A 282,458-nucleotide genomic window follows, 5' to 3' on the forward strand; every position below is an offset into this window, starting at 1 on the left:
CCTTGGGCCATTGCATAGACTTTGAATTTTACCCAGTGTGAGATGGAGCCACTGCGGAGGTTTGAAATTTTAGTTTTAAAGAATGACGTTATCCTTCTCACATGGCAACAGGCTCACTCTGAGTAGTGTGCAAGAAGAGATGGGGGCGGGGGCAGACGGAGGCGGGGGGTGGGGGGACGGTGCAAGCCAGAAGTGAGGGCTTTTGCCGTAGCCCAGGCGAGAGATGAAGGTGTCTTGGATGAGGATGGTGGTAGCAGAGGTGGGGAGAAACGGCTGGATTACAGGCCCATTTCGAAAGTGCGGCTAACAGGATTTCAGACGAGGGGGGGGGGTGAGAGAAAGAGATGAGTCGAAGATGGTGCCAGGGTTTTGGCCTGAGCACTGGACAGAGAAGGCCACAGCTCCTCCTGCTTCTCGCAGGTGCTGGGAGAGGTGGGGCAGATCAAGGGTTCTGTTCTGAACTTGGGAAGTTCAGCTCTTGTTCATCTTCAAAACAGCTGCCCGAGTGCTATTTCTCTAAAAGGCAACCACACGAACGAATGAACAAGCAAAAACCCTAGCTGGCTGAGTCATGATGCCCCAACTCTTCGGCCTTGGAAGGGACTTTATGAAAACCTGCCCAAACATAACTTTCCAGCTCTTCTCCCCGCACCCGCCATGCCTCTGTGCCCACAGCCTCCACCGAGCCTCCTGCAGATCATTCACTCACCCATTCATTCACTCACTCAGGCACTCAGCACTTGTTTAGCTTCCGCTCTGGCAAACGCAGAGATAGGCTTTGGGGTTCGGAGATAGGCTTTGGGGTTCGGAGATAGGCTTTGGGGTTCGGAACCTCGCAGAGCTCACAGTTGCTTCCCCCACCTGCTCCCCGACCCCGATGCCTCTGCACAAGCTATGTCATTTGCTTCAAATGCCCGTCGCCTGTTTCTCTAAGGCCCAACTGTTATCCTGTCCTCTGGGGGACCTTTTTGAAGCCCTAGACACAAGGTCAAGGTTTCCAGCATCCTCTGCCCCTGTCGTCTGTGGGGCCTTCTCAAAGGCAGTGACTTCTCTCCCCAAATGTTTGCTTGAATGAAATGAATGGATGTTAGCAAGGATTCAGCAGCCTCGATCTTGGTCTGAGCCACACTTGGTTAATGATGTCCTCCTGATCACAGCCCCTGCTGGGGTGAGCGAGCCTTGGTTCCAATCTCTTTTCAAACAAACTATCAGCAATGTCCTTTCGAGAACCGTATGGCCCCTGGAGAGTTACGGTGGGTTCCCCAGGCTGGAAAGGAGGAGGCAGGAACAGGGATGGGGGCAGAGAGGTGCTTCTGATTCTGGTTAGTCCAAGCCACCAGCACAGCCATCCCCTGTTGCCTCTGAGAGCCAAGGTAACCATGGCAACAAGGATGGGGGGCAGGAAAAGAAGGGAGCCAGGTCCACAGAGAGGCCTGCAGGCCAGGCTGGGCTCAGGGGCCACTCTAAGTGTTTGTCAGGGTGGGGGATGGGAAAGATGGGGGTGTCCCAGAGGTCAGGGGTGAGCTAGCTCTGGGAAACGGGGATCCGGATCCGTAATGCACAGCCTTAGAGCTCTGGGCTGTTAACTGTCCTTGCGTTTCCAACAGCACAGGGTGCTCCAGGCCCAGCCCCTGCTCTGAGAACCAGGAAAGAAAGATGAGTGAGGGGTACAGAGAAAGAGAGGGACACTGATAAAAGAGGCAGAGGCCAAACACGGAGAGCAGGGAAGAGAGAGGGACAGGGCGGGGTGGGGGGGAGAGAAAGAATGTGGGGGGGGATTAGATGGCGAAGGCAGGGAGGGAGCGGGGACAGAGTCAGGGACCTGTGCAGAGGAAGAGTGCTGGCAGAAGACAGAAAGGAACACACGCTGACAGACACACGGAGAGAGGGAAGGAGAGACAGAGAGAAAGGGAAGTGCTGACAGAGGTGGAGAATGAAAGCAGAGAGTGGAGGCAGAGCTGAAGGAGCGGCAGGTGCAGAGGGGAGCCCAGGTAGGAGAAAACAGGGCAGAGAAGCAGAATCACCTGGGGCGGGGCATGCGCAGAGAGAGCGTCAGCCAAAAAGCAAAACCGTGGGAGCAGAGAGAAGCAAAATGAAGAAAAGGAGAAAGAGTCAGACGTAGAGAGACCATCAGGAAAGGGGAGGGAGGAGACGGAGGCTGAAGGATGATCAACTCAGCAGAGGACACGAGCTAGGCCACCGTGGCAGGCTCCCAGCCCTACCCCACGCAGGTCTTGAGCCCTCTGCCACGTAAAGGACCCAGAGACAACCCCAGTCTGCCCTAGAAAGGGTCCCCAGGACTCAGCCCCTTGTCTTCCCAGGAGAGTGGCCAGGCCAGGTGTCCCATCAGAGCAACCCTGGGGCCAGAGCATGTGCCCGGGCTGTTTGGTGGGGACCCAGAGGAACACCAGCAGCCACGGCAGGTTGGCTGCTGGGAAGTGTTTCCTGGTGGCGGCCACCCTCCCTGGGTCCTCCGTATGTTCCTTGCATATGTTTAGCAACTTGCCCCCAAACTATGAGCTGTATTTACACCTGGGCAGGTAACGGTCTGCTGCTGGGGAAGGAAGCTGGCAGTGTTTTACAGCTCAAGGTGGCAGTGCCATCCATGCAGGTGGGGATTCCCAGGCAACCTGCAGCTCCTGCTTAGTGAAAAAATAAGAGCTACTGCTTTGCTGCCAAGAGGTAAATTCCTCCAGAGGATGATGCCAGGAAAAAGAATTTCTCTTTCAAAGAACTGAATACCTTGTTTTTTCCCCTGAAGACAAATGAGATCTATGAAACCCGGTATCTCCTTTTGCCTTGGCTGCCAGGAAGCTCAGATCAAGATGCAATGATAATGAATTTACAATCAATTCCTAAACTAAAGATTCTTAACTTGAAGTCCATGGATCCTAAAGGCTTTCTAAAGCCTCTGAAACTATATGCAAAACCATGTCTGTATATATTTTTCTGGGGAGGGGGTCTTCAGCTTTCCAAAGTTTCTCAGAGATATCCGCTGCATTTAAATGCACTCAAATGTTTATAGCAGCACAATTCACAATTGCAAAGATGTGGAAACAACCCAAGAGCCCATCAGCACATGAGTAGATTAATAAAATGTGGTATATGTATACCATGCAGTACTACTCCGTTATAAGAAACAATGGTGTTATAGCACCTATTGTATATTCCTGGATAGAGCTGGAACCCATTCTACTAAGTGAAGTATCCCAAGAATGGAAAAATAAGCACCACATATACTCACCATCAGATTGGTTTCACTGATCAACATCTAAGTGCTCATATAGGAATAACATTAATCGGGTGTCAGGCAGATGGGAGGGGGGAGGAGCAGATGGGTATATATATATATACATAATGAGTGTGATGCGCACCGTCTGGGGGATGGACACACTTGAAGATCTGACTCAGGGGGGAGGGAGAGCAGGGGCAACATATGTAACCTAAACATTTGTACCCCCATAATATGTTGAAATAAAAAAAATAAAAAATAAAATAAACGGTTTAAAAAGGAGGCAGTCAGGATTAGGCTTGCAATATCGCGTCTGTGGGTTCAAGTCATATCCGATATTCCTCTGTTGCAGAGGTTACTGGTGGTCCACCGAGGCCCCTCTCCTCTTCCTCTGTAGTAATGCAGCTGCAGGTGTGCACATGCTTGCCCAGTGGACTACATTTCCCATCATCCTCTGTACCTGGATGTGGCCACTCAGAGAGCTCTGGCCAATAGGCTGTGAGTGAGTCATGCACGGGACTCCAGGCCTGGCCTTAACACACTGGGTGGGCCATTACTGCACTCCTCCTCCACTCCCACTGGCTAGAACCCGGAGCCTGGCTATGCCAGGAAGCCAATCACAAACAGGTAGAAATGGCAATGACTTCAGTGGAAAAGCAACCTGGATCCTGACAACCTTGCAACTGTTACATGAGGGAGAAAGACATTCCATGTTAGTTCACTGTATTGTGGGGTCTCTTTATTATAGCAGCTTAGCTTTACCCCATGAAATGTGCCATTGTTGAGTTCCCACAGCAGAACCACATTTTAAACCTGAGTCACCTGGTTCCTGGGGCTACTTAGCATCATGTGAAGGTGACCCTGACCCCATCATAACCACCCAGAGGACAGGAGGCCTTTGTCACGCCCCGGGCGGACTTCCAAGCCCCCCAGCTCTCTGACACTTCTGCTGTTCCTTTCCCCAGCATAGGCTGTCACCAGCCTACTGGGTCCTCACTCGTGTGTTCCCCACCCTCACATCCCTTCCTAGATAGAACCTGGCTCTCCTGGATTCTGTCTGAGGCAGTGCAATGGCTGAGGACGCAGGCGTGGGCTCAGTCTACCTCCAGCATGGGCTTTGTACCCTCAGGGAGCTCATTTGACCCCTGTGAGCCTCAGTCTCTCCATCTTTAAGTGGGGGATGACGAACAATGCCCACTGCTTGGGACTGTTGTGAAAATAACCTGAGTAAATAACCTGAGTGTGGCTCAACTCCCGGTAATCTCCGTCATTGTCCTCGCCTTACGTCCAAGTCATCCACTGGCCTCCACCTGACCTCCAAAGAGCCTCCCTCTCTGATCTCCCCACTCCAAGGCTCCAGAAGCCTCTTTCTCCTAAGGTGGGCCCATTGCTGAAAAATGAATCATCCCTAAATTTAGTGGTATAAAATATCTCCTGCAGTTTTGTGGGTCAGGAATTCATGACAACTGGCTAGGTTGTTTTGCTTGGGGTCTCTCGTGAAGTTGTAGTCAGGATGTCAGCTGGGGCTAAAGTTGCGTCTGAAGGCCTGGCTGGGGCTGGAGGATCTGTCCCCATGGTGGCTCCCTCCCCTGGCTGTCGGCTGGGGGCCTCAGTTCCTCACCACAGGGTCCTCTCACCATGGCAACTGGCTTCCCCAGAGTGAGTCATCTGAGAGAGAGAGCAGGGACCAAGCCAAAATGCCTTTCATGATCTAGTTCCAGGAGTCACACACTGTCACTTTGGCCACATTCTGTTCATTACAAGAGTATCACTAAGTCCAGCCCACACTCAAGGGGAGGGGAATTTGGCTCTACCTTTTAAAGGGAGAAGTGTTGAAAAATTTGAAAACATATTTTTCAATCATCACATACATGGTCCACAAAAAGTCCCTGCTTGAATTATGTGCAGGCAGACACACACCCCCGTCACCCTTGCACCTCTGCCCTGCACACAGGCACAGTCCTCCTGTCCTGTCACGGGCCATGGTTAGGGACACTGTCCCTTAGATGGCGACCCTCCCGTTGATGCCCCATTTCCTCTTCTGTGACGTGGGCATATGACAGTGGGACCTGCCTGGTAAAAGCTGTCATGAGAACTGAATGGGTTCACACACCCAGCTTGAAGCACCGCACCTGGCTGATAGTAGGTCCTCACTCTTGTCATCAGTATTGTCCTACGGAGTTGCCCTGTGGCATGACTTCCAGCATGGCATGCTGTATACAGTAGGTGCTCAATACATGTGTGCCTGCCCGACTGATTCACTATCCAGAGCTTCTCTGTGTCCCTGGGTGTCACTGTCAACATGGGCTGAATTAGAGAAATTGAAACCAAAGGACTGGTATGAGAAAAGATTTGAAGGAAATAAATCAGTCATGGCTAAACCCCTCCCACAAATGGACCCGCCCATGAACACTGGCCAACCAAGCTTGTCTGTCCTTTCTGTCCTTTCCTTTACCGTACTGGGGACTTGAGCCCAGTACAGGACACCGGGAACCAGGGGCAAGCCTGCTTCCTTGTCCCAGCAGCACTAAAGCCAGTGAGCAGCCCGAGGGGAGCACAGGTGTCTACTTAGTGACGTGTCCCACCCTTTACCCTCCCAGGGGCTTCCTTTGTCAGCCTGGGACCTCACTCCTGGGGGCTCACATCACCGCATCTCCCGCCTGTGGCTTCATCAGTGGATAATCTTTAAAAGACTACCCGGGTCCTAATAGGTCTCTCTCTGTGTCAGAGAAGCAGGTCCCTAGAGGGACAGGGGTCTGAGCTTCCATTCAATGTCGCAAAACTGCGTGGCCAGACTGTCGGGTAAAGGAACGAGAACCATTTGTCCATTCATTCATTTCATTAACAGACAACCAGAGAACCTCTTCTGGGAGTCGGGATTTGAGCCAGGTACCTTTCGTGTCTGCGAAGAGTGATCTTCAAACGCAGGTCCCAGGACACAAGACAGGGCCTACCCCATAGTAAACATTTAAAAAATGTTTGTTCTTTGATTGAAAAAATGAATTCACTACGCTGCTTAAAACCCCACTCTCCGGAACTCCTGATGAAGCCCAAACTCTTTACCTGGGAATTTCAGCAGTGAACAAAACAATGATCCCTTGCCTTCTAATCTAATAAATAAGTATACAATACAGAATCTTGGAAGATCATAAGTGCTATGAAAAAAAGGACCAGATAAGGGGTATGAGGATTAAAATTTTAAATAGGGTGGCCAGAGTAATCCTGGCTGCAAAGGTGACATCTATGGGAAGGTCGTGTAGCCATCTGGTAGAAGAACATTCTGGACAGGGAGCAGAAAGTGCCAGGGCCCTGGAGCAAGAATATGTCTGGCATGTTGGTGTCAGAGAAATGGCCACGGGCCAGTCTGGCTGGAGCAGAATAAGCAGAGTGGGAGAAGAGAAGATGACCTAAGGCAGAGGGTGACAGATGGATCAGTCTGAGCCTGGTAGGTCATTGTCAGGACTTCAGCTTTTACTCTGAGAAGTGACAGGGACAAATGCAGGCCTGTCCTATAGATCAATAGTCCATTCTGCTTCTCAGAGGCATGTGTGGAGTTGGAGTCGCTCGTGGGGAACGCCCAGTAGTTGTGAACCCCAGCTCAGGTGTACCTGAGCAATCCAAACTAAGCCCAGGTCTGCCCAGGCCCCTGCACCGGCAACACTGGCATCTTTGCCCTTTGGTTTCTGAGCCCAAGGGTGAAACCTGGGGTTCCTTCCCAGACTGGGGAGTGGCTGAGTCTTTTGTGCTTACCTTAGCCAGTGGCTCCCTAGAGAACTGGCTCTTTCCTGCCCTTGAGAGAGGTGCTTCAGGCCCCTGTTTCTTAGGCCTGTGGTGGGACAAGCTGCGTCAGGTTGAGGAGAAGGTGGAAGCTCCTCGGAGGAGACACGACCCAGGGCAGATGACTTGGATCTCTCCGTCCTCCAAGACCACTACTGAGGCTGGGCAGCTCCCCAGGAAAAAGTGGGAGAGGGGGACGAGAGAAGACGGGTGGGTGGGAAGGGCAGCTATATAATCTGTCATCCGAACCAAGACACCTGTGAGGACGAGAAGGCATGACGGACAACCACGCAGCAGAGCGCAGGCGTAAGCAGGATCCTGCGCAGGAGGAGGACAGGCAGAGGCCCAGACAAGGACGAGAGAAGTATGTATAGAGACAGCCATCAGCACTGTAGGGAACTCGTGACTCATCTGGCCCAACCTGGACTACTCAGGAGGGGCAGTGCCTGGTCCAGGCCACCTGCACGTCACCAGCACAGGTGGAACTAAAATCTGGATCTGCTGATGTCCAGTGTGGTGGCCCCTCCTCCCACTGCCTGCTGGTGTTGGGTGTCCCTGAGGCTCCATGGGGCCCTCTTAGAGCTCAACGAACTGTTCCCTTGAGTTCTCTTCAGTCTGTTTGTTCTAGGGGCAGTGGTTCCAAGCTATACGAAGTATGGATTGTTCAGCGGGTTTTTGTCTCTCATAAGGTGCTGTTGCTCTCCTTGGCCCCCCCTTAGGAGAGGTGAGAAGCCACCACTATTCCCATAGGTGGTCCTCGGGGATCTTTCCCTGCCTTGGAACATGAAGAGTGACTGGGGCCCCTTCTGCAATCCACACCTAAGCCTAGGTGCTTCCCCGGCCCCCGCACAACCTGAGCTGGCTTCTTTGCCCTTTGACTTCTGTGCCCAGGAGTGAAAGCTGGGGTTCCTGGGGTTCCTTTACAGGGCAGCCTTGTGTCTGCTAAATCCCAAAGCAAAGTGTCTCCTCCAGGATCTGTGAGCTCCACTAACCAGGGATCACCTCTGTCAGATTCGCTGGCAAACCCCGTGTTTACCTAGCATGGTTGCTGGCACACGTGTAGTACTCTAAAATGCTGAATGGATGAATGAAAGCTCAGATTTGAGAGCTCACACCCCAGAATGTGGCCTGGTGTCTCTAATCATGGTGTGCTCAGTGGCACAGACAATAAAAAAAAAAAAAAAACACAAGATCTTTTTGGCCGGGGAGGAAATGCTATTTGATTTTTTTCCCTTAAGAAGATTTAACCTACTAATTCTGTTTTGCTAAAACTAATATTCATTGATTATTTGATTCATTCTTTCATTCACTAGATATTTATTGAGCCCCTCCCAGGTGCCAAGCACTGTGAATTAAACACTGGATAAGGCCGTTCCACAGTGGCTGGTCCATCCACGCTCAGACACGAGCCGCCTCGGTCTGCTGTGTTACGATCATCCGAACAGACCCAAGGCCTTGTAGCAAAGGTCAGCCTCTTAAAAAAATGAAGCCACTAAGCAAACATTCTCGGGGAGCTTTATGGAATTAAGCTGTTTATGCTGGGGAAGCATTTCTAAAAACTGCACATGGGGAAGTTTATCCGCCTTCTAATTGGCTCTGGCTCCTCTGTAACTGAGAATCATCAGGCGTAAGCCTGTCTCTAGGCTTATTAGAAGTTTACATATTTGGAATAAAAAGCAAAGAATCAGGCAGACAGGAGCAGAGACAGAGAATGACCTGGGAGGAAGGAAATCTAGAAGGAGACAAGTGGACATCTGGACTCGCAGGCTTTAGCTCTGGCTCTCTTGTAAATCAGTGGATGAACTTGGCCAAGCCACTGACCCGCTCTGACGTGTGAGGTTCCTCATCTGCAAAGAAAGCCGGTGGGGTGAAATCACTTTTGATAAGTTGTAAACTGCTCTCCTATTCCTCTCTTCCGGGAGTCCTTACTCCGTCTTCCTGCATAGGTGCTCGCCCACCCTCTTGTCAGAACGCCAGATGGAGGTCAGCAGGCGCCGCTCTGAAAAACAGGGAAAGTCAAATAAAAGCTGATTATTGTCCAACACTCGTTAGCTCTAGAACAAGATACTCTCCATATTTTTTTGGTGAAAGGATCTTGAGGGTCAGTTCACATATTGACACATGAACTAACTGTTCCCATTAAATGAGTCAGGCAAGATGTGAACGTTAATTTGAGTAAGTGAATCAGCCTCACTCTGAAAAAAAAAAACAAACCATGAAGCAGAATGGACGTGTCCCAGCACACACAGACACACAGCGTGGACATATGCCGCCTCTCGTTCCCTCGCTTTCAGGCAGAGGGCTAGCCACCGCCACAGTTCCTTCCACCTCGGGGCTCTGTGGGCTCGTGGTGGGCTCTAGGATCCTGGGGCCTGGAAGGGGCTTGATTTTCTTCCTGCGGGTCTGTAAGTTGTTTTCATTTAACAGACAGGGAAGCTGACGTAACAGGATAAAGTTATTAGAGGCAGCAAGATAAAGTGGTTAAGAGCTTGGATCGTGTAGGCAGATTGCCAGAGCCCGAATCCCAGCTCTGCCACTTAGCTAGGTGATGTCTGCCTGATTCCTTTGCCGTTCCGTGCCTCAGTTTCCCCATCTGTAAAATGAGGAGAGTTAGTATTGAGAAATTACTTAGAAGAGCACCTGGCACATAGTAAGTGCTGTGTGGTTTTAGTTAAGGAAACCATTTCTAAGGGCGTGGAGAACTCTGGAGCCCAACTCCTTCCTGCATCCGCTCCAGCGACAGGTGGTGCAGAGCACACTCGTCAGTGAGAACTTGGTGTGGGGTCATTGCTTTTGAGCCTTGTCACCTTGAAGTGTATGTTTGGAATATGGAAGCTAAGTGGGGTGGTGCAGGGAGGGAGTGTATTAGTTTGCTGGGGCTGCCATAACCAAGTATACAACTGGATGGTTTGGAAGCACAGAAAGTTCTGGCCTCATAGCTCTGGAGGCTAGAAAGTCTGAAATCGAGGCATCAGCAGGGCGATGCTCCCTTAGGGCCTCTTGGAAGAATCCTTCCTGGCCTCTTGCTAGCTTCTGATGGCGGCCAGCAAACCTCGGTGTCCCTTGGCTTGCAGTGGCCTTGGTCTAGTTTCTGCCTCTGTTGTTACACGACCTTGTCCCCTGTGTATCTTTGCATCATCTGCCCTCTGTGTCTGTCTCTGTGCCCAAACTCTCCCACCCCCCCACCTTTTTTGGAGACAGGGTGTCTCTCTGTTGCCCAGGCTGGAGTGCAGTGAAGCTAATGTAGCTCACTGCAAACTTGAACTCCTGGCCTCAAGTGATCCTCCTGCCTCGGCCTCCCAAAGTGCAGGGATTACAGGAGTGAGCCACCATGCCCAGCCCAAATATCCTCTTTTGATAGGATATGGTCATGTTGGGTTAGTGCCTCATCTTAATTTGATCATCTGCAGAGACCCTATTTCCAAATAAGGACCATTCATGGTACTGGGCCTTAGGACTTCCATATCTTTTGGGAGGGACACGGTTCACCTCCTAACAGAAGTAGAGGGAAGCAAAGGGAAGGAGGGAGGAAGGTTGGAGAGAGTGAGGGCCCTAGAGGCAGCCTGTGCTACCCAGGTGGGCTGTAAGGGGCGTCCTTCCCACCCCAGTGGCCTGTGCTGACACACTCTGTCATTGTGACAGCTGGGTGCAGATCTGTCCTTGAGCCTGGAGATGGCCTTCCTCAGTTCTGCTGCTGTCTGCTGCTGGCTAGCACCCCAGAAAATGAAGCGGACATCAAAATCAGCACCCAAGAGGTGGGCTGGCTGCCTCGTCACCATGCTCAGCACATCCTCAGTGGCCTGTGAACCCTGTGTGACTCCTACAGGGTCACTTAGCTTCTAAGCAGGCAACCCTTACTGGCTAAAGAGGACTCATAGGCCAGTCACCTGCCCTTTGTCTCAAAAGTCATGGCTGCTGCAGTCAGAACATTTTGGGCTCTTTCTAGTTCTGCCCCTGTGTTGCTTGGTGAGTCACTCCACCTCTATGAACCTCACTTTGCTCATCTGTAAAATGGGAGAAGTCCGAATAACCACAGGGTTATCAGGAAGAACAGAAGGGATAATAGACATGAAGTAGTGTGAGTCAGGATACACAACCCGGGCTCTGGAGTATGACTGCCTGGGCTCAAATTCCAGCTCTGCCACTCACCAGCTAGGAGATCTTGGGCAGGAAACTTAATCTTCCTGAGCCTCCATTTTCCCTACTGCAAAATGGGGACAATAATAGACCCTTCTGCACAGGATCATTTGGAGGAATAAATAGAGGTACCATGTTTAATGAAGTGCCTGGTATTTAGTAAGAGCTCAATAAAGTTCTTAATTTCTGCCTTTTGTAGCTTTGCCTCCCTCTAAGCATGCAGCAGGCTCTCGATACGTGCTTTGTGCATCAGTGAGACTTGGTCTGTGAGGAAAATAAACACAACAGTCTTCAGTACTTACTGTGCCCTGGGTAAGTACTTTCCACGTGCTGTTTCAGTGACATTTCCAAAACCCTAAGGGGTGGTAGTTACCATCATTTTGCAGAGGAGGAAACTGGGCTTCAAGGAGGGTAAGCAAGTTGTCCAGGGTCGCAGCGGGGCTGAGATTTCAGCCCAGATCTAATCTGCTCCTAGAGTCCAAGAGCTGCATCATTGTGATACTGCAAGAAGATTGGTCTGACTCACGGCGGGATTGTTAGCAGCCCCGAGGACGTATCCGCTGCTCAGGTGCAGGACAGCCCTTGGCCATCCAGGCACCTGGAGAGCTTCCTGGCCAGAACTCCCAGATACTGCCTGAGATCCCGGCTGACTGCTACTATGAACTTGCCTTTCCATTCCTTCCCCAGGAGTCTGCATCAGCGTGCAGAAGGGGTGGGCGTGAGAGGCTCTGGATTTGGGGGCTGACAGTTCACAGAGGGAAGAGGGTATCTGTGAGCGCGTGAGGCTTGGAGAGCAGCAAATGAGGCAGTTTGAGCCCAAAGAACACTTAATTTGGGAAGCAGAACTCAAGCTCTCCTAAACGCTGAAGTTGCTTGCTGGTGGGTTTGGTCAACACGGCGTCACCACAGTGTTTTCATCTGTAAAATGGGACAGCTGTCGCTGTCGCACAGGATGATCTGGAATGAACAGTTTTTCTGATTGTGCTGATTGTGCCAAGGACCGTGTGCATTCTTTGTCCTCACTCACACGTGGGTGCCCAGGTACAGAGCCAGCTCCTGGCCCCAAATCACACCTTCACAAATATTTGTTGCGTGGCTAAAATGTACCAGGTGCCCCTGCGAGACCCTGAGTTCCAAACCTGGAATCTCAGCAGCTCTGCATGGGTGATGGTGGTGATTTTAAAAAGTCTTACATTTGTTACATGCTTTCTGGTGTTCAAAGTCCTGTGCAGAAGTCATCGCCTTCAGTGTTTACAACAGCTCTGTGGGGTGGTGTACTATCTCCCTTTATAGATGAGGAGGAGAAAGGCTCAGAGAAGTTAGGCCACTAGGCCAAGGCCACACAGTCAGAAAGTTCAATGCCAGGACTGGTGCCAGGCCTCCTGACCTCCTCCCTGCCCACTACTTTCTCTCTGTCTCATGAGCACATGATCCTAATGTAAGTAAAAGGAAAACGGTTTGAATCCCAGTTCTTTGTCTGCTGGGCAACGTTGGCAGGTTTCTCTAAGTTTTCCTCTCTGTAAAATGGGCCTCTTCACCATCCTTACCTTATGGAGTTGTTTGGAGGATTGAGTGAGCTCGTAGGCCTCTAAAGGACTTAGCACAGTGCCTGCCATTCCTCACGTTCAAGATCAGCAGTCTAACGCACAGAGAGGCAAAGCAACTTGCCCCAAGCTACAGAGCTGGTGAATGAAGAAGGCACGCTGTGAACCTGGGCCTATTTAGCCTCATAACCTGAGCTTCTACCCAGGCAAACACTGCACAAATGGCAGTTAATATAATAGTATTGTACTATTTAATAATCAGTTCATTAAGAAAATGAAGGTTCAGCAGTCTCCTTACCCAGCAAGATCTTCCCTTGTTATTCCCAGGGAGTTACTTTCTGGAAAACCTACCCACAAAGCATCTAGAAGAAGCTTGACCCTGGCCCCTCCCAGCAGAGCCGTCCAGACAATACCTCTTTTCCTGCAGGGTGCGTGTGCGTGTGTGTGTGTGTGTGTGTGTGTACATCATCCTATCCCTTCCTTCCAGCTCCCAGCCAGCGGCATTCCTGGGGGTGGAGGAGAAGCAGGCGGGCCCTTGGGCCTTGTACTGAAAACACTCAGAGAGGCAGCCCGTGGCCTGTGGGTGTTTTACTGGAGGGAGCAAAAGAGAGAAAGTGGAGGATCTCTGAACTAGTCCGGGCCCTCAAGGATCAAGACAATATCCTTCAAACCCCCAAAGGATGTTCCTAGGATTTGTGAATTTATTTCATTGCAAAGATAAACAAATTTAATCACTCTCAGTTGCACACTTAATGAACTGTCACTTTTTGGAAATGATTGCAAATTACATATAAAAGGAGACAATTCAGAAAAAAATCAGGAAGGCAATGATTAAACATTTAAAATGCAGACTGCATTGGAAAAACTAGGTTGGGAGGTCAACATGCCTCCAGTGAAAGAGTCTGCCCTGTCCAGGTCTAGCATCATTTATTCAGCCATTCATGCATCTGGCTCACCTGTCCCGAGCATTGATCACGTCCCAGGAGTTTTCCGCGGGACCCACACAGCCACTCAATGCCAGAGTTACAGTTATGATTCGCATAACTAGAAACGTGTAGAGGCTGGCTCGGGTGGCACAGTTAGGAAGTGGTGTACAAACGCCCCCCCCCACCTCGTGTGCCAACTCTGCACCAGGACATGGAAAGCCAGAGAGGAACAAGGCAGGGCCCCAGACCTTGAGGAGCTCACAGTCTAATCAGCCACAACATTATAAATGTTAGGAGCCAGAGGTCATCCCTTCTAGTGATGTCAAACTCCTTTTAAATGAAGGATACTTTCTCCTTGAAATCTTATGTGAGGCACTGTCATGCAAAACAAATGAAAAGGAAAAAAGTTGTTTCTGGCTAAAGCCAGAAGGGAGCTTTCTCTTCCTCTCCCACTGTCCTTAAGACAACTAGCAGCAGGACCCACCAGCTCAGTCTGAAACCCACTGATCTTGTCCAAACATCTCATTTTACAGATGGGAACACTGAGGCCCAGAGAGATGGGAATCACCAAGATGCCCAAGACTGGAGCTTGGGTCTGGGGACTCCTGGTTTAGGGCCCTTTGCTCTGCATTAGTGCTCCCATGATGCCATTTGTGGTGCCAGTGCTCACCCTAGGTGTGCTGTGCCCAGTCACTGGTGCACAGAACCTGGGTGGCCCAGCACTGGCCACACTCTGGTGAGTTTGAGGCTTTTAGGCCAATTCTACTTTTTTCCCCAGGTGCTGGAAAACAACAAAGTCTAAAAGTCCTTCAGAGGAAAAGTATGTATTTTCAGAACTGTTTCTACTAGACCCTCGACTGCAGGAGGAGTTGAAATGACCCTGGCCTGGCAGTTAGGAGGTCTGGGTTTAACGCTCAGCTCTTAGCCAGGACGAGGATCTAGTCTATGTTTCTGGCTCAGTTTTCCCTTCTGTAAAATGAAATAGTTAGATTACAATGAATTCTTCACTAGGCTCCTTCCGGAATCTTCCTAGAACCTTCTGGGCCAGGCTACCCTGGGTTTATGCCCACCTAGATTCCAATCAGTCAGCTCTGGCGTTCCCACCTCCTCTCACCCCCACACTCTCTCCCCTTCCCAGCCTCTCCCTCTCCACCCCCTCTCCTTGGTGGAGCTTTCACCTCCTTGGCTTCCTGATAAGCCACAGCTTGAATCTCTTCTGGCTTTTGTAAAATAGCCAAAGGGGTTCTACAGGCCATTTGTCCAAGCCCATTTTACAGGTGGAGGCACTGAGGCCGGAGAAGGGAGCACGTGCCCCAAGATTACCTTGTGACAGGGAGGCACACTCTCCCTGCGACCTGGATTGGCTCTATCATGTCCAGGACTCACTCTCAGAGTTCCTAACTTTTGACAAAAGGTGTTTTGTTTTGTTTTTGTTTTTTACCGATTATACATAGAACTGAGTTTCCCAATTGTGGGACATCAGAGATCTTCTAGGAGATTTTAAGGTCATCCATCTAAGGGCTCCCAGTGCCCCATTGACCAGGCCAGCAGTGGGGGCAGGTCCCCCTCCCGTTCTCTTTCAACCCTTCAGACCAGGAGTTTGTTGCAAGTATGTCTCTAACACCTTTCTAGCCCTTGCTAATCTCCCTTTTCAAGCCAGAGTGGGGCCTCAGCACCTTCCTCAGGCAACAGTATCCTGTTTGAATTCTTTTTTATTGTTCTTGTGGTTAAAGATACGTTGTTAGAATTTAATACCACCGTTTTGTTTTCATTGTATTTATTTTTATGGTTACCTTCTAATTATAGTAATGTGATGCTGGTTTTCCATGTATGGTAATGATATAACATATCTTTTTAAAAACAAGCACATTTGAGTAAAACAGAGAGATAACGAAGTAGGAGTTGATTTAAAGAAAGCTATTAAGCAGATGGCCCTGGCTGGTGCACACAGAGGGCCCGACTCTCCGCAGGCAGGAGAGGGCTGCGGGCTGGGAAACTGGGACTTGGAACTGGAGTTGTGGCCCCAGCTGGGTGTCTGAGCCTTGTGGCCAACCTGCACTCTCTCCCCCCACTCCCTCCTGCCCCCTGCCCAGCCCCAGACCCTCAGATGCTCTCCGCCTCCACCTGCTGCCTCTGCCTCCACCTCCCGAGCCCCAGCACCCCTATTCTCGGCTTAGGATGTTTCCTCTTTAAATGTATGTGGCTCCTCGAATCCAGGGAGGCCCACCCAGGGCAGCATTCCACAAGAGCAGGGCCCGCGGGGCTGTCAGCCAGAAGGGTCAGCCTCTACCCCAACCCTGCTTTGGCAGCTGAAGGGGTCAATGTGGAGCTGTCCTTGTCCTCCTTTTATAGAAATTGCTCTTCTAGAGATCTTCTCCCCTTGGGTGAATCATTGCTCACTCCGGGTCCATTTAGAAGCTGTGGATCCAGGGCTTCTTCTCCCAGCCATATGCCGGCTCTGTGAGCCCTGGTGATTCAGTGGAGTGGTTGAAAGGGCCAGACATCCCAGAAGTCCTTAGAGGGACGTATCCATTTCCTGGAATGTGGTAAGGAAAGGCAGCCACTTCCTGCCCCTCAAAACTCTGTCCTGTGGCCTGACGTTACCAACATTCATGTCCAAGACAGGAGTAGGTTCAACTCCTATCAGTCATTCACTCCTTAGTGAGAATCAGTTGGCCAGGGGACCTCCTGCAGAGCCCCTGTGTGCTTGAATGTCCACGGCCCAAGAGGACTGGGTGTGGAAACTTCAGAGCTGGGACTCAAAACAGAGTGGCCAAGGAAAGAGGAGTGGGCCACTGGAGCCCCTCTCATCTCGAGGTAACCGAGCACTTTCACTTGGGCTGTCCCTTTGATCTGCTCGCTTGTCTGTTTTGTCTGGGGAGGGGCCAGGTAGCCGTTCTACAGAGGAGGGAGGCTCCGGCTTACAGGTCTCAGTGAAGGCGGCTGGGGCTGGGGAGGGGGTGCGGCTGTGGCAGAGGTACAAAGATGAAAAGATACCCCCCCACCTCCACCTCCCCGCCCCCGCCAGCCCCCAGTCCTGAGGTGGGAGACACAGGTCTGGCCGCTGGCAATCAAGTCATTTGCATCGGGTCTGGGCTCAGAGGCCTCTGATGGAGCCCCCACAGCCCACTCTGTCATCTGCATTCCCAGGCTTTCAACAGGCACTCCCAGGGCTCCGCACCCCGAGCCCTGCGGTCGGGCCGGGGGGCAGCGTGAAAGTTCCCTGGGAACAAATACTCTCGGTCCAGCGTGACACTCTCCCCGCTCCCTCAACGGGTCTTCGAATGCAGACGCAGCCAGGGTCCTCGAACAGAGCGCGGAGGTGGTCGGGGGTGGAGGAGGGGGAGCCCGGCAGAGCGTGGCCCAGGGACCCCCAGAGCAAGGCTGGATGCTGGACTGAAGGCGGAGACCGAGGCCGGGAGGTGGCGAGGGGCAGCCGCGGGAGGAGACGTGCCTACACCGCCGCCGCCACGGCAGCAGCGACTGGAGACTGGAGGGGAGGCGGTTTGGGGAGGAGGAGGGGGCGCGGGGAGAGGGAGGGACGGAGCTGTGGCTGGGAGGTGGGGCCGGCGGGCGGGCGGGCGCGCGGCTGCAGCTGCCGCCGGCGTCTCGGGGGCTCCAGGCTGCGGGGCGGACGCAGCGCCGAGCGATCCACAGCGGAGCCGCGCGAGGCCGCCCGCGCCCGAGTCCCGGCCCCGGCCCGAGCCCGGAGCTCCGCCGCCGCCTCGCGCCGCGGGTTCCCGGACACGCCGCCGCCGCCGCCGCCGGGAAGGCAGCCGGCGCCGAGCAAGTTGCGAGCGCGCCTCTCCGCCCGGGAAAGTTTCCCCCGCGGCCGCCGGCGGGAGTTGGCGCGGGGTCCGGCCGCCGCCGCGGGAAGGTAGGGCGCCGCGCTCCTCCGTGCCTCCGCGCGCCCCGCCGCTGCGCCCGGGACGGACCCCCACGCGCGCTGCCCCGGAGGCTGTGCGCACGGTGGGGGAGGGGGTGCAGCGGGGATCCCGGGACGGTCCCCAGGAAGCCCAGGAACCAAGTTCTACTCAAACTAGCATGGGGGGGGGGCAGGGAGGACGGGCTCGCCCCCATCCCTGTCTCGGGTCCGCGAGGGCAGGGGCCTTCGCCCGGGACAGGTGCAGTGCCGTGGGCGCCGAGCGCTCTGGGTGGGTGAGTGGGGGCTTCCGGAGAAAGGCGGGGAGTGGCAGGTGTGGTTGCAAGGTCCGGGGTTCCGGCCAGGGCTGCGCCCGGAGGACGGGGGTGCGCCCCAGCCACCCTGTAGGAGCACAGGTAGGGATTAGGGACCAGGAGCGGGGATCCGCGCCCGGAGGATCGGTGGGCCCAGCACCGGCACTGAGGGCGGGCCGCCTTCGGGGTCCCTGGCAGCGGGGCGGGGCGCCACGCTTTCCTCCAGGGCTCCGTTATTTGCTACAAGGTGTGCGCGGTTTAGAGAAACGAGACTCCCTAGGGTGGTGGGTGTATCGGCAGCTCGGGCATGTCCAGATTTAGGGATGCAGCGGGAGTCCGCTTGGAGGGTCGCTCGGCTCGGGTGGGTTCGCGCCGGCTCCGGGTCCCGGCTGGAGCGAGGTGAGTGGGCTCCCGCCAGGGGGCGCCCTGCCCCGGCCCGCGCGCCCGCAGGAAGGCGAGTCCCGGCTCTCCGAGACGACTGCGCCGGAGTCCGGGAGTCGCGACCCGCAGACCGGCCAACTTAGGCGGGGGCCGCCCGGGGGAGCCCCAGCCGGACTGGAGGAGAGGGCCGAGTGTGAGGCCGAGGGGGCTGTGTGCTGCAAAGCTCGGCAGTCATGAGGTTATTTTTCCTGGGGGGCTGGCAGGTTGAGTGGGTGAATAGGAAATTCATCTCCCGAAAACAAAAACAAAAGAAACTTTGCACTATCTACGAAAGGGTGTAGAGAGTGTGGGTTGAAGAATTAACTTTTCGAGGTTTTTTGGAGTTGCTGAAACTCAAACTGCAAAATGCACCCTTTTTGTAGAAGTTGTACCTTTGTTCTCTGATCTGGCCAAATCCCTAGATGGGTGGGTGGGATGGGGGTCCGGGGGTATATCCACTCGGGGTATAGCCATCCTCTCTGGGCACAGGGAAACCGGGAGGCACAGCGTGGGGGGATGGGGGGCCTTAAAGACTTAAGCAGCCAAAGGAGAAGTGTTAAATTTCTCAGCAGTCAACAAGGGCCTCCACCCCACCCCCTGCGTCTGGGGTCTCCAGGCCACAGTGGTCTGGTCATTTCACAGTTATTGGTGGGAACCTGCTCTGTGTCCCTGTTGTCTGGCCTCAGGGCCCCTGTGTGTTGAGGCTGTGTGTCTGTGTCTTGGGAAGTGTAGGGACAGCTGCCGGCATCTGTGAAGAGTGTCATCTTTGGCACATGTGGGGCTGTCCAGCGTTGAAGGGACACTGGAGGGACTGTTGCCTCATCTTTCCTCTTGTTCCTTCCCTCCTCCCCACACCCCAGGTGAGTACAAATGAGCACATCAAAGGTGCAGTGGCCGCATAGTGGCCAGTGGAAGTTTTCATCTTTCTCCGGGCTAGCAGCGCGTGCTCCCTGGACAGGCCCCTCCTGCTCCGTGCCCTCAGAGTCCCCTACAAAGATGGTGGACATGGGGTGGTCCCTCAAAGAGAGATGAGTCTCCCGAGTTCAGTGTAGCCGCCAAATGTTTTTGTTGGGTGCTACTGAAATGCTCTGGGACAAATTGCTATGAGAAAGATCAGCATGATTTTTGTTTTGAATAGAGGAGGAGGAGGAGAGAGGAGAGAAAGGAAGGGTGGAGAAGCTGTTGTCTCTGGAATCCTCTTTAAGACATTCCAGGGGGCCAGAAAACAAAAGGGAGTTTTTGTTTTGTTTTGCTTTTAGTGACTCTTGTTTTTCTGCTGAGGGAAGGCTGCTAGGAACAGCCCTGCCCTGGAACCTGTGCGGGAGCCCCAGGCCTGCAGCTCCTGTGTGCTGCCCTCCCCTCTGCCCCCACCCTCGTCCCACCTGTCTTAAATTGAGGAGGGGATTGAGGCCCCTGAGGACTGCTGATGTCTGTGCTCGGACTTAGCGTACCTTATGTGGATGTAGACTTCTCCCAGGCAAACTCGGAGACCTCTGACCAAGCTAGGTTTCAAGTCTTGGGCGCTCTGTTTTCTTGTCTCCCCTTCTCCCCGATGCATTCAAAGGGCTGATGTATGTGATGTTTTTACCCAACATGAGGCCAAAATGGTAGTACAGCAATAAAAGCTCCAGGACACTATCTAGAAGCAGAAGGTAATCTGGGGCTGGGCTTAGGGCACCGCCCTTTAGAAGATTCCACATCAGCCTGGAAATAGCTGCCTGAGTTACTAAATGAGGTTGCGATGGTCCAGGGTGGGTGGTGGGAGAACAGGGTGCCGGGCAGGAGCAGGTTTGGAGGGTATCCAGGCAATGGATTGTGGCAGGGATTTGGGGGAGGAGGGCCAGGAAAAGGGAGAATGGCAGATTTGAAATCCAGCTCTTCTGGATCATCAGTGTGGCCTTGGGCTAGTCACTTTCCCTCTGGAACCTGCTGTCCCAGTCTGTAAATGAGGGTGTTGGCCAAGGAGATTCTGGGGGCCTTGCAATGTAGAGTTAGGAGAGCCTGCCCTTTTAGGGGGCTGGGCAGCCTGCTGGGCTCTGCCTTCCGTCCTGGCTCATCCTTCTCTCCAATTCTTGCCTCTGTCCACCCAGCCCTGCACAGCAAAGTCCTGCCTGAGTGAACCCAGGGGATTAGACACCAGCCTTTGTCGTCCTTTGGCTTGTGTAGACAATATGCTCAGCAGTTTTGGGTAGAGGGGGTAATGTCAGTGACCAGTTCCTGCTGGGAGTCCCATGGCAGTCTGCAAGCTCACGCCCACTCTTCCCTGGGAAGAGCCAATGTCAGTTTCTGGGCTGCACATTTTAGGGACCCCTCCCCTTCCAGAGGGCTGCTCTTCTGGTCTATTTCATCAGCCGCTGAGAAGGAAAATCAGGAACATTTGTTCATGCTCAGCTGGGACGCCGCAAAGGGAGGGGGGGCTTGGAAACCAGCACTTTGGGCCCCCAGAGCAGATGACGCCCGTTGATCAGGCATTTCTGCCACCTGATGCCGTGGAGCAAGCGCGCCAGCTTGGGCTCCTCCTGCCACCCAGGCTGGCACCTTGGACCCACATCAGTGCTCCATTTGAGGGAGTGGGTGCGGATCATGAAACACTTTTTAAAAAGAGAGGGAGCGTGCGACGATGAGCCTGGCGTTTGCAGCTGGCAGAGCAGGTCTTTCATCTCGGCACTTGCTGGCTTAAGATCCAGCCCTGCCCCTTGTCTGCACCCAGGACTGCTGGTTTAATTGGTGCATTGAACAACTTGGAAATGAGCAAAAACATGCTCGCTGGTCGTGGGCGGGTGTGTACATACTGGAAGGCAGGAGGATGGAGTGGAAAGGTCGCTGAACTAGGAGTTAGGAGACTTGCTTTCTCATCCCGATTCTGTAACGAATGGAGCAGTGTGACCTCGAGTGAGTCACTGCCTCTCTCTGAACCTCAGTTTCCCTGTTTCTTTAGAGGCAGCAATGCATGGTGGTTAAACTGCTTGGGTTTGAATGTTGGCTTTATCCTCTGTATCAGTTGTGTTACCTTAAGCCATTCAACCTCTGGTGCCTCAGTTTCCTGATCTATAAGATGGGACTAGTGATACCCCGAAAGATTGTTGTGAATAGTCAATGAGATAAAACTTGCAAAACATTGAGCAGAGTGCCTGGCACATAGTAAGTGCTCAATAAATGTCCAGCATTGTCATTGTCATTACTATTATCATATAATGGGAGAGTTCAGCGTTGATCCTTTCCAGTATTGTGGAGCATGGTGTGTGTGTGTGTGTAAAAATCTTCTTTGAGGGTAGAATAAGTCACGCTTTTGGTTCTTTTCGTCCTCTCTCTCCTCATTGAGGGAGTCCTCCTGAGCCCTGTGATTATTCTCATGGTAGCCTCATCCCCGTGGCAAGGAGCCCAATTTGACGTCACTGCAAATATCCTGGTTTCTGGCAGTTGAGGGATGATATTTCATCAGCTAGTATTTGCCTGTCCTTTCCTTCCACCCTTTGTTTCCCACTCTAACCATGGTACGAAGACCATATGTGCAGATAATGGGTTTAAGCTCATCAACCTCTCTCAGATTCACCCAAATAAGAGCCTGTCTTCCTAGAAGACACTTTCGACTTTCAAATAATCTGGTTCCTCCATTGTGTTGCGTTACGTCTGGCTGGCCCCGCATCCCTTTTTGTGGTCTGCCCTTGGTTTGCTGCAGGGACATGAGCTGGGCCAGGTCTGCGGTCCAAGGCTTTGGGCTTTACCGGCTGTCCTGGCTGGGGCAGCCTCCTCCGCCTGCTTGTGAGGGGACAGGCCAGGCTGCGTCTCCTCCTCACGTCGGTCCAGCAAGGCTGTTGCCCTGGGCCATCCCAGAGGTGATCATCGTGGCATCGTAGGGGCAGATGTCTGGGGAATGCTCCCCATCGGCCAGGAGCTAGACAATGCTTCATCCTGGTCTCCCCCCACCAGGATGGTTCAGATAGTGGCCCCGTTTTGTAGACTGGAGAGTAAGGCAGGAAGAATGGGATTTGATTTTAGGTGGCTGTGATTCTCCGTCCTGTGCACCAAACCACTTTATGATATTTCCTGTTGCATCAAAACCTCCTGTGAGCCCCAGGGCCCCAGGAAAGACCTCTCTTAGATTCGGTCAGGCCCCTCTCCCTGCTTTTGATCATCTTCCAGGCTCAGAGCACCTTGTGAGATTCCCTGATTTCATCCTACAAGGATTCCTCAGCCATCTGGGGGACAGTGAGGGGGAAGAGTGTTTTGGGACATGGCTGCTTACCAAGGAGAATGATCTTATTAAGCAACAAGAAGTTGTAATGGAAAGAGGACGTGTGTTGGAGTCACCCATTTGAATCTGAATCTTGTTTCTGCCATTTATTGGCAGTGTGGCCTGGTTTTCTTATCTGTGAAAATCAGAATCATCGCAACAAGAACACTGTTATGCTAAGTGACATTAGCTACTGCAGCAGATGACTCCAAAATCTCGGTGGCTTAATTAACACAACAGGGTTGATTCCCACTCACATGACTTGTCTAAGTGGGTCTGGGCTCCACATGGTTACGCAGGGACCCAGGCTGATGGTGACCCCATCTTTGCAGCTGCCCCTTCTGGAGCGTGTGGCACCGACAGCGCAGAAGGGGAGGGGAGATGGGAAAGCCACACTAGCACTCAGTTGCTTCAGCCAGCAGGTGACACACGTCACTTCAGCTCCAGTGCATTGGTCAGAACTGCCACCTGGCCCCAGACCAGCCGCAAGGGACGCTGAGATGTAAGGAAGCTGCTGCAGGGACACGAGCACTGACTCTCTGCGTTTACGTTCACCCTCGTGGGGGGCTTTGAGGATTGTGAGATGAGGCATGGAAAGCATCTGACATAGACCTGGTACGTTGTCAGACCCTCACACGGGGAAGCTTCCTTTTCCTGATAATCCCTGATGTGCGTTGCTCTTTATAGATTACAGACTGTCTACAGAAATATAGAAACTATTTCTGGGCAGATCGTGTTGTGCCTATAATACGCTGGAGGGAGGTGAGGCCCACTGAGGCCGAGGGCTGTCGAGTGAGTACAAAGCAGGGACCTTCGGCCCGGGACTCCCACCACCCCTCTGGCTTACTGAAGTTTACTGCTCTGAGAACCTTTTCTAGAACTTCTCCCAGGATCGTTTAGAACCTACGTCTGCTCCTTTCTCCTCCCCCCATTCCCTACCTTCTGTGTGTCTGTGGTGGGGGGTGGGAGGGAGGTTGCAAGAGCTATCCGGAAGCTGAGGGAGAAGGGCCATAGGATGTGGGCCCCACGCACACTGCTTTGGGAGTTGCTGTGCATCCGAGCCCGGGGGTGTCCCCCAAAGCACACATGTGCTTGCCTGCGGCTCCTTCCCGGCCGTGCGGCCCCGTGCAGCCCTTTGTCTCCGTGCGAGATTGGGCAGGGAAGGAGAGGGGCCGCTCTGGTCTGGCTTGTTGGACCCTCCAGGTCTCTCTCCACATCTCCTGTGGAAATCTGAGCCCCAGTGCTGGAGGTGGGGCCCAATGGGAGGTGTCTGTGTCATGGGGCGGATCCCTCGCGAATGGCCTGGTGCTGTCCTCACTCTGTTAGTTCCCAGGGGAGCTGGTGGTTCTCTCTCTTCCTCTCTCGCCACGTGATCTCTGCACACGCCAGCTCTCCTGCTCCTTCCGCCGTGAGTGGAGGCAGCCTGAGGCCGCACCGGAACAGGGCTGGCGCCGTGCTCTTGTACAGCAGAACCGTGAGCCCAGTACACCTCGTTTCTTTATCAACTACCCAGACTCGGGCATTCCTTTTAGCAACATGAATGGACTGAGACAGGGCCTGATGAGGCTTTCCAGGCCTGTGTTTCCGGGGACAGTAAGATGGCCAGACCTAGGTTCGAATGCTGACTGCTCTACTTAGCGCTCATTCATCTTGCAGAGCCTGCCTCAGTTTTGTCCCCTGCACAATGGTGAGACTGTAGGAAAAGCTAGTCAAGTGCCCAGCACATAGTAGGTGTCACTGTGTTTGCACCGCTCCTTTCCCACTTGAGCAAGAAGGAAGAGCTGCCCTTGGCAGGGGAGCAGCCCCTGGGGCGAGGCTGGAAGTGGGCCCAGCACACGTGCTCAGACTCCAGCTCTCGGGTGGAGAGTCACTGGGTCCCCCCACCCTGGACCTAGGCCTGTCTTTTCATGTCTAACTACCACTGGGGCGCGGGGCTGGGGGATGCTGCTGAGAGGCTTCCGCCCACCCCGCCCGGGTGGCTGCCTCGCCTGCTGGGGGGACAGATTGCAGTGCGCCGTAGCGGGCCAAGTGTGCTGGGCCACCTGGTGCCTGACATTTAGGGCTCCCTCCAGCAGAGCAGGCCCAGTGAACCCCTCACTCGGGGGCTGTGGGTTTTAGCCCCCAGGGGAATGAGGCGCTTCTCACTGGTCCTCGTGGGGAGGAGCTGGGTGAGCTGGACATAGGCGTGCACGGCTAGGAAGGATTCTGAGATGGCCCGTTCCCCACCTGGGCGTAGTGGACACTGGTCCCTGGGGGCACTGAAGAGAGTGGCCTTTCTCTGAGGCTGGAGACATGCCGACTCCGGGTTTCTCTGAGAAGCCGGCACTCAGGCCAGTCGAGCTGCGACTTGGGCACCTTGGGGCCCTCGGACACACCTCATTCACTCCTGCTCCCGGACCTCAGCTTCTGCAGGGCAGGGCAGTGGCTTTGGAGCCGCTCCATAGCCCTGTGGGGCGGCGTGTGGGTTTCCCAGGGCCGCGGTGACACGGTACCACAAACTGAGTGGCTTAACACAATGGCAATTTGTTCTCGTAGTTCTGGAGGCTGGAGTCCGAAATCAAGGTGTTGGCAGCACTGCGTTCTGCTGACAGCTGGCAGGGTGGATCCTCCCTGGCTCCTTCCTGGTCGCCGGTGGGACTGGCGATCCCTGGTGTTCCTTGGCCTGTGAATGCCTCGCCCCGATCTCTGCCTCCCTCCTCCGACACGTGCCACTCTCCCTGTGTGTCTGTCTCTCCTCTTCTTGTAAGGATACCAGGCATGTCGGGTTGGGGCTCACCCCAATGACCTCATCTTAGCTTGATTACATCTGCAAAGACCCTAGTTCCGAATGTTGCATTCACAGGTAGCAGGGGTCAGGGTGTCAACATATCTTTTTGGGGTACGCAGTTCAACCCCTAGCAGGTGGGTAGTGTTATTGCCCTGTTTGCAACCAAGGAAATCAATGCGAAGAGTAATTTACCCAAGTTCATACAACTACGCAACTCGTAGGTGATTGGCAAATTACTGTCTGTCCATTTCAGTTTTCTTATCACTACAGTGGGGTTTTACACCCACCTCATATTCTAGTTATGCGCAGCAAAGGAGGTCAGTGTCTTCATCAAAACACACTTCGTCGGAGCTCAGCACCTGTCGGTCGTGTTACCCACTTTGCGCCCACCCAGCAGGCCTGGAAGGTGCCGGGTATTCAGCCAGGGCTCGGGAAGCATCAGCATATATGAATCATAACGAAATGGAGATAGGATGTTTTCTAGAAATAATTGTTTGAAACGACTGAATGAAACGCACCACCTGCATTTTTTCAACTTTTCTGTCTGGAGCTGCCTGCCGGCTCCGTCTCCTCGCACGTCGAATCTGTGGAGATGAATTGTTCTTGCTTGGTATTTATCCCGGGTTCACCTTGAGCACTCCAGAAGTCACGGTGACTTTTGCAAGTTGGGCTTCTCTCCCCAGGGGGGCTTCTGGGCATCTGTGCAGGGAGGTCCCTGGGAGGGCTCGTTGGTGACTGTCAGCTCCAGAGCCCTGCCCTCGAGGGCCGGGGGGTTTGGGGCTCAGCCATGGAGGCTGGTGGGCTCTGATATGCAGCCTCACCTGGTGCCGCTGGGCAGAGGAGGCAGCCTTCAGTGGAGGGTTAGGAATGCAGCTTCTGGACACAATGGCCCGCGTTCAAATCCCGCTTCAGCCTCCTACCATGACCTTTGTCTGATCGTTGAGAAATCACTTAAATTCTCTGTGCTGCCATTTTAGCTCATAGGGTTTGGTTAAAATGCATAAATGCATCTTTTAGGATGGAATGTGGGACATCAAAAGTATCCCATGAATGTTAGAATTCCTCTAGATGATTTATTTATCATCTGTTTCCCCTGTAGAGCCAAGGCTGAGATGTTTCTGTTTTGTTCTCCGTGGAGCCTGCGGGGTGGAGCTCGGAGCCTGGGGTTGAGCAGATGCTCGGTTTATACGTGCTGATCCGACGAGTGAATGAATGAATGAATGAAAGAATGCTTAGCTTGGGATCCCAGCCTTCCCCGCTATGCACCAAGGCCTCTACCTGTGAACCCCTCTTATGTAGGGGACTGGGGTTACCATGGCAACAAAGCCCGGGAGCCACAGGGTGCTGTGGAAATGCCCAGGGGCTTGGGGACAGAGAAGGCCTCCTCGTGGAAGTGCAGTACTAGCTGAAGCGGGGAGATGAGGAGAAGCTGAGGAAGGGGCCCCCGGAAGATTGTGGTCGCCAGGGGAAGCAGGATGTGGTAGCCCAGGGAGAGATCACATTCAGAATGTGATCTTGCGGGGACAGACTGACATGCGGTCAGAGATGCCCCCCAGTGTTTCCAGCACTCCAGAGACAGGCCAGTCCTTCTCCGGTGTGATCCCCCAAATGAGGTGCACCTCATTTCAGGGAGCCCGGACCTAAGAAAATGCCAGCTGGATTAGAAGGTCTTCATTCAATTTATAGACAAATTAAGACTCCCCTTGCTTCCTACGGCCTTAACAATAGATTCAATTTACAGAAGTTCAGCTTACACACTGCCAGGGAAAACATCTGCTGTGTAACGTGATCATGTTAGCTGCCTTGCTTAAGACCCTTCGGTGGATCCTCCGTTGTGTTCAGAAGGCTTTTCGTGTGGCCTCCGCCCCGTCCCCACCCAGGCCTGACTCCTGTCTCCAGTCCACCTGCCGCCCTGTTTCCTTCTCCTGTTCCCACCACATGGGCCTCTCCTCATGCTCTCCCTGGACTGTTTTTTCCTCCCTCTTTGGTTACCTGACTCCTCCTTGTCTTTTGGATCCCAATCCCTTCGTCACCTCCTCTGGGAAGTCCTCCTTGACTCCCAAATGGGCCAAATTCCCTATCTGTTGGCTCTGATCACTCCACAGAGCTCTAAGTCCTCTCTTTAGTGGTGTTTGTCACTGTTTGCCAATTGCTGACTTCTTTGCATGATGTTTTAAACATCCATCCCATCGACTCCAGTGTGAGCTCTGGAAGGCAGGACAGTGTCTGCTCATTCCTGTGTCTCGGGCACCTGGCACCGACCCGGGTACCCGGCAGTGCTCATAAGGTGCCTGAGAAATTCTTTTGCCTTCTCTCCATTTTCTGCTCTGCAAACCACTCTTTTCAGGTTGTCCTGGGGAGTGATCGCAGCTAACGTGTATTGATCCCTTGCAGGGTGCCAGGTGCGGACATGTCTGATCTCATCAACCAGCAGAATGGTTTACAGCAAGGACACTGCAGCCCACCTGCTGTGAGTCCATAAAATCCGTCCAACAATAACACCTAATTTATTGAGTTGTTGTGAGGACTCCATAAACTCAGTCCTGTCAAGTTAATTTTCTCCCAGTTTTGGAAGCTGGAAGTCCTTGGTCAAGGGGTTGACATGTTTGGTTCCTTCTGAGGTCTCTCTCTTGGCCACTGTCTCACTGTGTCCTCACACGGTCTTTCCCCAGGTGTCTCCTGTGTGTCCAAATTTCCTCCTATAATATTTAATAATCCCAGTCGGACTGGATTGGGGCCTACCCTGAAGGCCTCACTGTAACTTAATCACCCCATCAAAGGTCAGCTCTCCAAACATAGTCACATTCTGCAGTACTGGGGGTTAGGGCTTAAATATGTGAACTTTGGGGGACACAATTCAGCCCGTAACATCGAATTCAGTACTCTCATTATCCTCATTTTATAGTTGAGGAATCTGGTGCACAGTGTGGTTAAGTCACGTGCCCAAGGTCACACAGCTGATGACACAGGTGCAGAGATGCAAACCTGGAGCCCACACCTCACCACCAGACGGTCTGTTCCCTGGAGTCATCAGCTCTTTGACAGTAATTATGTTTTACTCATGAAAGACTTAGAAAAAAATGAAGCGTAAAGATAGAGAATATGGAAATAGAACAGAAGCACATTCAGTGGGAGGGAACTCTCAGCCTTAAACCCATCCTTGCCCAGAGATGCCAGTGCTACCTACCAGCTGCTTGTGTGTCTCGAATTGTTCTCTCAGTAAATGAGCACTTCCGTGTTCTCAGCGTCCTTCTTTTGGTAGACCTCGTGGCATGCTATACACATTGCTTTGCCTCTTGCATTTGTTTATTTGTTCCTTTTTTTTTTCTTGATCAGTAGTTTTATTTATCTCTTTTCTGCTACATGTGTGTACTGCGCAGCGGTGGAGTCTGGGCCTTTGGTGTACCCATCATGCGAGTTGTTCACTTGGTCTGTGTTGGCACAAGTGCTTCTGCCCTGTTGGAGTCGGGCGTCTCCAACGGCAGACCCTGAGTGAGGATTTGGGTATTGACTGGCGGTCTCGCTGGTGGAGGGTCCCGGGGTATCGGCTTCCTAGTACTTCAGACGCCTCCAGGCCTGGAGGCTGAAGGGGTGCTTGAGGTCAGAGCTCCCCGAGGGAAGAGAGCTGTCACCGACGTGGTGGAGGTTCTCCTGGGTGGACGTGGGGTAAGGGGGAGGCGCGTTGTGATGGGTGCCTCGAGTTCCACGGCACGGACAGAGCGATGCATCCATTCTCCTCTGGTGGACTGAACACTCGTCTCCCGTCGCCCCACTGAGCAGACAGTCTGCAGAGACACCTGTTTTGCAGTGGCTGCCTGGGTCCGCGGCCATCTGCTCTCCCTCATGGTTGCCTGGCCTTCCCTGGCCTCTTCCTGTCCACTGCCCATCCCCTCTTGGTCCCCACCAGCATCACCTTGGCCTTTCCGTCTCTTAGGGTCTGAGACCTGGGCCAGGTGGGGTGTGGGTACAAGCCCCGGGGGCCCTTTGGAGAGGACATGTAAGGAGGAGACCCAGGGTTCAAGATACAGGGCATCTCTGCCTTCCCCCAGAGTGTGATGAGGGCAGCGATGGGCAGATCAAAGGGCTTTTTGTTGTTGTTTTATTTTCCTTTCCAGAGGATTCTTGCTGGGAAAGCAGGCTGCAGAGCCAAGGCAAACAGTGGCTCGGAGGCTGCTGCCTGCTCCTCCTGTGAGAGGGGAGGGCCAGGCAGGGGGAGTCACCTGTGCTGCTGGGGCTGGCCGTAGGTGGGACTTCCCCAAGGGTCTTTCCTCCTTCCCTTCTCTGTGCCTAGAGACCCGTGGGGACACTGGGGGCCCAGCTCAGGGGCTATGGGCTCCCAGGAGGCCTGGGAATGTGGCATTGTCAAGGAATTGGGGGAGCTGGATCACAACTTAGACATGCCCATGGATTGCTGTCCTCCCTGAGTTGTTCCTCAGCTGAAGTGCTGTGGGGAGCACTGGACTGGGAGTCCAGAGAGCCTGAGCCCAGACCCAGTCCTGGTTTGGCTCTAACAAACCTTTGTGTCTCCCATGGACTTCTGGTCCACATCAGGGGAGCTGGGCTGCTTGTCCTCTGGGTCTCCTTCCAACTCCAGAGCCCCTGGGTCTCCCCTGAGAGTCTCTCGGACGGGGGACGGACGGGGGACGGACAGGGGACGGGGAACGTGACCTGGGAGCCTTGCATTCCCTGGAGAAAAGCGCTCAGGAAGCCGAGGGCGTGGTTGTTGATGGAAGTGGGGATGTTGTTTAAATAAATTAAGAGCAAAAGAGGACAATTCATCCGTGTTATTTTCACTCACTGGGATGATATGCATAACATTTCCTCCCTTTCATTTGATAATTTTTCCTTCTCCAAGGAGTTTGATGAAAGCAAGTGTCTGATGATTTGATGCACAATGAGCTCAAATAAAAATATTCTTTTCAAAAAGTGGTTGCTATGTAATTGAATTTAAATAATGAGCAATTTTTTTTCTACGTAGTCCAACTACTCACAAAGGTCTATTCAGACCTGTTTAAGAAGACAGTGTGTGTGTGTGTGTGTGTGTGTCTGTGTATAAAGAAAAATGACCTCGCTGATAGAATCTTTTTGGAAAAAGAATAATAATGGTGATAATATAGTTAAAGTGTAAGTTCGTGCATGTCTGCTGGTGAGAAATATGCGGGATTAAAATTAAACACCCTGCTGGAGGGAAGAGATCCGAGGGCAGTTGTAGGTAGGAGTCCTTGTGGCGTTTGAATGGGGGCCGTGGGCAGGGAGGAGAACCCAGCACTGGAGTCCCACTGATCTGGGTTCAAATCCTGGCTCTGCCCCTTACCAACTGCATGACCTTTGACAAGTTATTTATCCCACCCCAGCCTCAGTTTCCTCATCTGGAAATAAGGGACGGCAAAACCAAGGTCAAGTGGCTGGCCTGGTGCTGGGCATGGGAGAGACCTGCCGTGTGGGCCCCTCCTTCCCCTCCCTTTCCCTCCATTCTCTTCCTTTTTCTCTCCAGAAACACAACAGTTTTTCCATGTACGCGCTGGACCCATATCCTTTTTTTTTTTTTTTTTTTTTTCTGAGACAGGGTCTTGCTCTGTTGCCTGGGTTGGAACCGCAGTGGTGTCATCATAGCTCACTGCAACCTCACACTCCTGAGCTCAAACAATACCCAGGCTCCTGAGTAGCTGGGACTACAGGTGGTGTGCGCCACCAAGCCTGGCTAATTTTTCTATTTTTTTGTAGGGATGGGGTCTCACTATGTTTCTCAGGCTGGTCTTGAATTCCTGGGCTCAATCCCTCCTCACTTCAGCCTCCCAAAGTGCCGAGATTACAGGCGTGAGCCGCGGTGCCCAGCCTGGACCCATGTACATTGTATCTCATTTGATGCCCAGCAGTTCGATTGGAGTGAGATTTTTATCCCCATTTTACAGAATGGAAACCTGAGGTGCTGAGTCATAGAATTTGCTAGATTACCTAGCGGGTAGAGGGGTATGTGAGAAACTGGAAGGATTTGTCTGAACCATAGCAAGGTCTGGCCTCTTCCACTGTAAGGGAATTTTTGCCCGGGAGGTATGTTGAGTGCAGAAATGGGTCCCGGTGTTACTGCACGTAGCCAACCTGCCTGGCTTCCCAGCTTCCTTCTTTCCCTCCCTCCCTCCCTCCTTTGGCTCCTCCCTCTCCAACCCCTCCCTCCCCATTGTGCACTCCACTTTTGCTGAACATTGGAGGCTGCGGGTGGTGCACCCAGAGGGTGGTTACATCACTACTCACCCCAGTAGTGCACAGCTGACTTTTCTGGTCTCAAAAGCCCCTCAGCCACACCCACCGTTGGAGCTCTCTCCCAGGTCCCTGGCTCGGCCTGGGCTCTCCTGCCCACTCCTCATCTCCCAAGCCTCTCCCTGGTCTCAGGACCCCTCTGTCCCTCCCTCAGAGTGTTTTGCTCTTTTGGTCTCACTTGGAGGACCCCCTGCCCCGCATGTAGGTGGTTCGGGTTTGGTACCGCTCACAAGCAGAGGGCAAGAGGGACGGCGAAGATGGCCCCTGCAGTGCCCAGCTCACCATCCCTCCCTGCCATACGCTAGCTCGTTGACAGAGACCCATTTTTACAGGTCCTGGGCAGCTCCCAGTCTTGCACCTGCAGAGGGACAGCTTCACAGGGGTGGCACCTGCTCCAGCGCTCGATGCTTCCTGATCCCCCAAGACTGAGTTACACCCTGATACGCAGAGGCTCCTTAGAAAACACCACTCTTATGAGCCCTCCTGTGGGAGCTGGCAGGTCACCTTCCTGGGTCACGTCTATGTGGCTGTCTCTCCTGTCGGTTAACGGGGGCTGTCGACAGAAGTGGCCCTGGTTCCCCCGAGAAGGAATTCGGGTGATGCGTGTCTGGGTGCACACGTGCACTTGTGTGGGTTCTGCTGGGTCCTGAACCCGTGCGGTAAGGCCTCACCGAGGGCTCATGTCAGAAATTTGTGTGACGCTGGAGGCAGAAGGTGACAATGTCTCTGGGGTAAGGAGCAGCAGGACTAGGCCAAGCCCTTCCTGCCCCTTCGGTGGAAATGGAAGGAAGGAGGTGTGGGATGCAGTGGTTACAGCCGGGGTCTGGGGTCAGGCCGTCGTGGCTGGAGTCCAGCCCTGTCCCTTTCTGGTTCGTGTGACCTCGGGCCACTTCAGTCTGGGTGCTTCCTTTCCCTCTGTGTGCGGCTAGATAACAGCAGTGCTGGGGTTGGGAAGGTGAAGTCACAGCGACGCTGAGCGCAGCACTGGCAGGGCCTCCGCAGGGCTGCTCTGCCCTGAGCTAGGAATCCCCCACATTTTGAATTGCCCTTGGGTTGGTTTCTGTCACACCTGTTCTGCCACCTCTGAGAGCAGCAGGAAGCCCCCCAAACACTGCTTCTGCAGTTTGTGAGCCCTGCCTTTGCTTCCTGGGCCAGGACGGGCGTGCCAGGCACCTTGCTCTGCCCCAGAGCTCCGTAGGAGGAAAAGACTTTGGAGAGAAAGATAAAACTGTAACTGAGGGTGGAAATGCTGTTGTAACACAATCCAAGTGTCCAGTTTTGGGCACACTTTGCTATAAATGGCCTTGAAAAGGCCGATTTGTGGATGTTAGGGAACTTTTAGAAATTTCTAGCGTGAGTGAGGGGGAAAGAGCAAGAAGGAGCCACCTGGCCTGGTTGAGGGGAGAAAATGAGATTGCTTGGTTTTCATTTGCACCAAATGCGCGGTGAGTTTTCTGCAAATGTTAATAAAGACATAAAGCATGAGACAACAGGGCCCCTGGGCTGCTGCTGGAAGCACCTGCACAGTACTGCTCCTCCCTGGCTTTATGTGTGCGGCCCTTCGGAAAAGGCAATTTTCAGCGATGTCAGATCACCAGTCTCGGTTGCATTAGGGAAAATCTCTTTCCTGTAGCCCAGGGATCAACGTGAGATTGTCTGCTCTGGGCCGCAGTCTTGTCTCTGAGCCGAGATCCCAGCCTGCAGCCAGCCTGGGCCCTGTCTCCACTGTTTACTGCTTAGCCGGGGAGAAAGGAAACAGATGTGATTGGTTTGAAATGAATAAGGTTACTGTCATGTTTCTGGCTTTTCCAGTGGTGCCTAATTGGTTGCAAGAAACTCCATGGAGTGGAGAGAAAGAGCCCTGGATTAGAAATGAACATGTAGATTCAAGTTCCAGCTTTGCCATAGCTCAGCTGTGTGACACTAGGCAAGGTACTAGTCCTCTCTGGACCTGTTTGCCATCCATAAAAACCAGGGACAAATTCCAAAACCAAACACAGAAATAAAAACACACCAGAGCAGAGAGAAAAATTATTGTCACAGCTAGCTTCACAGGGTTGGCATGAGAAATAGGATCAAATAAGCTGAAGAACGGGACCAGGCTTGGGTTGGGTCCTTCTCTGTTTCTCTTATAACCATCCTGGGTGTAAGAAGGCTGCGCTGCTTAAGAAAGTAGCCAGGGTTTCTGAGTAGCAGGAGCAGCCTGGAGAGGTGGTACCTGGATGGCAAACACTTTTCATCTCAAATGCCAATGCTGATTGATTGGTAAGGCCTGCCTTGAGCCCAGTTGGAGGGTGGATGAGGCTGTTTTATCCAGACTCAGCAGGAAGGAGTGCCAAGATCAATTATTGATGTCTGCCTTGGCTGGAGGAGGGCTGAGTGCTGGCGTACAGAACAGATTTGGAGAACCTTGGGGTGCTGGGTAGAGCCTGGGAACTGGGCACCTGAGTGCTGTCACTGGCTTTGCTGCTGTCAGACCTAAGGTGATGGTTCTCTGTCGGGCCGGCTTTCAAAGTAATTGTGCGTGGGCGTCTTCCTTTCTCAGAAAATCTGGTTGGTACCCTGGAGTTGGACGAGTGCATTGCTGGGCATGTGCATTTTGAAGGGGCTGCTTATGTGATTGTAATATAATTTCATCCTGGTGGAGAAACACTAAGTACAGCCATTGACAGCCTATGGAGGTCTCAATTCACTCATCAGTATACAGTAGACTCTGCCTCACTAAAGTGCACGGGTTTGTGAGGCTCCAGTGAGCTCATAAGGAAGATGTTCTGGCCAGCGGCTAAAATGCATGAAGTGCACAGGCCAAGGATGCAAAATGGTGACTTATGAGTCTATTTACATAAAGTTCAAAGTCACAAAGGTGCATCTATGGTGGTTCAAGTCCCAACAGTGATTACCTCTGGGCAAGAGTTGGGGAGTGCCCGGAAGGGGCACAAGGGGCTTCTGGGTGCTGGTCTGTTTCTTTTCTCTGTCTGGTTGGTGGTTATATAGGTATATATAGGTGTGTGTCTATATATGTATATATGTTATATAGGTGTGCTCAGCTTGCGAATGTTCATTGAGCTGTGCACTTCAGATCTAGGTACTTTTCTCTCTATGTGTTACACTTCGATTTAAAAAATTCTGTTAATGAGCCAGAAAATATTACAGCTGGTTCTAACCCATTGGCAAAGTGGGAGATGGAACATAAACTCTGGATTGCTGCTTTCCTTGATGAATGGGACGGTCGTGCAGTCTGGACCCCCGTGTGGCAAAAGTGGCCTGGGGGTGAGCAGCTGCCCCCTTTGGGTGGCCGTGTTGCCTTTCCTGTTTTGCTTCAGGGTCCTTGCTGGGATTTGAACCGGGGACCCATGACATGATGCTTCCCTTTGGGACTCCCAACCCTTGTCAGGGAGAAAGGCTTTGCAGGTGAGCTGGGTGGGTTAGGAAGGAGAAAAGTTCTCGTGGCCATGTTGGGCTCCAATCCCAACTCTACCTAAATATACTATCCTGGTGACTAGGAGCGAGTTATTCAGTCTCTGTGAGCCTCAGTTTACCCATTTGTAAAACGAGGAGGGTAACATCCACATCAAAAGACTGTTCTAGGGTTAGGACAGGATTATGCCAGTGGACATGGATGGTCAGGTGAGCTACGTGTGCCTGCTTTCCCCACTGCCTGCCTCGTGCCTGTGGGGAGGGGAGATTCGGTTACTGGGGTGTAGCTGCCTGGACCCAGCCCTCCCTTTGGTGACGCTGAGGTGGGATGTGGAAACCCGTTCTCTGGGGCCCTGGCAGTGCCCTCCTCCCTGGCCCAGCCTTGCACCAAAGGGCAGGGTCCTCCTCTGACTGGGCAGGGCCAGGCACCCAGGCGAGGCAGTGACTGCAGCTCCCAGCAGCTCATCCTGCTGGTCACAGCGCCGGGTCCGCCTCCCCCACCCTGCCCACGGACGAGCATCTGCTTTGCCTTATGGGGCAGCCAGCGCCCGGGAACGTGCCAGCTCCCCGAGTCTCTCATCTCCATCCGCCCCCAATGCCTGGCCTCACGGGGACGGTTCTCGGGTTCTCAGGGACAGAGCACTTCCGCGAGAGGCTTGCTGCTTGGCTCTTGGCTGCCCGCGGGCTCTCTTATCCCAGAAATCCCTTGGGCAGGGAGGTGCGGGGACCGAGTGACTTCCCCTCTCTAAGCCTCAGTAGCCCTATCTGGAAAATGGGTGTGAATCATTTCTGCCTCTCCGGACTGCTCTGAGGAGGAAACGTTTGCACCGGGCCTGGCTGCTGCCCAAGAATCCTGAGTATGGTGGTGAACACCAGTGTTGCGATTGTGGTTGGCTGCGAGATGGCACCAAGGGGCATTTGGGTTGACTTTGGTATAAAGGATGTGGCTTGAAATGGCCTCTTTGTCTCAGGACAATCTGTTTTGATTTATTCAACTGTGGGAATTTGAAAATGGCCCAAATGTTTCTCCTCCTCTCTCTCTCTCTCTCAAACACACTCTGTCTCTCCCCAGCACTGGGGGTTTCTCACTCACTCACATCCCTCTTGCACACTCATCCTCACTCACGACCCTCACACTTGCTCACACTCACCTTCCCACACTCAAAGTGCAGGTGGAACTTCAAATGGCCCAGATACTCTTCCTTCTACCTCACAGGCTTGCGCTTTGTCAACCGCACACACGCAGTTATTCTCCCAGTCACACCTGCCTCCCTCTCTCTCACCTCCCCCTCGCTCCCTGGTTCCCAGCAGAGCCATGAGGTCTCACTCTAATTTCTTTTTACCAACCGGGCTGTGTGGCTGTGTGTTATGAGCCAAGTCACTTAACCTCTGTGGGCCTTGGTTTCCTCCCTCTCAACAGAGGCAAAGCTACCAGTGTTTATTTAGAGAGATCCTCACTTTGCTCTGCAGCATCTCAGATGATCTGAGATAAGGTGCTTTCTGCATCTTAAATTCCACGACTCCGCCAGTGAGTGGATGCGATCTCATTAGGCAGACTGTGTGCCAACCTGGAATTGCATTTTAGCCTTTTCCTGGTACTGAAGAGACATCATTTTATTTCGAGCTAGAAATTAACACAAGGTCAGGAGCAAACAGAAGGTTCAAGATGGTGACTCACTCTTGACTCCAGAGAAGACATGACGTCATAGCATCTCACTTGCTTTCATTCCCCTTCCTTCCCCTGACACCCCCAGCAGAGGTGACTGGGGAAACAGAGGCAGTGGTCAGGTTGCCCCTGCTAGCTGGGGAGGGGTGGCGGAAGTTAAGACAAACAGCCTGTATTTCCTGAACCAAATCCACTAGAAGGATCCATTCTGGTGTGTCCCCCTCCTCCCCACGAAGTTCCAGGGACAAAGAGAGCTAGAATTTGTGCAGAGCAGACCACGTGGTACGTACTGTCCTGTTGAATCCTTGCTCTAACCCCGCAGGTTAAGTGTGGATTGACTCCCGTTTCAGGGGTGGTGAGGCCGCAGCATGGGAGGCCCAGTCCTTGGCCCAGGATCACACATCGAATCTGGCAGAGCCGGGTCTGCACCTGGGTGGTCTGGTGCTTGAGCTAAGCTTTTGATCCTGTAGTCAAAAGCCTGGCCCAGTGGGACCAAGGTAGAGTGGAAGCACCCAGAATCTAAAGATGGAAGTCTGAGTTTTAATCTTGCTCTGCTACAAATTCACTGTGAACCTTGGGCAAGTCCCTTCTCTTCTTTGGGCTGAGTTAACCCCTTGTAAAATGGCGGAGAGGGACTAGCTGATGTCCAAGACCTCTTCCAGCACAGTGTTCTGCGTCGCTCTGGGGCAGTCCACGTCAGGTGGTGAATAAGAGTCAGGGTGCCGGGGTTGTGAGGAAGTCCAGGGTGCTGGAGTCCCCAGGCTCCTCAGGGACTTGAGGAGCCATGTGGAGTGGGCAGGCTGTCCAATTGCTCTGATGCTCAGGCTCTGTATTGGCAACATGGAGAGAAAATCAACACCGTAAGGCTGCCATGAGGAGTACGTGTCAGCTCTTGCTATGGTTTGAGGATTAGTCTTGGCACTCTTGCTGGGGATGGAGGCCCAGCTGCCTGGCAGGGAGAGCCTCAGCCTAGGGTTAGAGGAATTCTCCCCCAAGTGACATTGTGCGTGGGTCACCACGATGCCTTTGGATAAAAACCCATTCTGCTACCCGAACGCCTTGGGGTTTCATCACCAAAATGCCATCTTCAGCATTCCAAATTCTGATGTGAAAAGGACCCAGGATGATTTAGCCCAGTGGTGTTCAACTTGTAGCTACAGAACTCAAAGAAAGTTCCACATGGAACTCGCAGATATGAAATTGTTCCAAATGGGGCTGCACCCCCTTCCCCTGCTCCCTCCCCACTTCCCTTTGGTATCTCCTGAGGGACCCTTGGGGAACCCATTTTGAAAAACCACAGGCCAGTAGGTGACAGCTAATGAAACTGAGACCCAGAACGGGGCAGTAACTCACCCAGGAATCCGAAGCAGGCGCATCTGCTAGAATCATTTCCACCAGCGGTATCATTTTCCGTTTTTATAAGAGGGCTCTCCTGTGCCTCTTTCAGCCATTGGTCTTAATTAATCACCTAGAGACGCGTCTTTCAATATTGACACTTACTTAGCAGCTGACATTTCTGAATGATTCTCTCTCCTTCCTTCTTCACAGCCACAGGTAAAGGCGGGGTGGATATTTATTGTTAAAGCAAGGAAAATGGGGCTTTTTATTTGGAAGCTTTTGAAACACAGTATTTACCCAAAGAATCCTGCCTGAGTCTGCAGGTGTTTGGAGACCTAGGAGAATAAATCTGACAAAATAAATGAATAAAAGTTATGACCGGGATGAATCCACATATGAAGTGGCTTGTAGGGGCTCTCAGAGCCCTGTTTTAATGACGCATTGCTGCCCACTCCCCACATTCTCCCTTTTGCTGCCCCCCACCCCAATTTGGTGTTCCAGATCACGTGGGATTCTTCCTGCAAAATCTAATTTCTGCACAGATTTAGCCAGCGGTGACCCAACACAGGAAGAGCTTCAGTGGGACTCCATAGATGGGGGTCCCTGGGGTGGGCACCACGCCTGCTGCATGCAAAACACCCCTGCGAAGAGGAGGTGCAGCAAAACAAAGAGTGGTGCTTTGAAGACATCTGGGGCATCAGATGTCTTAAAGCCAAGGTGATGTGACTTGGCCAAGGTCACACAGTGACTTGGAGGCAGAGCCCTGTCCTCTAGGATCCTAGGCTGGGCCCCTTTCCAACACACTGAACCATTTCTTTCCTGAAGGCAGGCTGCCCTTTTTTGCTTTATTATCTAGATAATAAACCAATTCTTTAGCGTGGGCAACGAGAGAGCTGGAGTGAACCACTAATTAGAGACTGGCTTTTAGAGCACATAACGGGCCATGCTGTCAGAGCAGGTGGGGAGCACCTCCTGTGTGTCCTGCTGTCCCCGTGTGGTGGGAGCCTCAGGAATGGCGAAGCCTGCGAGTGTGGGAGGAACACATGTGCATTCAGTTCAAGGCTGGTGAGGCCCGTGCTTGGCTTCCCGCAGGCTCCGTGTTCTGGGAGTGGGTGGAGAACACCGTCTTCTCCAAGCCTGACCCTGGCAGCCCAGCAGATGTGTTTATTTCTTCCTTTTCCACTTGGGAGGCAGGCAGGCTTCCGGGCCAGGCTGCCTGGGGTTCAGATGCCGGCTCTGACTGCTTGCACCTGTGATCCCAGGCTGACTGTGCTTCCATTTCCTGATCTGTAGAATGGGGACAGTAACAGTACCTTTCTCACAGGGTGGGGGTGAGGCCCTATGAGATAATCCATCACATACGTGCTTAATAAAGTGCCTGATGGGATAAGCGAGCAGCCTGCATTAGATATTAGTTTTGGGAATGTTAGAAGGGAGTGTGATTGTTTATGCATTTAAAAAATAATGTTGGCCGGGCACGGTGGCTCACACCTGTAACCCTAGCACTTTGGGAGGCTGAGGTGGGAGGATCGCCTGAGGCCAGGAGTTTGAGACCAGCCTGAGCAAGAACGAGACCCCCGTCTCTACAAAGAATAGGAAAATTTGCTGGGCATGGTGGTGCATGCCTGTAGTCCCAGCTACTCGGGAGGCTGAGGCAGGAGGATCACTTGAACCCAGGAGTTTGAGGTTGCTGTGAGCTATGATGACGCCACTGCACTCTAGCTGGGGCAAGAGAGTGAGACTCTGCCTAAAAAAAGAAAAAGTCTATTATTTTTCTTTTTCTGATTATAAAAATCACACATATACATATCCCAACTACCTAAAGATAACATTTGCCTGTACTTCTCTCCAGTTCTTTCCCTGTGCAGTGGGTGTGTGAGTGTGTGTGTGTGTTGTTAAATAAAATTGATGGGAGGCCATTGTTTTTGACAGAGCTCCTGCTCTAGGCCCCAGCAGACACAACCAAAATGGAGTCACTCATTCTAAGGTTCCACATCACCCAAACTGAAACCTGAGCTGTTTACTGGTAAGATCTGACCTTCTGAGAAATCAGGAGAGAGAGATAGCCAGATCCCCAAACAAACCCGTTTTAGCCGGCACGATAAGCAAGGCCCCTCTGCTTTAACCCATACAAGGAAAGCAACTTTAAAATGACAAATCCACTTTTAGTTCCTTGTTTCTGCTTTCTTCAGCCTTTTTCTACCTATAAAGCCCTGGACTCCCTCTGCTCAGCTCAGTGGAGTGTCTTTCTATTTTGTAGATGGAATGCTGCCCAATTCATGAATCACTAATAAAAGCCAATTAGATCTTTGAAACTCAATGTGTTGAAATTTTGTTCCTTGGCAGTTTGTGTGTATGTGCATACATACATATATATGCATATACATCTATACATACAGACATGATTGGGCATATATTTTCAGTATAATTTTCAAAAAATTAAAGCCATGACTCTCATATAAATCTAGAATGAACATAGGGCAGAGATTGATTTAATTAGGGAGGGAGCCAGTAGGATGGATGGTGAAGCTGGTTCTCAGGAGAATTGGAGGAACAGTCCTAATACAGGCACTGGAGAAGGAACACTGGAATGAGCTAGCTGGCTTGGATAGCAAACTGGTTCCTGCCCTATAGGGCAATATGACCATAACCTTGGGGCTTGTCTTTTTTACCAGGCAAAAAATCTACAAGTTCATATGTAACTTCGTACAAAGTTACATTCCTCTAGAATCCCCTCAATAATTAAATGATCCTTGGTGGGCTTGCTAAACAGGGCTCCAGTATGGTTTTGAAAGAGACAGGCCTCTCCTTGCCTTCTTTCCATATTTTGGATTATTTTTCTTAACAGTATCTATATATTCTTTCTGATCATGTGCTAGAAGACATTGTGCACCTCACCTTTCACGCTTAATACTCACACTCATTTTTGAAAGAAAGGTTTAAGGAAGGACCCAGAATCCCCCAAAGAGTGTGACTGCTCTGAAACCCAGCTTACCCTCCGTGGATGCCCCCAGCCCCCTGCGGGGGTCCCGGGGCAGCTGGACTTGCCGCTGCCTCCTGGCACATTTTATTGTGTTTGTCGATTTTCCTGTCTCTTTCTCCATTGGAACTGAGTTTCTTGAGATGAGGGATTTGTTGAGCTGAACTGTCTTCCTGATCTCTCTGTCCCAAGCGTCTATTATGTGGACACAGAGGGATTCACTTCAGAGGTGCTTGCTGATTTGAGTGAACTTGGATTTTCAAAGGACTGGCCCTTGTCAGTTACAAAAAGATGTGCCCTGCTATTAGGGACGGGCAGGGCTCCTCTCCTGACTGTTGAGTCAAAGAAGCTCCTTGCAGCGTGACAGCCTTTTCCCATCTCATCAACCATCTCTAATTCTGCCGTTTGATTGTGTTTGGAGGGCCAGACACTCAGTCTAGAAAGCCGGTCCCGTCTCTTCTCTCTAGGACTCCTTGATCGAGCTCTCTGGTTTCCTAACTTTCTTTCCTAATCAAGGTCTTAAAGGGGTAAAAAAGTTCTTGCCCTTCTCAAGCTGGGGAGGGAGGAGTGCGGCTGGAAGGATTAATCTTCCCACTATGAATTTTAAAGCTCTCTGGTTGCACGTATTGGGAAAACCCATCAAAATGCTAATGGCTCTGCGGTCTTGCCTCCTGCAGACCTTTTTTGCATTAGAATATATTTACATGGACTTGAGCAGGGAAGAATTACAAAGAGTTGGGGTGCAGTTTTCCCAGATTCCACCGCAACCCAGTGGGTTATCAAGTCTGAATTAATAGCCCCAGTTGCGGAGGGACGCTGTGGTTGGCCGTGAGGCTGGGCCTTCACTCGATTCCAGTTTCTAGCGCTCAGCTTTCAGCTTCCTCGCTAGCTGCAGGGTGGCCAGTTCAGCAACATCTCTATTACGGTCGTGTGGCTTTGTAATACTGCTTCTCTCTGAGACAGAATATCCTTGGACATGCGTTCTCGTGTGTGGAAGACTGCACATTGCATCCACGTGGAGTTCAAGGTCTGGAACGTGTTGAGACACAATTCATACCAAAGCCAACTTCAGCACTAAGGCAGTCTCTTTTCTTCTTGGACCCTGAGCCAGAGCACTGCCTGTTCTTGCAGGCTTTGAAAGTCCAGCTGTCCTGGCTCAGACAGCCCCAGGGCCTGCGATGTAGGACCTCAGATGTGTCCTAGGGAGGATGAACAAACGAATGCAGGCTGGACTCAGTGGGCGCCATGGCTTGGGCAGCTTTGGCTGCAGACAAAATCCTGAGTCTGGTCCTCCCTCTGCCGGGTTTAGCTCTGTGACTATAGAAAAGATGCTCAACCTCTCCGATCAGGGCTCAGTGCCCTCCTTTTCTGGTGGGCAGGAGAACACTGGCCTCTTGGCAGAAGAGTTGTGTGTTTATCCAGGTAGACGACACAGTGGAAAGGGGGTGGGATTTGGAGTCAGGGGCCAGGCAATGTAGGCTCCACCTCCAGGGATAAGTCACTTAAATCCTTAGTGCTTCTAGGCCCCTCTGGTACCAAGTGCCGGAGGTCTGGGATGCGGAGGTCTGGGATGCGGAGGTCTGGGATGTGAGGTCTGGGATGCGGAGGTCTGGGATGCGGAGGTCTGGGATGTGAGGTCTGGGATGCAGAGGTCTGGGATGTGAGGTCTGGGATGCAGAGGTCTGGGATGTGAGGTATGGGATGTGGAGGTCTGGGATGCGGAGGTCTGGGATGTGAGGTCTGGGATGCGGAGGTCTTGGATGCAGAGGTCTGGGATGTGAGGTCAGGGATGCGGGGCCACTTGCCTGGCAGGTCTGGGGGCGATTTCCCTCTTGTGGGAGTGAGTGAGCCTTAGCAGACTTTGTTGATAGAATCATTTGTTTTCTGTTTCCCTCTCTTATGAACAAATCAACAATGTTTAGTTACCTAACAAAAATACTGCAGCTCACTTCCCTGGTCTGTAAGATGGGGAGAGTGTTAATACCCTCCTTGCAGTGTGGGAGGAGTAAGAGTGAAGTTCAAATGTTAGTGAGGTCCAGTGTATAGTCCCTGTCCTTACCCTCCTTCAGGTGATGAGAAAGTGCTTTCAGACAGGACAAAGGGGAAGCAGATGCCGGGCGAGGCCCACGGATGGCAGGGGGTCTACGGCTCCCAGAGGCTCCACACTCTCCCTCCTGCTCAGCTGGCCGGCGTGGGCATGTCTGTCTAGCGGAGGTCCCATGCAGGAGGGCACCCAGAGTCCCTGGCTGGCGTGTACCATCTGCAGAAGAGCTCCTGACCAGATGGGAGGCGTGAGGGGAGATGATTGTGAACAGCAGTTGCATCAAGAACGAACAGCTAAACGTGTTAATTTATGGGCTTGGTACATTCCGTTCTTCCCTGGCCCTTCCACCCTCCCTAAGCCGCTGGGAACTGAGGGCCTCAGGTTGGGAGTCCCGTGCTCTTGGGCAGACCTGGGAGTCCCTTGGTGGCAGGGCCCAGAGCCCCCTGTGTTGTGTCCAGTTACATTTGGGGAATGGTCTCCACTCCTGAGCAGAAATACGTCCCAATCTTTGAGTGTGCTATGGCTCCCACCTCAGCCCCACAGAGACCCTGGGTGGGGACTCATTATGGGACAGAGAGTGGTGGGCTTAGTGACAGGGAGGGCGGTGGGAAGCACCTCCCTCCCCCAGTGAACCAAGTGCAGGTGGAGAGGTTGGGCAGGGGCTCAGTGCTCGGCGGTGTCATTAAGGGCTGCCCTGGGGGGTTGTGGAGCTGCAGAGGCAGCCAGAGCCTCCTGAGCTCTGCCTGGGCTCCTCGCCCTCCCTCTCCCCCACGCCTACCCCCTACATTGCTAATTTAAAACAAAGCAAAACAAAGCCCTGGCTTTGCTTTAGAGCCATAAACTGCAGAGCTTTTATCTGTCAACAGCAATGCATCAGGCTGGCAGAGGCCCAGCCTGGATCCTGTGGTTGGCACCAGACAGGGGGCCTGAGGCTGAGCTGGCCTTCAGAGCTGGCCCCTGGGGTCTCTCTGAGGATGCTGCCCTTCTTGGGGCAGAGACCAAGAGTTCTTGTGGTCTCGGGGCACAGAAGGGTGTTGTTTCATCTAGAAGCAGGAAAGACATGGGCTAGGGTAGGGGAGAGAGGGACAGAGGGAGAGAAGGGGAGAGAGCGGGAGAGGGAGAGGGGGAGGAGGAGAAACGGAGAGAGATGGAGAGAGATTGCTAGCAGTTTCTTTCCCCCAGTAGCTATTCTAATGGGTGTAAAGTGGTACCTCACTGCAGTTTTGATTTGTATTTCCATAATGATTAGTGATACTAGACATCTTTTCACGTACTTATTGGCCATTTGTATATTTTCTTTGGAGAAATGTCTATTAATATATTTTGCCAGTTTTTGAATTGGATTGTCTGTTTTTTGTTGTTGTTGAATTTGAGTTCTCTGCATATTTTGGATATTAATCCTTTATCAGATGTACGATTTGCAAATATTTTCTCCCGTTCCATGGGGTGCCTTTTTACTCTGTTAATATTGTCTTTGCTGCACAAAATTTTAAGATTTTCATGAAGTCCGGCTTACCTATTTTTTCTTTTGTTGCCTGTGCCTTTGGTATCACATTGAAGAAACCATTGCCAAATCCAATGTCAAATCGCTCTAGCTAGAACTTCTGGTACTAAGTTGAATAGAAGTGGCAAAAATGGGCATCCTGGTCTTGTTCCTGACCTTAGAAGGAAGGCTTTCAGTCTTTCACTGTTGAGTATGATGTTTGCTCTGGGTCTTTCATATATGACTTCTATTATGTTGGGGTAGTTTTCTTGCATTCCTAATTTGTTGAATGTTTTTTATCATGAAAGGGTGTTGCATTTTCTCAAGTGCTTTTTCTGCATCAGTGGACATGATCCTGTAGTTTTTTCCTCTTCATTCTTTTAATGTGGTGTATTAACTTGATTTTTGTGTGTTTCGCCATCCTTGCATTCCAGGAATTAGTCCTACTTGGTCATGGTGTATAATCCTTTTACTATGCTACTGAATGTGGTTTGCCAGGATTTTGTTGGGGATTTTTGCATCAGTGTTCATATGGGATATCACTCTGTGGTTTTCTTTTCTTATAGCATCTTCGTCTGGCTTTGGTATCAGCATAATGCTTGGCAGTTACCATTTTCCAGAAAGTTGCAGCAGATTATATTTTGCAAGATTCCTGCTTCCTCTGTGTATCAAGTATTTATGAAGTGCTGACTGCTTGCAATCTAGTAGCTCATCTCATCCCTAGCTCAAGCCTGCAAGGTAAGGATTAGGATTATCCACACTTTGCAGGTGGATATCTTAAAGTTTAGTGGGATAAAGAGCTTTTCTGAGGTCACTGGAGTGGCAAGAGGCAGAGCTGAGCTGTAAACCCAGGCCTGTGGAATACAAAAGCCTGGTCTCTAATTAACCACAATAGTCATTTGATACCAGGTGCTCCCGTCTCCTGTCCTGTCTTCCACCCACGTTGCAGACAGGTCGCAGGCCGTACTGGAGGGCTGGTCCTCATGCAAGGCCATGCACAGGTAACTGTCCAAATGGTGCTATGCTGTTCAGTTATCCTGATTCTTTACCCATTGTAGGATCTTCCCCCAAATCCCATCACTGCAGAGCAGCGTGGAGCTTCCCTCTGCCCTGAACTAGGTAGTTGGCCTAGCCCACGCCTGTCCACAGCCGGCCTATTGTACACAGTTGGCAAACCAGCCGCCCTGCAGACTGGGGCTTGACTCAGACACAGAGGAACTCTGGTCTCCTTGTGGCACTGTTGAATTCTTCACCACTTGGATTGGCAGAGGCCAAGGTGACCCCTGCTTCCTGAGGGCTTCATCTTGTAGATGTGCAGACAGAGCAGGTGGTGAGGTGGGGTGAGCTGGGGGCTGACAGCGTTTGACCGCGTGGTCTCTGCTCAGCCCCACAACTCTGGAGCACGATAAAGTAACTCTCTTCATAGCCGCAAGGAGCCTCGGTCTCTCAGGGTCTAGAGGAAATGATACAAGTAGTTGAGAGTCCTCCATTCCCTCTCTTCCCTGCATTAACCTAGCCTGCCTTCTCACATTCATTTAACTCATTCTGTTTTCCCCCCTCAGAGATAGGGTCTTGCTCTGTCACCGAGGCTGGAGTGTGGTGGTGCGATCATAGCTCAATGCAGCCTCGAACCCCTGGGCTCAGGCCATCCTCCTGCCTCAGTCTCCCGAGTAGCTAGGACTGCAGGCATGTACCACCACGCCCGGCTAATTTTTCATATTTTTTGTAGAGATGGGGTCTTGTTATGTCACCCAGGCTGGTCTCAAACTCCTGGCCTCAAGAGTCCTCCCACCTTGGCCTCCCAAAGTACAGGGATTACATGCATGAGCCACGCACCCGGCCCACTTAACTCATTCTTTTATAGATCCATTCATCTTCCGTCTGACCTATCCATCCCTGCAACCATTCTTCCATATATCCATCTATCTTTCCATTCCTGCAACCAATTATAACCTAGTTCTTCCTTCCCACCATTCAAGTTCTTTTATATTAATAGATCCACTCTCTACCCATCCATCCATCTATCCTAGTAACTATCTATCCTTCCAGCTATTATTTGCTGAGTCAGGAACTGAGGCCCACAGAGGGAGTAAGACACCATTCCTATCATTGAGGAACTCGTAGTCTGGTAGGTTGGGAAAATCACACAAACAAAAAATATACTATTACCTATATACACAAACGGTTGTGGGAGCCCAGAGAACAATGCTTTATCATGCCTGTTGATGGGAAAGTTTCTCTGAGGAGATGATAGAAGGAAGGCTTTGAAGGATGAGTAGGAGTTTGCCAAGTGAGGGGAGAGGTGAAGCTCCGGGTCAGGAAGGGAATTCCAGGCAGAGTGAACCCTAGTGAGCTTGGGCCGAGCATGCTGGTGGGGTATGTGAGTCCAGGTGAGTTCAGTTTGACTGTGGGCTCTGTGTATGCTGTGGGGACCTGCAGATAGGCCTGGAAGGCAGGGAGGGATCAGATGATAAATGGCAGAGGGAGGCCAGGGAGCCCGCTGAGGCAGGAGATGGACACAGTGCCCCACAAGTATGGGCTGACTATGACAGTGAAGGAGGGGACAGGAGGAGGGGACAGAGGCTGCAGGCTGGCAGACCAGCCGGGAGCCTGTGTACAGCAAGTGGACAGGCAGTGAGGAGGCTAAGCCCCGCCAGGGACCAGCAGGAGCTGTGGGGATGGAGGGTCAGAGACGATTTGGGAGACATGAGAAGAAAGAGACACCATAGCTGGGAAATAGGCAAGAGTTTTGATCTGGGTGTTGGTTACACAGGGTTGCTCTGTTTGTGAAGCGTGCGTGAGCTGTATACTCATGGTGTGTGTGTGCTGTTGTATATGTAAGTTATATTTTAATTAAAAATATTAAAAACTGAGTGGGAAACATCACGGTAGACATTGAAGATTCTCATTGGAGCCTCATCTAGGACACCGAAGTGGCTCTCAGAATTTTTTTTATGGATTGAGAGCTCAGCCCTTAGTTTGGGAGAAAGAAGAGGAGAAAGGAGAGCTAACGTTTGAGCCAGACCTTGAGAAACGGGCAGACCGGGCTAACAGTCATCATCTTTACTACCATGTATGAAGCTCTTACTATCTTTTGTGGGTTGTAAGGCACACTTTTTTTTTTTTTTTACATTTTGATGTTTTTGAAACCAAAGATGCATCATACCAAAAAAATGACATCATAATTAATGAGATTAATTGGTAGTATTTTCTCTTTCTTAGAAGTACTTAAAATCATGTTGTGATCATAATCCATGGAGACTTACATTCAAGAGCTACAGTGTCGAGTGCTGGGCTCTCTGCTAAGTGCTGCGCATACGTTTCTCACCCAGTCTCATGACGTCCTGGGAGTGATCAGCTGCTGTTAGTCCTGTGTCCCGGATCAGGAGTCGAGGCACGGAGTAGGCAGGTCACTTGCTCTAGGTTTCAGAGCTCGTAAGAACGGATTTAGGATTTCAACTTGTGCCGCATCAGACCCTGGGGAGGACTTTGTGCGGGTCTGGGGCTGGGAGGGTGGTGAGGACTGGGACGCTACATCAGGGGCCACCCGCATGGCCCCCACCAGCTTCCCACATTGCCCCTGTCACCCGGCTGTTCCTGCTCTGGGCCCTAAACCCTGGGAGTCTCTTCTGTCTCCCAGGAGAGCTCTGGCTCTAACATCTCCCCGACGGAGAGAAGGGGGTTGCAATGAGATCTCAGGGGCAAGGGGAAGAAATTCTAGGAGCTGGTTTCCCTCACACAATGCAGATTTGCTTAAATGGGAATTAGGATTAGTGCTGGGTTCTGCCTCTCCTGGCAGCCTGGTAATAAACTAATCTCCTCTCGGGCTGCAGGAAGACCCTAATTCCACTGAAGACGGAGACCGCTTAAGGCTCGGGAGAGCAAAACCTGGAAAGTAATTTTGTTATTGCCAGACCCTGCCCACACCCCCGACACGCAGCCTGCAGCTCCTTCCCGGCCTGGCTGCGGCCTTTAATTCCGTTAATGTGTGACATTCACCCAGGCTGCGCGGCTGACAGGCACTCTTGACATTAATACGTGTTCCGTGCGGTCCCTGGAGCTCATAAAAGCTCATTATCAGTTCTGAGCCAGTAAATGCAGTGCGGGCTCAGGTAGGCCTGAGTTCCTCAGCGATGCCCCCAGGCAGTAAAGGAGCCACCTCCGCCCTGCCAAGCCACACACTCCTCCCTTTGTCCAGGGCACTGGCCCTCCCAGGCCACTGGAAAGTGACCAGGAAAGCCATTCCATAGGCACAGCCCTGCGTTCAGATTTACAGCCAAGGGAAGGGGCTCCTTCTGCCCTGCGCTGAGGGGACTTTGGGGGAAGGCAGTTTGTCAGCACCTACCCACGTGCGGAATGTGCCGGCCTCTGCCCAGCCTTCCCTCTTCGGAGCATCGGGCTTTGGAATTGCACGAGCATTTCCACACAGAGAAGGGCACCCCGGGCGTCACTGCAGCAAGGCTATAGTGGCCTGAAATGCAAATACCCCACACAGCCACAGTGGGAAACAACAAATGGCAAATAAATTATGGTCCACACGTGCTGTGGGACACTGTGCAGCTAGGAAAAGGACTCAGGAAGATTTATATATTTTCACGCTCACAGGTGGACATGATATCATTGACAAGTGATGCAAGTGACATTGTAGAACATGGTAAGATACCACGTGTGTAAAATGTCACAGTGCGTGTGTGCCCATGTAGGCACATAGTCACACACACACACACACACACACACACTCACATGTGCTCATCTGTAATTAGGTAGAATAAAGTCTGGAAGGTCTCATTCCAAAGCCTTTGCAGTAGTTCTGTCTGTTAAATAGGACACACAGGTGAAGGAGAATGTTCACTTTTGTGGTTAAACATGAAAATTATATGTATCTAAGTATGTATGTGTTTATACTGCAATGAATTCCTCTGCTGTAGCCTCAGTCTGGCTCGTGATGCCTGAGGCCCCCTGAGCTGACACTACCTGGGTGGACATCTGAGGCTGAGAGAGCCAAATCAAACGAGGACACATCCTCCGGCCAAGCCCTGTTTCCCGCCAGTTAGTGGGAGTTCTGGGAACCCCTTCCATGCCTGGGACGCGTGGCCTCAGCTCTGCCGCATTTAAGAGGTGTGACCTTGGGCAAGTTGTTTAACTCCTCTGAGCTCATCACGGTCCTTGTCGCTGAAGTGGTGGTACTTTCTCACGGGTTGCAGAAGGTATCAGGGTGATTGTCATTATCACGCAGGACAACATGGAAATTGATCAGGGCTTCCACTGGACAGCCTGTCATCGAGGGCAGAAGGAGTCTGGGAGGGGAGAGGAACTGGCTCTCAGCTCCCTGTCCCCCTGGCTTAAGTCTTGCTCTTTTGTTTCTCAGCTGTGCGTGTGAGCAAGCCAGTCCCCTGGGCCTGGCCTAAGCCTCAGCTGGCAGGTATGTGGCCAGGACATGGTGAATTTGATCCATCTCCGGTGACCTGGGGACGCTTTGTCAAACTGACAGAGGGGAAGGGTGGGGGAGGCTGGAATTCTGGCCCCTGCCCTCCAGGGCTGAGTCCCTTTTTTACCACCAAAGACTTCTCCTCCCCTTCTTACTTATCTCTTCGTGGATACCAGACCTGGAAAGTATTGGTCTGCCCAAAGAGCCTGCATTCATTAGGCAATGATTAATTCCTTTTCCTATTTTCAAAATCACTTAGAAAGCCTTTTTTCAGCCTGAGAAAACTGGAGTTCCCACACCAAGTTGATAATGTTCTAGCTAGAAGCAAAGAAGCGCGATGTGATGTTTTGATTAGCGTGTTCAGTATCATCACACGGATGTCGTACAGGCTCGGGGCTGACTAGGGAAGATGGAAAATAGGCCCCAGTCCCCAGGCGATGCGGACGCCATCCTGGGAGCCTTTGTGGGGCAGGGGGCTTAGCCGTGGGTGCCCTGTCTGACCTCCACACCCGCAGAGATGGAAGGAGGGAGGGGAGCCCTCAGGGACCGAGAGCCACATCTGGACTGGGCCGACCCCAGAAGCCGCGTGCCCCCTGAACCCTTGCCTTTGTGAAATGTACTTCTCTCTCTTCTCCCTCTAGAGTCTATCCTGAAGCCGCCATCAGAAGGAGAGCTCAGGAGAAGCTTGGCACCCGTGGGCTCAGAGGGAGAGACACACGTGGAAAGAGGTATGATTTATGACGTGGTGGGGTGGCAGCGTGACTCATTGGAACAAGAGGATCTAATCTGCTCTCTCCTCCTCTGCCCTCCAAGCCCACCATTTCTGAGCGAGACGGCTCTCGGCCCCTGCAGACGGGGTGCAGGGCAGGCGAAGGGCGGCTTCACTCTTGTCCCCACCCCTAGATGTTTGTTCCAGGCTGGCGGCGAAGGGGCCGAGAGCTGATCCAGGACGCGAGGGTCGATGGGTGGAAGGGAGCGAGCCCTCCAAGGAAGAGCAGCGCTCCTGGGGGCTCCCGGGGGGCTCAGGGAACCTGTGTCAGGGATCCCCCCATGCCTCACCCCTCCCCGACCTCGGCCCCCCGTGCCCACCATGGTCTTGGGACTGTGGGAAGGAAATAGCTTCCCAGGTGATCACCCCATCTCACCCCCGACTCTCCTGGATAAAGTTTAAATCCACAAGGACTAGGGTTCGTCACCACATTGCGTGATGACATTGAGAGTGGAAAGGACTTGGTCACTTCTGAGGCTCTGGGAAGCCCTTTTTGGGCTGCTCACGACCCCAGGGCTGGGTGGCCTCCCGGAAGCTTCTGGAGTGGAGAGCTAGGACGTCATCTGTCATCTGGCAGCCCCGGCCAGCAGTGTGTCTTCTGAGTCGCTTTCCTCGTGGGGCCTCATATTCCTCATTTGTAAAATGAAGCAGCCACGGGTAGAATCTCTGTCCCAGCCCTCACGTCCTCCTCCGTTTCTCAGATTCCAAGACCAGGGCTGAACTAGAGGAAGGGACAGGAGGGGAGGTGGGAAGGTGGGAAGGCGGTGGAGAGGAGAGGCGCTTTGAAACTCTAAGGAGATCCGTGATCCGATTGCCCATCTTAGGCAAGGGAGATGGCTCAGGGCCTGGGTAATCCCAGGATCTGAGGTGCAGAGGGACCTGGGCTTGAGTCCCTGCTAATCAGAGCAGCAAACTAACAAGCACGACTGGGCGTTTCCCGTGCCAGGTGTAGTGTGAAGCACACTCCCTGCGTCATCCCATTCCGCCCACCCAACCCCCTGTGACCTTGGCTCTATTATCACCTCCATTTTGGAGAAGAGAAACCTGGGCCTCAGAGAAGCTAATGAGTTGCCCAGGGTCACACAGCACTGAGTCATGCATCTCAGATTTAAAGCCACTGCCTGAACTGCCCTACTGTGTGTGTGTCTTTTGCTTACTAAGTCTGTGATTTGAAGCTTAAGGTTAAAAATAACCTGTTGGCCAGATCCAAAGTTTCATTTCCTGAAAAAGCATAAAAATGGCTTGTTTTCCTTGTCCTGGATTTTTTTTTTTTTTAAACTTTGGGCTTTTCATAAAATCCTGTGGGTCTTGGTTTTCTGCTCTCTACAATGGGAGCGTAACACCGACTTGTGGGCTGTGCTGGGGAAGAGACGAGGTGGACACTCAGGAAGCTCCCCACACTGTCCCTGGTCTGTGCCCCCACACACTCCCCCTTCTGGCCTCCCCCCAGGGGCCTGCGGGGCGCACAGATTGTGAAGTCTGCGGCACTAATGGCATTTCTGTTTCGGCTGCCCCTGGTGCCCGTGGTGGAAAGCACGGGCTGCTTTCTTAGTCACTGATCTGATAGGTCGCTCTCCCTTTCCGAGTGTGGCCCTGGCTGCCCGAGGTTATTTTAGGCTGGATGCAAGACAGGGTGGCTGGTTCCCAGGGGCAGATAACGCAGGGCCAGGCCGAGGCCTCGGTGGGCAGCATTGGAGGAGTGGCGGGGCAGAGGCCATGGGGACTGGCCCCCATGGACAGCGTCTGTGTCCTGCAGCTCACCCCGCCAGCTGCCCCGGCCGTAATCTTAATTGTAAACCTCCTGGCAGCGGCTACCCTGGTCCCCACAGGAAGCGGTGGCCTTATCGCAGAGCCTGGCTCCTGCCTGGTTTTCTTAATCTGGAGAAGGTGCTGAAGTGAGTCGGAAAAAGCTTCATGTCCCAGCACCTTTCTTCTTGGGCTGTTTCTCCATCAGCAGAAGCCATGGGCCTCAGTGTATGAGTGACTTGATCCCCCATAGCCTCAGTTTTCTCATCTGTAAGATGGGCAAATAGCGTGCACCTCACTGGGTTGTTGAGAGGCAGAGGGAACCGCCAGTGCAATGTCCCCATTTGCTTTGAACAGTGGAGGCCCCCTTGGAATAGTGTGGACTCCCAAGGTGACTCTTGCAACAGGGCCGGGCTCTAGGGATGAAAGAGCTGGGTGTTTGTTACCAAACAGTGGGTTACCCTGGAGACACATACCTCTTTCTGTGCGAGGTCTGAAAAAGGGCTGTGAGAGGGGCCTGGGTTGTGTCAGCTCTCTGCTCTGACGTCCTGGGGCACGGGCCTCGCATGTGAACAGTTCATCGTGAGCCTCTGCCCCACTGCTAACACTTCATTTCCAACCGTCTCTACTGGACCCTTTCTGTAGATGGTGTTAACCCTACCCCTGCCCCAGGAGCCCGGCATTAATGAGCTCTTTACGGTGAGACCATCTGGGTTCAGGGAAGTTGTAAAAGACTCCAGGCTTTGTGTCTAAAAAGCAGCAAAGTAGGGACCCGAACACACAGCTCCTGGCCCAAGGATGGTGTGTTTGCAGTAGCACCCCACGGCACCCTCTGCACCTACGGAGGCACCCTCTGTGCCCAGGCTGGCACTCTTCCCAGCTTCCACCCAGGCTTGCACCAAACATAGAGCTCAGGCAGAAAGGGAAGTCCCGTGGTGTTTTCGTCTCCCCAGTCAGCCCTGCAGCAGGCTGAGTGAGAGAAGCAACTTTCTATGGGGTCCCCACGCTCCAGCTTATCTGTTTTTTCTTTTGCCGTGTGTGTTTCTGGTGTTCTAAGAATCCATTGTCTAATCCAAGGTCATGAACATTTACCCCTATGTTTTCTTCTACGAGTTTTATAGGTTTAGCTCTTATATTTAGGTGATTGGTCCCTTTTGAGTCAATTTTTGTGCATGGTGTGAGGTAGGGATCTAGTGTCACTCTAGTACATGTGGATATGCCGTTGTCCCAGAACCATTTGTTGAAGAGACTGTTCTTTCCCCATCGACTGGTCTTTGTAGCCTTGTTGAAAATCAATTGACCATGGACATATGGGTTTATTTCTGGGCTCTCAAGTCTATTTCTTTGGTCTGTATGTCTATCCTTATGCCAGTATCATACTCTTTCAATTACTGTAGCTTTATGTTTGACTTTTTGAGAAGCATCAGCATATTTAAAGCTCCCTAGGTGATTTCAGTTTGCAACCAAGGTTGTGCACTACTGGTTTGTGTCATAGAAACTGAGGCACAGTTGGAGAGGCTGCCAGAATGATCTCACAGGGCAGAGACGCCAGAGCCCAAGGCCAAGCTGCAGTCATGGGGGTGGAGAGGCTGTGATGCAGTTGAGAGAGGTTGTAAGGGAGACATCCCAATCCTTCCTAATTCCAGAAGGCCTTAGAGATGCCAGCAGTGAGAACAGAAGCCAGTGGTCCAGGTGAGCCTGATTAACTTCCTACCCACCCTCAATATGATTTGGAGGAAGACCTGGGTCCTGGTCACAGCTCTGCCCCACTGTGTGACCTTGGCCAGATCTCTTGACCTCTCTGAACACCCTCATTGCCTCTGTCAGGTGGACCGATATTCTCTACTTGCTCATGCATAACGTTGGGCCAGGGTCCGCGCAAATGGTGTAAGGGGCTTAAAGGCAGTTGAATGCATGATGCAGTCTCCACCCCAGAGTTCCTGCCTATGGTTGTCAGGATCTGGTGCCCTCTTGATGTCTTGCCCACCCTTTTCTGGGCAGACTCTGGCCTGTATTCAACACATTCATAGTTCAGCCCTGGAGCCGAGGCCAGAGCTCCAGCCGTGTTCTGACCCCAGGCAAGGTGGGTGGGACCATCACCTCCCTCAGGCCAGACCTTTTGCCTTTGTTTGTGCAGCTGGTGATGGTGTCGATGGTGTTCCGGGCCCAGTGACCCCCACACTGGGGGATTCAGGATCGCCACCGCTTGTTGGCCAGGTAGAGAAGGGAGTCACTGTTGCTACGTAGCCCACATTTACCATCTGGTATTTATAAAGCATAAAGCATTTTAACCCAAGAGGGAGAGTGGAGCTTTGGCACTAGATGAATTTCAGGGCTATTTCTTCGCTAGTTATTATCTCGGGCAAATGAACTGAGTTTATTATCTAGTTAGATGAAGACAGTCAGAGACAATTGCAGGCTTCGTGATGAAGATTAAAAGAGGTGACGGATGTCATTCCTGTAACCCGTTGCCTGGGAAGGAGTCAACATTCCCGAAATGGTGGACGTCATTACCATTGTCATCCTCACGCTGTCCTGCATTGTTCTCCACTTCTGACACCGGGGGCTCAGGCCCTGAGCTGCGGCCTGGGAAGGGACAGCTGCCCCTGGCCCCATCCCCCTTGCGGGCTCCCCCTGGCTCTGTGCTGGGATGTGTGCATGAGGGGACAGGACTCTACACTCAGCTCAGTGCCTACCAGACCCTTCTGGCCTCACACCAGCCCTGTGCCCACCTGTAACTCCCAACAGCCCCCGGCCCTTTTCTGCCTTTCCTAGGTATTTTTTTTTATCTGGAACCTTCTTTTTTTCTTTTTCAATTTCTGTTCTAAATTTACACAAGAAGCTTCATGCCAGGGCCACACACCCGTTGGCTAAGCCAGTGGAGTTTCCCCCTCAGAGATTCCCCAGTTCCCTGACGTGTTGACGTGACAGCCAGCCAGACAGACCCATTTGCTCTGCGGGCGACCGCGCGTTGACACCATGGAGCGATAATGATAAGACTTCACCTTCTGCAGCTAAAGAATGAGCAAGTCACTGTGCTTTCTGTTCATGCAGCAAAAATTAGCGGAAAGCCCTCTTAGGAGGCCTCAGTGTTGTTTTTTTCATAATGACGTATCTCCACATTGTGAATCACAGCTGGAGAAGAACTTTCAAACATCCAGATATGGCAAAGAGGGGAGGAATGCCATTTGCAATGCACTGTCAGCATCAGAGAGGGGAAGTGACTAGCCTGAGGTCACACAGCTACTCAATAGTAGAGACGGGCCTAGTCTGTGAGTCTTCTGACCTGGTCTGCTGCACCCAGCTGCCTCCTTTTTTAGTTAAAGGGGAAAACAGTATATTTTAATTAATAGCCTACAAATAAAGGGAAAAGGCTAGATTTGCTGGCTGCTGTATTCTGTTTCCTGCCCGGAGCAGCTGATATGAGAGAAAATGAACAGTCCCGTTCCTTGTGCTTTGGAGTGTGCAAAGGTGTCCCTCCTCTGGGCGTGGGCAGAGCCCAGGAAGGAAGGGCGCCATGGGATCGAGGAAGAAGAATGGGTTTTGGATTTTGAAGATTGTTTTTTTTTTTTTTTGTTTTTTAAATAAGCCTTATTTTCTGGAGCAGTTTTAGGTTCACAGCAGAACTGAGGGGAAGCACAGAGTTCCCGTGTGCCCGTTGCTCCCAGACATGAACAGCCTCCCCCGCGGGCGACGTCCTGCATCAGAGAGGAAGGTGTATTGCAGTCCGTGAACCTGCACGGACACATCACCTGCCCTCAAACTCTGTGGTTTACAGTGGGGTTCCCGCTTGGTATTGTTCGTTCTGTGGGTTTGGACAAACGTACAAGGACACGTATCCATCATTGCAGTTTCACACAGAAGAATTTCACTGCCCTGAAAGTCCTCTGTGCTCTGCCCATTCGTCCGTCCCTGTCTAACCCCTGCAACCACTGAGCTTTTCTCCGTCTCGTAGTGTTGCCTTTTCCAGGATGTCGTACAGTTGGAGTCGTCCAGTACGTAGCCTTTTCTGGTTGGCTTCTCTCACTTAGTAATACGCATTTAAGGTTTCTCCATCTCTTTTCATGGCTTGATAGCTCATTTCTGGGTTTTTTTTTTTTACATTTTTTTATTATGATAAAATATACATAACAAAATTCACTATCTTTGCAACAATTTTTAAGTTCAGTGGTATTAAATACATTCACATGCAGAACTCTTTTCATGTGGCAAAACTGAAACTCTATGCCCACTAAACAATAACTCTCCATTCCTCCCCTGACCCCCAGCCCCTGGCAACCACCATTCTACTTTCTGTCTCTATGATTTTGACTACTCTATATGTCTCATACGAGTGGAATCATACAGTATTTATCTTTTTGTGACTGGCTTATTTCACCTAGCGTAATGTCCTCAAGGTCCCTCCATGTTGTAGCATATGCCAGAATTTCCTTCTTTTGTAACGTTGAATAATATCCCATTTGTGTGTGTATATATACCATATTTTGCTATCCATTCATGCATTGGTGGGCACTTGGGTTGCTTCCACATTTTAGAGATTGTGAATAGTGCTGCCAAGCTCATTTCTTTTTAGTGCCAAATAACACTCCATTGTTCCACAGTTCACTTAGCCATTCACCTACTGAAGGACATGTCGTTGTTTCCAAGTTTTGGAAATTATGTATAAAGCTACTATAAGCATTGATGAGGACATGAGTTTTCAATTTATTGGGGTAAATACCAAGGTGCATGATTGCTGGATTGTGTGGTAAAAGTATGTATGTTTATTTTTGTGAAAAACTGACAAACCATCTTCCAAAGTGGCTGTACCATTTTGCATTCCCACTAGTAGTGTGAGAGTCCTTGTTGCTCCACATTCTCATTTGGTGTTAGTATTTTGGATTTTGGCCATTCTGATAGATGTGTAGTGCAATTCCCTAATGACCTGTATGTTGAGCATCCTTTCATATGCTTATTGCCATCTCTGTGTCTTCTTTGGTGAGGTGTCTATGATTCAGGTCTTTTGCCATTTTTTAAATTGGGTTGCTTTTTTTTTTATTGTTGAGTTTTGTGAAGTCTTTGTACATTTTGGATAGTAATCCTTTATCAGATATGTCCCAGTCTATAGCTTGTCTTCTCATTCTCTTGATAATATCTTTCATAGAGCACAGGTTTTTAATTTTATTGAAGTTCAGCTTATCAATTATTTCTTCCATGGATCATGCCTTTGGTGTTGAGTATATCATGGCCATACTCAAAGTCATCTAGATTTTTTCCTATTTTATCTTCTAGAAGTTTTATAGTTTTGCATTTTATATTTAGGTCTATGATCCATTTTGGGTTAATTTTTGTGGAGGATGCAAGGTCTGTGTCTAGATTCTTTTTTTTTTTTTTGCATGTAAATGTCCAGTTAGTATGCCAGCACCATTTGTTGAAAAGATTATCTTTTCTCCATTGTATTACCTTTGCTCTTTTGTCAAAGACCAGTTGACTATATTAATGTGGATCTATTTCTGGGCTCTCTATTCTGTTCCATTTATCTATTTGTCCATACTTTTGCCAATACTACATGTTGTGATTACTGTAGCTTTATAGTAAGCCTTAAAGCTGTGTAGTGTCAGTCCTCCAACTCTGTTCTTTTCTTTTAATATTGTCTTGGCTATTCTGGCTTTTTTTTTTTTTTTTTTTGCCTTTCTATATAAACTTAGAATCAGTTTATTGATATACATGAAACAACTTTTGTTTGGACTTGATTGTGTTAAATCTATATCTCAAGTTGAGAAGAACTGACATCTTGACAATATTGAGCATTCCTATCTTTGAACATCGAATATCTCTCCATTTCGTTAGTTCTCTGACTTCTTCATCACAGTTTTGTAGTTTTCCTTATATAGATTTTGTACATGTTTTGTTGAATTTACACCTTAGTATTTCATTTCCTTGGGTGCTAATAGAAATGATTTTCTGTTTTTAATTTCAAATTCTACTTGCTCATTGCTGATATATAGGAAAGCAATTGAATTTTGTATATTAACTTTGTATTGCACAACCTTGCTATAATTGCTTATTTGTTCCAGAATTCTTTTTGTCATTTCTTTCAGATTTTCTACCTCAGTAATCATGTCATCTGCAAACAAAGACAGTTTTACTTCTTCCTTCCCAATCTGTATACCTGTTTTTCCATTTTCTTGTTCTATTGCATTAGCTAGGACTTCTAGTACGATGTTAAAAATTGGTTGTGAGAAGGAACATCCTTGCCTTGTTCCTAATCTTAGTGGGAAAGCTTCAAATTTCTCACCATCAAGTATGATGTTAACTATAGGTGTTTTGTAAATGCTCTTTAACAAGTTAAGGAAAGTCCCCTCTGTTCCTATTTTGCTGAGACTTTTTATCACAAATAAGTAATGGATTTTGTCAAATGCTTTTTCTGCATCTATTGATATGATCGTGTGATTTTTCTTCATTAGGTTGTTGATGTGATGGATTACGTTATTTGACTTTTGAATATTGAACCAGTCTTGCATAGCTGGAATAAATCTTACTTGGTCATAGTATATAATTCTTTTTATACATTGTTGGATTTGATTTGTTAATATTTGTTGAGGATTTTTGCATTTATATTCATGAGGATATCGGTCTGTAGTTTTCTTTTCTTGTACTTTCTTTGTCTGGTTTGGGTATAAGCATAATGCTGGCCTCATAGAATAAGTTAGGAAGTATTCACTCTGCTTCTGTATTCTGGAAGAGATTGTTGAGAATTGGTATAATTTCTCCCTTAAATGTATGGGAGAAATGAACCCATGCAGGCCTCATGCTTTCTGCTTTGAAAGGATTTTAATTATTGATTTAATTTATTTAATAGGTGTAAGCCTATTCAGATTGTCAATTTCTTTTTGTGTGATTTTTGGCCGATTGTGTCTTTCCATTTCATCTGAGTTATCAAATTTGTGGGCCTAGAGTTGTTCATAGTATTTCATTATTATCCTTTCAACATCCATGGGAATTGTGGTGATGTCCCCTTTTTCATTCCCATTATTAATAATTTGTGTCTTCTCTCTTTCTTTTTTTTCCCTTGATTAGCATGGCTAAATGTTGATTTTATAAATTTTTTCAAAGAAACAGCTTTTGGTTTTATTGATTTTTCTGTATTGAGTTCCTGTTTTTTGGAGCCTATGTTTCAATCATAGCTCTAACACTAAGTATATGAGGGATCTTGGGGTAAATCTCTTTTATTTTCTGAATCTCAGTTTCCACATCTGCAGAATGGGTGTGGTGATAATGACACCTAGCACAGAGTTGGTTTCAGGGCAAATGTCAAATGTGAGTGCACATTTATTTACTAAGCAAATATTTGTCGAGCCCCTACTATGTACTAGGCAATGTTCTATATGCTAAGAATATCATTGTGAATAAAATAATAAGGTCCCTGCTCTCGTGGAGCTTGTCTTCTAGTTGGGGGAGACAGAAACCAAGCAAACAAATGGAATGTCAGACAGTATTAAGTGTGTGAAGTTGAATAATGAGAGGAAGGGGCATGGAGTGTCCAGGGGTTGCTGTTTTGGATAGTGGGTATTGGGAAGGCCTTCCTGATCAGAGGTCATTCAAACTGAGACCTGAAGGCAGTGAGGAACAAGTCTTGACATTATCTGGGGAAAGAACCTTCCTGTTTGAGGGAACAGCAACAATAAGGGGGCATTAGGCCTCCAGGTGGCTGGCATGTTGGAGGACCAGCCAGGAGGCCAAGGTGCTAGAGCGAGGATAGCATGGATGGAGAGGAAGCCAGGAAGGAACTGGAGGCCCAGCCCACAGGGTGCTGCTGGCCAGGGTGAAGACTTTGGATTTTGATTCTAAATGAGCAAGGAAGAGACAGGATCAAATTTACATTTTACTAAGATCACTCTGGCTACTGGGTGGAGACCAGACTGCAGGTGGCAGGGAGACCAAGACTGATCTTAGAATCCATGCAAGAGGCAAGGTGGATTGGAAGGGTGACATGGTGGCAGAGGTGCTGAGACGCCACAACATGCAGAATCTATTTTGAAAACAGAGCTGATGGGACTCGCTGATGGGTGGGATGGGGGTGGGAGAAAGAGGAGTGAAGGATGACCACAGTTTTTGGCCTGAAATGGGGGAGACTGGGGTGGGCTTTGGCAGAGGATGGAGTCTGTTGGGGGCATTTTAAGTTGAGATGCCTATTGGCCACTCACGTGGAGGTGGAGAGAAGATGATGGAGATACGCATCTGGAGTTTCGGGGCGAAGTCGGAGCTGGGGCCGGCTCTCCAACTTTGAGAGCCATCAGCTCATGGACAATATTTCAAATCTTTGGCCTTATTGAGATCACCCAGGGAGTGAGTATAGATGCAAAACATGATGGGGAACTGAGCCACTATCAAGGGCAGTTGAACGTTGTTTGAGAAAATTCCGGTACATGCTGGAAATGAAGCGTGCACCTTTGGTCAGGGGCAAAGGTGAGGGGGTGAGGATGGGGACAGAAATGAAGCTCTGTGCCTTGCTCCAAGGTCTGGCTAGACCTTCCATTGTCTTTGTTAGTTCATTCATTCATTCACTGAAACCAAAACATTTATTAAGTGTCAACTGTGCCCCAAGCACAAAGCTATTTATCTCCGGGCTCCTGAGGGAAGAGACACTTAGTACGTGCCCTGAAGGAGGGCGCCGTTCAGTTGTTGGTGCTCGAAACGTACCAGGTGCAGCAGGGGCATTCCTAGGCGTATTAGTCAGATTTCCCAAAGAAACAGGGCTGATAGGATATGCAGTTGGCCCTCTGTGTCTGTGGGTTCTGCATCCGTGGATTTAACCAACTTTAGATCAAGTTGGTATTTTGGAAAAAAAAAAACAATAAAAAATAATACAAAAACTCAGTACAGTATAACCACTATTTACATAGCATTTGCATTATATTTGGTATCATAAGTAATGTAGAGATGATTTAAAGTATATGGGAGAATGTGCAGGTTACATCAAATAGTGCACCATATTATATCAGGGACGTGGCATTAATGGATTTCGGTATCCTAGGGTGTTCTGGAACCAACGGATGGATACCCCCATGGATACGAAGGGATGACTTGTATATATGAAGACATTTATTATAAGCAATTAGCTGCTGTGGCTATAGAGGCTGAGAAGCCCTAAGCCCTGCAGTTGATAGGTTCGAGACTCAGGAGAACCAGTGGTGGAAGTTCTAGTGCAAGGGCAGGAGAAGACCAGTGTTCCAGCTCAGGCAGTCGGGCCAGGGAAGTGCTCTCTTGCTCAGCCTTTTGGTTCTACTCAGGTCTTCAGCTGATTGGATGAGGCCCCCCACATTCCCAGGGCTCTCTTCTTTTCCTGTTCTACCCATTCAAATGTTAATCTCATCTGGAAACATCCTCAGGCTCACACCCAGAATAATGTTTGACCAAATGTCTGGGCACCCCATGGCCTAGTCAAGGAGACACATAAAATTAACTGTCACTGCAGGGTATGTGACACCTGGGGAAGAAGATTTCTGAGTACCTGCCTCCTCTATACAACAAAACTGTTTTCAATAATAATGATGAAATAAGATCAGTTATAATAATGGCCAGAAAAGAAATGCAGACAATGAAACTTTTAGTGAACTCCGTATGTGTAACCAGGCCCATAATTAAACACATTAGGATGCCAAGAAAGGAAGAAAAATAATGGGTTAACACATTTTAATTACATCAATGGATACTTTGACAAAAGAGAAAAAAAATACAAAGCAACTTCCGATTGTGAACTCCGCAAAGTCCAGAGAGTGATTGGCACAGGGAACGGCGGCGTTGGCAGTAACCCAGTTTCTGTGTTCTTGTCCTTGCAGTTGCAGTGCTAGTATTTATTTGAAATCTGTCGTTTTAGCGGAGGGATACCTAGTCCCATAGGGGTGGAGACTCGAACTGCCCGCAGAGAGAACCGAATCTTGATTCTCCGAGTGTGTGTCGCAGAATCTGCACGGGCTGGCGTCTGACTGAACAAGTAGGTGCTCTCTGAATTCACAGCCACGCAAACACAATGTGTTTTTAAAGGCTAAGTAATAAAAATATGCTCATTTGAGGCTTACACACATTGTTAAAACTCACCAGTGACTGCAGCCATTGTTTAGAACTTAGATCACCAAAAGATCTTTTTCAAAGCAGAGTGTTTTATCACCGACATTGTTTAGAACTGTCAGCTTTTAGTGGCTTTTAGGTTTTTAAATTCCCTACAGGCAGTTCATCCCCTTGTTGCCAGCTCTCTGGAAGGACAGCCCCCACAGCGCCCCGGCACGCCCACAGCGCCCTGGCGCGCCCACAGCGCCCCGGCACGCCCACAGAGAGATGCTTCCAGGAGGGTAGTTGTTGGGGGAGGGGGATGGACCCTGGTCGCAGGGTAGAGGAGACCCTGTGGCTGAGTCCTGCAATAGGACCAGGTAGGTTCCAGGTGGAACAGATGGAGGCAGGACAGAGCCTGGTGTCCTGGGGACCCCCAAGTCAGTACACATTTGGCTGCAGTCCCTGAAAGCCACAAGGGTTCCAGCACCATCTGTGTGCCGTGCCTAGTGTTCTGGGGAGTCGGGTACTGAGGGCTGCGTCCTCAGAGTGGCATGAAGCCACTGTCCCCACGCCCGAGAGGGCCTGTGAGTCTGCGCTCCTCTCGGGGAGGTGGTCTTCCCTCCTCAGTGGGACCCCCGCCTGCCCTCCCTCCCCATCCCTTTTCCTTTCAACAGTGCAGTCTATGGAGGCAGCTGTTCTAATTAAAAATCTCATAAATGCCAGGAGATAAAGATCCAGGGGTTTTGTTTTTTATTTCTGCTGAGACTCCCCAGAGGGTCTCTTTGGTAGGAAAGGTCCCTTTGGAGCTAAGATTTTCTCCTAGGCTTCAAAGACAGGGCTTCTTAGGAACAGGACATCTGTTTAAACTGAACTTGAACCGAGAGGCAGGTGTGTCCCATGGGAGAGGAGGGGACAGAGCCTGAGGGTGTGGAATCTGCTTGCTGTCTCTGGGGAAAGCTCCCCAGGCTTGTTCCTGCGTCCTGCGTCCCCACACTGGGCAATGGCTCTCAGTAAACACAGAGGACATGACAGCAAGGGACCTCACAACAGTGGCCAGGCTCTGAGCCGCCTGCTGTCCACAGAGCATCCAGGCCCATGACCTCAAAGCCTTCCCCACCTGGGAGAGGTGGCAAGGAGACCCACGGCAACAGAGCTGGCTCCTGCTTGGGAGGTCCCAGTGGTCCTCGGAAGTCTCTGTGCAGTTGGGGACTGCCCAGCTCTTGGCGGTTATGCTAACCGAGCCCCCCTCACCCTCCCCACTCCCTCCCTTTCCTCTTTTCTTCTCCCCTCAGTCATTCACGGAGCATCCGCTGGGTTCAGAGAGTAAAAACTCCCAATCCCTGACCTCGAAGTGCTCGCAATGTGATACAGCCACCAGGTCACTCTCAAAAGCTGAGACAAGTTGAGCACTTTGGTTGTGTGTGTGCAGCTGTTAAATTGTTAAGACAACAAAGCAACAATTCAGACAGCTGGGAAAATGGAGGGAAAAGAAATCATTCACTTCCTCTCTCAGGACAAGAGGCTCTCTCGTTTCCTGCTTTTGTTCACACTTAGGCGCGTGTTCGACAGTTGCCACCAGAAAGTCAGTTCAGTGTGGCTTTCTGCTCTCCTCTGTCCCCCTTCCCAGGCATCCCAGGGCTGGAGGGGCCCTGCTGTCGGACATGCAGCTTGGGGGCCTCCCGTGTCCACTGTCACCTGCATGCTCTGGGACGGGGGCCAGGTCTAGCCAATGAAATTGCGGTCCGCCCAGCTAAATTTGAACTTCCTGTAGACCACGAATCAATTCTTACTAAAAGTCTACCCCATGTAATATTTGTTCCACGTCCTATTTGGGGCATTGACTAAAAGATTATTTGTTGTTTAGCTGAAATTCAAACTGAGCCTCCTGCATTTTATCTGGCAACTCTATGCGTGGATATCTTTTCCCACGTGTGTGGTCAACGCTGCTTTATTTAGTGATGGAGAAAACTATCTGGCTGATATGCTTCCTTCCCCCTTTCAGGGGGAACGCTCTCCCTAACTTGAATCTCTCCTATTTTTTGACCACACCTCTCTACTGCTCTGCAGTTTAGCATATTTGGAGGTCCCTGCATCCGGGTGGGTCCCCTCTAGGTACATGCCATCCCCAGCCTCCTTCTGAGCCTCCAGTGGCTGCAGATAACTGGTTTGCTCCGTCTAGAGGGTGAGAGGGATGGTGGGAGGTGTGACTTAGCAGTCCCTCTCCTGCCTCTTGGGGGCTGCTTCCTCCAGCATCTTAGGCAGGATGGACACAGGAATCGTGTCCTTCTTGCCGTGTTGGAGGGAGCAAGGGTTTAAGGATATTGGTCCAGGCTGCAAACCCATAGAGGTTGATGACATCTTTCTTTCCATCAGTGAACTTATTTTTCATGCCAAGGCAGCTTCAGGGTGATAAAAATATAAAGCGAAGTGGGAGACAGTAAAAAGAAAAAAAAAAGTGATTGGAAGCTGGGAAGACAGGGTGTTGCCTTGTGGTTAAATGGATTTTCTGTTTAACTGAGGGTTAAGTAGAAAACTCGTTTTGATTCAACCTCTGTTGCTGCCAATCTCTCTAAAACGTATTAGCCAGCTCCCTGGTTTTCCTAAGTGCACCATAATGACCATAATTGAATCTCTTCGCTGGCGAAGGATCCTGTGGGGTGTCCAGGAGCACTGTTGTAAATGTCAATCCTGGCCGTGCAGCCCTGCGTTCGGGGTCTAGAGCCAGAGCGGGGCTGGCATGCTCCGCCGTGGCCCCTCCCATCCGCTGCCATCTCATTCTGTCTGCCCAGCGACCCTGGGCTGGCGCTCAGGAAGGGAAGTAATAAGACCATTGCATGGACGTGGAAACTGATGCCCACCTGGTGAAGGACTTGTCCAGGTCACATCTGGCTGTCGGGGCGCTGGGCCTGAAGCCAACAGAGCTGGCTGTGGTGTCAGCCCCGATTTAAATCCTGCCGCTCACTTGCTGGCTGGGAGACCATTATTAAGCTTCATAAGCCTTGGTTTGTGCACCTGTGCATTGGGCACGATGACCTTTCCTTGCAGAGCTGCTGCTGGAGTGAGGTAAGGGTGTAGGGGCACTGCACACCAGGGCCTTCATATGTTTAAGGGGAAAGTAGCACCTCTCCCTAAAATGAAACCACACACTCCCGTCCTGGGACCTTGTATTTGGCTTCTCTCCATTCAGCTGCGCTTCCTCCTCTGAGCACTGGGGTTTTACACACAGACCCTGGAGCCAGAATGTCTGGGTTTGAGCCCTGTGTGACTCCAGTTCTGGGCCTCAGTTTCCCACCTATAAAGTTGGGATCATAATAATAACCCGCTCCGAGGGCTACCAGGAGGCTTCAAAGGACGGGAGCTAAAGAAACACTATGTTGGAGTTTGCCAATGTCATTCTAGGATTTGGTTAAGTGAGTCCAGGCTAAGCAAGCTTCTCTGGATTTGGTTCATATTCTGAGCATTTTAATGGGATTGGGCTTTGGGCCTAAGCTCCCTGTTAGCGTCCCAGGAGTTTTCATGGGCAGCCTGGGGAGGAGGAACGAAGGAAAGACATCCCCTCTCTTGGGCAGGCTTGAGGCCACCTTGTCTGGCCGCTGGGCTGCTGGGTTAGCCTCTCCCTGGGTCCTGCAAGCCAATCTGCTTCAGCCCCTGGTGACCTGCACCACCTCCTGCCGAGCCACTGCCTCGCTCTCCAGCTCACCCACTTCCGGGCACCCCCTGGGACTCTGCAGGGATGGACAGGTTGCAGCTCAGTAAACAGTCACTCTGATATTGTAGGAGAGGAACAACAGCCTGTGTGCATAGCCCCTGGGTAGGGCTGGTTTATTTATGCGTTTATCTTTAATGGGAAGGCTGAGAGAAATTGCATGGTTTGTGAATATTTACAGGCAAATTACTACAGGGAGGAAATGAATTCATTCTCTCTCCTCTCCCACTGTTAATAGATCACACTGTGTTTCCCTGAGGCCTGCCTCCCACACCCCTCCCTTCTCTTTCTTGTAATTCCTTGTAATCTTTATGCCAGCTCCAGGAGGGGTGTCTGGGTAGACATGCCAATGTAATTTACGATGCATTTATTGAGTGCCTACTGTATGCCAAGCCCTGGTTCAGGGGCTGAGGGTATCGAGGTAGGCACCACGTGCATGGGTTCTGTCTGCTCGGCAGGGGTGATGCCACTTGTTTTGGGCCTTAAAGCATCTTTATTTCCTCAGCAGAAAGGGCACCCCAGGCAGAGGGATGGGCACAAGCGAAGCCTTGGAGGGGTGAGCAGATGGGAGTCACTGGGGGGGTCAGTGAGTCTCTGGTGTGGTTGGAGCACCCGTGGGAGGACGGAGGGGGAGGTAGAGCCGGAAATGGAGGCTGGGCCCGATTCTTTCCATTTCTGAGCTGAGGAGAGCAGATGTGGAGAAGGGAGCCACTGTCCAGGTTGCCCAGTTCCTGCAGCTGCTGGGCTGAGCATACCTCCAGTTTAAGGCCCCAAGGTGGCAAATAACAGCCTCATCTGGGGCAAGGGGAGTTTCTCCCTCATCTCCCCCTTCCTTGGGGCCAGGCTGCCGGGCTGCCCTCCTCCCTCCCGTCTCCTGGCAGGCATCACTAATCAGCTGTGGCCCTTTCGGGAAAGCCCACAAGGCAGGCACTACCATCGGTTCAAGCCGGCCCTCCAGGAGGAAGGCAGAGGGCACACAGCTGCACCTCAGGGCAGACGGTAATCGATTTGTGATGAGGAAATTGCTTTTTCTCTTGGGGCCTCAGTTTCTTCACCTGTAAAATGGGGAGAGGGATGGCTCACTTGATCTCTGAGGATCTTCCCAGTGCTCGCCAGCCAGCATCTGTTAACCCAGGCATTTGTTCATTCCACAGAGCATTATATGCACCTACTCTGGCTGGCGCTGGGTGGGGCCCTGGGAAAACCCTGGTGGTCCAGGCAGCAGGGACCTGGCCTCGAAGCCGACGGTCCTGGTGGTCTGTGGTTCTTAGGGCCTCAAGTGTTGGGGTCAGCTGAGACCAAAGGAAGGGCTGGCCTTGACTCTTCCAGACAGAGGGAAGCTGGTGCAGCCGCCTGTGCAGTGGCTGGAGAGCCCGGGATCCCTGGGAACATCGGTCTTGGTCTCTGGGCCCACACTTCAGGCATCGTCCCAGAGGATAGGTAGATGCCACCAGGTTCAGCCTAGGCTCCAGGTCCTGCTGAGCCAAGGGAGAAGCTGATATGGCCACTGGGGACCGTGTGAGGGCCTCAGGCCAAGGGTGTCTGTCATGGGAGCCTGCCCCAGGGCTGACCTATGGGCCCTTCTCAGCAGGAGAGAGTCCTCCATCATGCTTCTCGGTTCACCTGCTCCTCCTCGGCCCTTCCTCCCCACCCTGCACTGGTTCTGAGTGTGCCCATGGCTGTTGGTGGTGGCCTCCTATGGGCTGTTTACCCCAGGTTACGTGAGGTGGGAGCAGCCCGTTACCGTCAGGATTCTGAAATGGGGCCAGGGAGAGACTAGAAACAGTCTTGGGACTCCTCAGGCCCGGATGCTCTCAGATGCTGATAAAAACGCAAGCGCCCTTTTTGTATTCGGGGAGGGCCCTCCCTGAGCTGCTGGGGGCAGGAGGGAAAGGGGCAGGGCAGCCTGTGTCAGACCCTGGGGAAGGCTAATGCGGGTGGGTAGCCACTTTCTAGGCTGGGAGCCTTCAGGACCAAAGCTGTGGCTGAAATCTGTCAACCCCATGGAGAAAATGGAGCCACCACCGTGGTCTTGTTTGACATAGACTGTCTTCAACTGCTAATGGGTGCACACACGGCTGCACGCTGTGCCTTCATGCTCACCTTCCCATGCACACACCTATGCACACCTATATACACACCTGCACACAGCTGCCCATATACCTGTGCACACCTACACACATACCTGTGCACATACCTACCCACATCCCTGTGCACACCTGTGCACGCAGCTGTGCACGGTCCCAGACACATGCACACACCCATCCATGCAAACACCTTCACACCCCTCACATACCTCTGCTACACACCCCCTGCTCACACTCACCCACCCACACATCCTTCCATACACACCCTCCTTCCTTCAGACAGTTTCCTTCACTCCAAACACACGTCCTCCCCAGCTCTCCCCACTGTCTGTGCCACACACACACGGCCTTTCGCAAGCTGCAGCCGAGCTTTTGGATGACTTTTCTTGTTTCTCAGCTCTGGGCCTACAGACCCCTGGACCACCTGGGCCCCTTACCTGGATGCCAAGGCCAGCAGGGGCTCCAGGGAGGGCAGGAAGGTTGAGTCAGAGAATAATCTGAGCCCAACTCAGGTGCCCTCTGAGGCTGGGTGCCTTTCCCAACTCCTCCTGTTCATACCTCCCTCCCTCCATCATTCATTCACTCATTCATTCATTCCAGCACATATGGGTAGCAGCGGTTCAGACAAAGACATGGCCTTCGCCCTGTGGAGCTCACCTTTTCATTATAGTCCGCTGACTAAATTATTTTCTTCGTGGTTCTGAGGTTTGCTAAGGAGAAAAATGACATCGGGGCTTCATACTTGTTTTTGGAACCAGAAGCTTTGGAAGCCAGTCTCTGGCACTTGCTAGCTGTGTGACTTGGCCATGTCATGTCATCCCCAAGCCTCAGTCTCCTCATCTGTAAAATAGGGGTCACGGAGCCTCACTCCTAGGGAGTGTCTTGGGCTCTGTGGATAGCAGCTGTGAGCACTGACTTGGGGACTTCTGTGTCCATCAACACAACCCTGCTTGAAACAGGGCCCTACACCCTGCTGGCTTCCTGGGGCTGGAGTGAGGACTGGGAGTATTGGGGAAGAGTTTTTGAAGTCCTGGTGAGTTTTTGAGCCTGTCTGTGGGATTCCTGCTTTTTAGACAAGGTTAGTCAGTTTCTTTTTTCTGTCCCTTTAAGAGAAAGAGGTTGAGCCAGGACTGGCTTATCACATACATTAAGGAAATATGATGCTCTTGAAGTTTCTGCAAAGGACAGGAGGGGCAGCCAGAAACGGGTGGCTTAGTCATCCTGTGGCTGCAGCCTTGCTGGAGGGCTCCTGGCCCGTCGTGCCCCTCTGTGGAGGAGGGATGGCACAGCCTGCGCTGGAGGCTTGGACAGCCTCGCGGATGTCAGCATGTGGAGGGCTGCGCACGCTGCCCACCATCACCCGGATTCCAGCGAGAGGCCTCTCTCCTCCTCACCTGGTTCCTAGGAGAGGCAGGTGGGACATTTCCATGTAGGTCCGGAAGTCTGGACTGCCAAGGGCCTGGAGGGACCAAGAGGTGCCCGAGTGGCTGTTTTGATTGTTTGTTTTTAACAGTGTTATGACACCTTTAATTGGTCATTGGAAACCATGATGACATACTTCTCGAGAAGTGAGACACACAGGCACATGCGCAGGGCCACGGAGCTTCCTGATGGATGGGACGCTGTCACATCGGTCTTTGTTGCTCCGGAGGCTGTGGTAGCTCACTGTGGGAGGCAACAGATCTTCGTCTGATGATAAATAAATGGAATCTCCCAGCAGCGTGTGCCAGGCATCCGTCTTCTCCCATATCCCTGGGCATGTTTGCTAACAACGGGACTATAGAGCCTTTTAAAATAGTCCAAGCACTTTCATACACATTTATCTGGCAACCTTTTTTTCTTTTTCCCCCAGAGAGCTACAAACTTTATTGAGGTATCATTTATATACAGAGCTAAATTGTACCAGTCGGTCCATTTTGATCTTGTATACATCGGTCCTATCAAGATATAGAATTTTCCATCAGCCCAGAAAGTTCCCTTGTACTCCCTCAACCCCTGCTCTGTCCCCAGAGGTAACCACTGGTCTGCTTTCTATCACTCTAGATTAGTTTTACTGTTCTAGAACTTTCTATAAATGGAATCCTGCAGTATATACTCTTGTGCCTGGCTTCACTCAGCATAAAGTTTCTGAGATCCACCCATGTTGTTGCCTGGATCAGTGGTTCGGTGCTATTAATTGTGAGTAATATTCCATCTTATGTACATACAATAATTTGTTTATCCGTTGACCCTTTGGTGGCCATTTTGTTCTTTTCCATCTTTGACTACCACAGAATCAAGCTGCTATGAATGTTTGAGTGCAGGTCTTTGTGTAAACACATGCTTTTTTTTTTCTCTTGGGTAAATATCTTGGAATGTAGTAACTGCATCGTAGGGTAGGTGTATGTTTAGCTGAGAAGAAACTGCCAAGCTGTTTTCCAAAACGGTTGTATCATTTCATATGTCCACCCGCCCTCTGTGAGAGCTCTAGTGCGTCCACATCCTGGTCAACCCCGGCTATGGTCAACTTTTTAGTTCCAGACATTCTAATGGTTGTGTAACGGTATCTCATTGCGGTTTTAATTTGTACTTCCCTCTTTAGCTGGCGATGTCGAACATCTTTTCCTGGACTTACTGACATTTGAATATTTTCTTTTGCAAAATATCTGTTCAAGCCTTTTGCCTGTGTTTTATTGGTTTGTTTTTCTTGTATTATTGAGTTAAAGGAATTCTTTAATTTCTAGAAGAAAACATAGGAGAATATCTCTGTGACCTTGAGGTAGGTATAAGAATAGTATCCATAAAAAGAAAATTTGATAAATTGGATGTCAGTCAAATTAAAAACTTCTGCTCCAAATGAGTGGGAAGCTCCAGACTGGAAGAAAGTGACCACAGCATGTGTGTTCAGGACACACCGAGACCGTCTCTGAGGCCTTGCTAGGCGGCACCCTGGCTGGTCCCTTGTGGTCCCGCACGTCCCGCTCCCTGCCTGTCTGTGTGGCCTGTGGGTGCCATCTGGTCGTGGCTGCACCTGCTTCCCTGCCAGGGCGCTCGGAATCCGTCCCAGCAGCCTCGAGGTGGCCTCCAGGCTCCGTGTGCGGGCCTCTGCCCCTCCCCTCGTGGCCTGTGCCACTGTTGTGTGGCACTGTGGTCACTGTTGTGGCTGCTCGATCCCTCAGGGCCTGAAACTCCTTCCCTGTGTTCTCTGAAACACACTTTTCCCGGCTATTCACGAGCCTGCCTCCCTCCCTCCCTTTCAGCTGGAGTGGACGTTGGCCACAGCGCTGGATGCCAGACGGCCCCAGACGGCCCCGCTGGGACAGACATCCTCTGATTAGCTGCCGGGGCGCAGGGGAGGACTGAGGAGGCGGTGGGAACACTCTGGGGTTCGAGCACCCGCCGATCGCCAGCCGGTACCAGCCTGCGTTAGTGTTCCTTCAGGGGGTACAGGCAGGCTCTCAGCCCCGCTTTGACGGCTTCCTTTTCCAGCCCGTGCTTTAGCTTTTTCCCCATTTCCTCCAAAGCCTTTTTATTCTTGTCCTGACAGCAGTCGTGTCAATCCATTACTTTTCCGCACAGGCCATAGATTTTGAGAATGTGTTGGGGTGTTGATGCCTCCAACTTGGGCCCCCAAACTGGGCTGGACTCTTTGTTGTCAGCTCTCTGGGAGCCCCTGCGCTACTATTCCCGGCATTATCCCAGTGTAATGAAATCCTGTTGTGATGTCCCTTTTCCACGGCCTGTCTCCGTCCCAGGACCACAGACGCCATGAAGGCAGCCACCCCTCTGCCTGGCTCTCTGCTGTGTCCCCGGCACGCGGGGCTGCGCTGGGCACACAGGAATTGCCCTATGAGTCAGTCAGGGATGGTTCGCCAACCACCACGGGCAAGAAGACAGCCCAAGTACAGTCTCCCCATTTTCCCAACTGGGAAACCGAGGCTCTGGCAAGTTAAATGGCTTGTTCAGCATCTCAGGGCTGGTGAGAGGTAGAGTCAGGAGCAAACAGCAGATCTGGTTTTGAGTATTTCTACCCTAAGGCGGCTGCACTCCTTAGTCTAAGTTTAAACCCAATAACGTGAGTGTCGAATGCTATAAAAATGTGGAGCGCTATATAAATAAAATGTATCATTAAAAATATCTATGGGGATTTTAATCATCCCTAACCACGGTAATGAGACAAAGCGTTATTCTAAATCTGGGCAGGGCTAGTGCCAAAATCCAGATGTTTCGCAGGGGCTTGATATATTTTGCATTGTGAGTGCTTCTGTGAGGGTTGATGAGATACAAAAGGGCGTTTATGAAATACAAGTAGGGGCTAGATCATAGCAATGCATGGCGCACGTGGGTGCCCAACACCCAGACCCAGAAACTCTGCAAACCTCGAGTGCCTGCCCGGCGCACCTCCTCCCAGCCCGGGTTTTGCACGTCATCTCCTCTTGCCTTTTCTCTTTTATGGCTTTTCCACATCCATTACTTTACTGTTTTCTATTCATTTAAATGTTCATTCAGCAAAGGCTTGTTGAGCTCCGCTACCGCGGATAGAGTTACAGAGCTTCCGAATCCCTCCCTGCAGTCCCGTTGCTGTTAAAAAGGAGGAAATACAGGCAATTCTTTTTTCCTCTGACAAAGAAGTTCTCCTGGTGGTATGTGTCCCCTGCCCCCCCAGCGCCCCTGAAGCCAACTTTTTTCCCCTCAAATGCCTCCTTTGTGCTTTGGCTCACACTGCAGCCCCCTGTGAGCTTTTTCCACAAAGTACTTGTGGCTTTGGCAAGGTAGTTTTGCAATGTTTATACTGTTCCCTTTGTCTGGAGGCTTTTCCCCCCATTCTTTTTCACTCTGGGTGTATCGGGTCATTGACTGGACTTAGCAAAATTGGACTCAGCAGAACTCTGGACTCAGCAGGACCTTGGACTTAATAGGACCTTGGACTTAGCAGAACTTTGGACTCAGCAGGACTTTGGACTCAGCAGGACCTTGGACTCAGCAGGACCTTGGACTTAGCAGGACCTTGGACTTAGCAGAACTGGACTCAGCAGACCTTTGGTCTTAGCAGAAGGGACCTTAGCAGGGCTGGACTTAGCAGAACATTGTGCCTGGGGCCCCTCACTCTTGCTGCCTGCCAAACGGTGGTGCCACGGCAGCTTGGATGCTGGGTGGCTGTGGTCCGAGGTGCCTGTGACAGACAGAGGACTTGCTGGCAGAGGGTTACAAACACTTACTGCTTGACATCTACGTGGCCTCGGGCAAGGCACTTACCTCCTTGTATTCCCCGTCCACAAGCTGTATACAGCAATGGTGCCAGCAGAGCCTGTGAAGTCCTGAGCACGCTGCCTCTGCACATCCAGTTAGCTGTCGTCATGACAGGTGAGGCGAGGGCACCAGGGGTGCCACGGGTTTGGCAGAGTTTGGCTGTTTGGGATTTACAGACCTTTGCACACCTACGAGGGTCGTTCAGGCTGTGTGAAGTAGGCTGGTCGTGTCCCCATTTGACAGATGCTCAGAGGATTTGAGTTTGCCTGTGGTCCCCCACTGGTGACCGGCAGAGCAGAGCTGAGGCCTCCTTTCTCTCCCGGGGACTGCCCAGCCCAGCAGCTGGGGGCAGGGAAAGAGGCTCTGTGGATCTGGGCTTTGAAACCTGGCACTGGGGCGGTTCAGAGTGAAACTGGGTGGTGCCCTCAGTGTCTCCCTGCCAGTTTTGTGGCATCTGTTACTCCTAGGGGACAACCGTCAGAGCCTTCCTCCCGTAGGCCCAGCTGGTGAGTGGCAGTGGCACAGGGATCTGGGATGGCAGACGGTCACACCGGCCTTTGTTCTCTGTGGACCTGCTAGGAGCTGGCCCGGGTTCCATGCCCTGTTTTGCAGCTGAAGAAAACGTCGAGAATCCAGAGCGTGGAAGTAGGAGCTGGCGAGTAAACTTTCTTCATGCTTTTTCTCCCCTGGCACCCACGGGGGCCCAGGGACCCTCTGAAAACAGTTGGCAGTCGGAGCTTTGGAGAGCCAGGGACCCTGGAGACAGTCTTTGTACCCGGATGCTCACTCCCCAGATGGGTGGGATTGTTAGCAGTGCAATGAGGCTGCCTGGAACTTTCTGTGAGGATAGAAACATTCTGTACGTGTGTTGTCCAGTATAAGAGCCACTTGCCACGTCGAACACTTCTAAGTGTGACTATTGCAACTGAGGGACTAGGATGCTAATTTTATTTAATCTTTATGCATTTGAGTGTAAGGAGCCACACGCGGCTAGTGGCTGCCGTACTGGACAGTGCAGGTTGGAGGAGGGTTTTCCTGCAAAGGGAAGCATTCACGAGAGCTGGTGGCTCCTTGCTGGTGGCTTTGTTCCTCCTGTACCTGGAAAGCTGGACAAGATTAAGGAGATTAAGGAGGCCACGTGTCAGAGCTGATTTTACACTAATTCCCTCCCCACCGCTGCACAGAGAGGAGAGAGGGCCGAGTGGCAGGAAGAATCCGTGCGTGTGTCTGGCGTTGCCTTTCTGCAAACACATCTGTGCAGGGGGCCTGGGAGCGACGTGTGGGGAAACCACTGGGAACAGTGCAGTCATGCTTCGTGGAGGGCCTTTCTCCCGAGCCTTCTGTGACAGCCGTGAGTGTTATCGTGGAGAGTGGGAACGGCGAGGGAAGGAAGACCTGCGGGTTTTCCCTTTGCGCTAACTTGACAATAACACCCTCGCGCCGGTCGCTGGCTCTCGTTCACCCACGGAGAGTGTGCTGGATGAATTCATCAATGAACTCTTTTCGCAGCTTGTACCAGTGTTCACACGAGGCAGAGCGGGGATCACCAGGGAAGCTGAGGGTCTCACTTCCCAACAGGAGTAAGTCAGGGATGGGAGAATGAAACAACCGCTCAGCGTCAAACCTTGCAGGGATCTTCCCATCGTGAGCCGACACCGAGATTAGATTGTCCAAGGTGGAGCCTTTGCAAGAAAAATAGCTCCATTGGCTTTTTACCTCTGCTAAGGAAAAAGCTCTTCTTGCTTGTCTGTTCCTTCATGAACTTGCTGTGTGGCTTAGGACACGTTACTTAACCTCTCTGAGCCTCAGTCTTTTCTCCTGCCAAAGGCATCCCTTGAAGGGGGCTTGTAGGAATTTGATGAGACGAAAAGCAGGGCTGGCCTTGGCAAGTACCAAAGCTCTGTCCGCCCTTGAAAGTGGCCGTGATGTTGTGCTGGGGGAGGGGAGCTCTCCAGGAGGCTTCAAGATTAGCAGCGCTGACCTGGGAGCGAGCCAGGGGTGAGTTGCGTGCCACACAACCAGAATTATGGCATTCGTGGAATGAGAAGAAAAAATACCCTAGATCAGTAGGAAATGAGTCTTTATTTTCATTGTCTGTCAGCAGGATGCTACAAGCATTGGAAAAGGAAAAAACAATAACTGTGTTCAACACATATCTCTGGGGGTGCTGGGAGGGGCAGCCCTGGCCTCCTCCTCCTAGTTCTTGTCTCTGCGGGGTGCAGAGTTCAGAGGAGCTGGAAGGCCCCCTCTGGAGCTTTTGTCCCATGAGGGTGCCTTTTTCCGAGTGCTCCAGGGCCCATGGAGGATGATCTAGCTGGTACCCAGGGGAGCTGAGTCTCCTGCCTCGTCTTTTCCCTGAATCTGAGACCTCAGAGATCATGGGCTCACTGCCCTTGACTGGTCTCTGGGGCAACAGCTTCACTGCTAAGCTGTAAGGAGTGTGGCTGCTGCACGCGTGTGCGTGTGTGTGCATGTGTGTACATGTGTGTGCGTGTGTGTGCGTGTGTGTGCGTGTGTGTGTGTGTGTGCACACTTGCTCTGGACTCTAGGAGACAACAAAGGGATATGGGATGACAGATGTAAGTAAACCTGGAACCTGGGCAGGGTGAGAAACCCCAAAGGAGACACCATGAGGCTTAGAATCCTATGTCCCCCGAGCCTCGGCTCCCTCATCTGTAGAGTGGGACTGCTAAAGCCAACCCGCAGGTTAGAGAGCAGGTCAGCACAGGGCCAGGAGCACAGACGGCAGCCGGGACAGGATGGTGTCGTGATGTTGTCATCCTGAAGCTGGCTTCCTCTTGTGGGTCCCTTTAGGAAATAGCAATTTTGTGTCTGAGGCAGCAGTTTTCCTTCTCCTGGGTCCCCCATTCTCCTGGGGGCAGCCTGTCTAGTTCCTCTCCTGAGAACCGTCTCCAGCCCCTCAGGAAATAAAGGCCACCCCCATCCCCAAGGCCAGGCACCCAGCCCTCTACAGTCCCAGGCCCGGTTAGAGTGGTGGCCTTCTGGGAGACGCCACCCCTCTGAGCTTTTGGGAACTGGGCCTGGGGATGCCTTTGTCCCTCCCTATCTCCCTCACACTGCTGAACGGGCTTGGGGGTCATTGCCAGCATGGGAGCACCTCAGGCATGGCGCTCGGCCCTTGGCAGACTCCAGCTCGGGGGCAGAGGGAGGGTGTACCTGACAGGCATCCGTAGTAGCTGCCACGCACAATTTTGAACTCATCGATTCATCTGTTTAATGGACACCCTGGGCTCCCCGAACAGTCTGGGGAGCGTCTGTCTGGACCCCAGCGTTGGGGGTGCTGGAAGCCTCGGCAGTTATCCGGACCTGAATAACCACTGTCCTGCTGCCACCAGCCCCACCTCCTTCTCCTGGGCACCAAGCAGCAGCCTAGTCACCTCTTTTGTGGACTGTCTCCTCCTCCTGGTCCTCCTTGCGTCCTCAGCCACCAGGGAGCCAGTCACCAAGGTCTGCGCATGTGCTCTGGAAGGAGGGGTGGGCCCCAGGAGCAGGGTGCGGTGTACGGTGGCGGCATTGCCAGGGAGGGTTCGCGGAGGCTGCAGGGTCAAGGCCGGCAGTGCAGCTCCACGCTGCAGGGGCAGGAGGCCCTCAGGTCTCGGCTGTGTGTGTGGCTGTGGGCAAGTCATTTAGCCCCGGGAGCTCTGGTTTATAATAGCACTCGCAGCAATCGACTGTTTGTTAGCAGTAAATTTGGGGCTAGCGTTTTATTCATTCATTCAAAAATTTTTATTGAGCACCTAAAATGTGCAGCAGACACTGTCTGGATGCTGGGGGTGTGGCAGTGGACAGAAGTCCCTCCTTGGGGAGCTCATGAGCATAGCTGTCTAGTGGGAGAGACAGATAATTAAGTATGTATTCAAAGTGAATTTATTTATAGTAATATATACGAAGCATTTGTATAGTATGTAAATATCATGTTTATAATTTTATATACATAATCAAATATATATTTATAATTGGTTCATATATTAATCATGTGTGTCTGTATGTACAGAAGGGAGACATTCAGTGTTTTCCATAGAGCTCGGGGAGACCTCTCAGAGGGGCCCCACTTAAGCAAAGCCCCGAGGAGGTGAGGGAACAGCCCAGAGCGTCTGTGGGAAAGAGCTGCAGGCAGACGGAGCCGCAGGCACGCGGGGCTCGGGGCGCTGAGGGGCAGGGGGTCCCAGCCCGGAGCCCGTGGAAGGAGGTGAGGGGGCTTGGCCAGGGAAGGTCATGTGGGGCCTTGTAGGTGCCTGTGAGGACTGTGGCGTCTGTCTTGCTGACTGCTGGGCACACAGCAGGTGCTGCATAAGTGCGTTTTCATTCATTCATTCCATTTCATTAGCACTTTCTCAGGGGCAGACCCTGTGCCAGGCAGCGGGGCTTTCAGAGGTGATCTGGTGGTCCCCCCATGGGCTTGTTGGAGCCATGTGGGAGTGATGTGGAAACCAGGCGGTCTCTGTGCCCCCAGACCCTTCGGTGGTGGGATGAGAGCAAGGGCAGGCCTTCCTGAAGAGGCGAGGCCTCAACTAGCTCTTCAAGGATGCGTGGCCCTCCACCCAGGGAGGTGCCTGGGAAGGACGCGCCGAGCAAAGGGGACAGACCGATGGCACGTGCCCAGGCCTGGAGGTTCTAGGGAAGCTTGTGGGGCAAGGGCTGGAGGTCCGGGGTCTGCAGGGGCGTGTGGAAGCCACAGGAGCTGAGGCCAGGTGGTGGTACACTCCAGCAGGGCCCACCGTGGGACCCCAGTCAGGCTGTCCCGGAAGCAGACCCTGAGATGGGGATTCAGGTGCCAGTGGTTTATTGAGGACATGCTCCCAGGGAAGGGGTGCGGGAGTTGGGAAAAGGGAAGGGGAGGAAGCCAGGCACGGGTGAGATGCAGGGCAGAGTCCCACAGGGAGCTCTGGGGTGGCGGCTGTGCCTCAGAGCTTGTCCTCCATCCAGGCCAGGGAGCTGGGCGTCCCCATCCACACCCCTGTCGGGCCCTGGCTACGGGGGTGGGGTGGCTCAGAGCGCTCCCCACTCTCTGCTCCTGGGACAGGGCAGCTCTAGGCTCTCAAGGGCCACCTGCTGAACAAGAGTCTCAGGTACATGTGTCAGAAGCAAATGCACAGAGGCCGGTGCACTCAGGCCCGTGCAAGGCGTCAGCCTAGGTGACCAAGCCTCCCAGCTTGCCTGGGACCCAGGGGCTTCCAGAGATGGAGGACTCTGAGTGCTAAAGCCAGGACGGTCGGTCATCTTGAGCACCACCAGCGTCTGCTACAATGTCCCAACCTCCTTGAGCCTCAGTTTCCTCTTCTGAAAATGAGGACCATAATAGAGCCAACCTTGTGGGGGTGCTGGTCAGAGTCACCACAAGCCACACAAACAGAGTGTATGGCCTGGCCTGGAAGCCATCTGGGGACTGTTGCTCTCTGAGTCCCCTTCACTTGCCGGGCACTGGGTGAGGCAAGCCCTGGAGTGAGGGAAGCCGACATTGCCAAAGCAGCAAGTCCTGCTTCTTCCCTCCTCCCGCCTCCCCTCCGCAGTCACTGCCCATGGCTGAGGCCCGGGAGAGGAGGAGGCTGTGTCTTTAAGTGTTCCGAGCAGCCCTGAAATGTTATGACAGTGCATTGCACAAGGGATGCCGTTTCCACGGCAACCTCACACTAAGATAAGCAAGCCGCCTATATTTTTTTCTGGAAGGTTGAGGAACAGGGGGTGGGGGGGGAATTAGGCGATCTGTCAACGGTGGGACTTGAAAGCAAGAGCCACGTCCATTAATCCTGAGCTCCCATTGCTTTACCCGGGAACGCGCCATTAGAGGAGGGAGACGCAGGGCCCCTTCCCCTGGCGCCCCGTCTCAGGGACTGAGCAGGGGCTGCCGTGGACGCAAGGCAAGAGGAAGAAGGAGAAGGAGCTGTGGTCAAGTTTTGTCTGACTAATTGCAGCCCTCTGGATTGCACCAGCTGCCCCCCTACCGGGTCTTCCCAATAACCAGGGACTACCTGGCTCAAACCGCCAGGAGCACTGTGCACATGCATCCGTGTGTGTGTGTGTGTGTGTGTGTGTGTAGAGCGCAGGGTCACTGGGATCACAAACTCAGGCTCTGCTCTCAGACAGACATAGGTTCAAATTCTGGCTCTGCCAGTGGCTGGGGTACTGGACAAGCTACTTAACCTGCCGCATCCTCAGTTTCTTCACCTGTAAAATGGGGACAATAATGAAAGCACCTGTCTTGTGAGGTGGGCGTGAGGATTTAATGAGAGAGCAAATACATATAACAGTGCTCAGCACAGTGCCTGGCGCACAAAGGTGCTTAATAAATGCTAGTTGTTAGCATTTGTTACCATCAACTGAGCCAGTGGGGGAAACGGTGCCACTTTGGCTGATGCATGAAAGAGGGGTCCTCGCCGGCGTTAGGCAGACATGGGCACTGTCCGAGCCACCCCTAAGCGCTGCTGCCATTTCTGCCATGGAAACTTCTCAGGGTCTTCCCATCACACCCAGGGCCAGATCTAAAACCTCGTCATGGCCGGCTCCTCAGCCTCCCCACCTGGGTTCCTTCACCGAGCCAGGCCGGTTCCTGTCCTCACGCCAGCTGCTTCTCTCCTGGGACCAGTCTGTCCTCACTGGCCCTCTCCGGCGAGGAAGTGTTTGACATCATCCGAGCTGATGCCGCTGCCTGATCCCCTGGGCCTGGTGTTGGCATCGGATGGCGTTTAAGATGCCCAACCTGGAGCCTGCCTGCCTGGGTTCAGGTCCAATGTCCCACTGCCTGCCCCAGTAATTGTGAGCCAGAAGATTCCTCTAAAGCTCAGCTTCCTCATCTGCAAAACAGGCACAGTAATAGTCCTGCCTCCGCTCATGCAAGCAGTAGGGCAAAGGGGGCACGGGGACCTGGTGGGAGGCCAGTGCAATGGTCCAGGCCAGCGGTGTTGGCCAGCCTGGCACCCGGGTGTGAAGCTTAGGCATGCACAGAATTTCTGGTGGTGAGTTCACACGCACTCACTGTCCCCCCCTTACTCCTGCTGCTCTGCTGGCCCAGGCCCCTGGGGCCAGACCCAATTTCCTGCTCTAGGAGCATAAAGAAGGATAGAATTTCTCTCGCCAGACCTCCTGGGGGAATCGGTCTTTGCCTCTTGGAATCATAGTTCCCAGGTGGTTTGGGGCCTTTGGGTGTGAGGTGTGGGATGCACTGAGCCCTGTGCCCTGCAGGCTTGCTCCAGGGACCTTCGGGGGCTTTGCAGTCATGGGGACTGGCCAGAGGTCCGGCTCTCAGGCCTGCTGAATGGGGACTCGCACACGCAGCAGTGGCCAGCACCGCCCACCCACTGCAAGGCCCAGGGGCGAGCCACAGCTGCATGTGCACTTCCTGGTCCTTGGTTGTGCCCCCAACCCCCCTGTGGAGCCCCCTCTTGCCCTTTCTGCATCACCGCTGCCCCCGTGTCCCGGAGACCCTTTGCCCACAGTCAGCTTCTGCAGAGCAGCGAACTGAGATGTCGCAGGAGGAGAAAGTGGAGGCTCCTGGCTCTTTGCTAATTTATTTTGACAACCGTAATTTCATTTTAATTATTTACGACCATGCGTCAGAGTTTGCTGGCAAGTGACCTGAGGTGTGTGTTTTGTGCAGTGGAGACGGCATGGCAGCAAGAGATTGGTGTTCAGCTTTTATGATTTTTTTGCTGATTCATGGGAAATGGGTGTCAGGGACCTCTGCCCCCGCCAGCCCCACCCCACCATCACTGAAGAATTATTCTACCTTCACATGATGGAGATGGAAAGCCAGAACTGGGCGCTCTGGGTCTTGGGGGCTGGCCATGTCACCCTCCCTGTTTCCAGCAGGGCGTCTCCCCCGTGGGTGCCAGCCCTCTGTGGGTGTGGCCTGCCCACCATGCCCAGACGAACCCAGGATGTCCGGGTGGGGAGAATGTGGTGATCACTGGTCTCTCCTCCTTGTTTTATGCACTGGGGAAATAGTGACCTGAAAATCGTCAGTCACACAGCTACAGCCAGATGCAGGCCCGCTTACCCCGGCCCAGCCTGGGCCACTCTCCCCTCCTGTCTGCCCTCTGGGCACCTGCGCTGGCTGGCAGAGTGAAGGACACGGGGGAGTCTGCTAGCGTGCGTGTTCCCCGGCCCCAGGCCTGGGCCCGCAAGGGCTTTCTCAAGCAGCTGGGACACTGGCTTCGAGGGCGTGGTCAGGGCTGTGGCTGTATCCAAACCCTGGCTGGTGGGTTTCTTCCATTGCTGGCTTTGAGGGTACCAAGCATAGCCCTGCCCCCAGGTAGCATCCTCACCTCACAGGACCTGAAATTCTGCCTCTGGAGGGTCTTTCGTTAGGGATGAGCGTTGCCCTCCACATACTGGATGGCCCTGGTGGAGTGACTCACTGAGGCCACGAGGAAGTCTCTAGTAACCGCCCTCGTGAGTGGGGAGCACCCCACGCTGTCGGCTCATCTGCTCGCTCACAACCCAGCAGGAGGACAAAACAAGGCTCACTCTGACCGTGTCACAGGTGAGGACCAAGGGGCTCCAAGAGGTTGATTCCTTCAAAGACACACGGCCAGTGAGTTTGCAAACCAAGCCCTGGACATTGGAGCCCCTGCTGTGGCCTGGTGGGGAGGGGGACTCAGGAATGGAAGGGGAGGGCCTGAGAGGCAGGGAGGGGTGAGGGAGCGAGAGGGGAAAACTCTTGGGGACCACTGTGGCCGCTGTTTCTCTCCCCATTTGGCAGCTTGGAAGGTAGACCTGGTGGGACTTGCTGGCGGATGCGAGGCACGGTGGAGGGAGGGCGGGAACATAGACAGCGACGAATAGATTTTGTGCCCGAGCACCTGGGAGAAGAGTCCTGCCATTAACGGAGGTGGGGGTGGGGCGGACACACCTGCAGTGAGTATGTCCCCAGTGAGACTAAGAGATTCTTAGGGACCATTCCTGGGCCAGATTCCTCATTTTTACACCCCAGTGCCTGGGGCAGGGCCTGAGAGGTGAGGTTCTCTGGAAAGGCTTGTGACATGTAGATGTGAATGAGGGAGGGGAAAGGGCTCGTGACGGTATTAGAGTGTGAATAAATGAGAGACAGAATGGACACTTCCTTGCCTAAAGTGAAGCAGTATCTGGCCTTTCCCTAAGTGGGTGACGTACAACACTAACACTTGGCCCTAAACAATTGTGCAGCAGAGAAGTTTAGGAACCAACATGCATTCTGCCTTTCTTTTTGGAGATTCAAGATGTACAGTGGGTCATATAAAGGCTCTGATAAGTCTCGCACAATAGAGCCTATTTAACTTGGGGTAAGCCAGAATTTCCCAGACTTCACTGATCACAGAGCCTTTTTTTGCTGGTGCGCTTATTAAAATCTGAACTCGCTTCCACAAAAAGGCTCTTCAGGCCACCCTCCTCCCCAGCCCATATCTGCTCAGTTGCTGGCTGTCCCTGAGGAGGGTCAGAGGGGCACTGTCCCCTCCCACACTTAGCTCTTGAGAAATCACTATCTGCCGTTGAGGATTATTCTGAAGATGGTGCCGTCATTAGCATCATCATAATGACTTTCTCTCAGTCCTAAAACTTGGCCAGGCGATGTTGTAAGCAGTTTCCCTGCATCTTTCATGTAAGGCTCACAGCAGCCCTGTGACATGGATGCTGTCATCACCACCCTCGTTTCCCAGCTGGGGAAAGCCAGGCTTGGAAAGATGAAGTCACTTGCCCAAGGTCACACAGCTGGAAAGTAGCAGAGCCAGGATGTAGCCACAGGAAGGCTCCAGAGCACCCTTCCCCCAGCCTAACCACTGCCCTATCCTGCCAGGGGCTGGGCACCCTCCCCCATCCACCCCAGACCCTGGGCCAGCCATGCCAGGGGGCCCCATTGTGTCTGCTTTGCTAGCTTGAGTCTGGACGCAGCCTCCCCACCTCCGCCCTGCTCCCAGCCCTCCTGGAACTAATGCTGAGTATATCAGAAGCCCATGGAATTGGAGAGTTTTAAACAGGAAACTGGTATAATTTTGGTCAAGAGCTCAGGCAAGAGTGGGGAAGCTCTGCCAGGCACAGCCGAATCCAAAAGAAATAGAGAGGGAGGGTTTAGGGTTTCAAGTTTGTGCATTTAAGGAATATGAAGATAAATAAAGGAGTTTTATTCAGCCCTGTTCAGGCTTGGCCGTCTTTTGCTTTTCTTGTCTCCCACGTTCCCCCTTGCTGAATGGAGTGGGACGGGGGCCAGCCAGGGGACCCAGGGCAGCGAAGCCCCATCTCAGCGGACTTACCCCCACCCTGCGTCCTGCCTTTGTGACTTGGCAGGTCGCGCCCTGCGCCCCACCGCCTCTGCCCCCTCTCCCAGGCGGTGCCTCCCCCTCCTTGCCCTCCTTGCCCTCCTTCGGTTTTTTGTTCTTCTGGGAGCTCCCCAGAGAGTGGGCCACTGCGAGGGCTGTCGGTGCAGAGGACACAATGGAACTGTTGTGAAGCTGCAGGCCCCCCCGCCCCTCCCGGGGGCCCTGTCCGGCATTCCTCAGCCTTGCCCAGGACCTTCTTGAACCCTTGGCAAACCAGACTAAACCAGTCTGGTGGGGAGAGGGGTCTTCTCTGCCCCAGGGCCCTGTCTCCCACCTCCCCTCAACTTAGGAGTGTCCCACTGCCCTTGTGCACCCATGCCAGGGCCCAAACGACACAGCCACGGCACAGCGCCAACCTCGGATTTAATGCTTTTATTAGATTAGCAAGTTCATTCTTCCCTCAGCTTTCCCCAGCCCCCATTCAACTGCATTTCAATTCCACAAACGTCTAGAAGCCCCCGGCCCAAGTGTGGGAAAAGCAAGCGGTAGCTCCTGGTGGGGGAGGCCGTGGGTGGAGGACAGACAGCCGGCCACTCCCGGGTGTGTTACATGGGGTAGCATTTAGTGAGTGTTTATTATGTGCCAGCGACGATCTGTGTGTTCCCAACAACCCCACCAGGTAGAGGTAGGTACTACTATTTTTTTTCTCTTTTTTTTTGAGACAGAGTCTTGCTCTGTCACCCAGACTGCAGCGCAGTGGCGTCATCATAGCTCACTGCAGCCTTGATCTCCTGGCCCAGGCAATCCTTCCTCCTTAGCCTCTCAAAGTGCTGGGATTACATATAGGCTTGAGCCACCACACCCAGCCAGTTACTACTGTTATTCCCTTCCTGCCAGAGGGGAAACTGAGGCACGAGGAGTGATGCCCTTGCCCGGGGCTGTAATCAGCAAGTGGCAGAGCCAGGATTCAAACCCAGGCGGGATGCCTGTGGAGCTGCTCTTAACCGTCCACTGCATGTTTCGAGTGCTTAGCAAGTATCTACTGAGCCAGGCGCTCTCTGCCCCTGGAGCAGCCTCTCCCCAGGGCACATGCCTTACGATTCATGACACGCTTTCGGATCACAGCCTTCAGGGTGACCATGCAGTTATTACAGCACCCATTTCCATGATGGAGAAACTGAGGTTCAAAGAGGCCAAAGGAATTGCCGGAGGCCCCAGAGCTCGTGGATCTGGCAGAGCTGAGGTTGGAGCCTCGTCTCACTCGCTTAAATTCCAACTAAGCCCTCAGCTCGGGGTCAGCACTCAATACCATACCCGTGCTGTGAGCGAAAGCCCAGTCAAGTAAATGCGGGAGACCAGGGCCCGGGTCTGGGTGAGCCCTGCCTGTGTGACAGCAGGCCCCGGCTCAGGCTTTCCCTGGCTGTACAAAGTCCCTTCCAAAGGGTATTCATGCAGCCACGGGAAGCTTTGCTCAAAGTGCATTTGCAGCTGTTCTCTCCAAGGAGCCTCTTCCTGAGCTGTCTGGCAGGATTCTGGGTGACACCTGTCTGCAGAAGTCCCCCTACTGGACCCTATTTCCCCCAGCCCCCTTGTGGCCCCCTCCCTGAGAGGGGTCTTCCCAGGATTGGGGGTGGATGGGGGAAGGGACTTCCCAGGCAGTCTGTGGGGCCATAAATCCGGGCTAATTGCAGAGCTGTCCCCCACAGAGGCCCAGGGTCTGCCCAAGAAGTCTGTCCCCTGAGAAGGGCAAAGACACGCAAAGCACCTGGCCTGCCGGGGCTGAGTGGCCTGACCCTAATTCCCGAGGCTTCACAGTCTGATGAGGGCAGAACCAGGACCAAACCTCACCTCTTCTGACTCCCAGTCTGATGCTCTTTAAACTATACAGTTGCCCGGGCGCAGTGGCTCACGCCTGTGATCCCAGCACTTCGGGAGGCTGAGGCGGGAGGATCACCTGAGCCCAGGAGTTTGAGGCTGCACTGAGCTATGATCGAGCCACTGCACCCCAGCCTGGGTGACAGCAAGACCCTATCTCAAAAACAAAAAAACAAAAACGACAACAACAAAAAAACTATACAGCCACCCGTCTGTATCTGCAGAGAATTGGTTCCAGGATCCCCATGGATACAAAAATGCTCAGATGCCCAAGTCCTTTAGAACAACAGTCCCCAACCTTTTTGGCACCAGGGACCAGTTTCATGGGAGAGAATTTTTCCATGGATGGAGGGTGGGGGTGGGGATGGTTTCGGGATGATTCAAGCTCATTACATTTATTGTGCACTTTATTTCTATTATTATGACATTGTAATATATAGTGAAATAATTACACAACTCACCGTAATGCAGAATCAGTGGGAGCCCTGAGCTTGTTTTGCTGCAATCAGGGGGTCCCATCTGGGGGTGATGGGAGACAGTGACTGATCGGACGGGAGGCGGAGGTCAGGCGGTGATACCAGTGACCAGTGACGGGGAGCGGCTGTAAATACAGATGAAGCTTCACTCACCTCCTGTGCTCACCTCCTGCTGTGAGGCCTGGTTCCTAACAGGCCATGACCACTCCCGCCTGCAGCCTGGAGGTTGGGGACTGCAGCTGTGGAGTATTTTGTTTATTTATTTATACTTAAATTGCTTCAAAATAAGGATCGCAGGATTGATGCTGAGTGATTGATACGTGGGGTTCATGTACTATTCTGTGTGTGTGTGTGTGTGTGTGTGTGTGTGCTTGAAAACATCCAAAATTGTCAGTTAAAATGATAAACTCAATGTTACCTCCTCAGAAAGGTCCTCACTGAACAAAACTTGAGATTGCCCTCCTCCTCCTCACCCCCACTTTGCTTCCTCCACGAACCTGCCGTCACATAGAGCTCTCTTGTTGTTCTATGCGTCTGTCTGTCTCACTGGGTGCGAGCTTCCTGTTCTGCTTTGTTTACGGGTGTGTCGGGTCTGCTAGCACAGAGCTGGGCATATAAAAGGCACCCAGTAAATACCTGTGGAATAAAATAATAGACATAGAGCATCTGGAGAAAGCACACTCGCTTCGGGGAGTTCGTGGGGGAGGGTGGGGAAATGACAGAATAACCAACCCTGTGAGTCAGCACTGCCTCAGGGCGGAGGTTAAGGGTGCAGAGGACAGAGGACACTGCCTAGCTTGAATCCCGGCTGGGGCCCCCTTCCCTGGGGGGAGGCTCCGGCTGTTCCAAGCCTCCGTCCCTCGGTCTGTACATCGGGATGAAGATGTCGGAGAACGTCCTCCGTACAATTCCCTCGGGATCTGGGTGGGTCGAATCTGCGGGAAGCGAAACAGCAAACACAGGCTCTGAGGTGTGTTTAGGGACCCTCAGAGGCCAAGCTCCGTGTGGCCGGGTGGGTGGAGGCAGGGCTGTGGGGGATGAAGGCAGGGCCTGGCGGTGGGTGAGGGGCTGCAGGGCCTGGAAGAGTTTGGGTTTTGTGCTAAGTGCAGTGAGAAACCTTCAGAGGCTTTTAAGCTGAAGGGCTCCAGGTTCTAATTTGCATTTTAAATAAATCCCTCTAGCTGCTGCATGGAGAATGGATTATAGGAGCGAAAGTGGGAGCTGAGAGACCCCAGGAGTGCGGGTGACAGAAGTCAGGGCTTCCTCCCCCAGCCCCCACCCACGACTGGATGGACCAGCTGGGAGCGGGGTACACAGACACACACACAAGCACACGTGTGTACACATGTCCTGTCTCTGACGGGGGTGGAGGGTAGCTCAAGAACCTGGAGGACAGGTGGCTGGGGCTACCGGAGGCTACGATGGGGACCGCAAGGCATCTAGCCGGGAGGTCCAGTTTGTCCAGACTGGTTCCCAGAATGCTGGGAGGGAAAAGGAAACGGTGAACGAGAGTGATACTGAGGGCTTTACTAGGGAAGCCCTCCCCCGAGTCTGCTCAAACCCATTTCCTTTATTGTTGCTGTTCATGTTATTGCTGTTTTAACATCGAGCTGCTGTGGGAAACCGGTGCAAGTTGGCCAGGAGGGAGGAGAGGCCCGTGTAACGGGCAGAGGAACGGCCGAGGCACGTGGTGCAAAGAAATAACTTCACTCACCACCCGTTAATTGAGGCCCCCATGCTTCCCAGGCCCTACAAGGTGTCAAAAGTTAGTCACTGGTCTATAAGACCAAGTGTCTGCCCCCTAGGTATTCAGCCAGGTAAGAAAATGAAGGGCGAATTGTATAGACGGTAACACAAGGCGGGGTACGAACAGGGCAGGACAAACTCTGCAAGGGCAGTTAAGGCTTTTTGGAGGACAGAAGTCAAGAGAGGAGTGAAGAAAGGCTTTATCTAGGCGGCCATAAAGGACTGGGAAGATGGTTCCAGCTGGCAGGATGGCATTGGCCAGCGCCTGCAGGTGGGAAGGCATGGGGTGTATTTTTTCAGTAAAGAAGGTATAATCCCTTTTGGTGGTAATTCTGGGAACATGCAGAGGAGTGGGAAAATACTAAATCAGAGAGGTAGGTTGGGGCCAGATTACAGAAGCCCTTGAATGCTGAATTTGCACTTCATCGTTCCACCTTGGGGAAACTTTGAAGGGTTTGGATCCAGCCAGTAGTCTGGAAATCTGGCTGTGACAGAGCTTGGAGGATGAACTGAAGATGTGAGAGACTGGAGTGTGTTGTCTACTGCAGTGGTCCAAGCAACAGAAGCTGGAGGTCCGAAGTGGAGCAGGGACACAGGGGTGGAGATGAGGGCGCGGATGCACGAGGCAACGGGATGGCTCTCTGGGGCTTTGGAATGAACTGGATGGGGAAGGACAGAAATGCTCTAGTCTCTGCGTCTTTGAGCTGAGGTGCCCAGATTATTGGGGCTGCTAAGAAGAATGGTGGGCCAGAGGATGGGGGAAAAGCTAGTGGGGGGCTGGGCAGAGCTCCGGGCAAGGAAGTTACGATTCTTCCCCCATCACCGTTCCTACACCAGAATCCCATCCCAGCAGTGTTCTCTCGCACTGGGCTGGAAGTTTGGCCAGCGTTTACTAGGCTTTGAAGGTCAGAATGGAGTGCACGGCTCACAGAGCCTACCTGTGCCGTCTTCATCAGATCACACGGCCATTCGCCTTTTCTTTGCTGCTGTGTCTCTTTCTGCTTCTAGATGGCGAATTCCTTTAGGGCCACATCAGTTCTTTTTTGACTCCTGTGGATCCAAAATACAGCCCAGTCGGTGCCTGGCAGTAAAAGAGTTGGACAAATATTTGCGGGGAGGAAGGAAGGGAAGGGGGCAGGGACCGAGGAGAAAAGGGATGCCGTGTTCATCTCAGCTCAGCACAGAGCCCAGCCCGCAGAAGCCGCTTAGCCACCAGTCGTGGACCGGTGAGCAGTGGGTGAGTGACTTCGCAGGCGGGGGTTTCGGGGCTCCCCTCTGGTAGCTGCTGTACTTGCAGTGGTGTGTTTATCTTCAAGGTCTGGATCTACATTTTTCTTTCAAGTCCAAAGGCTTTTACAAACCCCAGCCTAAAACAACAACTGGATTGCATTTCTGGGGAGGAAGGGGGGGCTTGGGGTGAGAGGGAAGAGGAGAAAGCCCCTCTCCACCCCCCGCCCGCTAATGATTTCTAGGCTGGAGGTAGCACTATAAAAACAGAATGGGCTGTTGAAGTGGGGCCAGCGAGAAACCCAGTCCCCGGGAGGGCGAGGGCCTGGGGAGGTCGCAGGGGAAGGAGTCAGTTTATGGAGAAATAATAGACTTTCTTCTGGTCGGCTGCATTTAGCAGTGAAACCTCGGCCGCCTTACGGGGTGGGGAGTTGGGAGCGACTGTCTGGCGCTGCACGGACTGCCACCTCGTTAGTGGGAGTGGGTCCTCTTACCCGTGGGCAGCCTCGGTGGCGCTGGACACCGCCCAGAAGAAGTGGAGCTGGTTATCACTTTTCATAAAGCCTGGGTCGGATCAGCGTCTGCGGCTCCTGGCAGAGAGAAGAGAAAGGGTGGCTCTGAGTGGGAGCCGTAGGTGTGTGCATCTGTCCAGAAAGCCAGGGAGACTTTGGCTAATGACAGGTGGCATGTCTGGCCACTCTTCGCAGCTCTTTGTGATACAGAAGTTAAAAAAAAAAGCTGCTCCCACGGAGGCACGCACTGTGTAGTCTCGAGAGCTTTCCCAGTGCCGGTCAACCTGGGAAGGTTTGGTGGGTGGGAGGGATCCTGGCGCCTGCCACGGGTTCTGGCTGCCGGTTTCCAGGGCGCTGCTGTTCCTTCCAAGGTGAGAGTGAGACCTAGACCAGGCAGGGTGAGCTCTCGTCCCGGTCCTGAGATTAACTAATGGTGGGACCTCAGCTCAGTCACCCCGTGTCTCTGGGTCTCCGTATTTCCTTCCATACTTGCTTGCTAGGGGTGCCGCAGAAAATTGCCACAGACCGGGTGGCTTAAAACAGTTCTGGAGGCTAAAAGTCCAAAGTCAAGGTGCTGGTGGGGCCGTGCTCCCTCTGAAGGCTCCAGGACAGAATCTTTCCTCGCCTCTTCCAGCTTGTGCTGGTTGTCAGCGATCCCTGGCGCTCCTGGGCTTGTAGCTGCGTCTCTCCAATCACATGGCTGTCTTCCCTCTGTGTGTCTGTCTCTCTGTGTCTTCCCCTCTTGTAAAGACACAGGCGTTGGATTCAGGGCCAACCCATAACGAGTACAACCTCATCCTTACTGACTACATCTGCAAAGATTCTTTTCCTAAATAAGGTCACATTTGGGCAGACATGGATTTTGGGAGGGCACTATGCAACCCAGTATACCTCACTCTTTTAAGGCACCGTACTTTATGAGGTCAAAGCTAATGTAGTTCACAGACAATGATTAAGTACCTATTGGGTGCAGAGTTCTGGGGAAAGGGGCAGAGATGAGGAAGACACTGCTCTGGATTTGCCAGCCTCATTCACAGCACACCAACTTCAGCTAAATGTGTGCCAGGCCTGTTAGAACGGGAGGGGTGTTTCCAAGAAGCCAGAACTCTTTCCAAAAAATGTAGCCACTTACCAACAATGCCCATAGTGTTTGCATTAGGCAACCTCAAACTTGCTTGGACGTTCAAAGAAAATCGTGAAAGCTATACTTTTAATGTCACTTGTTGCACTATAAAAATCTGTCTAACTTGTCTTGGGGCTGTAAGAACATTTTCTGATTCCAGAGACTCTCTCCAACAATTGTTGGAACATTGGCCGAATAATCTAAGAAGTCCTTGGCAGATCGAAATCAAACAGAACTTTTCAAGCTAGTTCCTTCAACACCTTCAGAGCAGGGAGGAAGTACATTAGCAATCGGCAGCATGTGGTATGTCAGACAATTTTAGGTGGAACTCACATGAACGGGAACACTTTTTATTTTAATGGTTGTATAGTTATCTGAATGAGTATTTGATAAAGTATATTTAGCACATCAAATCCATGGTTTCCTGAATAGTGTTGCTTAAGACGAGAGTAAGATTTAAAAATGAGTTGGTTTTAAGTTATTTCAAAGAAAAAGATTCAGTAAAGAATCATACAAGCTGGGCACAGTGGCACATGCTTGTAGTCCCAGCCACTTGGGAGTTCGAGACAGGAGGATGGCTTGAGCCCAGGGGTTCCAGTCTAGACTGGGCAACATAGTGAGACCCCATCTCTAAAAAAATAAATACATAAAATAAACTAAACATAAAAGAATAGTACAGGTAGGATGCAGACAAGGTAAAATGAATGAAGATAGTATGCAGTCGATGTGGATATTGCAAAAACCCTGAGGGGGTTATGGTGCGACTCGGATTTTGGGAACACTGGTTGAGTGGATTAGAGAGTTTGGCATCCATACCTAGGTTTGAAACCCTGCTCCACTGCCTGCTAACCTGGTAACCTCCCACAAGTCACTTATTGCCCTCGAGCATCAGTTTCCCCATCTGTAAAATGGGGTGGAGAGAGCCTCTGTGGCCCAGCTGAGTGTCCCTGTGGAGCACCAGGCGCAGAGGAAGAGCTGATGTGGGCTGCATGTGGCTGTCAGAGAGGAGCCTCCAGTGGGACAGGAAGACAGACACACACCCCAGCTGCTCAAGGGAGGGGACCGTGTGGGACTGGCTGGGTTCCTGAGCTCTGAGCTAGAGGATCCCCTAGAATGCTGGACCCTGGGGTGTGGTCCCAGGAGGAAACACTGAGTAATTCAGGAAGCTTTGGTTTGATTTGTTTTAAATCTCCTATTATGTACCAGATGCTTCGCAGGGATGTTTATTGTTCCTGCAACAGCCTCAGGAGGGAAGTGGTATTAGTCTCATTTTACAGATGAAAGCACTGAGGCTCAGAGAGGTGAAGTAACTCCACCAAGGTCACACAGCTAGAAGTGGAGGAAGGACTGGAAAAGCTCTGCCATCTTCCTCCAGCACCTTGCCCCTGCCACCCTAGGGCTGGGTGTTTCCAAACTGGATTCAGAGCACAGCTATGATGATGGACAGACCCAGGACAGGAGGAGAGATGAGAAGTTCACCAAAAAATTCTATAGCTGCATGAAGAGCAGACTCTATCCATAAGGACCCCCTGGGTGAAGACACCCACAGGCTTCTGCTCATCGCGCCTGTGTTTCTAGGGAGGAGACCCTGGGATCACCTCCTGGTCTGTGGCTTTCACTTTTCTCTTCAGCACAGAAGTGAGGGACATTGTCCAAATACATCCTCTAGGGACCACGGGGGTGGGGGCTGGGAAGGGAGATGGAATCTCAGGGGATTACAAAGCAATTTGAACACGAAGTGACTCCCTGGGGTCTGGCAGCTACGCCGGGAGGATATAATTTGGCATTTCTTGGAAATTGAAGTTCTCGTTTCCCAGAGGATCTGGGTCTGTGGACAGTCCCCTGGGTTCCGGCTCCCACACCGTGTTTGCGATAACTGCTCATTGCCCTTGTTCATACAAGACTCGCATTTCCACTTGAAAACAGGCCTGCGTTAGTTTGGTATTTGGATCTATCTCCCACCCCATTCCCCAAGTGTCTTCCTTGAACTTGGCACCTTCACTCCCTCCCAGGCCGACACTCACTCAGAGATCATGGTAATAGTAAGAGCGAACACTAATTATGTAGCAATTACCGAGTGTCAGACCTTGCTGCCAGCACTTCTCACGTCCTTAATTACTTAATCCTCAGCACAACCGTTGATGCAGGTACAATTGACATCTTACAAACGGGGCACAGAGAGGTTAGGTGACTTCCCAAGGCCGCACAGCTCTGTGGAAGGAGCAGACTTAGAATCAGAGTCTGCTTTCTAAACACTAGGCCCTCCTGAGTTTCCCAGGAGTTCGTTTGACACACACATTCACTGTGCAGATGTCCGTCCCCGAGCTGGTAACACTGGAGAGTACCGCTATATTTTCCCATTGATCTCTGAGTTCTCTGAAGCGAGGGCACAGTCTTATTCAATTCTGTATCCCCAGGGCCCAGCATGACACTTGGCACAAGGAGACTGTTCCATAGCGTTCTTGAAACAAAAGGATGCAAATTGGAAGTTCATTTTCAGAGAAATTCACATCAGCAGCTGCCCACGAGTCAGGAAAAAGCCCTTTGAGAAGCAAAGAGCCACAGATCCATAGACGTGGCGGGTTGGTGGGACAGAATGACCCAGCGTCTTGCTTAATGCTGGACGTTAGTATGGAGCTTGACACAATTATCTAAGATGCGGCTGACTCTTCCGAACCGCGGTAATACACATGTGGGAAAGGCAGCATGGCATTATGGTTCAGAGCAGCGTGAGCTTGAGATCTGGCTGTACCACTGGTTTTCTTGAAACCTCAGGGTCCTCTTCTATAAAATGGGTTTGTTACAAGAATTAAGTGAGATACACAGTGAAAAGTATCCAGCACAGTAACTGGCCCATATGTCCTCGGTAAATGTCAGCTCATCTGTTGACTAGTGAATCTGACTTTAAAAGTAAAATAAATGTTAGCTTCATGCCTCTTGTACTTTCAAAATCACTTTCTCGTCTAGCATCCACTGGGTCCTTGCAAGGCCTGGTGAGGCCGCATTTGACAGAGGGAGAAACTGAGGCTGAGAGCACAAAAGTGATCGCCCCAGTTAGGTCCCAGGGTTAGAAAGTGACAGAGCGAGAGCAGACCCAGACCTCCCGACGCGTACACCAGTGCCTCCACCCCGCGTCACCCAGTCGTCTTCGGGGCACTGGGAGAACTCAAGGCTTCCCTGAAATCATTTTTCCTTGTTTCAAAACATAATTTATTGAGGTGAAATTCACATAGCATAGAATTAAGCATTTTCCAGTAATTCTCGTAACATTCAGTAGCATTTAGTGCACTCACAGTGTTGTGCAGCCACCCCCTGTCTAGTTCCAAAACGCTTCCATCGCTCCGCAGCAAAACCTTGTCCCCTTCAGCTGTGTCTCCCCCTCCCCCAGCCCTGGCACCCCCTGGTTTGCCGTCCTTCCCTACGGATCCACCTGTTCTGGCTTCTGTCACTTAGCATGAGGTTTTAGAGGTTCATCCACGTTGTCATGTGCATTAGAACTTCATTCCCTTTTGTGGCCAAATAATATTCTATTGTACAAATACACCATCGTTTGTTTGTTCATTCATCTGCTGATGGATATTTGAGTTGTTTCCCTCTTTTGGCTGTTGCGAATAGTGCTGCTATGTTTGAGTACCTGTTTTCAATTTTGGGGGGTTTATACCACTTTCCTTCGATTTTAAAAGAACAGGCAGATGCATGCTATACTGTCCTTTCTTAATATGACTTAACCAACAGACATTTATAATTAAAGACTTTGGTTAATATCCGTCTCATCCCAAATATTAACAGGCTTCCTGTTCTATAAACATGGTTGAAACTCTTCCACACCCCTGGTCAATAATTGGAGATTTAAACACACATGCACCCTCAGATACACACACGCACACCGCTATGCTTTTTCACACCCTAGCCATGGCATTGCCGTTGGTTGCTGTCCAACTGGGAGAGTGCATCTCTGTTGATGTTTATTGACATTATCTGATGTTTTGGGTTTAGTTTTTTTTTTAACTACCTCCATTAGACACTCAGCACCATTCAAAGGACGTGAGGAGAGAGAGGGAGAGAAAGGCACTCTCTGCAGTTAGCCTTGGAAAGAGAATCAGAAGTGTAAGCACAGTTAGTCCCCTGTGATAAACTCCCTGATGGCGTGTACCATTTTCTTTAGCTCTGAGTGGACAGTCGGGGCTCTGCAAGCGTCTGTTCAGTGAGTTAGCTTCAGCACTATTTTGACGTGCTGATCTGACGAGCTCCTCAATGACGAGGGCTGTACTGGTGAAATAGGGGGTCCCTGGGAGAACAGAGGGCAGCTCACCTCCCAGGATGACAGCTGTCCCAGTTACTCCGTGAGTGGCCAGGGCCAGGAACACTCTGTGTTTCCTGCCATTGGCATACTCTCCATGCTGCACCTGCTGGAAACGGGCTCCCTAGTTTCCCTCTTTGGTCACTCTCAGTGAGTAATCGAACAAGGCTCCCTGACCTCCACTAATGGGCCTCCAAGCTGAGGGTGTCTTCTGTCTTCCACAGCCAGGCAGGCCTAACCAGGGCAAAGAGATGGACTTTGCCCATCCGCAGGCCTGGCAAACCCCAGCCTAGCCACTTCCTGGCTGTGTGACCTTGGACAAACAACCTAACCTCTCTGGGCCTCAGTTCCCATATGGGGTTACAGTAACGATGACGTGAGTTCAAGCTTGTAATGTGCTTAGCGAGGTGCCTGGTGCATGTGAGGGGCTCAGTTCTGTGGTTGTCACTATGCCCTTTCCTTCCTCCCTTCCTGCTATGGACACCTGGGTCTGACGTATGAGAGATGCTACGGTTAAACTAAGGGACTTTCTGCTTTCATGGAGGGCAGGCCCGTGGGGCTGGCAAATAGAGGGACTCACAGAGGGGGTGCCGTGCGCTGCTGGAACACAGGGTGGGAGCAGCAAACTGCTGGGGGGTGTGGACCCGTCTTCACAGAGAGTGGCCCCTTCTCTGGTTCCTAGAGAATGAATAGAAGTTTGCCTGGTGGAAAATGCAGGGCTGGCATTCCCAGTGCCTGCCGGCTACCCCCACCCCCAAAGGATGCCAGGCCAGGTCTCTGACAAAGCTTCACTGGGCCCAAGGAGAGGCTGGTGGACTCTCAGCCAAAGCGGGTATGTGAGAGAGGGAGAGGGGGTTCTACGGTCAGCCCCAGCCTGTGACGCTGCTGCTGTTGGCACCAGCGGGGCCCCTAGGGTTCCTGGGAGTATTAGGATGGGTCAGTGCGTGCATGCACACGTGCATATACAAACACACGTGCACATGCACACACACGCACGCACGCACACGCAAAGAGCACTATTGCTTATTTTCCTCGGGACAGAAATTAAGACTCTGTGTGTGCAGTTTGTTGAGTGAGGGAGCGCAGCCCTGTGTCTCTGTGCAGCTCCTGGACACTAGGCCCGCCCTTTCTGGGGGTCCCCACCCTTCACCTTGCAGCACCCTGCTGGCCATGGCTGCTCTCCCAGGGAACGGGTGGCCTGGATTCCCGCAGCCCTGCCAGTCGGCTCCCAGCCTCAGCAGCCTGGCACTTCCTTCTCCTGCAGGACAGGCGCCCGGCCAAGCTGCCTCTAGAGAGATGACCCTGAGCAGAGAAAGGCCAGCTGAACACCCTGTGTGCAGGAACCCACAAGGGGACAGACACAAAGGAGAGGGTGTGCTTTGAGCTGAGCAGATGTGGGCCCAGATCTTGGCTTACTGCACGCTATACGATTGTGGGCAAGTCACGGAACTTCTCCGAGCCTCAGTTTCCACAGGGCGAAAGCACGAGGCTTGACACCTACTTGCACGTGTGGGGTTAAGATAATGTATAGAAAGTGCCTGGCACAGTCCAAGTACTCAGCGCACAGTAGTTGTGAGCACAGGATGAGTACATTGGACACAGGCTTAACCTTTTCTCACGTCCGAGAGTGGCTGCCAAAGGGCTCTTGAAATTTCCACTCAGCAGGTGCTGCTGGGAGAAAGAGCTCTAAGAACTGGCTTTGTGCCTGTCCTTGCTGTGTGACCTTGAACAAGGCACTTGCTCTCTCTGAATTGAGGTTAAAAATGGGCATAGTACAATTACTGTCAGCGCCAGGGTCCCAGCTGCGTGCATGGCAGCAATACACCTCAGATGCTGGAATTTTGCAAGACGCGTAAAGCCCTGCACGGAGGGGGCCCCAGGGCAGTGGCCACTGTCAGACCACCACGGAGGGCCACACTGAGCTGGGCAGAGCCCTCTCCGGGGTCCTGGGCATCCTTGGATCCTACCATGCGCAGGCCTGGAGGAAAAAGACTGAGTGATGCGGGGCCGGGATATGAAAATAAAATCAAGGGCACAGAGACCCTGGGAATGGGGGCCTCTTCGGGGATCGTCAAACTTTATAAAGCAGCAAAACCACTCTTTCAAAGGAAACCCAAAATAAAAAACAGACAAAAGCAAAAAAGGAGTCCTCAGGCGGTTTAATTCTTCATTGTTTGGTGGAAAATGCCTCATTGTTTGTGGCATCTCTGCAGAGCACCAGGGTGGAGGTTCCCAGACTTCATTTCCTTTACCAATAAATTGTTTTTTAAAAAGTCAGGATTGACATGTGCATCTGGTTGCCAACCTCTTCCTGTTGCAGATTAAGGATTTTTTTTTTAAAGACGATTATCATCTCCTATCACATTATTTTCATAGAAGAAAGAATATTTGCCCCCTTCCCATCTCCCACATAGGAAGGCCAAGGCTCTGCAAGGAAGACACTTGCCTTCGTGAAAGCTCACTGTCTTGTCCTGAGTTTGCTCATTTGCTTATTTGAAACCCACAGCAGCAAGGCGGCCGGGGGGATCCCCTTACAGAGGTTTCCAGCCCCTTGGGTTGAAGAGCATTGATGAGTCCCAATGCCTTATTTTACAGATGTGGAAACTGCGGCCCTGCAAACAAGAGAGCTCATTCACTCAGCAGCACTTTGTGTCTGTTCTGTGCCTTGTGCTGTGCCTGGGTTAGCACTGGGGTCTCAGAGAGAAATACCATTTAGGAGGATCCCACAGGGAGTTGGTGGTAGAATCATCCATGCATCCATTCATTCGTCAATAACTTATTGAACCACTGTAGTAGATCAGCTAACTAGGAATGCAAAGTATGCGCAGGGCCTACAAGGTACTGCCTGATGGGGTTTAGAGTCTGGTGGGGCAGGCAGGTAAAACAAAAGAAAGGAAATAAATAAGCTGATTTCAGAGAGTAAAACACAATGCAAAGGTAATGAAACAGGATAGCGTGAGAGGGTGACAGTGGGGGTGATCAGATGTGTCCCTGTGATGAAGTGGTATTTGTGCAAAGAAGGCCTTTACCATAAGAAGAACCTCACATGCAAAGAGCTGGCGGAAGCACGTTCCAGGCAGAGGAAACGGCAAGAACCTAGGCCTCGAGGTGGGGACGGCTTGGTGTGGGATGTTGGTGGTGAGCAGGTCAGCGGCTTCATCTCGGGCCCTTGGGGCCAAGAAGTGCTGAGCAGGCGGGCAGCTGGGGTTCCTAGAGGCCTCGCCCTGGAGGGTCTGCCCGAGCGTTGGCCAGTGTGGAAATGGAAGCCTACCTGGGCTCCTGCCTGCAATGTGGGGCGGGCCCCACTGGGGGGCTTCCTGGCCCCTGGCAGGGATGTGCCTCCCACCTTGACACGTGGGTCCAAGCACAGGGTGGGGTGACCCAGGGACTGGGTGCATGTCCCTCTCATCCTGACACCCTTCCCAGTCCATCTTGGGTCTGAAACCAGGAACCAGCAGGAGCCCAGCCATACCTGCAGAAGCTGACTGAGAGTTAGGAGGCCAGAGGCCGAATTCCCCAGCTCTGCTGCTGACCTGCCCCTCCGCGGGGGCTGCTGGGCTCTGGATTGGGGGGCACCCTGAGAGTTAGGGTGTGTGGTCTGGAGGCCTGCCCAGTGGAGGTGTCCTCTCCTGTCCTTGGAGTGTGTGTGGGGGGTGTTGCAGGGGGGAATGTGGGCTGAGGACTGATGGGATTTATTCACTCATTCAACACATGTCTGTTGAGCACCTGCCCTATGCCAGGGATTATTCTAGAAGGGCCCTGAGGATACCATGGTGACAATGATGCATACCTACATGCCTTAGGTAAACTCAGGCCATGGTGGGTGCTCTGCAAAAAATAAAAGGAGGTCAGAGAGCAAACTGCTGGAGGTGGGGGGAGCGTGTGGGGACACTTCAGATCACCTGGTCAGGGGTGGCTCCTTTTGGGGTTGGAAGTCAAAATTGACAGCCCACCAGCCATGTGACCTCAAGCGGAGGAGGGTGCCAGACAGACAGATCAACAAAAGCTGCAAGGTGGGAGCAAGAGAGGCTGGGTGGCTGGGCAGAGTGGGCAGAGAGGATGGTGGAGGATCTCACTGAACCTCAGGCATCAGGGACTGACCTTTTCCCCACTATGGCCAGAAAACAAAATTGGTGTTAGTGTGCAACACTGGTGCAGTGGAGAAAGCCCCAGAATCTAGACACCTGAGCTCTTATGCCTTCCTGTGTGACCTGAGGCAAGCCTATTGGCCACTTGGGGCCTTAGCTTCTCTGTAAAACAAGACTGCTGGCCTAGAGAAGGGAGGGTAAATAGGTCTAATTGTTAGTGCCAATATAGATCCATGACAGCAGCTGCCAACTGCATTGGACTGAAAAGGATTCTGAGCTCCCTTCTAGGGAAATCAGCAAAGAGTGCGGTAGTCAATTAGTGATGTCTGCCACGGGTGAGACCTAGAAGGTGGTTGCATGCATGCCACACATTTGCCATTCCCGGATCATCTGTGATGAAATTGTCCAAAGACTACACTGGATTTGTATGTGCTTGTATCAAATTCAGCATCTGTGTCTTTTCCCCCCTGGTTCATCAGAATCAAGTGCTGTGAGCGCCCTGGCACAGAATAACATCGAAGAATAATAGTAGCTGACATGTGCTGCCTTAGAGCTGACACCAGGCCCCCGTGCTCATAGCCCATTCAGTCCTCACAGCAGCCCTGGCGGTGGGTCTTAGCCATTCTCTCCATACGTGGGGATTTGAGGGCCCAGAGAACTTATTTCTGGCCATACAAGCCAGCAAGGGGCAGAGCGGGGTTGGAACCCACCTTGCTGCAAACACCACTCTTTCTGCAGCACCAGGCTGCCTCCTCGGAGGAGGTGAGGCCCGCGCATATTTGGAGCCTGCACCCTGAGAATCACTCAGCTGAGTGTGCTGACGAGAAGCCAGGGCTGACTGGCTGCTTCTCCTGTCCCCTCCTCCGCCCCTGAGCCTACCTGACTCCCGTGAATTCTGCCTCCAAATCCAAATGAGTGTAGACTTCTGGGAGGATCTGGCTCCCAAGCTGCTGCTGTCTGGGTGCAGGAGCCTGGCCCCTTTCCCACCCAAGCTGCTGTCTGCGTCCCCCTCTCCCCCCCCATTCCTCCTCACTCCTGTCCCCGCCAAGGAAGAGTGATGAGGCAGTGTGCCAGGCCCAGGTGAGGCGGCTCTCAGGTCAGGGGATCCCGTGGCCAGCTGGGCTCTGGTGCCAGGGCTGCAGGGAGCCACCCAGGTTAGTGCATACAGTAGGAGTCAAATGAAGACTCCCTCCCAGGGAAGTGTGAGTCTGGAGGGGGGCGCTGGGCCCTGTGTGGCTTCCCCCCAGGGAGGCCCTGGGGAACACGGCCAGATCAGCGCCAGAGAGGCAGCCGAGGGCACGCAGAGGGGCCGTCCTGGGTTCTAGCTGTGGCTTGCTGTCTCCCTGCAAACTCAACCTTCCCCAGAGTGCAATGGGAGTTGTATTGTTTGTCACCACAATAATGCCACGTAACAAAAGACTCCAAGCTCAGCGGCCAAAAGCAGCATTTATTCTCCCGTGCACGGGCGGGCGCCAGGTCAGCTGCAGCGTGGCCGGGCTGGCCTCCACCCAGGCTTTGGGCCCCAGGCTCAGCTGTAGATGGGCGTGGCGTCTGCTCCCCGTGTCTCTCTTCCCCTTTGGGCCCACAGCTGCCTGGGGCCTGGGGTCAGCTCTGCGTGTGTCTATTCTGGGGCCCAGACTGTCGCGGCAGTGGCTGCTGAGACATGTTCTTCTCACGGCAGTTGACCAGCAGGCAAGAGGCTCTCCAGCCTTGGGCACGTTTGTGCCTCTGCCCTGACGTCTCATCGGTCAAAGCAAGTCATGTGGTCAGTCCCAAAGTCACTCTGCCCACGTGAGGCCATGGCAAGGGTATGGGCCACTAATTCTTTCACAGTGAGGGAAGACTTGGGAACTCTAATTCAGGCCACCACTAGGGTGCAGAAAAACGTACGTACTGACCACAGTTCACACTCCGAGGACGTACTTGTGCCAGGTGCAATGCAAAGTAAGTGCCCAACCCCACCAACCCCGTCGGCTTCACAGACGGGAAAATGAAGCCCCAGGAGCTGGGGTCTCACCCAGGCCACCTGACTCTGGGTCCCAACCCTAAGCCGCCGTGGTTCAGGCGCTTCTCTCAGTGTGGTTTCATTTAAATCCAGCTGGACGTCGGTCCTCAGGGGTAAATGGAAAGTCTGGGGCTGGAGAGAGAAGCCTGTGGCTGAGATCACCCCGCCAGGAAGCAGGGGTGGTGGCGGGGGCCGTCTGTAGATTTCTGGTGCAAGGTTTTTCCCTGTAGCCCTAAGCATTTATTAGGTTAGGAGGGCAGGGAGCACTAGCCCGAGAATCAGGAGATCCAAATTTTGCAACTGGCTGGGTGGGTGGTGTGGGCGAGTCCTGTTGTTTGGCTTGGCTGGTGCAGGACAGACGGTGAATGACAGGAAAGCCCGTTTCCCTGCACAGCCCTGAGCGTGCGGCCCTCCCTGGGCCAGGACGCTATTTCTGCACATCCTCCAGGACGCAGTCCTCCCAGGGTCCCGGCACTCACCTTCCTCTGTCCCCACCTCTGAAGCCAGGGAGAGCCTGGGGCCCGAGGGCCAGAGGATTTCCTGGCTCAGCCCCACCAGCCGGCCAGCGAGTGCCAGCAGGGCCCCGTCCCCGTGTCCTCACCTAGGTCCTTCATTTCCAGCTGATCAGGGCAGGTAAAGCAGGTGCCCCCCACGCCCATCCTGTGTTTGTGCAAGACCAGGCTCCCCTCTTCTCTCTTCTGAGAAGCAAGACATACGTGTCCTAGATGAGCTTCGAATTTCATTAGGATGGCCCTGGCTGGAGCTCAAGGGGCCTGGGCCCACGTCCCAGCCCTGCCACTAAAACCACGTGGCCTGACTTCCCTGAACCTCGGTTTCCCATCTGCCAAGTGGCCTAGATCCTGACATCCCTCCAAACCGTCCAGAGTGCGCCAGACAGGCCCTCCCTGACGAACACCTCGGACCTTTGCCTGTCTGCACAGGGAGAATCATGTTCTCTGGCCCAGGTCCTAGCGGTTGTGTAGAACGTTCACGGGAGTCCAGGCACTGGGGCTGGTGTCTAGATCTTGATCTGGATCCGAGCACGGAGGCAGTTGCTCTGAACCCCCTGCCTTCAAGGTTGCCTTCAGACGGGCTCTTCTCTGGAGGGGCTGGGCCTGTCTTGCCTGGGGCAGGAGGCTGGACAAGATCACCCTTTGCAGAAGCCCTTCTGGCCCCTGTTCTGTGCTCCTGCGGAGGCATTTACACCCTGGCAGCTTTGCCCAGTGCCAATTAAAGGAGCTGGTAATTATTGGGATTGGGGTTGGGGCATCTTGACTTCTGGGGAGTGGGGACTGGGGACACAGCAGAAGTTGCTGCATTTTATGCCAGTTCCACGGGCCCAGAGAACCTGGCTGTGTGTGTGTGTGTGTGTGTGTGTGTGTGTGTGTTGGGTTTTTTAAAACTGCTAATTGTCAGGGTGAAAATATTTTCACACATTTGCTCTCCACGAGAATGTTATTACGGAGCACACTGGCTGCCGCGTTGAAGTCAAACGGCCACAGTCAACATGGAACTCCTAATTAATAGATGTTCATGCTGCTCTCGGGCACGGCAGCGGAAGTAATTATCATGATTTAATTGACTTTTCTCCCCTCTGTTATGCACTCTGCTTTTCCCATTTTCTTGAGCTGGGAAGGTTTTTTTGTGTGTGTGGGTTTTTTTTTTTTTTTTTTAAACCCTCTTTCTCTCTTTTTTCCCGTTTATACATACTGTCTCTCACACCAGTGCTTTATTTGTCAAATCCTATTACAATAAATATTGTGACAGCAAAAATCTCTATATCACAGAAAAGTCCGGAGCCTGAGCCAATGGCTTAGTTATCACAAGCATATTGGTTTTGTGAAAAGGCACAGTCGCATTCAGCAAAGGTGTCTGGCAAGGAGCAGGGGAATCGATTTGCTCAGGGGTTTTAGTTTCGGCAAGCTCCTTGGGACAACAGGGCGCTGAGGGCCACCTGCACCAGGGCCGGTGAGGGGGGCGTTGCTGTCAAGATACAGTCAGGGCTCAGGGGAGTCCAAGGGGCAAAAATGGGGCACGTCTGAGCCCCTGGGGCCAGGAAAGTGAAGAATTCTGTCTCTCAGGTGAGGCTTCTTCAGAGTGGCGCATACTCCCCCTGCTCACACTCACCTTGACCTTGACAAACCTGGTGCCTGAGCCCTGCAGATGTCCTCATGATATCCGGTTCAGCTTCTCACAGCCAGCTGGCGAGTGCCCTTGGAAGCTCCCTATGTAAACCTGAACGCCTCCTCCACTAGGCAGGGCCTTGCACACCGGGGAGGTGGGCTGCCCTGGGCTCTGGCGTCCTCCCTGGTCCAATCGGCTGCGGCAAGTGGGCAGGGTCACGTGATGCCCTGTCCACTTCCCAGAAGCTACGGACAGAGCCTTTTGCGGTAGATGAGACCGTGGGAGGTGCCACCATAGCCCTTGAGAGTTAGACTACTTGGGGTCAAATCCTGGTTTGGCCACTTGCTGTGCATTTTTAAGCAAGTTACTTAAACTTTCTGGGCCTTGGGATCCTCCTCTGTAGAATAGCTTCCTAGGATTGTTATGAAAGATAAACGAGTTAATATCTGTGATGTACCAGATAAGCACTCAATAAGATGTTAACTTTTTAAGGTGCAGGAGGACAGGTGAGGCAGCTCCCAGTGTCTGATACGCAAGTGGGAATATTCTAGAATCACAGACATTGAAGATTGCAGTAAGCCTGAGAGATCATCTAGTTTAGCTCTCTAAACTCCTCAGTGTGTCCATGGGGAGACGGAAGCAGAGAGAGGGGTTGTAACCTTTTTCAAGGTCAAATAATTGTGTCTAACATAATATTGGGCTATTTTTTTTATGGAGCTAAATTAGGACCAAGACGTTTCCTTGGGTCTCACTGGGGATTACTGAGAATGCTTGACTTTTAATTAGAACATTACAGATAGTAACATCAGGCAGAGGAGAAGGCGAACCTGGGATTGTTCTATTTCCTTTCTTTGTCCCATGTTGGAAGGATGAGTTAGGGGCACAATAAGGTTTTCACCTCTCTTGAAGGGCATCGTCTTCGTTGATCATCTTTTTCAGATGGTTCCTGTGTTAGGTCAGTGGACAAGATGACACTAATCAGCTATGTTATTTTAGACACTTAGCTTCTCTGAGCCTCAGTTTCCTCATCTGAAAAATGGGGATATACGCTACCCTACATGACTGTAAACCTCTCCAGGGCGGGACCGTTTGTTCTTTACCTCCTTTGCCTCTTCTTGATCCCTGCCTAGAACATTATCTAGCACACAGTAGGTGTCTTAGTCCGTTTTGTGTTTTGCTACAAAAGAATACCTGAGGCTGGGTAATTTATAAGGAAAAGAGGTTTACTTGGCTCATGGTTCTGCAGACCATACGAGAAGCACGGCATCGGCATCTGCTTCTGGTGAGGGTTTCAGGGAGCCTCCAATCAAGGCAGAAGGTGAAAGGAGCGCAGACGTGTCACATGGTGGGAGAAGGAGAAGAGAGAGGAGGAGGTTCCAGGCTCCTCTACACAACCAGCTCTTGCATGAACCAACAGAGGGAGAACTCACTCATTCCCCGGAGAGGGCACCAAGCCATTCATGAGGGATCCACCCCGGTGACCCAAACACCTTCTACCAGGGCCCACCTCCAACAGTGGGGATCGAATTTCAACATGAGATTCGGAGGGGCCAAATCCCCAAACTATATCAGTAGGTTTCTGCAGACATTTCTAGAAATGAGCTGGATGATCGCTCTAGATAGCAGTGAGAGTTAGAAGGAATAAGGTGTGTGGACGGGCTGTGTGGTCAGCGTGGCTGTGCTCCTGAAAGGTGAGGCCATTTGCTGCAGGAACTGAGGTTCCAGGGGGTCAAGACACTCCCTACCTTGACTGGAATGGAGGCAGGGGGGTCTCCGGTGGGCCTGTTTCTGAGGGTGACTGGGGATGGAGGCCAGACCTGGAGGGGTCGAGAAGTAGGTGGAAGATGTAGAAATGGCAACAAGAGGTGTAGACAACTCCTTTGAGAAGTCTGGCTGCGAAAGGCAGGAAAGAGAGAGGGTCACAGCTGTGCATGGGTGGGGGTGACAGCTAGAGACACCAGAACTGCTACCTGGTAACGAGGTGGGGCCTGGAATAGGAGGTGCTCAGTAAGTATTTCCTGATTCAGATGAACTTCTCTCTGGGCGGTTGTGGACGAGCTGGTTGGTAATCATTGAGAACCCAAGGCTAGTATGTGGGTTAAGGCAGTGCCAGGTGCTGTAGGAGGTAAACCCTGAATCTCAGTGGCTTAGCACAGTACAAATTTATGTGTCACTAAGCAACAGTTTTGTGAGATCGTTTGGTGAGCAACTTTCCACACAGTATTTAGGGCCCCAAGTTCCTTCCATCTCAACATGTAGCTTCCAAGGTCACCCTGGAAGGAGGAAGAAAGGGTGGAGAGGGCTTTCCTGTTTCCTGGAACCACACACATCGCCGCCAGTCCCACTGGTGGGAATGAGCCACATGGCCACAGCGGAGCAGAGGGGGCTGGGAAATGTAGTTCCTGGCTGGGCAGGCTGTCCCAGCCACAGCCCCTTCCTTCTGGAGGGCCAGTCCCAGCGTTTGGGGGACAGCCAGTCTTCTGGAGTCACAGGCCCTGTCAGCGGTGCTTCCCAGCAGCCTGAGGAGACACAGCACGACGCTGGGAAAATGTCAGACCCAAAGCGAAGACCAGGACCCCGCTCCTGAGGACAGGAGAGAGAACTCATCGATCTGGGCGTCAGTTTCCCCAGTGGTGTGATTTAGGTCCCGCTGAACCAAGTAAAGGAGCCAGGGGTGTCCCGGGCAGGTGGAGCCGAGTCCTTCCCTCACCAGTGGTTATGACGCTGGGCAGGTTTCTTAACCCCCCGAGTCTGTGTGAAATCCTCCCCGAGCTGCCATGCGGATTAGCAAGACACTCCTGGCGTGTCGTCAGCCCTCGGTGAATGTGAGCTGCTGCTGTTGGCAGCCGTGTCATTCCTCCGTTCACGGCAACGTCGGAGATTAAAGGTCTTGGCTCAGGTTTAAGGCCAAAGTGAATAGAAGTGATAGTGCCATAGATATTTTTGTCTTCAGCATTTTCCATCGCTTTCTGAGACAATTAGAGAAGCTCATTTGAGTCGAGTAGCTGGAGGAGCGGAGGAAGAAGAGGAAGAGGAGGAGGAGGAGTCAGCCACTCTGTGTTGGGTCCCACTCACACCGGGAGCCCAGGGTCTGTGGGGCTTATTTCTTGTCTGTCTCCAAAAACAGGCCCTACCGTTCTACGCCTTAGCCAGCTGCCAGGGATCAGCAAAACCCCAGGCTGGGTGCCGACCTCCCAGCCCTGCCCGCTGCGTCCCAGGGGCTGCCCTCAACGTAAAGACTGCCTCACTGTCACCTCACTGTCACCGCACCATCACCGCTGGGGGTTTACAGTTAAGGCCTTCGAGTGACCCTATGTTTCCTTAGCTGGGTCCTCAGAAACCTCTGGGTCTCCGGTGCCTTGGAATTCTTCCCTCCCTGTCGTCCCCCTCTGCTCGGGAGGCTGGAGTGGCCCCTGCCCTGGCCCACGGCCCTCCTAGCTGTCATTACTTAGCATTTTAACTTACTGGACCCGGTTACTTATTTGCCATGGTGATATGTTACCACCCCCCTTCTTAGCTAATCAGCTGGGCTCTCACCACCGGCCCACTGGGCATGGCGGCAGGGACAGGGCCATGGTGGCCTCAGTGTCTCTGAGGAAGCCAAGGTGGCAGGGTGGGTCACTGGGAAAGGTCGGAAGGGAGTGTTTCCCTGGAAGGGGCATCGGGCAGTTCTGCACCAGATCCTACCTCTGGGGCAGTCAGGGTGGCCCTGTGACCTTCAAACAAAGCCTGGCCTCGGCCTGGGGCTGTGGGAAGCCAGCAGGACAATGGGAGGAAGGGGAGAGCGGGGAGATAAAGCCCAGGGCCCCAGGGTCTGGCCTGGGATTCCAGAGGCAGCGGTGAGAGGAGGCTTCAGTGTAAACACAGGCCGGGCTTCCTGCCTCCAGGGGCCGGTGCCATGTTTTACTGTGGCTGTTATTGTTGAGATAATCATTCCATGTCAGAGGCCTGAGCAAGGGCAGACTGTGTGTCTGATGCTTCCACGGGGTTACAGCTATCATTCATTCATGCCGCAGACGTACATTGGCACCAGCTCGGAGCTGGGAATATAAAAGTCAACATCAGCCCATCCTTGTCCTCGTGTCCTCCCACAAACAGACACCAAACAGATCATCGCAGTTCAGTGGCCAAACGACAGGAGCTGCCCACGGCTTAGGGACTGTGCTGAGGGTGGCGCCGTTGACTTCCCTTTGGGGAGTGGGCTCGGATCGGGGCCCAGTATGGCGGGGAGGGTGCTCTTGCCGGCTCCTGTGTATCTGGGGTGGGTGGACGGCTCCCTTGTGATCGCTGCTCTGCGCCCTGTCCAGAAACCGTTCCGGGAGCTCTCACAGATTACCCAGGACAGCTCACGGGGAATTTTATTCCCATTTCGTGGATAAAGGGACTGAGGCCCAGATCACATCACTAGGCAGGGGGCAGCGGGAGCCCAGGTGAGTGGTGTGACTCCCGCACCCTCGAGTTTCCCCCGGGTCCTGCCACTTTCTGTGCTGTGCACCCCACCGCACTGCCCGGTTCTGTGTGAGGGCTCCTGAGGGACTCGAGCTGAAAACAGGTGTCCGGGACGTGGGGACGTCTGGTTAAAGGTTTCAGGGCTGTCTGGGTTTCCATGTCACCCGGGGCCTGTGTTCTTAGACTAGGCCACGTCCAGGATTCTCAGACTTCCCCAGTTGGGCTGGTTGCTCCATTAGCATGTCTAGGGTTGGGAGCTCACTCTGTCTAGGTGGCCTTGACCCCCAGGCTGTGTGTCTCCACTCTGCACCTTTCCTGCCCGCAGGCCTCCCGCCGGGAGCTTCTCGCAGCCTCCATGTTCCACCGTACAATGGAACAAAGATAACATCTACCTTCCCAGGCTGGAGGACAGACAGTGGGAGAGAGGGGATGTAAAACACTATTACACCACAAAGTTAGCGGGATGTGGTAGAAAGAAGGGCTTTCCTTGAACAGGTAAGGCTAAAAGAAAAAGTTTGCATTCACCTGTGCGTGAACTGTCGCACGCCTCATCTCCCCTCACCTGGTTTAGAGATGAGGAAACTGATGCACAGCATGGTTAAGTAACTTGCCCAGAGGCACACAGCTGATAGGTGGTAGAGGCAGGATTTGAACTAGAAACGTCAGACTCTAAAGCCAGAGCTCTGCATGCCAGGGCTGTGCCCCTCAGTGTCTGTGTGGCCTGGGTATAGACACACGCAGGTGTTTGGATTTTGAGCAGAGGGCGAGCCAGCCATAGTCCCGGGAGTCGCTCTGTGCCTCTGAGGGAGGGGCATGATTTCACTGTCTTTCTGTGTAGTGTCATTTCTCCTTCGTGCCTTTTTTGCCCTTCCTGCCTTGTTGGCTCTTGTGCCTGGCTTACCGGAGCTTACATAGTTGGGGCGTTTGGACTCTGGGGTGCTTCCTCTTGTGGCCAGCCCAAGAGCCTTTCTGTTCACCAAGGTGTTGCTTAGGTGACCAGCCCCTCTGGGTGGGACCAGCCAACTCTGCCACTGTGGTCTCTGTCCCCTACCCGCCCCCTGCCAAAGTCACTGCTCCCACTTACCCCTTCAGGGGCCTGATAGTTTCCCAGCCAGCTGTCATCATCTGTCCTCTGGGCCTCACCCCGGGACCTCGAGACACTGGGGTTGCTTTTCCAGGTCCCTGGCGTTACCTGCCACACGACAGCAATCCCAGCGTGGGAAGCCAGGAGACAGACCAAGACCAACACGCCTCAGGCAGCATCTCCAAATGGCCTGAGAGCTCAGACAGGGCCTCACCCTTGGAGGACACGTGTCTTGAGTGGCTTCCGATGATGAACCCACGTCGGGGCAGGGCGGTGCCGTGCCAGGGAGGGAAGAGAGCGGTGCTGGCATCGCAGGTCTGGGCTGTGGCCTCTGCTCCGAGAAGAAAACCGTGCGACCCTGGAAGTCAGTGCCCCTCCTGAGCCTCTGTCTGCTCCTGTGGAATGGACAGATACGGGGGACGGAGCTGCGTTAGATGATAAATGTCCCATGTCCCTGCAGGTCTGCCTGCTCTGAATCCCCGGACGTCAGGTGACGGCCCTTGAGGAGAAGTAAAGGGGAAGGAACTGGGGCAAACCTAGGCCTCGTGCCCTGGGATCCTGGAATAAAACCGTCAGTGGGAAGGAAGTAAGGAGCGAGTGTGGTGAGGCATTAACTCGCCCTGTCTGCGCAGCCTGCCTGTCGCCTGGCTGGTGTGCCAGCCCCTGGAGCGACAGCTCTGTTGGCCCCTTGGCTCTGGTCAGATCCTATTCTGGACCCACTGAGCTCGTCACCCCCACCAAGGCCAGCCTATTCCTATTTCTGCTCCTCTCTCCTGAGTCACGTCATAGCTCCCTTTACCCGCAGGCCCCCTGAGGCCTGGGCCCGCATGGCAGCTCGTGCAGGCCAGGTGTGCCCTGCCCTGGAGGGCGTCTCCGATTCTGCAGAGAGACGGGGAAAGTGCCTAGAATTTGGGAGGTGGCACAGCCTGGGGGCCGGGAGGGTGTCCAGGTAGGAGCTTTCCTTACGTGGAGGGTGAAACGCCCCACCCTGGGGTTCCCAGGGACTATGCTGGAACAAAGGCAAAGGTTTATCTTCCTCACATCCTTAGCCTGGACGCGAACTAAAATTATCCACCTTTCTAAATGTGGTGTGCCTGAACAACCTGTGATTTCAAATACCTCTCGTGAGACCTGTGCCCACATTTCACAGAACTACGGCAGAGAGCTTTCCATCTGGGAAACGCCCGGGTGTGCCTGCGAGGACGTGTGGCTGGGGACTTGGAGACCAGCGCGCGAGAAAAGGGCAGTGTTGAATTGTGCAAAGGAAGATGGCAGAGAGGTGGGAGCCTCACTCTGCCACGGGCTGGCTGGCGGCTCTTTGGCAATTCCCACATGTCTCTTCGGGTATGATAGTTCGTTTCTTTTTGTCACTGAATAATATTCTATTGAATGAATGCACCAGTTTGGTTATCCATTCATCTATTGGAGGGTGTCTTGGTTGCTTCCAGTTTTTTGGCGATCATGAATAAAACTGCTCCAAACATTTGTGCGCAGGTTTTTGTGTGGACACAAGTTTTCAGGTCATTTGGTCAAATACTAAGGAGTGCAATGTTTGGATTGTGTGGCAAGGGTGTGTTTAGTTTTGTAAGAAGCTGCCAAACTGTCTTCCCAAATGGCCGTACCATTTTGCATTTCCGCCAGCCACGAATGAGAGTCCCCGTTGTTCCACATCCTTGCCAGCATTTGCTATTATCAGTTTTTTGGATTTTAGCCATTTTAATAGGTGTGTAGTCGTGTGTGATTGTTGTTTCGTAGCCCAGATATTTTGAAACGTGCACTTTGAACCAACCGTGTCTCTGCCAGCATTCTGTGGCTCCCGCTGTGCTGAGAATGAAATGCCCACTCTCCATGGTCTGAAGGGCACTGGGTGATCCAGTCCCTGCCCTCCTCACTAGGTCACCTCACCCCTTCCCCTCGCCCACCCCACACCATCCACACCAGCCTCACTTCAGTTTCTAGAACAGCAAAAGCCCCCCCCCCTTTTTTTACTCAGGGCCACACGCAGGCTGTTCCCTCTGCCTGGAGCACTTGTCCAGCCTTCTCCACCTGACGGGCCTCTCGTGTCTTCGATGTTCAGTGCAGATAAAGCTCCTTGGAGAGACATTCCCCTTCATTCTACTCTATGTATTGCCTTCCTGGCACACATTTCAGCCTGGAATTTACAGATTTATTTGCTGGGTTATAGTTTGGAAGTGCCGTGGGGCGGGGACCATGTCAGCTTGCGCCATCACGTCCCAGGGTCTTGCACGGTACTTGGCACAAAGGTGTTGCTCAGTTTTTACCTGCTGCCTGGAGGATGCTGGCTGGGCCAGTCTGGCTAACAGGAAAGGGAAGGGGAAAATATTCACCGAGCGTCGGTTGGGTACCAGCCATAGTCTGGCTACATCCATATTTGTTATCTTCCTCGGTCCTAGGAGGGAAGGTCATCTGTACTTTACAGGTCGGCAAACGGAAGCAAAGGGTCTTAGACCAGGGATGATTCAAATTCCCACAGGGCCAGGCAGCTAACACAAACAAGTGAGTGGGTTGAGTGAAAAACAAACAAACAAACAAACAAACCAGCAGCCGGGCGCAATGACAATGGGCATCTGAACTATGGCTTTATTGCCAGGGAGACACCAAGGAGCGTTGGGGACTACAGCTCACTTCAACACGTGTCCCGTCTAAAGGGAGAAGTTACCTTTCAGCTCCAGCATTTTCAGATCTTCTGAAATTTTTAAGAAGTTGGACCCTCAGATGTCTAAAGGGATGTTTCCCAGTTGTTAAATATTGCCAGCCGAATTCCCAGTTTTTAAAAACGCCACTGTGCAGTTGCTGAGTTCGGCTGATGGAGGTGTGGTCTACAGGATGCTGGTTTTCAACTCTGACTTAGAGCACAGGGGGCAGGAAAGCAGGGGAGGTCCTCGGGGGTCCCCCTCTGTCCCTCCCTGTCAGACCTGCAAAGAGGCTGTCTCCTGCCTCAGGAGCCGATGGAGAGAGGGTGCGTGCTCAGAGCTCCGGACTCAGACAAAAGATGTGCCTCCCCCCACCCCTGCAAAAAAGATGGACTTCATGGTACACCAGAGCTGATGAGTGCTGTTGCATTTCTGGATTCCTGTCCTTCAAGGTCCCTCACCCAGGCCTCACAAGCCCCAGGGAAACCCAGAACTGAGCTTTGGAACAAGCATATCCAAGGATCCAAACCCAGACATCACCGTGCTTTCTTACACAGTGGAACAGCTTGGGGTTCAAGGACCAGTGAAGAGGCCGGAGATCACCAAGAGGGTGACGGAGGAGGACAGTGAAGGACCTAGACCATCCATGCCCTGACTGTTTGGTGAATGCCGGCCACCTGTGCAAGCACTTGACTCATGTCACTGTCGTCTCCATCGAGCCCCACCTCATGAGGCAGGCGTCATTGCTGTCACTCCGTCAGTGGAGGGGAGTGAGGCTCCGACGGGCTATGTAGCTCCACCCCAGTGGCAGCCAGTCCGGGTGGGCAGTGCGTGGGAGCTGAACCCAGGCAGCCCACCCCCGAGCCCCCTCCATTGGCACGCGTGCTGCATCCTGCCGCGTGTGCCTCCAGCATCCGGCACCGGGCTGCGCGTGTCCGAGTCACGAGAGAGTGAATGATCACTGGAAAGGGCAATTCACATGTGTCCTCAGCCCCTCTTCCTTCCCCCTTGTTCCCCTCTGAACCTCCTGTCCCGCCCCAGCCCCAGCTTCTGTTTCCAGTTCTCTACCCAAGACCCACAAGTTCCACCCTCCCCAGCCCCCAAAGAGCCTTCCCAGCTCTGAGCTCTTCTCCCCATGGTGACAGCTGGAACAAGCCAATCATGCTCCTTCCAAACTGCCCCTGCCCCCACCCCACCCCAGGGATCTGTTTCTCTCTGTGACACCCGCATTCTCCCAGGGAGCACAGGAAGGCGCTGTCATTGCCGAGTGCTCAGAGCTGAGCTTCCTGTCTGGGGTCCTGCTGCCCCTGCTCTCGCCTGGCCTTGCAGCAGCCTGGCTCCCCGTTCAGATGACAGCCTCGCCACTCTTTGACTTCGGAGACACTCACTTATCCGAGGAAACCTTGATGGCCCCCCACTGCCAGTCTTCACTGCCATTTCAAGGCCTTCTGGAGAGGACTGCCCTGAGTATCCTGGATATGCTTGGGACTTTATTTTCCAACAATGCCCCTTGGATACCTATAAATGAGGCTGTTCACTAACACCACCCCGCTCTCCCTCTCTGTGCCTGCACACCCTCCTCCATCAGGAATACCCATCCTCCCTCCTCTGCCTGCTGAAAGCTTCTATGTTTGGAAGACACCTCCTCCAGGAAGCCTGCCTCCATGGCTCCAACAGAAACACCCTCTCCCCACTGTGAGCTCCAAAGCCTATAGTCTGCCCCTTAGCGTTCACTCTGCCTGGCTGTCCAGGACTCAGGGGACAGAGTGGGGTGCTGGATGGGCACACGGACCTGGGTTCAAATGCTAGCTTTCCTTCCTATGGGCTTAGTGACTGTGGGCAAGTAGCCTAACCTCTTGGAGCCTCATTCCTTCCCCTGTAAAGTGGAATCATAAGAATTCCTTCCTGGGTTGGTTTAATGATGAGAGACAAAGCCGTTAGCTCTGAGCTGGCATGCAGCAAATGGTGGCTTTTCAGTCATTATTTCTGCCTTTACCTTCCACCTCATCCAGGAAGCCCTCCCTGACTGCCCAGCCTCAGTCCCTCCTCCCTGTTATCACCAACAGCACTTCGCTAATAACTACTTCTCACCTCTTAGAATAGTGATTTGCATGGTGCATCTTCTATGCTAGATGAGGCTAATGCGGATGGATGACATACTCTCACCTCAAAGAGCTCACCTGTGGTGGCTGAATTTTACTGTGGATCACGGTAAACAACCCAGAGAGGTGGCCAGGCAGGGAAGTAGGACCCAGGAGCAGGCAGGCCACCCACAGAGCAGAGAAGGTGCAGGCACCTGCGGCCCTTGTGCAGACACTGGGTCTCATACACACCTCACCTGGGCCTTGATTCCTCCTTCTTGAAAGTCTTCACGTGGGTCTCTGGGCCCCGGGGCCCTGCAGAGGACTAAAGGTACCTTCCCCTGACCCGGCGTTAGGTGCTCACTCCCACCGGTGGAAAGACAGCCTGCTGTGCAGGTAAATGACACTGGGCGGGGCTCCCCTTTGAAAAGGAATTTATGATGGCTTGCTAGATAATTAATTACTGCCTCCAGCCCTTCCCAGCCACAGCAGGCCAGGGGATCAGCTTTTGTGTCCAAGACGTAATCCCAGGCAGGAACCCAGAGATGGCTGAGGCCAGGAGCAAAGGTTGGGGGGTGCTTTTTATGATTCTTTTTTCTCCCTTTCAAAAGGACCCACAGGGAGGTTGGCGGGGCCGGGGCACAGAGCAGTGAGGTATTAGCTTCTTTGCAGCTGGCGCCGCGGGCAGCTCTGGCAGCAGGACCTGCCAGCTTCTTATGGCCCCTGGAGCCTTCCTGAGCTCAGGAAACAAATCCCTGCCTGACCGAGAGCACCAGCTTCTTTCTGGGGAGGGGGAGCGGCCCCCGGGAGAGGACCACCAGGTCGGGCTTCAGATCACACTGTGTGTGCCCGGGTTGGGGAGTTGGCAAGTGATGAGTATTTTTTTTCCCACTTTGATGAAACCCAAGGCCCCACCAGGAGTTTCCACCGTGGTCCTTTACCGAAGGCACCTCCCCGGCGCCCCTTCCCTTGTTTTCTCAGGTCTCTGGGGAGATGGGGAAGTCACGGAACGAGGAGGTGAGGCGTGCAGGCATGGTGCCAGGCTGATGTGGGTTCAAATCCCGCTCAGCTACCTACGTGCTCTGTAACTCGGGGTAACACTGAACTCCCCTGACCGTAGTTTCTGCATCTGGAAAGTGGGAGTAACCACAGTGGGGTGAAACACACAGGTGGTCTGGACGCCCAGAAGTAGGCCCTGAGGCAAGCATTTGTGGACAAAGGGTTTGTTAAGGATGATTTCCCAGAGGAAACCAGTGCGGGACTGGGGGAAGGGCGCAGGAAGGGGAGGAAGGCAAGCACAGGGACGTGGGTGGGTCCTGCAGAGGGCTGCTCCTGCTCAGCTCGCAGGGGAACCTCCACGTTCTTCTCAACCTGAGACCAGAGAACGAGCTTTCATCCTCCCACACCCTCAGACATTGGCTCAGGGCCACCCCGAGGGTGGGGGAGGGATGGAAGCTTCCAGGCACTGTGGCTCCCTGCACGGGGGAGCAGGGGGCCGCAGCAGCCCATGAGAGTGGCCGGGGCAGGCCTTCTGAGGAAGGGGCGCACATCAGGGGTGCTGGGAGGGGCCCCGCAGTGCTGCTGCAGGACGCCAGGCTCCTAGCCTGGCACATAGTGATGCGCAGCACTCGGTACCTGGGAAGGGGGTCCCTGGACAATTCATGAAGATAAGGATTCAGAAAAGTTGAGACATTGACCTGCAGATGCACAGCACATCCACGTAGAGGCTGGAGTTGGTAAGTCTTTGCTCAGACAGACTGGAGTCTCCTGATGTCATCGTTCTTTAGAGTTCTAAGCTGCGATCTTATTTCCTGAGAGTCCTTCTCATGCCTTCCCTGGGGGGTCTGGACTGCTCCCAGGGAAGGAGGAGGGCTTGGGTGAGGCATGGCTGGACCAGACCCGATTCTGCCAGGAGAGCCATCTGCAGCCCAGCTCAGATGCAGCTCCTCCCTGCTCATCTCTTCTCACGGCCACGTCCGTATTTTACTGGTGGGGGGGGGGTGGTACCACAATGTACAAGCAAACCTAGATTTATTGCACTTCACTTTATTGCACTTCACACATATTGCGTTTGTTACAAACTGAAGGTCCGTGGCAATCCTGTGTCGAGCAAGTCTGTCGGCACCATTTTTCCAACAGCACGCGCTCACTTCATGTCCTGTGTCACATTTGGTCCTTCTCACAATATTTCAAATTTTTTTCATTATTATTATATCTGTTATGGCAATCTGTGATCAGTGATTTTTGATGTTACTGATGTCATCGTTTGGGGGCATCATGAATCGAACCCACATGACGTGGAGACCTTAATGGGTAAACGCTGCGTGTGTCCTGACTGTTCCACCGACCAGCTGTTCTTACCTCTCTCCCTCTCCCTCTCCCTCTCCGCGGGGCGCCTCATTCCCTGAGAGGCAACAATATTGAAATTGGGCCAATTAATAACCCTACAGTGGCCTCTTAGTGCTCAAGTGAAAGGAAGAGTCACACGTCTCTCATTTATGTTGAAAGCTAAAAATAATTAAGCTCGGTGAGGAGGGCATGTTGAAAACCGAGACAGGCTAAAAGCTGGGCCTCCAGCGCCAGTTAGCCAAGTTGTGAATGCAAAGGAAAAGTTCTCGAAGGAAATTAAAAGTGCTACTCCAGTGAACAGGCGGATGATGAGAAAGTGAAACAGCCTTACTGCTGTCACGGAGAAAGCTTTGGTGGTCTGGATAGAAGATCAAGCCAGCCACAACATTCCCTGAAACCAAAGCCCGATCCAGAGCAAGGCCTTCACCCTCTTCAATTCTCTGAAGGCTGACAGGTGAGGAAGCTGCAGAAGTCTGAAGCTAGCAGAGGTTGGTTCACGAGGTTTAAGGAAAGAAGCTGTCTCCATAACATAAAAGCTCGAGGTGGAGCAGCAAGTGTGGATGTAGAAGCTGCAGCAAGCTGTCCAGAAGATCTAGCTAAGATCACTGATGAAGGTGGCTACATTAAACAACAGATTTTCGATATAAATGCAACTAGCCTTCTGTTGGAAGAAGGTGCCATGGAGGACTTTCCTAGCTAGAGAGGAGAAGTTAACGCCTGGCTTCAGAGCTTCAAATCAAGACTGACTCTCTTGTTAGGGGCTAATGCAGCTGGTGACTTTTCAGTTGAAGCCCGTGCCCCTTTAACATTTTGAAAATCCCAGGGTCCTTATTGTGCTAAGTCTACTCTGCCTGTGCTCCAGAAACGAAACAGTGAAGCCTGGATGACAGCACATCTGTTTACACCATGGTTTACTGAATATTTTAAGCCCACTGTTGAGACCCACTGCTCAGAAAAAAAGATTCCTTTCAAAATGTTACTGCTCTTTGACAATGCACCTGGTCACTCAGGAGCTCTGATGAAGATGTACAAGATTAATTTTGTTTTCATGACTGCTAACACAACATCCACTCTGTAGCCCACAGATAAACGATTCATTTTGACTTTCAAGTCTCATTATTTAAGAAATACACTGCATAAATTTATAGCTGCCATAGACGGTGGTTCCTCTGAGGGATCTGGGCAAAGTAGATTGAAAACCTCCTGGAAAGGATTTACCTTTCTAGATGCCGTTAAGAATATTTGTGATTCATGGGAAGAGCTCAAAATATTAATAGCAACATTAACAAGAGTTTGGAAGAAGTTGATTTCAACCCTCATGGATGACTTTGAGGGGCTTCAAGGCTTCAATAGAGGAAGTCACTGCAGAAATAGCAGGAGCACTAGAATTAGAAGTGGTGCCTGAAGATGGGGCTGAATTGCTGTAATCTCATGATCAAACTTTAATATTTAATAGATAAGGAATTGCTTCTTATGGATAAGCAAAGAAAGTGGTTTCTTGAGATGGAATCTACTCCCGGCGAAGATGCTGTGAGCATTGTTGAAAGGACAACAAAGGATTTAGAATATTACGTCAACTTAGGGGATAAAGCAGCAGCAGGGTTTGAGAGGACTGACTCCAATTTCGAAAGAAGTTCTACTGTGGGTAAAATGCTGTCAAATAGTATCACACACTACAGAGAAATCTTCCATGAAAAGAGTTGATCAATGCAGCGAACTTCATTGTTGTCTTATTTTCAGAGACTGCCGCAATCACCCCCGCCCCCGTCCTCACCACCCTGATTGGTCAGGAGCCGTCAACATCGAGGCAAGACCCTCGACCAGCAAAAAGATTGCAGCTTGCTGAAGGCTCAGATGATCATTAGCATTTTTAGCAATAAAGTATTTTTAAGTTAAGCTATATATATATTTTAAGACATTGCATACTTAATAGGCTGCAGTATAGTGTAAACACAACTTTTATATACACTGAGAAGCCAAAAAATTCATGTGACTTGCTTCATAGCAATGCTCGATTTATTTGTGGTGGTCTGGAACTGAGCCCTCAGCATCTCCGAGGTGTACCTGGACCCACCCCACTATTGCCTACCCTGCTATTGGGCGGCAGTGCAGGAGGAATAATGTCCCCTCCCCAAGATGGCAACATCTTAATCCCTGGAACCTGTGAATTATATTTTCTTACATGCCTAAAGCGACTTGGTAGAGGTGATCACGTTAATGGCCTTGAGGTGGGGAGAGATGATCCTGGTGTGTCTGGGTGGGGCTGATGTAACCACACTGGTCCTTACAAGAGGCAGAGGGAGGTGTGACTAAGGAAGAGTCACATCGGAGCGATGCTGCCTGGGGCGGCCTGGCCTGGCCTGGCCATTGCTGGCTTTGGGAGAAGGAAGGGCCCACGAGCCAAGGAACACGGGCCGCCTCTAGGATCTAGACAAGACAAGGAAGGGTGTTTCCCTAGAGCCTCCAGAAGGAGCACAGCCCTGCTGGCACCTTGAAAGTGCCACAGTGAGACCCATGTAAAGGGACTTCTGACTTCTAGAATAATTAATACATTTGTGTTGTTTTAAGCCACTAACTTTGCGGTAGCTGATTATAGTAGCCAGAGGACACCAGATCAGGCGGCGTGATGGTTTAATTTTTTGTGTCAACTTGGCTGGACTGGAGTACCCAGCTGTTTAATCCAACACTAACCTCGGTATTGCTGGAAAGGTCTTTTGTAGATGTGGCTAATACCTGCAGTCAGCTGGCTTTAGGTATGTAGGAAGGCCTCGTCCCATCAGTGTTAAGTGCAAAAATTGAGGTTTCCTGGAAAAGAAGGAACTCTACCCTAAGATCGCAGCCTCAGTCCCTGCCTGCCCTGTGGTTTTCAGACTGCAGATCTCTGGGAACATTCTGGTGCACACGCAAGGACGTTTCTGTTCATCTCGCCTCCTGGGAGGCTGCGGTGGGAAGGGTTCGTGGCTTGGACCCTGGGTTCCCGGAGCCCAGCCTGTCCCCTCCCCGCGCAGGCTGCCTCCCTTACCCCCAGGCAAACAGAGAAACCGTTTCTCAGACGCGCTCTGGGATCAGGCCAGATAAATGAGCCTGTGTCTGTTTCCCTCTAATGAGCTTCTCCCTCAGGCTTTTCTTTTCCCTTTTCCTTGGGTCCCTGCGTCTGTAAGAGAGTGTGTCCTTGTGTCTTTCTCTGTCTCTCCCTCCGCAGCTTCTCTCGAATGCAGACCCCTCTGCCGTTCTTCCCCTCTCATCTAGACTAGACCGCCTCTGTCTCCCCTGCCCCCCTGCTTCTCATCCTCTGAAGTCTGCCCCGGGGAGCTCTCTCTGCCAGCTCCCCCTCCCGCTCCCGCCTCCTCTCTGCCCCACTAATCTCGTCTAATTACTTCCTGCAGCCAAGACGGGCACCCCCAGAACTGAGTGTGCAGTGGGGGAGGGAGGGAAGTGGTGGGGCAGAAGCTCAGGGGCCATTTAGGGACCAGCTGTGGGCAGCCAGTGGGCGGGTGGGCCGGTGGCTGTCAGTCTGGGGACCCCAAGGTGCATGTGATGTGTTGATTCCGTCGTGTTCTCCAAGGTGGCTGTCCTGGGGCCCAGAGCTGGCCTAGTCCTCCCGAGCACGCTGCCTGGTCTGTGGACACACTCGCCGCGGCCAAGTCCCCACAGGGGAAAACTCCCAAGGCCAGGGAAACTCAAGCAGGGTTATTGAAGCTCGGTTTGCTCATCTATAAAATGGGACGGTGATACAGGACAGACAGCTGAGCACTTGAGGAGACCATTCAGAGAGGGCGTCCTGCAGGGCCTGGCACGCAGTGAGGGCTCTGCAAGGACTCGCCAGTGTTGTCCCCTGGGGGTGGCGGAGGCAGCCTTGAGCGTCCTTGCCCATTTCACCTGGTGTCTCCCTCGTTAGGGAAAGTTGCTATAATAATAACTAATGTCGTAAGACATCAAAAGGTGAAGCAACATTTGCACAGTACTTTGGAAAGAATAAAGCTCTTCTTGCAGGTGATCTCGCTTAATACCCCTAACAGCCCTAGGGTGAGGGAATTATTCTTATTTTGCAAATGAGAAAACTGAAGTTCAAAGAAGTGAAGTAGCGTGTGTGCCCGAGGGCACCCGGCTCTGAGCTGGGTTGGAGCAGGATTCCAGTCTCAGGCAGGCTGGCTCCAAAGGCTCGCGCCTTCCCTTCCTTGGCTGCCTCCCGGAGAGGTGGGACGCAGATTGATGGGCAAAGCAAACCCCAGGCCCTGTTTTTGTTTCAACATCGGTGCACAGCACACCGCGTTAATCACCCTGCTTCATCGTGACACAGCTTGCAGTTCAGGCAGGAGATCTGAACCCCACTTTGTAGACGGGAAAGCACAGCCTAGAGAGACTGGGTCACACACCGTGTTCCCCAGCCAGCAGGTAGCACACAGCCATCAGCCTCCGAACTCAGGGCTCCTGGTTACTGGTGTATGACCATGGGCACAACGAGTCACTACTCTGAGCCTCGGTTTCCGCCACTAATCTTATCTCCAAGGGTTGTAGTGAGAATTAAATGACACAGGATGCAGAGAGCCTGGCATCCTCATAGTCTCTGGTGGGACCTCCCTACCTGAGCGTTTTCTTCCCTTTGAGAAACACATCAGCCTCCGAGGACAGCAAGAGCCCTGGAGTACTGCCAGGGAGGATTAAGAAATGCACAAATACTTGTTGAGTGTCTTCTGTGTGTGTACCAGAGGGTTAATGGTGACAGATGCTGTGGCTGCCAGCATGGAGCTTATACTCCAGTGCAGGAGACCAAGAGAAAACAAGATAGCCACGAATTCATCAAATGACAGCATGTCATATAACTGGTGTGAAGGTGGAAAAAATAAATAAACAGAGGAGCGGGGCTGCTTTATCTGGAGTGGACAGGGAAGCCTCTGCAGAGGGGACTTCGGGGCTGGTGCCCTAAAGCAGGCAAAGCCAGCCATGCAGAACTGGGGAGAGGAGGGTCCCAACTGATAGGGCAATGCTTGCAAAGGCCCTGGGGCAGGGATGAGTTTGAGCTGTTCATGGATGGACAGAAGAGCAATATGGCTGGGGTCTAGTGAGAGATGGGGCAGTGTTTCCCCAGCAGAGGTCGGCAGGGACCCAACCATCAGGACCTACTGGGGAGTTTGGACTTTATTCTCAGTCTAATATGAAGTCATAGATAAGGCTTTAAACAGGAAGGGACATAATGTGATTTACATTTTAAGAAGTAAGCCATATGTAAGCGCATAAGCCTATAGAGTTGGAAGGATCGCTAAATATGATCTGGTCCACCTTTTCATTGTGCAGGGGGGAAACTGAGGCCCAGAGGTAGGAAATGCGTTGACAGCGTCACACAGCCCATCAGGGCAAAAGCATCCCTTGAACTCAGATCCTTAGACTCCAGCTCTAGAGTTCCTTCCTTCGGGAGGCTGGCAGAAGCCCCAGGTTAAGCATTAGTGACCATGCTAGCATCCAGGCCATCCCCAGTTAAACTCATCGCTGTCCCTTTCCCATAATGACTTTTGCTCCATGGCCACTCTTGGGTCCCTTCAATCCCAAAGAAACACACGTGGACCAAGTTTGAGTTTTAAATCACACCCTTGCTGTAGTAAATGCAATTCTGCCCCAACGTGCTTGACCCCATGTAAAGATACATCTGCTAGCAATTCTGGGAATGGATTTAGCATTTTTGCTCTGTGATGCACAGAGCATTTTCCATGCATGACCATGTCTTTCTCTTTTGCGGTAGAGTCCAGGCAGCACAACCCCCTTTTTGCAGATGGGATGATGTGGCCACGAGTGGCTGATTAACTTACATGAAGTCATGGAGGGAGAATGAGCAAGAGAAGGGCCTCTCTAGGCAAGCGAGGTAACAGCGAAAGGGAAGAGAAAGAGTAAAATGAGCACAAAATCCCTGAATTCTAGCATTGGAACCTGAGACTCATTCTCCAGGCTCTGAGAATCATGAAATGACAGAGCTGGTAGGCCTTGGAGCTGGTATGATGCAATGCATCCTGTAGTTTGGTAATTAAAAAAAAAATGCCTGTTTAGGTATCACATGTATATATAAAGTACAGTGAGCATTATGGTCCACATCTTTTTGTGGGTGTTTCTCTTGGGTATGTGACTGGGAGTGGAAATGCTGAGTCATAGCTTTAGCTTTAATAGATACTGTCCAGTCGAGTGGGCATGTCCTTTGACAGTCCTGCCAGCAGCGTGTAAGCGTTCTGGTTGCTCTACCTCCTCACCCACACTTGGCACCATCCATCGTTAGCCAACTGGTTCATCTGTGGTGATATCTCATCGTGGTTTTTGATTTGCATTTCCCTGGTGGTAATGATGCTGAGTGTATTTTCATACGCTTATCAGCTATTTGCATATCTTCTTTTGGAAAGTGTCTATTTATATTTATACCTTTTGCACAATTTTAAACTGGGTTATTTTCTTTTTTTCTTATTGATTTGTAGGAGTTCTTTATATATTCTGAATACGAGTCCTTTGTGTACCTAAGTGTTGCAGACACTTCTCCCAGTCTGCGGTTTGCTTTCTTACTCTCTTGATGGTGTCTGGGAGTCATCTGAGAGGAAAGAGCATGACTGTTTATCGGGAGCTTCCTTTATGCCGGACCTGGTCCATCTACCTCCCCTCCACTCGGCAAGGTGGGCGTGATCACCCTCCACTTCTCTACGCCCCCACGCCACCTGACAGTGAGGGACTTGAGGGCCTTGTCCAAGATCTCAGAGTGGGCAAGTGGCTGGGCTGGATTTCTCCAGTCCCAGGGCCCCCTCTCTCTGCTGTGGATGTCAGCCGAGGAGGTGTTCCCTGCCCTGTGGCACGTCCCCCTGTCAGCAGCCAAGCAAAGAGGCAAGATCAGAGAGGCCCGTGTCTCTCTGTGTTCCTTGGAGTGGAGAGAATTTCTTGGCATCTTCAACTAATTCACATTCCATTGCAGATTCCAAAGAGCTTTAAAGGTATATTCAAAGAGTTGGCATTATCTGGTGTTTGGGATTATTCTTAATGCCAATACTTTAAATGTATATAGTTCCTCTAGTTTATAAACTGCTTCCCTGGTGGCTATCTTATTGCGTCTTCATTAGTTTAAGCCAATGAGGTAAGCGTGGTGACAATTATTAGCGACGTCGGTCATGTCCCATGGACTTTTACCAAGGCCTGACTGACTCAGGGCAGGGGACACAGTTGAATGAGTCCTGTGTTCGGGCACTCATAGTCTAATAAGACATACAGGTCAACATCCAATGTGGGGTGAAGTCAAAGAGACTCATTCATGATTCAGTGAGTTTTGACTACATGATGTGAGTATATAGGGCACCATGCTTGATGCTGAGGAGACTGCAGAGAACACACCAGAAACAGTCCCTGCCCTCATGAAGCTTGCAGAAATGAAGAAAATGCAATGGGAGCAGAGCACCATAGTGGCCACCTTGCCCTGGGAGAGATGGGAGGCTTTACATAGGAAGCAAACATTTGAACTGGGTTTTGAAGGATGAATAGGAGTTCATCAAGTGGGGGAAGAGAGGGATGAGATTCCAGACCAAGAGAACTGCATGAGCGAAAGCCTGGAGCTGGGACTTACCCAAGGTCACCTGGCCAGGAAACTGATAAGCCTCTTGCCTGAACCCAAGTTTTCTGTTTCTAGACCTGTGTACTATCTGCCCTCCCTGCTGTCTCCCTGACACTCCTCAGGGCACACAGTTGACACAGAAGTGGGCAGGTGAGTGCAGTCTGTGCCGTTTCCACCCAGCAAGCTGAGCCATCACCAAGGCCAGACCTGGGGGCAGTGTCCCAAGGCAGCAGTGGCTGCTCTGGGTGTGCCTCATCTAAACACTAGTCTTCCTGAGGGTAGTAAACCATCAGCTTGCGGATCCTGTCATTCTCACAGACTCCTACTTACCTTCCTGGGCCTCAGTTATTGCATCTGTAAAGTGGGGAGAACAATAACAACAACAATAGCCACATTGATGGAGGCTTTAGGTTGTGCCAGGCACTGTGCTGCGTACTTTGCACATGCTGTCTCCTTTCATCCGTGCAGCGGCCCCGTGAGGCGTGGATCTCATTATCCCCAGCTCACAGAGGAGGACACTGAGGCTCAGAGGGCTCAAATGACGTGTCCAGCATTTCACAGACCAGGAAGTGGCAGAATCCAAGTCAAACGTGTGTGACGCCAGCGTTCCAGCTTGCAGCTAATAGGTCTTCCTGCTCAACGCCCGTTCTGACCCACTCAGTAGGCATCTCGGGTATTTAATGAGTATTTGTCCCTTCCAGCCTGGATGTGGGGCAGGCCAGAGCTTCTGACTCCTCTGACTTGTGGGCTGTGGTCGTGGAGGCGCCTCAGGGATCAAAATACCTCGGCGCTTGGCTGGTCCAAGGGGCTCTGAACATGTAACGGGTATAGCCCGCTCTGGGCTGGGCTCTTCCAAAGGCCATTGTGCATGCGCGTGTGTGTGTATGTGTGTGAGTGCGCGCCGGGGCCGGCCCAGCCGAGAGGAAACAGGGTTGCATTGATTACAAACTGTGAACTAAGTCCGGCTTCCTGCCCAGCGGGAAAGCAGGCTCTCCCCAGGCAGGAACGTGCCTCCTTGTCGGGGGCGTTCGCCCCCCTCTCCTTCTATTCCACAGCCATTTGGGGCATCCTGTGGATGTCATGACTTGTGCCAGAGGGTGGACGCAAGTCAGCAGGTCCTGCTTTTCAGGAGTGAATCCTGCCCATGAACACCATCAATTGAGTGCCTACTGTGTGCCGTGCTCAGAGCTGAGAACTCTGAGGGCATTGATATTACTTAATTCTCACAAGCGCCTTGTGGCTGTGGAAGTTCCATCAGCCTGGCGGGAAGCCTCGTGCAGCACCAACTGCAGCAGGAAGCGGAGGGGACACTTGCCGTGGGAGGGGCAGAGACCCACGGCTGTGGGGCTCCAAAGTGGAGAAAACTTCCGATCGGGAAAGGCTTCAGGGATGGGGTGGCTTTTAGCCCAGGCCCTCGACAGATGGGTAGGGTTTTGACAGTAGAAATGGGGAGAGAGGGCGTTCCTGGCAGGGGCCAAGGCCCAGCGGTGGACGAGCACAGGACCGGCCACCGAGGATGGTGGCCACGGGCACAGGCCCTGGCATCAGAAAGACCAGGTGTGAATCTGGGCTCCTTTACTCACCAGCACTGTGACTTGCAGGGGTTACAGCACCTCTTTCTTAAAAAGTATATCAAGGTGAAATTTACTAACATAAAATTCACCCTTTTAAAGTGTCCTATTCAGTAGCATTGAGTACATTCACAAGGCCGTGCAACCACCACCTCCGTCTAGTTCTAGAACATTTTCATCACCCCAAAAGCAAAGCCTGTCCACGTTCAGCTGCCAGGCCGCTTCCCTGCTTCCCCTCAGCCCCCGGCAACTACTAATCCGCTTTCTCGCGCTGTGGATTCACCTGTTCTACGTGTTTCATGCAAATAGACTCATACAAGGTGTGACCTTTTGTGTCTGGCCTCTCACTCGGGTTCATCGCGTCTAGCGTGTCTCAGATCTTCGCTCCTCTTGACGGCGGGATCCTACTGCTGTGCAGATGTGCCGCATTCGTCTGTTCATCCATCCCGATGTGGATGGGCATTCGGGTTATTTCTACCTGTTGGGTGCTGTGAATGATGCCGCTCTGAACACGTGTGTGCACGTATGTTTGATCCCTGTCCTCAGTTCTCTGGGGCGCAGACCTAGGAGTGGAATTGCTGGGTTGCATGGTAACTCTGTGTTGAGCTTTTTGAGGACAAGCACGTCTCTGACCTCAGTTTCTACGTCTCTGGAATAGGGGTAACAAGGATAGCTGTCTCGCAGTGAGGGCTGTATGGAAGCGGTCTGAGGATTAAACACAGCAAAGTGCCCAGGGTAGCAAGGGCTCAAGGGACACTAGGAGAGGCCGTGGTGGAGATAGCTGGCGGGTTGTGGGAAGGAAGGGTGAGGGGCCGGGGCCTCCTGTGCCTGGCTGGGCTCATCTCTGCCCCCGAGCCAGGGGCTTGCAGAGGCTTTTGGCCCTTTCCCGACCAAGGACGGGGCAGAGTGAGCAGGTGGCTGGTGCCCAGGGAGGCTGCTCCCCGGGCCCCACTGGCCCCCTGCCCCAGGGAGCAAGCCCCAGCCACCTCAGCTGCTGCTTCCCCCACGTGCTGCAGGGCCGCACCCCACTCCTTTCTCTCCCCACTCCTTTCTCTCCCCACTCCTTTCTCTCCCCACTCCTTTCTCTCCCCTCCTCCTTTCTCTCCTTCCTCCTTTCTCTCCCCTCCTCCTTTCTCTCCTTCCTCCTTTCTCTCCCCACTCCTTTCTCTCCCCACTCCTTTTTCTCCCCTCCTTCTTTCTCTCCCCTCCTCCTTTCTCTCCCCTCCTCCTTTCGGAGCTGTTCAGGCTTGGCAAGCAGCAGGGGTACAGAAACCAAATTAACAGGTAAAATTCACATGCTTTGCCTGCGACCCGCCTGGCTGAGCCCTCAGTCTGTCACACAGCAGGAATTGGGAGCGGGGAGGGGCGGGGAGAGCAGCCGTGTCAGGAACCATTTGAGAGGGAGAAAGCCCCTGTGGTGGGGCCCAGGGGTAACCCCCACTCCCTCCCATCCTCCAGAGCTTCATCCTCCCCCCACCCGCGTCTGTGGCCCCCTCATGCCACATGGTGCATGAGTGGCACAAGGTGACAGAGGGGACAGCAGTGACCTTTGGCCAGGGGATGACCCTAACCAGGGACCGTGGGGCTCCCCCTCTCTGGCTGTACTCAGGTCCCCTTTGTTGGAGGATGGGGGAGGTGCTGGGGCCCAGCATTGAGGCAGAACTGAGTTCAAGTCCAAGTGCAGCCACTTAGGAGTTGCAGGTGATCTTGTCTCGTTTTAGAGAGGACAAAGTGGAAGCCCAGAGAGGGCACTCGATCTGCCCCAGGGCACACAGCACAGCTGTCCCAGACTTGTGGCTGGAACAAAGGTTTCCTGCCTCTTGGTCAGCATTATTAAAGTTTTGACCTCTTTGCTTTAATCCAACCCCAGGCTTGGCCATATGTGCGTGCATGTGTGAGTGTGTACGTGGAGAGAAGGCGGTTTCTCTCCTGGGTCCCTTCCCCGTATACAGCCTCAGCGGCAGCCCAGTGGGGAGAGACCTGCTCTGAGTGAAAACAGGGGCACCCTGATGTCGCCTGCCCCTCCCTGCACCTACCTGGAGCGTCGCTTCCTGTTTCCCCGCCAGCCGCCCTGCATGGCCTGAGCGCTTTGTGGTCTGGTCTGCGGTGGAGCAGGGAGCTTTAGACAAATCTCTGGAGAGAGAAATCAATCCAGTATTCCCTGGAAATGTTCCCGTCAGCTTCCCAGGAGGGGGCTTCCGGGTTCCAAAGACCAGTGCCTGGACTTCAGACCAGGAGGGAAAACCCGGGACTGAGAGTGGCCCTGTCCCCTCTGTGAGTTTCAGTTGGCTCCCTCCCTGCCCAGGCACTCTTGGTCCCCACTGCCCGGTCCCCATCACCCCTCTCTCCTCTCATGCCTCTGCGCCGCGGCACAGCCTGCTTGCTGCCCCACGCGTGTCCTGCAGGTTGAGGGCCCTGTGCCCTTGCCCCCGCTGTGCCCTCTGCTTGGAGCACCTTTCCTCCTTTCTCCAGCGCACGTGGGAAGGAGCCCACCCGTCTGGGGCTACCTCCTGCATCTTCAGCAGTGCTGTTATCCACTCGTCTAGCGCCCAGTTGTGACAGGCTATTCCAGGCACCGGGGATACAGCAGTAAGTGGTTTAGAACATTCCCCAGCCCCTGTCTTGGCACAGCTACTTGTGAATCGTGTCTCCATCTCGGCTTCACTGCAGAGACAGTGCCAGAGTGTCTTTGCTCTGCCCCAGTGCCTGGCCCTGAGACTTATACAGCAGGCGCTCAGCAAGTGTTTGCTGAATGGATGAACGATGAACAAATGAATATCGCTTCCTGCCTTCTATTGTAGTGTCTCTGCAGGGACTTGGAGATCCATTGGTTTAGTACGGTATGCCATGTTCGGCTCTAGGCACTGAGTTGCTATGCTCCCAGCATTTATTATTCTTACTACTAATAATAACAAAGCAGTTGTCATTGGCCCTTCCCCTATGTCAGGCACTGATTCAAGTGTGTTACACGTAGTAACAACAACACTGTCAGTAGGAACTATGATCATCTCTGTTTACAACTAAGAACTGAGGCTCAGAGAAGTTAAGTCATTTTCCCAAAATCACACAGCTAGTCAAAAGTAGAGAGCCGGGACTCTAACCCCAGTGCTCTGACTCCAGAGCGGCTATTACGTTTATTGTGTGATTGAGTGCACAGCTCATGCTATTTGATATTTTGGTAACTGAAAGAGTTCATTCACACTCAGAAGTAGCTGCATAGGCTCTCTTTGTGCAAACACATACACACCGTGCACACAAGTGTGCACGCCCTTGGCCCACTCTGCAGTGGGTGCCACTTGCACTGGAGTCTGTCATCCTGTCCCTGACCCTTGCCTCTCAAGCAGGTCATGCACAGGTCCTTGTCTGAGGGTCCTGATATAGACTCTTTGCTCAGCTGGACATGTGGTCAGTGTGACCTAAAGGATCAGTCATTCCTAAATGCAGTGGGGTGCAGGGAGTACGTTTGTCAGGGGAAGGGGAAAAGGAACCAAGATGGTCTGGAAATGAACTGTGACAGATAAACCCCGCCTTCCAGGAGACTCCTGGGAGATATGCAGGCTAATAAAATGCCCTGGGACATCCCAGCTTGAAGGGTGCAGATGCCTCTAAAATCTGCCAAAACATGCGTTCATTTGATCGGTCGCTCATTGCTTCACTAGAAGCTCAAGTGCTCATGCTATACTAACACCCTGAGCAATGAAGGTGGGACTTGGGCATTGGTGATTTTCCAGGGCCTAAACCAACAGGCAGGGGAGTTAGACCTGGATGCATAGGCAATGGTGAGCTATGGAAGGTTGTTGAGCAGGAGAGTGGCATGGTCCAAGCTCCACTCCTGAAGACCTGCCTCCCTGCCTGGTGGGGGTTGGAATGGAGGGAGAATGGGTAGAGGCGGCAGCTGGGGGCTGGGTGAGAGAGGATAAAGTCTGGAGTTAGCAACGTGGGGGCCACGTGTGTGGCGGGTAGAAGGGCGGGGTCTGGGCAGGTAGACTGAGCTATTGTGGGAGGGGGCAGGGAGTGGAATCCAAAGCGAGTAAGTCTGGGAGACTGAATGATTGATTGGAAGGATTCCTGGAGGGGCCATTTCTGGGACAGCTTAGTAGTAACAGTAATAGTTAGTTACCCAGGCCTTACTCTGTGCCAGGCACTGTGCTAATTGCTTATGCATTTATCCCATTACAAGAATACCCTGTGATAATTACTGTTCCCATCTCCACCTGACACACGGGGAAACTGAGGCACAGTTACCTTGACATGGATTTCCCAGCCCGTAACCAGTAGAGCCAGAATTCCACTCCAGGCAGCTGCCTGCAGAGATTCTGCGTGTGACCCCTGCCCCATGGCCTTCCCGTTGCAGGCCCGCAGAAGCCGTCTCGGTTTCTGGAAAGGACGCGCTTTCCAAGCTGAAGCGCTGGGAGGGGAGAACAAGGGTGATTTAGGGTTCTCATGGAAACTGACCTGAGTGCAGACGCAGGCCTTGGGGAGGAGGCCCACAGCCACCCCGTCCTGTGCGGTGCGGACATCAGCCCAGAAGATTGATGAGAGGGCAGAGGAGGGAGGAAAGGAAGGAGAGGAAGGAAGAAAAATTGCTGGCCATTATACCTGTCCTTTGGCAGGGCCGGGTGATTAGCAAACCCTCAACAATAAAATATTTCGTTTTGGTATAATTGGGAAGTAATTATGTGGTATGGGTTGTGTATTAATCGTGTTGATTAATTACACTCAGGTAGTAATTAAACATCTGCTTGATAATCGCGTGCAGCCCAAAGCCTAACATTTACACACGCATACACGCATGCGCACACGTGTGCCTGTGCCACGTGAGAAGCTCCTTGGTCTCATGCTCATTTGTGTGTGTGTGTGTGTGAGTGTGTGTGTGTTGGACAGAGCCTGGCTCAGTTAGGGACCCCTCTGTCCCCCACCATGCAATGAGGACTTTGTCCCCAGCCTTCCCTGGGACACGGGGAGGAGCTGAGCGGGGCCTGGGGCTGTGCCACCTGCAGCCCCTCTCAGAACAGAACGCCCGTCTCCTTTGCGTGTGAGCCACCCGGCCACACTGGGTGGGCATGGGCGCTCAAGTGCTCCGTATGTGGCACCGTGCCGTTGTGTCTTAGAACTCACTGCACACTCTGCCACCAGTTCCCTCCTGTGCCCTCTTAGACTGTGTTTGGCCTTGACGGTCCTTTCTTGGGTAGATTTCTTTTTCCCAGCAGCTGGGTGCAAGTTCTTACTGTAGGAACCTCTTGGGCTGGGGCCCAGGTTCCACCGCGCACACCCCTTAGGACTAGATTTAATGGGCCCACCCCAGAGGCTGCAGGGACCAGTGCAGGATGCTGACCTCCATGCAGAGCCCCGGCTCTGGCCTGGGTCCCACCCTTGCTGTGTGATCTTGAGAAAGTCGCTCCCCTTCTCTGTGTCTCTGGTTCCTGGTCCGTAAAACAAAGAAAACTGAGCTCCAAGGCCTCCAAGGGCCTTTCCAGTTCTGCTGTACTCGGATTCTAATTTTGTTTGTACTAATTAGGAATCGGAGATAATTTAAATTCAATACGTATGATCCTCAGTGAGTAAACAATTGGAAATAATTCCTTCCTTTATGACTTCCCAAAGACTCACTCATGAGCAATGAGAACTCAGCTAAAATCAATAGCTTTTATTTTTCAGGCAGAGAAATTGCAGGTTCTTTGAGCTGCTGGGCATCGCAATTCATTCTCGTATTTTAAAATTTTATCTTTGTGTTTATGGACTGCCATTAGGTAATATAGATCCATCCTGGAGGTTGATTTTTTTCATTAACTTAACTCATTTTACTTATTAGTTCACATTTATAGCTTGGGTTTAATAAGCATACCATGCGAAAGTCATAAAACAGCCTTTTTCTTTAACAATATTTTAAAATCAAGACTCTTCTCTGAGTCATCTCAGGTTTATTTGCTCATAACTTGCTTCTCCTGTGATTTGAGGCCCAGGGAGGCCAATTCGACCCTGTTATTTGACCTTGAGGTTCAGTGTCCTCATTCGTAATAGGGGGAGGGCATCCCTTGTTAATAAAAGTAGTGAATTTTAAAAAAGCCAGCATTCAACGATCACTTATTGTGTGCAAAGTGGTTCTTATATATAATCTGGTTGAATCTTACAACCCTGTGAGGTGGCTTTATTTTCTTTGCCACTTTATAGGGGAGGCAACTGAGGCCCAGAGAGGTTGAGTGACTTGCCTGAGGCCACACAGCTGGTGACAGTTGCAGAGCTGGGACGCAGACCCCTCTGTACTGGTCAAGTTGGCACTTAACGTTAACCATCACCATGTCTAAATTCAGTCAGCAACTTCTCTCCCATCTGGCCTCAGGGAGTGCGGGATCCAGGGACAGGTGACGCGGGCCAGGCCTGGCTCACAGCCTCAGAGCTGGGCTTCCTGAGCTGCTGTGGGATGACAAGGGCCTCATGACCGTCCACCCCCAGGCCCATCTCCCACTCGGCCATGTCCTCCCCACCCGACATTTCTGGGCTTGGACTTGAGAAAGGATTTTTATTTGAGGATGATACGCATGTGTGTTTGCAATGACACGGGTTCACATGCCAACCCCCCCCCAGACAGATGCAGAGTGCCCACCCTCACATGCCGTGTACACTCGTGCACACGTTTACGACACACATACTCCTGAATTTCTCTAGTTCACATTCTATTTGGCCCCTGGTCCCGAATACCTGCTTGCCTCAGCATTTGGGTATACCCATGCCTTTGCTCATCCTGGCCCACAGCACCCTGTCCCATCTGCACACGTGCACGCCTGCCCCCTCCTCCAGGAAGCCTTCCCGTGTTATCAGGGAAGCTAGACGAGGAGGAGCCTTCCGCTGAGTCTCTCTGCCTGTGAGTCATTAGCACCACCGGCTTCAGGGCTGACGCGGAGGAACTGTAGACTGACAGTGGGTCTGTCACCCTTTCACAGATGGAGAAACCGAGGCCTCACGCATGAGGGTGTGCCTGAGGGCTCATGGCAAGTTAGTGTGGCCGTGGGACTGGAACCCAGGACTCTTGCTGCGGGCCCGCTGCTGCCACCTCCCTGTGAGGGTGGAGACCCCCTTCCAGTCAGTGGGGGGGTGATCTGCTTCTGTCTGGTGGAGGCGGGAGCAAGATGGAGCTGGGGGAGAGGGGCCCAGGTGAGCCTCTTCCTCGAGTGTGTGTGGTGCGGGCGCGGAGAGGAGAGGGAGATGCTGGGGAGAGGCTGGGGGAGACACGTGGTGGGGACGCGGCCGCTGACGCAGGGTCTGCAGGTGACCCCGGGGAGCCGGAGAGGATGGCGCAGCTGCCTGTGCTGCTGCTGGAACAATCTCCTCTTTCCTGCAGCCACTTACTTACTTCTCTATTATGCCCTTTTGGGAAAAGCCAGGAATGCCACCCTTCCTGGGGAATGCGCCGTCCCGCCCCTCCCCAGTTCACACGTCTGGTGTGACATTAGCCTCACCAGCTTGCAGAGCGCTAATGACATTTGCATTTTGCTGGCTGTCAAAGTGTGGGCTGTGCTTGGTGGCTGGGGTGAGGGGATCCCACAGGCAGGTGGGGGTTTGCAGCCCGGAAGGCAGGGAAGGCAGCAGGCTCGGGGCCCAGAGAAGGGAGAGCGTGGGGGGAGAGGGGGTGAATGACTGGCAGAATTTGGAGACACTGTTTGTGTAAAGACTTTCCAGGGACAAAGGCAACTTCTGGTCCAGTGCTCTGCCTCCCTGTCTTACACACACACACACACACACACACACACACACAGGCAGTCCTCCTCTGTGTCACCTCCCTAACATTTATTGAGCAATTTCTATGTGCCAAATGTTCTCCTGGGGACTTCACAAAGTTATGAAAGTCATTTAACTTCCAGAAAAACTCAGGGAGAGATGCCATTATTATCCCTATTTTACAGATGAGGGGACTGACACTCTGAGAGGACCCCTGACTTGCCCAGGCTCCCACTTCTGGAAAGAGGTTGCCCCAGCATGTGGCTGAGGCCCAGCTGCCTCCAAAGGAGGGTATGGCCCTGGAGAGAGCTCCCGGCCACGAGTCATGAGAGACCCAGAGTTTAGGCCTCGCTGCCCCTCTGTAGGTATCCGTCTTGTCATTAGTAAAAAGAGGTCATTGGTCTGGCTGCACCTGGCATCTCAGGAATGCATTCTCACGTGAGGAAGGAACTTTTCTCCAATAGGCTCGGGCCCATGGAGTTTCCTCCCACTCACTCAGACATACAGAATTATGTCTTATATCAAACAAATCATGAAACATTTGCTAAGCCTCTCCCCTCTGCAAGGGCATCGTGCTAGATGCAGCGGGTGTGATGCTTATGTGTTTTTACCCAGGACGTGGGCACGTGGGCACACTCATCTTCGTGTCTTAGTGTTGTTTTCAGGCTAGTTGAGCAGATGTTGGGTCCCTGATCCTGATGGATTCTCGCAGGCTCCTGCCATGTTGGCCTCAACTCTCCACCTCCTGCAGGGCCCAGAGAGCGTTTCAAACAGAAGGAAGAGAGCTCGGCTCCGCTCGGGGCAGAGTGAGGTGCTGAGATCTCCGCCCACCAGGCAGTCACGGCTGGTTCTGCTTCTCTCTGACAGGTGGGCGTCTCCTGGGCGGCCTCAAGCTTGCCGTGGCTGGAGCTTCCAACCCTGCCATCAAAGCAACTTGAACCTCTTGAATTGGCTTTCCAGAAACGTGGGCATAATCCTTTCCAGACTTCCCGCCACCGGCTACCCAGGTAAGGGAGCTCATGCTGGGTCGGCACGGGGTTTGTGCCACTTTTGTTGTGGCTGTTATAATTGTTGCTAAGAGTAACCCTCGGCAGCACACCCCATCATTCTCTGTCACAGTGTCTTGTTTTATTCCTTTTGTTAGCAGGAGGGCCCAGCGGTCAAGGCTCTGAAGTTCAACAGACCTAGTTCAAATCCTGAAATCACCAGTTACTAGCTATGTGACCTCAGACGGGTTCCTTTACCTCTCTGTGTCTTGGCTTGGTCCAATGAGGCAGCAACGGCACCCACCTTTTGTGCTAAAGATAAAATGGGGGCATATATGAAAGAGGCTTAGAACAGGACCAACGTACAGTAAGCTAAGGACCCAATAATGGTAGCTGTTGCGAATGGTATTCCTGCATTCATGGCGACCCGGAACTAGTTCATTCTCGCTTTGACGGTCTGTCTCTTGAACTAGAATGTGGACTCCACGAGGGCGTGGATTTTGCCTGTCTTACTCTCAGTGGGCCCCCGAGGTCCAGCACAGGAAGCTAGCCCGTTATTCGTTGAATAAATGCATGAGAGAACATGTTTTACCTGTACTATGCAGAATCCTTAGAACAATCCTTGAAAGTACCTGTATTGGTGAGGATAAAGGATTATTTGTGTGTGACAAAACCACAAAATAACAGTTCTCTAAACAAGAGAGAGGTTGATTTTTCTCTAAGGAAAATTCTGAGCTAAGGTGATTCTTTTGCAAAACCATTAGGGGCTGAGGTTCTTTTTGTTTTGTGTTGTGGCTTCACTGTGGCTCATCTACGTGGTTGGTGAAGGCCCCCCACTGTGTCTCCCACCACTGTGTCTCCCATCTGGTCCGCAAGAAGGGAAATCAGATGGCGCATGTATCACTTCCATTAATGTCCTGTTGGCCAAAACGTAGTCACATGGCCCCCACGGTTGCAAGGAGAGCTGGCGTTATAGTCTTTATGCCAGTGGCCATCTGCTCAATGACAAGTCTGTAACCTGGAGGAAGGGGAAAATTGATACTGCGGGACCCTCTGCCTTTCATCCCCACCAGCAATGATGATCCTTGGTTTTTTTTTTTTCAACCTTCCCTCCCTTCCTCCTCCTCTGGCAACTCCTCATCTCTTTACTGACACCATAGTTTTGCCTTTTCCAGAATGTCATATAGTTGGAATCATACAATGTGTAGGCTTTTGGCTTCTTTCACTAAGTAATATGCATTTAAGCTTCCTCCGTGTCTTTTTGTGGCTTGATAGCTCATTCCTTTTCATCGCTGAATAATATTCCATTGGACATGCCACAATTTATCTGCTCACTTATTGAAGGATATCTTAGTTGCTTCCAATTTTTGGCAGTTGTGAATAAAGCTGCTATAAATATTTGTGTGCAGGTTTGGTTTGTTTGTTTGGTTTTTTGGTTTTTTTTTTTTTTTTTGGTGTGAACTTAAGTTTTCAGTTTATCTGGATAAACACCTAGGAGCATGATGGCTGGATTGTATGGTAAGACTGTGCTTACCTTTGTAAGAACCTGCCAAGCTGTCTTTCAAAGTGGCTGTACTATCTTTAGTCCCCACCAGCAATGAATGAGAGTTCCTGTTGCTCCACATCCTCATCAGCAATTGGTGCTGTCAGTTTTGTGGATTTTTGTCCTTCTATCAGGTGTGTGGTGGTACGATCCCCATTTTAAAGTTGATACAGTGGGTAAGAGATCTGGGATCTTTTCATGGCCTGCTTGACATCAGAGCCCAAGACTATCTTGCCACAGTCTGCTGCCTCTCCCTGTGGCAGGTCTCCCTGAGACTGCAAGCCAAAGCCTGGGGTGACACTTCTTGCTCCAAGCTCGGGAGTGGCCGAATTCCAGGCCGCTCAGTCATTGTTTAGTATCTGTCTCCCTCCAGTGCCCTGAAGGTCCATGGTGTAGGGCAGTAAGGAGTGGGGATCAAGTGAGTGGACCTGAGCCAGGTTTGCGGGGGTCTTGCGGGGATCAGCCAAAAAATAACCCATGGCGGGGCCAGATAGCTGGGAAGGCTGGCCTGTGCCCCTCAGGTTCAAGTGAGGAAGCATGGCGCTGCTGCACAGGTGAACAAGGACCGTGATGGGTCAGAAGGAAAGGTCGGTGGCAGTGGGTAATGAGGGGCCAGGCCAAGGCTGAACTGGGGTCAGATGCTGCATCACTTGGAGCCAACATTCAACTCAGACTGGATTAAGCAAGACAGGCAATTTATTAGCTTTTTATTAGTTTCCAATATATCGGCAATTTGGGGCTTGTTTATTGGTGCCAAGGAAGGGCTGAATCCAGGGATCAAATGATGCCCTTAGGACCACATCTGTGCCCTCTGCTTCCCTCCTTGTGGGCTTCAGGCCCTGGCAGCATTCCCCATGTGGCAGCGGGGCAGTGACCAGCAGCTCATTTCAAATCCAGTGGATGGAGAGTTTCTTTTTCCCAGGAGTTCCAACAAAAGTCCCAGAGTTGAGGCTTATTGGCTGGTCTTGGGTCCCATGACCACCTCTGACCAATCACTGAAACATGGAGGAGAGAATATGCTGATTGGTTAGACAGGGCGGTGGGGGGAACATGTGTGATGAGTTGGGGAGTCAACCTGAGTGTGTGAGGGGGGAGGTTCCCCAAAGGGAAAACGCAGGTGCTATTTTCAGAAGAAGGAGAAAGAAATGCTGAGCACACAACAGGTGCTCCCTACCGGTGTCCTTGCAGGGGGTGGGAGGCATGAAGCACCCAGGTGGTCAGATTTGTCCCAGTTGGGGTCCTTCCTGTGGTTTACGGTACCAGGGTTGGCCTCTTTGTGACAGGTGCCTTGTTTTTAGCGTGTCTGGTATCTGAAAGTCTAACTTCACATGCACACACACACAGACACACACCCAGGTATCCAATGTATCTGCAAGCCGTGCTTCACTTTCCAAAAGGACTGCCCCAGAAAGACCTTCTCTTAGAGAGCCACTGCACTCCCTAGTGGCCGCCCCAGTGCCTGGCTGCACTGGGTTGGCCTCTACTTGCTGGGAGGGACTTTTCTGTCATCCTTTGACCCTGACTCCTTCATTGCTGGGGGACGTTTCTTGAACCTCTTTATGGTTTATTTGCCCTAAATGGCCTCTCAGAAGACATCAGGACCTATGATGGGCCGGCCCCTTTCCAGAAAACCAACCGCAGCCTCGCTTTTTGAAGCCCCCCAGAGGGAGGGACAGGAGAAGGGTCCGGTCACCAGTTGAGCAGGAGCTACACGTGAGCAGCCCGGCAGCCCCAGCTGACCTCCGCCGAGGCTGCTCGGGTGCCGTGTACGATTTCATTTGAAAAGCGATTGCTCTGCAGAACAGAGATTGAAAACCACAGCTCATGATGCTGCCTCTCAGGCAGCTGCGGCCGAGGGCTTTTTAAGATCTGCCCCTTGCTTGGTTTTGGTCAACCGCAAACCTCCTGGCCCTTCCCGGGCTCCCTCCCGCGCTCTCTGTCTCAGCTCAGCACACCCTGCTGGGTCAGTGACTGTGGATTCATTTACTCGGCCAGTGGCTACTGAGCACCTACTATGTGCCGGGCCCTGTTTCAGATGCTGGAGGCTGAGAGTGAGCAGAGGCTAAAGGTTGCTGCCCTTGGGGGTCCCTGCCCACTCCTCTGGGAGATCCGCTGAGGGGACAGGACCCTCCTCTGGGTGTCTTGCCCCCGGCCCCATGTGGCACCTTGCTCGGTGCCAAGCCGCAGCTGGGCTTGGTGGATGTTTGTCGGTGGTCAGTTATTTTCCACACCAGTTTTAAAGCCCCCATTCGTGCCTGTTGCTGCCGAAACAACAGAAGGACTTGGTCCTCAGCCTCTAGGACTTAGGGTCTAAGATGAAGCTTGTGAGGGCCCTGGGGAGGGAGCAGGGCCACCCGGAGATCTGTGTGCACCTGCTCAGCAAACAGAAAGAGCCGCCAGCGGCACTTCCCAGGCATTCTTCACTCACTCACACGCACTCAAGGGCACCTCAGAGGCCAGTGCGGGAGACAGGCGTCACCCTGCAGCATCCAAGGAGAGGGCTCAGAGCAGAAGGAGGCTGGGGACTCAAACGCCAGAGGGAGATGTTACTTCTGGGTGGTGGTGGTGCAAACCAGGGGACAGGGTGCCTGTGAGCCGGGCTTTGGAAACCGGCTTGGGTGCAGGCCAGGCGAGGGGCTGGGGGAGGCATTCCAGGAGCAGAGGCCTGGTGGTGGGGCCCTGGGGCTGGGAGGACTGTGCCAGGCAGGGAGTGAGATGAACTTAGTCAGCCTTCTTCCCTGCAGGCCTCCAGGCTTGGCTGCGCCCGGGCCTGAGGCCATCTTGTCTTCAATGCCGCCTTCAACTTCAGCCTGGGCTTGGAGTTGTGTGGCTCTTCCCTGTTCCTTTTCCCCCTCCCTGCCCAGGAAAGGGAGTTTTGGAGACGCCCTTGAGAAGAGACCGTGCTGCACAAAGACCAAGAGTCTCAGTCCTCTCAGTCCTGAGATACTTTACAGAACCTTACAGCTATGCAGGCAGCAGGCCTCGTGGCAAAGTCAGGAAACTGGGGTTCTTGTCCCTGCCATGCTCCTGATGTCTTACCCTGTCTGTCCTTTAGTTTGTCATTTGTAGGATGAGGAGTAAGGCCCCTTCCAGCTTTAAACATTTTATTCCAAGTCAGACGTGGGTTCACATCCCAGCTCTGCTAGCAGTAGGACCTCAGCCTTCTGAGCCTCAGTTTTCTCATCTATAAATTGGGGGTAATAATAGTATGTATTTCACAGGACTGATGTGAAGACTGAACGAGATATCAGATGAGAGAAAGTGCTTCACAGAGCACCTGCCAGAGGGTCAGCACCGACGCTGTTGGTGGTGTTATCATTTACAGTCCAATTTTATCACTCTGTAGGTGGCATCCCAAATAGAGACTTTGGTGTATAGGTGCCTATTGGTTCTTGTCCCCAAACCTTGGTGATGGGCTGGCAAATCACACCCCTCCCATCTCCAAATGGGGTGCAGCTGCCTTTCCAGAATCACATTTAGTCATTCATTCAGCAAACCCTTAATTGAGCACTTGCTGTGTGCCTTGGCCTCTAAGAGGCACATAGAATCCTATTGAATAGGACACCCAGGGTCCCCGCACTCAGCAGGTCAGGTCTGCAGGCTGGAGCCTTGGGGAGAAATCGCCCTCCCCACCCCCCCTGCCTCTCCCAGCACCTGGAGCTTTGTTTAACCCTCTCTTGCCATCTTGGGCTTCGGGCCTGGGTGAGATGCCAGAGAATCCACTGAAATTAACCGGTCTGGCGTTGCACCTGGACTTAAACGGTGGATTGGACTGCCCAGTCCCAGTTCAGCACTTTGCGAACTGAAGTATTTTGGAGAGGAAGATGGGCTTGCCCTGGCCCTGGATGACAGGGTCCTTTCATTGTCACCCCCTTTACTGCTTGTATGGATTCTCAATTGCAAGGGGTTTTAATTATTTCCGGAGGACACAAAGTCTGCAAATGGAAGGTGCTGAGGGTCCAATCTGTCCCTGTGCTCGCCCTGCCCTTTCCTGGTGGCCGTGGGCGCAGAGCAGAGCCAGTGAGGCACCAGTCGGGGGTTGGCAAATGGATGGACAGGTGGACGGATTACAATGGACTCATAGTACACGCTGTCCCAGCTCCGCCAAGGTGGTTGGAGACACCAGTCTCTTGGCTTGTTTTCATGCGACAATTTGATTTTGGCTCCTGGGGAATATCAGTAATTTTCAAGTAGTGGAATGGACTCAAAACAAATGGCTTTTGAGCTTATCAATTTCTCAGTTTCAGTTGCGAGAGGCAGCCTGGTTCGTGCCCCGATTTAAGGACCAGAGATTGCAAACCCTAGCTCCAAACCCGGGTGACCTTGGGCATGTTATTGAGTCTCTCTCAAATTCTGTCCTCTCGTCTAGAAAGTGGTGGCACTAATAGCATCCAACTCACAGGGCTGTGATGAGCTTTAAGTTAAATAATGAGGGCGGAGACACGTGGAAGGACTCTGGGCACGTGGTCGTGCTCGGGAAAGGACGGCGATGCTGTATCTAAGGGCCCCCCTTACGCTATTCGTTGTATAAATTTCTGTCTTCCAAATGGATTTTTGAAGACTGCTTTGCATTTTTAAGACAAAAATTCTTTTTTAAAGTTATTATTACACAAGCAATATATGTTCCTTAAAAATTCAAATGATCTGGAAGGATTTCAATTAAAAAGCAAATGCTCCTTCCCCCACCTGGCAATGCCACCACCCCCTTTCCCCTGTGGCATTCTCTTTGAAGGTGGGGCCTCCCAGGATGAACTTTTCTCTTTTTTTTCTCTCCTTAAGGCCACCACAGATACATAGTTGGGAGGGGACAGTAGCCCAGTGTCTGTGAATTGCTGGGAATTGCTGTCTAAGCCAAAAGTCCTAAGGCAGGTGATGAGTGGTCCCACTGGAGCAAGGGCAGTCTGGGGTCCCTCGAGCAGCCTGGGTCCCCTGGCACCTGTTTGCTCAGAGTTCTGGGGAGGGGGTGACCTGAGCTGTGCCACACTGGGGCAGGCTTGGCGTGCCAGGCTCGCAGACACGATGCCTCGCCACCTGCCCGGGGCCCCCTTTTCCGTCAAGGTGCCCAGGGCTCAGTGCAGCCCCAGCTTCCACGATCCTGGAAGGACAATTTCTTGTTCCTGTTCACCTTCCGACAGGCTGCGCTGCCATGCTGTGCCCTCAGCTGCCACACTTGGGAAGAGGCTCAGGTCCAGGCGAACAGAATTGGCGTTAGGCCGTGGCAGGGCTGGCACAGGGCCGAGCACATTGCCGGTGCTGAGTGGACTTGTAACAGGTTTGAATTTTACCCCCAGCACTAGGGTACAAGATACGCCATCTGCCTTTACTTCTCTCTAAATCTGATTTAATCTGCCCCTAAGCCTCCCTCTGCCTGTTTGAAAGACATTCACTGCCAGGCTTGTGGCAGAGGGGGACTTCTGGCCCCCTAGGATCACATAGGAGTCTTGGTGGCCTTAGGTGGTCTGAAACATCTGGGAAAGGCTGCTGAACTTGAGCCCATACAGGGCCCTACAGACAGGCTCCTTTGCCAGACCCTGGGTCTCTGAGGACAGGTGGGTAGCTGTCATTGCTGTGCCAGCCAGGGTGTACTGTGGTCTTCGGTTGTAAATTCAAGCTACGAGTTTTGGGGTTTAGACTCCCAACCATTCTCGGGCATCTTGGGGTCGCCCCATCAGAGTCTAATCACCTCTGGGGAGGGCTGCTCGTGAACAGGGCACCTGAGCCTGTAGCTCTGGGATCCCACCGAATCCCCCTCTCCTGGCTCATCTGCAGAGACACTCGCAGCCCGCCCCGCAGGCCTGCTGCCTCAGCCCCCCTCCCTGGGCTCCTGCCTAAGCTGTTTTCTAGGCCCAGCCACTTCTCTGCTGGCCTTGGAAACCAGCAGCCCCCAAGGCATAGGACCATCTTGGGAAAGGGGAGAGAAGAACGTGGAGCACAGAGAGAACAAGCCAGGAAAGAGGGTTTCGTGCCTTCTCCTGCCACCCACGTTGGCTGCAACAGATGAATCAATACCTCTCATTCATTTACTGATCGAGCACTAACTATACACCAGATGCACATTGCTTAGAGTTTAACCAGCGGTTCTAGAACGTGGTCCTCAAACCAGTGGCATCAGCATGTCCTGTGAACCTGAATGTGCTGAGTTTCAGGTCCCCACCCTAGACTTACGGCATCAGGGGGCCGAGGCTCAGCAGTCTGGGTTTTGACAAGGCCTCCAGGAGATTCCGGAGCAAGCTCAAGTTTGAGAACCACCAAGGGCCACAGCAGACGGAAGTGTGTCTGATAACACTGATGCTGCAGCTCATAGAAGGGGTGATGAGCCCACCCTGGGAAAGAGGGAGGTTCTGGGAGCTTGGTTTATGAATGACTTCAAGGTGAACAAAGAGGTCTGTGTATCAGCGGGAGAGGGAGTAGCTTCCTGGCAGAGGGCTCGGCACATGCGAAGTCCTGGGGCTGACAGAGCAGAGCATTCAAGGAGCATTCAAGTGGGGTCCCTGGGGTGGCGTGAGAAGGGGGATAATAAAAAGGCCCCTTGTGCCATGAGTTTGGGCTTTTCCCCAGGAGCACTGGGGAGCTATGAAAGAATTTATGCAGAGGAGGCAGACAGATTATGCCCTGAGACGATGACGGGGAGGTGGGAAGAATGGTCCGGGTGAGGGGCCCCTGGACTCAGTTGCAGTCATTGCGAGGCCTCCAGCTGGTGTCAGGCGGTCTTCTGGGGGCAGGACTGAGGCTACGGGTGGATGGAGGAAAAGGAGGCAGGGTGTGCTTGGATACCCTGGGTCATGGAGGAGCCCTGCCTGCTGCTAGAACATTCTCTCGGGGGACCGGATTGAAGGCTGGAGCCCAGGTGGCCATCTGCTGCCCCTCTCTGAGCACCTTGGGAGTGTCCAGTAACTGTCAGTCACTGCGGTTAGTCCCTGTGCTCCCCTTTGCCTTCTTTGGGGTAGAGGAAACTAAAATACCATCTGCAAATCGGGTTCGAGGGCTGGAGTGGAGGCACGAAAAAAATGCGAGAGCAAACCCAGACCCCCTGAGTGTGGAGCTGCGTGGGGACCAGGTGGGGGGCCCTGGAGGTGCCACGCTGGGAGCTGGGATTGGGTGCAGGTCAGAAGGTCCCCTGGCCTCATCACCTCAGTACTGGCTTGGGGACCCCATGGAGAGGAGGTGACAGAGGAAGCTCCCAGCCCAGCCTAACCCAGCCCCCTCCTCAGAAATCCCAGCCTTCCTTTCTGCCTTCCCAGGGCCAGGCGGGGACATCAAAGGGAATGGGAGTTGGGGAGGGGGCACCTCTCCCAGGACTAGGGCTCTTACTTGGGAAGGGGCTTCCGATGAGCCCATCCCTGAGCCCATCCCTGAACCCATCCCGCAGAGAGCCCAGCCCCTGGCAGGGAGGAGGGAACTTGCAAACCACAACCAGAGGCCTCAGTCCTTGCAGCACAGCCCCAGGAACTGGGGGGGAGGGAGGGTGGAGCCTCCCAACAAGGGCAGAGGGTGGGGCAGATAAGAAATAGGCCAATGGGGGCCAGACAGGGACCCCATCTGACTGGGTGGACAGCCGCTTTGGGTTTGGCAGCTGGAGCTTCCTGTGTGCCCACTGCTGCCGCTGGTTTAGAGGAAAATGCAGTTGCTTGGAGCCCCGTGGTGCCTGCCCTGGCCTGTGTGTATCCAAGTGTCAGCCCCAGCCAGCAATCAGTGCTGATTTGCGGTGGGCACTGGAGGAGCCGCAGTTCAGCTGGAGAGGTGCCAGCCAGGCCCCGCCCACCAGGGCTCCTCCCTCTGCTTTACTCTTAGTACAGATTTAACCCTCGAAGGAAATGCTTGGTAAGGATATTCGGCTTCATGGACTAACTGGACTGGGACGGATTTCAAGGTCATTGGTTTTGACTCCTTGAGAGGTGGTCATTGAGCCTCTGCTTATATGCCTCCAGCAATGGGGAGCTCACTACCATCCAAGAGAGCAGAGTTCAGACTGCTTTGAAAGTTGTTCCCCTGCTCTGCACAGGTCCTGGGTCCAAATCCTGCCCCAGCCGCTTGCTGTGTGGCCTCAGACAAGAGACTTATCACAAGAGCTCCTGCCTCCTTTTGTTTACAGTGGACTTGGTAAATACCCACCTCTCACTTGTGGGGAGGTTTAAACCATATGTCTCTACAACCATGGGCAAGTTAAATCTCTGCACAGTGGGTAGACCCTAAGCCCACACAGGTCCTCTCTGCTAATCTCCACGTTTCACGTCCGGTAGTGTAATCAGGATAAATGTCAGCTCCTCCCTGGCACGTGGCAGGTGCCAGCACATGACTGGTGTGGTCCTGTCTTCATCAGTGCCTTAGAGACACGGCCAGGCCCGTCCATGGCTTCTGTCCTAACTCGGAGGCCCCAAACCACAGGATGCCCCAAGCCACCACACAGCGCAGGCATCCAGAGGCTTCTGGGAGGCCCGGTCTCCCCGGGGGCCTCCGTCCCTCGGGCTGCCAGGCCCACCCGCCTGCAGAGTCCTGCCTCCTCACATCACCCAGGGTTGGCTTCAGGCTTTTACTGAGCTCAGCTCGTGTGGCCAGGGCTCCAAGCAGGAAATAACAGTAACAAGAAAGTGCCACTGTAAATCCTCAGGTGGAGAAGGAGTCTCTGACACTGGCAGTGACCTCTGCTCTCGTGACCTCAGGCCGCAGCCTGCAGTGCCACACGTCCCGCAGGGTATGGGCATTGCCCCTGCCACACCGCTGGCCCTGCTGGACTCCTGCTTTGATATTATTGATTCTGTTTTGATTCTTAAACAGTTTTAGAGAGGTATAATTTACACACCATAAAATTTGCTTATGTTAAGGGTAGGATTCAATGGTTTGTAGTAAATTTGTGAAGTTCTGCAGCCATCCCTGCAATCTAATTTTAGAATGTTTCCATCACCCCCAAAAGGAACCTGGTACCATTTGCCATCAATCCCTGTTCCCACCCCCGGCCCCCGGCAACCACCAGTCTACTCGCTGTCTCTGTACGTGTGCCTTTTCTGGACGTTTCCCATAAATGGAATCATACAGCATGTGTGGGGTGGGTGGAGACGGTGTCCTCTCGATGACATGGCCCCGTCCCACGGCCAGCCAGGACCCAGTCAGAAGTGTATTTCTGCAGAGTCGGAAGAACTCGCAGAGAGCAATCTTCTCTTCAGTGTAATACAGAAATCCTCTGCACCCAGATATCTCCTACCCGCGACCCCCAGGGTCCCACCCTGACACCTCTCCGACATGCTTGAATACACCCAGTGTCAGCAGCTCACTACCCTCCAGAGACCGAAGGAAACTCTCAAATCCTGATCACATGCTGAGTGCCGGGCCTGCTGGTGTCCTTTGATCTTTGGTCCCATCCTCCGGGATGGAATCATTTTGCAGCTCTGGAAATTGCAGCTCAGAGAGGTTGAGGCATTCACCGAAAGGCACACAGAGGAAAGCCAGCATTTCAAACCCAGGTCGCTCTGATTTCAGATCATCTTTTAACACCTACACCACACTTCCTGCTGCTGGGGGACCACTCATCTTTGTATTGGGGTGAACTCTGTCTGCCACCCCTCGTTGCTAGTTGTGCCAACTAGACTGACTCACACAGACCGACAGCCTGGCCGTGGGAGGTGGGAGCAGGAATTAACGGGCAGAGCTGGTAGGAAGGAGCTCCCAGGGACTCTCTTAACTGCCAGCTCTTTCATATTGCATGGCTGCTTGAGGCTGAAGGGGACTGTTGAGAGTGTCTACTCTGGCTGGCTGCCGCAGGCAGTTTGGGCTGCCATAAAGTACCGTGGACGGGATGGCTCAAACAGCAAATATGTATTTCTCAAAATTCTGGATGCTGGGAGTTCGAGGTCAGGGTGCCAGCATGTTTGGGTTCTTGGGGAAGGCGCTTTTCCAGGTGACAGACAATCATCTTCTTGTGTTCTCATATGGCGGAAGGAGAAATGGGAAGCAAGCTCTCCTGGCTCTTCACAAGGGCACTAATCCCATTCTTGAGGGCTCCACCCTCGTGACCTAATTACCTCCCACAGCCAAATACCATCACATTGGGAGTTAGGATTTCAATATGTGAATTTGGGGGGAACACAAACATTTAGTCCATAATACCATTCTTTGTCCTCCAAACATCACCAGTAACTGGTGGTCCAGCAGCAGTGCTTGGATGCCTCCAGGGACAGGGAGCTTCCCACCTTACCTGGGAAGCTATTCCCAGGTTGTGGAGCAGCTCTGACTCTGCCACAACCAGCTTGGGACCACACAGGATACAACCAGTTCCTCTCCCCACCCCCAGCCTTAGGATGCTGCCACAGCTGGTGAGCCCTGGCGGCCTCACAGTCTCGGCTGAAATGTGCCAGTCCTTTCATCCATTCTCCTCTAGACTGTAGATGCTGCTCAGGCCTGGCCCCTTGCCTCTGGGATGCCCATCCCGTACCCTTGGGCTTGGAGGCAGGTTCAGGGTAGTGGTTAAAAGCCACTTGCCATGTCCTCACATGACCTCTTCTCCGTGCTGCACAGAGAGAGAGAGAAAGAGAGAGAGAGAGCACGCACGCACAAACAGGAGCACGAGCTCTCTGGTTTCTCTCCCTCTTCGTGTAAAGGGAGACCAATTAGGACCCCACCCTATGACCTCATTTAATTACCTCGCTAAAGGCCCTGTCTCTAAGTGCAGCAGCACTAGGGGTGAGGGCTTCAACATACGAATGGGGGGGTGGACGTAATTCAGCCCATAGAATGCACCAACCTCCGAGGGCTGCTCTGAGGATTCATTGAGTGCACGTAAAGCGTTACGAGTGGCGCCCGGCACATGGTAAGTGCTGTATTAGTGTGCTCTGTTGTTGGCCCTTTGAGCCTATGGGAGATCCCTTTTCTAGCCTTGCTGCAAGCCTAGACCCCATGAAAGCTTAATGAATATAGTGCGCGCATTATTTAATAACGGCAGATATTCGTGTTGTGCTTACTCTGCCAGGCTCTGTTTTAATGCTTTACATAACTTATTTAAGCCTCACACCAGCCTCATGAGATAGATACTCTTTGTACTTCCTGATTGTGCAGATGAGGAAACTGAGGCACAGAGGTAAAGGTCAAGGTCACGCAGTCATCAAGTGCTTAATAAATTAATAGCATATGATTATTTATTCAAGTATTGGCTATTCCAGTATGAATACTAAGTGCCATCTGTTTGGGCTGGGCACCCGGCCCCTGCCCTCCAGGAGTTCGCAGTCTGGTAGGGTAGACAGGTCCGCGACCAGGCAGTGGCAGGACAGTGTGCTGGGTGCTCTAATGGGGCAGGCCCAGGGAACCGTTACGGAGCTCACGGTATCAGTGGCTGTGGCACCTAGCAAGGCCTAGAGACACCAGGAGGGCTTTCTGGAGGAAGAAATTGTTTAAGCTGAGGTCAGAAAGAAGGCGGGAGAGCAGCTTGAAGAAGAAGCTGGAGGGAGAGGAGATTGCACGGCAGCTCCAGGGTCCGGTGGCCGAGTGTCGTGCGTGCAGAGAGCATATGCACACTCCTGGACCGGGGAAGAAGGCAGCAGGGCAGGACGTACGCAGAGGTGCATTTGGCAAGGCCTAAGCAGGGGAAAGTCTAGGGAGACGTGGTGGGAAGCCCCCTCCCTCCGGGGTCTGGGGGAGCTGAGGTGTCTGGGCTCCATAGGGTTTATTTCTTTCTGGAAAGCTGAAAATGAGCCACCTCGAGGAAGTCTGTGGGGAGTGCTGTCCTGACTTGCAGGCATGTGACTTGGAGAGGACTTAGGATGCTCCTGTTGCCTGGATACGGAGGCGCCACTCTTCAGGGCCCTCTGAGCAGAGCATGGGCAAAGCCCGGGGGGAACTGCCGTCTGCGAGGGGCCCGGCTGTGCCTCGACCTACCGGCATCAGGATGGGCCCTCCAAGGGGCTCGAATGAGCCGGCCCTTCCTAGACTGGCATGACTGGGCTCAACCTCACCCCACCACTGGTGGCCAGCCGGGGGACTTCGCCTGTCCCAGCCTCGGGCCCTGCACCTGCAGAATGGGGACGGCACGACCACCTGTGTGTCGGGGGCTTCAGGTGCTGACAGGGGTGGGGAGAGCCCTGTAGAAAAGCCTGAGAACGCGTTCCTGCCCCAGCACGGGAGCTGTGTGCTCCTGGGCAAATTCGGACATATAGCAGTTTCTCAAAAAATGTTAGCTCCACCCCCAACTCCCCCATCCTAACCAGAGATGGCAGCCGGGTGACCTGGGCAGGGGGAAGAGGGTGGTTCCCAAGAGGAACAGTCAGCAATCTTTGTGCCTTTGCCCCTGAGCAAAACCTCCCCCCTCTGCCCTGGGAAGAGCCAGCACGATAGCGACCTTGTGCCAGGCACTGTGCTAAGCGTTTCACACTCGCGTTCTCGTTCAGTGCTCCAGCAACACTGCGAGATGGGACCGTAGTGATCCTATTGACAGACAAGCAAACTGAGGCTCAGAGAAGGCAACTAAGTAGTCCCAGGTTGCAGAGCAAGGATTCATACCCATGTCTTGATTGCAAAGGCTGGACACTAGTCGTCTCTCTTCCCAGGTATCTTTCTAGAAGCGCTGGAGGGAGAAAGCGGAGAATGATGAGATGGGAACCAACTGGAGAACGAACTGCATGCCTGGGGCCCGGGTGGGGTCCATCTTTGTCCCTCAGCTCTGTGGTGGCAGTTCCTAGTCGGTGGCCTGCCGTGGAGGTGCCAGGAGAGGCTGGAGCTGGGTTCGACTGGCTTTTCCAGCCAAGTGGGGATCAGCATTAAACAGCAGTGCAGGACTCGTCCCCTGCTCCCACTGTAGCGACCTCTGCCCTGGGGCGGGGAAGCAGCTCCGTGCCAGGCGAGGGCCCCCGAACCGGCCCCTGGGCCCAGCCTATATTCTCTCCCATGGCCCCTCCCGGCCCAGGGCTGCCTAGAAAGCCAGACAGCCCCGCCACAGCCAGCCTCTCTGCTGCGCTGCCAAATACCAGACCACTTAACGGGCTTTCCAGAGGGCTGGTGTCCCCAAGCCTGCAATTAGGCAAGCTGGGAAGGGCTTAACTTGCTCTGGGCTGTGGGCATTTTGGTGGGATGGATAAACTTGGTCTGGATTAAGCTGGAGTGTAAAATAATATTTACCCTCACACGACACTCCCTGGCTAGAAGCACGTCTGGCCCTGGGGCTTCAGGAGGTAGAGACTGCCAAGGGATCTGCCACCTCCCTCCAGGGCCCCAGGAAATTTCACCTCCCCCCGCCCCCACCATCAGCCAGCGCACAGGGCCTGCTCTCACAAAATGGAATCGGAATCGGGGGAAGCCGTGAAGTTCAGCCGAGCGCTCGGCCCAGGCAATTTTCTCCTCAGATCCATGGAACTACCTTGGGACTCGACCTTCTTACCCCCAAATAGATCCAGACTCAGGTCCCAGCTCAGTCACGTTTAGCCCTTGACCTCAGGGCAGTGGCTTCACTTCCTGCGAGCCTCGATTTCTCACCTGTAAAATGGGAGTGGTAATTAATAGCTGGCTCAAAGCACGGCCATGCACATGAGCCACAATTTAAGTAAAGGGCCTAACCAGTGCTCTGGCTCCATAGTAGTCCTTAATAAATGGTAGGCTATGTTATAAAATTTCTGGTAAAATAAGGCTCAGATATGTGAAACAACTTGCGTGGAGTCACACAGCTACTCTCTGGCACAGCCGAGACTCAGAGCCAGGGCCACGCAGCCCTGTGGGGCCGGCCTGCAGCAGAGCAGCATGGGGCCAGGGCAGGAGCCAGCCTGGCCCACCTTGGCGGTGCCATTCAGACACAGCCTGGGACCCCAGAGAGCAAGGAAAGACCCCCGTGCTTCCTGTCCCCACTCCCCTTTGTGGGACAACAACTGGCCGTTCTCTTTTCCTCATCCTTTGCCCCGGGATCTGTGGCCCTAGAGGCCGGGAGACCACCCAGCTGATTCCTCAGGAGAACCAAGAGGTGGGTCGATGCTGTCTCCCACAGGGCAGGCGCTGACGCCAGGGAAGGGGGTGTCGTGTCGTGACTCAAGTAGGGTATGTGCCAACCTCCCCAGCCTGGACACTGTAAAAGGAACCCCCCCGGGATCTAGTGACTGTCACCACCCATCACCTTGCTGTGTGGCCTGGGGAGATCCCTGTCCCTCTCTAGGCCTTGTCTTCTTATCTCCAAAATGAGGGCATTGGAACTAAACAGAAGGGACCACTGCCTAGGCTGGTGAAATCAGGGAAGGCTTCATGGCAGAGGAGATGCCGAGCTGGGCCCTGGCGGGTGGGAAGGAGTTCTCCAGGCAGACAAAAGGAGGAAAGGTATTCCAGGCCCAGGTTGCAGCACCCACAGAGACCTGGCAGCCTCAGAGTGTAGGGTTTAAGTGGTCCTTTTGCAATGATTTGTTTTAATTACATGAATAATACATGTTCCTTGTAAAAAAATAGAAATCACCTGAGTATAAAGAATAAAATAAAAATCATCAACAGTCAGCTACTCTTTGGTACTGTTTCAGCTGTTTTTAACATGATTAAGAAAGTGGCTTTTAAGTTCCCTAATATACAAGAATCTCAGCTCCTGGGCAGACAGGAAAGAACAAAGAACTGTCTTCTTGGAAGCAGAGCCAGGCCCCAAGGCCTAGACAGACGGACAAGGTTTCCGGGGCTGGGGGCTGGGCAGATCCCACCGTGGGGGCCGTGGGGGCAGACGCAGTCTGGAGGCTGCAGCCAGACGCCGGTGAGGGATTCTCGCGGCCGGAGGGAGGGTCTTTGTGTGCATGAATGAGGCCTGGTGGGAAGGGCACACTCTGCTAGTCCCTGGGCCTGTCAACTGGCCAAAGGGGCCTCCCGGCCGCCAAACAGCTGAAATGTCCCGTAATGGCTTAACTGTGGTTTCCTAAGACATCTGGCTGGAGGCTGTGGCAGGACGGAGAGGGGGCCTGAGGATATCGTGAGGTCACCGCTGTGATCTTGCCAGCTCTTCAGCGCTGCCTTGAAAGTATGGTTCATCTACTGGACGTCGGGCTGGGGTGCGGGTGGGCAGGGCAGGGGTGGCCCAGGAAGGGTGGCCTGAGCCAGCAGCAGCGAGCTGACATCGGCACGGGGTGGTCTGTGCCTGGTCGTTTGAGGGGGGAGGCACAGGCCATGGCTGCTGAGGCCCCGGGGTCCACGGCCTGGGCCCCCGGCCCTGTCCCAGCAGCCCCCAGCGCTGGCGGGCTTCCCCAGAGGCCTCTGGGCTGAGCATGGGCGTCGGGCTCCCCGTGCCTGGGGCTGGGGGTGGACGCAGGGAACAGCGCAGGTCCTAGTGACCACCTGAACCCTCATCACCCTGGACATGAAAATAGGATGGGCCGTTCCATTTCCCTCGCAGCCCTGCGAAGTCTGTTCACAGTAATTATGAAGTTAGGGAATTCCCAGGCTGTCTAATTAGTGTGAACGGGCTGGGCAGCTGGGCACGGGGAGAGAGATGTCTTTGTTTGCACTCTCCAGATTAGACCACGCCGCTCTCCCTTTAGGTGTGACACAGCTGGGCTCTCTCCTCCCCTCCCCGCTGCTCCTGGTCCCGTACCTGCGCCGTGGACACGCACACGGTCGCATATGCCCGCTGACCATCTCGTCCCCTGTGTGCCCACATGCACACACGTGCGCACACGGGCGCACACGGCGGCCCGACAGACGTCAAGTCTTTCCGTCCTGAATGAAGACCTTGCTTGGCAGAGCGCGCACCGAAACCCAAGCAGCATTTCGGCCACGCTCCCAGCCCCCTAGCAATCCCCTTAGAGGCCCCTCCCCCATGATGCAGTCCCCCCCCCCGTGCGCCCCCCTCCCCACGTTAGACTGTATTGACAAACCATTACGTGTTCCAATTAGAGCAGCAGAGGACCGGCTGGCTGGGCAGCGTAATGACGCCCTCCACCTCTGCTAACAAGCCGAGGTGCGTTGCCCCAGGAGGGAATGAGCACGGCCCGGCTCCCCTCTGGACCCCACAGGGATAATGAGATCCAGCGTCTCCACCCTGGCCGGAGGAAGGCTCCCTGCTCTCTGGGCCTGCGGCCATCCTGGGGAGGTTTCCTCTGGACCAAGCAGGAGGGAGGGGTGGCCAGGCAGGGAAACTGACACTTAGTATGCAGCACGGGCTGTTGAGCCTGTGCCAGGGACTTTTAGATAGGGTGGTGCCGTATAAACAGAGTGGCGGGTCCCACAGGGCCCTGGGTACTTCTCCCCAAACCAGGGGATACACAGTCTCAGGATCGGCCCTGTGCATCCTAATAGAACATCGATACTCCTCGAAGAGTTGGAAGACTACACCTTATTTTCATATTAAAACAACTGTGGGTATATTTTGAAGTAAAATGCAAAAAAAAATTGCATGAATATGTGAGATAAAACAGGAGATTTACAGGCAATTGTGTTCTCTCGCTCTCTTCTCTCTGGGTTCGGTCCCCAGATTGCCAAAAATGTGGCAGTGTCCTGGTTTCTTCCATTGCCATTGCAGGAACTGAGGAAGGAGAGTTTGTGAGGTTCTAAGTCATAGGATAATAGCTTAGCCACTTCCATGCTGTGTGATGTTGGGCAAGCCACTGTACTTCTCTGATCCTGTGATCCCTCAGCAGTGCAATGGAAATGGTAATAATACCTCCCCAGGGCCAGCTTCGCAGGCGTGCAACCTACGAAACTGCACAGGGCCCCAAGCTTCAAAGGGCCCCACACTTGGTTCAATGCTTTGCTATTGCGATCTTGAAATTCTTAACATTTGAACAAGGGACCCTGCATTTTTACTGGGCCTCACAAATTATGTAGCTGGTTCTGCACCTTCCAGTAGAGTTTTCATAAAGGTGAAATCAGAAATGTGTGAAAGAAGCCCACACAGAGATTCCTTCCTCCCTCCCTCCTTCCCCCCCTTTCTTTACCAAACATCCGTTGAGCACTGTGTCCTGGATGCTGCCATTCAGCAGTGAACCAGGCAAAGTCCCTGACTTTTTGTGTTCAAGAGAAGGGGAGAGAAGCTAAATAACAGGAAGTACACATTGTTGGAGAGGGGGAGACGGTGACTGCGAGAGGGATTCTTAGGGAGAGGGGGTCAGGGAAGGTCTCCCTTGAGAAATTTGATTCGAGACCTCAATGCAGTGAAGAAATAAAGCATGTGGGATATCTGGGGGAAGAGAGTCCCTGGCAGAGGAGCAGCAGGTGCAAAGGCCCTGAGGCAGGAGGGGGCTTACCATGGGGGAGCTGGCTGGAGCTAGACAGTGTGGGGTGAGGAGGAGGAGAGAGGTCAGAGATGAGCTCAGCAAGGGCGGGGCCAGATCATGGAGGGCCTTGTAAGCTATGGTGAGGCCCCGGCGAGGGGAAGTAAATGGCGGGGTCAGGGGTGGAGGACTCCTTCAGCCAGAGCTGGATGTCTGTGGCCTCCCATGGTTAGTGCCTGGAGGCCAGCTGGCAGGGAGGAGGGGCTGCCTGCCTGTCTGGAAGCCTGGCCTGTTGTCCGGTCCCGGGGCCTCTGTGACTACCTCTCAGACAAGCTGTGCAATCAGAAGGTCGACCCAAAAGGCTCCTGTGCCAGAGGAGCCCCCAGGACAGCCTTGGCCCCTGCCTCCAGACGGGCTCCAAGATCGCAGCACAAGTGCCGGGAAGTGGGACAGCCGGGCAGCCTCGGGCTCCGGGGCCTGTCCGCAGGGCTGGCAGCTGTCTTGCGCGGGTTCTGTGCTTGTGGACAGAGAGAGATCCCCACGCCCAGCCAGCTCCTCTGAAGTTGTGCACTTCTGGGGAAGAGGTGTCACCTCCCTGGGCGCCCACGTCCTCATCTATAAAACGAGGAGAAGTGGGATATTACGAGGATTAAATGAGAATGCAGGCAGAGCACATAGGTCTCCTCACACCTGGGAAGTATTCAGTGTGAGCCCTTGCGCGCGGTGCAGAGGCCTGGCCTTAGTGTCCCCTCTGAGCCACAGGACCTGGTCACAGCTCGCCTGGGAAGTAAGCTGCGGTGAGATGAGTCAAGGCTAAGCCAGCCCAGATTAACGCTGAAGACCTTCAGAACACGCTGCGTGACCACAGGGCCTCAGCGCTGTCATCGTGCAAATGCAGTGGCTGGACTCAAGGACCTCTGCGTCCCCTCCACCCCTGATGTTCCGTATGATGGGAAAGTGATTGATTCCTCCGGGAGAGCCACCCGCCGGGGCAACACTCGGGGTTGCTCCACTCTGGGTGGGGGTCGCAGACTGCAGGTGGGGGCGGCATAGCCCCTCGTGGTCCCTCTGAGAAAGGGAACTGGCCTGCAGGCTGGAGGTGCTGGCTGTCAGTCGTCCTGCCGCAGGCTTGGGGCTCCTGCTGTCCCAGCTAAAAGAGGGACAGTGCCGGGCAGTTGTTACAAGCCCAGACTCCGGAGCCTGACTGCTTGCGTTCAAATCTCAGCTCTCTTACTTTCTAGCTGTGTGATCTTGGGAAAGTGACTTAACCTCTCTGAGCCTCAGTTTTCACAGCTGAGAAATGGGGTAATCAATAGCACTACCACGCAGGGTTATGGCAGTCAGTGGGAGCTGTGTCTGGCAGGTGCAGCTCTGAAGTGCCAACTGCTTTTGTCATTGGTTATTCTCCTGGAACTAGGGCCCCAGCCAGATCCTGCCCTGGCGAGCTGGTTCCACAGCTGAAGGGGAGGGAGGCTTCTTCCCAGGCCCCAGCCACCCTCTGAACCTCTGCCACTGCCCCCGGACAGCAGTCCCCTCCGGAAGCAGCTGGGTAGCTGTCAGCTCATGACGAGGACAGAGCATCCCGGGAAAGGATTTCTTAGAGCATCACTGATGAAGCTGAGCGAAGGATCCCAAAATCCATATGTCAGAGGGAAGCATGACCTCAAAACACTCTTCACCCTATTTTCCTACCTGTGAACTGGGGATATTAATGCCTCGAAAGGTTGTGGGAGGCTTCGATGCACCGTCTGTGAGAATACATCTCTGCGACCTGGAACCAGCAGTGGGAGCCGCAGTGCGGGCCAGGCCCTGCTCAGACGCTCCGCGCCCGCACTCCTTCATCCTGCCTGCCGGGGGGTGGGCCTTAGATTCAGACGGGGGCCCGCTGCTCTGAAGCCTGCCCTGAGTCAGGTTTTAGGCATTCCAGTAACAGGACCCAGGCTCCCTTCAGGTTTATCTCTTATCAGAACATTGACCTTGCAAAGAATCTGCTTCCCATAGAATCTCTTCTCTAATAACATTTGCTAATCACAATTACACCCCAGAAGAGGCAACTGGTGAAATAATGACTTCAGGCAAAACTGAGAATCATCTTCCTGACTCCCACTGAGCTACGGTGTATCCCGATTCTTAGGTTCTCGACCCGACACAGCTCTGCACTAGTGGTTGGGGCCTCTCGGGGTCTGGAGTCACCTACCTGAGGGCTCAGATGTGCAGTGACTTGCCCAGGGTCACACAGCACCTAGGGGTGGGGTCAGATTGGACCCGGGACAGCCTGGTTCTAAAGCCTCCCCCCACCTCCTTACCCCCACGGAAGCGCAGCGTCCATGTGGTCCCTGGGAAACCCTGCCCCTGCCTCTGCCCCTCGGAACTTTCTGAATCTTCCTCTTCCTTAATTAAGGGCCAGCCAGGGGGAAATGAAACACCTACCCGTTCTTCCTTTTCCCGGCAAGGAGGCTCCCCCAGACCCCCAGCTCGCAGCAGGGCCCGCAGTCCTGAGGCTGCCTCGGGCAAGCGGGGCTTTGTGCAAGGGCTCACACGCAGAGCCTCTAAATTAAAGGCGGCCATCTCCCTCTGGGGGTCACGGTCCCAGGGCACGGCTGGGGATTTATGTCCAGGCCCCCGTGTGAGGTGTGCTTGCAGAGACTGTGTTCCAGCTGGTGTTAGCAGGTAGCCAGGAAACGGTCCGCGCGCGCGTGTGTGTGTGTGTGTGTGTGTGTGTTCAGAGAAGGGGCAGAGAGAGCAGACAGAGACAGAGAGACAAGATGGAAAGGGACAGAGGGAGACCCTGGCATGCAGGGCCCAAGGCTGAGAGCACAGGTCTTGGCCAGGCCGCAGAGCTCGCTGGCTGGCTGTGAAACTTACACTTGAACCCAGATCCCTGGGCCCACGGGCAGTGCCTTCTGTCCTTACATCCTCAGGAACCGCAGAAAAGGTACCAGTTTTTCCTGATTTGAGCCTGGCTTGAAGCCCCCTCTCAGAGCCCTGCTTTCAGCACCCCAAACCCGGCCACGTGGGGGACACTTTCTGGGGGATGGGCACCGTTGCTCTCTGTGTTTAGCAGAGCAGCGTGACTGTGACCTTCCCAGCCGAGCTCAGACTCGCCCCGCACCACGTGGCAGGAACAACAGCCCCCCAGACCCGGTGCTCTGATGGGGCAAGATTCACCTTCCCTCTGCTCCCAGGAGTCCTTGCTTCATCTGGGCTTTCTTAAAACCCGGCCCCTTTATGTCACTGATGGTGCTTAGCTCTGTAGGCCACAGATTGGGCTGTGTTTACATTTTTAAATGATGAGGTTGGCTCATCAAATATGCAGACCACCATTTTCATTTCTAAAAGGACAATACCTGAATCCTTTCCTCTGAGAAATGCAGCCAGTGGCGCCTGGATGTTTCTGCAGCGTTGGCACAGGGAGCCGTGAAACCATGGTGCAGTGGCCCACGGCGGAGCACAGAAGGTGTGGCTTCTGCATGAGTAATCAGCAGCTCGCGCTTCTACAGAGCCTTCCCGTGTCTCATGCGGTGTGGCCTCACTCAACATTCTCAGTGACCTGTGAGGGCCCAGGGCACAGTGAAGCTCAGACAGGCCAGTGCCACATGGTGGGGAGACCATTCCACCCGGTCACTCTGACGCCCTTGGCCACTCTGCACGATGCCCGCCAGAGAAGCCTGGGAAGGGCTCCGTTAGCAGAGAACAAGGACTAGAGAGGTGGGGAACCTGCGGCCTTGGGGCCCCATGTGGCCTTCTGGATCCTTGAATGTGGCCTTTTGACTGAATCCAAATTTTACAGAACAAATAATTTTATCAAAAGTGGTGCAATAGAGAAAAATGAAGCTTTTCTTGCCTCCTTTGGTGCTTCTACAAGAACAATCTTGAAATCAGAAGGCCGCAGGTTCCCCACCCTGTCCCCCCTACAATGCTCTTTCCAGTGGGTTTCCTAGTTCTGGAGAGCTCCATGGTTTTTCCTACCAGCTTTGGGACATCTTGGACACCCTTTGAGCCCAGATGCTGGAAGGAGACTGCCTGGGCTCTGATGCCAGCTTCATAGCTGTGTGACTCTGGGCAAGTTACTTCACCACTCTGCACCTCAGTCTCCTTATCTGTAAAATGGGCATAATAACTGCCCGCTTCATAGGTTGCTATGAAAATTAAATGAGTTAACTGGTGCAAAGTGTTTAGATTGTGCCTGGCCCTCAGTAAGCACTCTGTAAGTGTTAACTCTTCCTGTCATCATGGCCGGTATCGCCATGTCTCCCTTCCCCAGGGCTGCAGAGCAGATGACTGGCTCATTCCTGCAAGGCTTCAGCCCCAGATCTGCCCACGCTGCCCTGCAGCCTGCCTGCCCCTTCTCATTGCTATTGGGCCTCAGCAGAGCAGGGAAGAGACCTTCCAGGGCACAGCAGGCTAATCAAAGCGCACATCCTTGGCTTGTAACGTGCTCTGGATGGGTCATTTGTCATCCGTTGTGGCCTCAGAGGGGGCCAAGGCCCACAGCAGGCAGGGTGACCAGGCTGCCCAGACAGACGTCAGCACAACCGCTCCGTGTGCGCGACTTGGCCCTCCTTGCCTGGCCCTCCTGCAGCGCGTGTGTGGCGAAGCCCTGTTCCCCAGAGTTCTCTGCTAGAGCCGAGGTCCGCAGGGGGCCTCTTGCTGGGCTCGAACAGGGCAGCAGGGGCACCCTGGGACTCGGTGGGTGACCAGCTCTGGAGCTCTAGTTCCGCTGGTGCCTTCAGCCTGTTTTGTTGGAAAGACCCTCCCTGTGCCGTCGGGACCCTCCCAATCCCCACTCGGGCTGTCCGCTGGCCAGGCCTCGCCAGGTCCCGGGAACCGCGGCCGGAGCTCCCTCCTGCCGCAGTGTCGGTTCGCCCCGACTGGCCCGGTGTTTCCTGATTGCTAAGAGCATCGCCACGACCCACCAGGGCCTCACTTGACCCTCAGGACAGCGCTGGGTGGTGGGTGTTCCAGATGAAGCCACCGAGGCTCAGAGAGGTGCTGAGAGTCACTGGGAGCCGCACAGGCCTGAACACGGGGCTTGCACCCAGCTCTCGCGACATGCAGCCGGTCCCTGTCCTCTCCCCCGTACTCTGCCCTGCACGAGGGGGGAAACGCATTCACTTCGAGTCTAGTCTTCTGTGTTAGCCCAAGGTGAGTCCATAAAAGTTCCTTAAATCCAGGGAGCCACAAACTGCAACCTGGGGGCCACATCCTGCCCGGTCTTTTTGTAAGTCAAGTTGAATGGGCCTGGGTCACACCCATGCTCATCTGTGCCCTCCGGCTGCTTTCCCACCTCCCGGCAGGCCTGAGCAGTGGTCCCAGGTACAGCGTGGCCTCGAATCCTAACCTACTTCCTGGCTGGCCCTTTGTGGAAAAAGTTGCCAACACTGTTCTGGATGAGTGTTTGGCACATCCTCTCTTGTCCCTGTCACGCTGATGTCCCTTCCCTAAGCTCTTTCCATCCTGTCTGGCACCAGCCCACGGCACGCACAAGGTGGGGCTCTCTGTCCCCATTCTACAGATGGAGAAACCAAGACCTGGAGGGGAAGAAGGTGGCGGCGATTGTTACTATTATTATTGTTGTTATTTTTATTTTGCCAAAAGGAAGTATAAACGCTCTCCTGGAGCTCTGTGAGACTGACTGACTGCTCACCCCTGAGGCTTCCCGCAGGATGGCCAGCGGCCTGAACCCGTGACTCTCTGGTGGAACAGTGACCGGTGTCTGTGGAGGGACGCGGCGTCTCCCAGCTCCCGTGTTTGCGCCCCACGCCTGTCCCCTCCAAGCCCAGCCCGCTCCCTACCCCCACCCCGACACGCGTCTTTCTTAAAGACTCCAAGGAGCAGCTGGGATGTTTTTTATGAGGAGGAAAGAAAACAGGACTCTGTGACTCCCTCCTGTCCGTCTACACGGGCCCAGGCCCCAGACTGTCTCTTTGATTCATTTCCTCGCGGGCTTTTCCTCAGCGACACAGGGCACTTCTGTCACGGTGTCTCTGTTGCCCGCTTGTCTGCCCTCCATAATTTGAGCTCCAAATACCTGTAGTCATTCCTCTTATGGGAAGGGGTTGTGGCCTCCCCTAATTCGGGCCAGGTGACTAGAATCAATTGCAGTTGCCCTGAGAAGACCTCTGTCTCCAGTATTTATTACCAAGCAAATGTAAGAGGAATGGGGCCGCGTGCCCGGTGGGGTGAGGCCCGGGGCTGGGCTTGATTTCTGCTCTGGTGACAGTTCCTGGGCCTTGGGGGCAGGGGGACGCCAGCCGTGCAGCTCAAGGACGCTGTGAGAAGGAAGGGAGGCCATCAGCACAGGAGACACGCTGTCTCTGGGGACAGGAGACACCTGTGCCTCTGGGTGGGGGCTTCCGGGCAGCCCAGGCCCTTGGGTGCTGAGGGGCCTGGCCTCCGCGCCACACCCGGGCTTTATTCAGCCAGCAGGAGACTCGAGCCAGGGCCGGGGAGGTCACTTTGCTGAACACAGGCTGAGAGCCGTGGAAACCCACTGCAGAGAGGCGCAGATGGTAAAATTGATGGGACGTTGCAGCCGCCTGGGATAGATGTAGGAGCTGTGGAATCTGCAGCGAAATCGAAGGCACAATGTTTGGGTGGAAGCAAACCCAGCTCCAACGTAGCTGTGCCACCTCAGGCAAGCTGCTTAACTTCTCTGGGCCCCCTCCCCGTAAGAGAGAATCACCTCTGCGCTGCTTGCCTCGCGGGCTGATTGCGAGGGTCAAGCAAGAGCATAAAAATGGGGGCTCTGGCAGCTGTAAGGAGGAGTATTGCTGAAGAGTTGTGTCGTGGTTAGTGTAAAGCAGGAGGGAATTTGGTTGGATGCCAGGAAGAACTTCCCCACTTAAAGAGGAGACGTGGGAATGAAGTTGTGGGGCTTGCTCTGCTTCCCGAAGATCTCCAAGAATGAGATCAGTTTGACGATTTAGGAACAGTCTTGATGTTGGCAGAGGCATTGGCAAATTGGCTTTGGGTGTCTTTCTCATGACACTGTAGTTAATTAGGTCATTCAGGCAGGAAAGTGACGAGCGGCCATATCTGTGAGAGTGTGTGTGTGTGTGTGTGTGCGCACCTGTATGTACCCGTGTGTATGTGCACCCAGGTGTCTGGCTGTATCTGTCTGCATGCCTGTGTCTGTGCATGTGTGTTGCTGGTGGTGTATGTCTGTGTCTGTATGTTTGCCTGCATGCATGTGTCTGTGTGCATGTCTGTGTGGCTGTGTCTCCGTGGTGTCTGTGTCAGTATCTGTATGTTACTGTGTCTGTGTGCTGGGTCTGTGTGCTGTCTGTGTGGGTTTGTGTACATGTGTCCCCGTGTGTAGAGCAAGATGCTGAAGCCAAACTCAGGCTGACTCATCTTTATTACCACGTTGTTGGAAGCACTTCCTCTTGCTGTACTAACCAACTTGGGAAGGCTTGGACAAAGTCAGTGCCAGGGTGCAAGAAGATTTTAAATTTGATTTTTGTTTATCTTTTGTTATCCAACTTTTCCAAATGTGGGCTAAGAAGAGCTAGAGGAAGAAGAACCCCAGCTCTGGAGTCAACTGCTAAGGCCTGAATTGAGACTCCTCCAACCCCCCCCACCTGTGATCTTGGTTCTTACTTCTCCTCTCGAGGCCTCAGTTTCCACATCTGTAAAATGGGGGTGACAGTCCTACCACATAGGTTGTTGCAAGGGCCAAGGGAAGTAGAACAGGCATTGTCCTTAGCACAGGGCCTGGCCTGTAGAAGGGGCTTCATACGTGCTAGCTGTCCGTGTTTCTGGCCCTGGCTCCGATAGATGGAGTAGAAAGAGCTCTGCCTTTGGAGCCACCTGCCTTGGGCTCAAGTCTGCCACTCAGCAGCTGTGTGGCTCTGGGTGAGTCACTTCATCTCTGACCCCACTCTTCCCTGCTGTCAACTGGAAATAATAGCATGCCTGCCTCATGGGATTATAGTGGGGTTCAAGGAGATAATGTAAGAAGTTAGCACAGTGTCCACGGCGCGGCAGGCATTTAGAGGAATAAAGTAAGTTTCCTTTGTCCACCTGCAAAAGGGAAATTCCCCCTGGGACCACGTACCCCCGACCCCCTGCCATAGCCCTGGCTGTGGAATTCTGTGTCTCACCCACTACCTGGGTTCCAGGACGCCACCTGTCTTATCCTGTCTGACACTAAATACAGTGAAGGAAGCCCGGAGCTCTCTGCACCCTTTTCTGCTGGGGCGGGGGGCTGGGCTGGCGGCAGTACCCAGGGCTCTCCCCCCCCTCACACCAGCTCGGACTTGTGCCCTTTCTCTTCCAGTTCCCAGGCCCTCTTAATACCCGTGGAGCCATTAAATATTTAAATCTGAGCTGTGTAGTGGGCCAGGTTGCCACAGCAACAGCCCTGCATATTTTGGGATGGGTTACTTAGTCTTTCAAAGGGTCTCTGTGGAGCTCCAGGCCCTGGGGGCATGCAGTGTGGGAGGGGAGAGTCAGTGGGGAGGGAGAGAAGGCTGGGGGCTCCTTCCCCCTCCAAGGCTTGCAGAGGTGCAATCGGCCATGAGAAACAGCGGAGGACTGAGAGTCAGAGAGGGGCAGGGTTTGCCCACGTGCTTGGAGTCTGGACTCAAAGCCAGGACTCTGCTTGCCAGCTCATTCTCCTCACCCCTGCTTCTGCCGCGAGGGCGTGTTGTCTAAAGTAGCCCCTAGCAGGCGCGTGCCTTCGGGGTCTGAGCCACCGTGGGAAGCGTACTCACTTCTCGGAGCCTCCTGCCAGGTGACTGGGGATAACTCACCCACTTTAGGTGGTGTGGAAAAGTGCTTAGCATGGGTCCTGGCACACATGAAGCAGGCGCAGTTGTTTTATTGATAAGATTATTATAATTACTGAATCCCTATGGGGGGCATTATCTAGTACCCCCTGTATGCCTTGAAGGGACTCAGAAGGGAGTGGGAGAAACAGCCTCAGCCACCAAAAGGCCTATAATCTGGTGGAGAAGGTCGGACAGCGGCGGGTCCAGAGTCTACCTTTCCCAGGGCCTGGCTTTGCTTGGGCTGCATTTTGAGGCCACCCAGCATGTGGCAGGGTGTGCCCAGGCTGGGAGCCTGGACGATGCTGTCCAGCCCTGACTGTGCTGTGAGCCATTGGGCAAGTCCCTGCCCTGCTGGTCTCCATGGCTACAGAATGTGGATGACCTCCAGTGCTGCGGTCCCCAAACCCCAGGCTGCGAACCTGTACCCATCCGTGGCCTGTTAGGAGGAACAGGGCTGCACGGCAGGAGGTGAGCGGTGGGTGAGCCAGCAAAGCTTTGTCCACGTCTACAGCCGCTCCCTACCGCTGGCATCACCACCTGCGCTCCGCCTCCTGGGAGATCAGTGGCGGCATTAGATTCTCATAGGAGCGCAAACCCCTCTGGAAACTGCTCATGCGAGGGATCTGGGTTGCGGCTCCTTATGAGAATCTGATGCCCGATGATCGGAGGTGGAGCTGAGGCGGTGATGCTAGCGCTGGGGAGTGGCTGCAAATGCAGATTATCATTAGCAGAGAGGTCTGACTGCAGGATAAATGTAATGTGCATGAATCATCCTGAAACCATCCCTCCCCCGCCCCCGTCCGTGGAAAAATTGTCTTCTATGAAACAACAGATTCTTGGAATGATGATAGTTATCAGATCCATGGCTAGATCTTGAATTTCATGTGATAAGAAAGAAAGATTTGTATTGCCCCATTACAAATTTGTTTCTTAAAAAATATTTCCAGGCCAGGTGGAGTGGCTCGTGCCTGTAATCCTAGCACTTTGGGAGGTTGAGGTGGGAGGATCGCTTGAGGCCAGGAGTTCCATGAATCATAGCAACATAGCAAGACCCTGTCTCTACAAAACATTTAAAAATTAGCTGGCTGTGGTGGTGCACACCTGTTGCCCCAGCTACTGGGGAGGCTGAGGCAGGAGGATTGCTTGAGCCCAGGAGTTTGAGGTTGCTGTGAGCTAGGCTGATGCCACGGCACTCTGGTCCAGGCAACAGAGTGAAACCCTGTCTCAAAAAAAAAAAAAAAAAAAAAAATTTTTTTTTTGATAACTGTATTTCAGCATAATTGGTTTCCTTTTTAATCCTACGTATTTTATGCATTTAAATGGGGTCTAGAGGCCTCACTAGGCTGCTAAAAGGGTGGGGAAAAGGTGAGAAACCCCTGCAAGGGGCTAAGCCCTGGGCTCTGGAGTCAGGCCAGGCAGCTCTTGCAGCCTGTGGCTGAGTGACCTGAGGCTGGTTGCCCACCGTCTCTGAGCCCAGTTCAATCACATGTCCCAGGATTGCTGTGAGGATCTGCATCCCCTCAATTCAGGGCCGGGTATACAGTAAGAGCTGACCAAACACAGGCTCTGCTTAGCGCGAAGTTTCACAAGACCTCCAGGGAGGCAGCCCGGAGGCTGAGAAGCAAGACTCGGTCCAGGTGAAGCAGCAGGTGCTGCCGGAAGCTCCTGCCTGTGCAGGGCTGGGCGGGGACACAATGAGGCTTGATGAAGTGGCTGTGGCTGTGAGCACGTGTGTGTGTGTGTGTGTGTGTGTGTAGGGGTTCTGTGGAGTTGGGGACACAATGACACTTTGGGGCAGCCAGAGCAGGGCCATCATCAGAGGAGCTTCAGAGGCTGCTGTTGGCTGATCCTCCAGACCAGCCCCTAGACCCAAGGCCTGTGGGTCGCCCTTCCTGTCTGTCTGGCCAGTGGGGTTCGTGCAAAGGCCAAGAAAGCTCACTAAGTGGGGAATGAATGAAGGAGTGGAGGTAGGCAGGAGCAAATGAATGAAATGTGTTATGGTGTGAATTTCCACAAGAATAATGGGTGGGAGGTGACCCGGGAGGCCACCGAGCACACGCTCTCTGAAGCCCATGGAAGCAGCCAACCTGCCCCTTCTGCCCTCGGCCCCTCCCCCAGGGCCGTGGGGGGCTGTGAGGCTGTCTGCTTCCCCCCAGCAGGCTCAGTCGCCTTCCTTCCCATCCGAGGCTGCCCACGCCATCTCCCAGAACCGGGGTTTCCCTGCCACACCCGCCCGCCCTGGCTCCCGGGGCTTCCTCGTTGCTGGAATCTCTGCTCGTTTCCTCCTGGCGTCTGCCCTTGCCCAGATCACGGGCTTGGCTGTCGGGCCCGTTTCCTAGAGAGCTCAGCTGGGCACAAAGCACAGGGCGTGGGGGGCATCCTGAGCACAGGGGGTCCTCACTCTGCCCTCCCTCCCTCTTTCCCGGGCCCTTGAGCTCAGCCTCTCGTCCTGCTCCGGCTACACCCGACTATTGGACCCACACTGGACTTGGACTCTAGAGCTCTGAGGCCAGATCCTCTTCCTGATACACAGAGTGACCTCCGCGCTTCTGTGTTCCTGTCCAAGTTCAAATCTTGAAACCACTCGGGTTGCCCAGGTCGCCTTGCCCTCTGACAGAGTAACAAAGTCTCTGCAAGAGAATGCAGAGCCTTGTGCCCAGGGGCCTTTGCCAGCGGGTCATCTCGGTGCAATGTCTGGTGCCTAAGATAGGAGGATGGACCGACCGACCAGCGCCTGGGACTGGCACCTTCTGTGGCTTAAGTCCAGTCCATGGGGGATTGTGCGGGGGTCACTCTGGGGGTAGGTGGGCTCAAAGTCCCCGGAGCCACACCGCTTTGAGGACAGCCAGGCAGAAGAGCAAGGAGCCCTGTTTTGTCCCAGCAGGTCCTTCAACCTACTGTGTGACTTTGGGCCATCGAGCCTCAGTTTCCTCCTCTGGAAAACTGGAAGGGCGACCTTGCCGCAATGTGGTTGGGAGGATCCGATGAGGTCATGCGTGTAAAGTGCTTCCAGAAATCAACGTAAATGAAGATGTCAGTCCTGGGAGGCTGCCTCAGTGGGTGGGAAGAGCAGCGGGCTTCAGATCAGGGACTCCTGGTTCTGGCCATGCTGTGTGACTTTGGGCAAGAGCTTGTCCCTCTCTGGGCCTCAGCACCCCCAGAGTGAAATGAGGAGTTGGAGACAGCCCTCGCTAAGGCGCTTCCTTCTTTGAAGATTCTCTGATGGAAACGGCCCCATGGGAGTTTCAGGGACAGGCAGGGACAGAGTGCCCAGCCTGGCCCATCAAACTGCAGAGGGGACCTGCCCAGACGCTGCAGATGCTCTGTGACCCTGTGACATCCCCAGCTCAGTGAGCGTGGGGGCCGGGGAGGCTGTCACTTAGGATTCTTGCTCGTGGTTAACCCCCGAGGCACCTGCTCCTCAGGAGCCTAATGAGGTTTATCCCCCACTCCGCTGTGACCGTGCCCCCAGGTTGCTGCCATCACCAGCAACGCCAGGATGTCAGCCAATTGCTTGTTTATGAGACCGTCTATCTTGGGATGAGGCCCAGCGGGCAGTGAGCAAATAAGTCCTCCCGCTCAGCCTTGCACCTGGTGGCAAGAGTCCTTGTTACTCCTGCAAGCCTCGGCCCACGTCCGATGCGGGAAAGATGTGGGCTCGGGTCCCTGCAAACCTGGCTGTGGATTCCAGCTCCAGCCCTTCCCAGCCCTGGGCCTTTCTAGCCCCTTGGAGCCGTGGTTTCCTCATCTGTAAAAGGCAATGATGATGATATCATCTACTTTGCAGAGCTTTGTGGAGGATCAAGTGAGATCATTATAAGTGAACACCCATAACACAGTGCCTGGCGTTATCATCGCAGCTCAGTAAATGCTGGCCCTGTCCCTGTCCTCCCCTCACAGCCTCCCCAGGCTAGCCGGCCCCCAGCCCCACCCGGCAGTCAGGGCTTCGCTTCTGTGTCCTGCCCGGCAAGCCCAGGACACAGGTTGGTGTGGTTGTTAACCTCCTCTGTAAGCACTGACGGGGTCCGTGAGCCTCTCTAGGCTGCGGTCCTTGAGGGAAGGCAGCTGTTGGTCCCTGCGCCTTGGACCAAGCCGAGGGCTGGCACTGGAGGTGCCCGGGAGAGGAAGGAACTGGCAGTGCAGCCAGCAAGCGCTTGCACATCATCGGCTTCCATCCTGCTCGCACTGGCCTGGAGTTAGATCCGCAAGTCCGCATCTCCCGGATGCGGGGCCGGGCTCAGGGCTTGCAGGTTCCCTGCTGGCAGAAGCCCAAGTTGCACTGAACGCAGGGGACCCCCGAGGCTCTGCCCTGGACCGCAGCGCCCTCGCCTGGCCGGGGCGCACAAGCCCGATCTCGGCTCTGCACGAGCCCAGAGCTGTATGGGCTGCCCCGCTGGGGGCTGCTCCATCGCTCTGCCCGCCTGCCTCCTTTCCCCTCCTCTCGAGAGCATGCCCAGGGGCTGGGGCAGTGGGAGTCGAAGGAGTGATTTATGAACTGAGCTGTTCCTCTTAATCAGAGAGCCCCTCCTGGGCCCCACTCCCTGCAGATGGGGCCCAGCCGCCATCTGGGCCAGAGGAGGGGCGAGATGAATAAAGCTGTCTGGCCGGCGGGGCCTGCTGAGGAGAGCCCCCAGGCACCGCGTGACCTCGGCCTCCTTTCGGCCCCTCTCTGGGCCTCGGGGCTCCCATCTGTCGGGGATGGCAGGGCTGGGTCACCCCCCAGAGTCCTCCAGCTGGCTCAGGGGAGGATTCTAGCCAGCTCCCGGGAGCCCGTGCCTGGTTGCCTGATTCTGGGCAGAGCAGCACTGGGTTGGAGACTCTGGGGACCGAGGCATGGCGCTGCCTCTCTCTGGTGCCACAGCCCGTGGGCAGGTGTCGTGTCAGGAGCTCTGGCTTGGGGTCCCGCTGACTTGCGGCTTAATCATAGCCATGTCTTGCTAAGCAGGTGAATGAATTCAGGCCACTTATGTCTGAGCCTCAGTTTCCTTATCTGTAAAATGGGATTATAACAGTGCCCACATCCTAGGTAAGGCTTAAATAAGAGGTTGCAGGAGAAATGCATAGGGAGTCTGGCACATAGTAAATGCTCAGTCCTGTTGGTTATAATTAGGTTCAGTTATCACAAAATTGTAACAATTAATCTGAATTTGGAGCTGTTTGGGAGAAAGATGTTTGTATCTATGTTGACTGAGCCGTGTGTCCACAGTTCTTCCCTTCACCATCCTCCTTCATAACTGGCGACACCCACGTATTTCCAGTATATTGACGGTGCTGGTAACAGTCTGCCCATACACGTGTTGTTGTGAATCCTTGCAATGCCCTTTGGCTTTGGAATTGATCATCACAGTTTTCAGGGGAGAACCCAGCATCTTGGGAGGGTGGTGGCTTTCCCAGGGTCTGAAGAGAGCTGGTCAAGGCCCTGCAGAAGCAGCAGTGAGTGGTGGGTGTGAGCATGGCAGGCGTCCCCGGGTGTCCCCTTCCAGAACAAACAGGAGCCCGTCAACGGGATGGGGCACGTGGACAACGAGAAGAGGGAAAGCAGGTTTGTTCGGGGGGGTTGGGACTCCAGAGCAGGGTGAGCCCATTTCAGGCCAAGGTACAGCATCCAACGGGGTGGGAGCTACCCGGTGAGGAGGCAGTGCCTCCTCTTTGTGGCTGGGTTGTCCTCTGTGTCACCCCAGCCTCAGTGTCCAGAGGAAGATGAGCCGTGCCGTACTCAGGACGGCTGCCTGAGGGGCCGGGCAGGGAATGATGTGGGGACCAGGCCTGGGTGGGGGCAGGGGAGGGAGGGAGAGCGGTGGGAGGAAACCAGGGCCCCTCCCTGCTTCCCTGAGCCGGGCCGGGCAGGGGGTGCAGCCTCCGCACTGCACTGCCATTCCTGAGGCGCAGAGGCCCAGGCTCCGAGGAAGGAGTCTGAGCTGGCTTCGTCTTGCCCCATGGGCCATCCCTGGCTGCAGCCCCAGCCCAGAGCTCCCTGGACCTTGCTAGAAGCAGGGGCTCCTTCCCCGGCTGTCCACCCTGCTGGGAGTGTCCTACCCAGGAGCGGGCAGGACACGCAGCACCTGCCCTGCTCCCACCCCTCACCCCCCAGCACGGCTTTTGTGACTTCTTGCCTGGAGTTGTAGGAAAAGCTTGGAATCTCCGGAGGACTCGCGGTTTTGCCACTTCTCTAAGCTTCGGTTCCCTTCTGTAAAACCAGGCGCTAGCCCACCTAGCAGGGCTGTGGTGAGGATTCAGCGTGGTCACACAGAAGGACAAAGCACTTTCCATAAAAGCTACTTTTAATTCCGACCCCTGAGTCTGGACCCCAGCCCCATCACTTAGCAGCAGTGTGAGCTTGGGCAAGTCAATTCCCTCTCCAGGACTCAGTTTCCCCAATGTGAAATGGGGTGATGGTATGACATTTGCTTCTTTGGGTTGTTCTGAGCATTTAATGAGCTCATGCATGTACACACGGTCACTCAAGTGCATGTGGTACCCAAAGGTGGCACACACAGCCTGAGTGGATGAATAGATGGATGGGCACGTGAATGGATGAAGGGAAGGAGGGAGAGAGAAATGGATGGATGGAAGGAAGGATGGGTGGATGGAGGGAGGGTGGGGTGAGTGGATGGATGTAGTATGGATGTGTGGGTGGATAGATGGATGGGGGGATGGATAGGTGGGCCGATAGAGGGAGGGGTGGGTAAATAGAGAGGAATCTTTCACCCACCACCCCTTCACTGACCCCAGGCAGGCTTGTACTCCAATGGGAGGGAATCTGAGCAGGCCTGGAAATCTCCCCTTTATTCCCCTGGGAATGCCTACCACAGCCTAAGCTTCCCAGGCCTCAGATTTTTTCCTGGGACTATCCTCTAATCCAGTGTTTAAGCAAGATCCAGCTATGGAATTCCCCACAGGTGCAATGGAACAGGAGTCTCCATATGGGCTGTTTGACTTCTGAAATCAAACCCTTGTTCCCGCTGCTGGGAGCTGGCCCTCCGAAGGAACCTTCTGGCAAATCTTTATGCAAAGCCAAGGAACACTTTAGAGCATCAGATTCCTCTCTCCTGGGTTTCTGGGGAGGGGGTTGATGAACCGGGTCCTGCTGACACTCGCTCTGCTCGGGCAGTGCTGCGGACGCCCAGGTGCCGTCCAGGGCTGGGGGCCACCCGAGCCCACCATCTCCTCCCAGTTCCGCAGCCACATGCAGCCCTGTGAGCACAGACGAAGCCTGTGCCAGGAACCACAAGTCTCGGGAAGACGCGGCTCCCCAGGCAGCCCCGCGAAGGCACCTGAGCTGCCGCGTGGGCACAGGCCGGGCACCCGCGGCAGACCGCCCGGCCGGAGCGGCCCCAGGTGCTGAGAGCTTTTCATTAGTCCTAATGGGCCCGGATTAGCGCGACACTTGCCCCAAGTGCGCATCGGGAGGGCGGGTTTTCATAAATAGCTCCTTTGTTGTGGCGGCTCTTTATTGACTTCCGGTAGTAATTGAATATTTGCTCTTATAGGACAAGCTGGGCCAATAAAAGAAACCTGCACGAGCCCCTCTGACAGGAGACTCCGTCCTGCTGACGCCTGAAGAACTGCCAGGTGACAAATTGGCAACTGCCCCTCCTCTCTGCAATGCCCCAGCAGAGAGAGAGCCACCTCTGCCCTGTCACCGGACACTGCCGCCCTCCCCTCTGCTCCTTTCTCTGTCTGCCTGTCTGTCTGTCTCTTCCTGTGCCTCTTCTTGCTTTGTCTCTGTCTCCTTCGAGTCTTTCCCTCTCTTTCTAACTTGTCTTTGTTTCTCCGATTTGCAACATTCTAGCTCAAACCAAAATGGAGCCTGGGGGCTGGGGAGGGTCCTGTCATCACCAACTGGGGAGGGGTGGGACAGGCTAGGCAGGTGGGATGCTGACTTTGCTTGCCGGGGAGGGTGTTGGATTACAGTTTGGGGCAGGGAGGGGCCCGATTCGCCCAGGCACCGCAGGTGGGCTTTGGCTCTGCCTCCTACAAGCTGTGTGGCCTTGGGCGAAGCCCTTAACCCCTCTGGTACTTCACACACCTTGCTGGGCTGATGGAAGGCTTGGTGGCAGTCAGAGTACACACCTCACTGACCGTTGCAAGAATTAAGTGAGATACTATGTGCAAAGCACCTGGCAAAGTGCCTGGCTGCCCACAGTGGCTACTGTTATGATTATTTATTTTATTTTTAATTGACCGATAATTATTGTGTATGTTTATGGTGCACAATGTGATGTTTGACACACATTTTACTACTGTTAATATTACCAGCAATAAGCCTTACTGCAATCCTTTAAGGAAGACTTACCAACCTCATTTTGTAGATGAAGAAAACTGAGTCCAGCCGTGTCCCAGGGGACAAAGTAGAAACCGTAGAAAGTGATCAGACACCGTCTCCCCCACGTCGTCCACACCCCAACACATGCTCCCAGAGCCCTTTGCACCAAGCCCTGTCACTGAGGCTCAAACCAGCTAGTGGGGGCACCTGAAGAGGGCTCAGGCCTGGCTTGAGTTCTGGCCCTGCGAGAACTCGCACCTTACAAGCTGGGGACATTGGACGTGCTATTTCCATCTTCCCAGTTTCCTCACCTGTTCCGTGGATCTCTAATCCCTGCTACCATGGGTTTAGTTTTAGATGGGGAGATGGGGACAGGGAAGGTTCCCCAGGGAGGTGGCAGGGTGGAGGTAGTCAGGGCCTGGGGAGGTTGGCCCCAGGAGCAGGGGGGACCCCCAGATTGGTGTCTGCACCTTATTTTCCCTGCAATGCCCCTCCTCACGGCCACCAAGGAACAGCCCCAGTCTGTCCGGTGGCTGGAGGGCATGTGGGGTGGTGGGAAGCTTACCAGGCCTGGCTGCTGGTCCCGGCTCTGGGACCTTGGCAAGTCCCTCCAGGTTTTTCCAGGCCCTGAGCCTTAGCTTTTTCCTCCACCAAATGGAAGGCTCGCACCTGCCCCGGAGTAATGACATGAAACAGCACCACTGGGCGCTCACCACATGCCGGGCGTTGTGCTAAGCATGTTACTGAGTTATTTCAGTTAATCTACACAACACCGCTAGGAGGAAGATTGTTTTTAATCTCCATTTTAAAGTTGGGGAGAGCAAGACACAGAGAGGTGGAGTAATTTGCCCAAGGTCACACAGCGAATGAATAGTAGAGTCAGGGCTCAAACCCAGGCATGCCGGCTGCAGCATTCTCAGTCCTAGCTCCAGCCCCACGGGGCAAATCCCTGTCCCCAAGAGGCCATTATTACCTGCCATCCTCTTCCTCCACCAGCTGCAAGGGTTGGGCTGGTCACTGAGACCCCCGTGGGCGGGGTTCCCCGACGGGAGGACTGAGTTGGCCTTGCGTTTTGTAGGTGGAGCACCATGGAAGGCGACTGTCTGAGCTGCATGAAGTATCTGATGTTTGTTTTCAATTTCTTCATATTTGTAAGTATTCCTGGGTCCCCCAGGGTCTGCGGGGGATGAGGGGCAGGGCTGGCTGCTGCTCTGAAATAGTCACATGAGCCGAGTCCTAGGCAGGCGCAGGGGCCAGCGCTAGAGGCAGGTGGACCTGCCAGCCAGGTGCTCACGGAGGGGAGGCCCGCAGCAGTGCCCACCCCACTCCGAAGAGCCCCATCGGAGGAGACACATTGTACACAGCCCCTGGGGTGGTGGTTCAGCCCGTCTGGCCAGGGCAGGGGGAAGCCCAATCCCAGCCAGTCTGGGGATCTGAGCCCTGGTGGGGAGTCGGGGAGGAAGGAGTGAGGGTGATTAGAGGGCGACCAGAGGGAGCCCTCCCCAGCCTTATCCCCCGGAGCAGTCGACAGATGCCAGAGGTGGCGGGGCTGGGCCAGTGTAGCCCCCTGGTGTAACTAGAAACCCCTCTGGGACTGGAAGACCTGCATCCAAATCCCAGCTCTGTCTCTCACCAGCTGTGTGATTTGAAACACATTTCACCTCTCTGAACCTCAGTCTCTTCATCTGTTAATGACCTCCCTCAACAGGTTTTTTTGGAAATTTAAGCAAGATTAGTTTACAAAGTGCCTGGGATGTAGTCGGCACTTGATAGCTTAGCTCCTTCCGTCCACCCGATCAATCCTAGGTGTGAAGGAACATACCTAGGGCCGCCCACCTGCTGGCAGCCCACCGAAGGCTGTGCTCAGGCCAGTGGCCTCTCCAGGAGCAGAGCCACAGTCCCAGTTTCTTGTGCCCCCACGGGCCTTCCTGTCCCGGCCTCAACCTTTGATCTCAGTGCAGCCAAGGCCTGGATTAATAACCCTCCACTCGTGTCCATTTCAGCAGCTCCCGTGGATTCCCTTCCCTGCCTCATAATCCCAAAGAGCCGAGAGCCCTGCAGACTGGAATTCTAGACCCAAGGCCACCACTTTCCGAGCCGGTGACCCTGGCCAAGCTCATTCCTCCTCCAGCCTCAGCATCCCCGCCCAAATGGGGCTGGGCCCTCCTCGAAGCAGAGCTTAGCATACAGTTGTGACTCCCAGAACCCCCAGTAGCATCGAGGGGGAACAGGTGTCCTCCGTGGGAGACTGAGGAGAAAGACGCTGCGCAGCAGATGGCAGAAATGGAGACGCTGCCCTTGGCCGTTCCTGCGGGTTCTTCCTTTCTCTCTCCCCTGCCGGACCCTTGGGCCTCTCCGCTTCCCCCCACCCCAGCCCCAGTGGCACCTACAAATGTTCTTTCCCCAAAGCCCCCCTCAGCCTACAGACCTGCTCAGCCAAGCCAAAGCTCAGCAGTGTCCCCATGGCCCCGGCTGTCAGTCCTCGCACAGGCCTCTGAGGGCCTCGGGTCCCCCCGCCACACAGAGGGATTGCCAACACTTTACAGCGCTCAGACTCGTGGTGCCAAACTTGGGTTCTCCCCATGACAGGTCTGCTTCCGATACTTGTGTGCACCCGAGAAAAATGGAGCAGATATTTATTGAAATCTGTTAAAGGCCTTCACATCCATTCTGTCCTTTCTTCCCTGGGGCTGTCTTAGGAGTTGGGAATTTGAGTCTCCTTTTAACCACGAGAAAGCTAAAAGGCTCAGAGAGGTTAAGCTACTTATCCAAGGTCACATAGCTATTAAGTGGCACAGCCCTTTCTCTGGACTAAGCTGCCCTTCTCCAAAGATAAGTAAGGCAAGGAGAGAGATGGGCCATTCTGACAGAGACATGACTACAAGTTGCAGATTTGAGTGGGAAGCCAACACTTAGGACGGAACCTCACTGAGAGCTCATTGTCCTGTTGAGGACAATGACAATGACTTTTGTCTGTGTTTTCCCGTACCCTAGCATGGGTGGTGCAGGCACTCAGGGCGTGTTCATGGACCTTTGTTGGCTGTCGCTGGGGCTGGAGTCAGGGAGGCCGGGGATACAGCCCTGACTCAGCCGCGCACTTGCTGAGTGACCTTCAACAGTCGTCGACCCTCTGCAGGCCTCAGTGTGGAACCAGAGGGTTGGACTCGATGGCCTGATCTTGCAGCTCTGACATTTTAGGAGCATATAAAAGTGGCAAATAAACTCTACATGACATGGTCATCAGCAGTCCAAGGTGGGGCCTGGGCCAGAAATTGGATTTAGAGGACGCATGCTATGCTTAAGGTCAAGGTGACTAGAAAAGTTCAAAGCAATTCAAGGCTGGGGCACATTGGCTCACGCTGCAAATGGAAGTTTTGCCCGAAGTTTTGCCCAGCTCACCGAGTGCTCAGCGCCTCTGCCCCTGGGGCCCTGCTCGGGGGATGGTGGGTGTAGGGAGTGTCTAACCTTCTGTCTGCCTGTTTCTCCTCCCTGCTCCCTCGACTGGCGAGCAGCTGGGCGGGGCCTGCCTGCTGGGCATTGGCATCTGGGTCATGGTGGACCCCACCGGCTTCCGGGAGATCGTGGCCGCCAACCCGCTGCTCCTGACGGGCGCCTACATCCTCCTGGCCATGGGGGGCCTGCTTTTTCTGCTCGGCTTCCTGGGCTGCTGCGGGGCTGTCCGCGAGAACAAGTGTCTGCTGCTGTTCGTGAGTAGCCCAGCCCCCACCCCACCCATGGGTGCTCTCGGGGAGTAGGTTGGGGGGCTGCTGACTGGCTTCCATTCAGACCTGTCCTTCCCAGACTGGAGACTGCCAATGCCAGGGGGCACCGTAGAGGTCGCTGCGTGCAACCCCACTCACTGTCGTCAGTGATCCTGAAGCCCCACAGGTTGCTGGTGCAGAGGGGATGAGTCAGATGTTGGGCCGGGGCCCCTGCACCGCACAGGCTGCCTGCTCACCGTGGCACCGCGCCTGTGGGAGCTGGTTTCTTGCCGCAGCGGCCCCTGCTCCCTCCGCTGGCGTTGGCCACTTCCCTCACGTCAAGCGAGGGCCCTTGACTCATGCACAACTGGTCTGTGCCCACACCCCAGGGAACTCAGAATGAGGCTTCAGCCAAGCAGACTGTCCTCCTGGAGTGGGACGGTCCCCAACCTTTTCAGTTTGCCTTGGTGGCCCCAGCTTCCAGAGCCTGAAGTTTGGGCAAGGTGCCCCAGGTGGAGGGGGCCTTGGCCACCAGGTCCGAACAGCCGGCCTTCTCCGGGGCAAGGTCAACTAAGAACGCTGACATTAACCATGATGTTTTCCCCTTGCCGGCTTTTAAAAACTCTAACATAGAACTGCTTAGTAAAGCAGCCACGATAGATAGTGGATGAATTGTTCACCTTTTGGATATCCAATTGTAAAACAGATGATTTGATCTCTGATGGTTTCTTATTCAGTCAGTGAACAGTCTCTGAACTCCCATTACGGGGCTGCAGTTGATAAGGTGCTGAAGATGAGGCAGGGCCAGGCGTGACCTTCCCCTCCCTCGTGGGCAGGCACACGGGGTTGGAGGGGGGAGGGCAGCTGAGCCACGAGGACGAGCTGCGCTGCAGCAGGCCTGGGTTGGAGTGTGCTCCCTGCCCGTCCCCGACAGTGTGGCCCCAGGCCAGTTTCTGTACCAGCTTTCGTTCTTCGCCTGTCGATCGGAGCCAAACAAGGCAGGCCATGGGTGCTCTAGTTCTCCGGTCTTCTGTCCTCCCGTGGGCTGTGGCGCTTTGGGCCTTGCGTCCTTTCCTGTCCTTGCGGGTGGGTCTTCTCTCCTCTAAGAGGTCCTGTGGGCCCCCAAGACTTGGAGAATCTCTGGGCTGAGCCCAGTCCCACTACAGGATAAGTCAAAAACAGCCCTGCTTAGAGAAGTATGTGGGTGGCTGGGTCAGCTTGCAGACGCCCCCGTGGGCAGGTGGGTGGGTGGGAGTTAAGGGACAGAGAGACCTGGGATGGTCACGCGGTGGGCTTACTTGCGAGGCTTATGGGGTCCTGTGGATGAGCCAGCACCCAGTAGCGCAGGGGGCAGGGACCTGGCACCCTGCCTCCACCCCAGATGGGAACACAATGTATGGTCCCCATTGGTGTCACGACGAGATGCCCCACACCCAGACGGGAAGTGAGGTCAGCCGAGAAATGAGTGACAGGGAGCCTCGGTCCATCGGCCCCTCAACAGCACAAACACTGCAGACTTCTCACTTGCAGAGAAACAAAGGAAACTGTGAGCGCCCCCTGGTAGAACGCTGGCTGCAGTGTCAGCCTGCCTGGAAAAGTCCTGCCTGGGGAGCCGAGGGGGTGTTAAAGGGAGCTGGGATTTGGGTCCCAGGACACACCAGCCCCCCTCCCCCTCCTCGCCTCAGCCCCCCGGGGCTCATTCATTGTTAATGGGCTCAGCTCTGAAGCCAGGACAGGAAGCCAGGCTGGCCGCTCTTGGCCGCGCAGGCTGGGGCCGCCCTCGCCTCTCAAGTCTCCTCCAGCTAAGTGGCTCCCTGCGAACCTGCCAGCTACACGAGGACATCATCTCTCCTGTGCTTTTGGAACTTACGGCTGAGCCCCGGGGACAGAAGATTTGCCCAGAGTCCTCCCTGAGAGAGCTATGTCCTGGCTGGAGGCCAGGTCTTTTCCACTGAGCCTGACTGCAAGCCCTCCCCATCCCGTCCCCTCCCTTGTCCCTTTGTCCCACTCTGCTCTGTCTGTCTGTATGTGGCACCCACTCTTCTCTCTCGCTGCCTCTGTTGCCCTGACTCTCCATCTCTGTCTTTCTCCTGATCTCTTCTTCTATTCCTGGGATTTCCTGTCCCTCTCCTGGACTCTCCCTGCCCCTCTCTCTACTCCCCCGCCTGCCCTCCCCTCTTCTCCCCTATGCCTCCCTCCTCTCCAAGGCACAGTGTGGCTCAGGGGCAGGGACACTTACAGCCAGTTCTCCTGTCTCCCAGACCAAGGCTGGTGCGGGGGCTCCTAACCTGGAATGGACTCAGAGAGTCCAAAATTCACCTAGAATTATGGGCAAAATGTTATGTCAGCCTGTGTGTGCGTGTGTGTACTGTGTGTGTGCATTGTGTGTCCGTGGGTTGTGTGCATGTATGTTGCACATGTGTTGGTGTGTTGTACTGCATTGTGCATGCATTGTGTACGCTGCATTGTGTGCACACACGCCTGTGATGCATGTGCATGGGTGCACTTATGTGTACACGTGCACGTGCTGTACATGCGTGTGTACATGCGTGTTGTGTGTGTGTGCGTGCATATGTGTGTTGTGTACATGGGGTTGTGGAGGGGTTGTGTGAGTGTTTCTGGGGAAAGGTACCACAGCTCCTGGCAGCTTTTCAAAAAGGTTCACGACCTAAGAGATGGGAAGAACCATTTCTCTCTTCTAACCTGAGGCTGGTGGCTGTGTGGCATTTTGAACTGAAGCAGGCAGAGTCTCACCCCTGGCAGCCTCTGGGATCCTTCTAGATGCCTTTGGCCACCCCGCCCCCAGCCTACCAGAAGAGAAAGAAGGCTTGTCTTAAGAGGAGCCAGGAGAGAGCAACTTTAGCCACCCCAGGAAGCCCACGGAGAAAGGAGGCCTGGAGACGGGGCTGTCTGGGTGTCCCCTTCCCTCTGCTCTGAGGCTGCAGTCCCACAGGGCCCAGGGACAATTGGTCTGATGATCAGATCACCTGGTGATTGATTTATCTAAAGCTCCATTTCCCAAACGCTCCTGTTGATCAACATTACAGCATTCGAGTACAACAGGCGATTCCAGCCTGTTACCGGAGATTGTGGGGCAGCCCCTTCTCCCATTTACTTACCTTTGGGCATCTCAAGGAGTTTTTCTTTTTGGCCAGCTAATTCGAAGATGGTGCTTTTTAAAGAATATTTTATAACACAGCCATGCTAAATTGGAAAAGAGAACAGTAAAAAAGATAAGTGTATTCAAAAGAGATAAATGAGCTGAATTGTACATGCAGTATGTAAATTTTGTAAATATTTATTAGACATGAGAGCGGGAAGCAGACGTTGCCCACAAGCAGATGGCTTAGAAAAGCCTGGAAATGCTCACAAGTAGGCAAAACAGCAATTTCTGCCCTTTGCTAGTTTCTCCATCCTAAGCAGAGTGTTGTAAATTAGAGGTTCAGGAATCACCGACAGCTGTGTCTTTAGGCAAACGGATGCAAACGCTGGGGAAAGCCCTGACTAGGTGAAGCCCCGGGAAGCACAGAGCAAGCCCTGTGGCTGGGCCCAGGGACGCCCCCAGATAGCCAGTGGGGAGCGAGAGAAGGGCACATTGGCGGAAGTGGCGTTGTTACTCCTGTCGCCACCCGGCCCTGCACTTTCCTTCGAGTGATTCATGCCCCCACATACTCAAGTCGCCCCTCGGTCCCTGTGCTTGGGGAGCCCACTGTCCCCAGTCCATGCGTTACCAGGTTCGTTATTTCATCTCCTGATGCTTTAGCGCAACCTAAACTCCATGAAGATGGGGACTGCCCCTGCCTTGTACGTACTTGTTTGCCAATACCTAGCACGGTGCCAGCACAGAGTGGGCACTCAATAAACAGCCTGGAACGAAGGAACAGAGAGAAGCTATCAGAGGTGTGGGTAAGAGTGTGGGCTCTGCAGTCAGAAAAGCTTGGGTTCCAACCCCTGCTCTGCCACTCCCTGGCTGTGTGACCTAAGGCTGGTTACCTAACCTCTCTGAACCTCAGATTCCTCATACATAAATGAGGATGATAATACCTTCTTCCCAGCCATAGTGTTGTGTTCATGATCCAGTGAGAAAATGTGTCCTGGCACGCGTAAGCATTGATAAATGGAAAACTGGAAGAATTGGTGTGGAACCACAAGAGGCTTTGCAGGCCACTGGAGGCGCTCACGGCTTCCGAGATAACGTGGTGCTAAGAGGCTGTGTCCTGGCAGCGGAGTTCCCGTGGTTAAGCCCCAGGTGTCCCCCTGCCAGCCGTGCCGGTTGGGCTGGGGTGCTAGTCCTCCCAGAGTTACCATCCCCATCGGTAAAACGCGGGCTGCTGAGAGGGCGCGATGAAATGACGCTGGCACGGTCCACACGTGGAGGTCGGCAGCGCTTGCTGGATGGTAGCGAGGGCTGTTTTTCCGGAGGACGCCCACACTGGCTCTTGTCTTCAGGAAGGCTGCACCTCCTGCTGGCTCCCAGCAACCACATCGCGCCCGTCTGGCGAGAAGCACTTCACCTGCATTCTCTTGCTGAAGCCACGCGAAGCCATCCTGGGTCGCGCACGCACACCGCAGAGCGACGGGCACGGAGCGCGTGGGGCTTGCACGCTGCCTCATCCATAATGTAAACCCGTCCGAGCCGAGGCTGCGGCCGCGCCAGCTCAGGCACATTGCGGTGGCCGGAAACCATCTCTCAGGCTGGTCCTTGCCAGCCTGGGGACCTGCCAGCGGCTGCAGCGGGGACAGAGGGCGGGGGGGGGGCTCCTTGCAGAGGCGGTGTGCGGTGGAACCGGATGACCATCCATCATCGGCCAAATAGAGGTGCCAGGACCCCTGCCAGGGGCCTCCATCACCGTCACAGGAGGAGAGACGGCGGAGGTGGAAAACACATCACTCAGCGGCCACTTGGCCCAGAGTCAGCCAGCCTCACGGAAGTGAGACCTGTGTGGTTTCAGCTGGGGGCAGCTTGCCCTGGGCGCGGGAGCCCCTGGGTCACACGCCACTCTGGTTGGGGAACTCTGCTCCCTTGACCTCAGCCCAAAGTCACTCCCCCTACAGAAAGTGCAGGAGCGCCTGGCCTGGGGCAGGGCCCCTCATCCAGATTTGCCAGGCGGGCCGCACGGCGGACCCCAGCAGGCCTCCCGCTGACCTGTCGGGACGGACCCCTGGGCTTGGAAGGGTCACTGAGAGACCAGTCCCTGAGCCTCACTCTCCTGCTCTCGACGCGCTGAATAGGAGGAGAGGATTTGCTCCGAGCCTTTCGAGCTTCACCCTTTCAGACCAATCATTTCCCTTTTCCAGCCTCAGTTTCCTCAGCTGCTGAAGAGGGGAAAACCCAACAGAAAAGGGACCATGGGGACGGCAGCGGGTGCCGGTGCCCGGCGTCCTCTGTGGGACCGGAAGCCTGTGTTGGAGCAGCTGGAACCTGGCAAGACCCTCGGGAAGTCTCATGGCCCGCGGAGCATCCCAGGGACGTAGCTGAGCTTGGCGTTATGGCCGGGGACAGGCCAGCGCGCCGGCTCAGGGACAGGGAGGGAACAGATCCACACCCAGGGCTGGCTGCTCTGTTCACGCGGGGGCTTCTCCCTGGGTTTGGACATTTCAAAAAATACAGCCCATTTCACAGGCCTCAGAGATATTTTATGTCCGTGTCCTGGGTGGACATTCTCTAAATCTGTCCTGGGCTCCCCCTAAAGTGGCCCACAGCCCACGCAGCCTGGAGACACTTAGGGCCCTCCACAGGACAGCCGCTGGCGGAGCTGAAAAGTCAGGGAGGGAACATGACCGGTGCCTCCCTGGGGTGGGGATGAAGTGACAGAAACCTTGTGACGTAGAGACACACACATTCCAGGAGAGAGATCCCCAAAGGCATCGTCAGAGGCCCAAAGGTGTCTGTGAAGAAGCCGGCGCCGAGTGTGTCAGCGAGAGCCGGGCTCCTGGGGGTCACAGAGGGGCTGGCGTCCCCGTGCCCTCTGCACTGCGATGGCCGCAGCGCCAAGCTCTGCCCAGCCTCGTCTGCAACATGGGAAACACTGTCACATCCGTTATGTCATTATTACCCACGATGAACCCAGGAAGTGGGAGGCAGCACCCCCATTTTACTGATGAGGAAACCTAGGCTTGAGGGGTTTGAGTGACTGTCCCATATCACGCAAGGCTGGGAGGGACCTGAGGTGTCCCAACATGAAGCCTGGAGCCCTTTGCCTCCCTGCAGCCTGGCACGTCCGGCACAGGCGGGCACGTCTGAGGCCGGTGACCCCAGGGAGCAGATCGGGGCAGCCGCCAGGTGCCTGGGCAGGTGTTTAAGAACCAGTGTCTGCACGCACTGGGGACTGCGTCCTCTGCTGGTGTTTCCAGGTGCGATGACAACGGACTTTGCAGATGCCGAGGACACCAGCAATGCTGAGTAATGAAGGCAAAGCCACTTCCACTTCCTCCTGCCAGCAGCCCCGGCCCAAAACAGCATCTGTGACACCGGGGCCTGAGACATAGCAGGTGGCAGGGTCTTCCTGGCGAGCCCCTCACTCACGGGCTCATTCATCCGCTAACGGTCACGCATCGACACCGTGCTGTCAGGCATCAGGGGAGGCGGCGAGCCGAGTTACAGCCCCCAAGTTAGTACCGTGCCAAGGGGGGTCCCTCTGCTGGGCCTGTCATGTGGGGAGCCCAAGGGAGCAAGGTCTGGAAAAACGGAGACCTGGTGGGCCGGGAAGGGAGGCGCCTTCCTGGCAGAGGTAGCGCGGCCTGCGAGGGCCCCCAAACAAGAGACATCAGGGTTAATTTGGGGAACATCAGTAAGTTCAGTGAGTGGAGCGGAGGGGGCTATGTCAGTCAGATATCAGCCTCCTGGCCTCTGGGTTTTAGGGTTTTGGTAGTCGAACCACCTTGTCTCCGCTCTTGCTCTTTTATTCCTGCTGAAGATCAGTATGGCCTCGCCACTTCCCGTGGGACCCCAAGGGCCGCTGCGCAGAGTGGTTCAGGCTGCACACCCTCTAAGGGCTACCATTTGCTGGAAGCTATATTGATTTGTTTACTTTTTTCATGTTTTTATTACAACGTGTTGACTCCAAGGATGGGTCGTTCACATGTGTGTTGTGAAAAACCTCTGGCTTATGGCACTGGAGCGTCTTGATCTTACAAAATCAGTGTACTGTATACCAGGTCAATTGTGTGACAGATGGAAGCCAGGGGCTGCCCTGTCCCCTTCCTGCCTGCCCTCAGGCTCACGAGCCGTCCCCTCTCTCTGCAGTTCTTCCTGTTCATCCTGATCATCTTCCTGGCAGAGCTCTCGGCTGCCATCCTGGCCTTCATCTTCAGGGAAAATGTAAGTGCTGGGCCCGGCTCTCCCACCCCGGCTGCTGGCGCGGGGCTGGTGGCCATGCAGGGCCAGCCTCTCCCCTCCCCTGCTGGAAGGGCCTCACAGGGTTGGCTGCCTCATCCCTGCATTTCCAGCCCAAATCCTGACTCACCAGCCCAGCCAAGCCCCGCAACCCAGAGAGAGACCCCGGGGAGCCTCTTCCTGCTAGGGCTCTTCCAGAAGGTCACGGAGTCAGGAGGCCCTTAAAGGATCTCTGCTCTCAAAGCATCTGGTGCAATCCCATACCCGATTCTGGAATCTTCCCTTCTACACCTTGCCCAGCGACAGCCCGGCGATAGTTGTCAGACAGTCAGAATAGTCAGGAGAGGCTGTTCCCGCGCCCTGGAATGTGTGCCGTGTAGGAAGGAGCACAGGCAGGGTGCTCCCAGATACGGCCCTGGCTGGTGTCCTCTTTGGGCAACTTGGCCCCACAGGCCACCTTGTTCCAGAGATTTCAACCACCTGGGGCACCAGCCCCCTCCCCTGAATCCACTAGAGATGGCACCAGGGCCAAAGGCGGCCTGGGAACAAGCAGGAGGGGGAGGGGCGCGGGGGCAGGAGACACACTGGCCTTGGGGGTCAGCGAAGCACGGAGTCGGTGCAGAGGGGAAGTGGAGGCGGCAGCAGCTTGTGGGCAGAGGATGACATCCAGATGTTCTCCTTCTGCTGGGCACCGCCCAGGGTACCGCCCTTCCCCTGCAGCAGGAGGAGGGTGTTTGAACCGCAAGAGAGTATCGGGAGAGTAGGAGCGACTTGAAGGACATCTCTGGAGACTGTGGGTGTACAGAGCCCCTGTCCCACACCGTAGCTTCTTCAGGGCCTGGGACCTGGGGCCTCCGCTTGGCTCTGTCTGGGGAACAGCTCGGGGGAAGGGGTCAGAGAAGGGCAAGCCCCCCACCGAGATAAGCCCTCCCTCTGGGTAGAGCTGCAGGCTGAGTGGGGGTCTCAGCCGCTCTGGCCTTGGGTTTGCTGAGGGGTGTGTGTGTGTCACGCTGGGGGTCAGGGGCCTGCCCCTAGCTAGCTTGGGAGAGTCCCAAGAGGCCTGGCACCAGGACGTGGAGGCCCTGGCTCTCACTCCCCACCCCGCAAGCAGATGGACGGAGAGGTGAGCGAGGGGCCACACTGCCAGGTCTCAGCCCACCCTCTCTCTCTGCGCCCCCCCAGCTCACCCGAGAATTCTTCACCAAGGAGCTCACCAAGCACTACCAGGGCAATAACGACACGGACGTCTTCTCTGCCACCTGGAACTCGGTCATGATCACAGTGAGTGACCACCCCGCCAACCCCCCGCCCCCGGATGCTGTGAGCATTCAGAACCACAGTGTCCGGTGTTCATGCACCAGACACAAATAACCGATCAGGGTGCGCTCCCCCCAGCCCCGGCCCTGGCCTCGGAACCAGCATCCATGCAGCATTGCAGGCCGCTGGCCACAGCCCCAGCTTGGGATGAAGCCTATGTGCTACTCCTGTCTCAGGTCCTCAAGCAAAAGTCATTGTCATTGATGATAACCATAGCAACTGCTTAGTGAGTACTTACTAAGTGCCCGGTGAGGTAGCAGTTGGACCTCACCCCCGTTTACAGATGAGGACACTGAAGGCCCAGAGAAACCAAGTGACTCTCCCGTGGTCACACAGGAGGCAGGCGGAGCCAGCCCGCACTGGGTCCTCTGTCCCAGCTCCGTCGCAGAGGCTGTCTGTCCTCTGCCCTCTGTGTCCAGCCCCTGCCCGCAGACCCTTGTCTTTGCTCTCCTCCTAGTTCGGATGCTGTGGGGTCAACGGGCCCGAAGACTTTAAGTTCGCGTCAGTCTTTCGACTCTTGACGCTGGACAGCGACGAGGTGCCGGAGGCCTGCTGCCGGCGAGAGCCCCAGAGTCGGGACGGGGTCCTGCTGAGCAGGGAGGAGTGCCTCCTGGGGAGGAGCCTGTTCCTGAACAAGCAGGTACCGGCGAGGCAGGGGAGCTGGCCCTCCGGACTCAGGTGGCCAGAGCTGGGTGGGAGCTGATACCGGCCCAGAGGGCCAGAAGCCCCTCCAGGAATCCCAGGGAAGTGTTGGCCATGATATGAGATTTCTGCACCTGGATGGGGGCTGAGGGAGGCTCTGTCCAGGCTCCCGAGATCCAACCAAAGTGGGGAAGGATGAGGGTGGCAGATGGTCCGGGCTGGAGTGGGCATTCGGGCTGGGGTTAAGGGGTGAGTAGGAGTTTTCCAGTGTTTCCTGAGCTTCTGACAATGCAGGTCTGGGGAGGAGGGGCAGAAGCAGAATTGCACAGTGGGGCCTCCTTAGCCATGCACCCTCTTTTGGAGGAAGCTCACATTTGCCATGTGGGGGCACCCTCTGGCCCTAAGGGAGCAAGGTCTCCCCGACCTGACCCTCCAAGATCAGAGAAGTTCCTAGACTTTCTGCCCTTCTTGTAGCCCATGGATGTCACCTCAGCCTAGGAAGAAAGGTTTCCCTTCCTGCATGCACCACCTCTAGGGGAAAGAAGGGCCCGGCTTTGGTCCCCACCCCGTGAGACACACAGTGCCCTTGTACTTGATCCGCCTCCCTCCCACTGGCCAGCCCCACCCCTCCAGCTCAGCAGGAAGCAGGGAGACATGGACCAGGGTGACCTGGTGACCTGAACGAGGGTCTCTTGGGAGAGTTCCAGATGCAAGAGACACAGCAGGGGACAGGAGACAAGGCCGCTGCTCCTGCGGAGCTCACTGTCTAGTTAGGGGAAGGAGATGATGAACAAGCAGCAAATAAAAAGTAATAATTTCACATGGTAATGATTGCTATGAAGAAAATAAAACCAGATGGTGGCTAGAATGGGCCTGGGGTGGGGAGCGCAAGGCAGGCTTCTCAGAGTCGCAGAGGAGGTGGCAGTGAGCAGAGGCCTGACTCCTGGGGCCCTTTCCAGCCTCAGCTCTGCTCCACCAACTCGGCACCGGGCCCTGCACCTGCCCGTGGCACATCAAAGGGTTCGTGAGGCCCCAAGGGCCACATTCCTCTGCCCCTCATAGTCCTGCCTTCCTGCATTGTGGGGGAGAGACACAAAGAGAGAACCAAGCCCCTGGGATCAGGCCGCTGTGGCCTGGGGCAGGGAGAGCTACCCCAGGGGCTCCGTCCCAGAGACCTGCCATGGGGATCGGCTCGGGATATGGGGTGGGGGTTTAGGCTTCGATGTCAGGCAGGGCTGAGCTGGTACCTGCTAAGTCGCCTTCACTGAGACACCCTCTCTGGACCTCAGATTTCCCATACATGCAGACTGCTGGCTGTCCCCAAGCTCCATTCATCCTTCCTCACCAGGTAGAGGCTGCACTTCCCAGCCTCCCTTGCAGCTCAGCCTTGTAACCGAGTTGTAGCCAATGGGAGGTGAGCAGAGGTGATTCATGCAACTTGAGTCACGTCCTTAAGAGGAAGTGCTGTGCCCACCGCTCCTCCTTTCCCCATGGCTGGAGTGCAGCTGTGATATGGTGACAAGCCATCCGGGACCTTGCAAAGGAGAGTGGCCCCATCATGGCAGAGAATCCAGAGAGACAGAGCCTGAGCCGATGACAGCTCCACCCATGGAGCAGAGCGGGTCACTACAGCTTAGGATTCGATGTGAGCGACAAAGGAATTTCTCAAGGAGCTGTCACTGGGAAAGCTGTTGCCTGTAGGAAAACCTACATCCTTCCAATGCTACTTGTAAATTTCCAGGGAGGCTTCGCGTGGGCCCTGCTCCTTTGGGTGTCATCAGACACGCTTCCCACTTCTAGACCAGCCTGTGGTAGGACGCCTCCCTCCGTCTCCTGGGCGTGGCTTCCAACCCGCTCGCTCGTCAGAGAGGTCCCGCGCAGCCCCATTAGTTCCTCACAGTGACTCTGTTCCTCACGAGGACGGTCCACGACTGACTGCTGGGATTTCTTTTCTGAGATACTCACATCCCTTCTGAGCATCTTCCCTGTGAAAAGCCTGTGCCGTGGGACAGCCCCTGTTTGTTTTCTCTCCAAAGCCCGCTTTGCTGAAGCCCGGGGTGCAGTTCTGACTCTGCAGCAGGCCCACGGTGGTGGCGGGGGGTGGGGGTGGGGGGGGATGCTGGAGGAGCCTCTACCCTGGGGCTTGGGGGGTGCGTGCAGGGACACGTGGTGTGGCCACATTGGTGCTCCGGCTGCTCTGTGGGGTTAGGGCTGTGCCTGCGTGGACAGGGGGTTTCGACTCTGGTCCTAAGAGGAAGGATGAAGGGTCAGACCGGGGTAATGGTTGCGGGGACAGAGAGTGGTGTATGGATCCGAGAAACGTTCAGGAAGCAAAACCTACCAGCCTTGGTGGTGGCTCAGCTCTGGGAGAGGAAGAGGAGGAGGTGCTGAGGATGACCCTGTAGCTTCGGGTTTGGGGGATGATCTGGGATCTGGTTTGGGGCATGTTGATTGTGAGGTGCCTTCGGAATAGCCAAGCAGAGGGGCCCAGCGGGCAGATGAGTATATGGGGTGGAGCTCGGAGGGGAGGGGTCCACGCTAGGGATATACACGTGGGAGTTGTTGCACGTGGGTGGTCACTGTGGGGTGACCAGGCCCAGCTGCCCCTGTCAGATTAGGTGGGTGGTGGCTGTGAACGGGAGCAGGGGGCGGGGCTGTGGCCTCCCCACAGAAGCAGGGACGGCACTGGCAATAGCCCGCATGGTTAGGGGATCGCAGTCTGGTGGCAGGCTGGGGAGGGAGGGTCCCCTCCCTGTGTGTCACTGGGTGGTGGCCGGGGGAAACCCAGGAATGCAGGCGCGAGTGCTGGGCTCGGGGGGGGGGGGGACCAGGGACCTGGCCACGTGAGGGGGAACGAGCCTTCCCGACGCTGGGCTCCCTTTCCCTTTGGAACAGGAGAGGCTTGGGATCCTCCTGAGTGTGAATCCTGGCCCCCTTCCTCCTTTTGTGCGACCTTGAGCAAGTTACCACCTGCTCTCTCCTCCTCCTCCTCCTCCTCCTCCTCCTCCCCCTCCTCCCCCTCCTCCCCCTCCTCCTCCTCCTCCTCCTCCTCCTCGTAGGTAAATGCAGGTAAACCCCGCTGTAGTGGGGAGTAAATGAGAAAGAGCCCATGAGGCCCCAGCAAAGTTCGTGACACAGTGGACACTCACCAAGCGTGGGTGGCATCGGCCTGTCCACTCCCCGACCCCCGCCAAGGGTGTCTCAGCACCTGGGAAGCCCCCGTCAGCCAACCTCGTCTGCTTGCTGCAGTGCAGGGAACTGAAGGGTCTTTTGGTGCCAGCCTGTGACAGGGAACTGAGCAGGCAGGGCCTCAGGTGCTACACAGCAGGGCTCCGGGATGCCAGCCCTCTGCTGGGCCAGGTCCCCAGCATCTTGCCAGTTTCCCCAGGTGAGGCATGTCAGAGTCAATTTCATGCTTCGGTCCCCTTGTGTGTGGGTGTGTGTGTGTACATGTGCATTGTCTTACCTTGCAGTGACACTCCAGCACTTGGGACAAACCCACATACCCCACTCTGTGCTCAGACACCTTCTACCACTCAGGATCTGCTCAGAGAGGGGCACGGAGACAGGGACGATACCCTAACAGGGATGGGGCGCTTGCTGCGTTGCATGCCAGCGGTGTCCAGGTGCTTTACCCGTGGCATCTCCCGCATCCTCACCCCAGTCCTGTGAGGTAGTTAGTCTGAACAGCCCCATTTCATAGATGGGGCGACTGGGGCAGAGGAAGAGTAAGTAAGTAGCCCCAGGTCACACGGCAGACAGGTGGCACGGCTGGGCTGGGACCCCGGGCATCTGGGCTCCAGGGCCCCGTGTGTAACAGTGACCAGATACCGCTCCCCGCCGGGCCGTTGCTGCTTCCCATCTGGACAGCCTGGTGAAGAGCTTTACAAACCCGGCGCGTGTGTTGGGGTTGGGGAGGTGATATGTGTCAGCGGCTGGCCTGGCGGGCAGGTGGCACGCTAAGGGGATTACGGGAGGCCACAAGCATCCCCTTCCAAGGCTGATCCCAAGACAACCCCTCTCCCTCTCCTTCCCTCCAGAGCAGGTCAGCTTTTTGCTGTTATTGTTCTACGTATTGGAATTCTGGTGCTTTAAAAAATTGCCAAACAGGGGGTTTGAGATCAGCCCCAGCTCTGGTCTGCAGACAGATCCAGCATGGCCCCAGCCCTGGCTGGGTGGATGGGGCTCCCCTGCCAACCCTGAAGGGACCCCCAGCCACAGTGGCTTCCCGACCAGCTAGCCTGGGGTAGGGCCCCCTGGGCTGCCTTTAGGGCTCTGACCCAGTCATACAGCCCTGGTCTGGGCTCCTAGTGACACAGCTGAGACAAGGCCTGAGTGTTCAGCTAAGACCTTTTTCCTTGCTGTCATCTCTGGGCCTGGGGTATCTCAAGGCCCGGCCACAGCAGGGGGACTAGAAATCACCTGGGGCATCTCCCATGATGCTGGTTCCTAGGGGCCATGCCAGACCCACTGATCCAGAGTTTCGGCGGTGAGGCCTTGTCATCTGCCTTGTCAACCGCCTCCCAGATGATCCAGATCCACACCCAGCGCTGTGGACCCAGAGCATTGTGCTGGTGGGGTCTGCTTATATGTGGAGACATCACACCCTGCCCACTACTCCGGGTCAGGCGCTGCTGTCCGCCTGCCTAGGTGCAGCCTCCTCCGTTCTGCTTCCGGCCAAAGAGGCTGGGCTTCCGCGTGATTGACAACAGGTGGGTAGAGTATAGGAGCACCCAGGAATCCCAGGTCTCAACAGAGCCCAGAAACAGCAACAGTCACCCAGCAAGGATTGGACAGGATCCCTCACCCCAGGGACTTCTTTCCCTGCAGATTCTCTGGCCGGGCCCAAAGACTATGCACGTTCTTATAAAAGAAAGAAAATTCTCCCCCTTTGAATATACATTGCATTTAGAGCAACCACCATGCATCAGCCTCTGTGGTCACACGAGGGTGGGGGTGGTGTTATGGACACAAAGATGACAGGGGTGCGTGCACTCGGGGTCATGGACTGGCAGCTCCTGGCTGTGCACTGGCACTCTCTTGTGCTCTGTGTCGCCCCCCACCCCATCCCCCTCTATCTGTGGCTGTGTCTCTCTCTCTCTCTGTCTCAGTTTATGCATCTCCAGGACTGCTGGAGAAAGCAGTGACAGCATGGGAACTGGGTCCCTTTGGAGGGGGCCCTATGGGCTGGGCTGGTCCCAGAAGGCTGCCTGGAGGAGGTGAGATGTAAGCAGGGTTTTGATGGATGAACTGTTTTTTTAGGGCAGAGGCTAAAAACGTCAGCAGCCAGGCAGATAATGAGAAAGATTGGTGGGGGGGGGGGCACAACAGGGAATAAGGGGACTGGGGACCCCAGGAGCACCTATCCCATCTGAGGGGAGCAGCTGCTAACGGTGCTCACGTGGAAAGGATGGCTTGCCTTGCTGGATCTGATTTTTCCAGAGCAGCAGGAAGTCCAGATATTTGTGGGAGATTTCCCAGGATCCCAGTCACTGTGGTAGCTACGTGAAAAGGGTCTGTGGCTGACCAGGCCCGCGGGCCGCGTGGCTGGGGGTCTTTGGTGCAATGCTGCCAAATCGCTGTGTCGAGGGGTCTCCTGCCTCCCACCTGCTCCCCACCTCCCTGTCCCAACAGCAGTTCGGTAGGGTAAGCCTGCTGCTGCCGGAGCTCTGGGGCCACATGCCACAAAGCCCAGTCCTGATGCTGGCCCGATCCCAGACTGTCCCCTCCTGGCTGTGGCTTCACCTCTGGTCCTTCCCTCCCAGGGCTGCTACACCGTGATCCTCAACACCTTCGAAACCTACGTCTACCTGGCTGGGGCTCTCGCCATCGGGGTGCTGGCCATCGAGGTGAGTAGAGGCCTCGTTCCCGCCGCTCTGCAGGGGGCAGCCTGCCCCCGCCCCCCGCCATTTCCTTACCCAGGACCAAACGGGTGCCCGCTGTGGGCACTGCAGGGTACAAGCCAGCTGGCTGTCTGCTGCCTGAGCGTTATCCCTGGACTCCGGAGATGATGCATCCAGCCAGTCTCCCGGCAGTGGGGATGGGCAGGCCCTGAGAGACCCCCCACCGCTCTCCCACTCCCCCATGTCTGCCCCCACCTCCTCCCCAGCTCCGAGGTCCTGGGTGGGGGTGGGGGGGTGGCGGTGCACTCTTGGGAAGCGATCAGCACAGCTGCCTTGAGGGGCGGGCGGCAGCCTGTGGTTCTAGACCTGGCCTCTTTGGAGTGTTCAGGGCCTGTGGGGCCTTGTTAACCTGCCAGTGGTGGTCCTAGCCCCCTTTGCCCGAGGCCCCCAGAGCCATCTGGACAAAGGCGAGCTGCTGCAGACTATTTGCAGCCACCACTAGGTGGCGCTGTAGCCTAAAGGAGGAGCTGCTGCCCTCCTGCCATCCTCCCTGGGGTCTCGAACCCGCTGCCTCAGGGGGCTGGATGGGCAGCTTCGCCCCCCTCACCAACCCCAGGACGGGCTCCCTGGGGCCTCAGCCAGCCCTCGGCCTGCAGGGAAAGGAAGTCAGACGGCCTGATCCTCCGTTTCCCACCGCGCCCAGCAGCCCCTCGAGAGCAGTTCGGCAGAGGCTGTCGGGGGTGGGGACAGCGAGGGTCATTCATTTATGTATCCATTCATTTATTCAGCAAGCATATGCCGAGCCCCTGCTGGGTGCCAGCACTGTGGTAGGCGAACAAGCCCTCTCACGGGCGGCAACAATGAACAAGAAACAGATAAATCCGTGCCGGGAGCCAGGGACAGCTCAGGACTGTCCCATGCAGGGAGAGAGTGGCTTTAGAGTCCAGCTGCCAGCTCTGCCTCTCCCCAGACGCATGACGTCTGAGCCACAGTTTCCTCATCTGCAAAATGGTGCGAATCACCCTGCTCCTGGGGCGTACGGGCGTTGCACAGGATGGGGACAGTGTGCCTGGCGGGCAGCAGGTAGTGGGTCTGTACTTGATCCTCTGCCTCCCACGCTGCCCAGCCCCAAGCCGGGCTCAGCCCGGAGAGGAGGCAGAATCCTGCTCAATGCTGAGACCTCTACTGTGGCCACTGAGCCTCCTGGAGACCTGGCCGTGAGCCACGGTCTGGGGACTGTTCCTTGGGCTACTTGCAAGAAGAGCTCTGGCCATGGTGACATCAGCTAATCTGGTCAGAGGGGAGTCCCTGAGGCAGGGTCTCTGCCTGCCCCACCTCCCCAAGGCCCCCAGACAGCCGTTCAGTGGTTAAGCTTATAACTCTGGGGAGGGTTGCCTGTTAAAACCAGTCCTGCATCATTGCCCCCCACTAAAATCTCACCCCCTTCCTGTGAGCTAGCGGGGAGAGCGCAGGGGTTATGACCACGCAGTCAGAATGCCTGGACTCAAACCTTGACTCCCCGCTTGTAGCTGTGTGACCTTACGCAGGTTATGTGACCTCTCTGTGCCTTGCTTCCTGGTCCATGGAAAGGTTCCCCGGAAAGCACTTAGAACCAGGCCTGGCACTCGGTAGGTGAGCTCCGGATATTTACTGAGGCCCAGAGAAGGGAAGTGCTTTGCCCAAGTTCACCGCTGGCAAACCAGGGAGCTGGCTTTGGACCCGTGACTCAGTTTCCAAAGTTTCCCTTCTCTGGGAGGGGAGGTGGCTGGTGAGAGGGACTTGGCCCCAGGGGCATGTCAGGAATCCCCACGGGAGGAAGGTGCTGAGAATGACAGGCGAGACCCCATCCTGCCCCAGAGGCAGATGTCCCTTCCCCTCGGAGTGGGCTGGGCAGCCCTGGGGGCCGTGGGCCCAGCCTGACAAGCCGACTCCTGCTTTCTTTGCAGCTTTTTGCCATGATCTTCGCCATGTGCCTCTTCCGGGGCATCCAGTAGAAGGTGTGGCCCGACGCCTCGGCCCGCCCACCACCGCCCAGCACCCAATGCGCTCCGCTGCCCCTCCCGCCGTCCTCTTGGCCCCAGGGGAGGAGATGAGGCCGCCATGGATGGCCAGGGGAATAGAGCTATTTTTTTAACAAGAAATGAAGACAAAAATAAGGACTGATGTACCCTTGCCTGGACTCCAGGGCAGGTGCCATGGGCTCTCCGCAGGGACCCCAGCGCCCGGGCCAGGATGCAGTCTGCTCTAGAGACCAAAGGAACACCAACCCCAGGCCCCCTCCTTGGCCCAGCCAGACTGGTATCCCCAGGCCGGGGCCCACTCTCCTCACAGCTTCAGGACCTGGTGCCAAGAAAGTGAGGATTTAGGCAACAAGGAGGCAAAAGCAAACCTCAGAGAAGTCATCCAAGCCCAGGGGGCTCCGAGGAGACTCAGCCACCACGTCCTGGAGGACTCAGAACCTACAGTGCAATCCCTGGCCCACTGGAGAGTGGAGTTGTCCCCACCACAGGCCAGGGCCAAGAGTGGGCTGCAGACACTGGATCCAAGAACAGCCCAGCCGCCAGGGTCCTTGCTTTCCCATCTGTTGGACCAAATAATCTTGAAGGCCCAGAGAGGGCAGCGGCCTATCCACAGTCACACAGCACACGCATGACAGTTCTGAACAGGAACCTGAGTTGTTTCCAGGCTGCTGGCACTTCATGCAGGGCTCTGTCACATCTGCTGCTCACACGGTCCCCTGGCCTTGGCATCCTGCTTCCCGCAGGAAAGAGAGAATGCGGCCAGCTGTACAGCTGAGACTCTGTGCTGTGTGCCCCCGCCCTCCCTCAAACTTCCCCACACTTCTGAGTCCCCACAAAACACATGTATGCACATCACATCCCCTTGTCCACTCTGCCCACCTCTCCCCACAAGCCACCCCCTTCCCTGTCCTTCCCCAACTCCTTGGCTCCCAGAGTGGAAGAAACCCACATGGTCATCTGGGTCTCCCTTTCCCCACCCAGAACTGAGGCTTGGTTGTCTCCTGCAGACCCTTGCCAAGATCCTCCACTTTCTTCTTGCATACCTCCAGGGACGGAGAGCTCAGTACCTCCCAAGGCAGCCTTCTGCCTTTGGACTGCTCTGACTTTAGCAGAGTATACAGAAGAGGTTTCTGTTCTTCTGTGATACCGTCCATGGCATCCCACTTGCTCCCTCTCCTTCCCGGAGTGTTAGGGCTACACATTGACTCCCCTGAGCCCTGTGCTTTCCAGGCTATAAAGTCCCCCAGGCATCTCTGCCATTTCTGCTGTGACAAGGTTTCCTGACCCTTCACACTGTCCATACATTTCTGAGTATTCCCTCTGGGCTTGGGCAGGGACACTCACGATGTACATGCCTCAAAGTCTAGACGAGTGTTGGCAACCGGATTGCAAGATGCCTCGACCCTGATTCATCAGGAGTGGCTGCGGAGGCTGTGCCGAGGATCCAAGGTTTGGTCTGGGGTCAGTGGGAGAGGGCAGCACAGTCCTGATCAGTGATGCCTGCCCGACACCCTCTAGTGTGATTAGTGATGTCTGCCACAGGCACAGGGATGGAAGGAGCCGCACGATGCCTGCCCTCTGCTCTCTCCACCGCCCTCTTCAGATCCTACAAAGAGCCCGTCCTGTCTCACAAGTCGCTGGAACCCTGTACCAGCTCCCGGCCTCTGCTCATGCTTTCCAGCTAAATCTGCGAGACACAGAGCCCAGTGCTCTTGCCTGTCACCTTCTGAGATGCAGCCAGGAGCTCCGTGCCTGCAGGAAAGATGGGTGTGACCCTCCTTCCCCTCCTGCTGTGCCCACCAGTCCTGGCCCTCCCTCCAGGTTTCTGATTTGGTTTTCCCTGGCAACTTCATACACGACGCCATGAACTCCCTAGAGACCCAGCTCCCAGGATCCAAGTGGACCTGCAGCTGGGACCCCAGCCTGGCCTGAGAAGAGCCTGGGGCCTGACCCTCTCTGATTAGCCCCACCCACCTAATTAGCTCCAGCTTCCCGGCAGAGGCAAATGGCTGGTCTGGGGTTAACCAAAACCCCAACCCCAGGCTGGGCAGGGCTAGAAGTCGCACAGCTCTGTGGCTCCAGTCCAGGGGCATCGCAGGCTTCTGCCGCCCATGGAGGAGCCAGAGGGAGGATCTAGGAGAAAGGGCTGATCACGGAGGAACAGTGGCTCAGGTGGGCTCAAGGTGAAGCCAAGAGTTCCCAAGGGCTTGCCATAAGGAACCTGCATCCGCCACTTCAGCTCCCGGCCACTGTCTGCTCCATGGCATGCGCCCAAGCTGGTAGCTATCGGCAAGGCTGCCTGAGGCCATTCCTAGGCGCCAAGGAAAATAAAGCCCAGCCCAAATCAAGCTGGACCCTCCCTCCCTGCACAAGAACTACAGGCGCCAGGATTCCAGACACAACCCACAGTTGGCTGCTGGCGGGGAGTGGGGTCGGGGGGACAGAGGGTTGGTGGGCAGAGATGTCTCTTCCCGCCCCGGGATGCAACAGCCCGTAACTGAGACCTCTTCTGACCCCACTAACAGGGCAAGGCACAAGGAAGACTGTACACGGCTGATCACACACCCTACCCTGTTCCAAAAGCCACTTTCCTGAAGTTACTGCATCTTGGAGAAAGGGAATCTATCTTAGAGGCGGGGGTAAGGGGCTCGGCCCCTCCCCAGGCTCCCTGTTGACATGCAGCCTTGTTGCTTGGGCCTTCCCTGTCCACTCTCTGTCCTTGCCCAAGGGGCCCAGACAGGACTCCCCAAACCAGCCGGGGCCCCGGCACCCCACTTCCCCGGGAGCCCCCTCCTCCCCTCCCCCGCAGGCCCTATGTTGAAAGTCTATTTTGAAAACTGTACGTGTTCCTTGCGGTAGATAGCAGAGCTAATTTATCATGTTTATCTCCTGTGAGCCCCCCTTTTTATATTATATATCGAGAGGAGTTTTTGTAATATAAAGCAGGACGCCCACACTGATGGTTTTGCACTGGTTTTTGTGACTGTTTCTTACAAAAAGAAAAAGGAACGAAGAATAAATAGTGACCGTGAAGAAAGGTGGTCTTGATTTGGGGGTGGGGGTAGCCTGAGGCTGAGGCGGAAGCTTGACAAGGGGGTGCCGGGTTCCCGCTGCAGGAGGACTGGGAGAAGAGGCATTCCAGGTCACCCCAGCCTTCCCGGCTGGAGGGGCGGGTCCCTCTCCCCTCTGTCACTGCCTCCTTCCCAACCATAACCCTTCCTTGCCTTAATGTCCCCTGCCCTCGAGGCCACATCTGTCCTGCAGGTCTTATCTGACCTCGGGGGCCCCCCACCCCACCCCCAGGGTTCACTACAATGAAGTCTAACTAAGCCACACACTATGTCATGAGCTCTGCTCTGTGCCCCTGCCTGGAGAGCCCCACCCCGGGGGGCAGGCCACGCCCCCTCGCCACCCAGCGGCTGAGTGGAAGGTTTGATGGGCGCAGCCCCAGCAGATGCCGGGCGCAGGCGGGACTTGGGACCTCTGCTTTCCGCTCCCCGCCTGCCTCTGGCCACGGGTCTACCCGCCAGGCCCGGCGGTTACCGGGAGCACAAACCAACCATCAGCCACTGGGGGCTTAGCTGGGCCTCAGCAGGCCTGGCTCAGATGGGAGACTGAGGCTTTGGCCTTTGGGAGGCAGCAGTGGGCTCCCGGCGGGGCCCGGGTCTCGGCAGCAGGGGGACAGCCCTCTAGGAAGAGTCACAGACTCGGATGCCAGGACAGAGGGGCCCTTCCCCAGAGTCCAGCCTCCTATTCCCCTTGGCCACTCTCCTCAGCTGCGTGACTGTGGTGGCGCCACCGCTCTGCTGGGCAGGGGCCATGGCACTGGGCACACGGCTGCAGGGACAGCTTGGCCCGGGCCAAGGCCCACCAGGCAGCAGCACCCCCCACCCCTACCCCCCGACTCTGTCCCAAGAAGGGGAAGGAGTCTGGGGCCGGTGGCCGCCCCTGTCACCACATCTCCGGGACTTGCCAGCCCTGCTGTGCGCTGGCGTGCCGGCGGGAGGGAGGGCACCGGGCACAGCTGGGGGACCTGCAGGGAGAGGCAGGGAGGGCGTCTCCGGGGCACTGGGTGAGCCGAGAGGCAGGGGTTGCTGAAATGTGGGTTTACTCCCCTGAGACCTACACGGCCAGGCCTCGGGGGCAGCTCCCTGGTGGGTGGTGGGGAGCGGGCAAGGGCGAGCCAGGTGGACATCAGGCCACGGCGTTCCTTTCCTCCCCGGTCTCCAAACGCCATCACTTACAGTGGCTCCACCGGGGCTGTCTGTGTGCCCTCCTGTCTGTGGGGCCTGTGCGTGTGGCCACGGGCAGCCTCTGACCCCGGAGCAGCTGGACGCAGCCCTAGGGGCAGAGCACCCCAGAGCAGGCCCAGGAGAGCTCACCACGGGCCAGGCCTGGGGTGGGGACAGGGCTTCTGGCTGCAGGTGGCCAATCTGCACAGAGGCTGAAAGGGCAGAGCCATCTCAAAGACAGCCCACCCCTGCCTGTCCACCCTCAGCTGGGCTGTGGGAAGGGGCACTAGCGCACACGTGTGCGTGTGTATGTGTGTGTATATGTGTGTGTGTGTGTGTGTGTGTGTATTCAGGGGCACACATGGGGAGGGCCCAGGTTGAGAGGTAGGGGCACAGGGCCAAGTTCTCAGGTTTTCCAGGCACAGAGGGAAGCCAAGTTCAGCTGCCTGGGCACTAGGTTGCCTGGGGGTGCAGGGAGATGGAGGGGGTTGGTCCACAGCCTCTCTCAAAAGCCAGAAGGGCTTCCTGGCAGAAGAGGCTGGACCCTCGACTTAGCCCACTACCCCTATGACTCAAACTTGACTTCAGTCTTTCTGTCAAGGGGATTCGGAGGCCAAGAGACCCAAAAAAGGAGGTGCCACTGTGTGAAGAATGGGGGTGCAGGGGCCCCCATCTCTCCCCAAACCAGGATCTCAAACCTGGAAGCCCAAGAGAACACAGCATCCGGTGAGTGCCCAGGAGGAAAGGAAGGCCACCACCTCTGCCCGCCTGGGCCAGGGCGGGGGTCCCCCTGCCTTCCAGGAACCAAAGGGAAACAGAGGCCCCAGAGCCACCCTGCTCCAGACATGGGCAGGGTCCCCTGGCCCAGCAGGCGGCTAGACTTTCTTGGGTCTTCGGCCGACCTGGTAATAGTAGTAAACGCTGATGATGACAAAAAGGAGGCGGCTGGCCAGGAGCAGCAGGGTCCCCAGGGACATGAGGCCCGTCTCGGCTAGTGTGGCAGTGACCACTGTGGGAGAAAGGCCAGGGAGGGGACAGAGGTCAGAGGAGGGGATGTGCCCTCATGCCGCACCACAGGATGCCACGCTGAGCCCGGGGGGTCCTGCCAGCTGGGAAGGGCAGCACCCACCCCACCCCAGACAGGGTTTCCTCACTTCCTGCAAACCCAAGTGGCTGGAGCTGGCAGGTGGGGGGCAAAGCTGCCCACCTGCACCCCGATTGGCCTCCCTTGCCGCCCACCTCAGGACTCACCCAAGAACTGGACCCCGAAGTAGCAGGCTTCCGTAAGCAGGGTCCACCGAATGATGACCTTCTCAGCCGTGTAGAGCGCGTTCCACATGATCAGGGAGATGCCTGGGGGGCGGGGGAGGGCAGCCTGACTCCCTTGGGGCGGGGGCAGGGGCCTGTCCCTCCTCTCTTTGGCCATTGCTGCAAGACAGCCAGGGCCCTGGACTCCGGGTCCCCGCCCCGACTCACACTCCTCAAATCAAAGGTGTCTGTCCCTGTCCCATCCCTTCCAGCCTGCTCCTGTCATTTCCAAGGTCCTATGGGACACTGGGTAAGTCATTTCTCCCCACTGGACTCAGTCTCTTCACCTGCAAAGTGGGAGAACGGAGCTGCTGGCCCCACTTACATCTGGTTCTGTCATTAGGATCCTGGGGATGGAGTCTGTGAGTTAACGGGTTACGTGCTCAGGTGATTGGGTTTTCTTTCCGAATGGAGTCCTGAAGACAGAACACCTGAGCCCATGAAGGAATCATCACTCTAAGGAACACCCAGGGGTAGGGGACGGACAATATTCTTTAGTGGAAGAGCTGCCAGCTCAGCCTCTAGCAGGCCCCGATGGCCAGTGTCTGCTGGCTCTGAACACCAGGGGTCACCAAGTGTGGACACATTTTATTGCAACCACCCTATTCCAGAGGAGCTGAGACTTTACTCTGCAGGCAACAGGGAGCCATAGAATGTTTTGGAGGAGGGGAGGGATAACACCTATGCTGAGCTTTAAAAACTGTAGTCCAGCTTCCTAGCAGCCACTGTGTGCACCTCAGATCAGAGGATCAGGTGGATCAGATGCTCTGGGGCTACAGATGGGAGGGGTGTCGCAGGCACTGTACTGACTCTGCCTCTCCTCTAGGCTGTGAGGCCCTGGAGAGCTGGGCCTGGGCCTCCTCCATCTCCGCACCCAGCGCCCAGGGCGGTGCACTAACACACAGCAAGCATCAGCGCGTGCTTGTCCCAAGTGGTGGCGAAGATGAGTCCCAAGCCGCTGGGCGTATGCCACCCATGGCCACAGGGTGGCAGCATACACCCAGCAGAGACGCCCATCGGCGGGGCGGAGGGGCGGGGCTGCAGCATCCGGGCAGGGGAAGGAAGGGGCCCGGCAGAGGATGGGTCCCGTGTCCCCGCCTGGGATCCCAGCAGCCCGTGGCCTCCCCCAGAGTCCGCCCCAGCAGTACTCACTGAGGAGGGCGCCACCATAGAGGCGGATGGGGGTCTTGCTGGTCACCTCGGCTCCATCGAAGACCGCGTCGTAGAGCTGGTCGGGGAAGGCGAGGGCCTGCGGGCGGTGGGAGGGGGGACTCCGCGGTTAGGCCCAGGGCGGGGTCGGGGGGTGACTGTTGAGATTTCCCACGGACACTTCTCCTTCCCTCCACCAAGGAGCAGGGTCAGGGTCCCTAGGGTGGTCCCTGGGGCATCCAGGGTTAGGACCTGAGGGCCCCCACCCCTCCATGCCAGGACAGAAGGCTCCAGGGGGTCAGGGCCATAGACCTTGGAATCTAGGATGCCCCAGGGCAGGGCACTGGTGGGGATGTGTCAGGAGCTGGGCAGATGGCCCGACAGGATGGCAAGGCAGGGAGAGGTGGGGGGGCCAGGGCTGGGGTGGGGGCTCACCATGACAGCAATGCCGGAGAAGAGCACAGCAGAAACGAACTGCCAGACCCTGGGGAGGCGTGGAGAGGAAGGTCACAGCCAGGCCCCCCACTGCCACCCCAGGCCCCAGGGGACCCTCCATTCTCCAGCCAAGGTGCCCAGGGATGGCTGGTTTGGGGGAGATGATGAGATGGGGTGGAGTCAAGGGCAAGATGAAATAGGGGCACAGTCAAAATGAGGGGGTCTTATGCATCCCCCCACCATGCCCCCAAAACAAACTCAGATACATGCTCACCTGAGCCCCAGAGGCTCCCGAACAGTGAATTTGGTCTCATTGCCCAAGACCTGGCTGATCTGTGGACACAGTGGGGTCAGAGGCAACCAGGGTGAGGGCAGCTCTCAGCACGCCCGGCCCCTCATCCTCCCAGAGCCCCTGGAATGCCCAGGGATTGGGACGGTCACACTGAGGCTGCTCTGTCTCCTGCGACCCCTTAACACCGGGGATGAAAAGCAGCTAAAAATATGGTGGCTAAGAGTGAAAGCTCAGGGGTCTGCCCGATGTGGGCTTGAATCCTGGTTCTGCCACTTACTGGTGTGACCTCAGGCAAATCACTTAACCTCTCTGAGCCTCGGTTTCCATCTATAAAACGGGCTAATAATTGTCAGTCTCTTCATCTCCCAGTGCTAGCAAGAAGGTTTAAGCATGCGTATGTGGGCTGGGCACGGTGGCTCACGCCTGTAATCTTAGCACTTGGGCGGCTGAGGTGGGAGCATCACTTGAGGCCAAGAGTTCAAGACCAGCCTGAGCAAGAACGAGATTCCCTTCTCTACAAAAAATAGAAATATTAGTCAGGCATGGTAGTGCGTGGCTATAGTCCTCGCTACTCGGGAGGCTGAGGCAGGAGGATTGCTTGAGCCCAGGAGTTTGAGGTTGCAGTGAGCTATGATGACACCACTGCACTCTAGCCCAGGCGACAGAGCAAGACTCTGTCCCTCCCACCAAGAAAAAAGTGCTTATACAGCAGCTGGTGCAATACCTGGCACATAACAGGCACTCAATTAATTCTAACGATCTGTTTTTGTTATTGTTGTTATTCTCCAGACGTCTCCATTAGATTTCTAGAAAAATGATCTAAGTCCTAGGACTCCTGCAGCTACATGAGCCTCAGCTACTCTTCTCCTCAAATGGGGTCAGACCTGCCTCCCCACGTTGGTGCTCAGAGGCAGGCCCTGCCTGGTGGCCCACCTTGGAACGGTGCACCTCCCCGTCATCGTCCTCCCCGCCCACGCCCAGGATCTTCCGGGTCTTCAGGCGGCTCACGAGGTCCGTCTGGCTGTGCTTCTTCATGAGGGGTGGGGGCTGCTTGGCTGCCATCTTGTCCTTGAGCCCGGCCTCTGCAGAGGGCTGAGGGGAGACAGGGGCCTCAGGCCACCTTCCCACCCAGCCTCCAGAGCTCAGGGGAGGGGGCCCAACAGTAGGGGGGGGCAGACCCCTCCAGGCTTGCCGAGGCCTCCCATCAGCCTGGGGCAGCTGGTGGAGCCCAGCTGGCCTCAGTTTCCTCATCTGTCAAATGGGCTGTGGGGATGCTCATCAGGCCCCACTGACTCTGGGAGCCTCATCTGGCCTAAATAGTGCACCCCATCCCACCAGGCTGACCAGCCCTGGAGGATTGTGACCAGGAAAGGGCATTAGGGCCTGGATGGGGTCCACACCCGAGCCTCCTGGGGGGTGGGGGAAGGGGCCTGGGTCAGTGGGACAAACAAGGCTTCGAAGAGGGGAGGGGCTGCCCAAGCCTGGGCCAGGTGCTTCTGGGGTCCAGGCCCCCACTTAACTTCCCCCAGGCAATCATGCTGCCCAGCAAGGTCCCCATATCTCGCTACCAACCTCCTTCAAACAGGACCAAAGGAAGGGGAGGGGGTGGCCCGGGACCCAGGCGAGCCGGAGGAGGCAGGCCAGGGGTGTTGGCAGGGATGCTGCCGAGGCCTCGCCCCTATCAACATCCCCAGGTCTGCCGGTGACCCCCCACAGCCCCCAGTTCCCAGCCACCCCCAGCAGCGCCTCGGGCCAGGTCGTCAGCACCTGCTGTGTGCCAGGCCCTGTGCCGGGTGACGGGGACGCAGAGATGAGCCGAGTGCCCGTCGTGTCTTCAGTCGGAATCTACGCAGAGGAGACAGAGGTGAAGACGGGGAAAGGACCGAGAACGGGCGCAGGCTTGGAGGCTCTGGGGGTGGCCCTGGCTCCTCCAGTCACAGCCACCCTGCGAGATGGGCGCTGTTTATGCCCACGCTGCAGAGAAGGGCACCAAGCTCCCTGGGCGTGGACAGAAGACGGGAGTGAGGAACAGTAGTGAACAACGGCAGTGCCACCATGCCACCACGGCCGTAGGCCGGCACCTCGCGTCCACTCACACCACCCTCCGGCAAGGCAGAAAACCATCCCAGGGACAGACAGACAAGGCTCAGAAGCCGCCGGTCCCCCTGCCAGGGGTCTCAGTGCCGTGTGGCCCTGGCAAATCTCATCCTCCCAGCCTGAGGCAGGGCTGGCAGAGGCCAAGCGTGGGAATGTCCCCAGGAACGTGGAAATGTCCCCAGGGCACCTCCTGTTTTCAGTCCTGCCAGTGTTTTCAAACAAAATAAAGCACCCAAACAAATAAACATCAGAACAGGGAATGAACCATGGAGTATCTGAATAACGTGGCTTAGATCAACTAGGAGGCAGTGTATCAGCTCGAGTAGGGAAATCACAGCAGAAGTCGACATGGAAGGTCTTCAACAAGTGTCACGTCCAGGCCAAGCGGCCCTCCTACAGCCCTGGGCCTTGGTCCCTCATCTATAAAGGGGGTGGCTATCCTTTCCCCCTCCCCACACACAGGTCTCGGGTGACGGGAAACCAAGGGCGGTGACCGTGACGCCAGTCCCCTGCCTGGCACGTGGAGGCTCTCAGTTAAGGCCGCCATGGTGTGTGCCAGCCAGCAGGGGAGGCGGCCCACCCCACCCCGACTGGGAAGCCAGGGTCTAGCCTTTCATCACCCGGCTCCCGGGGGGCCCAGGACGCTGTCCCAACACCTCAGCTGTCTGCCACCACTTCCTTGTGAATCCAGATAGAAGCTATAATTAGCCTCGTCCCTCCGGCTGCCAGGGAGGCTGCCCCAAGAGCCAGCGAGCTACTGCGAAGAAGAGCCCAGAGCTGGCTCTGCCCTCAGCAAAGGACACGTTAACTGTCGCCTGGCCCTTCCTCACCCTTCCTCTTCCAGCCTCCCCTCTGGGCTTTCATTTTTATAATACATACAGAAAAACTGACTTTTTTGGTTGTACAGTTATATGAATTTTAGTACATATAGATTCATGCAGCCACCAGCTCCAAATCAGGACACCGGGCAGTTCCATTAAACCAAAAAATTCCTTGTGCTGTCCCAGCAGGCAGCCGCTGATCCATTCTCTGTCACTACAGCTTTGTTTTTTGTTTTTTGTTTTTCAAATTATGTCCCATACATGGAATGATCAAGCATGCAACCTTTTGAGACCAGCTTCATTCGGCACATGCCTCTGAGATCCGTCCAGGCTCTGTGCGTATCAAAATCCGCTCCTTTTCATGGCAGAGCAATATTCCAGGGGACACACGCACTGGCTTGTTCACCCATTTGCTCCCCGAAGGACGTCTAGTGGTTTCCAGCTTTACGGACAGAGCTGCTCTAGACATTCGTGCACAGCTTTTTGTGGGACAAGTTTTCGTTTCTCCACGGTAAATACCAGGAGCGGGATCGCTGAGCTGTACGGCACGTCTCTGCTGACCTTTCGGAGAAAGCGCCACACTGTCCCTCAGAGCGGCTGTCCCAGTTCCCGAGCCCCAGCAGGGCACGAGTTCCAGCTCCTCCACGTCCTGGTCCTTTCCCTGCCAGTACTTGTATGTCGGGCTTTATCTGAGCCCTTCCAGGCCCTGCTGGCTTTCCAGCCCTCCTCGCGCAGCCGCCCCCTCCCTGGCCGCGTGGCCTTGGGCTCTGCTTCCCTGGGAGATAGAGCCACAATTCCCGCCTCCCGGGGACCGTGGGGCAACAAAGAGAAGCTTGGTGACAGCACTCAGGGCAGCACCGGCACATCTGAATGAAAAAGTCGCATTGGTGAGGTCGGCCTTGAGCCAGGTGCCCTGGTGGGGCGACAGGCCTGGGTGGGGCGGGGGCGCTAATTAGAGCAAGTTACTTCTCCGCTCTGAGCTGCAGCGTTCTCGTCTGTGAAATGGAAACGACCACCCTTCCTCCTCCGCCAGAGCCGGCCTAAGAAACAACATAATGGACAGAAAGCGCTTTACAAAGAGCCAGCGAACTGCTAAAGCCAGAAGGCATAATGTTGCCAGCGTAACTGTGCCTGTGGACCAGTCACTCAATCGCCACGTGCCTCAATTTCCCCATCTGTACTTGGGGAAAGAAAGGGTCCAATCTCACGGCGACGTTGCGAGAGTAGAGATCTCCGTGCAGTCCGTGGGGCAGTGCCTGGCCACGAAACGTACTCAGCGCAGACAGCAGGCACCGCCACGCTCCCCGGGCCTCCCATGCCGCAGCGGCTCTGGATGGAGGAGGGGAGGACCAGGTGCCCGGGCTGAGAGCGTTTCCCAACCCCGCCACCCCATGAAGCAAAGCCCCAGACCTCGGTCCCAGGGCACAAGGCCCACCAGGCCTGGGCTGTGACAGTGACCTACCTCAGGGGGTCAGATGCTTCCAAGCAGTAGAAGCACTGCTCTCCCCTGCCTGTTGACCCCTCCCCACCAGCACACACACACACACCCCGCTCCCCTCTGCACCGCAGGCCTGAGCCCACGACAGTGACCACAGAGGCTGTGGGGCATGTCAGTGCCAGCCTGCTGGGGCTGGATCCAGAGTGGGCACTGCAGTGTCCTGGGTGGTGTCACCCAGAGGTGGCACAAGCTTTATCCACAGGCACTGCCATCAGGTACCTGGGCTGTGGGACCCACTCTGCCCACCCTCAGAGCCCAGCCCCAGCAGGGAGTTCGCCACACACAAAGGGCCCCCACGGCCTCCCAGGGAGCACGGGATAGAACTTTATCTCCAGGGAAAGGATCCCCCACACCCGCCTTTCCGCGCAGCTGACTGCCCTGAGCACTGCGTCTGCCCCTGCTTCAGCCCCAGGATTGGGCCCTGCAAGATCATATCCACCCACCTAAAGTGCCCAGCCCCAGGCTGGCCACACCCACCCCCAAGATCTCCCCTCCACCCTTCCTGCCCTTCAAGGCCACTCCAAGTGTTTATTTCAGGCCTGGCACCATTTTAACCTAAGTGGGGACAGAGGGCGTTTCCCGCCACTCCGGCCCGTGCACCCTGGCCAAACACTGGCTTTGGGGTGGGTGGACCTGGGCTTCAATCTAGGCTCTGCCCGCTTACCAGCGGCGTGGCTTTGGGCAAGTCACGACAGCTCTCCCGGCCTCAGTTTCCCCCTTGTGAAATGGGGCCATGAGAATGCCTGCCTGGCAGAAGCGCGGGTGGATAGAGAGGGGGGTGCAGGTGGGTGCCCGCTGGCAAAGTGCCCGCCCAGGGAGGGGCCCAGCTCGCCTTCCGCTTCCCTCCTTCACTCAGCTGTGCGCAGTCAGCACTGCCAGGCTTCCTGTCCCACCCAGCTGCCTTCCGAAGGGCCACAGGGCTCCCCCAAGGGGCCGGGCGGCTGGAGGGTGGGGGAGGGTCAGGCAGGACCTGCCTGCTCACCTGCCAGCTCACCTGCCCCGCAAGGAGGGGAGAGGGTGGTTTCCAGAGCCAGGCCCTGGGATCCTGAGCCTCTGCCTTCTGCTCCTGGCAGCCTCTTCAACCCCAATTCCCAGCTACACCTGGCACCTGTCCTTTGAACAGTGGTTCCCACTGCTGACCCTTTACCCAAGAGGGAGGGTCCTCCCTGACACTGCCCTGCCCCCATGCCCCTTGCTCAAGGCCATCTTTGCACGGCCCTTCGTCCCACGGCGCAAGGCCCTGTCCCTCCTCCGGACTCTCACAGGTCTCAGGGGCATTTCATGGCAGTGTGGTCCCCCAAGACGGAACAACCTGAAGTTAGGGCTGGTGTCGTGCTCATCCGTGTATCTCCCCTGGGCGGAGGTGCACAGTAGGTGCTTTGTCAGCACAGGTGGGATGAGTGGCAGTTGGGCCAACTCCACCCAGAACGCTCAGCCTCACGCAAGGTCAGACGTGGCAGGCCCGAGGGGAGGCTCTCCTCGAACCGCGCACTTGACGGAGCAGGAAACTGAGGCCAGAGCGGGCTTTGCAGTTAGGCAGAGCTGGGTTTGCATCGGGTCACCCCTACTGGTCTGGTGGCCTTGGGCAAGCGGTGTCACCTCCACGCCCTCAATACAGTGGGAATCGCACAACAGTGCCTTGCTCGCGGGGCACCGAAGAACTAGGAGAGTGGGTGCAAATGCTCTGGGCAGAGGGGCTGGCATAGGGCTGCCTGGGAGGGGGGGGTTAGAGGACTGGATGGGAACACCAGGCCCCTGACCTTGTCCCCACCACCTCAGAAAGCTGTGGCATCACCAGTAGGGAGTGCCACAGGGCAGAGACTTCTGTTGGTTCTGTTCTCTGTGTCTAGGACAGCAGCCAGCACAGCACAGGAGGAGCTTAGCAAGTATCTGTGAGTGAATGAATGGGGCGGAGGGGTCGAGAGGCCCTCGCAGGCCAAGGTCTGACTCCCACCTCCTCATCTGCTGTGGAACCTGAGGTCCCCTTAGCTCCCAGTGGCAGCAACAGAGGGGCCATGACAGGAACAATTAAAGCCCCCCCCCCATCCCCAGGCTGAACCAGGCCAGAGAGAGAGAGGCTTATCGGGGGTGCAAGAGTCAGGGGAGGACGACACACTGGGGGATGGGGTGGGCACATCCTTAATGATTGGGAAAACTTGGGCTCAAATCCTAACTGCTCTTAATGGCTCTGTGACTCAGGAAAGTTACTTAACCTCTCTGAGCCTCCATGCCCTGTCTGTGCAACCAGACATCTACTTCTCAGCACGCGGGTCTGTGGTGGGCGACAAGGAGAAAACGCAGCGGAGGGGCCTGGCACCTGGCGTGCGCTCCACAGAAGACGGCAACTGCTAACATGAATGGACAGCGGCTCAGACGGGGCTGTGGCATCCTCCCCTCGCAGGTCCTGGAGGACTTCCCCCAACCCCCTGTATCCCTCCCAGGAAGCCTGGTTTCCATAGAAACAGATGGACTGCAGCACCGTCCCCAACACAGAGACTGTGCCCATGAGGGCTGGCTTAGAAAACCTGACTGGCCGGAGGAGGGGGGACAGGAAGGGGCCCGGAACATCCACCAGTTGCCACCAGCTGCCGAGCTCGTCGTGATTCAAGGGGGAGTCACTGCTGCCGGGCAGCTTAGCCAAGGAACTACTTCCTTTCCAAACAAGACCCTCTGGAGGGGCAGCACACCTGTCCCCTGTCCCTCCCCATCTGGTAAGGAGGACAGCTGCTCCAGGGCTCGTTGAGGGGGCCAACTACCTCCAGACCAGAAAGCCCCACCACAACCTATGAGAATGGCCATATTATTGCCCCCATTTTACAGATGAGGAAATTAAGGCCCATTTATTCAAGTGCCCTGTGAGGTAAGTGGCAGAGCTGGTTTCAAACCAAGTTCAATGTGCCTTAACGGGATACCCTGAGAGGAGCTGGTGTGTACATGCGGGGGTATGGGGGGACGGGGTTTGGTGAGCTTGGCACCCCAAAGGAACTGAGCTCTAAACCTGCTTCCCTGCAGCACCTCCCCTGGAAAGTCGCTGGCAGGTCGCCAGCATCTGAGCTCCTCCCTGGGGTCCAGGCTCACTAAGGTTAAGGCCCTGAGACTCCAGCAGGACTTGGGAAGGGCTGCGGGGAGCCCATTGTTCTGTTATCACCTTGGTGCAAAATAGCTGGAAATGGGGTTTGAGACAGGGCAGCACCAGGAGGGGGGCAGTGGGCGCTGGAGCCTCAGGGCCGTGGCCGGGGCCGGGGAGAAGGGCAGGGAGGGGAGAAGGGCAGGGAAGAACGCCGCCCTGTAGCTCCCGGTAGCTCCCAGTGGCAGCAACAGAGAGGCCATGACAGAAACAAGCAAAGCCCCTCTCCCCAGGCTGAACAAAGCCAAGGGGAGAGCCTGCATCATCCACCCCAGGTGTGGTCCCCTCCAGGGCCACCCATCAGCCCCTTGGGCAGGATGGACCCTTTACAGCCCTGAGACGTGAGCGGTGATCCCACATCTCAAGGGCTGTGAACAAAGAGACCTGTGTTCAAATCCTGGTTCTGTGCTACCAGCCCCGAGCCTTCGGACAGATGAACCTCTCCATGAAGGAGCCCCACGCCTTCCACCATCAGTGGGGCGCTGGTGCCTGACCCACAGGCTGTCGGGAGGGTGACAGCTAATCTAGAAGTCACAGGTACAAAGGAGGCTTCTTTAACACCGCTGCACTATTGACGCCATCGCAGCAGCCTCCGGGGTGCAGGTTTGGCCAGGGGGGTTCTCAGGGCGCCCCGCGAAGGGAGGCGAGGCCGCCGCTGCTCAGCTGGCTCGCTGACAGCGGGTCCCTCGAGAGCGTAATTATTCCAAAGGCCCGGCCCGCCTTAGTCAGACTGTCTCTCAAGTCTGAGCCAGGGGAGGGCAGAGCTGTTTCATCCATCTCCCTCCTCAACTCAGCACCACCACTGGCTCACTGTCACGGCTGCTGCAAAAAGTGGGGATGACAAAAAGTAGAACTGGCAGGGAGGGGGGAGCATGGTGTGAATCCTGCTGGGCCAGCAAACCCCGTCCCCATCCCCGTCCCCGTCCCTGTTCGAAGCTCTGAGCCCAGGAAAGGATGCCACGCCCCATTTCGGAGAACCTCCAGGAACATGAACGCCGGGAGCTGGGAGCTGAGGGTTTGCCCTGAAGCTAGAAGGCTGCCAGGTGTGTCCTGAGTCCCTGGGCTCAGAGACAGGACAGCTGAGGTCACCTGCAGATTCTGGCATCACTGGTAAGCCAGGGTCTACACTTGGGACTCAGTTTCCTTATCTAAAAAAATGGGAGCGTGGTCTCTAGGGCCCCTCCCGGCCCTGCGTCTCGCCAGCCACACTCCAGCTACACGCTGGGCCCTAGTCAAGCTGCCCGCCCCCAAGCTGCCCACCCCCGTCAGTGCCGGGGCCAACACACAGATTCCTTCTATCTTCCTACTCTTTCTTTTGAAGGTTGCCCAATTGCCAGAAAGGCAGAGGAAAGCCCAAACTTTCACCACAAACATCTCCAAAGCTACAGGGACAAAAATAAACATTCCCTGCTGTGCTGGAGAGGGCAGGGCTGAGCAGGCCACAAGGAGGGGACATCCCTGGGGGGTTCACCCAGGGGTCTGGAGCTGCTGCTGTGGTGGGGGGGCTATAGGTCACCACTCAGAAGTCACTGGGAGAGCTCTTCCTGTCCCCACAGTCACTCACAAAGGGCAGAGCACGTGGAGTATTCCTGACCTTTTCTACCCAGAGTGGGCCAGCCTCCCCCTTGGTCCAGTGACCGTGTCAGGGCCCTCAAGGGCGGCTAGTGCCGTCACTGGGACAGCCTGGCTGCCGGATCCCATGGGGCCAGGGCTCTGGTGAGAATGCAGCAGGCACCTCCCTCTCCACACACCCTCACCCCCTTCCCCCCTCCCCCTCTGGCTGCTCAGGAACTTGGAGGAGAGGAGGAGGGTGGAAGAGGAAAGGGGGGGATTTCCCTGAAGGGACGCTCCACTGTTTTGAGCCAACTTTTTCAGAAGTAATTGGTAATCTGTCTTCCAGGTGAGTTGAGGGAAGCAGGTGGAAGGGGCCCCGTACTTTACCCAGACAGGAATGGGCCACAGCCACAGTTCAGGACTGAGTGTCTCCCCCAGCATCTGGCCCTCTGGCTTAGTGGTTAAAGGACCTGTGCTTCATCCTGGCTCTACCACTTACAAGCTGCATGGCCTTGGGTGGTGCCTTCACCTCTCTGGGCCTCAGTTTCCTCATCTGTTAAATGGGTATAATAATGATACCGGCCCCTCACCTACAAGAAGATGCACAAAAAACCCACCTAGAACAGTACCTGTTTTGTAGTTAATGTTCAGTAATAATGCTGCTGTTATTTTTAGACTAGGAGACTCAACTCTTTTGCCTCAATTTCCCCCTTGACCAAGCCGGCTTCAGAACAGGTCCCCTTCTAGGGATTATGTGCCGACACAGAGTGGGGTGTTTAGAAGATGGGTGGCCATAGGAAAGAAGTGGCATGAGAGAGCACAGGGTCACTTTGAGTTGACAACAGGTGGGCAGGGAGAACCTGGGAGGTGCTGCAAAAGGTTTCCAGACATTTGGAGCCCCAAAGGTCACTGAGCCTGGGTGGCCCTCCTCCATGTCCCTAGCACTGGGCCAAGCCAGCCCTGGGAGGGCCCAGCCAGTGTTGCTGAATGAGTAGTTGAGACGCAGGGTGCAGGGGAGGTATCGTGGGCCAGGAATCAGAACATCATGCACCCTGCCCTACAGCTGCCGCTCCTGGGCTGTGCGTCCGAGGATAACATATATGGTCTCTGAGCCTCACTTCCCTCATCTGTGAAATGAGGGGGCTTCATCCCTTCTCAGCCAGCCTAGCTGCCTATCTCCCCTGCCCCTCCCCCCCCCCCCCCCCCCCCCCCCCCGCACCCCACTCCACCCCAGCCACACAGCAGGCACATTCCAGCCTCAGGGCACTGTGTGCAGGATCTTTGCTTCCCATGGCTATCTGCACAGCTCACTCCCACACCTCCCTCACAGCTTTAGCTCAAAAGTCACCTCCTCCGAGAGGCCTCCCTGACTACCCAATTTAAAATGGAAACCCCCTCCCCAACCTCAACACCCCCAAGACTTGACTCCTCCCCTCCCCTCCCAGTACACTGTATCATTGGCTTATTTGTTTTATTAGCTATTTGCCTCCCTCCCCTTTAAATGTCAGCTCCATCAGGGCAAGAATCCTTTGTTTTGTCCTGTGCCTGAATTTGTGCCTGGCACTTTGTCCAATGAATCAGTTTTGGCGTAGTGTTTGTTCACAAACACTTTGTCCAATAAGTAAAAGTAAAGAAAAGCCCGAGACTGTGTGAGTTTGGGGCGTTACTTGTTAATTCCACACCCTGGGAGGGGCAGGCCCTTTCTCCAACGGAGGTGGGGCTATTATCCGGACTTGGTGGGACTGAGTATGGGCTGCAGAAGCCACAGGGGCCCTGGGGACAGGGCTCTGCAGAGGACAGGTCAGAGCTGTGGAACCAGCAGGTGGTGATAGCTGGACAGGGGTGAACGAGGCTTGGCCTCAGCCCTCCACCTCAGATTTGGAAGGGGCTGACAGCACGTGGCAGAAGAGAAGCCAAGGCAGCTGGCTCCCCAGGATGTTGGGGCCAGGGAGGACCTTAAGAACAAGATGACCCATCCTTCGGATGGGACAACAGAGGCCTGGAGAATACCCAGTCTTATTTCCTAACACCTCAAAAAGAAAAAATCTTTCTCTCCTTTCTTTCTTGAGGTCTGGGGCTGCGGCTAAGGGTTAGGCAGTGCCCCCTCCTGGTTCTGCGACGAAACGACCCCCGTGTCCCTGGGATCTTACAGGCTACAGGTCGGGGGGCCCCCTCTGCACAGGCCGCTGGCAGTGGAGGTCCAAGGGCCCGCACAGGTGGGGTGGGCAGCGCCGGGACTTCTCCCCGCATGCCGGCCCCAACAATAAGTTTGTCTAAAAGGCAAAGAAACCAAGCAGGAAGTGCGGGGCAGTGGCGTGGTGAGGCGGGGACTTGGCCATCTGCGCGGCGCCTTGAAGGGGTCTGGGGGTTCTCGCCCTGCTCCTGCCCCAGCTTCCATCGCTAGTGGAGAAACCCGCTCCCCTTTGTGCTGCAGGAGATGGCGGGAACCTGTGATGGGTGGGGGCGAGGGAGGGGGCGCGGGGACCCAACGCTAGCCGGGGGTGGGCGCGGCAGCCCTGGCCCTTCCCCTACAAGACCCCCCGGGGTAGGTGCGAGCATTGTGCCCACGGCAAGGGCCCAGCCCACCGGGCGCCCGGCCAGTGGCCGCACACTGCCCTCTTCCTGCATATCGCACGACTTCGGGAAAGTGGGGGTCGTCTCTCTCCACCTGTGCTTCCCCTGCCCACCCGCTAACGGGGGTTTGGGCGCGGTCTCGCCTCGGTTTTCGCCTGCTCCTCTCCGGCCGGCTTGGGGACTGGGGTCTCTCCCAGCCTTGCTCCTGCCCCTCCAATCCGTCCCCTATCTCTCGGCTCCAGACACTCACCCACTTTCTGAGAGCCGGGCCTGAGCGCAGAGGTCCCCAGGCGCGGAGCTGCCGGCTGTTCGGCGCCCCCGGGTCCTCCGGCCCAGCCCCCGCCCCCACGGCCCCCGAACCAGAAGGTCTGGCCAGACGGTGGGCGGCGGGAACTCCGCCACCACCTCCGTCCGCAGCCCTGCGTGGGGGGAACTCGCAAGTTTGTACCGCGCACTCCTCCGGCCGGGGAACAATGGCGGGAGGGGGGAGGGGACAGAGAACCGAGCGCAGGGTACAGAGTCAGACCCCAGGGAGACGGAAACTGCTTTCGCTGTTTCTCTCTTGCTCCGAAGCAGAGAGTGCGAGCCGGAGAGGCGGGGGCCGAGGACGAGATAAAGGGTCCAAGAGAAAGGCGACAGCGGAGCGAGGAAGCCGGGGAGAGAGGGAAACCGAGTCAGAGGGAGGGGCAGCGAGGGGACCGTGCGAAGGGAAGAAACAGAAAGGGCTGCGGGACGGCGCCCGGGAGAACCGGGGAGGGGACCCCTGGGGTCCCGGCTGGATCCGCGGCTGCCAGCCATCCTGGGGCGCCCGGCTCGCGCGCACCGGGTCCTCGCCGCCCCCCTGCGGTCCCGGCGCCCGCGGGAGCCGGCCGGGTAGCGCTGCGCAGGCGACGGCGGCGGGAGGGGAAAGTGCGAGGCGGGGAGGCGGCGGCGGGGAGCAGAACTTACGTGGCTAGCGCGGGCCCGGCGGACGCTCCAGCCTCGGGCGCTCACATCGCGCCGCCAGCGCCGGGCAGGGCAGGGCAGGGCCGGCTGGACTGAGCGCGGCGCCCTGCGCGGCCGGGGCTTACCCGAGTCTAGCGGCCCGCGCTGGTCCCTCCTCTCGGATCCGCGCGCAAGCCAATGGCGCGCCGTCCCCTCCCACGCGCCGGGCTGCCTCGCCCCCGAGGGTGGCCGCCGGGGCGGGCGGGATGGGGGTGGGGGGAGGCCGGGCTCCCCGGCTCCCCAGCCGAGGCTTTCCTGGAGGCCGCCTGCGGGGGGCGCGCTCACGCCCTGGGAGAAGGCGCCTGGGATTGGAACCAGGGCGCGGGGACACGCTGGCACGGCCCGCGCCACCCAGGAAGACTTTTTTGGCAAGTTCTGAAGACGGTGCCCCTTTTCTTGGGACTATTCACATCCCCGTAGGTTGGCAAACCACGATCTTAAATATCCTCGCGGTGTCTCCCGGAGCCTAGGCCAGTGTCTACAATGGAAGGGACTGTTTTGGCTCACAGTGATACCCGAGTGTGTAATGACACAGTCACGACAATGGTTACCGTTTGCTGAGCGCCCGCTTGGTGTTAAGTATTAACTCATTTGATTTTCACAACCCATGAGGTCGCTATGATTAGTCCCATTTTACAGACGGTGGTCATTATAATGTTTGATTTCATTTAGCCTCAGGCCTCCAACCTAGGGCCCAGGCTTGGTGTGACTTGGCCAAATAACATGACCCGGCCAACATACTCCACCCTACAATGCAGCTTCAGCCATGCTGCTGTAAGTTGCACTGTCAGGGGACAAGGATCTTATCTGGAGCTCTAGGATGCTTGTGGGGGGTACAGTTGTCAGACCTTTTATCTCTCACACCCTGTGGGGACAGAAGGTGGAGATGGGGTTTAAGGGTTCTGGAGGCTGTGCAGTGGCCTGTCAACCTAAAAGTACCAGGCTTCTACAAACACACACACACACACACACACACACACACACGATTCTGGGCTCCTTCACGCCCTTATGGTGGGGGGATAAGGTGCTCTCCCACCCCAAGTCTCAGTACCCTGTGCTCTCCTTAGAGAATGTCTGAGTCTCTTCATCTGGTCTGATAGTCACTGCCCGCTTGGAAGTGAGGTGGGGGGCTGAGGGGACAGGAAGCTCTGTTTCACAAGTAAATAAGACAGAGAGAGGCTGCCCCAGGAATATAGCCAGGTGGTCATACTGACTCCAGGTCTGACTTCTTTCTGCACCAGTTCCTTAAGGGTTAAGCAGGCTCTGGAACCACTTTGTCTGGATTCAAATTCTGGCTCCGCCTTTTAGTGACTATGTGGCCTTGGGCAAGCTAATCACTTAGAGTGACAAAGGGCTGTAGAGATTTAGACTTAATAGTGGCAGGCACCTCTGCACTTCCTGAGCTCTGACTATGCCAGCAGACTCCCACTGCCCTCACCAGAGCTGGGCCTGGGCCGGAGCGGCTGTGCCCTTTGCAAGGGGGTAAACAGAACAGTGCCTAGCTCATGGTGAGCCCTCAGCGACTGGTAGCTGTCCCGATTACCAAGGTAACCTAACTCTGATCCCGCAGTGCCACCAATGCTGCTCTCAAACACCTGATCGGTGAAAGCCAATAATAAATGAATGAATCAATCAATCAATCAAAGTATGTGACTCCAGATCAGCACTGCATTTAGGTGTGCTGAATGAAGCACAAACCCAAGAGCCACTGGACTTGGGGCTCTAAGTGGTCTCTGCAACAACTCAGACTCTCAGTTTTAACAGAGCTGGGTCACGCCGGGCTGATGAATTCATTTGTTGCACCCTCTTCTGCCTTTGCAGCATGCAGGACTCCGGGTTGCTGAAGGGAGGGCCCCAGCCTCGATGGTGTACAGTGTCCTCCCTGACTTGGAGATACCTCCCAGTGCTCCACTTGGTGTGACCCTAAAGACGAGAAGCAGGGTCGATCTGTGTGGGTGACACCAGAGAGCTCGACCTTACATCAGCAGGAAGGCCTCTGTAACGATGACTCCAAGATCAGTATGGAAGAGGCTGCCTTTGGAGTAATGAGGGCCCTGTCGCCAGCAGCATGCAAGGGAGGGAAGGGAGCAGAAGCCAGGGAAGGGTTGATGAGGACACCAGAGGAGGGATTCACACCTTAGGTGGTTCTTGGTGTGGATAACCTTTGAGCTCTGGCTGTGCTGATTCTGCATTCTCTCAGTTTCCCAGCTTATCAGCCGGATGCGGTGGAGGCTGGGAGCACGGGCTGGGCCACGGCTGCCCCACCATCCTTTGAGAACGATGTGATCGTGACTGGGCCCTTCCTGTGTGCCAGGCAGGGTGCTGGGTGCTGAGGCCCCAGGGGTGAACAGGACACTGTCCCTGTCCCTGGAGGGCTCATAGCCCCCAGGAGCGAGATGCAGCCAACAGCAGCAGCACAAACAGCTCAGAATAACAGGCAAAATGTTCGGGGCCCTGAAGCACCCACTGGAGGTTCCTATTCCCTTCCTTCTATGCACTTTCCCAGAGAGAAGTGTGTCCGGTTCAGAAACACTCCTCGGGCTGCCATTCTGCCCCTAGCGTCTTTGAGTTATCTTATCTTTACATTGGGCACAAAGAAACTCACCTTGCTGAGCTGTTGGGAGGATTAAAACTGACATTCATAAACTGCACCCCGATGCCTGGCAACAACAGGCTCGTGGCACAGGGAACATTGCGGTGAGGACGACAGGAGGCCGTTAGGACCCCGGCTCTGCTCCTAACCAGTTACGTGACCCTCTGCTGCGTGTGAGAAATGGAGATATAAAAATATCTGCCTCTCAGAGCTTGTGAGAGTCAAGTGAGGTGATTTGATGAAAAAGGTTTGCAAGCTGGAAATGCTGATTTCTGTTACAATCATTATTCTTACCATGGTGAAGTGTTCCTCTCAAGACCCCGGGATGGTGGGGGGGGGGGGCAGAGCTGGAGATGCCAGGAGGGTGTCACTCCCTCCAGACTCCCGCAGGAGCCCGAGAGCAGCTGGGGCTCCATCTGCCCCGCCACCCTCAGCACGGGCGGTACACCTCCTTTGTGCCCGGGTGTGAGTGAGTGTGTACAGAGTGCCCATGTGTCTGTGTTTGTGCCCGTGCAGGTGGGTGTGTGAAGGTGGGGTGGGCACGGGGACTGCCAGTGTCTGTGGCCAGAAATCACCTGTGGATTGTGAATCCCTGAGGAAGAATGAGGAAGTGATTGGATTTCAGAGATGCTTGCAGCTAGACTCCTGTTAGCACCCGGCAGTGGAGGAGAAGGCTGGGGGAGTGGGGTCGGGCCTAGTCTTCGGGGCTAGGCCTGGGGGTAGAGGTCTCAGCAGTGACCCCCCTCTCTGGGGGTAGGGGGGAGGTGTGTAGAGGAAGATGATGTGGTCAGAGGCCTATTGTGGCTGAGCCCAGGGATTTTGGAGATGACAGACCTGGGTTCCAATCCTGGTTATGGGACCATAGATCAGTGATTTCACTTCTCTAAACCTCAGTTTCCTCATCTGTAAAATGGAGATGATGATAGGGCCCACCTTATAGAGGCTAATGGAAGTTTAACAGAGAGGATGCATGTTAAGCCCTTAGCATGGAGCAGGCACATTGTAAGTTCTTGTTGCTGAGGTTATTATTAGGCAGCTCAGAAGAAGGGCCTGGGAGTGCTGCTGTTTTGTAAACTGTAAAGGGTTGCTCTGGGGAGAGAGTTGTCAAAGCCAGGGTTAGTTGGGGCTGCCACAAGGAGCGCCATTGTGGCCCAGCAGAAGGGGTCTCCGCTGCAGGACACAGGGAGTGAGGCAGAGGACCTGGGCTCTCCTACGGCCTTCCTGTGCCCCTCCTGGTTTCCCCTCACTTCCTCCAGAGCTTCCTTCTCTGTGAACCTGCCTGGTGAGCAGACCCCTGGGGCTCTCCTCTCCACCCCTGGTGGTCCCAGACTGAGCACAGCCTTGAGGACTGGGGAAGCAGCTGGGAGCTCAGGATCCCCCAGGAGGGCCTCCCCAGCACAACCCGCCCTCCTCCAGCTCGGGAGCCTGAGCAGGTCTCCCCGCCTCCCCGCCTCCCCGCCTCCCGCGGCCGCCCTCCCTCCTGTGAGTCATCCTTCCACGCTGTTGTTGCTCCAGGACCATGAAATGTCAAGCAGTTTCTTACCTGCGGGAGACAGAACTGATCGGGATGGGGGCGGGAGCAACGAGCCTCGGCCTCCCCAAAGGAAGACTGTGACAGCTCAGGGAAGGAACAGAAGACCTCGGCCAGCCCTTTCCTGCTTCCTGTCCTGGGAGGCTCAGGGGGGCAGATAAGAGTAGGAGTTAGACCATCCTGGATTTAGGTTCAAGGCCCCAGGCCTCTGCCAACTAGCTCTATGGTCTTAGGCAAGTTACTCAGCCTCTCTGACCCTCAGTTTGTTCATCTGTCAAGTGGGAAAAAGAAAATCATGAGGATGCACAGGGTCCTTGGGGAATGGGGTGAGACTGCATATGTGAGCCCTGAGCTCAGGGCCTGGCTCACAGGACGTGCTCACTAAATGTTCATTGACTCAGCGAGTGAATGAACGTGTGGAAATGGCAGTGAGTGGGGGTGGAAGGGTGCATGTGACTGTCTGGAGGAAAGCCACCCTCCACCAGCTGCGAGAGTTGGGGAGAGGCCTGGGGACCTTGTATCCTAGGCCTAGGACACCTGTTGCTCTGTGGCGGTGCTGAAGAGGCAGCTTCCAAAACTCAGGGAGGATGGAATATGGACGGTCCCTTGTGGGCACAGCTGACACTTCTGCACGCCACGTAAGAGCTTCAGCCTGGGTCCAGATTCTCTGGAAGTGCCAAGCTAGACGAGAAAAGAGTTGCTGTGGGGGAAGGAGGGCAGCAGAGTTTGGACCCTCAGCTTGGGTGACCCCAAGACCCCTTCACAGCGAGAGCCCACAGCAGCCACTCTGGACCGTGACATCATTGTCTTGGACCCTGGGCTGCCAGCTAGGGCTGTGGCTACCGCAGCCTCCTGCCCAAGAGGCTGTTGGACCACTCGGGTAGCGCAGCCAGGGGGGTCATTATTATGTCAAGAGGGCATTCCAAGCCCTTACTGTGTGCCAGACCCTGGTCTAGGAGTGTTACGTGTATTTAATCCTAACAAATCTTAGGACGTTGGTATCATTATTTGCCCCATTTTATACATAGGGAAACTGAGGCCCACTGAGTTACATAACTTGCCCAAGGTCACACCCTAGAAAGCAGTGATGTCATGAATGGAACCTGGCAGAGATGGCTCTGGCTGTGCTGCTGACCAGGACGGCGCTATTTAATCCTCCTGGAAGGCGGGGCCCCTCCTAGCCCCACACACTCATCCACGTCTGGGGGCAGGAAGTCACCTGCCGGCTCATGAGAACACCTGCCAAACAGATTCTAGTTTATAAATTACTTAGGAGTAGTGTGGGTCTCCAAGCAGTACTTGGAGGCAGGGGACATGTTAGAAATGCAAATTCTCAGTCCCATCTCAGGTAACAGAACCAGAAACCCTGCAGGAGAGTCCCAAAGGCTGCATTCTAACAAGCCCTCCGGGCGATTCTGGTACAAGCTAAAGTTTGAGAGCCATTGCTTTGAGTTTGCAAAGCAGATTCTTAGATTATCTCATTTAAATGGACCCTTTGGTATTATTCAGCCCATTTTCCAGGTAAGCTAATGAGTCCCCCTCTGCCAGATATCAGCCATCGGGGAAGTGGAAGCCATGGGCCTGGAACCCACAGTTTTGGGTTCTGGAACATTTTTGTTTCGGTTTTCGGGACCAGGGTGCGGAGCAAGGTGGGTGGGGGTGGAGCTCTGAGAAGAGGGGTTGTGGGGCGGGGGAGGGATTCCACCTCCCTCCTGGGGGAGGGGTCGTCCGTGCTTACGGTTCCCTCCCAGCGCCCCAACCCAAATCTACATAAATAAAGCCCAGCCTGGCATGTCCAGCGATCGATTTATTAATACTGGCGGGCCGCTGCCGGGGCGGATCCCAATAACAAAGGCGATCTCTCGCCGCGCACCGAGGCGCTGTTATATAATTGCTCCGAGGAGGAGCGGAGGGCTGGACGCGCCGGCGGGGCTGGGAGCTTGGCTGGAGGGGAGGCTGCGCTCCGGGGCTGGGGACTCCGGAGCTCCGGGCGCCGGGTGGAGCGAGCACCTGCCCAAGAGTCCTCACCCGGCTTCACCCGCGCATTTCCCGCCCCCCCTCCACCCCCGCCCGGGGCCGCAGCCGCGAGGCGGGTTAACCCTAGCGTGGCTGGGGTGCGGTCCTCCGCCCAGGACAAAGGGAGCTCCGGAGGCAGAACCCCAGTCCCCGAGGACCCCAAGGCTGAGCCAGGGCTTCCCTCCCCAACTCGACACCGCCCCTCCTCGCCCCACCCTCACCCTGAGTTGGGGGATAGCGAGAATAAGACCAACGTTTGGTGAGACTTCACTCAGTGTGCATTTCAAACTCCTGGCATCCTCTGCGAGGTGGCCCATTTTTCAGATGGGGAACTAAGGCCCAGAAAGGGCTGGCTTCATGCATCAAGATTTGTAATCTCCAAATTTGTCAACTGCAAAGCCCACGTTTTTTCCCCTTGGACCCCACAATGGGGGGGTCTTTATAATGACCATGGGAATCCGTTTTTGCCTCAGTTTCTCCAAACATTCTTGGTGCTTCAACCCCCCTGGCCTTTGCTCAGGCTGAGCCCTGTGCCAGGATTGCTCTTCTGTCCACCAGGCAGGCTCACCTCTGAGCATCCTTCCCCGCTGTCCCCCACCCCCACCCCCTGCACACTAGGAAGCCTTCCAGGCTGCCTCTTCCAGCTCTGGGGCACCTGGTGACAGCACCTGCCACACTGTATCACAGTAGCTGTTGTCACCTGTCTGCTCCTATTAGCCCATGCACTCTGGGATGATGGCTCCTCGTCTAACGTTTTCACCCAGCCACCCCGCCCTCAGCACAGAGCCCGGCACACAGCGCTGGGAGAATTTCAGGTGAAGGCTTCAACCCTCAGGTGGATTTAATGCTTGGTGACAATCTTCAGAACCTGGCCTCAGAGCTGCACCAACGTACCTCTGACCATGCCAACTCCTAGCTGTGTGGCCTTGGGCAACTTTTGTTGGCTCCTTGGGCCTCTGTTTCCCAATGGGTACAAAAGGGCTAACGGCAGCCCCAGTCCCATGAGGCTAGTTAGTGTTTACTGAACGCTGACTATATGCTGGGCACTGCGCCAAGCACCTGCGCTGGGTACTTCTGGGACCCTGCACATCCGCCCTGCGGAGGTAGCTACTAGTATTATCTCCATTTCATAGAGAAGTGACTCTCCGGAGTCACCAGCTGAATCCAAGTCACAGAGCCTAGATTCCAACTGGTCTCTCTGTCACCTGTGTTTCTAGTCTTCCTTTCACAAGATTGTTTTGTTACTTCGATGAAAAGTAGTTAAGGACCAGCATACAGTAGGTGCTCAATAATGTTTATGCCCCGCCCATTCGAAAGCTCCCAGGGCAGCTCTCCTGCCCTTCAGTTCTCTCCCCCAAGGGTACAGGCCCCTGGGACACTCCGGTGGTGGAGCGGAGCAGGGGGAGGCAGGGGGACCTGGCAGAAGGAAGTGTTCTGGTTTCTGAGTATAAATAAATTATTGTTTTATTTCCTTGTATTACGAGAAGGGCACAGCATGCATTTGCCAATCGAGCATGTTCCGCTGCAACTTCCCTGTGTTTTGCCAATTGCTAATACCTGTTTTCAGCCCGAGGCAGTAAACAGAAGCCCACTCTGCCTGGCAGCTCCACAGTCCTGGAGTGAGGAAGGACTTCTGGGGCCTCCTGGGTCAACCGTCCAGGCCCAGCAAGGGAGCGGGTGTCAGCGGGGTTACTGAGGTAGGGAGGGAGTCCCTGCGTGTCTCCCCGGGGTTGGCAGAACTTGAGCGGGACTCCTCACCTCTCGGCGCTTCAGTTTACACAGCTGAAAATGGGGCTGTTACTAATGCCCTGTCTGTTTCACCAGGTGAGAAAAGTGCCTGCGAAAGTGCTTTGTGCTCATGAATAATAATATGTTATTTTTTATGATTCAGAGCAATAAAAACACCCAACTCTATTTTGCCCTTTTTGTCCCTCTCCAACTTAACTGCTGCCGTGCACCCTGCCATCTGTCAGCAGGACTGCCGTCCTCCTCCTAACTGGCCCTCAAGCCGCTTTCCACCAAGAGAGTTTTAAGAAGCAAATCAGAGATTATGCAACATGGCCCCACTCTTACTTAGCATAAAACCCAGACTTGTCGCTGTAGCCAACCTGGCTCGATGTGCTCTGGTCCCTGCGTGCTCTGCTTCCCTCCTCTCATGCCCTCTGCTGAAGCCACACCAAAGCCACCTTCCTGTTTCTTGTCTCCACTGAACTTGTTTCTACCTTGGGCCCTTTGCATATGCTGTTCCCTCTGCTAGTAATGCTCTTCCACTCAGGCCTTCACATGGCTGTTTCCCTCTCGCCACTGGTCTCACCTGAAAGGTCATTTTGGCAGAGAGGCCTTCCCAGACCACCAAATCATAGTAGGTCCCTGTCACTCAACTGCTTCACTGACCTTATAGCACGTGTCACCATCTAAGATTACCTTTAAATTTTTAAATTTACCTCTTTCTTTTACCTGCCTCTCTAGAATGTACCCTCTTTGAAGATAGAGACTTTGTCTCAGTCATCACTGTATTCCCAGCACCTTACCCTGTACATGTTATGTAAGCAGAGAGAGAATGATTACTACTAATAAATGACAGTGGAGAGCAGGGCCACAGGGTGCTACTCCTGTGGCAGATGCGTGGTGCAGTGCATAGCCTGTGCAGCAGTACATGGCAGCCCAAGGGTACAGGCCATCATGGATCTGCCACTTCATTCTACAAGATTTGTAATGAGCTTAAATTGTTCCAGCTAAAACGAATGAAGGAACCAGTGCACTTATTTAGATACATACATATAAAAGGAGTGGTGAGTAGCACCTCAGTTTTGCATCAGAGATACTCATAATCTGTGCGGATAGACGTCTGAGCAGATGCTACTCCCAGTTCCTCTCTCGTGCCTCACTCTGTCCTGTGTTGGGACCTTGTCCTTGTCCCACCTATTCTCTCTGCTGGGACTTTCTTCCCCATGGTACCCCAGTCTTCATCTGCCAGCTCTTGCTCATGCTTCTCTTATCTCAGCTTAGATATTATTTCCTCTGGAAACCTTTCCTCATTCCCCCCCATACTCTAGCCCATCTCTGGGTCCCAAAGACCCCCCCAGAGCTGACCCCAGCAGCTCCCTCCAGGCCCGGGAGTGGATTTGACAGCTTGCTTCTGAGTGGCCAGGGCTGGCAGCCAGCTACTTTAGGATGGGACGGTATCTGTTCCCTGCTGTGTTTTTGTGCCTAGCGCAGTGCTGAGCACATGGCAGGTGTCTGAACAACACAGGAGGAGGGAAGGCAGAGGGGAGATGGTGAGAGTGGAGGTGGCTGCCCCCTCCCCCCACCTCATACACAGCTCGCCCGGCCCAGGCACTGGTCCCGGAGTCCAAGAAGCTGATCAGAACTGCCAGTGGGTGCAGCTAACCTCCGAAACATCCCCCCACCACCTGCTGTCACCTCCCTGCCCCACTCCCACATCCCCGCCCTCGCCAGGGGGCCAGGGTGACCTCGCAGATGGTGAGAAATCCCACAGCTACCCGGCCTCTCTCCTCTGTCCGGCCCTCCCGCCCCCTCTTTTTCTTTCTCTTCCTTCTGCTTTCCCTCACACGTAATTCCCCCTCCCCCAGCCTGTGAACGCAAACTGAAAAGAAAAAGAGAAAGAGGCCCACACAGCAGCGTCAACAGTGAAAAATAACCAATTTAAGGAGTAATCGCTGCTGTAATGATTGTCTAAGCCCTGAGTCACTGCAGAAATTCGGGCTGAGGCTCTGGGACTCCCAGGCTCCCTGAGCTGTGTCACATGGGTTGTCTAATGCCTAGGACCTCAGCGTCTCCATCTGTAAAATGGAAGGAATAATATCAGCCCCAAGGAACTGACCCAGTGTTGCCTTAGTCCCATGATTTCCCCTGAGGCTGGAAATCAGAGGTTAAGGTGGCCCACACAGCAGGTGTGGGCATCAGCAGGTGACACGTTCTTCCTGCACAGGGTCCAGGGAAGAAATGCAGTGCCAGGCAGCTGCCCAGTGAGGCTCACTGCTTCGGGGGTCTTGCAGAAGGGTTCCTAGAGATCATGGCGTCTGACTGAGCTGGGAAGGATGAATGGGAGCTGTGGGAAGTGTTGGAGTGATGGAAAGTCAGCTCTGGAAGACTAGAGACATCACCTGGTTCAACATTCTTATTTTACAGATGGGGAAACTGAGGCTTGAAGGGCTTTGGAAATTGCTCCGAGTTGCCAGCTCATTCATGGCAGAGCCTAAGTTAGAATGCAGGTGCCCTGACTCCTGCTCCAGGGCTCTTTCTCATGATGTCACGCAAGCTCAGAGGGACAATGAGTACAGTGTGTTGAATGCTCCCTGTGAACCGGGCTTATGTGTTCGCTATTTCCTCCCATTCTTGGAATAATCCTGGAAAGTAGGATTAGAGTATAGGCCCTGTTTTACCTTAGTAAGGTTAAGAGAGGTTAAATGGCTTAGTCAAGGACACACAGCAGGACTTTCTTAGCCCCTGCAGCCCCTCCTGGCTTCTCCGTGCTCTAGAATTACCTAACACCAAGGGTCCCGGGGGTGGGGGGCAGCTTCTGGGCTGCATTCCTGGTGTGCTGCCCTTCCCTTCTGTCTCTGTCTCCTCTGAGGAGGGTTAGAGCGGGGCCTCTTCCCCAGAGGGTTGAGGAGGAAGCCTGGGCTTTTCCTGGAAGATGCCCCGACAGGAAGGGAAGCCAGGTCGTCAAGGAGACAAGAGGCTTACATTTGAAATCCCCAGCAATGAGCGTCCGCCTTGCCAGGGCACGGCTGAGATGCCAGGCTCGCCTGGCGAGTGCATTCCAGCTCCGGGGGGCGGGGGGACCAGCCCGAGGGTGGGAGGGGGCAGCTCTCGGGGCCAACACGCTCCTCACCCACAACCCACACTGGATGGGCCACGGGGGACCAAGGGCCGTCTCCTAGGAAGCTGCTCTTTTGCTCTGGGGGTCACAGAAGCAGGGCCACCAATAAAATAGGGGAGATGTTTTTAAACAATTTAATACTCATTTATATTAAAAAAACACATTAAAGTACTGTTGTCACCATGGGATTTCCTTACAGTTATTCCTTATGGTTATTTTATTTCCTTACGGTTATAGTTCAGTGTTATTTTTATTTAGGATTCACTGGGGATGCGGGGAGACACCACAGTCTTCAGGGCGTGGGGCCGTTAGGTGTCGCAGCTGTGCAGGGAGAGCTGGAGGGGAGTGTTTAGGGGCCCCGGTTCTCCCCTGGGGACCGATGTCCAAAAGACATTAACTAAGGAGCCCGAAGTATCGGGTACCAGGCCTGGCTCTGGCGAGAATTTATAGCATCAAATTTACTTTATGAAATAGTGTGCAATTGAGGGCCTCAATTTCTTCACCTGCTAAGTGGGGATAATTGCTCCTGTCCCTCCCACGTCACAGACCTTCAGCTGCCATTCGGGCTAGAAATGAGTAGACAGCCAGATGGCAGTGGCCGTGGGAGCTTCAGGGACTCAGCTGTGAAGTTCGTTACAGACACAGGTTCACGGCCCCTCCTCAGACCTCCTGGGTCGGAATCTGGGGGTGGAGCCCAGGGATCCTGTCTGTAGCCCCCCCCCCCCAAGTGATCTGCTGCCCACTGCAGCCTGGGGCAGCGAGCGAGCGCTCGCCAGGAGCCGGGGATGCGGGTCCTCCTCTCGGCTCATCCCCCGGCCCGCCCGTGGCTGATGCCACCTGCGTGATTTCAGGGCACTGGCCTGGGTGGTGTCTGAGAGGGTGGCTCTGACGGCACCCCTCTAAATCGTCTGGGTGGGGCTGGCTGGGCATTGAGGGTGGGGAGGGCAGCCCAGGACAGGGACTTGGAGCCAGCGCTGGCCGCTCTGTAAAAGAAGGGCAGACCCCGCCGCCCCCAGCTTCCGGCTGGGCCTCCTCGGAGTGGGGGGTGGTGGCAGGTGGGCCATCTGCTCGGGCCTGGGCCGGCTGAGCACTGAAAGGCCTCTCTGTTGGGACCTGGCCTGAGGGACAGATGGCCTGAGGGCCGCTGGCACTGGCGGGTGAGGGGGTGGCCAGAGGCCAGACCTGCCCCCTTCCCTCTGCTAAGTCACAACGTCCTCTCTTCCTGAGACAGGAGACCCTGCAAGCCGCCCATGGCAACAGCAGCCAGGAAGGAGTGGGTGTAAGGGGGGACCAGCAGGTCCCACAGCAAGCAGGGGGACAGGAGAGAGGCTGACAGACACCTGTGGCCGCAGCTGGAGCTGGAGGGAGGATGCCTGGGCTGTGGGGGGACGGGGGGCGGACGGGGAGTCAGAGCCACGTCAGCCTCAGACCAGCGGGAGCTTAGGCTTCACTCAGTCCAAACCTCTCCCACCAGCTTTGCAGATAGGGAAACTGAGGCCCCGGGCTGGGCAGAACCTTCACTCCACATTGCCCAGCAGGTCAGCGGCAGAGCCGGGCCTGGAACCCAGAAGTCCTGAAGCCTTGTTGGAGGCTCCTCCTGCCACCCCTCCTTCTTCCCTCCTCCCCTCCTCCCTCCCCTCCTGCGCTGCCTCTCTCCGGAAACCCCGGTTCCCCACCTCTGTGTGTCTGCCCAGCTCTTCCTCCTGCCTGAAATGCCCTCCTAACTCTTGGGCTCCTGCAAATCCTTCAACACCCAAATCAGGTCTCCACCTCCTCCTGGAAGCCTCCCAGCCCACCCTGGGAGCCTGAGCCTGGACGTGAGGCCCATGAGGCTGGCCTGTACACTGTGTGCTTTGGGAGGCTGAGGCCGGCTCTTCATTGTAAAGAAGTACCCGAGAGCCAGAGAGGGAGGACTTCTAGAAAAGTCCCCCACCACCTCCTCCCCAAGCTGTTCTCCTGGGCTTCATTTAAAAATACACATATATATTAAAAAGAGCTTCACTTTCGAGAGGCTGTTAAGGAATCTGGTAAAATCAAGGGCCCTTTGGGTCTCTTTCTGGGAAGGCGATATTCACTCCTGCTTTCTCTCCAAGGTGTCCCAGAGGGTTGGACTCCCTTTTCTCTCTCAGACGGGTGCTGAGCAGGAGAGGTTGGGGCAGCAGGGGAGCAGCCACACCCACAGGAGCCAGCTGACACCTGCTCCCCTGTTTTCCAGGTAATCACAGGGTGATCAGGCTCTGCAAAGTGCCTCACAGCTGCTGCCTGGCCGGAAGAAAGGGCCCAGAAGGGAGCAGCTTGGGGGCAGGGGGGAGGGGGAGAGCACCCCTCCTGTGGGAGAGACCCAGGTGTGATCCCTGACCCAGCATTCTCTAGCCCTGTCACCTGGGACAAGTCTGTCAGCCTCATCTGTGCCTCCCTGGCCAGGCTGTGGGGAGGTCCCAGGAAGGTCCCAGGAGGGTCTTGAGGGCACCAAGTCTGGTAGCCAGAGAGGAAGAAGTCAGGGCTCAGCCCCGGCCCCTCTGAGAGGCCCAGCCCAGGGGATACCACCCACTGTCCCCAATAGCCACACATGACTCAGGATGCCTCAGTCCACTTAGCCAAGGGCGGCCCCAACTCACCTCTTCGTTCCTGGCAGTCCTCGTGTCCTGACCTTGTTCTGTGTTGTCTTTAGGTATGACCCTGCCCTCTCTGACACCCCAAGTTCTCAGCCCTGCACGAAGGGGAGCAGACACCTTGCTCCCCATAGCTTCCTCCCACGATGGAAAACCACTCCGGGCTTCCTCTGAGCGCCCTGGACCTGGGACTCTGGCTGCCTGGTGTAAGGCGGGAGGCTGGCGAGGTCTGAGGCCAAGGAGGTGGGAGGCCGGTTACCCGACATCCTGCAGCTTCTAGCTATGACCAAGAGACAAGCCCGGTCCAAGCAAACATTTGTAGGTCCTCTCAGACCTGATTCATTCATTTCCTCATTCATTCATTTATCGAGCCCCTGCAACATCCCAGGGACCATGCTGGGCTCTGGGCATAGAGCAGGGAAAACAGTGACGCAGGGCCTCTCTGACGGACCCCGAGCTCGTCGCCTGGTGCTGAGACAGCAGGCAGGATCCACGAGCAGATATACACAATGATGAAATGTGATCAGTGCTGTAGGGGCTATAGAAGCCCCGAGCCAGAGAATCACAGGGCGGGGGGGAATATTCTTTAGACAAGGTGACACTGGAGCAGGGACCTGTGGATGAGAGGGAGTCTGCCATGTGTCCCACGGAGCGTGGTGCATCCCTGGGCCAGGCGCTCCAGAAGGCCCGAGTGGCTGACGCAGAGTGGGAGGGTTGGACAGGCAGTGGGCGCCAGACCTGGTAAGAAGTTTAACTTTCCCCCAAGACCATGGCCGCTGTGGGAGGCAGGGGAGCGGCAGCGGCTTGACCCGATCTAGATTTTCCGCATTTTCCTAAGCTCACGCAGGCTACTGTTTGCAATACAGACTGGCTCGGAAGGGAGGGGGACAGTGGGGAGCTTCAGGGGCACAGAAGTCTCCCAAGTGGGGGCAGGCACCCTAAAAGGTGGGAAAGGTAGTCCTCTAGGGAAAAGCAATATTTAAATTTTCAATCTCTAATTCGATTTCATCAAAAAAAAAAAAAAAAAGAAGGAAAGAATTCAGCCTTTCCAGTATTTATAGGTTGACACTGACGTCCATATTTGGTCTGTACGCGAAATGGTCTGGAGGGAGGAGTGGGAACAGGTCCCCACGGAGAGGCAGGCCGCCCTGCCCTCATCCGCGCTGCCAGCATTTGGGAGAAGTTTTCCACTCATGTGAGACCTGTTAGGCAGATTTATAGATTATAATACCCTCCCACTGATTTTCCGCCAAATGGACAAATGACTTAAAAAGAAAGCAGAACAGGGAGAAACCAAGAGAAAAGCAAAAAGCACAGATCCTAATGCGAGCGTGGAGAACATGGCACAGTGTGGACACCCCATGCCTGTTGGTGGCTGCTCGGGACAACCACGTAGGAAGCTAAAACAGTGACGATACAGTGGGTCTCACCAGAAAGCAGCCCCCAGATTTGTATTAAGAATGAAAAGACAATTTGAAATAAAAATTTTTAACCACTGTATTTTATTTGGGTTTATTGCTAATAAACCAAACCATAAGTATATATTTTTTGCTTTGACAGTATAGTTAACGATGGCATAAAACAATGCACAATGATTAAAGCATTTAAAAATATTATTTTATTTTTATTTCACTTTCTTTTTAATTTCTATATTTATGCCTGTTTGGTAACATTCATAATATGTTAATATGGCAATGCATGATGATTATCTATAAATTAATAATTAGATTGAGTTTGTGTGATCAACATTTTTTGCTGTTTTAAGGGCCTGAGCGAACTAGGTGGGGAGACCCAGGCTAGCACTTGAGGAGCCCAGGCTCCGGCTGGCATGGGCGTGCTGGCTTCCTGCAGGAGGTGGCTGTCCAGGTGGTGCCACGGTCCCTGGGCCCGGCCTGCTGGGGCTGAGGGCTTTCCACCCGCATCCACGCAGTCTAGCTCACACCATGAAACAATTCCCCCAGCCCAGACTTTCATCTGAGAAGGCTTTTTTTTCCTCCCCAAATGAACACAAGTTCATTCCCTTAAAGGGTAAATGGCAGATCCTGGCGAGGCTTTCAGATTATTCGCCGGCCAGTAATAGAATAGAACACACGTCCTGGCCGGAGGAGAAGGCCTCTCTAGTGCCCTCACAGGGGGCTGGAGCTTGCCCCCTGCGAGGTTCTCCTGCCAGCTACGTCTACACAAAGGCCCACTGTCTGGCCCGACCTTATTGGGCACATGGTTCCTGAGCATTTCTCCTTACAGCATCCTGGAGAGGTGCTGATGACGCCCGCTGTGTGCACTGAGGGCTTGCTGGGTGCCAGGCCCTGGGCCCTGCGCTTCACACATGGGATCGCCCACTCCCTCCCTGCAGCCCCTCTGGGGGAAGGGCTTTCCCACTGCTCTGGGGCTTCCAGATCCTCTGCAGGTGTGACACTGCTGCCATCGCCCCGCCCCTCGCCACACACCCAGGCCGGCAGGCCCTGGGAGGAAGAAGGGTCCGGCTGCCTGCAGGGAGGCCAAGCCAGGCTTCCAGCTCCACGTGGCTCACAGTCCTGGGGCTGCAGGGTCAGGGCACCAGGGTCCTTCCTTCCAGTTCCTTCCACCTCTCCTTTTCCCAAAAAGGTCTTCACAACTCCACAGGTCCTCAGATGCCCCAGATGTCCTCCCGCTGCCTCCTTCTCCCCACAGATTCCTGTCTGTCTTTCCTATCACCGTGATCCAGCCAGAAAACTCCCCAGAGCATGTTCCAAGTCCTGTTCCCAGGCAGCAGCTTCCATGGGGTTGGCATCGGTACACATTTATTAATAAAATGAGCAAAATAACCAAATGCTTTGGCAGCTCCTGAAATTTGCCAGAGGCTCTCTGCACACCCAGTGGCACCAGGGGGTGGAGATGGAGCACAGCTGCGGGGACATCACAGGGGACATGTCCCTGATCACTGGTGAGGCCTTCCAGAATGCACAAGGGCTGACAGGTGCCCCGCTGACTTGGCTCAGGTGGCTTTTGGGAAAGGAACCCATGGCAGGGACAGGGTGGCCTGCAAATGGCTGCTTGGGTGACCTTGCTCAGGAGAACCCCACCCAGCCCTTCTCGCCAGAGAGACGGCCAGGCCAGAATCCCCCAGCCCTAGAGAGTGGCAGGGGGTGGGTCAGGACAGTGCTGTTTGTAGTAAATCATGCCGGTTGAGGGTCCTACCTCCACAGTCAAATCCTGCCTCTGCCCCTTACTAGCAGTGAGGCCTTTGCTGGACCCCCTAACCCAGCAGGGCTCCCCACTTCCACATCACCCAGGACGCTGCATGGGCTACCGGCACATCATCGGGCCCATCCTAGACTCACTCATGGGCCCAGCCTCTGCAGGAACCTGGTTTATCACGTGTTCTCTACGTGCCTCTGGGCGTGGTCGCATCAGCACTTAGGAACCGCTAATTTGACCTCCCTACATTTCCGTCTTCTCATTTAAAAACTTGAGGGTGGGGTGAGAAAGAAAACAATTATTCCTATCTTTCAAAGTTGTGAGGATTAAATTGATGAATGTCTGTAAATAATACGAAAATCTAGCTAGCCTTCACTAAGGCTGCTGATGTATTAACTCATCTAATCCTCATCAGAGCCCTATGAGGTCGGCACCGTCACTGAGCCCATTCCACAGATGAGGAGAGTGAGGCTCAGAGATGTTAACCTATTTGCCCGAGCCTGCACAGACAGTGGTGGCTGGGGTCCATGTAAACTGCTCGGCACAATGCCTGGAACAAAATGTGTGCTCATTAATCTGTGGTTTGTTTAAAAAAAAAGGTGGGGGGAGGTCAGGTCTGGGGCTCAGCCTCCAGAAGAAGAACGTTGTCCTTACCCTGCATCCCAGAACATTCAGCCCTACCCTGGTCAACCTCACCTAAAGGATCTCCTTGTAGAAGGGGCCCAACTGGCTTTGTCCCGTAGCTGCATCTCCAGGCCGGAGGGAATCCTGGAAGCTGAGTCCGGCAGGGTCCCTCCGGCCCCGAGAACACCCACTCAGCACCCGATCGATGGATCGATCGTTTTACCCCAGAGCCTGGGGAGGCTCTCTCGCCAGGTGGGAGAGGGAAAGGCGGTATGCTTCCTCAGCTCGCGCCTGTGCGTTCAAGTTCACAAGTGGTGCTTTTCTTAGACTGGCGCGTCATTTATGCTAGAATTTTAAATTTGACAGGAGGGAGCATGGCAGGGGGAAGGAATGAACATGTGTGAAGCTAGGCGCTAGGATAGGACTTGGGCGCGTTATCTCGTTATCTCATTTTATCTTCCCAACAGCCCTGTGCAGGAAGTATTACTACCCCCATTTTGTAGCTGAGAAAGCTAAGAGTTGAGGTTAATCCACTCGTCATGGTAATTAACAATAGTTAACATTTGTTGAACATTTACTCACTACGATCATAACATGCATTGATTGCCTCCTTTATCCCCACGAGGATCCTCTGAGGCACCGTCATTCTGCTCACAGAGAAGACAAGTGACTTGCCCAAGATCACCTAGGAAACAACAAAGGCAGAATTCGAATCCACGTGGCTCTAAAACACTCTCTTCTACCTCTAAATGTTGGTGTTTTAGCATGGCAGGGTTTATTTTAGACTCTGGAAACCTGTGCCTAGGTGTGATCCAGACCCCCTCTTCCTGGGATCCCTGGATTTGCAGCAAGGAATATTGAGTTTGAGCCTCCACTTGCTGTGTGGCCTTGGGCAACATGCTTCACCTCTCTGTGCTTTGGTTTCTTCATCTGGAGATGAGGAAGAATGACCCTTATTAACATTACTGGCTTGTAAGGATCAACCCAGAGAGAAACCACACGCACAGACATATATACAGGGCCTGTGGGAGGGAGGACTTGGTCTCATTTGGTTGTGGCTTAGACCACTTGCCTCCCACTCTGGGTCACCTTTTCTTGCTATTTCAGACCAATTCAATCCAACAAATTGCTCCACAGTGTGCTGGATTCCAGGGGTGCAGCAGGAAACGAGGTCCGCTGGAATCTGGTGTCTGCCCCACACTGCGGCCATCCTGGGCCGCCGCCCAGCTGTCTCCATATGGACAGCGCTGAAACCTTGGTCGTGGGCACTTTCAGACTGCGCAGTCTAAGCCAAAGACCCCTCTATCCATAGTGACTTTCTAGGGGAGTATGCAGGATTACACTGCATGACTCTGCCCTGGCCGTGGGTGACGAGACTCAGGTGGGACACGGACCCTATCTGGGCCAATCAGTTCTCTGTCCCAAACATTTGGATTTGGGAAGGAAAGCAGAGGGAAGGTCATAGCCAGTGGGTCTGTCATGTGGCTGGGTTAGAGCTGGAGTTGACACAGTTGCTCAGGGCAGTTGTGGCTTCTGGGGAACGAAAGGCGTTGCTTGGCACAGGAAGAAAGGAGCGAAGCCACCCGGCAGAGAGGAACCGAGATGAGGGAGGGAGAAATGGTCAAGCCACCTCTCAGTGCCAGCTCAAGACTGCCCAGACCCAGCCCTTCCTGCCCAGCACCGCCCACATGGGGAAAATCTGGACGATACCATTGGGAACTCATAACTAAGTCCCCAGCCTGAGTAGATTTCTCTGACTCAAAACTCCAGAGCCCGAGTGCAGTCCTGCCTCCTTCCAGTCCAGAAAATACTCTACCAGAAAACCTCCATCCTCCAGGGCCCATTCTAAGAGAGGAAGAGCTGGGAACCAGAGCGGTTGCTGTCACCGGTTCTGGGGGCAGAGCTGGGCTCTGTAACCTGGGAAGCTGCCTCTACCTAGGTGTTAGACAGCGGCTAGAGCTTGTCTTGCTTTGATCTGTGTTGTCTTGAACCACTTCTGAAAACTTGATCCCAAGATGGAGCCCTCACTCTAGGTGCTTAATGATAACCCAACCATGGTTCACATTTATTCAGCTTTTTAAGTGTGCAAATTCCCTTGGCACCCCCGGGGAAGCTTTCCTGGACCTTCCCACCAGGCCAACTTCTCTTGTCTTTCTCTCCTCTGCATCTCAGGCCCCCTCCTGCTGGGGCTGTCACCCTCTCTCAGGGCAAGCAGGCTGCAGAGAGAGCAGATAAGGCTGGGTTCAAATCCCAGCCCGACCACCTGGCTCCACTTGTAAACTGGGGGTGAAAATTTCTTCCTTGTAGGATTCTTTTTTTTTTTTTTTTTTTTTTTTTTTTTTTTTTGAGACAGAGTCTCTCTCTGTTGCCCAGGCTAGAGTGAGTACCGTGGCGTCAGCCTAGCTCACAGCAACCTCAAACTCCTGAGCTCAAGGGATCCTCCTGTCTCAGCCTCCCGAGTAGCTGGGACTACAGGCATGCACCACCATGCCCGGCTAATTTTTTCTATATATATTTTTAGCTGTCCATATAATTTCTTTCTATTTTTAGTAGAGATGGGGTCTCACTCTTGCTCAGGCTGGTCTCGAACTCCTGAGCTCAAACGATCCGCCCACCTCGGCCTCCCAGAGTGCTAGGATTACAGGCGTGAGCCACCGCGCCCGGCCCCTTGTAGGATTCTTTTAAGGATCTTACGATACTGCACATCTGAGAGTTCAGCACAAAGCCTGTCACTTAGTGAAATCTCAAAAGCAGTTTTACTACTGGTAGTACGGTTTGTTCATATGCATTTATCTTCCCCACTGCACTGGGAGTGCTTTGAAAACAGAGACAAGAGCTGTTTTATGGCTGTAGTCTTATATCTAGCAGTGCCTAGTGCATCGTAAACACCTGTTCAGTTACTGATACTGCATTTTGGACCCACGAGCTTCCCTAAGCACCCCAACAAGCCATGAGACTGACAGGGTGACATTCTGCCTGAGCCCTGGGTGGGTTGAGTCCCTGGGTCTAGCTGAGCCCAAGCCCAGGCCTCCTTCCCACTTGCCCATGTTGTATTTCTGCTCAAGACTCGATTAATCCCACGCTTACTGGGCAGGAGACAAGCTGTGGGACTTGTGTTTTGCCTATACAATACCCACCTGTGACTGGGGTTTCTCAGTGGAGCCCTCAGCCGAGCAGGGGCTGGGGTGGGGATGGGGAACATGGTGGTCTTCCCTGGAGGAAGTCCAGCCTTGGCGCCTGCCCCAGGCCAATGAGTGCTTTGCTGAGTTGTGGGGATTCAGTGCTCAAAGTTTCAGAGGAGTCTGGGCCCCCAAGATTCTCAAATCATCCACCCAAGTAGCCTCATCTCAAGTCTCAGGGTCCTACTCTCACCCCCACAGGGCTCTGAATTTGGGTGAGCTCTGTCCACGCTACGCCTTCCACCTCCTTCAGGGCCTTGCCACCCCCTAAGTCCCTCCTGAGCCTGATTTTCAGTCCAGGTACCCTTTGGCTGTGGGAGGAGAGAGTCTCTTGAAACAGCACCACGGGGGATTCTGGTCTTTACTGCACGCCCTGAGTTAGCAACCTGCAAGCCTGCTGTTTTCTTTCCTTAAGGCTTCCCAAGCAGTTACTGCCCCCCGCCAGCCCCACAACCCCTACAATCACCATTGCCCCGGATTGCTCAAATCCCAGTGCTTTCACAGAACCCCACGCTCCTGTCTACCTGTACCTCTCCCAGTCCACAGCAGGTGACAGTCTTCATCACTGTGGTGCTCGGTTGTCACCACCTCACATCCCACTACAAGGGGGTCTTCATTACATCTCACCAAGTGATCCAGGTCCACTGCCCCAGCCTGTAGTGTTCCCAGGGCTGCTCTGGTGCCAACTGTCTTAGCCTAGGACCCGGTCAAAGCATAATCCAATGCAGAGACTTGTGCGCAGGACTTTATTTTGGAGGTGATCCCAGGGAGCAGAAAGGAGGTCCCAGCACAAGGGAAAAAAATAGAAGGCAGAAAAGCCAACATAAGGGTGCGTTATCAGCTCACTGCTGTGGGTGCCTGGGGCTCAGCGCTGCTGGGACATTCCAAATAGAGCACAGAGGGACCGGCGGGCGCATTGTGCGGATCATGGCCGGGCCGCGCTCTGGGTCGAGGCGGGCTCGGTGGAAGCCGACTTCCCTCCGCAAGCCCTGGCGCCCAGGATGCTCCTGCCAGCAGCGCGGCGGGCCCTGCGGAAGCCCCGGGCCAGAAAGCGAAAGCCGCCTCGTGCTGCCAGGAGCAGAGGCGCTGCCAGAGCAAGGCGAGTGGAAGCCGCCGGAACTGCCTGCCACGGCGGGGCTGGAAATAGAGGTGCGGCGCGCACGCGGCAGGCGGCGTGCGGCGGGAATCTGGTGCATTTCTCTGGTCGCGATGGAACGGGCTCTGGAGCCAGCCTGTCTTGCTTCCAGGCCTTCTGCTCTGCTTCCTCTCCCTCTGGGAAACGCTAAGAGGAAAGAGCTTTATCGGGTTGTTACGAAGCAAATGAGAAAACCCATGCAAGGTGCTCATGACAGTGCCTGGCACATAGTAAACGCTGCACAGAGAGAGGCTGCTATTGTCCCCATTTTATAGTTGAGGAAATTTATAAAATGCACACACACACCCCTTTTTTTAAGGGATGAGGAGAAAGGGGAGGAAGGGAGGAAGGGAGAGATTTCTCCAGGGAGGCCGTGGCACTCCAGCCAGAGCCCCCTCGCTCCCTCAGCACGTCCCTGCCCACTCCCCCGTCACGCTTCCCCTGGGGAGGGCAGCAGAGGCTCTTTCATCCCCAACATGCATTCCTGCTTCCTCTGCTCCCGCTAAAGGGTCAAGGGCTCCTGGTGACATCACAGCTGGTTGCTATGGAGACCAGGTTGCTGTGAATGTCAGTTAGGGCCCATTAGGAGCCCAGGGAGAAAAGAAAATAAGGCTCCCCATGAGGTCTGATAAATGCTCTCCCCGCGCCCCAAGCAGACACCCACAGTGGAGCCCGCAGGCCCACGCGCGCCCTGGCCTGCCCCACTCAGCTGAGATCTGACGACATATGTTTGGGGGCAAACAGCCCCGGCAGCCAGGAACAGGGCCAAGTCATGTCAGCATCAGTCACTCCCCCAGGGTAAAGGTGTTGCTCGCAGGCAGTGGTGGCATCCCGAGCGTCCCCATGGCAACGCTGAGGTCAGAACTCACCCCAGTGACCTCACTCTGGGGCTGCTGGACCCAGGCCGGGACAGGAGTAAGCTGTCCGCCCATCGCTGGCTGTCATCGCCACCAAGGGAAAAGACAACTGTGAAGTCTCTCCAGAAGAAACAAATCTGCTCTCTTAGGATAATGGCTCTGAGTGGATCTGTCCCAACCCCCCGGCTGCTGGGCCAGGGCTTGGTTTTTCACAGGGTACAGTTGGGGCCACAGGAAGTGGCTTACCCGCCTCTGAAGACAGCAGATAATCTCCCTGGAGAGGGCTCGGATCCCCCCTCGCTGCGGGTCTCCTAACGGGTTGCTCTGAGACCCGTGCGGGGAAAATCTTCTGCGGGGATTGACTGAGGTGGGGAAGCACCCGCTGCCCTTCTCGGGATCCCAGGAGATGCTCCCCCCCTGCCCGGCCAGGCCCTGCCTGCTCCCAGGACCGAGCCAGACTCCGGCAGCATCCGGCCACCCCTGCCTCCCGTTCACCCCCTTCCTCATTCCCCACCCCCCTGGCCCGCCTGCTGATTTGGGACACTTCTGCGGGAGGGACTGCCACCTTTCTTCTGCCAGCCCTCTTAGCAAACACTCACTCCTAGAGCTCGACCCAATAGCTCGGGCCTTCACCCTGCAGAAGGGCAGTCTCCTGGGAGAGAAAGCACAGAGGTGTCCTGGATGCAAAGCCATTGCCACCCCTTTCTAGAGGTGTGGCCTTGGGCAAGTCAGGTTCCCTCTCTGAGACTCTTGTTTTCTCAGAGTCCTTGTGAGGATTAGATGGCCCCATAAGAATTCACCTCCTTGCCCATTCCCCCATCTGGACCCCCAGGTGCCACCTCCCGCCCCAGAGGCCCTGTACCTATGCTCTGCTCACCCCTGCTGTTCACACGCCTGCTGCTTCAGCCAGGCCCCTCCAGGCTGGTGTTTCTGCACCTGGCTCTCGCTGACTCCGTGGACGCGTCTAGCTAATATCGGTTCCAGCCCCTTCCCACCTGCCCTTCAGGGGACGAGAACCACCAAGAGCCCGTGCCCTGCTCTGCGTTAGGGTCTCTCGTGGACACTTCACCCCGCTATTCTAATGACTCTCACCACGAACCTGTCCAAAAGGCATGACTAGTCCCATTTTAGGGCTGAAAACATTGAGACAAGTAACATGACCTGCCTGAGGTCACATGGCAACTACAGCTACCATTTGTTAAGCATTTCCCCTTTGTTGAGTTTTATGCTAAAATGCTTTACACACATCCTCTCACTATAGAGTAGGAAGTCAAGAGCCTGTACTCGGAGCTGGCCTGCCTGGGTGTGAATCCTGCCTCTGCCTCTTATTAGCTGTGTGATGTTGGGCAAGTTATTTAACCTCTCTGTGCCCCAGAGTCCTTATCTGTAAAATAGGATAGTAACAGTGCCTCCCTCATAGGGTTGTCATGAGGATTCAATTAGGAATAAAAGTGCTCACAACAGAGCCTGGCGCAAAGTAAGTGCTATACAAATAGTATTCCCTAAAAATAACAACAACAACAAAAAAAGCAGGAGCAGGATGTGAAGGAAGCCTCACAGCAGGTCTTAGGGTAGAGGACCACTGTTGGTTGCATCGTAGGGTGGAAACAAGGGAAGAGGGGTGAGTTAACATACCTGAGGTCACACAGCTCGTGAGTGGCAGGGCTGGGATTGAAGCCCAGGGGGTCCTTGTACCAGAAACACTTCTGATCCCATCCTGCCAGTCCTCCCTGCAGAAGAGGACAGCAGGGACGCTGCCAGAGGGCTGGGAGGGGTAAGGCCCGTGGCAGCTCAGGCTAGGAGGGAGTGCTGCCACACCCCCTGAGCTCAGCTGGGGCTAGGCCTGGGCCCGGGCAGAAGGACTCAGTGACAGGTAGGGGCAGGCATGGAGGGGCACCTGGCCAAGGATCACCAGGACCCCAGCATGCAAACATCTGCTCCAGCTGAGTCCGAGAGAAGGAACCATAGCTCAGCAGGGCTGTGGCAGAGGTGGGCTCTGGGCCACCCCCACAGCCACATGCTTCTTGCCTAGGTTGAGCGTGAGCCCTTGTAAATAGTTGAATTTATTGTAGTCGCTGGGCTGAAGCCCTCAGAAAGTTAGGAGCTGCTGCATTTGCCCGTTTCCTCCTTAAGAAAGCCTGGGAGAACCAAGGGAAGAGGCTTTCCTCACCTACTCCCGCCTGTGGGTTTCAGCACTACCTCTTTCTTTTCTTTTTCTTTCTTTCTTTTTTTTTTTTTTTTGAGACAGAGTCTTGCTCTGTTGCCCGGGCTAGAGTGCTGTGGCGTCAGCCTAGCTCACAGCAACCTCAAACTCCTGGGCTGCAACGAACTTCCTGCCTCAGCCTCCTGAGTACCTGGGACTACAGGCATGCGCCACCATGTCTGCTAATTCTTCTATTTTTTGTAGAGACGGAGTCTCACTCTTGCTCAAGTTGGTCTTGAACTTCTGGCCTCAAGCAATCCTGCCTCCCCCTGCCAAAGTGAGCCACCGTGCCCGGCCTCTTACCAGCTGGAGGATCTTAGAGAAATCACTTCCCTTCTCTCTACTTCGATCTCTTCATGTGTAAAGTGAGGACAGTAATGGCACCTAACCTCTGACTGCTGTTTTGAGAGCGTCCAGTGACATATATAACACGGATTAACTTTCCACCTGGCACACGGTACATTCTATAAATGAAGCTATTATTTCCAACTGTGTGATCTTGGATAAGTAAACTTGACCTTGCTGGGCCCTGTGTCATGATGTTCTGAGGGCTGAGCGAGTTAATGGGTGAGCAGTTCCTGGCGCAGTTCCAGCACAGGGTACGGAGTCCCCTTCTCCCTCTGCTCAGTGTCCGTGGGCCACAGTTGACCCCTGGTCAGCAGAGAGCAGAAGCATGCCCAGGGGGGCACTTGACGTGTGTTTGGGCTTATCTCAGGGTGGAGAATCAGAGACCTGCACATGCCTTTGCTGCTTCCAGGGGTCCCTGGGAAGTGGAAGCCAGGCCTTAAGAAATAACTATAGGGCATACGGGTGGCATAAAAACAGTCAGGTTTTCACCGTGTGCTCCCTGCAAAATCCCCTTGGAAATGGCAGCCAGTCTCTGATCAGTTGGGGGAAACTAAGGGAAAGAGGTTCAGTCTGAGCCAGAGGGGACTGTGATGAGGCCAGCATGGTGGCGGCAAAAGAGAGCAGCTGAGTGAGACCCCACGGGAGAGGTCAGGCTGCACAGGACCTGGCTGAGTTCTCCCACAACACACCTGTCTGTTTCCTCACCTCCCGATCACACGATGCACAGCACACACACACACACACACACCCTTCACACACCTCTGCCTGAGGATCGCTGCGCGCCTCTGTCCCTCGTGCCCCTCCACGGCTGCCAGCTTCTCACCACACTGAAGGCTTTGGAAACGTTCCTTCCAGCGTGCCCCCGACAGCAAAGGAGAGCCAAGACCTCCCCGTGGCGGGCTGAGGGCTCAGTCCGGAGCACCGGCCGCAGGGAGCAACCTCGGGAGTGCAGAGAGTGTGCCGAGTGTCACATCCACCATCTCACTTAATTTCTTTAGCAGGAAATGCCTTTGAGGCCTTGTGTTGGAGCTAAAAAATTCATGAATATTTTAGCCTTTGGTAAAGACAAACTTCTTTTAATTTGAAACTAGATTGAGAAAATGGTAGCCGTCAGAATTCCCTTCAGGGACAACACCTAGCGTGTCTCTGATTGAAGGGAGGAGGGTGATGGTGGTGGGGGTGGCAGCCGGGGTAGCAGTGGGGGTAGGGGCATCCCAAGTGACAAAAGGTGATGGCAAATTGCTCCACATCATAAACGGGGATGTGGAGTGTGTGTGGAGCGGGTGGAGGTGTGAGAGGAGAGATTGTGTGAGAGTGTGTGTGCGCATGTGTGTGTGTGTTTGTGCGTGCGTGCAGGGGAGGCAGGAACTGGGGAGAGGAGACTGAAGCAAGTGAGGCTGGAGCTGCTCCTAGAAGGAACAGAGGAACAAAAGAGAAGTCTTTGCATGTCAGGGGAGGAGCCAGACAAAACAAAAATGTCAGAGGGGCTCGTGCAGAGGAGGGGAGATAGGCCGTGTGACATGCCACTTTTAGCAGCAGGCTTGGAAATCTTCAGCCAAACTTGTCCCGTGCACGAGGCCTTTGGGTGCCCCTTGGATGCCCCTTGGACAGTGCCTTGGACCTCTGTGGGTCCTGGAGCCTTCTCACCCCTCTTTCCCTATAGACGGTGGCCGTCCCCAGCGTGGGCAATGTGTGGCTTGATCCCTGAGCCCCAGGCCTAGCCCGGAGCCAGGACTGGCCAACATTGTTTGAACTTAACATCCTGGGCTTGGCTGAGCTCCAAGCAGGTGGGTTTGGCGGTTTTCACTCTTTGTTTGTTTTCCAGGTTGGTTTTGTTTAACAAGGGAGGCAGTTTGGGCTCAGACCCAAATTCTTGCCTGTCCGGTTTCAGTGTCACCAGGAAAAGGAGATGGGCCTGCCTCCCCTAAGTTGGCCTGCGGCCCCACTGAGTTCCTGGGTGCCACAGAGGCAGCTGTGAGGGCTTCTGGGCAGAGGCAGCTGTGAGGGCTTCTGGGCAGAGGCAGCTGTGAGGGCTTCTGGGCGGCAGCTGGACGCCCGGTGGGAGGGAGGAGGAGCCAGTCTTGCTGTGAGAGGCCAGAAGGGGCCCTGCTCCTGGCAGTTGGCCCAGCCCTGGGCTCCCCGTCCATCCTGGGCTTTGAGCTCCGGGGAGGGAGGAAAACGAACCCTGTGCTACAGGCCTGTGTAGTCCAGGAAGAGAAAGATACAAGCCCCGGCAGCTGCTGTTGTGGGTCTGGGAGGCGGCAGACTGAGAAGCTGGAAGCTGCTTTTCCCGCTGGGCAGGAAGGCACCAGCACAGACACACGAGTCATGGAGGGGACTCGTGGGCCACCTGGAATGGGCTGCCACGTCACACTGTTCTTCAGGGAGAAGAGGCAGGTAGCACCCTGAGGGGCCTGGAGGTTGGCCCACTCTCAGGGACGGCAGGGCCCTCAGGAGCTCTGGGAAGGACAGGGCACCCACGCAGCCTCTCCCCAGTCCCAGTGCGAGTCACCGCCCAGTAGCCGGTGGCAGGTGGGGAGCAGAGCAGGTGCAGGATGGGCCCTGGGGAGGCGGGAGAAGGGAGTGGAAGGGAGTGGAAGGGACGTGTTTGGGGGGGAGCTGGAGGTATGAAATGGCTCCAAGAGGGGGGAGGGATGTGGAGGGCGCATGCTCCTCACAAAATCAACCCAGCAGCCGGCTGCTGGGGCACTGGGAGTTTGGGGATGGCCGCCATAGGGCTGTGGGGGGGTGGCTGGAGGTGACCTTCCTCACTACAGAGGCCAGGGAACGCTGAGGAACACATAGCCATTGCTCATGAGCACTCACTGTGTGCCGCGCAAAGCCAGAGCCTTCACACGCACGACAACAACAGCACCTACTGTGTGCTGGGCATGCTCTGAGACGTCACCTGTATTCACTCATGGGGCTCTCACAGGCCAGAGGAGGGACGAAGGCCCAGAGAGGGTAGGTAAGTGGCTAGTCCCAGGTCACCCAGGATCAGGACTCCTAACCCCCACTACAGCCTGTCCTGATGCTGAGTGTTTCTTCACACTGTCTGGGTGGTGGTGTGTCCCCATTTTACAAATGAGGAAACTGAGGCTCAGAGAGATGAATTGAGCAGGGAGGGAGCCCTCACTTTGTGCCAGGCTCTGCCCAAGCCACGTGCCCGTGTGTTCCTCCCTCCGTCCCGGCCACGACTGTGTGAGGTGGTTATTATTGTCCCCATGATACAGAGGACAAAATGAAGGGGGAGAGGGGTAAGTCATTTGCCAGGATTTGACCGAGGGATCAATACTAAGCCTGGGAGGTTTTCAACAGTCCTCACAGCCTTGGGGAGACACGGCTTTGGCACCCATGTTTCAGGGCCCAGTAGTCTCCCCAGGCCTTCCCCACCCGCTGTCCCATTTCGGGGACCCAGGCTGGGGTGAGACAGGCAGGGACCCACACAGACCCCCGTCGCCTGCCCAGCCCATTGTGCCAGCCACTTCCCGCCCCAGTGATTCCCTTCCCTGGGGGCCGAGGAGGTGCCCAGGGGACAGGGGACATCTGGGAGGCTGCAGAATCCATGTGCAGGACTGAAAAGTTCTCCAGTGTCTGGGCTCAGAGTCTGGCTTAACCCCTCACGTCTGCAGGTGGCCGGAGTCTCAGTTTCCTATAAAACGAGGGTCGGCTTCCCGCCTCGGGGAAGAGCCCTGAGGACTAGAGAGAAAAGGCTCCTGGTACAGTGCTGCCCTGGGGACCCCAGGAGCAGAGCCAGAGGGGAGGATTTGTGAGTGGGGACTCGTGCTCCCAGGGGGACTGGGGAGGGGTTGGAGGAGCGGAGCCAGGGTGCCGTGCAGGGCTGAGGAGGGCTGCTCACCAGCTTAGATCAGGCCTGCAGGTTGCTCAAACTCAAGGCGAGACCCTCCGTCCCTGGCTGAGGGTCTCACCCTGGCTTCCGGCTCTCTGCACTCAAGGTCAAAGTGGCTCCAGTGGCCTGAGGGCCACTAGAGACCAAAGGCACCGCAGCCGGGCCCAGGGGCCCGGTGGGCACTGAGAATGGTAGGAGGCATCCAGGGGCATTTGGGCGCAGCACGAACAGTGTCACCTGTGCCTGACACACACGTGCGTGTTAAGCAGGGGCCATGATCTCGGGCACTCCCAGAGCTGGGTCGCCGACCCCTGGGCCTGGGGCAAGTCGTGTGGCCACCCAGCCGGGTCAGCCGTGTTAGTTTCCTGTTGCTGCCGTAACCGATGACACTCACTTGGTGGATTAAAACCCCACACATGTATTTCCTACGGTTCTGGAGGTCAGAGTCTAAATCAAGGCCTGGGGGGATCCATTCTCTTGACTTTTCTAGCTTCCAGGGGCCACCTGCCCTGCTCGGCCTGGGGCCCCGTCCTCACACCCCCTTCCGACCTCTGCTTCTGCCCTTAAACATCCCTACTGCTGACTCTGCTCCTCTGGGCCCCCCTGAGATAACCCGGGACACTTCCCACCTCAAGACTCTTAGCCGAATAGTAGCTGCAAAGTTCTTTTTACTGTGTAAGATGTGTTGCTCAAGCCACACAGCAAGTCACCCGCGGAGCTGGTACCTCAGTGTCTGGATTCCCAGTTCTGGGCTCCTTGTCCCTCCCGTTTGTTCGAGGACCTGCAGGCGGCCTGGGGGAGACAGGAGAGCCAGTGCTCACATAGCTCACCCTTCTCAGGGCTGACCAGGGGCTGCTGAGCCGGCCACATGCTGGCCAGCGTCTTTATCCTCCTGCCTCCTCTACGCCCTTTGCTAAGGAAATCACTTTGAAGAGCCTCTGGCTATTTGGCTTTGAATCTCCCCAGCAGCTCTTTTGCTTCCATCCTTGAAGCTTGGCTAGGGGAGAACAGACTCTCCATCCGGTGCCCTGGGGTGGTGTGGAAGGCCTGGCCCGAGGCAGGCAGCCCCATGCCCTGGCCCCTCTTCAGTAGACCCGGGCTGTGGGGTGTTTACGCCTCCCCCACCCTTGCCCCTTCAGCCCTAGGGGTGGTCAAGTATTCCCCCGTCGCTAAGCCCTGGCTGCCTCTCCACCCCTTCCCACTCGTGGTGGGCTGAGTAATGGCCCCTAAGATGTCCGTGTCCTGATCCCCGGGCCCTGTGGATGTGCCACCTTACACTGTACAAGGGACTTTGCAGGTGTGATTAAATTAAGGGCCTTGAGATGGGGGATGAGCCTGGATTATCCAGGTGCGCCCCGAGATGGAGTCACCAGAGGGAGGCGGGAGGGTCAAGGTGACGTGACCATGGAAGTAGAGGTGGGAGCGATGCATCGGAGAGCTGTCCCCAGAAGCCGGAAGGGGCAAGGAATGGATTGTCCCCTGGGGCCTCCAGGAGGAGCCAGCCCCGCTGGTACCTTCCCATCAGCCCCTTAATCTTAGCAGTTTGGACTTCTGACCTCCAGGACGGTGAGGGAATAAGCTCCCGTTGTTTTAAGCCACTACGTGTGGGGTAATTTTTTGCAGCAGTTGGTACTAGGAAACTCAGGCACCGCCCTTCTGTAAACACCCTCTTAATTACGTTCTCTCCGTTAAAGCCTCCCCCGGCCTCCATTTCCTGCCGGGATCCTGAGTAACAGGACGACCACTGATAGCCTCAGAAGCTGCTTATTTATCTCTCACGATCTGTTTTACTGGCGTGACGCAGGTCACATGTAAGAAGTGGCATCCAACCCGCTGGCAGGGCCTGAGTCACAGCCCCCAGGGCTGCTGCCTCCAGCAGCTACGGGAGGGGTGGGTGCCGAGGAAAGGGCCCTTCGGCGGCAGTGAGTGGGCCCAGGCCTGCCGGGCTCCCGGCCACATTCTCCTGCGCCCTAGCTGGGTGGGGCGAGGGACGCCCGGCTGTTCAGGGGCGTGAGCGCCTCACTTCCTGCTTCTGAGGGGCCCCAAAACACACCCACGTGCTTCTCCAGGCTTTGCTGAACTCAAGGAGCTGCTTTCAAACCTCGATGACTTACTGGATCCTCTCAACCCTCAGTCTCCTCTTCTGTGAAATGGGAATGAAAATACCCACCTTGTCGGTACAACTGTGGAAATTAAAGTGTGAGAAGTGCTCAGCATGTGGTCATCGCCCGGTAACCGGCAAGTATTAGTATGTGAGTGCCCACCACGCACAGGGTGCAGTTCCAGGCAGCGGGGGCACATCAGGGACAAAGCAGACAAAACCCCGTGCCCTCGTGGGATGCTCATTTCGGAGACGGGAGATAGAAGATAAGCAAATGAGTGGATTACTGAGTAGGCCAGAGGATGATAATTGGTGGCAGGTGGGGCGATGGAAGGAGGCGAGGGCGGTGCTATGACCACAGAGAAGGTGACGATGGTTTTTGAGCTTCCCCTTGCTGTTTCGTCTATCGATGTGATGTCGTGCCGAATTGTGACCGTCTCTTGAACCCCAGGCAAGGAAGGATGAAGGCTCAGCGTGCCTCTGTGCACGTGTGAACAGGCGTGTGCCTCCCGGCTTCCCCCCCCACCCCCCGCACAGGCCGTCGGGGACTCCGAGCCTTTGCCCCAGCTGTGCCCTCCGCCTGGCGCGCCCCTCTCCCCTCGACAATCGCCCGCACAACCGTCAAGTCCGCAGCGCCCTCTCGTACTTTCCTTGGCGCCCTCCCCGTCCTTGGGCACAGCTGATGGCCCCTTCTCTGCGTTCGCACAGCCCTTCCTGCCAGTCTCTGTCACAGCACTTACTGCGCCAGGGTTCAGCTGTCTTCGTGTCTGGTCCCCACCCCTCCCTCCAACACAAGACGGGAACAGGCTCCCAGGCTCCTGACAGTGTGACCTTGGCCCAGGCACTTAGCTGAGACTCAGTTTCCTCATCTGAAGCTGAGTGGGGATGGTTTTGCTGGGCCAGGCATCCCCAGGGTAGCTAAGCGTCACCGAGGACGTCCGTGTGCCAGGTGCTGCGATAACCACGCAGCTACACTACCTTGTGCTGTGTCACTGCACTCCGCTGAGCCACATGCTGGTCAAATCCTTACCTTGTTTAACAGATGAGGAAACTGAGGCACAGAGAGGCTAAGGCCATACGTTTGCACCCACAGAGTCTGACCTCAGAACGGTGCTTTAAAAATGATTGAATTTTGAAAAGTTAATTCATGCACATGGTACAAAATTAAAAGATACAAAAAGTTATGGAATGAAAATGCAATCTCCCTCCTCACCCTCTCTGCCACCCAGGCCCCTCCTAGGAAGTATCTGCTACAGATAAAAAACTTCCTAGTTTTTTAGAATACTCTTCCAAACGCAGTCTGTGTGAAAATACATGCGGATTTTAAATTTGTGTTTTACATACATGGGAGCATCATGTGCAGCCCCGTGCCTTCTCCCGCAGCCACCGTGCCTGTGTGGAGGATGGCTCTGTGTCCAAGCATGTAGCGATGCCCCCTAACCTCTGTTCTGGAGGCCCAGGCGGAGCTCGGGGCTGGAGGGCTGAGCCCGTGGTTCAAAGCGTGCACACAGGACTGGGTGGGCGTGCCTGTCCCGTGGTCTTGGCCTCCCAGAGCGCATAGTGGGACAGAAGGGCCCTGGAAGGTCACCGTGAACCCAGCACAACCTTTCCTGTCCTCTGTCCCTTGCAAACGCAGCCGGTCAGAGGAGAGCTGGCTGTTCCAGGATGTGTTTGTCAGAACAGTAGAGAGGGGACATATGCCTACCAGTCTCTCGTCCAAAAGAGAGGCCCCAGGGAGACCATCCCAGGCCCGAAATAGCTCCAAGGTAAAAGCCAGCACAGAAGAAGGAAACTCAGAGAGACACTTGGGTCACCATAGAGGAAGGAAACTCAGAGAGGCACTTGGGTCGCTGCTGGGTCATTGGCCTGGGACAGACGTCCAGCCAACATTCCTTCCTCCATGCGCTCTGCTCTGCCCCCGCCCCTCTCCCTCTGGGTCCTAGCTCCTGGTCTCTGGGCCTTGGCGGCGCAGACCCAGTCCTGTGATGTCCTTGCTCAGGCCTCAGGAGCAAGTCATCTGTCAGCCTCCCGGCCAGCTGCTGTATCACAGAGTCACCACGCTGGGGACCCCCGAGAGGTCCTCTCAACCAGCTGTTGTGGAGATATGGGCCTCTGCAGTCTAGTCCACTGATCTGAGAGCTTTTTTCCTTGCATGCCTCCAGTGACAGGGATCTCACACCCTCTCAAAGGCCCTTTGGGGAATTCCTGCATGTCAGCACAGAAGGTATCCTAGGAACCTCTCAGCCCACCCCTCTATTTTTCCTGATCATACTTTGTCTTGCCTTGTGCTTTTTTTCTAGCACAGATCTAGCTCTTTTCCTCTGGCGGGCTTCTTCTTTTTTTTCTTTTATTGAAAAAAATTTATGGATTTATAATAGTTGTACATTTTTATGAGGTACCTGTGATATTTTGTTACATGCATAGAATGTGTAATGATCAAGTCAGGGTATTTTGGGGTGTCCATCACCTTGAGCGAGTGTTTATCATTTCTTTGTGTGGGGAACATTTCAAGTCCTCCCTTCGAGCTCTTTTGAAGTACACATTACATTGTTAACTATCGTCATCCCACTCTGCTATCAGCATGGCTGGCTTCTTAGTCGCCAAGGTGTGGGGAAGGTTCTCTTTCTTGAAGGAAAAGTGTCACAGAAGTGAAGACCAATCCTGTCCTAGTTCAGGCTTCCATAATGAAATACCACAGACAGGGTGGCTCAAACAAAAGAATTTTATTTCCCACAGTTCTGGAGGCCGGGAAGTCCGAGGTCACGGTGCCGGCTGATTCGGTGCCTGGGTGAGGGCTCTGTTCCTGGCTTGCGAATGGCTGCCTTCCTGCTGTGTCCTCTCAGGGGGAGGGCAGAGAGCATCTGTCTCTTGTGTCTTTTCTTACAAGGGCACTAATCCCATCCCTGAGGGCTCCACCCTCGTGACCTAATCCCCTCCCAAAGGTCCAACCCCCAAATGCCATCACAGTGGGGAGGAGAGGTTCAACATACGAATTTGGGGGACACAAACTTCCAGTCCAGAGCAAATCTCTGTTCCCTACCCTAGCTGTCCCCTCCGCTCCAGCCAGCAGGGGTGGCAAGCGCCTGGCACATGTGCTGCCATCCCGGCCCCGACGTTCTTGGCCATCGCTGTTAATCACACTTGGATGCAGGCTCTGAATCCTTCTCAACACACACTCTAAACAGCTACGCCAGTCGCTGGGCATTGGTGTGTGAGATGACCCCCCTCCGCTGTCCTGCTCCCCCCACCGTGCAGCCCTGCAGATGAGGGCTTTCCACACCACCTTCCTGCAAGGCTGTTTCCAGTCCTGCCAGACCGAAGGCCTCTCGTGGCCCTTGAGCCCGCTCAGCGCTTGGCCCCAGCTGCCCGTGTCTGAGCACCCTGCTGTGTGAGCCGCCCCAACCGTTCAGTCTTTAACGTACCCATTTCCCAAGTGCCACTCTCCATCCCAACCTCCAAAATCTTCAAAATTTTGTTCAGCCTCTTCTCTAAGCCTGGAGTGCCCTTCCTCGTCTTGTCTGTGTATCCAAATCTCCACCCTTGAAGGGTCCTGAGGCTGAGCCACTGCTGGGCCATCTAGGAGAACTCTCCACACTCCCCTCCATTAAGCTGTGGCCAGACGCTCCTGCAAAGTGCTTTTGTGGGTTTGTTTATTCCTTGCCCACACTTACTAAGAGCAAACCTGCCGGATCAGAGCTCGAGGCAGGCCAGGCACCACGCTGAGATTTTACTCACTCCGTCCCCTTACATCTTCACGGCACTCCTGTGAAGCAGGTCTTCTTATCACCCTGGTTTTTGGAAAATCAAGGCTCAAAGTGGGAACGGTTCATCAAGTTTGCACAGCTGGTCAGCAGCGACCCCAGGATTTGAACCCCAGCCTGACCCCAGAGCCGGCACGGGTGGCCCCTTCCCTGCACAGCCGTCCGCGCCCCGTGGGTACAGCTCTCCCTTCTCTTCACCTGCTGCGACCTGCTCCCCCTTCAGACTTCAGCTCTGGGGCCCCACCCTGACCACGCTCTCGCGGCCACATCCTCCAGAGCACGTGGCACTGTCACCATTTTCATGTGTTTGTGTCATTATTTGATTAGTAGCTGTCTCTTTCTGCCCCCTCCCCAGACCGTGAGCTCCATGGGGCCAGATCGTTGGCTTTTACTGCATTTCTTGGGCTTCCTTAGCGCAGCGCCTGACATGTGTTTTTGGGATGGATGGATGGATTATAGAGGAGGGAAGGAAGGAAGACACCAAATACTAGACACAGATTCCAGCTTCCCACCCAGCCAACCGCAACTGCAAAAACAGAAGACCTGTTTCTACTTCTCGGAGCGGCAGGAACCCAAGCAAAGGATCGAAGCTGAAAGAGGCAACTTTGCTTCCTGGCTGTGTGACCTTAGGGAAGGTTCTGCCTCTCTGGGCCTCGCATGCCAAATGGGGACAACAGTACTCGCAGGAGGCCAGTGAGGATTGAACAGTGTTCACGAGCAGGAACGTCCTGTAAGCAGCAAGAACGTGTCAGCGGTGATGAAGAATTGCAATTACTGTCTCGCAGGGCTCTGTCAGCAGCGGCTGTCTCTCCCTACCCACCGCACGGTGCACGCACAGTCGGTCTTGATGGCGGGGTGAGGGCAGCCCGTGCCGCTCCGGGGGAGAAGTGATCTAGGCATGGCCTTGGCAGTGGACTCTCCCCATGGGCCCGTTCTTCCCAAAGGGACCTCCTCAAAGGCTGCGGGACCGTGATGGGAAGACGGCAGGGCAGCGTGAAGCCTGGGAGCTGAGCCGAACGGACAGACCACGACCGGGAGGGGCAGAGAGGAGACAGCAAAGGCAACGGTCTTTGAACAGCCCTCTCTCCTGCCACTCTCCCCTTAGTTCCCAGCTCGCTTCTGCCCAAGTGGCCGTAGCATTAGTCCTTGCTGGCTCTTGGTCAGTTGTCAGGGGCCCAGGCTTATGGCCCTGGGCTAAGTTACAGCACTGCTTTGGGACCTCGAGTGTGTTTAGGGGCCTCCCTCAGCCTGTGGGGATCAGTGGATGAAGGATGGGGACCTCTAGGGCAGGCGCCCTGGCCCTCCCTTCCTCTAGGTCAGGAGCAGCCCTTCTCGCTTCGCCCATTGTCCAAGGACAAGGAGCTTTGTTCACAGATCCTTCCAGGAGCCTTGCTTTTCTCTGCTAAATGGGGATAAGGCCCAGCTCACAGGCTGACCTGTGTTCCAATGAGTTCACCTGGGGAAGAGCACGTTCAACAGCAAAGTGTCCTCCACCTGGCCTGGTGACAGAGTCGCCTCTTGTCCGCCTCTGGCACCCGGGGAGCTCCCAAAGCCGGCGTCCCTGGAGCAGAAGCCTGGGGAAGGATCGATCGTCGGTCGCCAGCATCCCAAGGCCTCTCCTTTCCCGCACGGCCAAACCTTTGGCAAATGCTGCAAAGCCAGCTGCAGCCTGGCGCCTAGGCCGACACCATCGTCATCTTGCTGGAGTGTGAGAGTCAGTGCCAACAGGGGTCCTCCTCAGCCAGGGAGGTCGCACCCAGCCTGGCACAGCCTGCAGCTCTGACTCCAATCACCTCCTGTCCACAGCTTCTGCCTGACATCCTGCTCACTCGGCTAAGTCGATAACTCACTCGGTCTTCACAGCAGTCCTATGAGGAAGGGACAGTTGTCACCCCATTGTACAGCCAGGGAAACAGAGGCATGGACAAGTAAAGTAGCCTCAGGGTTTGCACCAAGGCAGCCTTGGCTCCAGGGCTGGCGCCCTTAACATTGCTCTAGATCAGAGGTTTCAACAGAATCAGCTGTTCAAACGCCCACTGCGGGCCCCTCCCCAGAGCTTCTGATCCCACGGGGCTGAGACGCGCAGCGCTGGGACCCCCACCGCTCAGAGGGCTGGTCAGCCAGGTCAGCAGCGCCCAGGGCTGGCTGGAAATGTGGCTCCCAGACCCCGCCCTGGTCCTACTCCACCGAGATTCATCTGGAATCTGCATTTTAGCAAGATCCCGGGGTGATGTGTGAGCACCCTGCAGCTTACAAAGATCTACTCTAAACCGCCCCAGGGACGAGGGAGCTGTACTCTGGGAGCCTGCGTATCTGTGGGAGGGAGACAGGAACAAATAAATATAATGAGATAATCTCAGACTGCAATGTGTTCTAAGAAGGGAATGAAATAGGGCGATGAAGAGGGAGGTGCCGGGGGTGGTGTGGGCCATTTTAGGAAGAGTGGCCGGGGCAGGCCTCCGTGAGCCAGGGACATTGGTGGAGGCCTGAACGATGAGGGGGCTCCAGCCCTTTAACGATTGGGGGAGCACTGTCAGGAAGACTCCCTTCAATGGCGGAGTCAGACATGGGCTTTGTGCAAGCTGGTGACGGGGAGTGGGAGGGATGTCAGGGCTCTGGGATTAGGCGCTGGGGATTCAGACACGGGCAAGACCTGGGTCCCACACTCCAGGAGCACACAGTTGAGCGGGGAAATAAGTTACAAATGCAAAAATTTAAAAAAAAAAAAACCAAAAAAACCAAAACAAAACTGTCCTGGCAGGGTGGCGCATGCCTGTAATCCTAGCACTCTGGGAGTGGAGGCAGGAGGATGGCTTGAGGTCAGAAGTTTGAGACCACCCTGAGCAAGAGTGAGACCTCATCTCTACTAAAAATAACACAACATTAGCCCGGCGTAGTGGTGTGTGCCTGTAGTCTCAGCTACTTGGGAGCCTAAGGCAGGAGGATCGCTTGAGCCCAGGAGTTTGAGGTTGCTGTGAGCTATGCTGACGCCACTGCACTCTAGCCCAGACGACAGAGCAAGACTCTGTCTCAAACAAAATAAAGCAAACCAAAAAAACTGCAGAAGGTGCCAAGTCAGAGAGGGACAGAGATAATGTGTTATGGAAAGTCCATCATCACTGAGCGTTTGGCCACTTGGTGCCAGGCACCACTGTGCTGTGAGTTCTCTCTCTCTCTCTCTCTCTCTCTCACACACACACACACACACACACACACACACAGTGATTGAGAGAACAGGGATCTGGAGCCACATGGCCTTCCACATAATCCCATCCTGGCTACTGTTAGGTCCTTGAGCCTGATCCTTCACTTCCCTGTGCTTTAGTTCTCTCTTTATGTAATAATTGACTGGAAATAATAATAAGATCCCAGCCTCGTAGAGCTGCTGTGTGGAGCAAGCGAGGTGATATTTACAAAACACTCCAACAGTGCTTGGCACCCGGTAAGTACTGTGTTGAGTATCCACTGCCACCATTGTTTTACCCTCTGAGCCTGGGATGCTCTGAGGTGGGTGCATCAGCAGCCCCATTTTGCAAATAGAGAAACCGAGGCTCAGGGGGGTCCACCAACCTTCCCAACCAGGATATCTGCCTATCTGACACCTAATTCAGAGGAAGCAAGATCTCTTCTGGCTGGGGTGGGTGGATGAAGGCAACTTGGAGCTGGGGCATGCGGGATGGGCAAGATCTGGTCCTGTAGAGAAAGGGTTAGGGCAGGGTGGTGTGAGCAGGAACAGGATTCCTGGTGGAGGGAACAGAGTGAGCAAACACAGAGGGAGTAGGTTTGGGAAGCAAATGGAGAATGGGGAATAGCACCAGTTGGCCTTGAACAAGAAGGCTGCTGAGAGGAGAAATATGGCTAGACCAGGTCAAGGAGGACCCAAGGGTGGGAACTTTAGTCTTGCTTTTGTAACAAGTGGGAACCATAGACGGTTCTATCCCCAACCACCATATTCCAAGCCACCGTGGAGCTTGGGCATCTGCAGACTAACGTGACCTCATTTCCAATGGCCACACTCATTCCCACTTTAGAAGGCTTGGCATTGGCCTCGGTTCTCAGCTGGGCCCGAAGCCACATGACCCAGAATTAGGTCACATCCTATGGCCAGAGTTTACCTCTCAGGGCAGAGCCCGCCAGCTAGGAAAGCGGGACTTAGCAATATGGCAAACCCAAGGGCGGGCGGTGCCCGCTGAATGGCAACAGCTGTGGGGTTTCAAGGTCTTCGGCCTGGCTGCCGACCTCACGGAAGCCCTGCCAACGGTAATGTGCTCTTCCCTGGCTGGCTGTCCAGGAAAGCTAGAGCGCTCGCTCCTCGGCCCTCAGCCAGCTGGAATGGGCACTGCCAAGGAAGCGGGCACTGCCTGGGAGACAGCTGGCCCTCTCGGCCTAGGAGGAAGCATGTTGCCAGGCTGGGGCAAGCGGAGAGATTGCTCCCAGCCTCAAGATGCATCTCAGCCTTGGGAACCTCACCTACTTGTTGGGTGACCTTGTGCAAGTCACTTCCCCATCCGGGGCCTTGATTTCTTATCTGTAAAACAGGGATGATGGTACTTTTACACCTTTTCTTGTCTGTGTATTGTTAACTTGTAATTGCTTAGTTCATTTGTGCAGTTGTTTACTTCTCATGTTCACTCTGAACTGTGTGCCCCATGGAGATAAGAAACGCACATGTCAGGCCATTCAACACACAGTTACCGATTGGCTGAGTGACTGTCGTGAGATCAAGTGAGACAGTGAGGGTGACAGGACTTGGCAAAACATGAAATGCAAATGACACATCCAACAGTATAAGCTCTTCTCTCCCCACGGCACGGCCCCAGCCTCGGCACGTGGGAGAATTGCTCCAGGTGGTCCCAAGGACGAGAAAACACAAATAGGAATTATCGACATTGGAAAGGAAGGCAAAAATGAGAACGATGTGCTGATGGCGTGATTTTCTACCTTGAAAAATTCCAACAGTTCTGCTGGGGTAACAAGGAGCAGCCCTGGTAAAGTTTGGTACAAGAACTGGGTGCACGAATTAGGTAGAAGTTTATTGTTTTCCATCTGGTCACTATATTTAATTTGAAAATGTGATTCAGAAAAGGGTCTCACTAATAATAGCAACAAAAAGCTAAGAAAAAACCACCTAGGAAAGTTGCTCAACAAGAAGTGTTCCAAATGCTGTATGGAGAAACCTTTAACAGTTTATGGCGGGGGGGAAACGATATCTAAATAAATAGAGACACATTCACGTTTCTAGGAAGGAAGCCCCAGACGTAAAGATGGCAATTCTCCCTAATATAATTAATAAACATTGTGCAATTCCAGGGAAAATAATGGGAGTATAAAGTTTAGTTGGAAGAGTAATTACTTGAGAATAGCCAAGAAGATTTGGAATAAGAATGATTATGAAATAGTGATGAGGAGATCTTGCCTTATGTGACACTAAAACACACGATGAAGTGACAGTAATTAAAACAGTGTGGGTTTTGCATGAGAATTCCTGATCTTAGAACTCGATGAAATAAAATTAGACATTCTGTGATGTGTTGGGCACGGCAGGCCCTCAGCGCAGTAGAGTGTCAACCCTGCTTTGCGGGGACCTCGTTCAAATCTCCCCTCCCCTCTTCCTCGGGGTGGGACCGCAGGTTGTCTGTTTAACTCCTCTAGATTGCATTGAGCGAAAGGGGGATAATAGCAGCACTAAAGTTGATAAGGGAATTAAATGAGCTGGAGTGTAGGTGACATTTAGCACGATGCCTGCAGTAATCTCCCAATAGGGATTCTTTTATTCACTACAAACAATAATAACTAAACAAATTGTTAACAGGTTTATGGGCCAACGTAAAGCCAGTTGCATTTTCTCAGTTACTGGTTACTAAGGTCTTGGCATAATTTCCCAATCTGAATCCTTGCCGGGCAAGCTTCAAGCAGATGGGGGGTGGAACCATCTGCGTATTGAACTTGGATTCATTTCCTCTGCCCTTGGCTTACCTTGCAAGTGGCTCTGTAGCTTTGTTGTGGTTGAACTTTCCGATCAGAGTTCAGAAGGTCATCCTCCCCGCCCTTAGGTCAGACGTACTGATGCCAAGAGCTGCCCTAATTTCACCCCATAGCGGAAGGGCCTCTGCCCTGCGCTGTGTTTTCCATTGGTGGTTCCATGCCCAGCACGCACCCCCTACCCCATAGGGCTGAGCTCAGTACGGAGTGGGGAGTTCCCTTCCACACCCCTCCCCACCTACCCGAGCCTTGGCACTCGCTGGGCTCCCAGCTGGGAGAGAACAATATTTTCCCAAACACAATCTGTATGTGATCTGGGGTAAAGCTCCCCGGGGTGACCTAAGGACAGTTTGCAAGGAATGAAGCAGAGAACAAGTGTGGTGGATTTCTCAGTACCCTATGAACACAGTCAGTACCACACAGATCCCTGTAGGGGCTGTCATCACAGCTGTCTCCTCAGATGGCAGAGGGCATCACCTGGGGAGTGGGCTGTCCTGGGAAGCAAGGGGACTGTTCTGAATGGGAGGTGGATGGGGTAGGAAGAGCACTGGACAGGGAGTCATGAGGCCCAGGTATGAGCCACTCGGCCCCTTAGGAGGTGAGGTAACTGCAGTATGGGTGGGCTTCTCCCACCAGGCTATTCCCTTCTGAAGGGTTGTCCCCAGACCCACTAGTGTGCACCGTAAGTCCTGGAGGTGCCCCTTGTGTTGAGAAGGTGGGGTGTGGGAGGTCACATAGGCCTGGGCCCAGTGAAGCCCGTGTGACAGTTGACCTTTCAGAGGGCACTGTCCCAGGGCCCACCCCCTAGCTGGCACTCATCCACGGTCACTTGGACACTGAAAGCACAAGCTCCTGGACATCGGCAGGGACAGGGCTCAGAGACTCACCAGGGTTAAGTGTCCATCTCATTGGGGTCAGTGCCCATCTGGAGCCTGTGGAACAGGTCGTGGGCTGCCACTCAGCTTGTGGCCATTCACTGGGTTTTTCCTTCCCAATAACCGGCTCCAACTCCCATTTATTTCCTTCTCTGTAAGTGGCACCGTCATCCCCCAAATTCCTCAGGCAACAAACACAGGGACCAGCCTAGGATCCTTCCTTCCCTCACCACCCACACCTGCTCCATCAGCAAAACCTGTCAGCGCTACCGCTAATTAAGACGCACAGTCATCCACGCCTCTCTGTCTCAAAGAGACAGAGCTGAAGCCATCCCAGGGCAGGACGGAGCCCAGCGCTCCTGGATGGGGAGTCCTGCCTCATTCCCAAGTTCGGCAGAAGGAAGCCCGTTTTCTCAGGGAGATAAGCTACCTTTCCCACTATCCCCTTTACCAGTGATCATGTTAATATTTTTGTTTTATTTCCTAATTGGATCAGAACTTAGGGAAGAAGGGAGATATTTATCAGGCCCCTTCGAAAACATCAACACTGACACCTTGGTAGCCCTTTATAGGTCAAAGAATATTCCTATTTATAACTTCCTGGAAGCCTCGTTTCAGCCATGCAGCATAAAGGTCGTCATTATTATCCCTACTGTAGTAATAAAAAATTAAGACTGAACAGTGTGAAGTGACTTGTCCAAGGTCACGCAGAATCAAGCCTGGAATCCAGGTTTCACAAAATTTCATGATCATGGCTTCTTCCTTTTGGCTTAAGGTTTGAATTCTCATTAAAATGCAATTCTATTACTACATAACTACAGTAATCAAGAACTCATGGTATTGATGGAGACAGAGACACATAGACCAGTGAAAGGCTCATTTAGGGGGCAGAGAGGGAAGGGTAGCACAAGGGAGTTTCCTTGTTTGTGGACGTCGTAACACTTTATGAAACTGTATACTGTCACCCTGAAATCTGAATAAGGTCAGTAGCTTAGTTGCCAGTATTGTACCAATATCAGTTTCCTGCTTTTGACAATATACTGTGGTTACAAAAGGTGTTAGTATTGCGGGAAGCTGGATGAAGGGTCCCTGAGAACTCTCTGTACTAATTTTGTAAACTTCTTGTGAGTCTTACTTTATCTCAAAATAACAAATTTAAAAAAATGCAGACCCCACTAGGAGATAGGTGTCAACTTTAATTCTGAGATGGCAAATGAATTTCAACTGGCATGCCAATCCCAATCAGCGATGGGGTTCTCTGGCTCACAATTCATAGTGTTAAGGATTCTGAAGCCACATCTGGGTCCAGTGGGGACAAGTGCCGTAATCAGTGAGTGGTGTCTGCTGTGGACTCCAGGAAGGGCAACGGGAAGCTGGAAGAGGTTCAGGCCATCTGTGCACTCAATTCCTGACAGCTCAGTGTGAACCAAGGCGCTGAGGATAGGAGACCCCAGCTTGAGAGAGGGAGGGACAGAGGGAGAGGGACAAAAGAGGGAGGCCGGTCACACTGTACAGTTCCACTTATATCAAGTTTAAGAACAGGCAACGTGAGATGGTGCTGGCTTCTAGTGGTGGGGAACTGATGAGTAGACAGCATGGGAGTGATGAAAAACGTTCTGTATATCTTGAGTGGAGCGTTGGTTACGCTAGTGTGTATGTTTGTTAAAAGTTCTTGTTCTGTACTTTAAGGTCTGTGCATACATATTGTTACATGTAAATTATAACTCAATAATAAAAACAAGGGGGAGGCAGGGCAGATCTCAGAAAAGAAAACCATTCCCATTAATCAAGACAACCCGGAACACCCAAGGCTACCCTGGGAGGGGGTAGTAGAACCAGATGCTCAGGCAGGCTCGAGCTTTGCCCACCCCTTAGTGACGGGACTGTTTCGGGTAAAGTCCCAGCCCTGCTGTTTACTAGCCGGGTGCCCTTGGACAACTGGTTAAATCTTTCTGCCTCAATTTCCTCAGGTGTAGAGCGGGGGCAGCAGTGGTGCCTGCCCCACAGGACACTCGGGTGAGTTAAATGGGGTAATCCAGGGAAGAGTTTAGAATAGCACTGCCTGGTGCACAGCACCTGCCCGATACGTCCCAGCTGCTAGAATGGTCGTGGTTATTTTGATTATTGTTCTCTGTTCCATTCCCACAGCTAACAGCTGCTGTCCCCCTTGGGGACCCAGGCACCAGGGTGAACTTAAATTCTTCTTCTGGCATACCTGAGACTCACTGGATGTCCCCAAAGACCAAACACTCCAGGAAGACAACAGGGACATAAACACAATCTGGCTCCCCCAAGGTGGAGTCTGAGCCTCACAGAGAAAGCGCTCTGGGATGCTGCTTGCCTCGCTCTGCGCCCTTCTGCCTGTGGCTCTGGGCTGGTCCACGGTCATGCTCACCACCTGTCTCCCAGGCATTGCGTCATCCTGAGCAAGACAACAGCGCCCTGAGCCCTCCGCCTTCCACCTCCGTCCCTTCCTCCCAGTTCCTGGTCTGAGAGCCACGTGTTTGCCCTGGTTGCGGCCCCCAGGGGTGATCTCCCCCTGTGTGAGGCCCTGCCCCCGCCCTACTGCGGATCCCCCAGGCAGGGCCGGGTACAGAACAACACGGCCGAGGGGAGGAGTTCTTTCCAAGAACCCCTACTTTGTGCAGCTGTGAGAACAATCAATAAACTCTGTTATCTTAAGCCGGGGAGGTTTGGAGTCTATTTGTTACAGCAGCTAGTATTTCCTCAAAGAATACACCCCGTGAAGAGTCCGAGAGCAAAGGGGGAAGAGTGTTTCAGAGGAAACCACGTGTGCAAAACCCTGGGGGGGGCGGGGGTGGTGCGGGGAGAGAGAGAGAGAGCACACAGAGTGATGCCAGGTGGAGCTAGGAGGCAGACGGAGACCGGTGGGGGGCTCTTTCCGCCACGCTAAGCAGCTGGGACTCCATCCCAAGTAAATGGGGCCTACCTAGACATCCCCAGGCAGGCCCCTCTGTGCCCGCAGGCTCGGAGAAGGTGGGAAACTTGCGGAATGAAGGTCACCTGAGCAGTGAGTGGCAGAGCTGGACTCCACCCTGGTCTCGCTGCCTCCGTGTCCCTAAGCACTTGGCTGTACACTTCCAACAAAACATTATACAACGAGAAACCACGACATCCAGCTCCCAGGAACTCAATGGGAGTCCTGACTACGTGCACTCCTTCTCCAATTTCCTGGGACTGGGCCCCTCGGAGATTGCTGTCTCCTGGCACCAGGCTCAGGCCAGCACACAGAAGGGTCCCCTCCCACTCGGTGACAGTGGCCCCAGCATCTCCCATCCTGACTGCAGCTCTGCATCCACAGGACATCCAAGTGAATGTCCCACCTGGTCTGGTGCCACCTCAAAGAAGCCCATCACCCAGTAGGTGAGGTTGACCCCTTCAACCGGCCCCCACCTGTGGTCTGGTCCACACATGGGCACAGCAGTTGGCAGAGGGTGCCCAGAGTTACTCACTCCCCTCTGCCACTTCCTGGGCTGAGTGAGCAACGTGGCAGGGCTGCAGGTAACACCTGACTCCCCGGGGTTGGACACCCTCAGAGGGGCTAGAAGCAGACATTGCTATGCTGGGGAACTCTTAGCTAGGTGGGCCCTTGCTAGACCACAAGGCAGTGATATCTGATGTGGGCAGGACAGGCTAGTGGCTTGGCTAAGATCCCCATTTCTCTGCTACCTGTCCTCCACGTGTCCCTCCTTGGATCTAAAGCCAGAATGTTCTGGATCACCTTTGTCCAAGACCATCCTTGCTTTTGCAGAGGTGTCTCAGGGTGAGGTCCTGGGGCACAACTTCTAGTATCCTGCCCACCTCTTTCCCTGACCTCATCCAGAGCAATTCTTCTTTATTGTGCTCAACTTTCCCCATGAGGAAAGGAAGAGAGGATTTTACTCCTGAAACAGTAGCCGGACAACAACGGGTCAAATCCGACCCTCACATTTTCTAGATGAAGACCCTGAGGTTCAGAAAAAGGAAATAAGGTTGTTGAAAACACACGCACATAAGTTACAGAAAATAGTCTGCCTGTCATTATCTGTCCCTCCATTCGCCCACCCATCCATCCACCCATCCGTCCACCCATCCGTCCATCCGTCCAGTCCACAGGTACCAACGGCTCAGATGTTCTGGCCTTCCCATCTTGCAGCCTAGGTAATTGCATCTAAAGCTCTCTGCCTTCTTAGCATCATGGGAGAGAGAGAAAAATGCATGCAGATTCTGCACAGATTTGGGCTCAAGCTCCTTTTCTGCCACCTTCCAGCAGGAAGCTTACTTTCAGTTTCCTCAACTGGAAGATGGAACCAGCACCTGCTACCTCCCGATTACTGTGGGCATTTAGCGAGGTAGTGAACACAGTCCCTGCGGGAGTGCCTGGGACCAGCAGAGTCTCCGCGCCTGCTCCACATCCGAATGCGTTCTCCAGTGCACTGTGCTGGGGGCGAGAGGGAGGCTCTGGACTTGTTCTTATCCAGTGGGGCTCAGGGCCACTAGGGAAGGACGTCTCTCTGCCCTCCTTGCAGAAAGCCTGGCCTGGATCCTTCCTAGGCTGTGACCTAATTTTGGTCTGGCCAGAGCTGGTGTCTTCCTTTTCCTCTCATTGTCTTGGAGACCTGGAGTGAACTTGGCCGGGACCGTTTCCGCAGGAGTAAAACATATTCAGCCAGCCGGGCGTGTTGTGCAACCCCATCCCCACCCGTCTCGCACTCTTTCCCTGCAGCACCCACAGCTTCACCCCCCAACCTCCCCACGGTGCGGTTCACTCTCTGACTCCCCATAGGTCACCCCATCTGTTGCCACCTCCTGAGAAAAGCCATCCCGACACCCTCTCTGTCATGCTCTCTCTCCTTGATTTATTTTTCATTGCGCCACACCATTGGAGATTTTATGACGTGTTTATCGTTCCTTTGTTTGTTGCCTGTCTTGTCCCACTAGGGTGTAAGCTCCGTTACTTTGCTCATAGCCACATCCCCAGCCCTGTCACGTGGTTGGTGCTTAAAAAGATTTATTGAAGAAGTATATTGGTGAGAAATTGGGACATCCTAAATTCCCGTGCCCTAAAAGTCACCATATTGGCTGAAATGACCCACCTCTACCCTACAGAGTGTCTGTGGCCGCCTGGGTGGAGATGGGGAACACAGTGCAACGTCCTGGACTGTGCATTGGAACATCCCCCAAAGGGGCAGGTGTGAAGGTCCAACTCACCTGGCTGTGTGTGAAGCCACGATGCATGGATGCCATCTGCCCTCCAAGACAGGGCTGGGGAGAGATGGAAAGCTTGAGAGGCCAGTCCTGGGTTCAAATCCTGACTCTACCACTTTCTAGAAGTCTCTTAGCCTATCTGAGCCTCGGTTCCTTTTGGGCAATGGGCTAATGATTCTTGCCCCACACAAGCTACCAATATGGCTATTTGAGCACCGAGATCCAATGATAAGCACATCCGACTAACCTTGCCTTTTGGTGCCATGAGTCAGTTGCATGACCTTGAGCAGTTTCAGATATTTTTGGTTCACATTTAAATGCAACTACTTCAGGGTCCTGCAATCCAATCGCTGCGAGAATGCACAAGACTGTGTACAAGTTTTCTATATTTATGTGGCCTTTCCTCCACCACTGCCTTCTAGAAAAACTTGGGTAGGACAGGTGGGGAAGCTGAATTGCTGAACAGAATGATCTCATCTTGCATCTAAGCCTCATGCATCTTGCTAACCTGAGAGATTTCTCCTGGAATTCGGGACTCTTCCAGACTCTGATTTGATCTGCCATTCCTACTCTGATCCGAGGCTGGGATCATTTTCCTTTGTCCTTTCAAAGTCTCTCCATCTATGGCTGATGCTCCTTTGTCCACCCACACAGAGCAGCACCTCCCCAGGTATGCAGCTGCCAGAGCTCTTGTTTCTTTCTGGAATTCAGTCCATTAAGGCTTCTTTGAGGCCACTGCTCTTGCCTCGCACCATAGAAAGTCTGATTTTTTTTTTTTTCTGAGTTTTTCTTGCTGTTACCACAGGGACAAGGGTCTTTTACATATCTCTCTATCCTAATTGGAAGGGGAAATCTCCATAATTGCTAGCTGCCATTACTATTATTGGACACAGGCATTAATGAGATAAGCACACAGAGACCATAACTGCAGTGAAGATCAATGCTATTACACAGGAGTACATGGTTCTCTGAGAGTGTTTTTTGGCAAAATGACTATTTTGCAGATGAGGAAACTGAAGTTAAGAAAGAGTACCTTGTCCAAGGTCACATCACTGACAGAGAGCCATCCAATTCTAGAATCCAGGCTTTTACCCACTCTGTTATAAAAATAAGGATTTATATTTAATCTACTTGAAGTTCCAGGCACATAGAAAACACTTACTAAATGGAACTGTGTAAAATGTCCTGCCCATAACTGAGTTAGAGGTGGGGGATATGGCACCCAGACAGTTCTGAACAAATATTTGTGGAATGAAGGAATAAACCTTCATCCCACAACACACACGTGTGTTTGATTTGACCTGCAGAAGAGGCCATGGTCTAAAAGGATTTGAGAATCTTCTGTCGTACACATGGAGCCTACTTTCATGTCTTTGTTTGAGCTACCTCCTCCTTATCTGACAGCCAGTGGCTCTGGGGCATTTGGCCATGGGACAGAGAGGAGAAACCCTAAAGTTTCAGAATGGTCTCACGTCCCCAGACATCATCCCTGGAGCTTCCTAGGTTCCTTCCGAGATGACCCAGTGGTGTCTTCACTGGGGACTGGAGACTGGAGATTCAGGATAGTGACCACTGTCCTGACCAGTTCAAATCCCAGCTTTGTTTGCTTTCAAGTTGTGCCGTCTTGAGTAATGCACTTAACCTCCTGAACCTTAGTCTCCCATCTCAAATGGGTAGAAATACAACCTTCCACATAGAGCAGCTGATGAGCTGGGTGAATACACAGTAAGGTTTAGCACAGTGCTTGGCACATAACAAACACTCAACACAAATTAGCCATTCTTGTGGCTGGGTGTGGTGGCTCACACCTGTGGTCTTAGCTACTCCGGAGGCTTAAGCGGGAGGATCGCCTGAGCCCAGGAGTTCAAGGCTGCAGTGAGCTGGGATCATTCCACAGCACTCTAGCCTGGGTGACAGAGTGAGGCCCTGTCTCTTAAAAAAAAATTAGCCATTCTTACATTCTTATTAACTCTTCAAGTCTTATATGAGGAAGTAGCAGGACCAGGATTTGAATCAAGGTCAAAGTCTGTACATTTTACCCATTGTGCTAGTTTTCTCACCCAGAGAGCTGGTTGACAAGGCAGATTCCAGACCCTACCACCAATGATTGACTCGGAAGACCTGGGGTGGCCCAGGAACCTGCATGTTGACAAGCACCCAAGGTCATCCCGATGGAGTATCCAGGGCCGTGCTTTGACGACCACCCCGGGCTCTCCCACCTCCCTGCTTGGAGCCAGGCCCTGTGCAGAGGTAGAGGTTGGGAGGGGACCCTGATCACACCCGGTCATCAGTGCATCATCCATCCACACTCTGCAGACAGGACAAAGCACAACCTCACCCTGCTCCCAGGTCCATTCATAAGGTGGGTCTGGGAGCCGGGCAGGGACCAAGCCCCAGTGGTCAGCATGAGGCTTAACGTGGCAGTGCCGGGGCCCTCAAACCAGCCTGCTCTCTTTCCATGCTCAGAAAGTGGTAGGTTGGGACAGCTGTCACCCTCAAACAGAAGGCTCCCAAGTTGAGTCAGAGCTGCTGAGTTAGGCTGTTGACCTGTTAAGCTCTGAACCTGGGCTCCTGGGTGGTGGGGACACGGGGCAGGGAGATGTCCTGGGAGAGGGAAGGGCAGTCAGGGAAAGCTATTGAAGAAAGAGATCCCCTAGATCCCCTTCCCAGCTCCATGCTGCAGGGTGACTGCTTGCCCCGCCCCACCCAACAGAGGACTCCAGGTTTATTCTCTGGTGACCATAAAGCAGGGAGTCCCTGCGCCAGAGAACTGCAGGCCCAGGGGAGGATGGGCACCATGCTGAACACAAGAGGAAGTTAAGTGAATGTGTCATACGGAGACCACAGCCCGCTCTGCCCCTAGAACGCTGACAGCCAGTCCTCTGACCTCCAGACAGGGGGATGGAAAAGGCTCCTCCACGGAGTTGACAGATCAAGAGGAAAGATCTAAGGATCCTGACATCCAACATTCCCCCCTATGCTCAACACTCGCTCCCCCACTTTGGGGCCTGGCTTTTATCAAGAGAAGACAATGAAGGACCCCGGGGCGTCCCTGCGTGTCTCTGATGTGAACATAGAGACCTAAATAGACACACAAAACACTCAGAATGTGACTGGAAGACATACTGCACATGGAGAAAAGTCGTAATAATGTAATCATAATAAACACAAAATCCTCTAAAGCCAAAGAGAGACAACACAACATAATGCATCCACGAAAAAAGAACGCGATGCCATAAAAAAGGAACACAAAGAACAAAAAGAATTCTTAGAAAACTAAAAAAATGTGATAGCAGAAATATATCCAATGGAAGGTTTGGGAGATAAAGTTGAGAAAATCTCTCAAGAATATGTAGCAAAATAAATCGTTGAAAATAGGAGATAAATGATCCGAAAATTAGAGGACTGGTGCAGGAACTCTAACACTCCAATCCTACGAATGCTGGAAAGAGAAGGAGAATGGTGGCGAGGAAATGCCAATAAAGTAAGGGAAGAAAACCTCCTAAAATTGAAGGACAGGAGTCTCAAGACTGAGAGGACCCCACAAGCGCTCAGCGATAAGGCCAGATTTCCATCAGGAAATGTCAGTGGGGCATTTCGGGACATTGGTAGCACAGAGAAAGTCTACAAACTTCCAGAGAGGTAAAGACAGGATCAGAACGGCTTTGAACTTCTCAACGGTGATCCCGGAAGCAAGAAGACAATGGAGCCAAGGAAGGCAAACGATTCCCAACCCAGAGTCAAAATACAAAGACACCTTTAGACACGCAAGGTCTGGAGAAATTTGCCTCCCACCTACCCTTTCTCAGGAAACTACGAGAGGATGCGCTCCACCAGAATGAGGGCGTAACCAAGAAACAGGAAGAGGTGGATCCAGGAAACAGGAAGTCTCGCTCGGAGTTGGCGAAGGTAGAGTGATGGGGAAGGGAGAGCCCAGGATGCCAGCTGCAGAGGGCAGCAAGCCCACTTTGGAGATGCCGGAAGTTTCCAGGAGAGACTGCTTTCAAGATATGAGATTGACGGAAGGCCTGATGTGAATGAAAATACTGAGAAAGATTTGGACAATTGGCAAAGAGTTTGAGGTTAGAAAAATTAGTGATTAGGACACAGAAAAGTAAGCAAAGGAAGAAATCCTTAACCGTTATAATACTGAAGATACTAATCTTACCAAATTTATGGCACAGCTATCTAGGGACGACAGGAGGGCTGAAAGTGGATGTTTCTGGAAAAGAGGCCAGGATTGGGGGCGGGGGGGACTGAAGACCGTGGCTTCCTAAACCAGCTGATTTGCTAAACTAGGCAAGTGGGTAACGATAAAAATTGAAAATTAAAAACAATACAATTAGAGTATGTGTAAAAACTGGTAAAATCTGAATAAGGTCTGTATCTGAGTTACTAATATTGCAGCAATGTCAATTTCCTAATTGTGATGAAGTATTTTGGTTACTGAAGATATTACCATTGTGTGAAGGAGGGTGAAGGGTGTGTAGGAATTCTCTAGATTGTTTTTGCATGCTCCTCCCTGGGCACATCGTGTGGAAGGAAGGACTGTCTTGGCCACCTCTGTCCAGATCTTGGGGGGTGGGCACAGGGGCCTCAGGCCTCCCAGGCACAGCCAGACATTCCCTGCAGCCCATCTTTAAGAGGAATCGGGGTGTGAGTGCAACAAGGCTAGCGGAGGAAGCTGTCTGCCTCCAGGCCTCAGCGGAAGGCCAGCATTGCCAGCTCTGAGCCAGAGCAGCAGGCAGAGGCTGAACTGTTCTCTGGCAGTTTTGCTCAGAGCGGTGGAGGAGAAAACACAAATTAAACCATAAACATCCAGCTGACATTGTCCTTATAAAAGGAAATAAATGCCTGCCAGTCACTGCCGGGGAAAATGAGCCTTAATCATGTGGTCGGGTGGTGTCTGGACAGAGTGGCCACCCTGTTCTGTTGGTATTCTCCCGGGGAGCCTGTGGGCGCTGCAGCTGTGGGCGGTGGCCCCACCGTCAGGAGGGAGGCAAGCTGGGACCAGGAAGCCCGGCCTACCCAATCTCATCCACGGCCTCGTGGGACAGTTGTACAGAAAGGGAGGGAGGAAAGGGAGAGAGGGAACTGGCTGATTGGGACCAGCTGCTGTGCTGTTTCTTGAATGTGCCAAGCACATTCCAGCCTCAGAGGCTTTGCATTTTGCTACTCCATCTGCCTACAACACTGTTCCCTCCACTCTGTCTACCTCTAGTGAACTCCTGCCCATTTTTTGAAGCCTCAGCTTACATAATACTTCCTGAGACAAGCTCTCCCCAGGCTGAATTGGGGCCCCTATTTGCAGCAACTATAACATCATATATATTTTCTCTTCAAAGCACATATTCTTGTGGTTATGTGTTTAATGTACCTGCCCCACCAGGCTGTAAGTTCTAAGGGGACAGGGACTCTCTGTTTTGTTCAGGATCTCATCTTCAGTGCCTAGAACCATGCCCGGTGCATGGTAGGTGCTCAATGGCTCTCAATATTTCATGATTGAAGGATTGCATGAATGAATGTCCACTTATCTTCCCACTTCAATCTCCCCTCGGACCAGGGCTCTGGGCTGCCCTTAGGAACTCCTGGCATTACCCACATTTTGAAGTAGCAACCTGGACTAAGGCTTCAGCACCTCTGGTCCCCATTTCCATCTCCGTGGGAATCTTCCAGTGAATTCGGGAAGTCACTCCACCTCTCTGGTTCTCAAGGTCCCCCATCTGTAAAATGAGGAAATAAAGCCCCTCCTCCGGTTTCCCAAAAGGGCTGGGAGGAGGAAGAGCTTGACACGTCTACAAAGTGCTGAGACTCTGGAGGAAGTGGCTGGCCCTGGTCTCCAGCACGGGTGACATGTGCAAGGCCAGAAAGTCAGAGGCCAAGGGACTGCTGTCGGCCCCCGGGAGTCCTCTGCAGGGGAAAGGGATTTAGAGAAGAGGTGCTATACCTCAAACGCACCCCACAAGATCGTGGGCTCTGATGCCGTAATGCGGTGAGACTTTGGGGAAGTCTTGGGGAAGGTGAGTGTGTTTTGCATGTGGAATGATTATGGTCAAATGGAAGTACTACCACGGATCAAAAATGAAATTCTTTGTAGCATCTCACATCGAGAGGGGAGGTCTCTCTCACCAGCTCTTGACTTAGGGCTGGCCTTGTAACTTGCCTTGGTCAGTAGAATGTGGTGGAAGCGAGGTTGATTGATTTCTACAAGAGGACTCGCAGCTTCTACTTTTGCTGTCTTGGAATCCAGCTACCACATGAGGAAGCCTGAGCTAACCCACTGGAGAGGCCGCCTGGAGATAAACTGAGGCACCTGACTGGCAGCCCCAGCCCCTTGCCAGACCTACGAGGGAGACCATCTGGGACCAGCCAGCCCCCAGCCACTTGTCAGTGGACTGTTCCTCTTGCTTAAACCTAGAGCAGCCACCACCACGTGGAGCAGAGAGGAGCCACCCAGCTGAACCTTGCCCAAATTGCCAGACCTTAGAGTCACGAGTAACCAGTGGCAATTGTTTTAAGCCACTAAATTCTCATGTGGTTAGTTTTGTCCTAGTATATAACTGATACAACTGTCTGTCTGTCTGTCTCTCTGTCCATCTGTCTCTTTGACCAGACTTTCTTACTCTTCCTGTCTCTGGATCACAGCAGAGCAGAGTGTTAAGAGCATGCAGCTGCATCAGCCAGACCTGGATAAAAATCCAGATTCTCCTACTTATTAGCTGTATGATCTTAGATAGGTTTCTTAACTTCTCTGAACTTTATTTCCCTTCATCAGTAAGATACACACACCTATGGCTTATGGGTTGTAGGAAATGAGATAATATTCAGTGCCTGACACATAGCTAGTGTTCAATAATTTTGTTATGCTGCCAATTTTTAGTGAGCACATACTACATGCTGATGCTGATCCTAGAACTGGGGGGCTGAGCAAGACAGACAAGGGCTTGCCCTCACAGGGCTTATACTCCAGAAGGGAAAGACAGAATAAACACATGAAAAAAAGATAATGGCAGGTGGTTAGACATACTCTGAAACCTGATGTGACAGACAGTGACGGAGGCATGACATGGGGCAAGGAGCTGTGGAAGGCCTCCCTGGGGAGGTGACATCTAAGCCAAGGTCTGATGATGAGGAGAAGTCAGCCTCAAGAACAGAAGAGGGACCAGCACATGCAAAGGCCCTGGTGGGGGACAGAGGACAGAGACGGGGGAGGCCAGCGGGGCTGCAGTGTGGCGGGTGGAGCCTGTGCTGGTGGTCCGAGCAGGCGGAGGCTGCTTTATTGTTACTGCTGCTGTAATTGACACTCGCTCAGGTTCAAGGCCTGGTCCAGAGCAAGTGCTCGGTTCATGCTAGAGTGGCTGGTGGACGAGGGCTTCAGGCACAACCTGTGCGGTGTTTCCATGGAAACCCATCACCACTCCCCTTTGATAACTAGAGAGACTCCCAGAGGTCTCGCATCCCCTGGTCCTGCCCTGCCCTGGGCTGGGGACTCATTTCCTCTTCCTCTGCATCCCACCGAGCCCAGCTGTTTGGGAGGATGCACAGACACGGGGACTGGATGTGCTTCCCATGGCGCACCCTCCGCACACGCACAGCACGCCAGGCCCGGATGGCCCCCTGCCGGGCTCTGTCCCAGCCCACGTCGGCCAGGCCCCGGATGCAGCTGGGCCTCACCTGGCCGTACAGCAGGAAGAGGCTACACTGATGGGGACAGGGGGGACGGGGACTGGCCGGTCCACTGCCCTGGACAAAGGAGCTGGCCTGAGACACGTTGTTTAAGAGACTCAGCTTCCAGGCAGAACATCAGCACAGCGCAGGGAGGCTGTTTGGCCCCAGGCCCGAGGCCTGCAGCCCCGCCTGATGCCGAGGAAACAGAGGGACAGACACGGGACCGGCCTGCTCCGGAAGCCTGGCGTTTTGAGAGGCAGACTGCACCCTCCACTTAGGCACACGTGTGTATACACATGTACACACATAGACCCACACACACAACCACACAGGGTCCCGCGTGGTTAAGAGAGATTCGGACATATGTGCTGTTCCATGAGTAAGACAGAAACACAGACACGCCAAATGCCATCGAGAAGCACACACAGACCCACACCATCCTACGAGGACAGACACTCTCCTATGAGGCTGTGACATACAAGCATGCCATTCTACACAGCACACACACACACACAAAGCTGCAAACACATCCATTGATGTTCCTGCCCTCACCTCCCAGATAATTGTGCCAGAAAATAGAAACACCTGCGCCCCACCAAGCCCTCCCCGGCAGCACGGGAGCAGGCTGATTAAGCCTTCACGGGAGGCTGGCATTTCCCTGGCAGCCCCGCTGCCCCTCGCTGCCAGAGCGGCCGCCAGCCCGAGAGGCCTTTGTGATGGGCCCCAGGGGTGCACTCAGCCCGGTCTGTCTCCCCCTCCTCCCTCTCTGGACCCTGGAACAACTCCTCATCTTACTCTTCCAAAGGATTCTTTTCGGGCCAATGGTCCACTTATGAGAGTGGCCAGGAAGAAACTCTTTCTGGAGTCTGAGGCCTGGATCAGCAGGTATGCCCCCTAAAATTCCCAGTTCTCTGATTCGAGGATACCTAAGGGACTTAAATCAGCAGTGGACATGAGTGATGGAAGCTCCCAGCTGCTCTCTGTGTATTCCAACCTCAGTCCCTCTGGCCAGAGTGGGACTCAGTTTCCCTTTCTTGCCATCCTGGGCTTGGGTCCTTGGCCATTGTCCCCCACACACGGGCCTCTCTGCCGCCCTGGACTTCCTGCTCTTCTTCCGGCACACCAAGCTCATGCCTGCCTCAGGGCCTTTGCACATGAAGCCCAGCCCTCCCCCAGGTCTGTGCTCAGCTCCCTCCTTCTCAACTTTCAGGTCTCAGCTCAAACGGAACCTCCTCAGAAAGGCCTGCCCTGACCCCTGTAGTTAAAACATCTCCTCCAAGCGAGCCCTCCGTTCTCTCCTAAGTCAGCGGTTTCCAGTTCTGGTTCCTTGTTGGAATCACCTGGGGAGCTTGTAAAACTAGTTTGATGCCAGGGCCCTGTGCAGGCTAATTAAGAATCTCTGGGATGTGGATCCTGAGTGCTGGCATTTTAAATAAACCCCACGGATGTATTGCAAATGCCACGGAGAATTCTTGGCCCAGAGACCTTTCAGTGAGCAAGAGGCCAGGCCAGATTTCACCACCCCCTCCTCATCACGGCTACTGGTGATTGGGCACCTACTAGGTGCGTGGCCCGTGGTGGGTGCACGCGTGAGGCTCAGCACACCCTTGGGCGGTGTCTCCTCTGCACCAAGTACTGTGCAGAGGGTTTTTCATGTGACAGTTCATTTCATCTCCCTAACAGCTCTGTGATATGGGAACTATGATCACGCCCATTTTATAGAGCAGGAAACTGAGGCACAGAGAAAGGAACTTACCCAAAGTCACGCAGCTGGGACACTAGAACTGGGAACTTCACCCAAGCAGTGTGGTTCCAGAGCCTGGCTCTTGCTTTATTTAACCCTCACAACCACTCCGTGACATTTTACATAGGCGGAACCATGGCTCAGAGGGTCAGGAGACTTGCCCAAGGTCACACAGCCAGGATTCAAGCCCAAGGTCAGTCTGACTCTGAAGTCTAGCAAGCAGGCCCCAGGGAGGGGACAGCTTTTTGATCCCTCGTGTCCTTATTCCTCCACCTCCTAGAAACCAGCCTTAGGGGCAGTGGGGCAGATGGAAGATCAGAACTATAGTAATGTTCAGCCCACTGCCCGTGAATTACTTTAACGGTAGCAGTAAGCGACACATAGATAGGACACGTGGCAGCCACCTTCTTGGTGCTTTAGATGTATTGGTTTGACCCTTGAAGAAACTCTATAAGGAAGGTACTCCCTCCTCTTCCCAAAAAGGAACTGAGAGTTAAGCAACTCACCCAAGGCCGCACAGCCGGTCAGTGCTGAGCTGAGAGTTGAACTTGGGCAGGCTGGCTTCAGAGTTCGTGTTCTCAGCCCTACGCTGTACCCTTCCCGGCGGCCTTGCTTACTCAACTGCTTGAAGCTCAATTTTCTTCTCTATGAGATGGGTACACTGGTGCCTATCTCATGCAGAAAATTAGAGGACAAAACAGGAACCCAAATGCCCAGAAAGACCCTCACACAGGGACTGTGCATAGTAGGCACTTGATGAGAGAGGTCGCCGGACAGCCACGACGTCACCCCTTCGGCAGCCAGCCTGCAGCCACACACACAGTAGGTGCCAATCTAACATGTGACGTGGACAAAGCTGGTGACATTTGGAGGTTTCTGGGCTGCAGGCTCTCCAGAGAGGCGCAGGGCCCCAGCGGCCCCTCGGGAGCCCGTGCTGAGCATAAACACCTTCGATGCCTAGAAACCGCCTGCGTGCGTCACCGCTGATCTTCCATTAACGTGCAATTGCTATCGCAGGCAAGGAGCTGTGTTCTCTGGGGTCAGATTTACAGCGGAGCAGGAAACAGCCAGGCAGCAGGCGCGATGGAGATGGGAAAGCGAAGGGGCCAGTAGGAGGCTGGGAAGAGATGACGCCTTCAAAGAGGAAGGCTGGATCCATGGGCGAACTTGCAACATGACTTTTCAGACTCATTTTATATGGTCTGCCCTGCTGCCCCCACCACACATGCCCAGGAAAGGCCAGTGTCTGAGCCCTCGAGCTACGTTTCCTAGGAGGACGTGACAATGCATCCACAGAATGGGCAGTGCTGGTATTAAAGACTTTCTTATGATTCTTTTAATGTTCTCCCTAAATGTGTGATATCACTGACATTTCCAACAAGTCATCAAAGACTCCTGTCTGGAAGGTGTGAAGACACCTTTTAATTTCAAGGCTCTAGCTGCCTCTCCTGGTTGCTGAGCGCCACTCACATTACCAGGTATGTTGTTCATCACTCCCTTCAGAGAGATCTCCAAATGTGCACACAACATCTGCTGAGTGACCCATTCGGTCCACTGTGCTCTCCAAAGATGCCTTAGGAGTTAGGGAAAATCGCTGTGCCTCCAATGTGCCCTATTTTCTCCTGCTACCCCGCCTTGGCACTAGCTGCTTCCTCTGCTAGGGTGCTCTTTGTCTAGCCTGTCAAATCTCTCCTGGTCCTCAAAGACTCAGCTCAAGTATCACTTCTTCCGTGAAACCTTCCCACATGGGAAGTCTGAGTCCATGAGAAGCCCCGCAAGAGCTCTTTGAATTATCTTCTTTCATGTCTGCATTCCCAGATCAACCTTGGGTCCATCCATAGGGAACCTCCGGTAACAGAACAGTGGTTCTCAACGTGCAATCCCTGAACCGGCAGCAACAGCTTCAGCATCGCCTGGGACCTCGCTGGAAGCGTAGATTCTCAGCCCCATCCCAGGCCAACTGGAGCACAAACTCTGGGGCATCAGGGCAGGCAGTCTGTCCTTTAATACCCTCCAGCTGCCTCTGATGCATGTTCAAATTCGAGAACCACTGTGATGGGGGGTAAGGCGACTTCATGCATGACTAATCCAGAACAAATAACACAAAAAACAACCGCAGCAAACACCATCTACAGGACTATGTTCTGGACATACACTAGGCGCTTTACCTGCACTAATGCTCCACGGCAACACGAGGAAGATACCATTGTACCCATCATATAGATGAGAAAATGGAGGCTCACTCATTTCCCTAGGCACCGTCTAACAAGTGGTGGATCCGATTGCAAACCAACCAGTGTCTCTCTGACTACAAAGCCCGTGTGTTACCTGCAGAGAAAGCTGTTCTGCGATTTGGTTGTTCAAAGGAGAGAGAGACCATATCCAAGTCAGGCTTTTCCTGAATTTTATATTTTCAAAGTATCATTTTAAAAGATCAAATAGTGCTTCAGAATAAAAAAAAAAAAAAAAAAGCTCTTATTCCTCCTGCCTTCCTCTCATCTCTGCTCTCAGAAGAGACTACTTTCAACTCTTTTAGCCACTCTTTGGGGTATTTACTTACTTACTTTAAAATATTTGTGCCTTGTATTACTTCTTGTTTTACCCATTTTAGACCCAACCATTTGACTTATGCTGGACGAGGACTTTTGACCCTGTAGACCCCCTACCCTGGGACCACCATGCAACTTTAGGAGGCATCATTCACCTGTATGCATCATATATTTGTATATTTATTTCAACAATTTTTCTTTCAATGGCAGCAAAACTTCTTGGGGGCCCATTTCTCTAGTTGCCCAGAGGTGCAATGAAAGCTACCAGCAGCTTTCCCTGCTGCCGTCCCCTCCCAGCATAACTAAATCTCCATTTTTTATTAAATCCATAGTCAATGTTCCATAGTTATGACCAGATAGATATTACTCACACCTGAGCCAAGTAGTACATGGGTCAGCTATGGCTGCATTTCCTCTCTTGGACTTTCTGTCCAATTGTTATGGCCCTTGTCACCTGGCTCCTGCAATGTCCTTTTTCTGAGTTGCCTCCTTATAGAACGTGCTAGAATCACCATGAGTGCTGTAGTTCCATAGTGAGTTCCCCGAAGATCCCCCAGGGCCTTAGTTCCTCCTGTGACTATAGGAGATCACCAGAATCATCCAACAAATTCATATTGTCACTTTAGATTGTATTAAGCTTTAAGTAGCTTAAATAAGAGAGAAGCGTTTTTTTGTTTGTTTGTTTGTTCTTGGTACTTCACAAGAGACTAAAATCCAGAAGCAAGTCCAGGGCAGGCATCAAAGGTCCACAGCCATCAAAGACCCACGCTCCTTCTGCCTTGTTGCTTTACTGTCCTTAATACCACGTTCCCAACTCCTGGATCAATACTGCTGCTTGAGCTCCAACCATCATGTCTGTGTTCCAGCCATTAGAGAAAAGAAAGTACTCCTACTCCACGTAAGGACACATCCTGGGAGGTGCTTATGCCATTTTTGTTTACACGCCTATGTTCACAGCTTAGATGCACAGCTATGCTTAGCTGCAAGAGAGGCCGGGAAATGCAGTCTTTATTCTGCCTGCCTACATGCTCAGCAGAACAAGAGTTCTGAGATCGGGTAAGAAAGGGAGAACTGAGGGTTGGGGCAACTGGCAGGTGTGGCCACGCTCCCTTTTGCTGTAGTGCGTTTGAACTGGCAGCCAGCCTTCTCACCCTTGCTGAGCATAGCACGGTGGCCCCTTCCTACGTTTGTGGCATCTTCTCTCCCCTCTTGCCTTTGCTCTCTGTGCTCTGGTTATGCCTCCCCCCCCCCCCCCCCGCCTCGGGGGCCTCCCACACACGGTGCCTCTGCCGGCAGTTGCAGAGCCACCCATCCTGGATGGGGTAACTCCTGCTTCTCCTCCAGGCCTCAGGTGAAATGACAAGCTCCCTCAAGAAACTTCCGGGATCCCAGCGGGGTCAAAGTCTGTTAGATGTTCTCGTGGCCTCCTGACTCTCTTCTTTACGGTTCCATTGCAATTGTAATTAGATATTGATCAGCATGAGCAGTTGTTCGCTCACTGTCCCTCTAGCTAGACTGTAAGCTCTTGGAGACGGGACCACCTCTGTCACCTTCACGGAGCCAGCTCATGAAAGCACAATAAACATTCACGGCATGAGCAGTCGCCTCTTCCCGGAAAGCCTTCCTCCTGACTCACATGTCCTAACCTCCCTATCCTTCCAGAGCCGACCAAAATGCCCCCTCCCCCAGGAGGTCCCCCTGTGCTCCCTCTCCGGCAGGTAGCCCTTCCCTCCTGAGTGTCTAAGCCCTCTTTGTCACCATCACTTTCTGGCACATGCTGTCAACTTTGAGGAGCACGTCCCAGCTCCTCTCTGAGCCTGTGAGTCCCTGGAGGACAGGACCCATATCTGATTCTGCTGTGTCTGTCATACACACGCACAAGGACAACCTAGAAGACTCTCTGGTCCAGCAGCAGAATTGCTGACCCGGAAGCAGGACTCCTGGGCTGGCCTCGGCCCTGCCATGCGGCGTCCAACATCAGCCTCACTTTCCCCGCCTGCCCTTCCAGACCCAACATTCTCTGATTTGCCGCCCAGCACTGCCGCGTGGCTCAGGGGCCGCTGAGCTCTACCCAGCATGTCTCTCTCCATGGGCCACAGGCTCAGGTTCCTCGGGTTTTGTTTTCCATTTAGAGATCAAAGGAACAGAAATGCCGGACACCAGGCTCACAGGCAAAACAAAACAAGCACATCGGAGTGCAGGAGCTTTTATTAACTTAACAGCTGGCACCGGAGGCCTCATCAGAAGAACCGTAACATTGTTTGGAAAAAAATTATTGTGACAAGTCCAGGGGAGGACGGTAAGAACTTACGGGCCTGGTGCCAAAGCCTTGGAGGAAGGGACGACACTGCCCCATGAGGGGAGAGACTTTGCAGCTAGACGCAGAGTCATAGCTAATATTTATGGATACCTTGTGTGCACTTTGTGCTCAATATGTTGCAGCAGTCAAGGTGCTTGGTTACAAAAGAGAACAGAAAGGAAAGAGAAAGATAAAGAGAAAAGGAAAAGAACACAAAAGAAAGCCAAAGGAACCACCTGCAGCTAGAGGAGTAGTGGAGAAAATCTACTGGCCAGTACAAGACACGTGGCTACTGAAAAGGGAGCCCAGAAATAACAAATGGCTTAAATTAGACAGCAATTTCTTTCTCAGTAAGTAGCCAAAATGTCACAGTGGTTGTCTTAGTCTGTTTGGGCTGTTATAACAAAATACCTCAGACTAGGTAATTTATAAACGATAGAAATTGACTTCTCAGTTCTGGAGCCTGGGAAGTCCAAGATCAAGATCAAGGTGTTGGCAGATTCAGCGTCTGGTGGGGCTTCATAGATGACACCTTATTGAGACATCCTCACCTGGTGGGAGGGTGGGGACAAAAGGGGGTCAACAGGCTCCCTGAGGCCCTCTGATGAGGGCACTAATCCCGTTCGTGAGGGCCCCATCCTCGTTGCCTAATTGTCTCCTAAAATTCGCACCTCTTCACACTGCTGCAGTGAGGATCACGTTCCCATGTGAATTTTGGAGGGATACAGCCATTCAAATCGTAGTAGTGGTTCGGCTCCGCAAAGTTCAAGCCCTGAATTGTGGATTCCTCAACCCTCAGTGTTGCCCTGAGCATGTGGCCAAGGAGGCTCACTGCATAGCCACGTCCCAGCCAGGCTGGCAGGATGAAAAGGAAGGGGAGGGCATGTTCCTTCTTGGAAGGCACCACCCGGAAGGTGCCCACCTCTCTTCTGCTCATGCCCGCTGTCCACAGCCTAGTCGCTGGCCACTCTCAGAGCAAGGGAGGCTGGCAAAGGCAGTCGTACTTTGAGCAGCCCATACATAAGCAGGAGGATGGCTCCTGGGGGGAATCCGGAAGTCTCTGCCTCAGATGAGATTGGGCAGCTTAGAGAATCGTTGGGAAGTTGGGAGATCAGGCTCAGAAAACTGGGAGGAACCAAGGGTGGCCATGGAGCAGGACCCACAGCCACGTCATGCTAACGGACAGGCAGCTGGGGCATGTCACCCGCAGCTGCTGCTGGGAAGGACTTCCCACCTGTTCCCACGTCTTTGCATCAGGATGCAGAGGGACAGCATTCTGCAGGAGGAGGCAAGGTCCCAGGCCTGGCTGCCATGGAAGAAGAGGGGCACTGAGCCCACCCACACCACGGGAGACTGAGAATTCCTCCCCAAATGCCAGGGGAGTTGGATGCCTGATGGCATATACCACCCCCAAAGCCAAAAGCAAATGTCCATGACACATGTCATTTCATCCTCGCAGCCATCCAGGGAGGTGAATCCCATCGTGAGCATTCAAGAGGAATCGAGGAGTATAACCAGTCACATATATCAACCACTTATGTAGAGCTTCCTAGGAGCCAGGCCCGGTGGTGAGCAGCTTATAGATATTAACCCTTTTCATTGGTCTCAGCCTCGGAACAGCCATTTAGGATAGCTTCCTTAGTATCCCCATGTTAGAAAGGCACCAAGAGAGAAAGGAAGGAGGAACAAAGCTGGGATTTGGGACCCAGGCAGTCTGGCTCCAAGTTCATGCTCATAACTATAACACTGCCCTGCTAACAGGTGCAAGCAGCAGCCGGGGAAGGTGCACGCCTGTGCATTCTGAGACGAGGCCCATCCCCAGGTGCCGGCAGTCAGCTACTCTCCCAGGAAAACAGGTCCCAGGCAGGATTGTCGCAAGAGATATGGAAATAATAGAAATAGAGAAACAACCGAGACAGAGACAAAGTGCGGTTTAAAGTGGTGGGGGAGGCAGGGGTCCTCCAGCACTCCCGTGAGCTGTGAGGCACCGAGTGAAATCCCACATCAGTATTTATTGTTACAGCAAATAGTTGTCCTTGGTTAAAGAATTATGTGTACAGCTCATTCATTGAGGTTTCCAGGGTACCCTTACCTAATTCTGTCTACAAGAATAGGCGGTTACAAAATTTTTCTAAGATAAACATGTTAAGCCCTAAATTAGAAACAGACCTAGCTGAGCATATAAATTAAAGATAAAAATGTATACAGTGAGAACACTGAGTCTGTGTACTAATCTAATCTACTTCTCTAAATACAGAGACATGTGGTCAGGAGTGAAGCAGGAACAGCCTTGAAGTTTAGGGTAGTTCCAGCTGCATGTTGTCTGCTGGGCAGGCATTTTAATCAGCTTCTCCACCAAGGATCCAAACTGAGCTTCTGCCTTGCAAAAAAGCTCAAGGCGATGGCCAGCAGCATTGAAGAAATGTTGCTTTGCAAACGTCCTCTGACAATGCCTGTCTGTGTTGGGAGCAGCTTCTATTCTGTGAACTAACATGCTCACAGATTCCTTCAAGGCAAAGCCCTGCAAAACTCCTGAAACCTTTCATGTCTCTTAGCCTATTTTCCCAACACCCAGGTTTTCCCAGTTTTCAGTGAAAGACATTAAACTCATGAACGCTTATGTGAGTGCCTGTTGTTGCTGCCGTTCCGGAAACCAGCAGATTCCACGTCAGGGTCGGTGAGGCACAGTTCCGAGGAAGCACCTCCAGGAAGCCAGGGCCCAGGAGGAAGAGAGGCTCCAAGAGGTAAGCATTTCCCCTCACCTCCTGCCAACCCCTGCTGGGAGTGAGCAAAAATATAGGAGAAGACTTTGAACTTCACTAAGTCTTGGAACAAAGGGCATAAAGACCATCTCATTTAGGTCTTAGAGGCAGGACGGCCAACAGCTGCCATCTGGGTCACCATCTAAAGCCAGCGTGCGAGGGGCTCAGCCTCCCACCCTTGTAGAGCCTCTATACACACGCGGAACTCCCTGGATCTTCAGTCATGGTCACGACCTAGGAACCGAAGTCACGACCTAGGAACAGATTTGACTTGTCGCTGCCCAGCAGTCATGCCCCCGTGTCCCAACAGTGCTCCAGGCAGGCTGCAGCCACACAGCGCAAGGCTGAAGAAGGAGAAGGGCCACATGCAAGATCCACTGAGCTCTGTCCCCAGAATTTAGCCACAGTATCCCTGTCTTACCCTGGGGCACTGGGCCCTGGACCCCCAGTGGGGGCCTGGCTGACCTGGGAGTGAGTGGGAGGCTTTGGGGGAGCCCTGTGCCAGACAGAGCTGTGCCTGCTGCAGAGACATCCCCACCCCCGCCAGGCCACGACTCGTGTGAGAGCTGGCACGCCAGGAGCTGTCAGGGCCTCAGAGGCCTGCTGTCTGTCCCCTGCATCAGGGAGGCCCAAGGTGTCATTGCCTGAGTCACACCACACCCTGACACCACTTATGTCCCCAGGCCTGAGAGGACCCCACCCCACATCCCCTCAAAACTCACAGGCCAAGGGGCAACAAAGATTGTGGTACATCTCATATGTATTGCTGATTTTTTTATTATTATCATTATTGTTGTTCCAGCTGTCATTTTTAGCATTCGTGGTGGCATGTTAGGCAGCTGACGTTGCTACCTTTGGCCTCCCCCGAGGTGTGAGGGAGGCATCCTGTCCCCAGCCTGCAGATGAAGAAACAGCAGCCTAGAAGGATGAATGGATGGTCACGCGGTTTGTAAAAGGCAGAACCAGGATGCGAACCCTGCCCCGTGCTGGTTGGGGAGCCCCTCGCCACCAAGAGCAGAGAATGCCTCGCCCTTCTGAGAGCAAAGCGGCCATTAGTGAGGCAACCTGGGGGATGCTGCTGTTGTGGGGTGGGTTGACGGACCGACCAGCAAAGCTGTGTCTCCTCGAGGTCCCCTTGCCTGGGTCTCTAGGAGACACACAGGAGGCTTCTCACTGGGCCCCAGCACACCAGGGTGTCAGGACTGAATTCCAGCAGCCCTGAGAGAACGTGACAGCAGCAGCCCAGCTGGAGGGACACCTCTGAGAAGCCATGTTTGTATCACGTGATGCCTTGTGTCACGTGATCATCTGCACCTGATTGGACGGGGGTGGACAGCTAATCCAGGGGGAGCGGAAACAAAGAAAGAAGCATAGAAGAAAGAGCACACTGAAGAAGGAGAGAGAGGAAGCAATTAAAGGAGAGACACTTTCTTGGTCCCTCCCAAGGCCGGGCTCTGCGAGGTCCAGCACCCTTCTATTTCCATGATACTTGTACCCTCCCCAGCCTGACTTGAGCTATTTTGAGTGGTTTGTGTTCTTTGCAACTGAACAGTCTTCAACTAACAGGAAAATAGAATGGACTTGCAAATAGGAAGCTCTCGGAGGAACTAGGAGCCATCCATGGGATCAAAGCCAAGGCAGAGGCGATGGGGATTGTGGCGAGCTATTTCATGGCCATGCACACCTCCCGCCCCAGTTTACCCTCCTGTTTGTAACTCACTTGTGCAGAGTGTCCCAGCCCAGGGCGGAGTCTTCTCTCCATCCCCTTCAATCTAGGCTGGTTTTGTGACAATAGAACCTGGCAGAAGTGAGGTTGTGTGAATTTCGGAGCCCAGGCCTCAGGAGACCTTTCACCTTCTGCCTTTACCCTCTTGGAGGGCTACCCTAAGCCTGCTCATGTACGGAAGCCCAGTTAGCCTCCTGGAGCGTGGGAGACCACGTGGAGGGGAACCGAGGCCCCCCCAGCCCAGAGCCAGCGCCCACTGCCCAGTTGTGTGTTTGACTTCAGCAGAAACAGCAGGGGAGCCATTCAGACATGAGAAATTCTAGATTGTTGTTTTACATTAAGTTGTGGGGTAGGTTTGACACTGCAGTTGATGGCGGTTACAGGAATTGGTACCTGGAAGTGGGCTGCCTCCGTAAGCAAGGGCTGAGCCCGGTGCCTTGGCTCTGGGACCCAGGCAGCAGGCGGGGGCTAAGCCCTGGGGAAACCGTCAGTGAAGCCTGGACGAGGTGGGCTGTGAGAAAACTGCCATTGGAGGTTGAAGAAAGGGTGACTCATATCATGTCATGGCAGGACAATTGGCAAGACTGTCACCCAGAGTAACCTGGGAGAGAGAAAATGTGCCACATGAACTTACGGATCTGCCTAAGGAGAGTTCCAAGCAGGATATGGAAGGGGCCAATGGCTCCTGTTAGTCGTGTATGATGATTAGGTAGGGAAGAGAGAAATGAGCGAAAGGGAAAACCATTTATTTGCAAGCAGAAGTTAGAGGCAACACAAAGGACCCAGACATGCTGAGTTGAAAAATAAAACTGTTTCTTCTCTCTGGTCTCTCCTGGCAAAAGATTTGTGTAAACAATGACCTCGGGGTTAAGATAGAATCAAGGGCGTGGCCATAACACACTTTGTTAAGAGCTCAGAATGGTTTCAGACGGTGCCTGGTGGTACCTCACAGCTATAGAAAGGGGCTCTAAGAATCTTGAAAGCATTGAGCTAGAGCAGCTTGGTGTGCCCACGTGGAAAGAGATCTGTCTCAAAGAAAATTATGTGGCTTTGGGGGCCTTGAGTGCCCTCAGATATGATTCACAGAGAACCCACAACATTTGAGGGAATTGTATTAACAAGAGTATCACTCACTTGGACCAAAAGGGACTGAGACAGTTCAAAATGAAAAGAGTTTTCTGGGTCTCCGAATTTACAAGCAGGAAGCAGGCCAAGAAAGCTGCTCAGCTGCAAATATCTCCTATGGAATAGCAGAATCTCAGAGCACAGAGGCAGGGGCTCAGAGCGTGGAGCCAAGAGCTAAAGAGAACAATGAACTGGGAGCCACCCCCAGGAAGCAGAGGCAGGACCTAATCAGGGAGCATCTCCTGTCCCCAGAGCGGGGGAACTTGGCAAGATGTGCGTGGCTGCATTTCAGAATTGCTATGGGCCAGTGATCGTTGTGTGCCTAACGTTCCTCCCTTTTATAGACTGTGCCTATAATGTCTCACCATGGTTTGCTGGGTGTCTGAGGGTCAAGGTAACTTGTGTTTTTTAGGTCACAAGTGTTTGCATGAAGAGGAGCCTTACAGACATCCAGACCTGATCTAGACCCGAGCCTGATGCTGTGATTGGGGTAAGACTTATGGGGGTTGGCGGCAGGGTATACATAGTTTGCTGTGGAAAGAAAGTGAATAATTTGTGGCCAGAAGGCAGATATAGTAAAATTTATAATGGCTGCAAATTCCTCCCGCCCCAGTACGTCCACCCCTTTGCAGTGTGACTCTGCCGAGTCTCCCACTCAGAGGGGGAATCTGGGTTCCCATCCCCTCTTATCCAAGCTGGCCTTGTGACTTGCTTTCACCAACAGAATCTGGTGGAAGTGAGATCGTGTGCGTTTTGGGGGTGAGACCTCAAAGAGGCCTTTCAACTATTGCCTTTGCCCTTTGGGAACAGACATGAGGTGTGAAGCTGAGGCAGCCTTCTTGTGACCATGAGGCCTCAGGCAGAAAGATGAAAACAATCAAGCTAAGGCCGTCCAAGGAGACAGATCGTAGTTCTGGGCCTCTGATACCATTGTTGAGGTCTGAACTACCACTCCGATCACCTGCTTTAAGATGAGAAAAATAACCTAAAATAACCTAAAAGGGCCTAAATTTCAGGCGAATGGGTCTCAAAGTCTGGGACCCATTTGAACAGCGTCACCAGCATCACTTGGGGACTTCTTGGAAAAGCAAATTCGGGGACCCCCCCCCAAGGTGTGTGGGATCAAAAACTCTGAGCTCTCTGGGTTTTGACACGTCCCCCAGGCGATTCCAATGCACGCTGACTTTTAGGGACCACTGGCTTAAGCGCCTCGTTACTCTGGTACCTGTTCACTCACATCCGAGCGCAAGTTTCACTGACACCACATCTCTGAGCTTTTGCTCAAAGCTTTTTCTCTGCTTAGAACACCCAATTTCCCCTTCCCTGCCGGTCTTTTTCATTAAATGGATTAATTTCAACCATAGAAACCCAGAATGACAGAAAATTCAGCTGCTGCAATTTGGAAGGTGCGCTGGTATTTTCTGGATTTGGTCTCAGCAGTCTTAGAGGGCTGGATACAAGCAAAAAGCGACAAAATTGCCCTATTTAAAAACTTTTTTTGGTTCCAGCTGGAAACCCCAGAATTAGCGTTTGTCTCTCTCCCTCTCCCATCGGAACAGGAGTGATCCGCGCGCGCCGGGATCCTCCCTCTCTGCAGCCACAGGTCACGCGGGCTCCCCTCACGTTGGGGTCACAGACTGAGCCTGCAGCTTGTCCCCTGTGGGCTGCCGGTGTGTTGAGGCAAACCGTTGCTTCACTTGCATTTTGCTGCGTAACAAACCACACCAAACCTTGGTAGCTGAAAACGATAGTGATTTATTATTTCCTGACTCTGTTGTTGACTGGGCAGTTCTTCTGCTGGTCTTGCCTGCGTTTAGCCAGAAGGTCAGCTGTGGATTCGGCTGCTGGAATGCCGGGCCCTTCCTTCTCCACGTGCTCTTTCAACCCTGTCTTCTTTCTGGCGTGGTGGTCTCAGGGCAGAGCATTTAAGGAAAGAAGAGAGTAGACGATCTATGTAGTAGCGGAGTTTGAATTCTTTAGCAGGAATTCAAGCTTTGCTTGAAAGACAAATCCACCTCCCACTGCAGTTTGCTCCGACCCCCACCCCTCTACACTGTCAGATGTGTGTCACAGGCCACCCCTAGCTGTCAAATAGGCTGGTAATTTGAGTGTGTAACTGTCTCGCCTCTATAGTAGAGGCAGGCAGGAAAAACAGGGTGGGAAATGAGGTACAGTGTGTGCCACTGAGGCGTAGGTCCCTGGCTTGCCAAACAACGGTCTATGGCCAAAGAGCCTGGAGTCCAGTCTCGCCGGGACCAAGTAGAGGACATAACGAGCACCTGATAAATATGTATGTATGAATGATGTCAGAAGTGGGTGCAGAGAAAACAATGGGATGAGGCTTCTTCTTAGCAGTTGGATGATCCTAGACGAGTCACTTCGCCTCTCTGAATCTGTCTCTATGAAAAAAGCAAGTTATCACATTAAGGTGTTGTGAGCATTAAATGAGATACTTTGTACAAAAGGGTCCTCAATGGGGTTTTTGACCCTGAAAACTGGGGCGGAATCAGAAGTATGCAGCTGTAACTACAGCCACTGGGGACCGAGGGCTTGCTGTGGGCGGGGCTCCGTGCTAAACCCTTTGTGTCCTTTTTGCGTTTCCTTCCCATAACAGCATTCCCATTCTTCAGATGGGAAAACTGAGGCTCGGAGAGGCTTTGTACGTCCCCAGCTGGTAAGCAGAGAGCACGGATTCCAACCAGTTCTGTTGGGCTCCCTGCGTGTGGCCCTCACCACTCCTTAAAATTGCTTTTACGGGAAAATAAGCCAAAGCAGGGCTTCCAGTGCCACCAGCTCTGCCACTGTCCTGCCCTCACGGGGTCAGTCACTCGGCCGAAGCCAGGCTCTGGAAACTCTATCCATTGCCTCTGCCATCCCCACCCCTCAGCTGGAAGGCGCCCGCAGGAGCCAGCTGGGCCAGCCTCCCCGCCCAGCGGCCTCCCCCAGCAGGAGTGGAGTCCTGCCAGGCTAGCAGAGCGGCTTCCAATTAGAAATCATCTCCTGCCCAGGCAGGAGGCAGCGAGCAGGCGGGGCCCAGTGGGGCGCAGGCAGTTAGAGGGTAATTAGATGTGGATGTGGAACAGCTCCCTTAATGAGCAGGCTGCTCTGGGGGAGGGACACTCGGGAGGAGCATCCCTCCAGGCACCTGCCACCACCAGCTTCTTGCTCTGGGCAGCACGGGGAGGGAAGAAATAACTCACATTCCTGGTGGCCAGGCCCCGTGCTGGCCCCACGGCTCCTTTACCCTCCTAACACCGTTCGGAGGGCGAGACTACCAGCCCAGCCTGCGGGTGAAGACACTGAGGCTCGGGGAGGGACGACACTCTTCTCCCTACGCGACCTGCACAGCTGGCCGTGGCAGAGAAAGGGGCTGAAAGGTCTGAATCCCGAGTGTGCGCCCCTGCTCCTCTAGGTCCCGTGTTCTTCACCTGCTCACATCCTCTGACATTAGAGCATCTGACGGGCACGGATAGCCGACCCCAGGGATGATATTCAAATTATTTGTCGATTGGTGTGGAAGGGCTGTGAACACACCCAGGCCTTCTGGAGCCCTGAAGCAGGCTCCTGCCATGCTGAATATTAGTCTCTTGGTTGCCGGACCGTGGGAAGGCCCAGAGAATCTCAGGAGAGGGGCTGCGGTGGCTGGGACGGTGGTGGTGGCAGGAGCACTGGGTGGGGTGGGGGGTTGGGGAAGCAGCTTTTAACCAACCAGCCTGGAAGAATTTGGATTTTTAGTAACCCGCATTGCTGTAATAACCAACACATCTTGGCAGAAACTTTGCGGCCACCGGGTCTGCCCTAGAGGTGGTGGTCACTCTCCAGGCCAGAGGGCGGCCCCCAGGAGGCTGCTAGTGCCCTCCGTGGAGCACACCCTCCCCGCGCCCCAGAGCTGGCATCTAAAGCCCAGGATGGGTGACTCATGCCTTCTCCCCAGAGCAAGCAAGGGAGGGAACAGAGACTTCCCAGGCAGGAGCAGCAGCCTCAGGGAAGCCCCCATCTGGCGGAGGCAATCTGTCCATCTGGAAAAGGCGGGAAGGTGCCAAACACTACAGCAGCTGTGCCCAAAGCGAGCTCTGCGAATCCAAACAATTGGCCTCAGGAAAGAGGGTTCCATGAGGAAATCTGTTTGGGAAATACTGCATGCCCCGCACCCCTCTGGGGAGGCACAGCCCGGAGGAAGGATGGGCACCTCAAAGGTGCTGAGAAGTCCCAGGTAGAAAGGCCTTTGGGCTTTATTTAACCTGACGCTTTCCAGGCACATTTGACCCACAGAGCCTGTTCTTTGTTTAGCCCCATGGGCGCCAGAGGGCACGAGCTCCCCTGGGGCTGTAGCTCTGGCAACACTGTGAGATGCCAGTCTCCTCCTCCATGCCAGCAGCGCAGACTTCGCCTCTCGCGCTGAGGACAGGTCTGTGTCCTGCTGGCAAAGGGAGCAAGTTCTGGGGGAGTGGGTGCCGGTCTGAGCCCCAAGGACCCCCAGAAGTGCTCCTTTCTTCCCCTTGTATGGTCCCCCTCCACCAAGTAATCAGAGCCAATCCGCAGGCTGGGGACTGGAGTAGGGCCCAGCCCTCCCGCAAAGCGGAAGAGAGGGCCAAGGCTCCAGCCGAGCCCCTGAGCGCCAGCGAACAGACCTGCTAGGGACCGTGTGCTTGTGTCCTCCTGGACTTGTATGTCAAAGCCCTGGACCCCTCAACATGTCTGCAACCAGGAAGGGAGCCCTCACCAGGACAGAATCTGCCGGCACTTTGATCCTGGACTTCCAGCCTCCAGAACTGTGAGAACTCCTGTTGTTTAAGCCACCCAGCCACCTATATTTTATTATGGCAGCCCAAGCTGACTAAGGCAAGTCCCTTGGTCCCAAGGACTCTGAACTAGAACAGACATAGCCCAAGTATGGGTTCCACCTCTGACCTGCTGTGTGATGTCAGCAAGTTGCTTGGCCTCTCTGAGCCGCTGAGCCCCATTTTCTATCTTTATAATTGGATGGTAACAATTGCTATTGTTTCTTGAGTGCTGCTCCATGTCAGGCGTGTTATTTTCTGTCTTATTCAATCCTTAAAACAGCGCTGAGACGTAAGCGTGACCGTGATTGACGTAAGTATGAATGCTTCCCCATGCCTGGCACGAAGCAGGACTCAGAAACAATAGCAGTTGGCACTGAGCCCACAACACTCTTTGACACCGTCCTGGTCGCTAAAATCCATCTCTAGACTGGTAACGCCCACGTGCGGTTCTCCCACCCCGGTGTCCACACTCCAGCGGACAGCAGGACACGCCACGTCTCCACGTGGATGTCTAACGTGCCTCTCACACTCGACTCAGCCCAGATACAACTTTGGTCTCCCCACATCCTGCCACCCCCCAACCCTGCTGTTCCAGAATTCTCTTCTGTTTTAATGGCCCCATTGTGCACCTGATGCCCAGCCCGGAAGTCTTGAGGTTGTCCTTGA

General features: G+C 54.1%; 2 protein-coding genes across 4 annotated transcripts; one reads left to right on the top strand and one right to left on the bottom strand.

Annotated features, from left to right (window-relative positions):
• The first annotated feature begins 17,445 nt into the window (after positions 1-17,445).
• Positions 17,446-192,942, top strand: TSPAN18 (tetraspanin 18). 2 transcript variants are annotated; one of them, XM_069471270.1, is made up of 11 exons: positions 17,446-17,493; positions 50,469-50,555; positions 133,464-133,603; positions 168,531-168,612; positions 170,385-170,457; positions 172,819-173,013; positions 180,254-180,328; positions 181,526-181,624; positions 182,118-182,300; positions 188,068-188,151; positions 190,092-192,942. In XM_069471270.1, exons 5-11 carry the CDS (start codon positions 170,395-170,397, stop codon positions 190,137-190,139), a joined length of 747 nt encoding a protein of 248 aa, XP_069327371.1. In that variant the 5' UTR covers positions 17,446-17,493; positions 50,469-50,555; positions 133,464-133,603; positions 168,531-168,612; positions 170,385-170,394; the 3' UTR covers positions 190,140-192,942. The 2 variants fall into 2 exon arrangements, with proteins under 2 accessions (XP_069327371.1, XP_069327370.1); XM_069471269.1 differs by lacking the exons at positions 17,446-17,493; positions 50,469-50,555 and adding an exon at positions 73,213-73,510.
• An 11-nt stretch (positions 192,943-192,953) lies between these two features.
• Positions 192,954-210,290, bottom strand: TP53I11 (tumor protein p53 inducible protein 11). Of its 2 annotated transcripts, XM_069471271.1 has the most exons (8): positions 210,202-210,290; positions 199,350-199,427; positions 198,516-198,674; positions 197,565-197,623; positions 197,291-197,339; positions 196,859-196,955; positions 195,650-195,751; positions 192,954-195,407 (listed from the first exon to the last, which is right to left on the bottom strand). In XM_069471271.1, the coding sequence occupies exons 3-8, from the start codon at positions 198,642-198,644 to the stop codon at positions 195,274-195,276; spliced, it is 570 nt and encodes a 189-aa protein (XP_069327372.1). In that variant the 5' UTR covers positions 198,645-198,674; positions 199,350-199,427; positions 210,202-210,290; the 3' UTR covers positions 192,954-195,273. The 2 variants fall into 2 exon arrangements, with proteins under 2 accessions (XP_069327372.1, XP_069327373.1); XM_069471272.1 differs by lacking the exon at positions 199,350-199,427.
• Between the last annotated feature and the right edge of the window lie 72,168 nt (positions 210,291-282,458).

The sequence above is a fragment of the Eulemur rufifrons genome, chromosome 6 (genome assembly GCF_041146395.1).
Source record: "Eulemur rufifrons isolate Redbay chromosome 6, OSU_ERuf_1, whole genome shotgun sequence".
In the NCBI taxonomy this organism is placed as follows: Eukaryota; Metazoa; Chordata; class Mammalia; order Primates; family Lemuridae; genus Eulemur; species Eulemur rufifrons.

What these genes read in the sequence shown, in the direction of transcription:
- TSPAN18 (XM_069471270.1), top strand. Translation starts at nt 170,395, where the DNA reads ATGGAAGGCGACTGTCTGAGCTGCATGAAGTATCTGATGTTTGTTTTC. An exon ending in GCCTGTTCCTGAACAAGCAG is followed by an intron (nt 182,301 to 188,067) that starts GTACCGGCGAGG and finishes CTTCCCTCCCAG; the next exon opens with GGCTGCTACACCGTGATCCT. An exon ending in TCGGGGTGCTGGCCATCGAG is followed by an intron (nt 188,152 to 190,091) that starts GTGAGTAGAGGC and finishes CTTTCTTTGCAG; the next exon opens with CTTTTTGCCATGATCTTCGC.
- TP53I11 (XM_069471272.1), bottom strand. Translation starts at nt 198,644, where the DNA reads ATGGCAGCCAAGCAGCCCCCACCCCTCATGAAGAAGCACAGCCAGACG. An exon ending in GGGAGGTGCACCGTTCCAAG is followed by an intron (nt 197,624 to 198,515) that starts GTGGGCCACCAG and finishes CTGTGTCCACAG; the next exon opens with ATCAGCCAGGTCTTGGGCAA. An exon ending in CGGGAGCCTCTGGGGCTCAG is followed by an intron (nt 197,340 to 197,564) that starts GTGAGCATGTAT and finishes ACGCCTCCCCAG; the next exon opens with GGTCTGGCAGTTCGTTTCTG.